The sequence below is a fragment of the Leuciscus leuciscus genome, assembly GCF_965113295.1.
Source record: "Leuciscus leuciscus genome assembly, chromosome: 17".
Taxonomy (NCBI): Eukaryota; Metazoa; Chordata; class Actinopteri; order Cypriniformes; family Leuciscidae; genus Leuciscus; species Leuciscus leuciscus.
The window spans coordinates 14,531,010-14,819,367 of record NC_138741.1 but is presented as its reverse complement, the minus strand read 5'-3'; the positions used below and the strand labels follow the sequence as shown (position 1 = coordinate 14,819,367).

General features: G+C 38.6%; 9 protein-coding genes and 1 long non-coding RNA gene across 25 annotated transcripts; 5 read left to right on the top strand and 5 right to left on the bottom strand.

Moving 5' to 3' along the window:
- Nucleotides 1-14,508: 14,508 nt before the first annotated feature.
- LOC309479566 lies at nucleotides 14,509-16,567 on the top strand. Its single transcript, XR_014199310.1, has 6 exons — nucleotides 14,509-14,633; nucleotides 15,011-15,062; nucleotides 15,253-15,317; nucleotides 15,410-15,468; nucleotides 15,552-15,655; nucleotides 15,870-16,567. It is a non-coding gene; the product is annotated as an uncharacterized lncRNA (long non-coding RNA).
- A 72,139-nt stretch (nucleotides 16,568-88,706) lies between these two features.
- On the top strand, nucleotides 88,707-92,889 carry LOC309478793 (uncharacterized protein). Of its 4 annotated transcripts, XM_082142548.1 has the most exons (6): nucleotides 88,707-89,000; nucleotides 89,340-89,396; nucleotides 89,837-89,917; nucleotides 90,076-90,174; nucleotides 90,286-90,441; nucleotides 91,521-92,889. In XM_082142548.1, the coding sequence occupies exons 1-6, from the start codon at nucleotides 88,998-89,000 to the stop codon at nucleotides 91,554-91,556; spliced, it is 432 nt and encodes a 143-aa protein (XP_081998674.1). In that variant the 5' UTR covers nucleotides 88,707-88,997; the 3' UTR covers nucleotides 91,557-92,889. The 4 variants fall into 4 exon arrangements, 3 of the variants coding, with proteins under 3 accessions (XP_081998674.1, XP_081998675.1, XP_081998673.1); XM_082142549.1 differs by lacking the exon at nucleotides 89,340-89,396; XM_082142547.1 differs by lacking the exon at nucleotides 88,707-89,000 and having other exon boundaries at nucleotides 89,243-89,396.
- Nucleotides 92,890-107,868: 14,979 nt separating this feature from the next.
- On the top strand, nucleotides 107,869-135,129 carry heatr5a (HEAT repeat containing 5a). Of its 2 annotated transcripts, none has more exons than XM_082142507.1 (37): nucleotides 107,869-108,027; nucleotides 110,090-110,289; nucleotides 110,551-110,762; nucleotides 110,880-110,988; nucleotides 112,683-112,832; nucleotides 113,594-113,765; nucleotides 114,001-114,158; nucleotides 114,314-114,563; nucleotides 114,654-114,803; nucleotides 115,883-116,133; nucleotides 117,905-118,016; nucleotides 118,144-118,296; nucleotides 118,525-118,624; nucleotides 118,771-118,880; nucleotides 119,273-119,436; nucleotides 119,547-119,710; nucleotides 121,209-121,314; nucleotides 121,412-121,602; nucleotides 121,685-121,844; nucleotides 121,987-122,176; nucleotides 122,278-122,447; nucleotides 122,901-122,927; nucleotides 123,874-124,018; nucleotides 125,313-125,492; nucleotides 125,656-125,892; nucleotides 126,059-126,237; nucleotides 127,131-127,199; nucleotides 127,545-127,724; nucleotides 127,922-128,144; nucleotides 129,212-129,451; nucleotides 129,690-129,817; nucleotides 131,206-131,353; nucleotides 131,437-131,709; nucleotides 131,978-132,202; nucleotides 132,298-132,449; nucleotides 133,115-133,325; nucleotides 133,525-135,129. In XM_082142507.1, exons 2-37 carry the CDS (start codon nucleotides 110,164-110,166, stop codon nucleotides 133,824-133,826), a joined length of 6,117 nt encoding a protein of 2,038 aa, XP_081998633.1. In that variant the 5' UTR covers nucleotides 107,869-108,027; nucleotides 110,090-110,163; the 3' UTR covers nucleotides 133,827-135,129. The 2 variants fall into 2 exon arrangements, with proteins under 2 accessions (XP_081998633.1, XP_081998632.1); XM_082142506.1 differs by having other exon boundaries at nucleotides 114,648-114,803.
- A 336-nt stretch (nucleotides 135,130-135,465) lies between these two features.
- hectd1 (HECT domain containing 1) lies at nucleotides 135,466-172,234 on the top strand. 9 transcript variants are annotated; one of them, XM_082142502.1, is made up of 42 exons: nucleotides 135,466-135,709; nucleotides 138,867-139,113; nucleotides 144,026-144,260; nucleotides 144,442-144,669; nucleotides 145,231-145,512; nucleotides 145,703-145,973; nucleotides 146,103-146,179; nucleotides 146,558-146,656; nucleotides 146,767-146,881; nucleotides 148,560-148,734; nucleotides 148,843-148,981; nucleotides 149,080-149,250; nucleotides 149,366-149,588; nucleotides 149,736-149,999; nucleotides 150,080-150,156; nucleotides 150,608-150,742; nucleotides 150,847-150,993; nucleotides 151,098-151,192; nucleotides 152,022-152,127; nucleotides 152,225-152,359; nucleotides 152,464-152,603; nucleotides 152,754-153,077; nucleotides 153,173-153,339; nucleotides 153,937-154,113; nucleotides 155,500-156,183; nucleotides 158,848-159,069; nucleotides 159,298-159,476; nucleotides 159,803-159,959; nucleotides 160,517-160,739; nucleotides 160,847-160,901; nucleotides 161,213-161,395; nucleotides 161,775-161,988; nucleotides 162,077-162,159; nucleotides 162,361-162,488; nucleotides 162,574-162,775; nucleotides 163,377-163,514; nucleotides 163,617-164,224; nucleotides 164,375-164,453; nucleotides 167,500-167,593; nucleotides 167,802-167,952; nucleotides 170,962-171,106; nucleotides 171,239-172,234. In XM_082142502.1, exons 2-42 carry the CDS (start codon nucleotides 138,974-138,976, stop codon nucleotides 171,374-171,376), a joined length of 7,605 nt encoding a protein of 2,534 aa, XP_081998628.1. In that variant the 5' UTR covers nucleotides 135,466-135,709; nucleotides 138,867-138,973; the 3' UTR covers nucleotides 171,377-172,234. The 9 variants fall into 9 exon arrangements, with proteins under 9 accessions (XP_081998628.1, XP_081998626.1, XP_081998624.1 ...); XM_082142500.1 differs by having other exon boundaries at nucleotides 155,359-156,183; nucleotides 159,298-159,431; XM_082142498.1 differs by having other exon boundaries at nucleotides 155,359-156,183.
- A 50-nt stretch (nucleotides 172,235-172,284) lies between these two features.
- ap4s1 (adaptor related protein complex 4 subunit sigma 1) lies at nucleotides 172,285-178,988 on the bottom strand. 2 transcript variants are annotated; one of them, XM_082142551.1, is made up of 6 exons: nucleotides 177,938-178,988; nucleotides 173,519-173,680; nucleotides 173,134-173,220; nucleotides 172,982-173,050; nucleotides 172,891-172,902; nucleotides 172,285-172,481 (listed from the first exon to the last, which is right to left on the bottom strand). In XM_082142551.1, exons 2-6 carry the CDS (start codon nucleotides 173,654-173,656, stop codon nucleotides 172,353-172,355), a joined length of 435 nt encoding a protein of 144 aa, XP_081998677.1. In that variant the 5' UTR covers nucleotides 173,657-173,680; nucleotides 177,938-178,988; the 3' UTR covers nucleotides 172,285-172,352. The 2 variants fall into 2 exon arrangements, with proteins under 2 accessions (XP_081998677.1, XP_081998676.1); XM_082142550.1 differs by lacking the exon at nucleotides 177,938-178,988 and adding an exon at nucleotides 175,987-177,923.
- On the top strand, nucleotides 175,072-200,293 carry strn3 (striatin, calmodulin binding protein 3). 2 transcript variants are annotated; one of them, XM_082142517.1, is made up of 16 exons: nucleotides 175,072-175,618; nucleotides 186,483-186,586; nucleotides 187,096-187,169; nucleotides 187,334-187,412; nucleotides 187,565-187,741; nucleotides 187,846-187,984; nucleotides 188,088-188,229; nucleotides 192,568-192,704; nucleotides 193,064-193,239; nucleotides 194,437-194,484; nucleotides 196,497-196,618; nucleotides 196,732-196,899; nucleotides 196,983-197,123; nucleotides 197,261-197,368; nucleotides 197,973-198,059; nucleotides 198,434-200,293. In XM_082142517.1, exons 1-16 carry the CDS (start codon nucleotides 175,076-175,078, stop codon nucleotides 198,601-198,603), a joined length of 2,415 nt encoding a protein of 804 aa, XP_081998643.1. In that variant the 5' UTR covers nucleotides 175,072-175,075; the 3' UTR covers nucleotides 198,604-200,293. The 2 variants fall into 2 exon arrangements, with proteins under 2 accessions (XP_081998643.1, XP_081998642.1); XM_082142516.1 differs by having other exon boundaries at nucleotides 175,074-175,618; nucleotides 187,331-187,412.
- Nucleotides 200,294-200,518: 225 nt separating this feature from the next.
- Nucleotides 200,519-206,401, bottom strand: coch (coagulation factor C homolog, cochlin (Limulus polyphemus)). Its single transcript, XM_082142536.1, has 12 exons — nucleotides 206,191-206,401; nucleotides 205,759-205,807; nucleotides 205,624-205,668; nucleotides 205,148-205,304; nucleotides 204,920-205,053; nucleotides 204,382-204,450; nucleotides 204,254-204,310; nucleotides 204,021-204,168; nucleotides 203,827-203,930; nucleotides 202,533-202,759; nucleotides 201,871-202,384; nucleotides 200,519-201,553 (listed from the first exon to the last, which is right to left on the bottom strand). Exons 2-12 carry the CDS (start codon nucleotides 205,790-205,792, stop codon nucleotides 201,381-201,383), a joined length of 1,662 nt encoding a protein of 553 aa, XP_081998662.1. The 5' UTR covers nucleotides 205,793-205,807; nucleotides 206,191-206,401; the 3' UTR covers nucleotides 200,519-201,380.
- A 7,279-nt stretch (nucleotides 206,402-213,680) lies between these two features.
- On the bottom strand, nucleotides 213,681-217,041 carry opn6b (opsin 6, group member b). Its single transcript, XM_082142792.1, has 6 exons — nucleotides 216,704-217,041; nucleotides 216,371-216,576; nucleotides 215,692-215,791; nucleotides 214,775-214,879; nucleotides 214,475-214,698; nucleotides 213,681-214,374 (listed from the first exon to the last, which is right to left on the bottom strand). The coding sequence occupies exons 1-6, from the start codon at nucleotides 216,795-216,797 to the stop codon at nucleotides 213,913-213,915; spliced, it is 1,191 nt and encodes a 396-aa protein (XP_081998918.1). The 5' UTR covers nucleotides 216,798-217,041; the 3' UTR covers nucleotides 213,681-213,912.
- A 144-nt stretch (nucleotides 217,042-217,185) lies between these two features.
- On the bottom strand, nucleotides 217,186-242,228 carry scfd1 (sec1 family domain containing 1). The gene is made up of 25 exons (XM_082142791.1): nucleotides 242,137-242,228; nucleotides 241,127-241,197; nucleotides 240,913-241,001; nucleotides 240,742-240,832; nucleotides 240,505-240,627; nucleotides 240,249-240,336; nucleotides 240,058-240,147; nucleotides 238,679-238,734; nucleotides 238,100-238,185; nucleotides 237,732-237,831; nucleotides 235,962-236,101; nucleotides 235,089-235,179; nucleotides 234,930-235,003; nucleotides 226,315-226,396; nucleotides 226,098-226,194; nucleotides 224,069-224,139; nucleotides 222,494-222,573; nucleotides 222,307-222,369; nucleotides 222,147-222,222; nucleotides 220,784-220,837; nucleotides 218,869-218,921; nucleotides 218,508-218,541; nucleotides 218,135-218,200; nucleotides 217,982-218,050; nucleotides 217,186-217,380 (listed from the first exon to the last, which is right to left on the bottom strand). The coding sequence occupies exons 1-25, from the start codon at nucleotides 242,165-242,167 to the stop codon at nucleotides 217,357-217,359; spliced, it is 1,899 nt and encodes a 632-aa protein (XP_081998917.1). The 5' UTR covers nucleotides 242,168-242,228; the 3' UTR covers nucleotides 217,186-217,356.
- Nucleotides 242,229-243,178: 950 nt separating this feature from the next.
- g2e3 (G2/M-phase specific E3 ubiquitin protein ligase) lies at nucleotides 243,179-250,369 on the bottom strand. Of its 2 annotated transcripts, none has more exons than XM_082143068.1 (14): nucleotides 249,936-250,369; nucleotides 249,740-249,851; nucleotides 249,110-249,211; nucleotides 248,903-249,027; nucleotides 247,676-247,838; nucleotides 247,483-247,589; nucleotides 246,997-247,113; nucleotides 246,763-246,887; nucleotides 246,539-246,647; nucleotides 245,763-246,064; nucleotides 245,455-245,636; nucleotides 245,176-245,348; nucleotides 244,212-244,423; nucleotides 243,179-243,737 (listed from the first exon to the last, which is right to left on the bottom strand). In XM_082143068.1, the coding sequence occupies exons 3-14, from the start codon at nucleotides 249,206-249,208 to the stop codon at nucleotides 243,490-243,492; spliced, it is 1,962 nt and encodes a 653-aa protein (XP_081999194.1). In that variant the 5' UTR covers nucleotides 249,209-249,211; nucleotides 249,740-249,851; nucleotides 249,936-250,369; the 3' UTR covers nucleotides 243,179-243,489. The 2 variants fall into 2 exon arrangements, with proteins under 2 accessions (XP_081999194.1, XP_081999193.1); XM_082143067.1 differs by having other exon boundaries at nucleotides 249,740-249,837; nucleotides 249,936-250,368.
- Nucleotides 250,370-288,358: the final 37,989 nt, after the last annotated feature.

Genomic DNA, 288,358 nt, shown 5'->3' with positions numbered 1-288,358 from the left:
GTTTGTATGTGTTTACTCAACTCATCTCTTCCATTTCTCTGTCTTTCACAGTGTTTTACATATAGAGATTGCACAAAGGCAGTATTGTTCAGTTCTTTAGATCATCATCAAATCCAAATCAATATGAGTATGTCAACCTTTCCCATCGGTTGTCCTGAGAGTGCAGAGCAGTCCTTATGTCCTGAACTCTCAGACGAGCTCACCATGGCCCTTGCTGCAGGGGAGTGGTGGGCAATAATGGAGGTTTCACATCCCATCTCTGAGGAGCCTGAGTATGGGGACCTCACCTCAGGGCTGTGGTGGGGAACAGTGGAGGCAGGAGAAACTCCATGCCCCACATCCCTGAAGTCCATGAAGCAGAACAAGGCAGAGGGAGCACATGTGCCCACCAGGTCCCAACAGGAATCAACTGTGCATGCCAGTTCTAAGAAGTTGAACCTCACCTCATCCCTGGCCTTCAAGGATGCATCTGAGAAGGCCCTGAACTCAGATACAACTCTGAAATCCACAGAACAGCAGAGAAAGTGGAGGCAGAAAAAGCCACAGGAAGCACCAGTGGCTGTCGAGTCCCCACAGAAAGCACCTGTGCCCACTGGGTCTCCACGGGGAGCACCTGTGCCCCAGTCTCTACGGAGACCACCTGTGCCTGCCCCAAAGGTGCTCGCATGTTCCTCACATCGAGCACCCATGCCAGAAAAGGTCCCAGAGAGGCGAAAACTAAATATCTCTGAGCTTCTTAGGCAGGAGCGGCTGCAGCAGCAGAAGCCTCAAGCTCCTTCTCTTCAGGGAAAACTGCCTGACAACATATTAAAAAGGCCAAAGATCCCTGAGCCTCTGAGACGGGAGCTGCTGCAGCAGAGGCCTCAAGCTTCTTCTCCTCGAGGAGCACCCATTCCTGACAAGACCTCAAAGAAGGAAAAACTAGAGGTCCCTGAGCTACTGAGACGAGAGCTACTGCAGCTGAAGCTTCAAGCTTCTCTTCAGGGAACACTGCCTAACAATATCTCAAAAAGGCAAAAGCTAAAGATCCCTGAGCCTCTGAGAGGGGAGCTGCTGCAGCAGAGGCCTCAAGCTTTCTCTCCTCGAGGAGCACCCATTCCTGACAAGACCTCAAAGAGGGAAAAACTAGAGGTCCCTGAGCCACTGAGACGAGAGCTACTGCAGCTGAAGCCTCAAGCTTCTCTTCATGGAACACTGCCTGACAATATCTCAAAGAGGGAAAAGCGAAAGATTCCTGAGCCTCTGAGACGGGAGCTGCTGCGGCAGAGGCCTCAAGCTTCTTCTCTTCAGGGAGCACCCGTGCCTGACAAGACCGCAAACAGGGAAAAACTAAAGATCCTGGAACCACTGAAGCAGGAGATGCTGCAGCAGAAGCCTGTCTGTTGTGCACAGGGATCACCTGTCCCTGAGAAGGTTCCAGGGAAGAGAAATCTGATCTCTGAGCTACTGAGGAAGGAGCTGGTGCAGAAGAAGCCCCAAGCCAATAAACCTTTGCCTGACAGGACCCCAGTGGGAGCGTCTAAGCATGCCAGGACCCTACAGGGAGCAGCAGTGCCTTCCAGGAATCCACAGGCAGCGGCAGTGCCCTCTGGGGCTCTGATCCCAAAAGGTGCGCTTGTGCATTCGGGGACCTCACAGGGATCACTTGTGCCTGCAGATTCCCCCAAACTGGGAGAAAGCCTCAGGATCCCTAAGCAGCAGAGGCAGAAGCAGAGGGAGCAGAATATCCCAAAGGGAGCTTCTGTGTCTCCTAAGATATCACAGAGTGCACTTGTTCCACCTTGTTCCCCACAGGGAGCATCTGGGTTTCATCTGTGGCAGCAGAAACCAAGTCCCTTTGCACAGTCCCATCCTGGACCACCCATGTCCAGTCAGAGTAAGAGGAGCACAGAAGCATCTGTAAGTCCCTTCCATCTCTTGTTTTTACTTATTTTCATATATATATATATATATATATATATATATATATATATATATATATATATATAAATTTAAACATTGACTTCAAATATGCTATATGTTTTCTAGGTCCTCTATTCAAATCCTTTTAGTTTTAGTATTTCAAAACTATAGAAAGGTATGTGTTTAGATTAAGTCTAACAAGCACTCATTAATGATTATGTTTGTTTCTTCAACAGGACAATGTAGGTGTGTGTCAGCCACCTCCCCGAAATAAAATGTGTGTGGAAACTGACAAGAAGGTGCAGCTGAATCCTAAACTGAGGAGCCAGAATAAGATAAGCACTTCACACCTGGACCAGAGCAGCCTTCAGCCCAGGTCCCAGCTGAACCGGAAGAGAGCATTGGTAAGTTCCCTCCTTTTTTTTTCAGATTTAAAAATGTAAACACTTTAATCATTTAATATATGACTAGTATCATATTCTTTTCAGTTTATAGAACCCTCATATTGAAATTGTAGAAGGGACATGTATTAAGATTTTCTCTAAGAATCACTCATTAAATCTGCAGCGTGACATGATATGTCTGTTCCTTCAACAGGACAATGCAGGTGTGGACCAGGCACCTCCACAAAAAATGCAGCGCTTGGCAATCAAAGTCAAGGACCAGCAGTTGGAACCAGGCAGCTTGAAGAAACTGTGCAATTTATGTAGCATATACATACATTTTTGTAACGTTTTAAATATTTAATAGAAATATGTTACATTGTGTTGGTACGTTTTGATTGGAATGCATAATAAAAAAATCAAATATAAACTGTGCTGTTGTTTATATATCCAGGACAACACACATTAATTAACACTAATGTTATATAAATGTGCACTTCAAGCCAAAATAGATCATTTTCATCTCCTGTCTCTGAGCGGATTAAATGTTCAAAATAAGCTGCACACTTAGGCATGTTAACACCTGTGTCTGGGGTCCTGTAACTGGTCACAAACAGATGTTTTTATTAGCATTTTGTCTTCACTAATTAATTCCAGATGAACCTGTGGTGTGACAAGCGAATGAAAGTATACATAGATATTAGAAAGATATTATTTTGTATGAATCTGTTCATTCTAAAGTACTTATCTTTGTTTGGGTGCAACCCCCTGCTTTTATTTTCTTGCATCCCAATATGGGTCAACACGCTTGGATATAAAAATTGGTCAAATTTTGATTAAAAATATTGTAAAATCTAGGATTCACTTTGATGAATGAAGGGATGTGAGACTACATGGTTTTAAACTGATTTTCAAGCCCCATGACAATAATTTGTTATTGTTTGTACTTTAGAGTAGTAGGTTTACAATTAGCTACCTTCATTGCTAATCTAACTGCAAAAAGAACCAAACAAGCCACTGTAGTAAAACAGACCATTTTAATTTGGCAAAAAGGGTATGCACTGCCAAGTCATTTGACACCATTAAAATGCATTCAGTATGAACAGTGCAACAGAAATGTGCTTAACTGAATCTTTCTGTGCTCCCAAATGTGATGTGCTATTATCTATCATACATTCAAAAAGTGTGTTCTCTCTTTTCTGCTAGGTGTGCACACTCACTGAAGAGATGGGGAAAAAATCATGGCAAAGCCTTTTAGAATAACCTTTTCTAGTGTCTTCCTGACAAATCAAGTTGCAAATCAAGCGTTTCAGGCTCATTTACGTCTGTTAATACAAAAAAAAATTATAATAATACACGAACCTAGCTTTAATAATTCTTCAAGTATGGTTCATCTCTTTAAAAAACAATGTTTGATATAAATATATGTCATTATGTACATAACTTATAGGCTTAGATTTAAAACGGGTCAATTTCAGATGGAGATTATATAGGATATGTTAATATAAATAACATAAATACGACCCACAGCTTGTTTTTCTTTTAAAATAAAACAAACACAGCAGTGATAATGGGCATTTTACAGATAAAACCTTCACATTTTACCTGTACATTTGTCATTCACATTTCAAGGGTCTCTGATAAGTGTTTAAAAACAGTAAAGTGCTCCATGCAGTCAATACAAAGTGTTTCTGTAAGACTAGAGCTATATTTTCATCCGACACTCAAGTAAACAAACCTTGCGACTGAATGATTCTACTTTCTACTCACAGACAGAATATATCCGCTTCATGACCGCTGCGAGTGTTATTACATGTACAAATGTATAAAAAAGTTATAGCTGGAATTGAATGAACTCCACAAACCCCTGCACGGTATTATCTGCTAGGCTATTATGAAACGATTAATTAATGAAAATAAATTATATACATTAACAAGTGCAGCCTCATACTTTTCAACACAGCTTTACATTACTGGTAATGTAAACACAAAAATTTCATTCATGCCATGTAGCCTACATCCAAGTTCACTCGACTACATGACGTCATATACTCACATTATCAGTGAATCAGCACGAAATAAAATCCTAACAAAGAATTAATGAATAAAGGATAACATGAAACACATACAATACCACTACATAATCTGTATTTTATCTCCGCATCACCAGAGTAATTTACACTAACGGCGGCACCGATCGTTAACACTAAATAGAGTTTACAGACATAACACGCTCATATACATCAGAAAACAATTAATGTGAAGAAGTCTACAATGATGGCGTGAATTTTATTTTATACCTGTAAAAGACGATATTAATATGAATAGGCTACACGGTCAAGCGATGCCCCTTCACCGTTGCTTATCGAGAATGAAGTGTATCGCGTAGAACTCCCCAAATATACGTAAAGACGCGCGAACATGCACGTATAACCAATCACACACATCCTTCTCCAGCTACAATAATATTTTGTATTAATTTGAAGCAACGCGTATTATACAACCCACAATATTTGCAACAAGCATTTAGATGAAAACAGTAATGATAATAAAATAATCATAAATCGAATATAAATCTGAAAATAATCTCTTAAAGCATAAACACATGAAAACCACAGAAATACACAAGAAAACTGATAGAGATAATAATTATGCAACTTATCAAAAAAAACCATATATATAGAGCGGGGCACAACCTAACGCTTTTTGACTTTCTCAGTTTGTGTAAATCTAGTACTTATGGTTCAGAGTATTTATTTTTTCCCACATTAATTTCCCACATGTCTAGTACAATTATGTGGTTTTGTTTTATTAATACAGTATATACTTTTTTTCTTGACATACCCCGAAAGAATGGAAGTGAAATGTGACAACATGCCCCATAGGTGGGGTACATTGTAACATGTGTGGGGCGCATTGTAACATAACATATGACAGCTTAAAATGTTATCTGATCTAATAAAAAATATATACAAAACAAACTAAAATATTTTCTAAATAAAATACAATTAAAAAACTTTTTCATATAAAATAATGGCAATTTTTAATAATTAAATATTATAAACAAATTTTTGAGTTTTGACTACGAACACATGAAAACAAAGCTATACAACATAGTTCAAAACAAATGAATAATTAGTAATTTCTGAACATTGACTCTCAGTCTTTATTCACCTTTTTCTCACGTTTTCCCAATAAAATTAATAAAAGTATAGAATATAATAGCATATTTCTAATAGGGGCACATTGTAACGCAGTGTTACAACATGCCCCCGCCTGCACAACTGGGATTTAAACCCTGCTAGTGTCTTCTGCTAGTTAGCGAAGCATTAAATAACTATCTCAACTGTTAAATAACATCTTGGAGATTAAAATAATATCAGATTTGTCTTATTTTAAATAAACACCAAAAATAGAGATGAAAAATTAACTTAAGTAAGAAATTTACTTTTGCTATGGTTTAATAAATGTCTATGGATATCTTCCAAAAAAATAATAATTTTGGCGGAATTTTTTTTTCTATATAGTGTTGATATGGCAACTAGTAAATACACAAAGTTTCGTCATCCAAGCATGTGCGGAAGTATTTAAAACAAGCGTGTTACAACTAGCCCCGCGTTAGGTTGTGCCCCGTGCTCCCCTATATATATAAAGAATAAGAAGCTGTTAATTTTGAGAATTATTCAGCATAGCTACCATGCACAAGAAAAAAATGGTCATAAACTTCACTACAAGGGTAAAACAGATATGTTTAAGAACAATGGAATACAAATTATTAGTCACTCTTTGTATTTGTATTGCATGTCCAGTTTGAATCTAAACAGCCTAGATTTGACGTCACTCACAAACACTTGAGTTAATTGAGCCTATGACGTCACCATTGTGACGTCATAGGGGTCTGTATAACTGAGTGCAGAGGAATCTTGCCTTTTGTAGCGAGTCGGCGAATGATCGTAAGTATGCTTTTCATTCAAGGTTTGGAGATTTGAATTTTTATATTTGTATTACTCAGATTAGAATCTACTTAAACAATAGAATGTTATTGACTCGATGCAGATACATAAATAGGCATGCTATACAGTGGTAATTTGTGTGGAACATTTTGGGGAGGCTAATATGTAAATTGGGTTTTTAATGTTTTTAATATACTAACGTTAGCTATTTGTTGATATGCTCCCATACACAGATGATATCCTCCTATATTCTTGATATTTAATGACACATTATTATCTCAATCAACAAAACACATTAAATCAACAAATACAGTCTATGACCATTATAATATTCATAAATGGAGAGCTCCATAGACGTTATCTTGTCTTTGGAACTCCACCACTCCTTTAATATGATCTTAGCATCTTAGTTATCCACATTAGTAGTTAAATTGATTTAAAAATAAAAAAATAAAAAAATAAAAAATATATATATATATATATATATATATAGCTGAACTTTTTCAGCTTAATTGTTCATTTTGAAAAGATTTTAAGGAGGCTCTTTGACTGGACTCCCTTGTCTCTTCTGATTGACAGCCATGGGCATACACTGTAGAACATTTCTTTTTTCGAGTATTTTGATAACTAAGACAAACAGTTTCCAGGTTTGTATGTGTTTACTCAACTCATCTCTTCCATTTCTCTGTCTTTCACAGTGTTTTACATATAGAGATTGCACAAAGGCAGTATTGTTCAGTTCTTTAGATCATCATCAAATCCAAATCAATATGAGTATGTCAACCTTTCCCATCGGTTGTCCTGAGAGTGCAGAGCAGTCCTTATGTCCTGAACTCTCAGACGAGCTCACCATGGCCCTTGCTGCAGGGGAGTGGTGGGCAATAATGGAGGTTTCACATCCCATCTCTGAGGAGCCTGAGTATGGGGACCTCACCTCAGGGCTGTGGTGGGGAACAGTGGAGGCAGGAGAAACTCCATGCCCCACATCCCTGAAGTCCATGAAGCAGAACAAGGCAGAGGGAGCACATGTGCCCACCAGGTCCCAACAGGAATCAACTGTGCATGCCAGTTCTAAGAAGTTGAACCTCACCTCATCCCTGGCCTTCAAGGATGCATCTGAGAAGGCCCTGAACTCAGATACAACTCTGAAATCCACAGAACAGCAGAGAAAGTGGAGGCAGAAAAAGCCACAGGAAGCACCAGTGGCTGTCGAGTCCCCACAGAAAGCACCTGTTCCCACTGGGTCTCCACGGGGAGCACCTGTGCCCCAGTCTCTACGGAGACCACCTGTGCCTGCCCCAAAGGTGCTCGCATGTTCCTCACATCGAGCACCCATGCCAGAAAAGGTCCCAGAGAGGCGAAAACTAAATATCTCTGAGCTTCTTAGGCAGGAGCGGCTGCAGCAGCAGAAGCCTCAAGCTCCTTCTCTTCAGGGAAAACTGCCTGACAACATATTAAAAAGGCCAAAGATCCCTGAGCCTCTGAGACGGGAGCTGCTGCAGCAGAGGCCTCAAGCTTCTTCTCCTCGAGGAGCACCCATTCCTGACAAGACCTCAAAGAAGGAAAAACTAGAGGTCCCTGAGCTACTGAGACGAGAGCTACTGCAGCTGAAGCTTCAAGCTTCTCTTCAGGGAACACTGCCTAACAATATCTCAAAAAGGCAAAAGCTAAAGATCCCTGAGCCTCTGAGAGGGGAGCTGCTGCAGCAGAGGCCTCAAGCTTTCTCTCTTCGAGGAGCACCCATTCCTGACAAGACCTCAAAGAGGGAAAAACTAGAGGTCCCTGAGCCACTGAGACGAGAGCTACTGCAGCTGAAGCCTCAAGCTTCTCTTCATGGAACACTGCCTGACAATATCTCAAAGAGGGAAAAGCGAAAGATTCCTGAGCCTCTGAGACGGGAGCTGCTGCGGCAGAGGCCTCAAGCTTCTTCTCTTCAGGGAGCACCCGTGCCTGACAAGACCGCAAACAGGGAAAAACTAAAGATCCTGGAACCACTGAAGCAGGAGATGCTGCAGCAGAAGCCTGTCTGTTGTGCACAGGGATCACCTGTCCCTGAGAAGGTTCCAGGGAAGAGAAATCTGATCTCTGAGCTACTGAGGAAGGAGCTGGTGCAGAAGAAGCCCCAAGCCAATAAACCTTTGCCTGACAGGACCCCAGTGGGAGCGTCTAAGCATGCCAGGACCCTACAGGGAGCAGCAGTGCCTTCCAGGAATCCACAGGCAGCGGCAGTGCCCTCTGGGGCTCTGATCCCAAAAGGTGCGCTTGTGCATTCGGGGACCTCACAGGGATCACTTGTGCCTGCAGATTCCCCCAAACTGGGAGAAAGCCTCAGGATCCCTAAGCAGCAGAGGCAGAAGCAGAGGGAGCAGAATATCCCAAAGGGAGCTTCTGTGTCTCCTAAGATATCACAGAGTGCACTTGTTCCACCTTGTTCCCCACAGGGAGCATCTGGGTTTCATCTGTGGCAGCAGAAACCGAGTCCCTTTGCACAGTCCCATCCTGGACCACCCATGTCCAGTCAGAGTAAGAGGAGCACAGAAGCATCTGTAAGTCCCTTCCATCTCTTGTTTTTACTTATTTTCATATATATATATATATATATATATATATATATATATATATATATATATATATATAAATTTAAACATTGACTTCAAATATGCTATATGTTTTCTAGGTCCTCTATTCAAATCCTTTTAGTTTTAGTATTTCAAAACTATAGAAAGATATGTGTTTAGATTAAGTCTAACAAGCACTCATTAATGATTATGTTTGTTTCTTCAACAGGACAATGTAGGTGTGTGTCAGCCACCTCCCCGAAATAAAATGTGTGTGGAAACTGACAAGAAGGTGCAGCTGAATCCTAAACTGAGGAGCCAGAATAAGATAAGCACTTCACACCTGGACCAGAGCAGCCTTCAGCCCAGGTCCCAGCTGAACCGGAAGAGAGCATTGGTAAGTTCCCTCCTTTTTTTTTCAGATTTAAAAATGTAAACACTTTAATCATTTAATATATGACTAGTATCATATTCTTTTCAGTTTATAGAACCCTCATATTGAAATTGTAGAAGGGACATGTATTAAGATTTTCTCTAAGAATCACTCATTAAATCTGCAGCGTGACATGATATGTCTGTTCCTTCAACAGGACAATGCAGGTGTGGACCAGGCACCTCCACAAAAAATGCAGCGCTTGGCAATCAAAGTCAAGGACCAGCAGTTGGAACCAGGCAGCTTGAAGAAACTGTGCAATTTATGTAGCATATACATACATTTTTGTAACGTTTTAAATATTTAATAGAAATATGTTACATTGTGTTGGTACGTTTTGATTGGAATGCATAATAAAAAAATCAAATATAAACTGTGCTGTTGTTTATATATCCAGGACAACACACATTAATTAACACTAATGTTATATAAATGTGCACTTCAAGCCAAAATAGATCATTTTCATCTCCTGTCTCTGAGCGGATTAAATGTTCAAAATAAGCTGCACACTTAGGCATGTTAACACCTGTGTCTGGGGTCCTGTAACTGGTCACAAACAGATGTTTTTATTAGCATTTTGTCTTCACTAATTAATTCCAGATGAACCTGTGGTGTGACAAGCGAATGAAAGTATACATAGATATTAGAAAGATATTATTTTGTATGAATCTGTTCATTCTAAAGTACTTATCTTTGTTTGGGTGCAACCCCCTGCTTTTATTTTCTTGCATCCCAATATGGGTCAACACGCTTGGATATAAAAATTGGTCAAATTTTGATTAAAAATATTGTAAAATCTAGGATTCACTTTGATGAATGAAGGGATGTGAGACTACATGGTTTTAAACTGATTTTCAAGCCCCATGACAATAATTTGTTATTGTTTGTACTTTAGAGTAGTAGGTTTACAATTAGCTACCTTCATTGCTAATCTAACTGCAAAAAGAACCAAACAAGCCACTGTAGTAAAACAGACCATTTTAATTTGGCAAAAAGGGTATGCACTGCCAAGTCATTTGACACCATTAAAATGCATTCAGTATGAACAGTGCAACAGAAATGTGCTTAACTGAATCTTTCTGTGCTCCCAAATGTGATGTGCTATTATCTATCATACATTCAAAAAGTGTGTTCTCTCTTCTCTGCTAGGTGTGCACACTCACTGAAGAGATGGGGAAAAAATCATGGCAAAGCCTTTTAGAATAACCTTTTCTAGTGTCTTCCTGACAAATCAAGTTGCAAATCAAGCGTTTCAGGCCCATTTACGTCTGTTAATACAAAAAAAATAATACACGAACCTAGCTTTAATAATTCTTCAAGTATGGTTCATCTCTTTAAAAAACAATGTTTGATATAAATATATGTCATTATGTACATAACTTATAGGCTTAGATTTAAAACGGGTCAATTTCAGATGGAGATTATATAGGATATGTTAATATAAATAACATAAATACGACCCACAGCTTGTTTTTCTTTTAAAATAAAACAAACACAGCAGTGATAATGGGCATTTTACAGATAAAACCTTCACATTTTACCTGTACATTTGTCATTCACTCTATTGCATTATGAATGCATTTTCAAGGGTCTCTGATAAGTGTTTAAAAACAGTAAAGTGCTCCATGCAGTCAATACAAAGTGTTTCTGTAAGACTAGAGCTATATTTTCATCCGACACTCAAGTAAACAAACCTTGCGACTGAATGATTCTACTTTCTACTCACAGACAGAATATATCCGCTTCATGACCGCTGCGAGTGTTATTACATGTACAAATGTATAAAAAAGTTATAGCTGGAATTGAATGAACTCCACAAACCCCTGCACGGTATTATCTGCTAGGCTATTATGAAACGATTAATTAATGAAAATAAATTATATACATTAACAAGTGCAGCCTCATACTTTTCAACACAGCTTTACATTACTGGTAATGTAAACACTAAAATTTCATTCATGCCATGTAGCCTACATCCAAGTTCACTCGACTACATGACGTCATATATTCACATTATCAGTGAATCAGCACGAAATAAAATCCTAACAAAGAATTAATGAATAAAGGATAACATGAAACACATACAATACCACTACATAATCTGTATTTTATCTCCGCATCACCAGAGTAATTTACACTAACGGCGGCACCGATCGTTAACACTAAATAGAGTTTACAGACATAACACGCTCATATACATCAGAAAACAATTAATGTGAAGAAGTCTACAATGATGGCGTGCATTTTATTTTATACCTGTAAAAGACGATATTAATATGAATAGGCTACACGGTCAAGCGATGCCCCTACACCGTTGCTTATCGAGAATGAAGTGTATCGCGTAGAACTCCCCAAATATACGTAAAGACGCGCGAACATGCACGTATAACCAATCACACACATCCTTCTCCAGCTACAATAATATTTTGTATTAATTTGAAGCAACGCGTATTATACAACCCACAATATTTGCAACAAGCATTTAGATGAAAACAGTAATGATAATAAAATAATCATAAATCGAATATAAATCTGAAAATAATCTCTTAAAGCATAAACACATGAAAACCACAGAAATACACAAGAAAACTGATAGAGATAATAATTATGCAACTTATCAAAAAAAAACATAGATATAGAGCGGGGCACAACCTAACGCTTTTTGACTTTCTCAGTTTGTGTAAATCTAGTACTTATGGTTCAGAGTATTTATTTTTTCCCACATTAATTTCCCACATGTCTAGTACAATTATGTGGTTTTGTTTTATTAATACAGTATATACTTTTTTTCTTGACATACCCCGAAAGAATGGAAGTGAAATGTGACAACATGCCCCATAGGTGGGGTACATTGTAACATGTGTGGGGCGCATTGTAACATAACATATGACAGCTTAAAATGTTATCTGATCTAATAAAAAATATATACAAAACAAACTAAAATATTTTCTAAATAAAATACAATTAAAAAACTTTTTCATATAAAATAATGGCAATTTTTAATAATTAAATATTATAAACAAATTTTTGAGTTTTGACTACGAACACATGAAAACAAAGCTATACAACATAGTTCAAAACAAATGAATAATTAGTAATTTCTGAACATTGACTCTCAGTCTTTATTCACCTTTTTCTCACGTTTTCCCAATAAAATTAATAAAAGTATAGAATATAATAGCATATTTCTAATAGGGGCACATTGTAACGCAGTGTTACAACATGCCCCCGCCTGCACAACTGGGATTTAAACCCTGCTAGTGTCTTCTGCTAGTTAGCGAAGCATTAAATAACTATCTCAACTGTTAAATAACATCTTGGAGATTAAAATAATATCAGATTTGTCTTATTTTAAATAAACACCAAAAATAGAGATGAAAAATTAACTTAAGTAAGAAATTTACTTTTGCTATGGTTTAATAAATGTCTATGGATATCTTCCAAAAAAATAATAATTTTGGCGGAATTTTTTTTTCTATATAGTGTTGATATGGCAACTAGTAAATACACAAAGTTTCGTCATCCAAGCATGTGCGGAAGTATTTAAAACAAGCGTGTTACAACTAGCCCCGCGTTAGGTTGTGCCCCGTGCTCCCCTATATATATAAAGAATAAGAAGCTGTTAATTTTGAGAATTATTCAGCATAGCTACCATGCACAAGAAAAAAATGGTCATAAACTTCACTACAAGGGTAAAACAGATATGTTTAAGAACAATGGAATACAAATTATTAGTCACTCTTTGTATTTGTATTGCATGTCCAGTTTGAATCTAAACAGCCTAGATTTGACGTCACTCACAAACACTTGAGTTAATTGAGCCTATGACGTCACCATTGTGACGTCATAGGGGTCTGTATAACTGAGTGCAGAGGAATCTTGCCTTTTGTAGCGAGTCGGCGAATGATCGTAAGTATGCTTTTCATTCAAGGTTTGGAGATTTGAATTTTTATATTTGTATTACTCAGATTAGAATCTACTTAAACAATAGAATGTTATTGACTCGATGCAGATACATAAATAGGCATGCTATACAGTGGTAATTTGTGTGGAACATTTTGGGGAGGCTAATATGTAAATTGGGTTTTTAATGTTTTTAATATACTAACGTTAGCTATTTGTTGATATGCTCCCATACACAGATGATATCCTCCTATATTCTTGATATTTAATGACACATTATTATCTCAATCAACAAAACACATTAAATCAACAAATACAGTCTATGACCATTATAATATTCATAAATGGAGAGCTCCATAGACGTTATCTTGTCTTTGGAACTCCACCACTCCTTTAATATGATCTTAGCATCTTAGTTATCCACATTAGTAGTTAAATTGATTTAAAAAAAAAAAAAAATATATATATATATATATATATATATATATAGCTGAACTTTTTCAGCTTAATTGTTCATTTTGAAAAGATTTTAAGGAGGCTCTTTGACTGGACTCCCTTGTCTCTTCTGATTGACAGCCATGGGCATACACTGTAGAACATTTCTTTTTTCGAGTATTTTGATAACTAAGACAAACAGTTTCCAGGTTTGTATGTGTTTACTCAACTCATCTCTTCCATTTCTCTGTCTTTCACAGTGTTTTACATATAGAGATTGCACAAAGGCAGTATTGTTCAGTTCTTTAGATCATCATCAAATCCAAATCAATATGAGTATGTCAACCTTTCCCATCGGTTGTCCTGAGAGTGCAGAGCAGTCCTTATGTCCTGAACTCTCAGACGAGCTCACCATGGCCCTTGCTGCAGGGGAGTGGTGGGCAATAATGGAGGTTTCACATCCCATCTCTGAGGAGCCTGAGTATGGGGACCTCACCTCAGGGCTGTGGTGCACTGTTAGACTTTTCTGTAATTTCTACAGTTATTTACTTTAAATCCCCCAGTATTATACTGCTATTTCTCTTTACAGTAAATAACTGTGATTCCAATTGCATCATGGGAATTTTCTGTGACGTCTAACACCACATACAGAGACTTACTGTATTTTTTAAATTTGCTGTATACTACTGTATTTGACGTAACTGCCTCTCTGGCTGGCACCATTCCACCGTGCTTTTTATTTCCTAATTTTTGCCTTACACCACGTGTCTACAACGCTTTAATAGCCAGAGGCTGTCTATATTGGACACATTGAAGCGACCGGACCTTTAAATGCAAACCTGTTTATCCCTTGTAAGAACTAGTGCGAGCGCTTGGACTTGTATCGGACTACGTCTGAAATATAACGGCCGCGGCGCATCACTACACTGTCTGGGATTTGTCGTGTCGCGTCAGACAGACATCCAGTGTAGGTAATGGGGTCTGTCTTTTGTTGGATCGCGACGTTCGTGTCTGGCCCGGGGAAGAGACGGAATTCACTTCACCGAGAGAGAGATCAGCAAGCAAGGTAAAAAAAAAAAAAAAAAAAAACATTCTGTGTATGTTGACAGGATTGTGCCCAGTTTAACGTATGTTATAACGTTAACGTTAGCCTAACGTTACTCGTCGTCAACATGGCGGTAACGAACTTTACCATGGTAAACTGAGCTAACGTTTCATTTTACACACTTTGTTAGATTATTGAATTGTCGAGTTAAAATATGCCAACGAGCAACGCGTTTACATTAACAATAAATGTGAATAAACTAATGTGAAATTCTGTTTATATCTTAATGTTGGCCTACTGATGAGAACCTTTATAGTTTTAGCATTAGTTTGCAAACTATACCATATTATAGTTTTTATTTTATTTATGGAATTTAATTTTAATTTTTGTGTTTAAAGGCAACTGCAACAAAGCGCCAATTCGCGCCAGTGACTTAGCAAGATTCCAGAGGTAGGCCAGCCCATTTGTGATATATTTTGAGATAAGTTTGCTGAAATGATTAGCATACACTATGTGAAAATTGCTTTTGAGCCACTGGTGCAGACTAGGTAGCTAACAATATCTTATAAAATCTCTATAAAATTGGCTAACTTTATATCAAATAAGTGACCTTTGCATTATGTCTAACTTTATTACACAGCAAATGAACCAATCAGAAGATGGACCATTGTCTTTGTTCAGTCTCACCAGATTAAATGTATCCAGGTAAGCACTGCAGTAAAACTCTCACTAAGACCAAATCTAGCATTCTAAACAACTTAAGTTTATATTTTTGCATTATTTTTATATTTTATTAGCCAGCGACTCTACCATTGCAGTTCCACCTGACTAGGAAGGTCCTAATATCAGCGCACAGGTGGGTTAACTACTGTAGGAAGGAGAACGATCATCACACAGTGATTTCTTGCATGTATCTTACTGTGTATTTGTCTCAAACAGGTACTCCTTCACTGCAGACAAGCTGAAATGGGCTAAAATCATCTATTTCAGTCGTTCAACTTCTTTCTATGCATCTCAGCATTTTTGGACAGAATTTAGGATTTGTAAGTATTAAAATTTAATCTGGCATAATTTAATTTAGTTCTTTTGTATGCTATTTATTGACAAAAGCTGTTTACAAATATATATTCTTAAGTTTTTGTGAAAATAATAATAAAAATTAACAAAAAAGGAGGTTAAAAATAATGTGACACTAATATTCTCTCTCTCTCTCTCTCTCTCTCTCTCTCTCTCTCTCTCTCTCTCTCTCTCATATAGTTTTGGAACCGGGATCTCCTCTGAAGGACTGAGTACATTTGTGTTTGTGGGCACGCATGCAGACCAGGGAACACTCTGATGTTGTCAATCAAGTTCTGAACAGGAACCAATCTTTGGAGAAGTTCATTTATTCACAAAGGTGGACAAAAACATTGTGTTGGCTTTTTAAAGATTATTTTGATGACTTTTACTCCTATGCTGTAGAAAAGATGGAGTAGACAGTCAGACATTGATAATAATAATAAATGTTTCTTGAGCATCAAAGAGACTTCTTTCAAAAACATTACGCCACTTAAATACTTCTTTTGGCCACCAGTGTACATGAATCCAACACATTTTTGGAAATAAGTGAAATTATTTTTAAGGTGGGGTTATGTATCTTGTATTGTGAAAAGAACTGTGTTTTGTCCTGTTTTGGACATTTCCTTTTTGAATGCTTAATGTATTTATATTCTGCAGTTTTATGAATGTAATGGTTGATATTTCATTATAATACTTGTATAAGCTAAACAACCAATGACTCTACATTCATTTAGTCAAATGCTAATGTTTTGTTTATGATTTTATGTATGTTTTCAAAAATGTTTGCAGTGAAGGACAGCACATAATGTGTTAATTTAACACGTTTACACATCTTTGTGCTAACCTCTCTGACATATTTACTTTGTTAAAATCATTAACACAATGAATGAGTTAAAATTAACACAAAAAATTTTGTCTCTAAACTTACCCATTAATGTGTAAAAATTTCACACATCCTTTCCAGCATTGGCATGTTTATTTTGTGATATATATGAAATGTTTTAAATAAAAAATTGTATTTTGTGATAACTTTGTCTAATTGGTTTGTATGAAAGTAGTACTTATGTAGGATAAAAATAAAATTAATCATATATCAAAATTATCAAATCTAATTTATATTTAGTACAAATAAAAATAATTACAGTAGTGTACTGATTAGCTTAGTTTTTACAGTAATGCACTGTACTGATTAGCTTCGTTTTTACAGTAATGCACTGTATTACACAAAACTGAAATACGGTTTGGTACTGTAACTCTTAATTACAGTAACTTACTGGCAACAGTGTTGCCAATAAGTTACTGTAAAAAACCCTTGAAACGTCTAACAGTGTGGGGAACAGTGGAGGCAGGAGAAACTCCATGCCCCACATCCCTGAAGTCCATGAAGCAGAACAAGGCAGAGGGAGCACATGTGCCCACCAGGTCCCAACAGGAATCAACTGTGCATGCCAGTTCTAAGAAGTTGAACCTCACCTCATCCCTGGCCTTCAAGGATGCATCTGAGAAGGCCCTGAACTCAGATACAACTCTGAAATCCACAGAACAGCAGAGAAAGTGGAGGCAGAAAAAGCCACAGGAAGCACCAGTGGCTGTCGAGTCCCCACAGAAAGCACCTGTGCCCACTGGGTCTCCACGGGGAGCACCTGTGCCCCAGTCTCTACGGAGACCACCTGTGCCTGCCCCAAAGGTGCTCGCATGTTCCTCACATCGAGCACCCATGCCAGAAAAGGTCCCAGAGAGGCGAAAACTAAATATCTCTGAGCTTCTTAGGCAGGAGCGGCTGCAGCAGCAGAAGCCTCAAGCTCCTTCTCTTCAGGGAAAACTGCCTGACAACATATTAAAAAGGCCAAAGATCCCTGAGCCTCTGAGACGGGAGCTGCTGCAGCAGAGGCCTCAAGCTTCTTCTCCTCGAGGAGCACCCATTCCTGACAAGACCTCAAAGAAGGAAAAACTAGAGGTCCCTGAGCTACTGAGACGAGAGCTACTGCAGCTGAAGCTTCAAGCTTCTCTTCAGGGAACACTGCCTAACAATATCTCAAAAAGGCAAAAGCTAAAGATCCCTGAGCCTCTGAGAGGGGAGCTGCTGCAGCAGAGGCCTCAAGCTTTCTCTCCTCGAGGAGCACCCATTCCTGACAAGACCTCAAAGAGGGAAAAACTAGAGGTCCCTGAGCCACTGAGACGAGAGCTACTGCAGCTGAAGCCTCAAGCTTCTCTTCATGGAACACTGCCTGACAATATCTCAAAGAGGGAAAAGCGAAAGATTCCTGAGCCTCTGAGACGGGAGCTGCTGCGGCAGAGGCCTCAAGCTTCTTCTCTTCAGGGAGCACCCGTGCCTGACAAGACCGCAAACAGGGAAAAACTAAAGATCCTGGAACCACTGAAGCAGGAGATGCTGCAGCAGAAGCCTGTCTGTTGTGCACAGGGATCACCTGTCCCTGAGAAGGTTCCAGGGAAGAGAAATCTGATCTCTGAGCTACTGAGGAAGGAGCTGGTGCAGAAGAAGCCCCAAGCCAATAAACCTTTGCCTGACAGGACCCCAGTGGGAGCGTCTAAGCATGCCAGGACCCTACAGGGAGCAGCAGTGCCTTCCAGGAATCCACAGGCAGCGGCAGTGCCCTCTGGGGCTCTGATCCCAAAAGGTGCGCTTGTGCATTCGGGGACCTCACAGGGATCACTTGTGCCTGCAGATTCCCCCAAACTGGGAGAAAGCCTCAGGATCCCTAAGCAGCAGAGGCAGAAGCAGAGGGAGCAGAATATCCCAAAGGGAGCTTCTGTGTCTCCTAAGATATCACAGAGTGCACTTGTTCCACCTTGTTCCCCACAGGGAGCATCTGGGTTTCATCTGTGGCAGCAGAAACCAAGTCCCTTTGCACAGTCCCATCCTGGACCACCCATGTCCAGTCAGAGTAAGAGGAGCACAGAAGCATCTGTAAGTCCCTTCCATCTCTTGTTTTTACTTATTTTCATATATATATATATATATATATATATATATATATATATATATATATATATATATAAATTTAAACATTGACTTCAAATATGCTATATGTTTTCTAGGTCCTCTATTCAAATCCTTTTAGTTTTAGTATTTCAAAACTATAGAAAGATATGTGTTTAGATTAAGTCTAACAAGCACTCATTAATGATTATGTTTGTTTCTTCAACAGGACAATGTAGGTGTGTGTCAGCCACCTCCCCGAAATAAAATGTGTGTGGAAACTGACAAGAAGGTGCAGCTGAATCCTAAACTGAGGAGCCAGAATAAGATAAGCACTTCACACCTGGACCAGAGCAGCCTTCAGCCCAGGTCCCAGCTGAACCGGAAGAGAGCATTGGTAAGTTCCCTCCTTTTTTTTTCAGATTTAAAAATGTAAACACTTTAATCATTTAATATATGACTAGTATCATATTCTTTTCAGTTTATAGAACCCTCATATTGAAATTGTAGAAGGGACATGTATTAAGATTTTCTCTAAGAATCACTCATTAAATCTGCAGCGTGACATGATATGTCTGTTCCTTCAACAGGACAATGCAGGTGTGGACCAGGCACCTCCACAAAAAATGCAGCGCTTGGCAATCAAAGTCAAGGACCAGCAGTTGGAACCAGGCAGCTTGAAGAAACTGTGCAATTTATGTAGCATATACATACATTTTTGTAACGTTTTAAATATTTAATAGAAATATGTTACATTGTGTTGGTACGTTTTGATTGGAATGCATAATAAAAAAATCAAATATAAACTGTGCTGTTGTTTATATATCCAGGACAACACACATTAATTAACACTAATGTTATATAAATGTGCACTTCAAGCCAAAATAGATCATTTTCATCTCCTGTCTCTGAGCGGATTAAATGTTCAAAATAAGCTGCACACTTAGGCATGTTAACACCTGTGTCTGGGGTCCTGTAACTGGTCACAAACAGATGTTTTTATTAGCATTTTGTCTTCACTAATTAATTCCAGATGAACCTGTGGTGTGACAAGCGAATGAAAGTATACATAGATATTAGAAAGATATTATTTTGTATGAATCTGTTCATTCTAAAGTACTTATCTTTGTTTGGGTGCAACCCCCTGCTTTTATTTTCTTGCATCCCAATATGGGTCAACACGCTTGGATATAAAAATTGGTCAAATTTTGATTAAAAATATTGTAAAATCTAGGATTCACTTTGATGAATGAAGGGATGTGAGACTACATGGTTTTAAACTGATTTTCAAGCCCCATGACAATAATTTGTTATTGTTTGTACTTTAGAGTAGTAGGTTTACAATTAGCTACCTTCATTGCTAATCTAACTGCAAAAAGAACCAAACAAGCCACTGTAGTAAAACAGACCATTTTAATTTGGCAAAAAGGGTATGCACTGCCAAGTCATTTGACACCATTAAAATGCATTCAGTATGAACAGTGCAACAGAAATGTGCTTAACTGAATCTTTCTGTGCTCCCAAATGTGATGTGCTATTATCTATCATACATTCAAAAAGTGTGTTCTCTCTTCTCTGCTAGGTGTGCACACTCACTGAAGAGATGGGGAAAAAATCATGGCAAAGCCTTTTAGAATAACCTTTTCTAGTGTCTTCCTGACAAATCTAGTTGCAAATCAAGCGTTTCAGGCCCATTTACGTCTGTTAATACAAAAAAAATAATACACGAACCTAGCTTTAATAATTCTTCAAGTATGGTTCATCTCTTTAAAAAACAATGTTTGATATAAATATATGTCATTATGTACATAACTTATAGGCTTAGATTTAAAACGGGTCAATTTCAGATGGAGATTATATAGGATATGTTAATATAAATAACATAAATACGACCCACAGCTTGTTTTTCTTTTAAAATAAAACAAACACAGCAGTGATAATGGGCATTTTACAGATAAAACCTTCACATTTTACCTGTACATTTGTCATTCACTCTATTGCATTATGAATGCATTTTCAAGGGTCTCTGATAAGTGTTTAAAAACAGTAAAGTGCTCCATGCAGTCAATACAAAGTGTTTCTGTAAGACTAGAGCTATATTTTCATCCGACACTCAAGTAAACAAACCTTGCGACTGAATGATTCTACTTTCTACTCACAGACAGAATATATCCGCTTCATGACCGCTGCGAGTGTTATTACATGTACAAATGTATAAAAAAGTTATAGCTGGAATTGAATGAACTCCACAAACGCCTGCACGGTATTATCTGCTAGGCTATTATGAAACGATTAATTAATGAAAATAAATTATATACATTAACAAGTGCAGCCTCATACTTTTCAACACAGCTTTACATTACTGGTAATGTAAACACTAAAATTTCATTCATGCCATGTAGCCTACATCCAAGTTCACTCGACTACATGACGTCATATACTCACATTATCAGTGAATCAGCACGAAATAAAATCCTAACAAAGAATTAATGAATAAAGGATAACATGAAACACATACAATACCACTACATAATCTGTATTTTATCTCCGCATCACCAGAGTAATTTACACTAACGGCGGCACCGATCGTTAACACTAAATAGAGTTTACAGACATAACACGCTCATATACATCAGAAAACAATTAATGTGAAGAAGTCTACAATGATGGCGTGCATTTTATTTTATACCTGTAAAAGACGATATTAATATGAATAGGCTACACGGTCAAGCGATGCCCCTTCACCGTTGCTTATCGAGAATGAAGTGTATCGCGTAGAACTCCCCAAATATACGTAAAGACGCGCGAGCATGCACGTATAACCAATCACACACATCCTTCTCCAGCTACAATAATATTTTGTATTAATTTGAAGCAACGCGTATTATACAACCCACAATATTTGCAACAAGCATTTAGATGAAAACAGTAATGATAATAAAATAATCATAAATCGAATATAAATCTGAAAATAATCTCTTAAAGCATAAACACATGAAAACCACAGAAATACACAAGAAAACTGATAGAGATAATAATTATGCAACTTATCAAAAAAAAACATAGATATAGAGCGGGGCACAACCTAACGCTTTTTGACTTTCTCAGTTTGTGTAAATCTAGTACTTATGGTTCAGAGTATTTATTTTTTCCCACATTAATTTCCCACATGTCTAGTACAATTATGTGGTTTTGTTTTATTAATACAGTATATACTTTTTTTCTTGACATACCCCGAAAGAATGGAAGTGAAATGTGACAACATGCCCCATAGGTGGGGTACATTGTAACATGTGTGGGGCGCATTGTAACATAACATATGACAGCTTAAAATGTTATCTGATCTAATAAAAAATATATACAAAACAAACTAAAATATTTTCTAAATAAAATACAATTAAAAAACTTTTTCATATAAAATAATGGCAATTTTTAATAATTAAATATTATAAACAAATTTTTGAGTTTTGACTACGAACACATGAAAACAAAGCTATACAACATAGTTCAAAACAAATGAATAATTAGTAATTTCTGAACATTGACTCTCAGTCTTTATTCACCTTTTTCTCACGTTTTCCCAATAAAATTAATAAAAGTATAGAATATAATAGCATATTTCTAATAGGGGCACATTGTAACGCAGTGTTACAACATGCCCCCGCCTGCACAACTGGGATTTAAACCCTGCTAGTGTCTTCTGCTAGTTAGCGAAGCATTAAATAACTATCTCAACTGTTAAATAACATCTTGGAGATTAAAATAATATCAGATTTGTCTTATTTTAAATAAACACCAAAAATAGAGATGAAAAATTAACTTAAGTAAGAAATTTACTTTTGCTATGGTTTAATAAATGTCTATGGATATCTTCCAAAAAAATAATAATTTTGGCGGAATTTTTTTTTCTATATAGTGTTGATATGGCAACTAGTAAATACACAAAGTTTCGTCATCCAAGCATGTGCGGAAGTATTTAAAACAAGCGTGTTACAACTAGCCCCGCGTTAGGTTGTGCCCCGTGCTCCCCTATATATATAAAGAATAAGAAGCTGTTAATTTTGAGAATTATTCAGCATAGCTACCATGCACAAGAAAAAAATGGTCATAAACTTCACTACAAGGGTAAAACAGATATGTTTAAGAACAATGGAATACAAATTATTAGTCACTCTTTGTATTTGTATTGCATGTCCAGTTTGAATCTAAACAGCCTAGATTTGACGTCACTCACAAACACTTGAGTTAATTGAGCCTATGACGTCACCATTGTGACGTCATAGGGGTCTGTATAACTGAGTGCAGAGGAATCTTGCCTTTTGTAGCGAGTCGGCGAATGATCGTAAGTATGCTTTTCATTCAAGGTTTGGAGATTTGAATTTTTATATTTGTATTACTCAGATTAGAATCTACTTAAACAATAGAATGTTATTGACTCGATGCAGATACATAAATAGGCATGCTATACAGTGGTAATTTGTGTGGAACATTTTGGGGAGGCTAATATGTAAATTGGGTTTTTAATGTTTTTAATATACTAACGTTAGCTATTTGTTGATATGATCCCATACACAGATGATATCCTCCTATATTCTTGATATTTAATGACACATTATTATCTCAATCAACAAAACACATTAAATCAACAAATACAGTCTATGACCATTATAATATTCATAAATGGAGAGCTCCATAGACGTTATCTTGTCTTTGGAACTCCACCACTCCTTTAATATGATCTTAGCATCTTAGTTATCCACATTAGTAGTTAAATTGATTTAAAAAAAAAATAAAAAAAAATATATATATATATATATATATATATATATAGCTGAACTTTTTCAGCTTAATTGTTCATTTTGAAAAGATTTTAAGGAGGCTCTTTGACTGGACTCCCTTGTCTCTTCTGATTGACAGCCATGGGCATACACTGTAGAACATTTCTTTTTTCGAGTATTTTGATAACTAAGACAAACAGTTTCCAGGTTTGTATGTGTTTACTCAACTCATCTCTTCCATTTCTCTGTCTTTCACAGTGTTTTACATATAGAGATTGCACAAAGGCAGTATTGTTCAGTTCTTTAGATCATCATCAAATCCAAATCAATATGAGTATGTCAACCTTTCCCATCGGTTGTCCTGAGAGTGCAGAGCAGTCCTTATGTCCTGAACTCTCAGACGAGCTCACCATGGCCCTTGCTGCAGGGGAGTGGTGGGCAATAATGGAGGTTTCACATCCCATCTCTGAGGAGCCTGAGTATGGGGACCTCACCTCAGGGCTGTGGTGGGGAACAGTGGAGGCAGGAGAAACTCCATGCCCCACATCCCTGAAGTCCATGAAGCAGAACAAGGCAGAGGGAGCACATGTGCCCACCAGGTCCCAACAGGAATCAACTGTGCATGCCAGTTCTAAGAAGTTGAACCTCACCTCATCCCTGGCCTTCAAGAATGCATCTGAGAAGGCCCTGAACTCAGATACAACTCTGAAATCCACAGAACAGCAGAGAAAGTGGAGGCAGAAAAAGCCACAGGAAGCACCAGTGGCTGTCGAGTCCCCACAGAAAGCACCTGTGCCCACTGGGTCTCCACGGGGAGCACCTGTGCCCCAGTCTCTACGGAGACCACCTGTGCCTGCCCCAAAGGTGCTCGCATGTTCCTCACATCGAGCACCCATGCCAGAAAAGGTCCCAGAGAGGCGAAAACTAAATATCTCTGAGCTTCTTAGGCAGGAGCGGCTGCAGCAGCAGAAGCCTCAAGCTCCTTCTCTTCAGGGAAAACTGCCTGACAACATATTAAAAAGGCCAAAGATCCCTGAGCCTCTGAGACGGGAGCTGCTGCAGCAGAGGCCTCAAGCTTCTTCTCCTCGAGGAGCACCCATTCCTGACAAGACCTCAAAGAAGGAAAAACTAGAGGTCCCTGAGCTACTGAGACGAGAGCTACTGCAGCTGAAGCTTCAAGCTTCTCTTCAGGGAACACTGCCTAACAATATCTCAAAAAGGCAAAAGCTAAAGATCCCTGAGCCTCTGAGAGGGGAGCTGCTGCAGCAGAGGCCTCAAGCTTTCTCTCTTCGAGGAGCACCCATTCCTGACAAGACCTCAAAGAGGGAAAAACTAGAGGTCCCTGAGCCACTGAGACGAGAGCTACTGCAGCTGAAGCCTCAAGCTTCTCTTCATGGAACACTGCCTGACAATATCTCAAAGAGGGAAAAGCGAAAGATTCCTGAGCCTCTGAGACGGGAGCTGCTGCGGCAGAGGCCTCAAGCTTCTTCTCTTCAGGGAGCACCCGTGCCTGACAAGACCGCAAACAGGGAAAAACTAAAGATCCTGGAACCACTGAAGCAGGAGATGCTGCAGCAGAAGCCTGTCTGTTGTGCACAGGGATCACCTGTCCCTGAGAAGGTTCCAGGGAAGAGAAATCTGATCTCTGAGCTACTGAGGAAGGAGCTGGTGCAGAAGAAGCCCCAAGCCAATAAACCTTTGCCTGACAGGACCCCAGTGGGAGCGTCTAAGCATGCCAGGACCCTACAGGGAGCAGCAGTGCCTTCCAGGAATCCACAGGCAGCGGCAGTGCCCTCTGGGGCTCTGATCCCAAAAGGTGCGCTTGTGCATTCGGGGACCTCACAGGGATCACTTGTGCCTGCAGATTCCCCCAAACTGGGAGAAAGCCTCAGGATCCCTAAGCAGCAGAGGCAGAAGCAGAGGGAGCAGAATATCCCAAAGGGAGCTTCTGTGTCTCCTAAGATATCACAGAGTGCACTTGTTCCACCTTGTTCCCCACAGGGAGCATCTGGGTTTCATCTGTGGCAGCAGAAACCGAGTCCCTTTGCACAGTCCCATCCTGGACCACCCATGTCCAGTCAGAGTAAGAGGAGCACAGAAGCATCTGTAAGTCCCTTCCATCTCTTGTTTTTACTTATTTTCATATATATATATATATATATATATATATATATATATATATATATATAAATTTAAACATTGACTTCAAATATGCTATATGTTTTCTAGGTCCTCTATTCAAATCCTTTTAGTTTTAGTATTTCAAAACTATAGAAAGATATGTGTTTAGATTAAGTCTAACAAGCACTCATTAATGATTATGTTTGTTTCTTCAACAGGACAATGTAGGTGTGTGTCAGCCACCTCCCCGAAATAAAATGTGTGTGGAAACTGACAAGAAGGTGCAGCTGAATCCTAAACTGAGGAGCCAGAATAAGATAAGCACTTCACACCTGGACCAGAGCAGCCTTCAGCCCAGGTCCCAGCTGAACCGGAAGAGAGCATTGGTAAGTTCCCTCCTTTTTTTTTCAGATTTAAAAATGTAAACACTTTAATCATTTAATATATGACTAGTATCATATTCTTTTCAGTTTATAGAACCCTCATATTGAAATTGTAGAAGGGACATGTATTAAGATTTTCTCTAAGAATCACTCATTAAATCTGCAGCGTGACATGATATGTCTGTTCCTTCAACAGGACAATGCAGGTGTGGACCAGGCACCTCCACAAAAAATGCAGCGCTTGGCAATCAAAGTCAAGGACCAGCAGTTGGAACCAGGCAGCTTGAAGAAACTGTGCAATTTATGTAGCATATACATACATTTTTGTAACGTTTTAAATATTTAATAGAAATATGTTACATTGTGTTGGTACGTTTTGATTGGAATGCATAATAAAAAAATCAAATATAAACTGTGCTGTTGTTTATATATCCAGGACAACACACATTAATTAACACTAATGTTATATAAATGTGCACTTCAAGCCAAAATAGATCATTTTCATCTCCTGTCTCTGAGCGGATTAAATGTTCAAAATAAGCTGCACACTTAGGCATGTTAACACCTGTGTCTGGGGTCCTGTAACTGGTCACAAACAGATGTTTTTATTAGCATTTTGTCTTCACTAATTAATTCCAGATGAACCTGTGGTGTGACAAGCGAATGAAAGTATACATAGATATTAGAAAGATATTATTTTGTATGAATCTGTTCATTCTAAAGTACTTATCTTTGTTTGGGTGCAACCCCCTGCTTTTATTTTCTTGCATCCCAATATGGGTCAACACGCTTGGATATAAAAATTGGTCAAATTTTGATTAAAAATATTGTAAAATCTAGGATTCACTTTGATGAATGAAGGGATGTGAGACTACATGGTTTTAAACTGATTTTCAAGCCCCATGACAATAATTTGTTATTGTTTGTACTTTAGAGTAGTAGGTTTACAATTAGCTACCTTCATTGCTAATCTAACTGCAAAAAGAACCAAACAAGCCACTGTAGTAAAACAGACCATTTTAATTTGGCAAAAAGGGTATGCACTGCCAAGTCATTTGACACCATTAAAATGCATTCAGTATGAACAGTGCAACAGAAATGTGCTTAACTGAATCTTTCTGTGCTCCCAAATGTGATGTGCTATTATCTATCATACATTCAAAAAGTGTGTTCTCTCTTTTCTGCTAGGTGTGCACACTCACTGAAGAGATGGGGAAAAAATCATGGCAAAGCCTTTTAGAATAACCTTTTCTAGTGTCTTCCTGACAAATCAAGTTGCAAATCAAGCGTTTCAGGCTCATTTACGTCTGTTAATACAAAAAAAATTATAATAATACACGAACCTAGCTTTAATAATTCTTCAAGTATGGTTCATCTCTTTAAAAAACAATGTTTGATATAAATATATGTCATTATGTACATAACTTATAGGCTTAGATTTAAAACGGGTCAATTTCAGATGGAGATTATATAGGATATGTTAATATAAATAACATAAATACGACCCACAGCTTGTTTTTCTTTTAAAATAAAACAAACACAGCAGTGATAATGGGCATTTTACAGATAAAACCTTCACATTTTACCTGTACATTTGTCATTCACATTTCAAGGGTCTCTGATAAGTGTTTAAAAACAGTAAAGTGCTCCATGCAGTCAATACAAAGTGTTTCTGTAAGACTAGAGCTATATTTTCATCCGACACTCAAGTAAACAAACCTTGCGACTGAATGATTCTACTTTCTACTCACAGACAGAATATATCCGCTTCATGACCGCTGCGAGTGTTATTACATGTACAAATGTATAAAAAAGTTATAGCTGGAATTGAATGAACTCCACAAACCCCTGCACGGTATTATCTGCTAGGCTATTATGAAACGATTAATTAATGAAAATAAATTATATACATTAACAAGTGCAGCCTCATACTTTTCAACACAGCTTTACATTACTGGTAATGTAAACACTAAAATTTCATTCATGCCATGTAGCCTACATCCAAGTTCACTCGACTACATGACGTCATATACTCACATTATCAGTGAATCAGCACGAAATAAAATCCTAACAAAGAATTAATGAATAAAGGATAACATGAAACACATACAATACCACTACATAATCTGTATTTTATCTCCGCATCACCAGAGTAATTTACACTAACGGCGGCACCGATCGTTAACACTAAATAGAGTTTACAGACATAACACGCTCATATACATCAGAAAACAATTAATGTGAAGAAGTCTACAATGATGGCGTGAATTTTATTTTATACCTGTAAAAGACGATATTAATATGAATAGGCTACACGGTCAAGCGATGCCCCTTCACCGTTGCTTATCGAGAATGAAGTGTATCGCGTAGAACTCCCCAAATATACGTAAAGACGCGCGAACATGCACGTATAACCAATCACACACATCCTTCTCCAGCTACAATAATATTTTGTATTAATTTGAAGCAACGCGTATTATACAACCCACAATATTTGCAACAAGCATTTAGATGAAAACAGTAATGATAATAAAATAATCATAAATCGAATATAAATCTGAAAATAATCTCTTAAAGCATAAACACATGAAAACCACAGAAATACACAAGAAAACTGATAGAGATAATAATTATGCAACTTATCAAAAAAAACCATATATATAGAGCGGGGCACAACCTAACGCTTTTTGACTTTCTCAGTTTGTGTAAATCTAGTACTTATGGTTCAGAGTATTTATTTTTTCCCACATTAATTTCCCACATGTCTAGTACAATTATGTGGTTTTGTTTTATTAATACAGTATATACTTTTTTTCTTGACATACCCCGAAAGAATGGAAGTGAAATGTGACAACATGCCCCATAGGTGGGGTACATTGTAACATGTGTGGGGCGCATTGTAACATAACATATGACAGCTTAAAATGTTATCTGATCTAATAAAAAATATATACAAAACAAACTAAAATATTTTCTAAATAAAATACAATTAAAAAACTTTTTCATATAAAATAATGGCAATTTTTAATAATTAAATATTATAAACAAATTTTTGAGTTTTGACTACGAACACATGAAAACAAAGCTATACAACATAGTTCAAAACAAATGAATAATTAGTAATTTCTGAACATTGACTCTCAGTCTTTATTCACCTTTTTCTCACGTTTTCCCAATAAAATTAATAAAAGTATAGAATATAATAGCATATTTCTAATAGGGGCACATTGTAACGCAGTGTTACAACATGCCCCCGCCTGCACAACTGGGATTTAAACCCTGCTAGTGTCTTCTGCTAGTTAGCGAAGCATTAAATAACTATCTCAACTGTTAAATAACATCTTGGAGATTAAAATAATATCAGATTTGTCTTATTTTAAATAAACACCAAAAATAGAGATGAAAAATTAACTTAAGTAAGAAATTTACTTTTGCTATGGTTTAATAAATGTCTATGGATATCTTCCAAAAAAATAATAATTTTGGCGGAATTTTTTTTTCTATATAGTGTTGATATGGCAACTAGTAAATACACAAAGTTTCGTCATCCAAGCATGTGCGGAAGTATTTAAAACAAGCGTGTTACAACTAGCCCCGCGTTAGGTTGTGCCCCGTGCTCCCCTATATATATAAAGAATAAGAAGCTGTTAATTTTGAGAATTATTCAGCATAGCTACCATGCACAAGAAAAAAATGGTCATAAACTTCACTACAAGGGTAAAACAGATATGTTTAAGAACAATGGAATACAAATTATTAGTCACTCTTTGTATTTGTATTGCATGTCCAGTTTGAATCTAAACAGCCTAGATTTGACGTCACTCACAAACACTTGAGTTAATTGAGCCTATGACGTCACCATTGTGACGTCATAGGGGTCTGTATAACTGAGTGCAGAGGAATCTTGCCTTTTGTAGCGAGTCGGCGAATGATCGTAAGTATGCTTTTCATTCAAGGTTTGGAGATTTGAATTTTTATATTTGTATTACTCAGATTAGAATCTACTTAAACAATAGAATGTTATTGACTCGATGCAGATACATAAATAGGCATGCTATACAGTGGTAATTTGTGTGGAACATTTTGGGGAGGCTAATATGTAAATTGGGTTTTTAATGTTTTTAATATACTAACGTTAGCTATTTGTTGATATGCTCCCATACACAGATGATATCCTCCTATATTCTTGATATTTAATGACACATTATTATCTCAATCAACAAAACACATTAAATCAACAAATACAGTCTATGACCATTATAATATTCATAAATGGAGAGCTCCATAGACGTTATCTTGTCTTTGGAACTCCACCACTCCTTTAATATGATCTTAGCATCTTAGTTATCCACATTAGTAGTTAAATTGATTTAAAAAAAAAAAAATAAAAAATAAAATATATATATATATATATATATATATAGCTGAACTTTTTCAGCTTAATTGTTCATTTTGAAAAGATTTTAAGGAGGCTCTTTGACTGGACTCCCTTGTCTCTTCTGATTGACAGCCATGGGCATACACTGTAGAACATTTCTTTTTTCGAGTATTTTGATAACTAAGACAAACAGTTTCCAGGTTTGTATGTGTTTACTCAACTCATCTCTTCCATTTCTCTGTCTTTCACAGTGTTTTACATATAGAGATTGCACAAAGGCAGTATTGTTCAGTTCTTTAGATCATCATCAAATCCAAATCAATATGAGTATGTCAACCTTTCCCATCGGTTGTCCTGAGAGTGCAGAGCAGTCCTTATGTCCTGAACTCTCAGACGAGCTCACCATGGCCCTTGCTGCAGGGGAGTGGTGGGCAATAATGGAGGTTTCACATCCCATCTCTGAGGAGCCTGAGTATGGGGACCTCACCTCAGGGCTGTGGTGGGGAACAGTGGAGGCAGGAGAAACTCCATGCCCCACATCCCTGAAGTCCATGAAGCAGAACAAGGCAGAGGGAGCACATGTGCCCACCAGGTCCCAACAGGAATCAACTGTGCATGCCAGTTCTAAGAAGTTGAACCTCACCTCATCCCTGGCCTTCAAGGATGCATCTGAGAAGGCCCTGAACTCAGATACAACTCTGAAATCCACAGAACAGCAGAGAAAGTGGAGGCAGAAAAAGCCACAGGAAGCACCAGTGGCTGTCGAGTCCCCACAGAAAGCACCTGTTCCCACTGGGTCTCCACGGGGAGCACCTGTGCCCCAGTCTCTACGGAGACCACCTGTGCCTGCCCCAAAGGTGCTCGCATGTTCCTCACATCGAGCACCCATGCCAGAAAAGGTCCCAGAGAGGCGAAAACTAAATATCTCTGAGCTTCTTAGGCAGGAGCGGCTGCAGCAGCAGAAGCCTCAAGCTCCTTCTCTTCAGGGAAAACTGCCTGACAACATATTAAAAAGGCCAAAGATCCCTGAGCCTCTGAGACGGGAGCTGCTGCAGCAGAGGCCTCAAGCTTCTTCTCCTCGAGGAGCACCCATTCCTGACAAGACCTCAAAGAAGGAAAAACTAGAGGTCCCTGAGCTACTGAGACGAGAGCTACTGCAGCTGAAGCTTCAAGCTTCTCTTCAGGGAACACTGCCTAACAATATCTCAAAAAGGCAAAAGCTAAAGATCCCTGAGCCTCTGAGAGGGGAGCTGCTGCAGCAGAGGCCTCAAGCTTTCTCTCTTCGAGGAGCACCCATTCCTGACAAGACCTCAAAGAGGGAAAAACTAGAGGTCCCTGAGCCACTGAGACGAGAGCTACTGCAGCTGAAGCCTCAAGCTTCTCTTCATGGAACACTGCCTGACAATATCTCAAAGAGGGAAAAGCGAAAGATTCCTGAGCCTCTGAGACGGGAGCTGCTGCGGCAGAGGCCTCAAGCTTCTTCTCTTCAGGGAGCACCCGTGCCTGACAAGACCGCAAACAGGGAAAAACTAAAGATCCTGGAACCACTGAAGCAGGAGATGCTGCAGCAGAAGCCTGTCTGTTGTGCACAGGGATCACCTGTCCCTGAGAAGGTTCCAGGGAAGAGAAATCTGATCTCTGAGCTACTGAGGAAGGAGCTGGTGCAGAAGAAGCCCCAAGCCAATAAACCTTTGCCTGACAGGACCCCAGTGGGAGCGTCTAAGCATGCCAGGACCCTACAGGGAGCAGCAGTGCCTTCCAGGAATCCACAGGCAGCGGCAGTGCCCTCTGGGGCTCTGATCCCAAAAGGTGCGCTTGTGCATTCGGGGACCTCACAGGGATCACTTGTGCCTGCAGATTCCCCCAAACTGGGAGAAAGCCTCAGGATCCCTAAGCAGCAGAGGCAGAAGCAGAGGGAGCAGAATATCCCAAAGGGAGCTTCTGTGTCTCCTAAGATATCACAGAGTGCACTTGTTCCACCTTGTTCCCCACAGGGAGCATCTGGGTTTCATCTGTGGCAGCAGAAACCGAGTCCCTTTGCACAGTCCCATCCTGGACCACCCATGTCCAGTCAGAGTAAGAGGAGCACAGAAGCATCTGTAAGTCCCTTCCATCTCTTGTTTTTACTTATTTTCATATATATATATATATATATATATATATATATATATATATATATATATATATATATATATATATATATATAATTTAAACATTGACTTCAAATATGCTATATGTTTTCTAGGTCCTCTATTCAAATCCTTTTAGTTTTAGTATTTCAAAACTATAGAAAGATATGTGTTTAGATTAAGTCTAACAAGCACTCATTAATGATTATGTTTGTTTCTTCAACAGGACAATGTAGGTGTGTGTCAGCCACCTCCCCGAAATAAAATGTGTGTGGAAACTGACAAGAAGGTGCAGCTGAATCCTAAACTGAGGAGCCAGAATAAGATAAGCACTTCACACCTGGACCAGAGCAGCCTTCAGCCCAGGTCCCAGCTGAACCGGAAGAGAGCATTGGTAAGTTCCCTCCTTTTTTTTTCAGATTTAAAAATGTAAACACTTTAATCATTTAATATATGACTAGTATCATATTCTTTTCAGTTTATAGAACCCTCATATTGAAATTGTAGAAGGGACATGTATTAAGATTTTCTCTAAGAATCACTCATTAAATCTGCAGCGTGACATGATATGTCTGTTCCTTCAACAGGACAATGCAGGTGTGGACCAGGCACCTCCACAAAAAATGCAGCGCTTGGCAATCAAAGTCAAGGACCAGCAGTTGGAACCAGGCAGCTTGAAGAAACTGTGCAATTTATGTAGCATATACATACATTTTTGTAACGTTTTAAATATTTAATAGAAATATGTTACATTGTGTTGGTACGTTTTGATTGGAATGCATAATAAAAAAATCAAATATAAACTGTGCTGTTGTTTATATATCCAGGACAACACACATTAATTAACACTAATGTTATATAAATGTGCACTTCAAGCCAAAATAGATCATTTTCATCTCCTGTCTCTGAGCGGATTAAATGTTCAAAATAAGCTGCACACTTAGGCATGTTAACACCTGTGTCTGGGGTCCTGTAACTGGTCACAAACAGATGTTTTTATTAGCATTTTGTCTTCACTAATTAATTCCAGATGAACCTGTGGTGTGACAAGCGAATGAAAGTATACATAGATATTAGAAAGATATTATTTTGTATGAATCTGTTCATTCTAAAGTACTTATCTTTGTTTGGGTGCAACCCCCTGCTTTTATTTTCTTGCATCCCAATATGGGTCAACACGCTTGGATATAAAAATTGGTCAAATTTTGATTAAAAATATTGTAAAATCTAGGATTCACTTTGATGAATGAAGGGATGTGAGACTACATGGTTTTAAACTGATTTTCAAGCCCCATGACAATAATTTGTTATTGTTTGTACTTTAGAGTAGTAGGTTTACAATTAGCTACCTTCATTGCTAATCTAACTGCAAAAAGAACCAAACAAGCCACTGTAGTAAAACAGACCATTTTAATTTGGCAAAAAGGGTATGCACTGCCAAGTCATTTGACACCATTAAAATGCATTCAGTATGAACAGTGCAACAGAAATGTGCTTAACTGAATCTTTCTGTGCTCCCAAATGTGATGTGCTATTATCTATCATACATTCAAAAAGTGTGTTCTCTCTTCTCTGCTAGGTGTGCACACTCACTGAAGAGATGGGGAAAAAATCATGGCAAAGCCTTTTAGAATAACCTTTTCTAGTGTCTTCCTGACAAATCAAGTTGCAAATCAAGCGTTTCAGGCCCATTTACGTCTGTTAATACAAAAAAAATAATACACGAACCTAGCTTTAATAATTCTTCAAGTATGGTTCATCTCTTTAAAAAACAATGTTTGATATAAATATATGTCATTATGTACATAACTTATAGGCTTAGATTTAAAACGGGTCAATTTCAGATGGAGATTATATAGGATATGTTAATATAAATAACATAAATACGACCCACAGCTTGTTTTTCTTTTAAAATAAAACAAACACAGCAGTGATAATGGGCATTTTACAGATAAAACCTTCACATTTTACCTGTACATTTGTCATTCACTCTATTGCATTATGAATGCATTTTCAAGGGTCTCTGATAAGTGTTTAAAAACAGTAAAGTGCTCCATGCAGTCAATACAAAGTGTTTCTGTAAGACTAGAGCTATATTTTCATCCGACACTCAAGTAAACAAACCTTGCGACTGAATGATTCTACTTTCTACTCACAGACAGAATATATCCGCTTCATGACCGCTGCGAGTGTTATTACATGTACAAATGTATAAAAAAGTTATAGCTGGAATTGAATGAACTCCACAAACCCCTGCACGGTATTATCTGCTAGGCTATTATGAAACGATTAATTAATGAAAATAAATTATATACATTAACAAGTGCAGCCTCATACTTTTCAACACAGCTTTACATTACTGGTAATGTAAACACTAAAATTTCATTCATGCCATGTAGCCTACATCCAAGTTCACTCGACTACATGACGTCATATACTCACATTATCAGTGAATCAGCACGAAATAAAATCCTAACAAAGAATTAATGAATAAAGGATAACATGAAACACATACAATACCACTACATAATCTGTATTTTATCTCCGCATCACCAGAGTAATTTACACTAACGGCGGCACCGATCGTTAACACTAAATAGAGTTTACAGACATAACACGCTCATATACATCAGAAAACAATTAATGTGAAGAAGTCTACAATGATGGCGTGCATTTTATTTTATACCTGTAAAAGACGATATTAATATGAATAGGCTACACGGTCAAGCGATGCCCCTTCACCGTTGCTTATCGAGAATGAAGTGTATCGCGTAGAACTCCCCAAATATACGTAAAGACGCGCGAGCATGCACGTATAACCAATCACACACATCCTTCTCCAGCTACAATAATATTTTGTATTAATTTGAAGCAACGCGTATTATACAACCCACAATATTTGCAACAAGCATTTAGATGAAAACAGTAATGATAATAAAATAATCATAAATCGAATATAAATCTGAAAATAATCTCTTAAAGCATAAACACATGAAAACCACAGAAATACACAAGAAAACTGATAGAGATAATAATTATGCAACTTATCAAAAAAAAACATAGATATAGAGCGGGGCACAACCTAACGCTTTTTGACTTTCTCAGTTTGTGTAAATCTAGTACTTATGGTTCAGAGTATTTATTTTTTCCCACATTAATTTCCCACATGTCTAGTACAATTATGTGGTTTTGTTTTATTAATACAGTATATACTTTTTTTCTTGACATACCCCGAAAGAATGGAAGTGAAATGTGACAACATGCCCCATAGGTGGGGTACATTGTAACATGTGTGGGGCGCATTGTAACATAACATATGACAGCTTAAAATGTTATCTGATCTAATAAAAAATATATACAAAACAAACTAAAATATTTTCTAAATAAAATACAATTAAAAAACTTTTTCATATAAAATAATGGCAATTTTTAATAATTAAATATTATAAACAAATTTTTGAGTTTTGACTACGAACACATGAAAACAAAGCTATACAACATAGTTCAAAACAAATGAATAATTAGTAATTTCTGAACATTGACTCTCAGTCTTTATTCACCTTTTTCTCACGTTTTCCCAATAAAATTAATAAAAGTATAGAATATAATAGCATATTTCTAATAGGGGCACATTGTAACGCAGTGTTACAACATGCCCCCGCCTGCACAACTGGGATTTAAACCCTGCTAGTGTCTTCTGCTAGTTAGCGAAGCATTAAATAACTATCTCAACTGTTAAATAACATCTTGGAGATTAAAATAATATCAGATTTGTCTTATTTTAAATAAACACCAAAAATAGAGATGAAAAATTAACTTAAGTAAGAAATTTACTTTTGCTATGGTTTAATAAATGTCTATGGATATCTTCCAAAAAAATAATAATTTTGGCGGAATTTTTTTTTCTATATAGTGTTGATATGGCAACTAGTAAATACACAAAGTTTCGTCATCCAAGCATGTGCGGAAGTATTTAAAACAAGCGTGTTACAACTAGCCCCGCGTTAGGTTGTGCCCCGTGCTCCCCTATATATATAAAGAATAAGAAGCTGTTAATTTTGAGAATTATTCAGCATAGCTACCATGCACAAGAAAAAAATGGTCATAAACTTCACTACAAGGGTAAAACAGATATGTTTAAGAACAATGGAATACAAATTATTAGTCACTCTTTGTATTTGTATTGCATGTCCAGTTTGAATCTAAACAGCCTAGATTTGACGTCACTCACAAACACTTGAGTTAATTGAGCCTATGACGTCACCATTGTGACGTCATAGGGGTCTGTATAACTGAGTGCAGAGGAATCTTGCCTTTTGTAGCGAGTCGGCGAATGATCGTAAGTATGCTTTTCATTCAAGGTTTGGAGATTTGAATTTTTATATTTGTATTACTCAGATTAGAATCTACTTAAACAATAGAATGTTATTGACTCGATGCAGATACATAAATAGGCATGCTATACAGTGGTAATTTGTGTGGAACATTTTGGGGAGGCTAATATGTAAATTGGGTTTTTAATGTTTTTAATATACTAACGTTAGCTATTTGTTGATATGCTCCCATACACAGATGATATCCTCCTATATTCTTGATATTTAATGACACATTATTATCTCAATCAACAAAACACATTAAATCAACAAATACAGTCTATGACCATTATAATATTCATAAATGGAGAGCTCCATAGACGTTATCTTGTCTTTGGAACTCCACCACTCCTTTAATATGATCTTAGCATCTTAGCAATCCACATTAGTAGTTAAATTGATTTAAAAAAAATATATATATATATATATATATATATATATATATATATAGCTGAACTTTTTCAGCTTAATTGTTCATTTTGAAAAGATTTTAAGGAGGCTCTTTGACTGGACTCCCTTGTCTCTTCTGATTGACAGCCATGGGCATACACTGTAGAACATTTCTTTTTTCGAGTATTTTGATAACTAAGACAAACAGTTTCCAGGTTTGTATGTGTTTACTCAACTCATCTCTTCCATTTCTCTGTCTTTCACAGTGTTTTACATATAGAGATTGCACAAAGGCAGTATTGTTCAGTTCTTTAGATCATCATCAAATCCAAATCAATATGAGTATGTCAACCTTTCCCATCGGTTGTCCTGAGAGTGCAGAGCAGTCCTTATGTCCTGAACTCTCAGACGAGCTCACCATGGCCCTTGCTGCAGGGGAGTGGTGGGCAATAATGGAGGTTTCACATCCCATCTCTGAGGAGCCTGAGTATGGGGACCTCACCTCAGGGCTGTGGTGGGGAACAGTGGAGGCAGGAGAAACTCCATGCCCCACATCCCTGAAGTCCATGAAGCAGAACAAGGCAGAGGGAGCACATGTGCCCACCAGGTCCCAACAGGAATCAACTGTGCATGCCAGTTCTAAGAAGTTGAACCTCACCTCATCCCTGGCCTTCAAGGATGCATCTGAGAAGGCCCTGAACTCAGATACAACTCTGAAATCCACAGAACAGCAGAGAAAGTGGAGGCAGAAAAAGCCACAGGAAGCACCAGTGGCTGTCGAGTCCCCACAGAAAGCACCTGTGCCCACTGGGTCTCCACGGGGAGCACCTGTGCCCCAGTCTCTACGGAGACCACCTGTGCCTGCCCCAAAGGTGCTCGCATGTTCCTCACATCGAGCACCCATGCCAGAAAAGGTCCCAGAGAGGCGAAAACTAAATATCTCTGAGCTTCTTAGGCAGGAGCGGCTGCAGCAGCAGAAGCCTCAAGCTCCTTCTCTTCAGGGAAAACTGCCTGACAACATATTAAAAAGGCCAAAGATCCCTGAGCCTCTGAGACGGGAGCTGCTGCAGCAGAGGCCTCAAGCTTCTTCTCCTCGAGGAGCACCCATTCCTGACAAGACCTCAAAGAAGGAAAAACTAGAGGTCCCTGAGCTACTGAGACGAGAGCTACTGCAGCTGAAGCTTCAAGCTTCTCTTCAGGGAACACTGCCTAACAATATCTCAAAAAGGCAAAAGCTAAAGATCCCTGAGCCTCTGAGAGGGGAGCTGCTGCAGCAGAGGCCTCAAGCTTTCTCTCCTCGAGGAGCACCCATTCCTGACAAGACCTCAAAGAGGGAAAAACTAGAGGTCCCTGAGCCACTGAGACGAGAGCTACTGCAGCTGAAGCCTCAAGCTTCTCTTCATGGAACACTGCCTGACAATATCTCAAAGAGGGAAAAGCGAAAGATTCCTGAGCCTCTGAGACGGGAGCTGCTGCGGCAGAGGCCTCAAGCTTCTTCTCTTCAGGGAGCACCCGTGCCTGACAAGACCGCAAACAGGGAAAAACTAAAGATCCTGGAACCACTGAAGCAGGAGATGCTGCAGCAGAAGCCTGTCTGTTGTGCACAGGGATCACCTGTCCCTGAGAAGGTTCCAGGGAAGAGAAATCTGATCTCTGAGCTACTGAGGAAGGAGCTGGTGCAGAAGAAGCCCCAAGCCAATAAACCTTTGCCTGACAGGACCCCAGTGGGAGCGTCTAAGCATGCCAGGACCCTACAGGGAGCAGCAGTGCCTTCCAGGAATCCACAGGCAGCGGCAGTGCCCTCTGGGGCTCTGATCCCAAAAGGTGCGCTTGTGCATTCGGGGACCTCACAGGGATCACTTGTGCCTGCAGATTCCCCCAAACTGGGAGAAAGCCTCAGGATCCCTAAGCAGCAGAGGCAGAAGCAGAGGGAGCAGAATATCCCAAAGGGAGCTTCTGTGTCTCCTAAGATATCACAGAGTGCACTTGTTCCACCTTGTTCCCCACAGGGAGCATCTGGGTTTCATCTGTGGCAGCAGAAACCGAGTCCCTTTGCACAGTCCCATCCTGGACCACCCATGTCCAGTCAGAGTAAGAGGAGCACAGAAGCATCTGTAAGTCCCTTCCATCTCTTGTTTTTACTTATTTTCATATATATATATATATATATATATATATATATATATATATATATATATATAAATTTAAACATTGACTTCAAATATGCTATATGTTTTCTAGGTCCTCTATTCAAATCCTTTTAGTTTTAGTATTTCAAAACTATAGAAAGATATGTGTTTAGATTAAGTCTAACAAGCACTCATTAATGATTATGTTTGTTTCTTCAACAGGACAATGTAGGTGTGTGTCAGCCACCTCCCCGAAATAAAATGTGTGTGGAAACTGACAAGAAGGTGCAGCTGAATCCTAAACTGAGGAGCCAGAATAAGATAAGCACTTCACACCTGGACCAGAGCAGCCTTCAGCCCAGGTCCCAGCTGAACCGGAAGAGAGCATTGGTAAGTTCCCTCCTTTTTTTTTCAGATTTAAAAATGTAAACACTTTAATCATTTAATATATGACTAGTATCATATTCTTTTCAGTTTATAGAACCCTCATATTGAAATTGTAGAAGGGACATGTATTAAGATTTTCTCTAAGAATCACTCATTAAATCTGCAGCGTGACATGATATGTCTGTTCCTTCAACAGGACAATGCAGGTGTGGACCAGGCACCTCCACAAAAAATGCAGCGCTTGGCAATCAAAGTCAAGGACCAGCAGTTGGAACCAGGCAGCTTGAAGAAACTGTGCAATTTATGTAGCATATACATACATTTTTGTAACGTTTTAAATATTTAATAGAAATATGTTACATTGTGTTGGTACGTTTTGATTGGAATGCATAATAAAAAAATCAAATATAAACTGTGCTGTTGTTTATATATCCAGGACAACACACATTAATTAACACTAATGTTATATAAATGTGCACTTCAAGCCAAAATAGATCATTTTCATCTCCTGTCTCTGAGCGGATTAAATGTTCAAAATAAGCTGCACACTTAGGCATGTTAACACCTGTGTCTGGGGTCCTGTAACTGGTCACAAACAGATGTTTTTATTAGCATTTTGTCTTCACTAATTAATTCCAGATGAACCTGTGGTGTGACAAGCGAATGAAAGTATACATAGATATTAGAAAGATATTATTTTGTATGAATCTGTTCATTCTAAAGTACTTATCTTTGTTTGGGTGCAACCCCCTGCTTTTATTTTCTTGCATCCCAATATGGGTCAACACGCTTGGATATAAAAATTGGTCAAATTTTGATTAAAAATATTGTAAAATCTAGGATTCACTTTGATGAATGAAGGGATGTGAGACTACATGGTTTTAAACTGATTTTCAAGCCCCATGACAATAATTTGTTATTGTTTGTACTTTAGAGTAGTAGGTTTACAATTAGCTACCTTCATTGCTAATCTAACTGCAAAAAGAACCAAACAAGCCACTGTAGTAAAACAGACCATTTTAATTTGGCAAAAAGGGTATGCACTGCCAAGTCATTTGACACCATTAAAATGCATTCAGTATGAACAGTGCAACAGAAATGTGCTTAACTGAATCTTTCTGTGCTCCCAAATGTGATGTGCTATTATCTATCATACATTCAAAAAGTGTGTTCTCTCTTCTCTGCTAGGTGTGCACACTCACTGAAGAGATGGGGAAAAAATCATGGCAAAGCCTTTTAGAATAACCTTTTCTAGTGTCTTCCTGACAAATCAAGTTGCAAATCAAGCGTTTCAGGCCCATTTACGTCTGTTAATACAAAAAAAATAATACACGAACCTAGCTTTAATAATTCTTCAAGTATGGTTCATCTCTTTAAAAAACAATGTTTGATATAAATATATGTCATTATGTACATAACTTATAGGCTTAGATTTAAAACGGGTCAATTTCAGATGGAGATTATATAGGATATGTTAATATAAATAACATAAATACGACCCACAGCTTGTTTTTCTTTTAAAATAAAACAAACACAGCAGTGATAATGGGCATTTTACAGATAAAACCTTCACATTTTACCTGTACATTTGTCATTCACTCTATTGCATTATGAATGCATTTTCAAGGGTCTCTGATAAGTGTTTAAAAACAGTAAAGTGCTCCATGCAGTCAATACAAAGTGTTTCTGTAAGACTAGAGCTATATTTTCATCCGACACTCAAGTAAACAAACCTTGCGACTGAATGATTCTACTTTCTACTCACAGACAGAATATATCCGCTTCATGACCGCTGCGAGTGTTATTACATGTACAAATGTATAAAAAAGTTATAGCTGGAATTGAATGAACTCCACAAACCCCTGCACGGTATTATCTGCTAGGCTATTATGAAACGATTAATTAATGAAAATTAATTATATACATTAACAAGTGCAGCCTCATACTTTTCAACACAGCTTTACATTACTGGTAATGTAAACACTAAAATTTCATTCATGCCATGTAGCCTACATCCAAGTTCACTCGACTACATGACGTCATATACTCACATTATCAGTGAATCAGCACGAAATAAAATCCTAACAAAGAATTAATGAATAAAGGATAACATGAAACACATACAATACCACTACATAATCTGTATTTTATCTCCGCATCACCAGAGTAATTTACACTAACGGCGGCACCGATCGTTAACACTAAATAGAGTTTACAGACATAACACGCTCATATACATCAGAAAACAATTAATGTGAAGAAGTCTACAATGATGGCGTGCATTTTATTTTATACCTGTAAAAGACGATATTAATATGAATAGGCTACACGGTCAAGCGATGCCCCTTCACCGTTGCTTATCGAGAATGAAGTGTATCGCGTAGAACTCCCCAAATATACGTAAAGACGCGCGAGCATGCACGTATAACCAATCACACACATCCTTCTCCAGCTACAATAATATTTTGTATTAATTTGAAGCAACGCGTATTATACAACCCACAATATTTGCAACAAGCATTTAGATGAAAACAGTAATGATAATAAAATAATCATAAATCGAATATAAATCTGAAAATAATCTCTTAAAGCATAAACACATGAAAACCACAGAAATACACAAGAAAACTGATAGAGATAATAATTATGCAACTTATCAAAAAAAAACATAGATATAGAGCGGGGCACAACCTAACGCTTTTTGACTTTCTCAGTTTGTGTAAATCTAGTACTTATGGTTCAGAGTATTTATTTTTTCCCACATTAATTTCCCACATGTCTAGTACAATTATGTGGTTTTGTTTTATTAATACAGTATATACTTTTTTTCTTGACATACCCCGAAAGAATGGAAGTGAAATGTGACAACATGCCCCATAGGTGGGGTACATTGTAACATGTGTGGGGCGCATTGTAACATAACATATGACAGCTTAAAATGTTATCTGATCTAATAAAAAATATATACAAAACAAACTAAAATATTTTCTAAATAAAATACAATTAAAAAACTTTTTCATATAAAATAATGGCAATTTTTAATAATTAAATATTATAAACAAATTTTTGAGTTTTGACTACGAACACATGAAAACAAAGCTATACAACATAGTTCAAAACAAATGAATAATTAGTAATTTCTGAACATTGACTCTCAGTCTTTATTCACCTTTTTCTCACGTTTTCCCAATAAAATTAATAAAAGTATAGAATATAATAGCATATTTCTAATAGGGGCACATTGTAACGCAGTGTTACAACATGCCCCCGCCTGCACAACTGGGATTTAAACCCTGCTAGTGTCTTCTGCTAGTTAGCGAAGCATTAAATAACTATCTCAACTGTTAAATAACATCTTGGAGATTAAAATAATATCAGATTTGTCTTATTTTAAATAAACACCAAAAATAGAGATGAAAAATTAACTTAAGTAAGAAATTTACTTTTGCTATGGTTTAATAAATGTCTATGGATATCTTCCAAAAAAATAATAATTTTGGCGGAATTTTTTTTTCTATATAGTGTTGATATGGCAACTAGTAAATACACAAAGTTTCGTCATCCAAGCATGTGCGGAAGTATTTAAAACAAGCGTGTTACAACTAGCCCCGCGTTAGGTTGTGCCCCGTGCTCCCCTATATATATAAAGAATAAGAAGCTGTTAATTTTGAGAATTATTCAGCATAGCTACCATGCACAAGAAAAAAATGGTCATAAACTTCACTACAAGGGTAAAACAGATATGTTTAAGAACAATGGAATACAAATTATTAGTCACTCTTTGTATTTGTATTGCATGTCCAGTTTGAATCTAAACAGCCTAGATTTGACGTCACTCACAAACACTTGAGTTAATTGAGCCTATGACGTCACCATTGTGACGTCATAGGGATCTGTATAACTGAGTGCAGAGGAATCTTGCCTTTTGTAGCGAGTCGGCGAATGATCGTAAGTATGCTTTTCATTCAAGGTTTGGAGATTTGAATTTTTATATTTGTATTACTCAGATTAGAATCTACTTAAACAATAGAATGTTATTGACTCGATGCAGATACATAAATAGGCATGCTATACAGTGGTAATTTGTGTGGAACATTTTGGGGAGGCTAATATGTAAATTGGGTTTTTAATGTTTTTAATATACTAACGTTAGCTATTTGTTGATATGCTCCCATACACAGATGATATCCTCCTATATTCTTGATATTTAATGACACATTATTATCTCAATCAACAAAACACATTAAATCAACAAATACAGTCTATGACCATTATAATATTCATAAATGGAGAGCTCCATAGACGTTATCTTGTCTTTGGAACTCCACCACTCCTTTAATATGATCTTAGCATCTTAGTTATCCACATTAGTAGTTAAATTGATTTAAAAAAAAAAAATATATATATATATATATATATATATAGCTGAACTTTTTCAGCTTAATTGTTCATTTTGAAAAGATTTTAAGGAGGCTCTTTGACTGGACTCCCTTGTCTCTTCTGATTGACAGCCATGGGCATACACTGTAGAACATTTCTTTTTTCGAGTATTTTGATAACTAAGACAAACAGTTTCCAGGTTTGTATGTGTTTACTCAACTCATCTCTTCCATTTCTCTGTCTTTCACAGTGTTTTACATATAGAGATTGCACAAAGGCAGTATTGTTCAGTTCTTTAGATCATCATCAAATCCAAATCAATATGAGTATGTCAACCTTTCCCATCGGTTGTCCTGAGAGTGCAGAGCAGTCCTTATGTCCTGAACTCTCAGACGAGCTCACCATGGCCCTTGCTGCAGGGGAGTGGTGGGCAATAATGGAGGTTTCACATCCCATCTCTGAGGAGCCTGAGTATGGGGACCTCACCTCAGGGCTGTGGTGGGGAACAGTGGAGGCAGGAGAAACTCCATGCCCCACATCCCTGAAGTCCATGAAGCAGAACAAGGCAGAGGGAGCACATGTGCCCACCAGGTCCCAACAGGAATCAACTGTGCATGCCAGTTCTAAGAAGTTGAACCTCACCTCATCCCTGGCCTTCAAGGATGCATCTGAGAAGGCCCTGAACTCAGACACAACTCTGAAATCCACAGAACAGCAGAGAAAGTGGAGGCAGAAAAAGCCACAGGAAGCACCAGTGGCTGTCGAGTCCCCACAGAAAGCACCTGTGCCCACTGGGTCTCCACGGGGAGCACCTGTGCCCCAGTCTCTACGGAGACCACCTGTGCCTGCCCCAAAGGTGCTCGCATGTTCCTCACATCGAGCACCCATGCCAGAAAAGGTCCCAGAGAGGCGAAAACTAAATATCTCTGAGCTTCTTAGGCAGGAGCGGCTGCAGCAGCAGAAGCCTCAAGCTCCTTCTCTTCAGGGAAAACTGCCTGACAACATATTAAAAAGGCCAAAGATCCCTGAGCCTCTGAGACGGGAGCTGCTGCAGCAGAGGCCTCAAGCTTCTTCTCCTCGAGGAGCACCCATTCCTGACAAGACCTCAAAGAAGGAAAAACTAGAGGTCCCTGAGCTACTGAGACGAGAGCTACTGCAGCTGAAGCTTCAAGCTTCTCTTCAGGGAACACTGCCTAACAATATCTCAAAAAGGCAAAAGCTAAAGATCCCTGAGCCTCTGAGAGGGGAGCTGCTGCAGCAGAGGCCTCAAGCTTTCTCTCCTCGAGGAGCACCCATTCCTGACAAGACCTCAAAGAGGGAAAAACTAGAGGTCCCTGAGCCACTGAGACGAGAGCTACTGCAGCTGAAGCCTCAAGCTTCTCTTCATGGAACACTGCCTGACAATATCTCAAAGAGGGAAAAGCGAAAGATTCCTGAGCCTCTGAGACGGGAGCTGCTGCGGCAGAGGCCTCAAGCTTCTTCTCTTCAGGGAGCACCCGTGCCTGACAAGACCGCAAACAGGGAAAAACTAAAGATCCTGGAACCACTGAAGCAGGAGATGCTGCAGCAGAAGCCTGTCTGTTGTGCACAGGGATCACCTGTCCCTGAGAAGGTTCCAGGGAAGAGAAATCTGATCTCTGAGCTACTGAGGAAGGAGCTGGTGCAGAAGAAGCCCCAAGCCAATAAACCTTTGCCTGACAGGACCCCAGTGGGAGCGTCTAAGCATGCCAGGACCCTACAGGGAGCAGCAGTGCCTTCCAGGAATCCACAGGCAGCGGCAGTGCCCTCTGGGGCTCTGATCCCAAAAGGTGCGCTTGTGCATTCGGGGACCTCACAGGGATCACTTGTGCCTGCAGATTCCCCCAAACTGGGAGAAAGCCTCAGGATCCCTAAGCAGCAGAGGCAGAAGCAGAGGGAGCAGAATATCCCAAAGGGAGCTTCTGTGTCTCCTAAGATATCACAGAGTGCACTTGTTCCACCTTGTTCCCCACAGGGAGCATCTGGGTTTCATCTGTGGCAGCAGAAACCGAGTCCCTTTGCACAGTCCCATCCTGGACCACCCATGTCCAGTCAGAGTAAGAGGAGCACAGAAGCATCTGTAAGTCCCTTCCATCTCTTGTTTTTACTTATTTTCATATATATATATATATATATATATATATATATATATATATATATATATAAATTTAAACATTGACTTCAAATATGCTATATGTTTTCTAGGTCCTCTATTCAAATCCTTTTAGTTTTAGTATTTCAAAACTATAGAAAGATATGTGTTTAGATTAAGTCTAACAAGCACTCATTAATGATTATGTTTGTTTCTTCAACAGGACAATGTAGGTGTGTGTCAGCCACCTCCCCGAAATAAAATGTGTGTGGAAACTGACAAGAAGGTGCAGCTGAATCCTAAACTGAGGAGCCAGAATAAGATAAGCACTTCACACCTGGACCAGAGCAGCCTTCAGCCCAGGTCCCAGCTGAACCGGAAGAGAGCATTGGTAAGTTCCCTCCTTTTTTTTTCAGATTTAAAAATGTAAACACTTTAATCATTTAATATATGACTAGTATCATATTCTTTTCAGTTTATAGAACCCTCATATTGAAATTGTAGAAGGGACATGTATTAAGATTTTCTCTAAGAATCACTCATTAAATCTGCAGCGTGACATGATATGTCTGTTCCTTCAACAGGACAATGCAGGTGTGGACCAGGCACCTCCACAAAAAATGCAGCGCTTGGCAATCAAAGTCAAGGACCAGCAGTTGGAACCAGGCAGCTTGAAGAAACTGTGCAATTTATGTAGCATATACATACATTTTTGTAACGTTTTAAATATTTAATAGAAATATGTTACATTGTGTTGGTACGTTTTGATTGGAATGCATAATAAAAAAATCAAATATAAACTGTGCTGTTGTTTATATATCCAGGACAACACACATTAATTAACACTAATGTTATATAAATGTGCACTTCAAGCCAAAATAGATCATTTTCATCTCCTGTCTCTGAGCGGATTAAATGTTCAAAATAAGCTGCACACTTAGGCATGTTAACACCTGTGTCTGGGGTCCTGTAACTGGTCACAAACAGATGTTTTTATTAGCATTTTGTCTTCACTAATTAATTCCAGATGAACCTGTGGTGTGACAAGCGAATGAAAGTATACATAGATATTAGAAAGATATTATTTTGTATGAATCTGTTCATTCTAAAGTACTTATCTTTGTTTGGGTGCAACCCCCTGCTTTTATTTTCTTGCATCCCAATATGGGTCAACACGCTTGGATATAAAAATTGGTCAAATTTTGATTAAAAATATTGTAAAATCTAGGATTCACTTTGATGAATGAAGGGATGTGAGACTACATGGTTTTAAACTGATTTTCAAGCCCCATGACAATAATTTGTTATTGTTTGTACTTTAGAGTAGTAGGTTTACAATTAGCTACCTTCATTGCTAATCTAACTGCAAAAAGAACCAAACAAGCCACTGTAGTAAAACAGACCATTTTAATTTGGCAAAAAGGGTATGCACTGCCAAGTCATTTGACACCATTAAAATGCATTCAGTATGAACAGTGCAACAGAAATGTGCTTAACTGAATCTTTCTGTGCTCCCAAATGTGATGTGCTATTATCTATCATACATTCAAAAAGTGTGTTCTCTCTTCTCTGCTAGGTGTGCACACTCACTGAAGAGATGGGGAAAAAATCATGGCAAAGCCTTTTAGAATAACCTTTTCTAGTGTCTTCCTGACAAATCAAGTTGCAAATCAAGCGTTTCAGGCCCATTTACGTCTGTTAATACAAAAAAAATAATACACGAACCTAGCTTTAATAATTCTTCAAGTATGGTTCATCTCTTTAAAAAACAATGTTTGATATAAATATATGTCATTATGTACATAACTTATAGGCTTAGATTTAAAACGGGTCAATTTCAGATGGAGATTATATAGGATATGTTAATATAAATAACATAAATACGACCCACAGCTTGTTTTTCTTTTAAAATAAAACAAACACAGCAGTGATAATGGGCATTTTACAGATAAAACCTTCACATTTTACCTGTACATTTGTCATTCACTCTATTGCATTATGAATGCATTTTCAAGGGTCTCTGATAAGTGTTTAAAAACAGTAAAGTGCTCCATGCAGTCAATACAAAGTGTTTCTGTAAGACTAGAGCTATATTTTCATCCGACACTCAAGTAAACAAACCTTGCGACTGAATGATTCTACTTTCTACTCACAGACAGAATATATCCGCTTCATGACCGCTGCGAGTGTTATTACATGTACAAATGTATAAAAAAGTTATAGCTGGAATTGAATGAACTCCACAAACCCCTGCACGGTATTATCTGCTAGGCTATTATGAAACGATTAATTAATGAAAATAAATTATATACATTAACAAGTGCAGCCTCATACTTTTCAACACAGCTTTACATTACTGGTAATGTAAACACTAAAATTTAATTCATGCCATGTAGCCTACATCCAAGTTCACTCGACTACATGACGTCATATACTCACATTATCAGTGAATCAGCACGAAATAAAATCCTAACAAAGAATTAATGAATAAAGGATAACATGAAACACATACAATACCACTACATAATCTGTATTTTATCTCCGCATCACCAGAGTAATTTACACTAACGGCGGCACCGATCGTTAACACTAAATAGAGTTTACAGACATAACACGCTCATATACATCAGAAAACAATTAATGTGAAGAAGTCTACAATGATGGCGTGAATTTTATTTTATACCTGTAAAAGACGATATTAATATGAATAGGCTACACGGTCAAGCGATGCCCCTTCACCGTTGCTTATCGAGAATGAAGTGTATCGCGTAGAACTCCCCAAATATACGTAAAGACGCGCGAACATGCACGTATAACCAATCACACACATCCTTCTCCAGCTACAATAATATTTTGTATTAATTTGAAGCAACGCGTATTATACAACCCACAATATTTGCAACAAGCATTTAGATGAAAACAGTAATGATAATAAAATAATCATAAATCGAATATAAATCTGAAAATAATCTCTTAAAGCATAAACACATGAAAACCACAGAAATACACAAGAAAACTGATAGAGATAATAATTATGCAACTTATCGAAAAAACCCATATATATAGAGCGGGGCACAACCTAACGCTTTTTGACTTTCTCAGTTTGTGTAAATCTAGTACTTATGGTTCAGAGTATTTATTTTTTCCCACATTAATTTCCCACATGTCTAGTACAATTATGTGGTTTTGTTTTATTAATACAGTATATACTTTTTTTCTTGACATACCCCGAAAGAATGGAAGTGAAATGTGACAACATGCCCCATAGGTGGGGTACATTGTAACATGTGTGGGGCGCATTGTAACATAACATATGACAGCTTAAAATGTTATCTGATCTAATAAAAAATATATACAAAACAAACTAAAATATTTTCTAAATAAAATACAATTAAAAAACTTTTTCATATAAAATAATGGCAATTTTTAATAATTAAATATTATAAACAAATTTTTGAGTTTTGACTACGAACACATGAAAACAAAGCTATACAACATAGTTCAAAACAAATGAATAATTAGTAATTTCTGAACATTGACTCTCAGTCTTTATTCACCTTTTTCTCACGTTTTCCCAATAAAATTAATAAAAGTATAGAATATAATAGCATATTTCTAATAGGGGCACATTGTAACGCAGTGTTACAACATGCCCCCGCCTGCACAACTGGGATTTAAACCCTGCTAGTGTCTTCTGCTAGTTAGCGAAGCATTAAATAACTATCTCAACTGTTAAATAACATCTTGGAGATTAAAATAATATCAGATTTGTCTTATTTTAAATAAACACCAAAAATAGAGATGAAAAATTAACTTAAGTAAGAAATTTACTTTTGCTATGGTTTAATAAATGTCTATGGATATCTTCCAAAAAAATAATAATTTTGGCGGAATTTTTTTTTCTATATAGTGTTGATATGGCAACTAGTAAATACACAAAGTTTCGTCATCCAAGCATGTGCGGAAGTATTTAAAACAAGCGTGTTACAACTAGCCCCGCGTTAGGTTGTGCCCCGTGCTCCCCTATATATATAAAGAATAAGAAGCTGTTAATTTTGAGAATTATTCAGCATAGCTACCATGCACAAGAAAAAAATGGTCATAAACTTCACTACAAGGGTAAAACAGATATGTTTAAGAACAATGGAATACAAATTATTAGTCACTCTTTGTATTTGTATTGCATGTCCAGTTTGAATCTAAACAGCCTAGATTTGACGTCACTCACAAACACTTGAGTTAATTGAGCCTATGACGTCACCATTGTGACGTCATAGGGGTCTGTATAACTGAGTGCAGAGGAATCTTGCCTTTTGTAGCGAGTCGGCGAATGATCGTAAGTATGCTTTTCATTCAAGGTTTGGAGATTTGAATTTTTATATTTGTATTACTCAGATTAGAATCTACTTAAACAATAGAATGTTATTGACTCGATGCAGATACATAAATAGGCATGCTATACAGTGGTAATTTGTGTGGAACATTTTGGGGAGGCTAATATGTAAATTGGGTTTTTAATGTTTTTAATATACTAACGTTAGCTATTTGTTGATATGCTCCCATACACAGATGATATCCTCCTATATTCTTGATATTTAATGACACATTATTATCTCAATCAACAAAACACATTAAATCAACAAATACAGTCTATGACCATTATAATATTCATAAATGGAGAGCTCCATTGACGTTATCTTGTCTTTGGAACTCCACCACTCCTTTAATATGATCTTAGCATCTTAGTTATCCACATTAGTAGTTAAATTGATTTAAAAAAAAAAAAAAAAAAAATATATATATATATATATATATATATATATATATATATAGCTGAACTTTTTCAGCTTAATTGTTCATTTTGAAAAGATTTTAAGGAGGCTCTTTGACTGGACTCCCTTGTCTCTTCTGATTGACAGCCATGGGCATACACTGTAGAACATTTCTTTTTTCGAGTATTTTGATAACTAAGACAAACAGTTTCCAGGTTTGTATGTGTTTACTCAACTCATCTCTTCCATTTCTCTGTCTTTCACAGTGTTTTACATATAGAGATTGCACAAAGGCAGTATTGTTCAGTTCTTTAGATCATCATCAAATCCAAATCAATATGAGTATGTCAACCTTTCCCATCGGTTGTCCTGAGAGTGCAGAGCAGTCCTTATGTCCTGAACTCTCAGACGAGCTCACCATGGCCCTTGCTGCAGGGGAGTGGTGGGCAATAATGGAGGTTTCACATCCCATCTCTGAGGAGCCTGAGTATGGGGACCTCACCTCAGGGCTGTGGTGGGGAACAGTGGAGGCAGGAGAAACTCCATGCCCCACATCCCTGAAGTCCATGAAGCAGAACAAGGCAGAGGGAGCACATGTGCCCACCAGGTCCCAACAGGAATCAACTGTGCATGCCAGTTCTAAGAAGTTGAACCTCACCTCATCCCTGGCCTTCAAGGATGCATCTGAGAAGGCCCTGAACTCAGATACAACTCTGAAATCCACAGAACAGCAGAGAAAGTGGAGGCAGAAAAAGCCACAGGAAGCACCAGTGGCTGTCGAGTCCCCACAGAAAGCACCTGTGCCCACTGGGTCTCCACGGGGAGCACCTGTGCCCCAGTCTCTACGGAGACCACCTGTGCCTGCCCCAAAGGTGCTCGCATGTTCCTCACATCGAGCACCCATGCCAGAAAAGGTCCCAGAGAGGCGAAAACTAAATATCTCTGAGCTTCTTAGGCAGGAGCGGCTGCAGCAGCAGAAGCCTCAAGCTCCTTCTCTTCAGGGAAAACTGCCTGACAACATATTAAAAAGGCCAAAGATCCCTGAGCCTCTGAGACGGGAGCTGCTGCAGCAGAGGCCTCAAGCTTCTTCTCCTCGAGGAGCACCCATTCCTGACAAGACCTCAAAGAAGGAAAAACTAGAGGTCCCTGAGCTACTGAGACGAGAGCTACTGCAGCTGAAGCTTCAAGCTTCTCTTCAGGGAACACTGCCTAACAATATCTCAAAAAGGCAAAAGCTAAAGATCCCTGAGCCTCTGAGAGGGGAGCTGCTGCAGCAGAGGCCTCAAGCTTTCTCTCCTCGAGGAGCACCCATTCCTGACAAGACCTCAAAGAGGGAAAAACTAGAGGTCCCTGAGCCACTGAGACGAGAGCTACTGCAGCTGAAGCCTCAAGCTTCTCTTCATGGAACACTGCCTGACAATATCTCAAAGAGGGAAAAGCGAAAGATTCCTGAGCCTCTGAGACGGGAGCTGCTGCGGCAGAGGCCTCAAGCTTCTTCTCTTCAGGGAGCACCCGTGCCTGACAAGACCGCAAACAGGGAAAAACTAAAGATCCTGGAACCACTGAAGCAGGAGATGCTGCAGCAGAAGCCTGTCTGTTGTGCACAGGGATCACCTGTCCCTGAGAAGGTTCCAGGGAAGAGAAATCTGATCTCTGAGCTACTGAGGAAGGAGCTGGTGCAGAAGAAGCCCCAAGCCAATAAACCTTTGCCTGACAGGACCCCAGTGGGAGCGTCTAAGCATGCCAGGACCCTACAGGGAGCAGCAGTGCCTTCCAGGAATCCACAGGCAGCGGCAGTGCCCTCTGGGGCTCTGATCCCAAAAGGTGCGCTTGTGCATTCGGGGACCTCACAGGGATCACTTGTGCCTGCAGATTCCCCCAAACTGGGAGAAAGCCTCAGGATCCCTAAGCAGCAGAGGCAGAAGCAGAGGGAGCAGAATATCCCAAAGGGAGCTTCTGTGTCTCCTAAGATATCACAGAGTGCACTTGTTCCACCTTGTTCCCCACAGGGAGCATCTGGGTTTCATCTGTGGCAGCAGAAACCAAGTCCCTTTGCACAGTCCCATCCTGGACCACCCATGTCCAGTCAGAGTAAGAGGAGCACAGAAGCATCTGTAAGTCCCTTCCATCTCTTGTTTTTACTTATTTTCATATATATATATATATATATATATATATATATATATATATATATATATATATATATATATATATATATATATATATATATATATATATATATAAATTTAAACATTGACTTCAAATATGCTATATGTTTTCTAGGTCCTCTATTCAAATCCTTTTAGTTTTAGTATTTCAAAACTATAGAAAGATATGTGTTTAGATTAAGTCTAACAAGCACTCATTAATGATTATGTTTGTTTCTTCAACAGGACAATGTAGGTGTGTGTCAGCCACCTCCCCGAAATAAAATGTGTGTGGAAACTGACAAGAAGGTGCAGCTGAATCCTAAACTGAGGAGCCAGAATAAGATAAGCACTTCACACCTGGACCAGAGCAGCCTTCAGCCCAGGTCCCAGCTGAACCGGAAGAGAGCATTGGTAAGTTCCCTCCTTTTTTTTTCAGATTTAAAAATGTAAACACTTTAATCATTTAATATATGACTAGTATCATATTCTTTTCAGTTTATAGAACCCTCATATTGAAATTGTAGAAGGGACATGTATTAAGATTTTCTCTAAGAATCACTCATTAAATCTGCAGCGTGACATGATATGTCTGTTCCTTCAACAGGACAATGCAGGTGTGGACCAGGCACCTCCACAAAAAATGCAGCGCTTGGCAATCAAAGTCAAGGACCAGCAGTTGGAACCAGGCAGCTTGAAGAAACTGTGCAATTTATGTAGCATATACATACATTTTTGTAACGTTTTAAATATTTAATAGAAATATGTTACATTGTGTTGGTACGTTTTGATTGGAATGCATAATAAAAAAATCAAATATAAACTGTGCTGTTGTTTATATATCCAGGACAACACACATTAATTAACACTAATGTTATATAAATGTGCACTTCAAGCCAAAATAGATCATTTTCATCTCCTGTCTCTGAGCGGATTAAATGTTCAAAATAAGCTGCACACTTAGGCATGTTAACACCTGTGTCTGGGGTCCTGTAACTGGTCACAAACAGATGTTTTTATTAGCATTTTGTCTTCACTAATTAATTCCAGATGAACCTGTGGTGTGACAAGCGAATGAAAGTATACATAGATATTAGAAAGATATTATTTTGTATGAATCTGTTCATTCTAAAGTACTTATCTTTGTTTGGGTGCAACCCCCTGCTTTTATTTTCTTGCATCCCAATATGGGTCAACACGCTTGGATATAAAAATTGGTCAAATTTTGATTAAAAATATTGTAAAATCTAGGATTCACTTTGATGAATGAAGGGATGTGAGACTACATGGTTTTAAACTGATTTTCAAGCCCCATGACAATAATTTGTTATTGTTTGTACTTTAGAGTAGTAGGTTTACAATTAGCTACCTTCATTGCTAATCTAACTGCAAAAAGAACCAAACAAGCCACTGTAGTAAAACAGACCATTTTAATTTGGCAAAAAGGGTATGCACTGCCAAGTCATTTGACACCATTAAAATGCATTCAGTATGAACAGTGCAACAGAAATGTGCTTAACTGAATCTTTCTGTGCTCCCAAATGTGATGTGCTATTATCTATCATACATTCAAAAAGTGTGTTCTCTCTTCTCTGCTAGGTGTGCACACTCACTGAAGAGATGGGGAAAAAATCATGGCAAAGCCTTTTAGAATAACCTTTTCTAGTGTCTTCCTGACAAATCAAGTTGCAAATCAAGCGTTTCAGGCCCATTTACGTCTGTTAATACAAAAAAAATAATACACGAACCTAGCTTTAATAATTCTTCAAGTATGGTTCATCTCTTTAAAAAACAATGTTTGATATAAATATATGTCATTATGTACATAACTTATAGGCTTAGATTTAAAACGGGTCAATTTCAGATGGAGATTATATAGGATATGTTAATATAAATAACATAAATACGACCCACAGCTTGTTTTTCTTTTAAAATAAAACAAACACAGCAGTGATAATGGGCATTTTACAGATAAAACCTTCACATTTTACCTGTACATTTGTCATTCACTCTATTGCATTATGAATGCATTTTCAAGGGTCTCTGATAAGTGTTTAAAAACAGTAAAGTGCTCCATGCAGTCAATACAAAGTGTTTCTGTAAGACTAGAGCTATATTTTCATCCGACACTCAAGTAAACAAACCTTGCGACTGAATGATTCTACTTTCTACTCACAGACAGAATATATCCGCTTCATGACCGCTGCGAGTGTTATTACATGTACAAATGTATAAAAAAGTTATAGCTGGAATTGAATGAACTCCACAAACCCCTGCACGGTATTATCTGCTAGGCTATTATGAAACGATTAATTAATGAAAATAAATTATATACATTAACAAGTGCAGCCTCATACTTTTCAACACAGCTTTACATTACTGGTAATGTAAACACTAAAATTTCATTCATGCCATGTAGCCTACATCCAAGTTCACTCGACTACATGACGTCATATACTCACATTATCAGTGAATCAGCACGAAATAAAATCCTAACAAAGAATTAATGAATAAAGGATAACATGAAACACATACAATACCACTACATAATCTGTATTTTATCTCCGCATCACCAGAGTAATTTACACTAACGGCGGCACCGATCGTTAACACTAAATAGAGTTTACAGACATAACACGCTCATATACATCAGAAAACAATTAATGTGAAGAAGTCTACAATGATGGCGTGCATTTTATTTTATACCTGTAAAAGACGATATTAATATGAATAGGCTACACGGTCAAGCGATGCCCCTACACCGTTGCTTATCGAGAATGAAGTGTATCGCGTAGAACTCCCCAAATATACGTAAAGACGCGCGAACATGCACGTATAACCAATCACACACATCCTTCTCCAGCTACAATAATATTTTGTATTAATTTGAAGCAACGCGTATTATACAACCCACAATATTTGCAACAAGCATTTAGATGAAAACAGTAATGATAATAAAATAATCATAAATCGAATATAAATCTGAAAATAATCTCTTAAAGCATAAACACATGAAAACCACAGAAATACACAAGAAAACTGATAGAGATAATAATTATGCAACTTATCAAAAAAAACATAGATATAGAGCGGGGCACAACCTAACGCTTTTTGACTTTCTCAGTTTGTGTAAATCTAGTACTTATGGTTCAGAGTATTTATTTTTTCCCACATTAATTTCCCACATGTCTAGTACAATTATGTGGTTTTGTTTTATTAATACAGTATATACTTTTTTTCTTGACATACCCCGAAAGAATGGAAGTGAAATGTGACAACATGCCCCATAGGTGGGGTACATTGTAACATGTGTGGGGCGCATTGTAACATAACATATGACAGCTTAAAATGTTATCTGATCTAATAAAAAATATATACAAAACAAACTAAAATATTTTCTAAATAAAATACAATTAAAAAACTTTTTCATATAAAATAATGGCAATTTTTAATAATTAAATATTATAAACAAATTTTTGAGTTTTGACTACGAACACATGAAAACAAAGCTATACAACATAGTTCAAAACAAATGAATAATTAGTAATTTCTGAACATTGACTCTCAGTCTTTATTCACCTTTTTCTCACGTTTTCCCAATAAAATTAATAAAAGTATAGAATATAATAGCATATTTCTAATAGGGGCACATTGTAACGCAGTGTTACAACATGCCCCCGCCTGCACAACTGGGATTTAAACCCTGCTAGTGTCTTCTGCTAGTTAGCGAAGCATTAAATAACTATCTCAACTGTTAAATAACATCTTGGAGATTAAAATAATATCAGATTTGTCTTATTTTAAATAAACACCAAAAATAGAGATGAAAAATTAACTTAAGTAAGAAATTTACTTTTGCTATGGTTTAATAAATGTCTATGGATATCTTCCAAAAAAATAATAATTTTGGCGGAATTTTTTTTTCTATATAGTGTTGATATGGCAACTAGTAAATACACAAAGTTTCGTCATCCAAGCATGTGCGGAAGTATTTAAAACAAGCGTGTTACAACTAGCCCCGCGTTAGGTTGTGCCCCGTGCTCCCCTATATATATAAAGAATAAGAAGCTGTTAATTTTGAGAATTATTCAGCATAGCTACCATGCACAAGAAAAAAATGGTCATAAACTTCACTACAAGGGTAAAACAGATATGTTTAAGAACAATGGAATACAAATTATTAGTCACTCTTTGTATTTGTATTGCATGTCCAGTTTGAATCTAAACAGCCTAGATTTGACGTCACTCACAAACACTTGAGTTAATTGAGCCTATGACGTCACCATTGTGACGTCATAGGGGTCTGTATAACTGAGTGCAGAGGAATCTTGCCTTTTGTAGCGAGTCGGCGAATGATCGTAAGTATGCTTTTCATTCAAGGTTTGGAGATTTGAATTTTTATATTTGTATTACTCAGATTAGAATCTACTTAAACAATAGAATGTTATTGACTCGATGCAGATACATAAATAGGCATGCTATACAGTGGTAATTTGTGTGGAACATTTTGGGGAGGCTAATATGTAAATTGGGTTTTTAATGTTTTTAATATACTAACGTTAGCTATTTGTTGATATGCTCCCATACACAGATGATATCCTCCTATATTCTTGATATTTAATGACACATTATTATCTCAATCAACAAAACACATTAAATCAACAAATACAGTCTATGACCATTATAATATTCATAAATGGAGAGCTCCATAGACGTTATCTTGTCTTTGGAACTCCACCACTCCTTTAATATGATCTTAGCATCTTAGTTATCCACATTAGTAGTTAAATTGATTTAAAAAAAAAAAAAAAAAAAATATATATGTATATATATATATATATATATAGCTGAACTTTTTCAGCTTAATTGTTCATTTTGAAAAGATTTTAAGGAGGCTCTTTGACTGGACTCCCTTGTCTCTTCTGATTGACAGCCATGGGCATACACTGTAGAACATTTCTTTTTTCGAGTATTTTGATAACTAAGACAAACAGTTTCCAGGTTTGTATGTGTTTACTCAACTCATCTCTTCCATTTCTCTGTCTTTCACAGTGTTTTACATATAGAGATTGCACAAAGGCAGTATTGTTCAGTTCTTTAGATCATCATCAAATCCAAATCAATATGAGTATGTCAACCTTTCCCATCGGTTGTCCTGAGAGTGCAGAGCAGTCCTTATGTCCTGAACTCTCAGACGAGCTCACCATGGCCCTTGCTGCAGGGGAGTGGTGGGCAATAATGGAGGTTTCACATCCCATCTCTGAGGAGCCTGAGTATGGGGACCTCACCTCAGGGCTGTGGTGGGGAACAGTGGAGGCAGGAGAAACTCCATGCCCCACATCCCTGAAGTCCATGAAGCAGAACAAGGCAGAGGGAGCATATGTGCCCACCAGGTCCCAACAGGAATCAACTGTGCATGCCAGTTCTAAGAAGTTGAACCTCACCTCATCCCTGGCCTTCAAGGATGCATCTGAGAAGGCCCTGAACTCAGATACAACTCTGAAATCCACAGAACAGCAGAGAAAGTGGAGGCAGAAAAAGCCACAGGAAGCACCAGTGGCTGTCGAGTCCCCACAGAAAGCACCTGTGCCCACTGGGTCTCCACGGGGAGCACCTGTGCCCCAGTCTCTACGGAGACCACCTGTGCCTGCCCCAAAGGTGCTCGCATGTTCCTCACATCGAGCACCCATGCCAGAAAAGGTCCCAGAGAGGCGAAAACTAAATATCTCTGAGCTTCTTAGGCAGGAGCGGCTGCAGCAGCAGAAGCCTCAAGCTCCTTCTCTTCAGGGAAAACTGCCTGACAACATATTAAAAAGGCCAAAGATCCCTGAGCCTCTGAGACGGGAGCTGCTGCAGCAGAGGCCTCAAGCTTCTTCTCCTCGAGGAGCACCCATTCCTGACAAGACCTCAAAGAAGGAAAAACTAGAGGTCCCTGAGCTACTGAGACGAGAGCTACTGCAGCTGAAGCTTCAAGCTTCTCTTCAGGGAACACTGCCTAACAATATCTCAAAAAGGCAAAAGCTAAAGATCCCTGAGCCTCTGAGAGGGGAGCTGCTGCAGCAGAGGCCTCAAGCTTTCTCTCCTCGAGGAGCACCCATTCCTGACAAGACCTCAAAGAGGGAAAAACTAGAGGTCCCTGAGCCACTGAGACGAGAGCTACTGCAGCTGAAGCCTCAAGCTTCTCTTCATGGAACACTGCCTGACAATATCTCAAAGAGGGAAAAGCGAAAGATTCCTGAGCCTCTGAGACGGGAGCTGCTGCGGCAGAGGCCTCAAGCTTCTTCTCTTCAGGGAGCACCCGTGCCTGACAAGACCGCAAACAGGGAAAAACTAAAGATCCTGGAACCACTGAAGCAGGAGATGCTGCAGCAGAAGCCTGTCTGTTGTGCACAGGGATCACCTGTCCCTGAGAAGGTTCCAGGGAAGAGAAATCTGATCTCTGAGCTACTGAGGAAGGAGCTGGTGCAGAAGAAGCCCCAAGCCAATAAACCTTTGCCTGACAGGACCCCAGTGGGAGCGTCTAAGCATGCCAGGACCCTACAGGGAGCAGCAGTGCCTTCCAGGAATCCACAGGCAGCGGCAGTGCCCTCTGGGGCTCTGATCCCAAAAGGTGCGCTTGTGCATTCGGGGACCTCACAGGGATCACTTGTGCCTGCAGATTCCCCCAAACTGGGAGAAAGCCTCAGGATCCCTAAGCAGCAGAGGCAGAAGCAGAGGGAGCAGAATATCCCAAAGGGAGCTTCTGTGTCTCCTAAGATATCACAGAGTGCACTTGTTCCACCTTGTTCCCCACAGGGAGCATCTGGGTTTCATCTGTGGCAGCAGAAACCAAGTCCCTTTGCACAGTCCCATCCTGGACCACCCATGTCCAGTCAGAGTAAGAGGAGCACAGAAGCATCTGTAAGTCCCTTCCATCTCTTGTTTTTACTTATTTTCATATATATATATATATATATATATATATATATATATATATATATATATAAAAATTTAAACATTGACTTCAAATATGCTTTATGTTTTCTAGGTCCTCTATTCAAATCCTTTTAGTTTTAGTATTTCAAAACTATAGAAAGATATGTGTTTAGATTAAGTCTAACAAGCACTCATTAATGATTATGTTTGTTTCTTCAACAGGACAATGTAGGTGTGTGTCAGCCACCTCCCCGAAATAAAATGTGTGTGGAAACTGACAAGAAGGTGCAGCTGAATCCTAAACTGAGGAGCCAGAATAAGATAAGCACTTCACACCTGGACCAGAGCAGCCTTCAGCCCAGGTCCCAGCTGAACCGGAAGAGAGCATTGGTAAGTTCCCTCCTTTTTTTTCAGATTTAAAAATGTAAACACTTTAATCATTTAATATATGACTAGTATCATATTCTTTTCAGTTTATAGAACCCTCATATTGAAATTGTAGAAGGGACATGTATTAAGATTTTCTCTAAGAATCACTCATTAAATCTGCAGCGTGACATGATATGTCTGTTCCTTCAACAGGACAATGCAGGTGTGGACCAGGCACCTCCACAAAAAATGCAGCGCTTGGCAATCAAAGTCAAGGACCAGCAGTTGGAACCAGGCAGCTTGAAGAAACTGTGCAATTTATGTAGCATATACATACATTTTTGTAACGTTTTAAATATTTAATAGAAATATGTTACATTGTGTTGGTACGTTTTGATTGGAATGCATAATAAAAAAATCAAATATAAACTGTGCTGTTGTTTATATATCCAGGACAACACACATTAATTAACACTAATGTTATATAAATGTGCACTTCAAGCCAAAATAGATCATTTTCATCTCCTGTCTCTGAGCGGATTAAATGTTCAAAATAAGCTGCACACTTAGGCATGTTAACACCTGTGTCTGGGGTCCTGTAACTGGTCACAAACAGATGTTTTTATTAGCATTTTGTCTTCACTAATTAATTCCAGATGAACCTGTGGTGTGACAAGCGAATGAAAGTATACATAGATATTAGAAAGATATTATTTTGTATGAATCTGTTCATTCTAAAGTACTTATCTTTGTTTGGGTGCAACCCCCTGCTTTTATTTTCTTGCATCCCAATATGGGTCAACACGCTTGGATATAAAAATTGGTCAAATTTTGATTAAAAATATTGTAAAATCTAGGATTCACTTTGATGAATGAAGGGATGTGAGACTACATGGTTTTAAACTGATTTTCAAGCCCCATGACAATAATTTGTTATTGTTTGTACTTTAGAGTAGTAGGTTTACAATTAGCTACCTTCATTGCTAATCTAACTGCAAAAAGAACCAAACAAGCCACTGTAGTAAAACAGACCATTTTAATTTGGCAAAAAGGGTATGCACTGCCAAGTCATTTGACACCATTAAAATGCATTCAGTATGAACAGTGCAACAGAAATGTGCTTAACTGAATCTTTCTGTGCTCCCAAATGTGATGTGCTATTATCTATCATACATTCAAAAAGTGTGTTCTCTCTTCTCTGCTAGGTGTGCACACTCACTGAAGAGATGGGGAAAAAATCATGGCAAAGCCTTTTAGAATAACCTTTTCTAGTGTCTTCCTGACAAATCAAGTTGCAAATCAAGCGTTTCAGGCCCATTTACGTCTGTTAATACAAAAAAAATAATACACGAACCTAGCTTTAATAATTCTTCAAGTATGGTTCATCTCTTTAAAAAACAATGTTTGATATAAATATATGTCATTATGTACATAACTTATAGGCTTAGATTTAAAACGGGTCAATTTCAGATGGAGATTATATAGGATATGTTAATATAAATAACATAAATACGACCCACAGCTTGTTTTTCTTTTAAAATAAAACAAACACAGCAGTGATAATGGGCATTTTACAGATAAAACCTTCACATTTTACCTGTACATTTGTCATTCACTCTATTGCATTATGAATGCATTTTCAAGGGTCTCTGATAAGTGTTTAAAAACAGTAAAGTGCTCCATGCAGTCAATACAAAGTGTTTCTGTAAGACTAGAGCTATATTTTCATCCGACACTCAAGTAAACAAACCTTGCGACTGAATGATTCTACTTTCTACTCACAGACAGAATATATCCGCTTCATGACCGCTGCGAGTGTTATTACATGTACAAATGTATAAAAAAGTTATAGCTGGAATTGAATGAACTCCACAAACCCCTGCACGGTATTATCTGCTAGGCTATTATGAAACGATTAATTAATGAAAATAAATTATATACATTAACAAGTGCAGCCTCATACTTTTCAACACAGCTTTACATTACTGGTAATGTAAACACTAAAATTTCATTCATGCCATGTAGCCTACATTAAGTTCACTCGACTACATGACGTCATATACTCACATTATCAGTGAATCAGCACGAAATAAAATCCTAACAAAGAATTAATGAATAAAGGATAACATGAAACACATACAATACCACTACATAATCTGTATTTTATCTCCGCATCACCAGAGTAATTTACACTAACGGCGGCACCGATCGTTAACACTAAATAGAGTTTACAGACATAACACGCTCATATACATCAGAAAACAATTAATGTGAAGAAGTCTACAATGATGGCGTGCATTTTATTTTATACCTGTAAAAGACGATATTAATATGAATAGGCTACACGGTCAAGCGATGCCCCTACACCGTTGCTTATCGAGAATGAAGTGTATCGCGTAGAACTCCCCAAATATACGTAAAGACGCGCGAACATGCACGTATAACCAATCACACACATCCTTCTCCAGCTACAATAATATTTTGTATTAATTTGAAGCAACGCGTATTATACAACCCACAATATTTGCAACAAGCATTTAGATGAAAACAGTAATGATAATAAAATAATCATAAATCGAATATAAATCTGAAAATAATCTCTTAAAGCATAAACACATGAAAACCACAGAAATACACAAGAAAACTGATAGAGATAATAATTATGCAACTTATCAAAAAAAACATAGATATAGAGCGGGGCACAACCTAACGCTTTTTGACTTTCTCAGTTTGTGTAAATCTAGTACTTATGGTTCAGAGTATTTATTTTTTCCCACATTAATTTCCCACATGTCTAGTACAATTATGTGGTTTTGTTTTATTAATACAGTATATACTTTTTTTCTTGACATACCCCGAAAGAATGGAAGTGAAATGTGACAACATGCCCCATAGGTGGGGTACATTGTAACATGTGTGGGGCGCATTGTAACATAACATATGACAGCTTAAAATGTTATCTGATCTAATAAAAAATATATACAAAACAAACTAAAATATTTTCTAAATAAAATACAATTAAAAAACTTTTTCATATAAAATAATGGCAATTTTTAATAATTAAATATTATAAACAAATTTTTGAGTTTTGACTACGAACACATGAAAACAAAGCTATACAACATAGTTCAAAACAAATGAATAATTAGTAATTTCTGAACATTGACTCTCAGTCTTTATTCACCTTTTTCTCACGTTTTCCCAATAAAATTAATAAAAGTATAGAATATAATAGCATATTTCTAATAGGGGCACATTGTAACGCAGTGTTACAACATGCCCCCGCCTGCACAACTGGGATTTAAACCCTGCTAGTGTCTTCTGCTAGTTAGCGAAGCATTAAATAACTATCTCAACTGTTAAATAACATCTTGGAGATTAAAATAATATCAGATTTGTCTTATTTTAAATAAACACCAAAAATAGAGATGAAAAATTAACTTAAGTAAGAAATTTACTTTTGCTATGGTTTAATAAATGTCTATGGATATCTTCCAAAAAAATAATAATTTTGGCGGAATTTTTTTTTCTATATAGTGTTGATATGGCAACTAGTAAATACACAATGTTTCGTCATCCAAGCATGTGCGGAAGTATTTAAAACAAGCGTGTTACAACTAGCCCCGCGTTAGGTTGTGCCCCGTGCTCCCCTATATATATAAAGAATAAGAAGCTGTTAATTTTGAGAATTATTCAGCATAGCTACCATGCACAAGAAAAAAATGGTCATAAACTTCACTACAAGGGTAAAACAGATATGTTTAAGAACAATGGAATACAAATTATTAGTCACTCTTTGTATTTGTATTGCATGTCCAGTTTGAATCTAAACAGCCTAGATTTGACGTCACTCACAAACACTTGAGTTAATTGAGCCTATGACGTCACCATTGTGACGTCATAGGGGTCTGTATAACTGAGTGCAGAGGAATCTTGCCTTTTGTAGCGAGTCGGCGAATGATCGTAAGTATGCTTTTCATTCAAGGTTTGGAGATTTGAATTTTTATATTTGTATTACTCAGATTAGAATCTACTTAAACAATAGAATGTTATTGACTCGATGCAGATACATAAATAGGCATGCTATACAGTGGTAATTTGTGTGGAACATTTTGGGGAGGCTAATATGTAAATTGGGTTTTTAATGTTTTTAATATACTAACGTTAGCTATTTGTTGATATGCTCCCATACACAGATGATATCCTCCTATATTCTTGATATTTAATGACACATTATTATCTCAATCAACAAAACACATTAAATCAACAAATACAGTCTATGACCATTATAATATTCATAAATGGAGAGCTCCATAGACGTTATCTTGTCTTTGGAACTCCACCACTCCTTTAATATGATCTTAGCATCTTAGCAATCCACATTAGTAGTTAAATTGATTTAAAAAAAAATATATATATATATATATATATATATATATATATATATATATATATAGCTGAACTTTTTCAGCTTAATTGTTCATTTTGAAAAGATTTTAAGGAGGCTCTTTGACTGGACTCCCTTGTCTCTTCTGATTGACAGCCATGGGCATACACTGTAGAACATTTCTTTTTTCGAGTATTTTGATAACTAAGACAAACAGTTTCCAGGTTTGTATGTGTTTACTCAACTCATCTCTTCCATTTCTCTGTCTTTCACAGTGTTTTACATATAGAGATTGCACAAAGGCAGTATTGTTCAGTTCTTTAGATCATCATCAAATCCAAATCAATATGAGTATGTCAACCTTTCCCATCGGTTGTCCTGAGAGTGCAGAGCAGTCCTTATGTCCTGAACTCTCAGACGAGCTCACCATGGCCCTTGCTGCAGGGGAGTGGTGGGCAATAATGGAGGTTTCACATCCCATCTCTGAGGAGCCTGAGTATGGGGACCTCACCTCAGGGCTGTGGTGGGGAACAGTGGAGGCAGGAGAAACTCCATGCCCCACATCCCTGAAGTCCATGAAGCAGAACAAGGCAGAGGGAGCACATGTGCCCACCAGGTCCCAACAGGAATCAACTGTGCATGCCAGTTCTAAGAAGTTGAACCTCACCTCATCCCTGGCCTTCAAGGATGCATCTGAGAAGGCCCTGAACTCAGATACAACTCTGAAATCCACAGAACAGCAGAGAAAGTGGAGGCAGAAAAAGCCACAGGAAGCACCAGTGGCTGTCGAGTCCCCACAGAAAGCACCTGTGCCCACTGGGTCTCCACGGGGAGCACCTGTGCCCCAGTCTCTACGGAGACCACCTGTGCCTGCCCCAAAGGTGCTCGCATGTTCCTCACATCGAGCACCCATGCCAGAAAAGGTCCCAGAGAGGCGAAAACTAAATATCTCTGAGCTTCTTAGGCAGGAGCGGCTGCAGCAGCAGAAGCCTCAAGCTCCTTCTCTTCAGGGAAAACTGCCTGACAACATATTAAAAAGGCCAAAGATCCCTGAGCCTCTGAGACGGGAGCTGCTGCAGCAGAGGCCTCAAGCTTCTTCTCCTCGAGGAGCACCCATTCCTGACAAGACCTCAAAGAAGGAAAAACTAGAGGTCCCTGAGCTACTGAGACGAGAGCTACTGCAGCTGAAGCTTCAAGCTTCTCTTCAGGGAACACTGCCTAACAATATCTCAAAAAGGCAAAAGCTAAAGATCCCTGAGCCTCTGAGAGGGGAGCTGCTGCAGCAGAGGCCTCAAGCTTTCTCTCCTCGAGGAGCACCCATTCCTGACAAGACCTCAAAGAGGGAAAAACTAGAGGTCCCTGAGCCACTGAGACGAGAGCTACTGCAGCTGAAGCCTCAAGCTTCTCTTCATGGAACACTGCCTGACAATATCTCAAAGAGGGAAAAGCGAAAGATTCCTGAGCCTCTGAGACGGGAGCTGCTGCGGCAGAGGCCTCAAGCTTCTTCTCTTCAGGGAGCACCCGTGCCTGACAAGACCGCAAACAGGGAAAAACTAAAGATCCTGGAACCACTGAAGCAGGAGATGCTGCAGCAGAAGCCTGTCTGTTGTGCACAGGGATCACCTGTCCCTGAGAAGGTTCCAGGGAAGAGAAATCTGATCTCTGAGCTACTGAGGAAGGAGCTGGTGCAGAAGAAGCCCCAAGCCAATAAACCTTTGCCTGACAGGACCCCAGTGGGAGCGTCTAAGCATGCCAGGACCCTACAGGGAGCAGCAGTGCCTTCCAGGAATCCACAGGCAGCGGCAGTGCCCTCTGGGGCTCTGATCCCAAAAGGTGCGCTTGTGCATTCGGGGACCTCACAGGGATCACTTGTGCCTGCAGATTCCCCCAAACTGGGAGAAAGCCTCAGGATCCCTAAGCAGCAGAGGCAGAAGCAGAGGGAGCAGAATATCCCAAAGGGAGCTTCTGTGTCTCCTAAGATATCACAGAGTGCACTTGTTCCACCTTGTTCCCCACAGGGAGCATCTGGGTTTCATCTGTGGCAGCAGAAACCAAGTCCCTTTGCACAGTCCCATCCTGGACCACCCATGTCCAGTCAGAGTAAGAGGAGCACAGAAGCATCTGTAAGTCCCTTCCATCTCTTGTTTTTACTTATTTTCATATATATATATATATATATATATATATATATATATATATATATATATAAATTTAAACATTGACTTCAAATATGCTATATGTTTTCTAGGTCCTCTATTCAAATCCTTTTAGTTTTAGTATTTCAAAACTATAGAAAGATATGTGTTTAGATTAAGTCTAACAAGCACTCATTAATGATTATGTTTGTTTCTTCAACAGGACAATGTAGGTGTGTGTCAGCCACCTCCCCGAAATAAAATGTGTGTGGAAACTGACAAGAAGGTGCAGCTGAATCCTAAACTGAGGAGCCAGAATAAGATAAGCACTTCACACCTGGACCAGAGCAGCCTTCAGCCCAGGTCCCAGCTGAACCGGAAGAGAGCATTGGTAAGTTCCCTCCTTTTTTTTTCAGATTTAAAAATGTAAACACTTTAATCATTTAATATATGACTAGTATCATATTCTTTTCAGTTTATAGAACCCTCATATTGAAATTGTAGAAGGGACATGTATTAAGATTTTCTCTAAGAATCACTCATTAAATCTGCAGCGTGACATGATATGTCTGTTCCTTCAACAGGACAATGCAGGTGTGGACCAGGCACCTCCACAAAAAATGCAGCGCTTGGCAATCAAAGTCAAGGACCAGCAGTTGGAACCAGGCAGCTTGAAGAAACTGTGCAATTTATGTAGCATATACATACATTTTTGTAACGTTTTAAATATTTAATAGAAATATGTTACATTGTGTTGGTACGTTTTGATTGGAATGCATAATAAAAAAATCAAATATAAACTGTGCTGTTGTTTATATATCCAGGACAACACACATTAATTAACACTAATGTTATATAAATGTGCACTTCAAGCCAAAATAGATCATTTTCATCTCCTGTCTCTGAGCGGATTAAATGTTCAAAATAAGCTGCACACTTAGGCATGTTAACACCTGTGTCTGGGGTCCTGTAACTGGTCACAAACAGATGTTTTTATTAGCATTTTGTCTTCACTAATTAATTCCAGATGAACCTGTGGTGTGACAAGCGAATGAAAGTATACATAGATATTAGAAAGATATTATTTTGTATGAATCTGTTCATTCTAAAGTACTTATCTTTGTTTGGGTGCAACCCCCTGCTTTTATTTTCTTGCATCCCAATATGGGTCAACACGCTTGGATATAAAAATTGGTCAAATTTTGATTAAAAATATTGTAAAATCTAGGATTCACTTTGATGAATGAAGGGATGTGAGACTACATGGTTTTAAACTGATTTTCAAGCCCCATGACAATAATTTGTTATTGTTTGTACTTTAGAGTAGTAGGTTTACAATTAGCTACCTTCATTGCTAATCTAACTGCAAAAAGAACCAAACAAGCCACTGTAGTAAAACAGACCATTTTAATTTGGCAAAAAGGGTATGCACTGCCAAGTCATTTGACACCATTAAAATGCATTCAGTATGAACAGTGCAACAGAAATGTGCTTAACTGAATCTTTCTGTGCTCCCAAATGTGATGTGCTATTATCTATCATACATTCAAAAAGTGTGTTCTCTCTTCTCTGCTAGGTGTGCACACTCACTGAAGAGATGGGGAAAAAATCATGGCAAAGCCTTTTAGAATAACCTTTTCTAGTGTCTTCCTGACAAATCAAGTTGCAAATCAAGCGTTTCAGGCCCATTTACGTCTGTTAATACAAAAAAAATAATACACGAACCTAGCTTTAATAATTCTTCAAGTATGGTTCATCTCTTTAAAAAACAATGTTTGATATAAATATATGTCATTATGTACATAACTTATAGGCTTAGATTTAAAACGGGTCAATTTCAGATGGAGATTATATAGGATATGTTAATATAAATAACATAAATACGACCCACAGCTTGTTTTTCTTTTAAAATAAAACAAACACAGCAGTGATAATGGGCATTTTACAGATAAAACCTTCACATTTTACCTGTACATTTGTCATTCACTCTATTGCATTATGAATGCATTTTCAAGGGTCTCTGATAAGTGTTTAAAAACAGTAAAGTGCTCCATGCAGTCAATACAAAGTGTTTCTGTAAGACTAGAGCTATATTTTCATCCGACACTCAAGTAAACAAACCTTGCGACTGAATGATTCTACTTTCTACTCACAGACAGAATATATCCGCTTCATGACCGCTGCGAGTGTTATTACATGTACAAATGTATAAAAAAGTTATAGCTGGAATTGAATGAACTCCACAAACCCCTGCACGGTATTATCTGCTAGGCTATTATGAAACGATTAATTAATGAAAATAAATTATATACATTAACAAGTGCAGCCTCATACTTTTCAACACAGCTTTACATTACTGGTAATGTAAACACTAAAATTTCATTCATGCCATGTAGCCTACATCCAAGTTCACTCGACTACATGACGTCATATACTCACATTATCAGTGAATCAGCACGAAATAAAATCCTAACAAAGAATTAATGAATAAAGGATAACATGAAACACATACAATACCACTACATAATCTGTATTTTATCTCCGCATCACCAGAGTAATTTACACTAACGGCGGCACCGATCGTTAACACTATAGAGTTTACAGACATAACACGCTCATATACATCAGAAAACAATTAATGTGAAGAAGTCTACAATGATGGCGTGCATTTTATTTTATACCTGTAAAAGACGATATTAATATGAATAGGCTACACGGTCAAGCGATGCCCCTACACCGTTGCTTATCGAGAATGAAGTGTATCGCGTAGAACTCCCCAAATATACGTAAAGACGCGCGAACATGCACGTATAACCAATCACACACATCCTTCTCCAGCTACAATAATATTTTGTATTAATTTGAAGCAACGCGTATTATACAACCCACAATATTTGCAACAAGCATTTAGATGAAAACAGTAATGATAATAAAATAATCATAAATCGAATATAAATCTGAAAATAATCTCTTAAAGCATAAACACATGAAAACCACAGAAATACACAAGAAAACTGATAGAGATAATAATTATGCAACTTATCAAAAAAAACATAGATATCGAGCGGGGCACAACCTAACGCTTTTTGACTTTCTCAGTTTGTGTAAATCTAGTACTTATGGTTCAGAGTATTTATTTTTTCCCACATTAATTTCCCACATGTCTAGTACAATTATGTGGTTTTGTTTTATTAATACAGTATATACTTTTTTTCTTGACATACCCCGAAAGAATGGAAGTGAAATGTGACAACATGCCCCATAGGTGGGGTACATTGTAACATGTGTGGGGCGCATTGTAACATAACATAACGTAACATAACAAAATGTTATCTGATCTAATAAAAAATATATACAAAACAAACTAAAATATTTTCTAAATAAAATACAATTAAAAAACTTTTTCATATAAAATAATGGCAATTTTTAATAATTAAATATTATAAACAAATTTTTGAGTTTTGACTACGAACACATGAAAACAAAGCTATACAACATAGTTCAAAACAAATGAATAATTAGTAATTTCTGAACATTGACTCTCAGTCTTTATTCACCTTTTTCTCACGTTTTCCCAATAAAATTAATAAAAGTATAGAATATAATAGCATATTTCTAATAGGGGCACATTGTAACGCAGTGTTACAACATGCCCCCGCCTGCACAACTGGGATTTAAACCCTGCTAGTGTCTTCTGCTAGTTAGCGAAGCATTAAATAACTATCTCAACTGTTAAATAACATCTTGGAGATTAAAATAATATCAGATTTGTCTTATTTTAAATAAACACCAAAAATAGAGATGAAAAATTAACTTAAGTAAGAAATTTACTTTTGCTATGGTTTAATAAATGTCTATGGATATCTTCCAAAAAAATAATAATTTTGGCGGAATTTTTTTTTCTATATAGTGTTGATATGGCAACTAGTAAATACACAAAGTTTCGTCATCCAAGCATGTGCGGAAGTATTTAAAACAAGCGTGTTACAACTAGCCCCGCGTTAGGTTGTGCCCCGTGCTCCCCTATATATATAAAGAATAAGAAGCTGTTAATTTTGAGAATTATTCAGCATAGCTACCATGCACAAGAAAAAAATGGTCATAAACTTCACTACAAGGGTAAAACAGATATGTTTAAGAACAATGGAATACAAATTATTAGTCACTCTTTGTATTTGTATTGCATGTCCAGTTTGAATCTAAACAGCCTAGATTTGACGTCACTCACAAACACTTGAGTTAATTGAGCCTATGACGTCACCATTGTGACGTCATAGGGGTCTGTATAACTGAGTGCAGAGGAATCTTGCCTTTTGTAGCGAGTCGGCGAATGATCGTAAGTATGCTTTTCATTCAAGGTTTGGAGATTTGAATTTTTATATTTGTATTACTATATATATAAAAATTTAAACATTGACTTCAAATATGCTTTATGTTTTCTAGGTCCTCTATTCAAATCCTTTTAGTTTTAGTATTTCAAAACTATAGAAAGATATGTGTTTAGATTAAGTCTAACAAGCACTCATTAATGATTATGTTTGTTTCTTCAACAGGACAATGTAGGTGTGTGTCAGCCACCTCCCCGAAATAAAATGTGTGTGGAAACTGACAAGAAGGTGCAGCTGAATCCTAAACTGAGGAGCCAGAATAAGATAAGCACTTCACACCTGGACCAGAGCAGCCTTCAGCCCAGGTCCCAGCTGAACCGGAAGAGAGCATTGGTAAGTTCCCTCCTTTTTTTTCAGATTTAAAAATGTAAACACTTTAATCATTTAATATATGACTAGTATCATATTCTTTTCAGTTTATAGAACCCTCATATTGAAATTGTAGAAGGGACATGTATTAAGATTTTCTCTAAGAATCACTCATTAAATCTGCAGCGTGACATGATATGTCTGTTCCTTCAACAGGACAATGCAGGTGTGGACCAGGCACCTCCACAAAAAATGCAGCGCTTGGCAATCAAAGTCAAGGACCAGCAGTTGGAACCAGGCAGCTTGAAGAAACTGTGCAATTTATGTAGCATATACATACATTTTTGTAACGTTTTAAATATTTAATAGAAATATGTTACATTGTGTTGGTACGTTTTGATTGGAATGCATAATAAAAAAATCAAATATAAACTGTGCTGTTGTTTATATATCCAGGACAACACACATTAATTAACACTAATGTTATATAAATGTGCACTTCAAGCCAAAATAGATCATTTTCATCTTCTGTCTCTGAGCGGATTAAATGTTCAAAATAAGCTGCACACTTAGGCATGTTAACACCTGTGTCTGGGGTCCTGTAACTGGTAACAAACAGATGTTTTTATTAGCATTTTGTCTTCACTAATTAATTCCAGATGAACCTGTGGTGTGACAAGCGAATGAAAGTATACATAGATATTAGAAAGATATTATTTTGTATGAATCTGTTCATTCTAAAGTACTTATCTTTGTTTGGGTGCAACCCCCTGCTTTTATTTTCTTGCATCCCAATATGGGTCAACACGCTTGGATATAAAAATTGGTCAAATTTTGATTAAAAATATTGTAAAATCTAGGATTCACTTTGATGAATGAAGGGATGTGAGACTACATGGTTTTAAACTGATTTTCAAGCCCCATGACAATAATTTGTTATTGTTTGTACTTTAGAGTAGTAGGTTTACAATTAGCTACCTTCATTGCTAATCTAACTGCAAAAAGAACCAAACAAGCCACTGTAGTAAAACAGACCATTTTAATTTGGCAAAAAGGGTATGCACTGCCAAGTCATTTGACACCATTAAAATGCATTCAGTATGAACAGTGCAACAGAAATGTGCTTAACTGAATCTTTCTGTGCTCCCAAATGTGATGTGCTATTATCTATCATACATTCAAAAAGTGTGTTCTCTCTTCTCTGCTAGGTGTGCACACTCACTGAAGAGATGGGGAAAAAATCATGGCAAAGCCTTTTAGAATAACCTTTTCTAGTGTCTTCCTGACAAATCAAGTTGCAAATCAAGCGTTTCAGGCCCATTTACGTCTGTTAATACAAAAAAAATAATACACGAACCTAGCTTTAATAATTCTTCAAGTATGGTTCATCTCTTTAAAAAACAATGTTTGATATAAATATATGTCATTATGTACATAACTTATAGGCTTAGATTTAAAACGGGTCAATTTCAGATGGAGATTATATAGGATATGTTAATATAAATAACATAAATACGACCCACAGCTTGTTTTTCTTTTAAAATAAAACAAACACAGCAGTGATAATGGGCATTTTACAGATAAAACCTTCACATTTTACCTGTACATTTGTCATTCACTCTATTGCATTATGAATGCATTTTCAAGGGTCTCTGATAAGTGTTTAAAAACAGTAAAGTGCTCCATGCAGTCAATACAAAGTGTTTCTGTAAGACTAGAGCTATATTTTCATCCGACACTCAAGTAAACAAACCTTGCGACTGAATGATTCTACTTTCTACTCACAGACAGAATATATCCGCTTCATGACCGCTGCGAGTGTTATTACATGTACAAATGTATAAAAAAGTTATAGCTGGAATTGAATGAACTCCACAAACCCCTGCACGGTATTATCTGCTAGGCTATTATGAAACGATTAATTAATGAAAATAAATTATATACATTAACAAGTGCAGCCTCATACTTTTCAACACAGCTTTACATTACTGGTAATGTAAACACTAAAATTTCATTCATGCCATGTAGCCTACATCCAAGTTCACTCGACTACATGACGTCATATACTCACATTATCAGTGAATCAGCACGAAATAAAATCCTAACAAAGAATTAATGAATAAAGGATAACATGAAACACATACAATACCACTACATAATCTGTATTTTATCTCCGCATCACCAGAGTAATTTACACTAACGGCGGCACCGATCGTTAACACTAAATAGAGTTTACAGACATAACACGCTCATATACATCAGAAAACAATTAATGTGAAGAAGTCTACAATGATGGCGTGCATTTTATTTTATACCTGTAAAAGACGATATTAATATGAATAGGCTACACGGTCAAGCGATGCCCCTACACCGTTGCTTATCGAGAATGAAGTGTATCGCGTAGAACTCCCCAAATATACGTAAAGACGCGCGAACATGCACGTATAACCAATCACACACATCCTTCTCCAGCTACAATAATATTTTGTATTAATTTGAAGCAACGCGTATTATACAACCCACAATATTTGCAACAAGCATTTAGATGAAAACAGTAATGATAATAAAATAATCATAAATCGAATATAAATCTGAAAATAATCTCTTAAAGCATAAACACATGAAAACCACAGAAATACACAAGAAAACTGATAGAGATAATAATTATGCAACTTATCAAAAAAAACATAGATATAGAGCGGGGCACAACCTAACGCTTTTTGACTTTCTCAGTTTGTGTAAATCTAGTACTTATGGTTCAGAGTATTTATTTTTTCCCACATTAATTTCCCACATGTCTAGTACAATTATGTGGTTTTGTTTTATTAATACAGTATATACTTTTTTTCTTGACATACCCCGAAAGAATGGAAGTGAAATGTGACAACATGCCCCATAGGTGGGGTACATTGTAACATGTGTGGGGCGCATTGTAACATAACATATGACAGCTTAAAATGTTATCTGATCTAATAAAAAATATATACAAAACAAACTAAAATATTTTCTAAATAAAATACAATTAAAAAACTTTTTCATATAAAATAATGGCAATTTTTAATAATTAAATATTATAAACAAATTTTTGAGTTTTGACTACGAACACATGAAAACAAAGCTATACAACATAGTTCAAAACAAATGAATAATTAGTAATTTCTGAACATTGACTCTCAGTCTTTATTCACCTTTTTCTCACGTTTTCCCAATAAAATTAATAAAAGTATAGAATATAATAGCATATTTCTAATAGGGGCACATTGTAACGCAGTGTTACAACATGCCCCCGCCTGCACAACTGGGATTTAAACCCTGCTAGTGTCTTCTGCTAGTTAGCGAAGCATTAAATAACTATCTCAACTGTTAAATAACATCTTGGAGATTAAAATAATATCAGATTTGTCTTATTTTAAATAAACACCAAAAATAGAGATGAAAAATTAACTTAAGTAAGAAATTTACTTTTGCTATGGTTTAATAAATGTCTATGGATATCTTCCAAAAAAATAATAATTTTGGCGGAATTTTTTTTTCTATATAGTGTTGATATGGCAACTAGTAAATACACAAAGTTTCGTCATCCAAGCATGTGCGGAAGTATTTAAAACAAGCGTGTTACAACTAGCCCCGCGTTAGGTTGTGCCCCGTGCTCCCCTATATATATAAAGAATAAGAAGCTGTTAATTTTGAGAATTATTCAGCATAGCTACCATGCACAAGAAAAAAATGGTCATAAACTTCACTACAAGGGTAAAACAGATATGTTTAAGAACAATGGAATACAAATTATTAGTCACTCTTTGTATTTGTATTGCATGTCCAGTTTGAATCTAAACAGCCTAGATTTGACGTCACTCACAAACACTTGAGTTAATTGAGCCTATGACGTCACCATTGTGACGTCATAGGGGTCTGTATAACTGAGTGCAGAGGAATCTTGCCTTTTGTAGCGAGTCGGCGAATGATCGTAAGTATGCTTTTCATTCAAGGTTTGGAGATTTGAATTTTTATATTTGTATTACTCAGATTAGAATCTACTTAAACAATAGAATGTTATTGACTCGATGCAGATACATAAATAGGCATGCTATACAGTGGTAATTTGTGTGGAACATTTTGGGGAGGCTAATATGTAAATTGGGTTTTTAATGTTTTTAATATACTAACGTTAGCTATTTGTTGATATGCTCCCATACACAGATGATATCCTCCTATATTCTTGATATTTAATGACACATTATTATCTCAATCAACAAAACACATTAAATCAACAAATACAGTCTATGACCATTATAATATTCATAAATGGAGAGCTCCATAGACGTTATCTTGTCTTTGGAACTCCACCACTCCTTTAATATGATCTTAGCATCTTAGTTATCCACATTAGTAGTTAAATTGATTTAAAAAAAAAAAAATATATATATATATATATATATATATATATATATATATATATATAGCTGAACTTTTTCAGCTTAATTGTTCATTTTGAAAAGATTTTAAGGAGGCTCTTTGACTGGACTCCCTTGTCTCTTCTGATTGACAGCCATGGGCATACACTGTAGAACATTTCTTTTTTCGAGTATTTTGATAACTAAGACAAACAGTTTCCAGGTTTGTATGTGTTTACTCAACTCATCTCTTCCATTTCTCTGTCTTTCACAGTGTTTTACATATAGAGATTGCACAAAGGCAGTATTGTTCAGTTCTTTAGATCATCATCAAATCCAAATCAATATGAGTATGTCAACCTTTCCCATCGGTTGTCCTGAGAGTGCAGAGCAGTCCTTATGTCCTGAACTCTCAGACGAGCTCACCATGGCCCTTGCTGCAGGGGAGTGGTGGGCAATAATGGAGGTTTCACATCCCATCTCTGAGGAGCCTGAGTATGGGGACCTCACCTCAGGGCTGTGGTGGGGAACAGTGGAGGCAGGAGAAACTCCATGCCCCACATCCCTGAAGTCCATGAAGCAGAACAAGGCAGAGGGAGCATATGTGCCCACCAGGTCCCAACAGGAATCAACTGTGCATGCCAGTTCTAAGAAGTTGAACCTCACCTCATCCCTGGCCTTCAAGGATGCATCTGAGAAGGCCCTGAACTCAGATACAACTCTGAAATCCACAGAACAGCAGAGAAAGTGGAGGCAGAAAAAGCCACAGGAAGCACCAGTGGCTGTCGAGTCCCCACAGAAAGCACCTGTGCCCACTGGGTCTCCACGGGGAGCACCTGTGCCCCAGTCTCTACGGAGACCACCTGTGCCTGCCCCAAAGGTGCTCGCATGTTCCTCACATCGAGCACCCATGCCAGAAAAGGTCCCAGAGAGGCGAAAACTAAATATCTCTGAGCTTCTTAGGCAGGAGCGGCTGCAGCAGCAGAAGCCTCAAGCTCCTTCTCTTCAGGGAAAACTGCCTGACAACATATTAAAAAGGCCAAAGATCCCTGAGCCTCTGAGACGGGAGCTGCTGCAGCAGAGGCCTCAAGCTTCTTCTCCTCGAGGAGCACCCATTCCTGACAAGACCTCAAAGAAGGAAAAACTAGAGGTCCCTGAGCTACTGAGACGAGAGCTACTGCAGCTGAAGCTTCAAGCTTCTCTTCAGGGAACACTGCCTAACAATATCTCAAAAAGGCAAAAGCTAAAGATCCCTGAGCCTCTGAGAGGGGAGCTGCTGCAGCAGAGGCCTCAAGCTTTCTCTCCTCGAGGAGCACCCATTCCTGACAAGACCTCAAAGAGGGAAAAACTAGAGGTCCCTGAGCCACTGAGACGAGAGCTACTGCAGCTGAAGCCTCAAGCTTCTCTTCATGGAACACTGCCTGACAATATCTCAAAGAGGGAAAAGCGAAAGATTCCTGAGCCTCTGAGACGGGAGCTGCTGCGGCAGAGGCCTCAAGCTTCTTCTCTTCAGGGAGCACCCGTGCCTGACAAGACCGCAAACAGGGAAAAACTAAAGATCCTGGAACCACTGAAGCAGGAGATGCTGCAGCAGAAGCCTGTCTGTTGTGCACAGGGATCACCTGTCCCTGAGAAGGTTCCAGGGAAGAGAAATCTGATCTCTGAGCTACTGAGGAAGGAGCTGGTGCAGAAGAAGCCCCAAGCCAATAAACCTTTGCCTGACAGGACCCCAGTGGGAGCGTCTAAGCATGCCAGGACCCTACAGGGAGCAGCAGTGCCTTCCAGGAATCCACAGGCAGCGGCAGTGCCCTCTGGGGCTCTGATCCCAAAAGGTGCGCTTGTGCATTCGGGGACCTCACAGGGATCACTTGTGCCTGCAGATTCCCCCAAACTGGGAGAAAGCCTCAGGATCCCTAAGCAGCAGAGGCAGAAGCAGAGGGAGCAGAATATCCCAAAGGGAGCTTCTGTGTCTCCTAAGATATCACAGAGTGCACTTGTTCCACCTTGTTCCCCACAGGGAGCATCTGGGTTTCATCTGTGGCAGCAGAAACCAAGTCCCTTTGCACAGTCCCATCCTGGACCACCCATGTCCAGTCAGAGTAAGAGGAGCACAGAAGCATCTGTAAGTCCCTTCCATCTCTTGTTTTTACTTATTTTCATATATATATATATATATATATATATATATATATATATATATATATATATAAATTTAAACATTGACTTCAAATATGCTATATGTTTTCTAGGTCCTCTATTCAAATCCTTTTAGTTTTAGTATTTCAAAACTATAGAAAGATATGTGTTTAGATTAAGTCTAACAAGCACTCATTAATGATTATGTTTGTTTCTTCAACAGGACAATGTAGGTGTGTGTCAGCCACCTCCCCGAAATAAAATGTGTGTGGAAACTGACAAGAAGGTGCAGCTGAATCCTAAACTGAGGAGCCAGAATAAGATAAGCACTTCACACCTGGACCAGAGCAGCCTTCAGCCCAGGTCCCAGCTGAACCGGAAGAGAGCATTGGTAAGTTCCCTCCTTTTTTTTTCAGATTTAAAAATGTAAACACTTTAATCATTTAATATATGACTAGTATCATATTCTTTTCAGTTTATAGAACCCTCATATTGAAATTGTAGAAGGGACATGTATTAAGATTTTCTCTAAGAATCACTCATTAAATCTGCAGCGTGACATGATATGTCTGTTCCTTCAACAGGACAATGCAGGTGTGGACCAGGCACCTCCACAAAAAATGCAGCGCTTGGCAATCAAAGTCAAGGACCAGCAGTTGGAACCAGGCAGCTTGAAGAAACTGTGCAATTTATGTAGCATATACATACATTTTTGTAACGTTTTAAATATTTAATAGAAATATGTTACATTGTGTTGGTACGTTTTGATTGGAATGCATAATAAAAAAATCAAATATAAACTGTGCTGTTGTTTATATATCCAGGACAACACACATTAATTAACACTAATGTTATATAAATGTGCACTTCAAGCCAAAATAGATCATTTTCATCTCCTGTCTCTGAGCGGATTAAATGTTCAAAATAAGCTGCACACTTAGGCATGTTAACACCTGTGTCTGGGGTCCTGTAACTGGTCACAAACAGATGTTTTTATTAGCATTTTGTCTTCACTAATTAATTCCAGATGAACCTGTGGTGTGACAAGCGAATGAAAGTATACATAGATATTAGAAAGATATTATTTTGTATGAATCTGTTCATTCTAAAGTACTTATCTTTGTTTGGGTGCAACCCCCTGCTTTTATTTTCTTGCATCCCAATATGGGTCAACACGCTTGGATATAAAAATTGGTCAAATTTTGATTAAAAATATTGTAAAATCTAGGATTCACTTTGATGAATGAAGGGATGTGAGACTACATGGTTTTAAACTGATTTTCAAGCCCCATGACAATAATTTGTTATTGTTTGTACTTTAGAGTAGTAGGTTTACAATTAGCTACCTTCATTGCTAATCTAACTGCAAAAAGAACCAAACAAGCCACTGTAGTAAAACAGACCATTTTAATTTGGCAAAAAGGGTATGCACTGCCAAGTCATTTGACACCATTAAAATGCATTCAGTATGAACAGTGCAACAGAAATGTGCTTAACTGAATCTTTCTGTGCTCCCAAATGTGATGTGCTATTATCTATCATACATTCAAAAAGTGTGTTCTCTCTTCTCTGCTAGGTGTGCACACTCACTGAAGAGATGGGGAAAAAATCATGGCAAAGCCTTTTAGAATAACCTTTTCTAGTGTCTTCCTGACAAATCAAGTTGCAAATCAAGCGTTTCAGGCCCATTTACGTCTGTTAATACAAAAAAAATAATACACGAACCTAGCTTTAATAATTCTTCAAGTATGGTTCATCTCTTTAAAAAACAATGTTTGATATAAATATATGTCATTATGTACATAACTTATAGGCTTAGATTTAAAACGGGTCAATTTCAGATGGAGATTATATAGGATATGTTAATATAAATAACATAAATACGACCCACAGCTTGTTTTTCTTTTAAAATAAAACAAACACAGCAGTGATAATGGGCATTTTACAGATAAAACCTTCACATTTTACCTGTACATTTGTCATTCACTCTATTGCATTATGAATGCATTTTCAAGGGTCTCTGATAAGTGTTTAAAAACAGTAAAGTGCTCCATGCAGTCAATACAAAGTGTTTCTGTAAGACTAGAGCTATATTTTCATCCGACACTCAAGTAAACAAACCTTGCGACTGAATGATTCTACTTTCTACTCACAGACAGAATATATCCGCTTCATGACCGCTGCGAGTGTTATTACATGTACAAATGTATAAAAAAGTTATAGCTGGAATTGAATGAACTCCACAAACCCCTGCACGGTATTATCTGCTAGGCTATTATGAAACGATTAATTAATGAAAATAAATTATATACATTAACAAGTGCAGCCTCATACTTTTCAACACAGCTTTACATTACTGGTAATGTAAACACTAAAATTTCATTCATGCCATGTAGCCTACATCCAAGTTCACTCGACTACATGACGTCATATACTCACATTATCAGTGAATCAGCACGAAATAAAATCCTAACAAAGAATTAATGAATAAAGGATAACATGAAACACATACAATACCACTACATAATCTGTATTTTATCTCCGCATCACCAGAGTAATTTACACTAACGGCGGCACCGATCGTTAACACTAAATAGAGTTTACAGACATAACACGCTCATATACATCAGAAAACAATTAATGTGAAGAAGTCTACAATGATGGCGTGCATTTTATTTTATACCTGTAAAAGACGATATTAATATGAATAGGCTACACGGTCAAGCGATGCCCCTTCACCGTTGCTTATCGAGAATGAAGTGTATCGCGTAGAACTCCCCAAATATACGTAAAGACGCGCGAGCATGCACGTATAACCAATCACACACATCCTTCTCCAGCTACAATAATATTTTGTATTAATTTGAAGCAACGCGTATTATACAACCCACAATATTTGCAACAAGCATTTAGATGAAAACAGTAATGATAATAAAATAATCATAAATCGAATATAAATCTGAAAATAATCTCTTAAAGCATAAACACATGAAAACCACAGAAATACACAAGAAAACTGATAGAGATAATAATTATGCAACTTATCAAAAAAAAACATAGATATAGAGCGGGGCACAACCTAACGCTTTTTGACTTTCTCAGTTTGTGTAAATCTAGTACTTATGGTTCAGAGTATTTATTTTTTCCCACATTAATTTCCCACATGTCTAGTACAATTATGTGGTTTTGTTTTATTAATACAGTATATACTTTTTTTCTTGACATACCCCGAAAGAATGGAAGTGAAATGTGACAACATGCCCCATAGGTGGGGTACATTGTAACATGTGTGGGGCGCATTGTAACATAACATATGACAGCTTAAAATGTTATCTGATCTAATAAAAAATATATACAAAACAAACTAAAATATTTTCTAAATAAAATACAATTAAAAAACTTTTTCATATAAAATAATGGCAATTTTTAATAATTAAATATTATAAACAAATTTTTGAGTTTTGACTACGAACACATGAAAACAAAGCTATACAACATAGTTCAAAACAAATGAATAATTAGTAATTTCTGAACATTGACTCTCAGTCTTTATTCACCTTTTTCTCACGTTTTCCCAATAAAATTAATAAAAGTATAGAATATAATAGCATATTTCTAATAGGGGCACATTGTAACGCAGTGTTACAACATGCCCCCGCCTGCACAACTGGGATTTAAACCCTGCTAGTGTCTTCTGCTAGTTAGCGAAGCATTAAATAACTATCTCAACTGTTAAATAACATCTTGGAGATTAAAATAATATCAGATTTGTCTTATTTTAAATAAACACCAAAAATAGAGATGAAAAATTAACTTAAGTAAGAAATTTACTTTTGCTATGGTTTAATAAATGTCTATGGATATCTTCCAAAAAAATAATAATTTTGGCGGAATTTTTTTTTCTATATAGTGTTGATATGGCAACTAGTAAATACACAAAGTTTCGTCATCCAAGCATGTGCGGAAGTATTTAAAACAAGCGTGTTACAACTAGCCCCGCGTTAGGTTGTGCCCCGTGCTCCCCTATATATATAAAGAATAAGAAGCTGTTAATTTTGAGAATTATTCAGCATAGCTACCATGCACAAGAAAAAAATGGTCATAAACTTCACTACAAGGGTAAAACAGATATGTTTAAGAACAATGGAATACAAATTATTAGTCACTCTTTGTATTTGTATTGCATGTCCAGTTTGAATCTAAACAGCCTAGATTTGACGTCACTCACAAACACTTGAGTTAATTGAGCCTATGACGTCACGCATTGTGACGTCATAGGGGTCTGTATAACTGAGTGCAGAGGAATCTTGCCTTTTGTAGCGAGTCGGCGAATGATCGTAAGTATGCTTTTCATTCAAGGTTTGGAGATTTGAATTTTTATATTTGTATTACTCAGATTAGAATCTACTTAAACAATAGAATGTTATTGACTCGATGCAGATACATAAATAGGCATGCTATACAGTGGTAATTTGTGTGGAACATTTTGGGGAGGCTAATATGTAAATTGGGTTTTTAATGTTTTTAATATACTAACGTTAGCTATTTGTTGATATGCTCCCATACACAGATGATATCCTCCTATATTCTTGATATTTAATGACACATTATTATCTCAATCAACAAAACACATTAAATCAACAAATACAGTCTATGACCATTATAATATTCATAAATGGAGAGCTCCATAGACGTTATCTTGTCTTTGGAACTCCACCACTCCTTTAATATGATCTTAGCATCTTAGTTATCCACATTAGTAGTTAAATTGATTAAAAAAAAAAAAAAAAAAAAAAAAATATATATATATATATATATATAGCTGAACTTTTTCAGCTTAATTGTTCATTTTGAAAAGATTTTAAGGAGGCTCTTTGACTGGACTCCCTTGTCTCTTCTGATTGACAGCCATGGGCATACACTGTAGAACATTTCTTTTTTCGAGTATTTTGATAACTAAGACAAACAGTTTCCAGGTTTGTATGTGTTTACTCAACTCATCTCTTCCATTTCTCTGTCTTTCACAGTGTTTTACATATAGAGATTGCACAAAGGCAGTATTGTTCAGTTCTTTAGATCATCATCAAATCCAAATCAATATGAGTATGTCAACCTTTCCCATCGGTTGTCCTGAGAGTGCAGAGCAGTCCTTATGTCCTGAACTCTCAGACGAGCTCACCATGGCCCTTGCTGCAGGGGAGTGGTGGGCAATAATGGAGGTTTCACATCCCATCTCTGAGGAGCCTGAGTATGGGGACCTCACCTCAGGGCTGTGGTGGGGAACAGTGGAGGCAGGAGAAACTCCATGCCCCACATCCCTGAAGTCCATGAAGCAGAACAAGGCAGAGGGAGCACATGTGCCCACCAGGTCCCAACAGGAATCAACTGTGCATGCCAGTTCTAAGAAGTTGAACCTCACCTCATCCCTGGCCTTCAAGGATGCATCTGAGAAGGCCCTGAACTCAGATACAACTCTGAAATCCACAGAACAGCAGAGAAAGTGGAGGCAGAAAAAGCCACAGGAAGCACCAGTGGCTGTCGAGTCCCCACAGAAAGCACCTGTGCCCACTGGGTCTCCACGGGGAGCACCTGTGCCCCAGTCTCTACGGAGACCACCTGTGCCTGCCCCAAAGGTGCTCGCATGTTCCTCACATCGAGCACCCATGCCAGAAAAGGTCCCAGAGAGGCGAAAACTAAATATCTCTGAGCTTCTTAGGCAGGAGCGGCTGCAGCAGCAGAAGCCTCAAGCTCCTTCTCTTCAGGGAAAACTGCCTGACAACATATTAAAAAGGCCAAAGATCCCTGAGCCTCTGAGACGGGAGCTGCTGCAGCAGAGGCCTCAAGCTTCTTCTCCTCGAGGAGCACCCATTCCTGACAAGACCTCAAAGAAGGAAAAACTAGAGGTCCCTGAGCTACTGAGACGAGAGCTACTGCAGCTGAAGCTTCAAGCTTCTCTTCAGGGAACACTGCCTAACAATATCTCAAAAAGGCAAAAGCTAAAGATCCCTGAGCCTCTGAGAGGGGAGCTGCTGCAGCAGAGGCCTCAAGCTTTCTCTCCTCGAGGAGCACCCATTCCTGACAAGACCTCAAAGAGGGAAAAACTAGAGGTCCCTGAGCCACTGAGACGAGAGCTACTGCAGCTGAAGCCTCAAGCTTCTCTTCATGGAACACTGCCTGACAATATCTCAAAGAGGGAAAAGCGAAAGATTCCTGAGCCTCTGAGACGGGAGCTGCTGCGGCAGAGGCCTCAAGCTTCTTCTCTTCAGGGAGCACCCGTGCCTGACAAGACCGCAAACAGGGAAAAACTAAAGATCCTGGAACCACTGAAGCAGGAGATGCTGCAGCAGAAGCCTGTCTGTTGTGCACAGGGATCACCTGTCCCTGAGAAGGTTCCAGGGAAGAGAAATCTGATCTCTGAGCTACTGAGGAAGGAGCTGGTGCAGAAGAAGCCCCAAGCCAATAAACCTTTGCCTGACAGGACCCCAGTGGGAGCGTCTAAGCATGCCAGGACCCTACAGGGAGCAGCAGTGCCTTCCAGGAATCCACAGGCAGCGGCAGTGCCCTCTGGGGCTCTGATCCCAAAAGGTGCGCTTGTGCATTCGGGGACCTCACAGGGATCACTTGTGCCTGCAGATTCCCCCAAACTGGGAGAAAGCCTCAGGATCCCTAAGCAGCAGAGGCAGAAGCAGAGGGAGCAGAATATCCCAAAGGGAGCTTCTGTGTCTCCTAAGATATCACAGAGTGCACTTGTTCCACCTTGTTCCCCACAGGGAGCATCTGGGTTTCATCTGTGGCAGCAGAAACCGAGTCCCTTTGCACAGTCCCATCCTGGACCACCCATGTCCAGTCAGAGTAAGAGGAGCACAGAAGCATCTGTAAGTCCCTTCCATCTCTTGTTTTTACTTATTTTCATATATATATATATATATATATATATATATATAAATTTAAACATTGACTTCAAATATGCTATATGTTTTCTAGGTCCTCTATTCAAATCCTTTTAGTTTTAGTATTTCAAAACTATAGAAAGATATGTGTTTAGATTAAGTCTAACAAGCACTCATTAATGATTATGTTTGTTTCTTCAACAGGACAATGTAGGTGTGTGTCAGCCACCTCCCCGAAATAAAATGTGTGTGGAAACTGACAAGAAGGTGCAGCTGAATCCTAAACTGAGGAGCCAGAATAAGATAAGCACTTCACACCTGGACCAGAGCAGCCTTCAGCCCAGGTCCCAGCTGAACCGGAAGAGAGCATTGGTAAGTTCCCTCCTTTTTTTTTCAGATTTAAAAATGTAAACACTTTAATCATTTAATATATGACTAGTATCATATTCTTTTCAGTTTATAGAACCCTCATATTGAAATTGTAGAAGGGACATGTATTAAGATTTTCTCTAAGAATCACTCATTAAATCTGCAGCGTGACATGATATGTCTGTTCCTTCAACAGGACAATGCAGGTGTGGACCAGGCACCTCCACAAAAAATGCAGCGCTTGGCAATCAAAGTCAAGGACCAGCAGTTGGAACCAGGCAGCTTGAAGAAACTGTGCAATTTATGTAGCATATACATACATTTTTGTAACGTTTTAAATATTTAATAGAAATATGTTACATTGTGTTGGTACGTTTTGATTGGAATGCATAATAAAAAAATCAAATATAAACTGTGCTGTTGTTTATATATCCAGGACAACACACATTAATTAACACTAATGTTATATAAATGTGCACTTCAAGCCAAAATAGATCATTTTCATCTCCTGTCTCTGAGCGGATTAAATGTTCAAAATAAGCTGCACACTTAGGCATGTTAACACCTGTGTCTGGGGTCCTGTAACTGGTCACAAACAGATGTTTTTATTAGCATTTTGTCTTCACTAATTAATTCCAGATGAACCTGTGGTGTGACAAGCGAATGAAAGTATACATAGATATTAGAAAGATATTATTTTGTATGAATCTGTTCATTCTAAAGTACTTATCTTTGTTTGGGTGCAACCCCCTGCTTTTATTTTCTTGCATCCCAATATGGGTCAACACGCTTGGATATAAAAATTGGTCAAATTTTGATTAAAAATATTGTAAAATCTAGGATTCACTTTGATGAATGAAGGGATGTGAGACTACATGGTTTTAAACTGATTTTCAAGCCCCATGACAATAATTTGTTATTGTTTGTACTTTAGAGTAGTAGGTTTACAATTAGCTACCTTCATTGCTAATCTAACTGCAAAAAGAACCAAACAAGCCACTGTAGTAAAACAGACCATTTTAATTTGGCAAAAAGGGTATGCACTGCCAAGTCATTTGACACCATTAAAATGCATTCAGTATGAACAGTGCAACAGAAATGTGCTTAACTGAATCTTTCTGTGCTCCCAAATGTGATGTGCTATTATCTATCATACATTCAAAAAGTGTGTTCTCTCTTCTCTGCTAGGTGTGCACACTCACTGAAGAGATGGGGAAAAAATCATGGCAAAGCCTTTTAGAATAACCTTTTCTAGTGTCTTCCTGACAAATCAAGTTGCAAATCAAGCGTTTCAGGCCCATTTACGTCTGTTAATACAAAAAAAATAATACACGAACCTAGCTTTAATAATTCTTCAAGTATGGTTCATCTCTTTAAAAAACAATGTTTGATATAAATATATGTCATTATGTACATAACTTATAGGCTTAGATTTAAAACGGGTCAATTTCAGATGGAGATTATATAGGATATGTTAATATAAATAACATAAATACGACCCACAGCTTGTTTTTCTTTTAAAATAAAACAAACACAGCAGTGATAATGGGCATTTTACAGATAAAACCTTCACATTTTACCTGTACATTTGTCATTCACTCTATTGCATTATGAATGCATTTTCAAGGGTCTCTGATAAGTGTTTAAAAACAGTAAAGTGCTCCATGCAGTCAATACAAAGTGTTTCTGTAAGACTAGAGCTATATTTTCATCCGACACTCAAGTAAACAAACCTTGCGACTGAATGATTCTACTTTCTACTCACAGACAGAATATATCCGCTTCATGACCGCTGCGAGTGTTATTACATGTACAAATGTATAAAAAAGTTATAGCTGGAATTGAATGAACTCCACAAACCCCTGCACGGTATTATCTGCTAGGCTATTATGAAACGATTAATTAATGAAAATAAATTATATACATTAACAAGTGCAGCCTCATACTTTTCAACACAGCTTTACATTACTGGTAATGTAAACACTAAAATTTCATTCATGCCATGTAGCCTACATCCAAGTTCACTCGACTACATGACGTCATATACTCACATTATCAGTGAATCAGCACGAAATAAAATCCTAACAAAGAATTAATGAATAAAGGATAACATGAAACACATACAATACCACTACATAATCTGTATTTTATCTCCGCATCACCAGAGTAATTTACACTAACGGCGGCACCGATCGTTAACACTAAATAGAGTTTACAGACATAACACGCTCATATACATCAGAAAACAATTAATGTGAAGAAGTCTACAATGATGGCGTGCATTTTATTTTATACCTGTAAAAGACGATATTAATATGAATAGGCTACACGGTCAAGCGATGCCCCTTCACCGTTGCTTATCGAGAATGAAGTGTATCGCGTAGAACTCCCCAAATATACGTAAAGACGCGCGAGCATGCACGTATAACCAATCACACACATCCTTCTCCAGCTACAATAATATTTTGTATTAATTTGAAGCAACGCGTATTATACAACCCACAATATTTGCAACAAGCATTTAGATGAAAACAGTAATGATAATAAAATAATCATAAATCGAATATAAATCTGAAAATAATCTCTTAAAGCATAAACACATGAAAACCACAGAAATACACAAGAAAACTGATAGAGATAATAATTATGCAACTTATCAAAAAAAAACATAGATATAGAGCGGGGCACAACCTAACGCTTTTTGACTTTCTCAGTTTGTGTAAATCTAGTACTTATGGTTCAGAGTATTTATTTTTTCCCACATTAATTTCCCACATGTCTAGTACAATTATGTGGTTTTGTTTTATTAATACAGTATATACTTTTTTTCTTGACATACCCCGAAAGAATGGAAGTGAAATGTGACAACATGCCCCATAGGTGGGGTACATTGTAACATGTGTGGGGCGCATTGTAACATAACATATGACAGCTTAAAATGTTATCTGATCTAATAAAAAATATATACAAAACAAACTAAAATATTTTCTAAATAAAATACAATTAAAAAACTTTTTCATATAAAATAATGGCAATTTTTAATAATTAAATATTATAAACAAATTTTTGAGTTTTGACTACGAACACATGAAAACAAAGCTATACAACATAGTTCAAAACAAATGAATAATTAGTAATTTCTGAACATTGACTCTCAGTCTTTATTCACCTTTTTCTCACGTTTTCCCAATAAAATTTATAAAAGTATAGAATATAATAGCATATTTCTAATAGGGGCACATTGTAACGCAGTGTTACAACATGCCCCCGCCTGCACAACTGGGATTTAAACCCTCACTGTAAAAAATGATTCCGCATTTTAGTTGTTTCAATGTAATTTTGTAAGTTTATACAACTTGTGGTTTCTGAATTTGTTAATTCAACTTAACATGTTAAGTTTTCACTGTCTCAACTAGTCTGCAAGTTGACATAACTAGAGTATTTGCCGCCTCAACTTAAAAACATATGCTGAACCAGTAAGGTTAGTTCTCATTTTTTATCGCGAGATGAGATCACGTGAAGCGCGAAACAAACAGGTCTCTCGCCTTGACTCCTTCATCGGCCATTGCTGGAGAGTTTATCGGCAGATGATTTAATTCTTCCACTATCATCAAATATGGTAAGTAAATATTCGTTAATATGATGTAATAACTTGTAAAATGACATATGAAGTAATCATCTATGTATTGTTCAATATCAACGTTTCTAGATCACATTGGACTGTTGCTAATCCAGTTTTACCAGTTTTACCAGTTTAACGTTACATAGGCTAATATATATATATATATATATATATATATATATATATATATATATATATATATATATATATATATATATATTAATTATGTGAGAGAGACTGATATATGGATGAATGATAAAATAGCCTAGAGAGCGGGAAAAGCATGTCGTGAAAAATAACGCATTTCTACCATGTTTGTTCACTCTCATGTTCAAGTTATTTGCGCCAAAATCAGCAAGTCTAATCACCATTCAGGCAAAGCAGCGTCGACGCGTGAGTACGACAACAACGAGCTGACAAATAATGTAACGTTAATTTAATGTAAAACTGTGTGAGTGGTGCGGCAGGATTATCAGAATCCTCCGGTGTTCGAGATGGACGCTCCATAACTGAAAAGTTGTTGTACAACTGTCTAGTTTTACTTATTAAATGTCGAACTTAAAAGACTGTGGTCAGTTATGTTTAGTTTATTGTGGGAGATTATGTAACTATAGCAACCGCTTAACCATCGCAGTGTTTTCCCCAGAACTAGTGAAATGCTTATCTAATACTGTCCTAATAAGGTCTTAATAGTAATGTCAATAAATATATATCCACAAATTTGGTGATAAACTATTATTGATCTAGTCTTGATCTTGATTGTGTATGTGTACTCGGTTTATTAAATGTTAGTTGACTTAATTGTTCTTTTCTTTTGCCCTTGACCAATAAAGTGGAGCAGCAAGTTCTGTTTATTCAAGACAACCAATGAACGCATTGTCAGAAGGCACTACAAGCTGAAGCACTGCCATCATGTAAGTAACTGTCTGCTTCCCTGCATCTATAAAGACTGTGTGTGTTCATTTAGAACTGAGTTTGCTCTAAAAAATACATTTGTCCAGGGACCATACACAATCTGTCCGGCTCTGTGCTGCAGCTTTTACGTTGAACTGTGATCTTTATGCTTTCTCAGAGACCTGTGGCATTACAGGCAGACAGGAGAGTTAAAAAAGGATCCTCCAGTATCTGCTATGGAAAAAGAGGTGGCCGGTTCTTTTTTTGTGAGAGACAGGTAAAGTCCTACACTGCTGAAAATGGTGTTTAGATGAATATGTAGATATATTATTTTGCAGTGTTGTTTAACATGCTGCTGTTATGTTTGTGTCATTTAATATTAGTTTAGATCAGTGCAGAATTCAACATGCTAATTTCACTGGACCTGAGCAAGTCCTTTTATGAGGGTCTTGACTGGCATCTACCAAAACTGTTGTGTCTACCGTTCAAGCACTTTGCTGACATTGCTGAAATGAGGACCATAATGGACAGCCTAGATAAAAATGTAAGTACATATATTTCTACTGTACTTTTTTCATAAACATTATGGGCACTTCCTTTCTTGCCATTTCTGTTGTCGTGCATATTTTTTATTAGTGCTGCAAAATATTGAAGAAAAAAGTAATATGTCATTTGTTAATGCGTATTTAAAATAAAAAAAAATTAGTCACCTTCTAGTCAATCATTTTATAATGACATATTAAAGGTGGTATCAGCGATTTCAGGCCCAAACATAAATGATCACATTCATCTAATATTTCCTAACGATCCGCTAGCTGCCCGCCCCATAAGCATGCTGTCAAAAAACCGCGTCTCTCTAGGTAGCCTAGGCTCTGTAGGCAAAAACAGTTGGTATCAACATCACTCAAAACCAAAATAAATAGTGTTCCAACCAATCATCGACAGGGGCGGGTGTTGTGAGGTTTTGCGCTCGTGCACGGCTGCCTATGACGGCTGCACGCGAAAACCTCACAACACCCGCCCCTGTCGATGATTGGTTGGAACACTATTTATTTTGGTTTTGAGTGATGTTGATACCAACTGTTTTTGTGTGCAGATCTCAGAGCCTAGGCTACCTAGAGAGACGCGGTTTTTTGACAGCATACTTATGGGGCGGGCAGCTAGCGGATCGTTAGGAAATATTAGATGAATGTGATCATTTATGTTTGGGCCTGAAATCGCTGATACCACCTTTAAGTTTTATCTTTGATAATCAAAATTACATTTTGGAAGAAAAAAGTCCCCTGTGAAATCAATTTCTTTAGGCCTTAAAATATTGTAGCTTGATTGTAACATTTTATAATGCTTCATTTAGTGTACAGATGCAAAATGCCTCCGTTTATTCACAGTGTATAGTATTTGACCTAAGTCTCTCAGTTTAAAGGTTTTTTACAGGATAGTTCATTCAAAAATGAAAGTTCTCTCATCAATTACTCGCCCTCATATTGTTCCAAGCCTGTAAGACCTTTAATCTTCTTCGGAACACTAAATAAGACTTGGTGTACTCATGTTGTGTTTAAGTGGTTGAGCTTCAGTGTTGTATGTGTGAAAGCACATTTTGAAGTTTGTCATTTTTTAATACAGCACACAGATTCTGAAGAAGATATGATCGGGGCATGACTCTAGGAATCATCGCAGTGGTGGAAGATGTGATAGACCCAATTCCATGCAACTCTAGTGATGTGGCCCTTGTAATCGAGGAAGCAGTTGTTCTGCGAGGATTTGGTGACATACAAATGACATTGCTTTATGCTCTCAACATAAACTACCCCAGAAAACACCTCAGATACACTTCCGAGGTGATTCATGAACATTGGAGCTGATACCTGCAGTGCAAGAGTGCACTCTCTTAAAAATACATTGTTGAATTAAAGATGTTGTTGAGGTAAGGTATGTATTTCTACAAAGAGCCTGTGTTTTCATCTGTATTTTTTTGTTTACCCATGTTTTTACAAGTTCTCTGCATCAAGGGCCTGACATCATTTTCATTGTTTAACTTTGTTTAATTTTACTTGGCTAAAACATATATTAAGATTTCATGTGGTTTAAAGTTATTTCACAGTTAAAGAGGTATTATTAATGTGAAAAATCTTAAAGTGTTAGTTTAACCTAAATTAAAATTATTTTGTTAAATGTTAGATCTCATGTTGCTCCAAACCTAAAAGACCTTTGTTTATCTTTGAAACATAAATTAAGATATTTTTTTAAATGAAATCTTTGATCTTTCTGTCCCTCCTTTGACATCCTATTCAACTAATACTTTCAAGTTCCAGAAAAGACATCCTTAAAGTAATCCAAGTGACGTCAGTGGTTTATATATTTGTTTACATGCAGCAGGGTCAGCTTTCGCGTCGACACAAGAATCATGTGCTGCTATGTTCTTGTAAACATTTGATGGAGAAAACTATTTAATAAATAAAATGGAATGAAACACTGACAATGCTTCATAAAACCTAGGTTAAACCACTGGAGTCACTTGGATTACTTTAAGGATGTCTTTTCTGGACCTTGAAAGTTCTAGTTGCTTAGGCTGTCAAAGGAGGGACAGAAAGCTCACCGATTTTATTAAAAAGATCTTCATTTGTCTACCAACAATGGAAAGTATTAACAGGTATTAACAGGTGAGCAACTTTTTTTGTGTGAACTGAGACTAAGATTTTTCACATAAATATACCCCCTTGTGAAATAACTTTAAAACACATGAAATCTTAATATATGTTTTAGCCAAGTAAAATTTTAAAAAATTAAGCAATGAGAATGCATGTCAGGTCATCAATGCTGAAAACTTGTACAAACATGAAAAAAATCCCACATGAATACACTTTCTATGCATTTTTCAAATACATTTTTATCTTTAAACTTCATGCAATTGTGATATAATTGTATTCCTTTGAATATGTTGTTTATTCTTAACATTTATTGATTTGTAAGGAACAATAAAACCATTTGTATGGAAAAATCTGTTATTTATTTGGTTGAGTGTGCTATATTGCAAGTTGAGAAAATATGCTAAATTAAGTTCAATGAACATACACTTTAGTACAGATAACTTGAAAATGTAAGTTATCGTATTTCAACTAATCTTTACAAGTCCAGGTAACTTGAACATGTAAGTTATTGTATTTCAACTAATCTTTACAAGTCCAGGTAACTTGAAAATGTAAGTTATCGTATTTCAACTAATCTTTACAAGTCCAGATAACTTGAAAATGTAAGTTATTGTATTTCAACTAATCTTTACAAGTCCAGGTAACTTGAAATAAGTTGTTGGCTCAACTATTTTAACTATGTCAACTAAACTTTTTAAGTTGAACATACTTAGTAGATTAAGTCAATAAAACTTAACTGAGTCAAAGCAAAAAAATAACTAAAAAATGTAAGTTGAGTGAACAAATTTTTTTTTACAGTGAGCTGCTAGTGTCTTCTGCTAGTTAGCGAAGCATTAAATAACTATCTCAACTGTTAAATAACATCTTGGAGATTAAAATAATATCAGATTTGTCTTATTTTAAATAAACACCAAAAATAGAGATGAAAAATTAACTTAAGTAAGAAATTTACTTTTGCTATGGTTTAATAAATGTCTATGGATATCTTCCAAAAAAATAATAATTTTGGCGGAATTTTTTTTTCTATATAGTGTTGATATGGCAACTAGTAAATACACAAAGTTTCGTCATCCAAGCATGTGCGGAAGTATTTAAAACAAGCGTGTTACAACTAGCCCCGCGTTAGGTTGTGCCCCGTGCTCCCCTATATATATAAAGAATAAGAAGCTGTTAATTTTGAGAATTATTCAGCATAGCTACCATGCACAAGAAAAAAATGGTCATAAACTTCACTACAAGGGTAAAACAGATATGTTTAAGAACAATGGAATACAAATTATTAGTCACTCTTTGTATTTGTATTGCATGTCCAGTTTGAATCTAAACAGCCTAGATTTGACGTCACTCACAAACACTTGAGTTAATTGAGCCTATGACGTCACCATTGTGACGTCATAGGGGTCTGTATAACTGAGTGCAGAGGAATCTTGCCTTTTGTAGCGAGTCGGCGAATGATCGTAAGTATGCTTTTCATTCAAGGTTTGGAGATTTGAATTTTTATATTTGTATTACTCAGATTAGAATCTACTTAAACAATAGAATGTTATTGACTCGATGCAGATACATAAATAGGCATGCTATACAGTGGTAATTTGTGTGGAACATTTTGGGGAGGCTAATATGTAAATTGGGTTTTTAATGTTTTTAATATACTAACGTTAGCTATTTGTTGATATGCTCCCATACACAGATGATATCCTCCTATATTCTTGATATTTAATGACACATTATTATCTCAATCAACAAAACACATTAAATCAACAAATACAGTCTATGACCATTATAATATTCATAAATGGAGAGCTCCATTGACGTTATCTTGTCTTTGGAACTCCACCACTCCTTTAATATGATCTTAGCATCTTAGTTATCCACATTAGTAGTTAAATTGATTTAAAAAAAAAAAAAATATATATATATATATATATATATATATAGCTGAACTTTTTCAGCTTAATTGTTCATTTTGAAAAGATTTTAAGGAGGCTCTTTGACTGGACTCCCTTGTCTCTTCTGATTGACAGCCATGGGCATACACTGTAGAACATTTCTTTTTTCGAGTATTTTGATAACTAAGACAAACAGTTTCCAGGTTTGTATGTGTTTACTCAACTCATCTCTTCCATTTCTCTGTCTTTCACAGTGTTTTACATATAGAGATTGCACAAAGGCAGTATTGTTCAGTTCTTTAGATCATCATCAAATCCAAATCAATATGAGTATGTCAACCTTTCCCATCGGTTGTCCTGAGAGTGCAGAGCAGTCCTTATGTCCTGAACTCTCAGACGAGCTCACCATGGCCCTTGCTGCAGGGGAGTGGTGGGCAATAATGGAGGTTTCACATCCCATCTCTGAGGAGCCTGAGTATGGGGACCTCACCTCAGGGCTGTGGTGGGGAACAGTGGAGGCAGGAGAAACTCCATGCCCCACATCCCTGAAGTCCATGAAGCAGAACAAGGCAGAGGGAGCACATGTGCCCACCAGGTCCCAACAGGAATCAACTGTGCATGCCAGTTCTAAGAAGTTGAACCTCACCTCATCCCTGGCCTTCAAGGATGCATCTGAGAAGGCCCTGAACTCAGATACAACTCTGAAATCCACAGAACAGCAGAGAAAGTGGAGGCAGAAAAAGCCACAGGAAGCACCAGTGGCTGTCGAGTCCCCACAGAAAGCACCTGTGCCCACTGGGTCTCCACGGGGAGCACCTGTGCCCCAGTCTCTACGGAGACCACCTGCCTGCCCCAAAGGTGCTCGCATGTTCCTCACATCGAGCACCCATGCCAGAAAAGGTCCCAGAGAGGCGAAAACTAAATATCTCTGAGCTTCTTAGGCAGGAGCGGCTGCAGCAGCAGAAGCCTCAAGCTCCTTCTCTTCAGGGAAAACTGCCTGACAACATATTAAAAAGGCCAAAGATCCCTGAGCCTCTGAGACGGGAGCTGCTGCAGCAGAGGCCTCAAGCTTCTTCTCCTCGAGGAGCACCCATTCCTGACAAGACCTCAAAGAAGGAAAAACTAGAGGTCCCTGAGCTACTGAGACGAGAGCTACTGCAGCTGAAGCTTCAAGCTTCTCTTCAGGGAACACTGCCTAACAATATCTCAAAAAGGCAAAAGCTAAAGATCCCTGAGCCTCTGAGAGGGGAGCTGCTGCAGCAGAGGCCTCAAGCTTTCTCTCCTCGAGGAGCACCCATTCCTGACAAGACCTCAAAGAGGGAAAAACTAGAGGTCCCTGAGCCACTGAGACGAGAGCTACTGCAGCTGAAGCCTCAAGCTTCTCTTCATGGAACACTGCCTGACAATATCTCAAAGAGGGAAAAGCGAAAGATTCCTGAGCCTCTGAGACGGGAGCTGCTGCGGCAGAGGCCTCAAGCTTCTTCTCTTCAGGGAGCACCCGTGCCTGACAAGACCGCAAACAGGGAAAAACTAAAGATCCTGGAACCACTGAAGCAGGAGATGCTGCAGCAGAAGCCTGTCTGTTGTGCACAGGGATCACCTGTCCCTGAGAAGGTTCCAGGGAAGAGAAATCTGATCTCTGAGCTACTGAGGAAGGAGCTGGTGCAGAAGAAGCCCCAAGCCAATAAACCTTTGCCTGACAGGACCCCAGTGGGAGCGTCTAAGCATGCCAGGACCCTACAGGGAGCAGCAGTGCCTTCCAGGAATCCACAGGCAGCGGCAGTGCCCTCTGGGGCTCTGATCCCAAAAGGTGCGCTTGTGCATTCGGGGACCTCACAGGGATCACTTGTGCCTGCAGATTCCCCCAAACTGGGAGAAAGCCTCAGGATCCCTAAGCAGCAGAGGCAGAAGCAGAGGGAGCAGAATATCCCAAAGGGAGCTTCTGTGTCTCCTAAGATATCACAGAGTGCACTTGTTCCACCTTGTTCCCCACAGGGAGCATCTGGGTTTCATCTGTGGCAGCAGAAACCGAGTCCCTTTGCACAGTCCCATCCTGGACCACCCATGTCCAGTCAGAGTAAGAGGAGCACAGAAGCATCTGTAAGTCCCTTCCATCTCTTGTTTTTACTTATTTTCATATATATATATATATATATATATATATATATATATATATATATATATATATATATATATATATATATATAAAAATTTAAACATTGACTTCAAATATGCTTTATGTTTTCTAGGTCCTCTATTCAAATCCTTTTAGTTTTAGTATTTCAAAACTATAGAAAGATATGTGTTTAGATTAAGTCTAACAAGCACTCATTAATGATTATGTTTGTTTCTTCAACAGGACAATGTAGGTGTGTGTCAGCCACCTCCCCGAAATAAAATGTGTGTGGAAACTGACAAGAAGGTGCAGCTGAATCCTAAACTGAGGAGCCAGAATAAGATAAGCACTTCACACCTGGACCAGAGCAGCCTTCAGCCCAGGTCCCAGCTGAACCGGAAGAGAGCATTGGTAAGTTCCCTCCTTTTTTTTCAGATTTAAAAATGTAAACACTTTAATCATTTAATATATGACTAGTATCATATTCTTTTCAGTTTATAGAACCCTCATATTGAAATTGTAGAAGGGACATGTATTAAGATTTTCTCTAAGAATCACTCATTAAATCTGCAGCGTGACATGATATGTCTGTTCCTTCAACAGGACAATGCAGGTGTGGACCAGGCACCTCCACAAAAAATGCAGCGCTTGGCAATCAAAGTCAAGGACCAGCAGTTGGAACCAGGCAGCTTGAAGAAACTGTGCAATTTATGTAGCATATACATACATTTTTGTAACGTTTTAAATATTTAATAGAAATATGTTACATTGTGTTGGTACGTTTTGATTGGAATGCATAATAAAAAAATCAAATATAAACTGTGCTGTTGTTTATATATCCAGGACAACACACATTAATTAACACTAATGTTATATAAATGTGCACTTCAAGCCAAAATAGATCATTTTCATCTCCTGTCTCTGAGCGGATTAAATGTTCAAAATAAGCTGCACACTTAGGCATGTTAACACCTGTGTCTGGGGTCCTGTAACTGGTCACAAACAGATGTTTTTATTAGCATTTTGTCTTCACTAATTAATTCCAGATGAACCTGTGGTGTGACAAGCGAATGAAAGTATACATAGATATTAGAAAGATATTATTTTGTATGAATCTGTTCATTCTAAAGTACTTATCTTTGTTTGGGTGCAACCCCCTGCTTTTATTTTCTTGCATCCCAATATGGGTCAACACGCTTGGATATAAAAATTGGTCAAATTTTGATTAAAAATATTGTAAAATCTAGGATTCACTTTGATGAATGAAGGGATGTGAGACTACATGGTTTTAAACTGATTTTCAAGCCCCATGACAATAATTTGTTATTGTTTGTACTTTAGAGTAGTAGGTTTACAATTAGCTACCTTCATTGCTAATCTAACTGCAAAAAGAACCAAACAAGCCACTGTAGTAAAACAGACCATTTTAATTTGGCAAAAAGGGTATGCACTGCCAAGTCATTTGACACCATTAAAATGCATTCAGTATGAACAGTGCAACAGAAATGTGCTTAACTGAATCTTTCTGTGCTCCCAAATGTGATGTGCTATTATCTATCATACATTCAAAAAGTGTGTTCTCTCTTCTCTGCTAGGTGTGCACACTCACTGAAGAGATGGGGAAAAAATCATGGCAAAGCCTTTTAGAATAACCTTTTCTAGTGTCTTCCTGACAAATCAAGTTGCAAATCAAGCGTTTCAGGCTCATTTACGTCTGTTAATACAAAAAAAATTATAATAATACAAGAACCTAGCTTTAATAATTCTTCAAGTATGGTTCATCTCTTTAAAAAACAATGTTTGATATAAATATATGTCATTATGTACATAACTTATAGGCTTAGATTTAAAACGGGTCAATTTCAGATGGAGATTATATAGGATATGTTAATATAAATAACATAAATACGACCCACAGCTTGTTTTTCTTTTAAAATAAAACAAACACAGCAGTGATAATGGGCATTTTACAGATAAAACCTTCACAGTTTACCTGTACATTTGTCATTCACTCTATTGCATTATGAATGCATTTTCAAGGGTCTCTGATAAGTGTTTAAAAACAGTAAAGTGCTCCATGCAGTCAATACAAAGTGTTTCTGTAAGACTAGAGCTATATTTTCATCCGACACTCAAGTAAACAAACCTTGCGACTGAATGATTCTACTTTCTACTCACAGACAGAATATATCGGCTTCATGACCGCTGCGAGTGTTATTACATGTACAAATGTATAAAAAAGTTATAGCTGGAATTGAATGAACTCCACAAACCCCTGCACGGTATTATCTGCTAGGCTATTATGAAACGATTAATTAATGAAAATAAATGATATACATTAACAAGTGCAGCCTCATACTTTTCAACACAGCTTTACATTACTGGTAATGTAAACACTAAAATTTAATTCATGCCATGTAGCCTACATCCAAGTTCACTCGACTACATGACGTCATATACTCACATTATCAGTGAATCAGCACGAAATAAAATCCTAACAAAGAAATAATGAATAAAGGATAACATGAAACACATACAATACCACTACATAATCTGTATTTTATCTCCGCATCACCAGAGTAATTTACACTAACGGCGGCACCGATCGTTAACACTAAATAGAGTTTACAGACATAACACGCTCATATACATCAGAAAACAATTAATGTGAAGAAGTCTACAATGATGGCGTGAATTTTATTTTATACCTGTAAAAGACGATATTAATATGAATAGGCTACACGGTCAAGCGATGCCCCTTCACCGTTGCTTATCGAGAATGAAGTGTATCGCGTAGAACTCCCCCAAATATACGTAAAGACGCGCGAACATGCACGTATAACCAATCACACACATCCTTCTCCAGCTACAATAATATTTTGTATTAATTTGAAGCAACGCGTATTATACAACCCACAATATTTGCAACAAGCATTTAGATGAAAACAGTAATGATAATAAAATAATCATAAATCGAATATAAATCTGAAAATAATCTCTTAAAGCATAAACACATGAAAACCACAGAAATACACAAGAAAACTGATAGAGATAATAATTATGCAACTTATCAAAAAAAAACATATATATAGAGCGGGGCACAACCTAACGCTTTTTGACTTTCTCAGTTTGTGTAAATCTAGTACTTATGGTTCAGAGTATTTATTTTTTCCCACATTAATTTCCCACATGTCTAGTACAATTATGTGGTTTTGTTTTATTAATACAGTATATACTTTTTTTCTTGACATACCCCGAAAGAATGGAAGTAAAATGTGACAACATGCCCCATAGTAACATTGTACATTGTAACATGTGTGGGGCGCATTATAACATAACATATGACAGCTTAAAATGTTATCTGATCTAATAAAAAATATATACAAAACAAACTAAAATATTTTCTAAATAAAATACAATTAAAAAACTTTTTCATATAAAATAATGGCAATTTTTAATAATTAAATATTATAAACAAATTTTTGAGTTTTGACTACGAACACATGAAAACAAAGCTATACAACATAGTTCAAAACAAATGAATAATTAGTAATTTCTGAACATTGACTCTCAGGCTTTATTCACCTTTTTCTCACGTTTTCCCAATAAAATTAATAAAAGTATAGAATATAATAGCATATTTCTAATAGGGGCACATTGTAACGCAGTGTTACAACATGCCCCAGCCTGCACAACTGGGATTTAAACCCTGCTAGTGTCTTCTGCTAGTTAGCGAAGCATTAAATAACTATCTCAACTGTTAAATAACATCTTGGAGATTAAAATAATATCAGATTTGTCTTATTTTAAATAAACACCAAAAATAGAGATGAAAAATTAACTTAAGTAAGAAATTTACTTTTGCTATGGTTTAATAAATGTCTATGGATATCTTCCAAAAAAATAATAATTTTGGCGGAATTTTTTTTTCTATATAGTGTTGATATGGCAACTAGTAAATACACAAAGTTTCGTCATCCAAGCATGTGCGGAAGTATTTAAAACAAGCGTGTTACAACTAGCCCCGCGTTAGGTTGTGCCCCGTGCTCCCCTATATATATAAAGAATAAGAAGCTGTTAATTTTGAGAATTATTCAGCATAGCTACCATGCACAAGAAAAAAATGGTCATAAACTTCACTACAAGGGTAAAACAGATATGTTTAAGAACAATGGAATACAAATTATTAGTCACTCTTTGTATTTGTATTGCATGTCCAGTTTGAATCTAAACAGCCTAGATTTGACGTCACTCACAAACACTTGAGTTAATTGAGCCTATGACGTCACCATTGTGACGTCATAGGGGTCTGTATAACTGAGTGCAGAGGAATCTTGCCTTTTGTAGCGAGTCGGCGAATGATCGTAAGTATGCTTTTCATTCAAGGTTTGGAGATTTGAATTTTTATATTTGTATTACTCAGATTAGAATCTACTTAAACAATAGAATGTTATTGACTCGATGCAGATACATAAATAGGCATGCTATACAGTGGTAATTTGTGTGGAACATTTTGGGGAGGCTAATATGTAAATTGGGTTTTTAATGTTTTTAATATACTAACGTTAGCTATTTGTTGATATGCTCCCATACACAGATGATATCCTCCTATATTCTTGATATTTAATGACACATTATTATCTCAATCAACAAAACACATTAAATCAACAAATACAGTCTATGACCATTATAATATTCATAAATGGAGAGCTCCATAGACGTTATCTTGTCTTTGGAACTCCACCACTCCTTTAATATGATCTTAGCATCTTAGTTATCCACATTAGTAGTTAAATTGATTTAAAAAAAAAATATATATATATATATATATATATATATATATATATATATATATATATATATATATATAGCTGAACTTTTTCAGCTTAATTGTTCATTTTGAAAAGATTTTAAGGAGGCTCTTTGACTGGACTCCCTTGTCTCTTCTGATTGACAGCCATGGGCATACACTGTAGAACATTTCTTTTTTCGAGTATTTTGATAACTAAGACAAACAGTTTCCAGGTTTGTATGTGTTTACTCAACTCATCTCTTCCATTTCTCTGTCTTTCACAGTGTTTTACATATAGAGATTGCACAAAGGCAGTATTGTTCAGTTCTTTAGATCATCATCAAATCCAAATCAATATGAGTATGTCAACCTTTCCCATCGGTTGTCCTGAGAGTGCAGAGCAGTCCTTATGTCCTGAACTCTCAGACGAGCTCACCATGGCCCATGCTGCAGGGGAGTGGTGGGCAATAATGGAGGTTTCACATCCCATCTCTGAGGAGCCTGAGTATGGGGACCTCACCTCAGGGCTGTGGTGGGGAACAGTGGAGGCAGGAGAAACTCCATGCCCCACATCCCTGAAGTCCATGAAGCAGAACAAGGCAGAGGGAGCACATGTGCCCACCAGGTCCCAACAGGAATCAACTGTGCATGCCAGTTCTAAGAAGTTGAACCTCACCTCATCCCTGGCCTTCAAGGATGCATCTGAGAAGGCCCTGAACTCAGATACAACACTGAAATCCACAGAACAGCAGAGAAAGTGGAGGCAGAAAAAGCCACAGGAAGCACCAGTGGCTGTCGAGTCCCCACAGAAAGCACCTGTGCCCACTGGGTCTCCACGGGGAGCACCTGTGCCCCAGTCTCTACGGAGACCACCTGTGCCTGCCCCAAAGGTGCTCGCATGTTCCTCACATCGAGCACCCATGCCAGAAAAGGTCCCAGAGAGGCGAAAACTAAATATCTCTGAGCTTCTTAGGCAGGAGCGGCTGCAGCAGCAGAAGCCTCAAGCTCCTTCTCTTCAGGGAAAACTGCCTGACAACATATTAAAAAGGCCAAAGATCCCTGAGCCTCTGAGACGGGAGCTGCTGCAGCAGAGGCCTCAAGCTTCTTCTCCTCGAGGAGCACCCATTCCTCACAAGACCTCAAAGAAGGAAAAACTAGAGGTCCCTGAGCTACTGAGACGAGAGCTACTGCAGCTGAAGCTTCAAGCTTCTCTTCAGGGAACACTGCCTAACAATATCTCAAAAAGGCAAAAGCTAAAGATCCCTGAGCCTCTGAGAGGGGAGCTGCTGCAGCAGAGGCCTCAAGCTTTCTCTCCTCGAGGAGCATCCATTCCTGACAAGACCTCAAAGAGGGAAAAACTAGAGGTCCCTGAGCCACTGAGACGAGAGCTACTGCAGCTGAAGCCTCAAGCTTCTCTTCAGGGAACACTGCCTGACAATATCTCAAAGAGGCAAAAGCTAAAGATTCCTGAGCCTCTGAGACGGGAGCTGCTGCGGCAGAGGCCTCAAGCTTCTTCTCTTCAGGGAGCACCCGTGCCTGACAAGACCTCAAAGAGGGAAAAACTAGAGGTCCCTGAGCTACTGAGACGAGAGCTACTGCAGCTGAAGCCTCAAGCTTCTCTTCATGGAACACTGCCTGACAATATCTCAAAGAGGGAAAAGCGAAAGATTCCTGAGCCTCTGAGACGGGAGCTGCTGCGGCAGAGGCCTCAAGCTTCTTCTCTTCAGGGAGCACCCGTGCCTGACAAGACCGCAAACAGGGAAAAACTAAAGATCCTGGAACCACTGAAGCAGGAGATGCTGCAGCAGAAGCCTGTCTGTTGTGCACAGGGATCACCTGTCCCTGAGAAGGTTCCAGGGAAGAGAAATCTGATCTCTGAGCTACTGAGGAAGGAGCTGGTGCAGAAGAAGCCCCAAGCCAATAAACCTTTGCCTGACAGGACCCCAGTGGGAGCGTCTAAGCATGCCAGGACCCTACAGGGAGCAGCAGTGCCTTCCAGGAATCCACAGGCAGCGGCAGTGCCCTCTGGGGCTCTGATCCCAAAAGGTGCGCTTGTGCATTCGGGGACCTCACAGGGATCACTTGTGCCTGCAGATTCCCCCAAACTGGGAGAAAGCCTCAGGATCCCTAAGCAGCAGAGGCAGAAGCAGAGGGAGCAGAATATCCCAAAGGGAGCTTCTGTGTCTCCTAAGATATCACAGAGTGCACTTGTTCCACCTTGTTCCCCACAGGGAGCATCTGGGTTTCATCTGTGGCAGCAGAAACCAAGTCCCTTTGCACAGTCCCATCCTGGACCACCCATGTCCAGTCAGAGTAAGAGGAGCACAGAAGCATCTGTAAGTCCCTTCCATCTCTTGTTTTTACTTATTTTCATATATATATATATATATATATATATATATATATAAAAAAATTTAAACATTGACTTCAAATATGCTTTATGTTTTCTAGGTCCTCTATTCAAATCCTTTTAGTTTTAGTATTTCAAAACTATAGAAAGATATGTGTTTAGATTAAGTCTAACAAGCACTCATTAATGATTATGTTTGTTTCTTCAACAGGACAATGTAGGTGTGTGTCAGCCACCTCCCCGAAATAAAATGTGTGTGGAAACTGACAAGAAGGTGCAGCTGAATCCTAAACTGAGGAGCCAGAATAAGATAAGCACTTCACACCTGGACCAGAGCAGCCTTCAGCCCAGGTCCCAGCTGAACCGGAAGAGAGCATTGGTAAGTTCCCTCCTTTTTTTTTCAGATTTAAAAATGTAAACACTTTAATCATTTAATATATGACTAGTATCATATTCTTTTCAGTTTATAGAACCCTCATATTGAAATTGTAGAAGGGACATGTATTAAGATTTTCTCTAAGAATCACTCATTAAATCTGCAGCGTGACATGATATGTCTGTTCCTTCAACAGGACAATGCAGGTGTGGACCAGGCACCTCCACAAAAAATGCAGCGCTTGGCAATCAAAGTCAAGGACCAGCAGTTGGAACCAGGCAGCTTGAAGAAACTGTGCAATTTATGTAGCATATACATACATTTTTGTAACGTTTTAAATATTTAATAGAAATATGTTACATTGTGTTGGTACGTTTTGATTGGAATGCATAATAAAAAAATCAAATATAAACTGCTGTTGTTTATATATCCAGGACAACACACATTAATTAACACTAATGTTATATAAATGTGCACTTCAAGCCAAAATAGATCATTTTCATCTCCTGTCTCTGAGCGGATTAAATGTTCAAAATAAGCTGCACACTTAGGCATGTTAACACCTGTGTCTGGGGTCCTGTAACTGGTCACAAACAGATGTTTTTATTAGCATTTTGTCTTCACTAATTAATTCCAGATGAACCTGTGGTGTGACAAGCGAATGAAAGTATACATAGATATTAGAAAGATATTATTTTGTATGAATCTGTTCATTCTAAAGTACTTATCTTTGTTTGGGTGCAACCCCCTGCTTTTATTTTCTTGCATCCCAATATGGGTCAACACGCTTGGATATAAAAATTGGTCAAATTTTGATTAAAAATATTGTAAAATCTAGGATTCACTTTGATGAATGAAGGGATGTGAGACTACATGGTTTTAAACTGATTTTCAAGCCCCATGACAATAATTTGTTATTGTTTGTACTTTAGAGTAGTAGGTTTACAATTAGCTACCTTCATTGCTAATCTAACTGCAAAAAGAACCAAACAAGCCACTGTAGTAAAACAGACCATTTTAATTTGGCAAAAAGGGTATGCACTGCCAAGTCATTTGACACCATTAAAATGCATTCAGTATGAACAGTGCAACAGAAATGTGCTTAACTGAATCTTTCTGTGCTCCCAAATGTGATGTGCTATTATCTATCATACATTCAAAAAGTGTGTTCTCTCTTCTCTGCTAGGTGTGCACACTCACTGAAGAGATGGGGAAAAAATCATGGCAAAGCCTTTTAGAATAACCTTTTCTAGTGTCTTCCTGACAAATCAAGTTGCAAATCAAGCGTTTCAGGCCCATTTACGTCTGTTAATACAAAATAAAAAAATACACGAACCTAGCTTTAATAATTCTTCAAGTATAATTCATCTCTTTAAAAAACAATGTTTAATATAAATATATGGCGTATCCAGGACATTTTTACTGGGGTGGCCAAGATGGGACACAAAACTAGAGTGGGGTGGCCATATATACTATAAAGTAATGTTATGTAAACCTTTAAACTCTTATATGTAAGGTGGGAGGAGTTGGATCTAGAGGAAATGGAGGATTTTAATAATAGTAACAAAGTGCAAACTTTATTTTTAAATAATGGTACTATTTCATAAAATGTAAGATATAGTCACAGGCCTATTTAGGAAATGTGTTTACTATAGTCTATTATTAATTGCCATAGTGGGGGATATTATTTACTCAATTAACTTGGCCATTAACTTGTCCGAAAAAGGTTTACATACACTAGATTGCAGCCTAGGCTACTGTTAATGTAAATATAATGTTAGTGGTTTGTTTTTAAAGTCTACATTAGAGACCTGCGCGGGACGGATTTCTCACTTAATAATTCCTAAAAAGCTGACATCTCAGTTCATCGTGATCTCACAAATCTCTGTTATTATCAATGAAACTGGCAGCATAATTAATCTTTCATATTATCTACACTTTGTTTGATATAATAGATGATTTGCCAGTATGCAGAATTCAGCACTAAACAAAAAGTCCATTTTGAGTGGTGAGGGGATTCTATCTTAAATGCATCTGATTGGCCATTGCGTTCAAGAAATCAACACATATGTCTGTGATTGGTTACATTGTTCAACGCTGCAAACATGTTATAAATAGAGACTCTGGCCTGTAAATAGTTTCTATTTTGTTTTAGTTGTTCTTGTTGCTTTTGTGCAACAGATGAATGACAATTTATTCGTTTTTATTTGTTCAATTTATAGATAATTCTACTTTGCGGGAGTCCCGACTCCCGCGAATCGACACACGTGTGCATTACCGCCCGCGCCCGCACTCGGCCATCAGATCTATATTCCCGTGCCGCACTCTGTTGCGTTGGGTCCCGACCATACCTCTCAATCGACTGATTCCAGCGTTTTTATCGTTGTTGTATTGTTGCAACTGTGTGACCGTCCTCTTGTTTCACGGACCAGCAGCAGCAGGTGCACCGTGCAGCGCGCGTGCTCTTATCTCATGGGTCATCTGACCTGCATGGCCAAACGTCCGCTGAGCAGAAATCAGCCACAGTCTCAGTTTGACCGTTCCTGTGTTAGTTAAAAATGTGAAACTGGCCCTAAATCAGTTGATCATCAGCTGTCATCACTGATTGACAACATTTCTCGTTTCTTGTGTTGACGAACTTGACCTACCTATCAGATCTGGGGTGGCCGCAGGGGTGGCCAATGAGCCCAGGCCACCCCCTAGAATCGCCATTGAATATAAAGTAAGTAACATAAGTAACATAAGTTATATAGATTTAAAACGGGTCAATTTCAGATGGAGATTATATAGGATATGTTAATATAAATAACATAAATACGACCCACAGCTTGTTTTTCTTTTAAAATAAAACAAATACAGCAGTGATAATGGGCATTTTAAAGATAAAACCTTCACATTTTACCTGTACATTTGTCATTCACTCTATTGCATTATTATTGCATTTTCAAGGGTCTCTGATGGTAATGAAACAAGTGTTTAAAAACAGTAAAGTGCTCCATGCAGTCAATACCAAGTGTTTCTGTAAGAGTAGAGCTATATTTTCATCAGACACTCAAGTAATCAAACCTTGCGACTGAATGATTCTACTTTCTACTCACAGACAGAATATATCCGCTTCATGACCGCTGCGAGTGTTATTACATGTACAAATGTATAACAAAGTTAGCTGGAATTGAATCTGAACTCCACAAACCTCTACACGGTATTTGCTAAATATATTCCCCTTTTTTTTTTTTTTTTTTACATTTGAGCCCCTGCCCATGAGGAAGTGTCTGCACGTCCCTGCTACTGCTGCTTTAGAAATGCTATGCAAAAGGATATTGACAATCAACTCATTTATAGTTTTTTTTTCTCCTTCTCCTTGAAGTAACTTACACTTATTTCAATTGAAGTTTCCTCGCACCAAAAAGGTTTACATAATTTGTACCACCCTCTCTCTGACCTTTAGAATAAATGTAAAAAAGCTGTTCATGCTACTGTAGTTAAGGTCTCCATGTAAATGACCTCTTGTAATCTTCAAATCTTGCATACAAAGTGAACGTATGACCGCAAGTTCCTGTTTGTAGCTATAGCCTACTTTAATGTCCATAAATGCTGTGTTGGTAGGCGGCTATATGGCCAAAATGCTAAATTCATACAAACTGTACAGGTAGGCAGGTATAATAGTGCACACAGTATAAGTATATTCTAGGTAGGCAGCTATTAAAGCCAAAAATGTAGTCTAGGATGACCGCAATGAAGGTTTTAGACAGCTGGTTTGAATAACTGCAATAGTGTATTTGTCCCTCTAGCGGTTAGTCACGTTCATTTTCTCTTTAACGTGGCTGCGCTTCACAGTTTGACTCGCACTTTCATGCAAGCAGATGTCTTTGAGGAATTACACACATACAGTCGACTTCAACAAGGATATACCTCTCTCACTGTCGTCCCCCTGACAATACAGTTGATGGGTTTAGCAGGTAATACACAATTTCCTTGTGATATTTTCATTTTAAAGACAGTAAATCGCTGCTTTTGAAGATTTATCCCGCTAGCATGTCAGAGAATTGGTTAGCATTGGATATAGCTAGCGTCAGGCTAAAAATACCTAAACAATACCTAAAACCACTGACAACCAAATGTCCGTTTTAGTTTGTGTTTTATGTTTAGCTAAAAATAAATGTTAACTTAGAGGTTAACTATCTTTGTGTGAAGTTGGCAGCAAATCGGGTTAGCCAGAGGTCCTGTTTATTTAGCCTGGAGTCATTATCTGTTCTGCATCACACACACACACACACACACACACACACACACACACACACATCATAAAGACTTATTTTTGAAAATGTATGTTCTTATTTATTTATTTATCCAGCGCTTAAACAGATAGTTGGATTTTTACCAAAAAGCTACAGGTTAATACAGTAGCATATAACATTAAACACTTTTATAATCATCAGATTTCTAATGATGCACATTGAAACTGAATATAACGAACCAAATTCACATAAGTTAAATGCTACTGCCTTGCAGCTTAATAAACCTGTAAGAAAAGAATGGAATCTCCCTCCAGCCTGACTCATCATGGACGAACCCAGCAAACCCCAAACAATTTCACCACCCCATCCTTTTTGTTCCCCTGACAGGCTTTTTGATGTCTGCATCCCACCCTTCCTAATCTGGTTTAAAAGTTATACAATTAAATGAAGGTTTTCTTTCTCAGTCATTGTAGTTGCATGGTCTGCTGGTTTCTCTCCAGACTGCGCAGATGCAGTGGACATAATGCATAATTCATAGCTGACATATAGGCTAAGTTTACAAGGTACCGGAAGAAGGGACGTGCCAAGTATAATAAACTCTTTTATAAAATGCAATGTTTACAGACTTTTCTGCATTGAAATGAAATGTAGAAGTTATGAAACAGGACATGTTGCAAAGTCTTTATCAGTAAAACAGACATGCAGAGTCATTTTAGTTGCATCAGTTTCTAATTACAACACCTTTTCTGAATCTGTTGTAACTAACTTTTAAATGCCACGAACCTACAAATATGACCATCCCCATGCGAGGGACCCCCATTAAAATGTAAAAGTCAGCCATATATTGTTATTTATAAAGACCTAATCTATACTGTAATTAATATTGTAACTATGTGTAAAAAAATATTGGAAAGTATTTAGTTTCTACTCACCATACTGTACTGAGCTATTATATGTAACTAAAACAGTAACACTACGGTCAACCTACTATAATGTTAAGCAGATTACTAAGAATGAACAATACTTCTACATCATTTATTGACCTTGGTTAATGTTCATTTCAACATTTACTAATAGGCTTCATTGTGGAAATCAAATGTTATATCTGTTAACATTAGTTAATACACTGTGAACTAACATGAACAAACAATGTACAGTTGGATTTTTATTAACTGACATTAACAAAGATTAATAAATACTATAACAAATGTATTGCTTATTGTTAGTTCATGTCATGATAGTTAATGTTAACAAATGAGACCTTTATTGTGAAAGTGTTACCATGAAAACCATTAAAACATTTTTTATTACTCAACATAAAGTAAACGTAAAAAAAAACAAAAAACATTTTAGGTAGTTGCCAAAGCAACAGTATCTTAATATTAGTTAATTATTTATTTTTATAATTTTCTTATTTAATAAATTAGTATCCCCCGGTTTCACGGACATAGGCTTAAGCCTATTCCTGGACTAAATTGCATGTTTGAGCTGTTTTAAGCGAAATAAATTCAGTGTCTTGTCTCAAGATGCACATCAGTGATGTTTTTTTGAAAGGCTATTTTATGAAAAGCTACATAGATGTCCTATTTAAACGAAGGCCTAATCCTGGCTTAATCTAAGCCCAGTCTGTGAAACCTGGCTCATATGTTTTGTTTTATCTTACTTTAATTATTTATTTATTTCTTAAATCTTTACACAATTTTTCTGTACTTAACTTTTCCACGTACCCCTTAGAACTCCCCCAGTTTGAAAACCCCTTGTCTAAACGTCTGGTTTATTTCAGGGTGGATGGGGGTGTCCCGAAGGTGAGGGGCACTGCATTCGGGGTCTCAGGTGAAAAGTCTGAGAGACAGAAAGATGGAGCAGGCTCATAGTTTACTGCTGAACGAGGAAGCCTGCAGTCAGCTACGGGAGCCCCAGAGGGCCGAGTTTGTCTTTGAGTGGCTGCGTTTCCTCAAGAAACTACTCCCTGCTACAGACCGGGTGAGTTGAGGGCGCTGACAATAAGCTCTCTGTTTGAGAAGAAACGCTTCTGTCTCTCTCTCTCTCCCTCTCAAACAGAAACACAAGCAAGCCTCTCTGAACAGACTCTCTGATTATTTGTCTGCCTTTCCACTGGCTGTCTCTTAGCCTGGAATGGACTAGTGATGTGTCTGTCTGTTTCTTACTGGTGAAGTGCCAAGGAAATGCAATTAAAGAGCTGCGCTCAACTAAACAATATGTTGGTGTCTATTTGTGTGGCAGGCCGATGTAAAACAGACCCAGAAGCGCCTGGTGGAGCAGCTGACGGCGGTACTGACGAGTTCCCCGGGTCCTCCGACACGCTTGCTGCTGGGACAGTGTCTGGCGCTGGTCTACCGAGTGGGCGACTCCCTCATGTCCAGCCTCACTGTGGACCGCTGCAATGACATCATCCGCAGCAAGGATGACTCGCCCAGCTTCCTGCCTACACGACTGTGAGTGTAATAAATCTGGACCCTACATGTGCGCATCACGCACACCCAACCGCCTGCACTGCAGATGGGCTTCCGCTTGATTCCCTGCCAGTCCGCTCACTTATTTCTCCCCTATAGGGCAGCTGTGGCCTGTTTGGGTGCGCTGTATGAGCAGCTGGGCCGACTACTCATCAACTCGTTTAAAGAGACCGTGGCAAACCTTCTGAAAGCCATGAAGAGCGCAGAGGTACGTGTGGCTGCACAACAGTATGTGATTTACTGTTCAGCTTGACTGCAAAAGATAAAGCTTTCCTGTGACCAATAGTTTGAAGACCAAACTAGTTATTTTGGGTGTTTTGAATCATCACAGACACATTCTTTTTATTTTGATCATCACAAAATGCTTAAGACTTGTCAGTGAGATGGAACAAACCATCCAAAAGTTTGGGGTTGGTAAAAAAATGTTTGTCACCTTGGGGGGAAAAAGGGAGATTCTTATTTTTCATGTAATATTGCATTGTTTATTATAACTGATTTATCTGACCCGAGAGGGCGGGTCAACCTATGAGATCACAGCAATAGCAAACCACAACCATCAAATCAATTCCTGATGAACAAAATCGATTCCTGCCTTGTCTGTGAAATTGGATGATAAAAAAGATAAAAATAATAATAATAAGAGACTGTTGCTTTGGCAACTAACTAAAATGCTATTTTTTTTTAATAAAAATTTTTTTTAGCTAAAGAAAAGATGATCGAAGAAAAGACATTTCATGTCGACTTTAATGCTTTTGAAAGAAGTCTCACCAAGGCTGCATTTTCTGATCAAAAATACAGTAATAAAGTAATATCGTAAAATAATATTGCAATTTAAAATAACAGTTTTCTAGTTTAATCTATATTAAAGGTTGTATCAGTGATTTCAGGCCCCCCCCCAAAAAAGATCACATTCATCTAATCTTTCCTAACCTCACAACACCCACCCCCTGTCAGTGATTGGTTGGAACAGTATTTGTTTTGGTTTTGAGTGGTTGGTGAAACCAGTTGTTTTTGTGTGCAGATCTCAGAGCCTAGGCTGCCTACAGAGACGCGTTTTTTTGACGGCATGCTTATGGGGCGGGCAGCTAGCGGATCGTTAGGAAAGATTAGATGAATGTGATCTTTTTTTTGGGGGGCCTGAAATCACTGATACAATCATGCAATTTATTCATGTGATTGCAAAGCTGAATTTTCAGCATCATTCCTCCAGTCTTCAGTGTGTCACATGATCCTGCAGAAATCATTCTAATATACTTATTTGCTGCTCAAGAAACATTTCTAAATTGTTAAAAACTGTTTTGCTTAATAATTTTGTGGAAACTGTGATACTTTTTTTTCAGGATTCTTTGATGAACAGAGAGTTTTTATTAAATTTATTTTAATTATTTGTAACAATATAAATCTTATGAACAAATCTTTACTGTCACTTTTGATCAATTTAATGCATCCAAGGCAAGCTGAATAAAAGTATTAATTTCAGTTAAAATATCTTACTGACCCCAAACGTTTGAATGGTAGTGTATATTTAATGGTGTTTTTAAAGGCAATCATTACTGTTGCTCATACTAAAGGTTCAAATTTGGATAAACCCCTTATCTTAAGTATTCAACTTAAGTGTGCATGGTTATCTCGAATTTCTTTTGCTTATTTCTAAGCTTCCTGCCAGATTATAAATCGGCCAAAAAATCTCATAGACTTACATTGAGTCATATTTGGAAACCAGAATATCACAGAGGACCTAGATGTGGGCGCTTTTGACTTAGGCCTGTAAGAAACCACCTAGAAACCTAGTTTAATTTCTGTGATGGTTCTGTGGGTGTTATATATAGAAAATATGATGGAGATATTATTTATGGTATTGTGTTTGTGTAATGTTGAGTGTTTGTGTGTTAATGTGTTCAGTCTCAGGGCCGCTGTGAGATCATGTTGTGTATTGAGAGGATCCTGAGGGGTTTAGGTGTGAGTGCCGTATCTTGTCACAGAGACATCTATAAAACTGCCCGCACATGTCTCACTGATCGCTCCATGGCTGTGCGCTGTGCGGCCGCAAAGGTACTGAACACTCAGCCACATTCCTCAGTTACTAATCATGTCTGTTTGACAAACACACATTACTTATTGACAGAAAAAGAGTCACGATCATAGCTGACTGAAGGAAAATGTACATTTTGTTCTTTTTGAGAAGATGTTTGTTTCAGACATAATTCAGTTTATAAAATTATTTTTACTGCTCAATATCTATAAAATATTTGAAAAAAATGTGATTCCTTCCTATTATGCTATTGTAGTAATTCCAATTTCCATTTATTAAAAAATATGATCATATTAATATAATTTATTCAGTTATTCCAAACAAGGAATGTTTTTGTCCTAGTCTGCCCAGAATCACTATCAAGTTATGAAGTGCATTATTATTATTATCATAATTATTATCTTTTTTTTGTTTTGGTATTTGTCTTCTGGAGTGTGGTGTGTCTTGGTAGTGATGATGGTTCTTCACTTTTGTTCTCATCTTAACGTCTGATAAATTTCATTATATTGCTATTTTGTAGTCTGTTCCAGGCGTATGGGTTTTAAATGTTACTTTTACTGTAAATGGATGTTGTGCGTTTTATATGGTTAGAAAAAATTGCATCATAAAAAAAAAAAGAAACTCGGAAATCAATTTCTCTGCACTAATATTAAAGTGAATTTCTATATTAATAACTTTCATGTTTTTGGCAGTTTATGTTTTGGTTTCAGTTTTTGTCCCAGTTTGCCCAGAATTGCTATCAAATTGTGATGTGAATTATTATAAAAAAATGTTTTTGTAGTGTCTTCTGGAGCTCCAGCGAGAGGCTGTCTTCATGTGGTCCTCAGAGCTGGAGAATGTGGCCACTCTTTGTTACCGAGCCTTCGAGGGCTCAAACTATGATGTCCGAGTCAGTATCTCAAAACTGCTTGGCACTTTATTAGCGTCGGCACTGGAGCCCAGACAGATCATAGGTGGGTGGATTTTATTCAGTTATGTCAGTGACATCCTCAGAGGACACTGAACTGAGCATTTGCCAATGGAGTTTGTGAAAACCCTGACCTTCCATCCTGTCCTCTGTCTCCCACATACTGCTTAACTTTTTTCTAAATGTAACACTCATCTTTCTATCATTTATCCCCTAACACTCTCTCTCACACTTCCCTTTGGTTCATTCTTCCTCCTCTGTTCCCATGGCTCTGCTCTCAGCTCCGAGGCCAGGCTCCAAGCGCAACTCCCTGCAGGAGGTGATGGAGCTGCTGAGTTCTGGTTTCCTGCGGGGTGGAGCCGGCTTCCTGCGGGCCAGTGGAGACATGTTGAAAGGAACCAGCTCAGTCAGCAGAGACGTGCGCGTGGGCATCACACAGGTCGCTCACACTCCTACAGCTCTTCCCTTGTGATGGGAAAGCTAATCTACATAGAAGAAATAATCAAATACATTTTTTTTTTTATTGATTTATTTTGCTTTCATTTTGCTTTTGCTTTTTTTACATGAATACTACCTGTTCTCTCTCTTAAACAGACATGCGTGGTGTTTGTGTCCATTCTGGGTGGTGCGTGGCTGGAGGCAAACTTCTCCTGTCTTCTTTCTCTTCTCATGGAGTGGGTATCTCACACAAGGGCGACACAATACCCAACGGATGCTGTCTCCTGCCGCTGCTGTGTCTCCTTCATACTGCGGGCCACTCTTGGCACTTTGCTGGGGGAGAAGGCCCAAATCGCAGCTGCCAAGGAGATCTGTCAAATTATCAGCAAACAGAAGAGGGTTATGGGTAAGAGACTAGGCCAAATATTTAGGTCACATTGGAATGGACATTGAGTTGTAATGTCTTAAATGTACCCTGTGCTACTATGAGATGCAGCTCTTCATGAGGGGAACATGGAGACACGTGTGAGCCCTGCGGATGTTGCAGCTAGTCAGCATATCCTGGTGTGCACCCTCCTGGAGCTGGGCAGTCTGCTACAGGACCTGAGCTCCACTGCCGCCCCACTGCTGCAGGACACCAGCATAGGTCTGTCACGCATAATTGACCATCAAAACCTTTCTATGGGAGAAAGTGATAAAAATGCTCCAAATATTTAAAACGTTATAAAGATAAAAATCCCTAAATAAATTCTTGAGTTTGTATATCTACACTACTGTTTAAAAGGTTTGGGTAAGAGTTTTTTTAAAGAGATTATTAATTATATTCAGCAAGGATGCATTAAATTGCTTAAACAGTAAAGACATTTTATTATTTAAAAAAGAAATAATAAATGCGGTTCTTTTGAACCTTCTATCCATCAAAGAATCCCTAAAAACAATGTTTCCACACTGTTTCCACAAAAATATTAACAACTGCTGTTTTCAACATTGAAAATAATAAGAAATATTACTTGAGCTCCAAATCAGCTTTTTAGAATGATTTCTGAAGAATCATGCGTCACTGAAGACTGGCTGCTGAGCTTTGCTATTACAGAAATAAATTACATTTTAATGATAATAATGATATGAGCGTTTTTACTGCATGTTTGATATAAATAATTTGAAATAAATTCAGCCTTGGTGAGCATTTTTTATTATATTGCTATTTTTTAATTCTGTTCAAGCCTATGAGTTTAAAGTATTGGATGTAAATGGACAGGATGTTTTTTGCTTTATATGGCTTGAAAAACTGGCCTTATGAAGAGGACATGATATTGCTCAGAAATTAAATTAATTTCAAATAGATATAATATTTTTGTCAATTAAGCAGGTATGCGCATTATCCTGCTCCTAATGTTGTGATGCTTTGTGGATCATATACTGGAGTTTGAGTCACCGTACTAAGGATCAAACTGTCTGAAAGGAATATGTTTTTCAAGATAGTGTGTAGAGCTGCATTTCTAGATTGTGTGTGAGTGTGTTTGCTCTTTAATGAATATGTAATAGGCCAGGATGAAGGAGTGAGCCAAAAAAGTGCCTGCAGCAAATTTAACACATTCATCCTGCTTCAGAGACGCTAGCTTTTTATAAGAATTCCAGAAAGAGCTCAGAGTGGCATCTGTGATGGCTTGAACTTTAGTAAAACTGTGAGTTCAATAGTTTCTTTGTTGTTGTTTTTTGTGACAGGAATGTTGGACACCGTGATCTCTGTTCTTCTTCACCCCAGCGCATCTGCTCGTCTGGCCGCCGCCTGGTGCCTGCGGTGTGTTGCCGTAGGGATGCCTGCTCTAATGGCGGTGTTGTTAGATCGCTGCGCAGAGAGACTGAATGCCCTGAAGTCATGCCCTGAGTCCGTGGCAGGGTACAGTGCTGCCATCGCAGCTCTGCTGGGAGCGGTACAGCTTTGTCCGCTAGGAATATCACACTCGAAGGGCAAGGTATGAATAAGATTTGTGTCCTATGCCTCCTTTTTAAAGCACACAGAGAGTTTTAAATGTGTTTGGTTCTGTTTGTGCTATGTCACAAGATTTGCTTAAGGGTTGTTCATACTGACTGCATTTTGGATCACTGTAGTCACTGAGTCTCTACTGTTGCCTGCCTGCTAGAAGGCATTTCGGCGAAAAAAGCAGTTTTCAGTTAGGCGCCGGATCACTATCTAGAGTAGACTCCCTTTGGTAGTTTCCACACTGCATCACTGCTCACTTTAATGAAGCTGAGCTCATGAAGTTGCTGTCTAAACATTAAGAAATTAAAGTCCCCCTGTGGTGAAAATCAAGTTTTTAATGTTGTTTATGTGTTTATGTGGTGTTTTAAACATGATTTAAGACAAACCATATGCAAATTCAAGTCAACACCATTGCTGAGGATTTTCTCTTTAAAACTGCTGTCTCAAAAACACGGTTTGAAATCGCTGGTGTTTCTTACGTCACAAACCACCTTGTAACCAATCACATCAACGTGCTGGTGGGCTTTAGCATATCATTACTATGCTCTGAAGTAGGGAAGTCTCAAGAGAAGCCAGGTTATCCTGGTATTTTTCTGTTGATATGAAAAATCTGGTAGATTTAGCAATATAGCAGGTGTATGATGTATATTTCGATGTTATGATGAGCTATATGCCCTTTCTCCACTGACGTTCTGAGTTGTTCAAAGCATTTCTAAAGATGCTGATTTTTAGTCAAGCAAAAGGCTAATCATATGCATTACCTTTATGCGTTCGACGAGATTTTAATTTTTTTTTAAATCACAGCTTCATCGGAATGGTACGAAACTTGGTGACTTTTATGGCATTTGGAATGTGAACACACAAAAACAATTGAGGGCATGATTCCAGCAGGCTAGGTGGTTGTAAAAAAAATTGTCACACTTGTGCTCTTTGGTCAAAAATGACCGACCATAGGAAATGAATGGGAAATCGACATAAACACAAAAATTCTCTACAAATCGGCCACGATGCATACAAAAAAGTACTCAGCAATGAACGGGTGAAACTCTAAAACATTAATAGTGCAAAACAGACCCACTGTCAAAACAGACACGTAACAAAACAGACCCATTTTGTTACGTGTAACAAAATGCTTTCTCTGTATTCAGGTTTGACTGTATTAACAATAATGCAAAAACTTTAAACTTCACATCAAAACTTTGTTTGTTTTTTTATAAACCTTGACCAAAAGTATTATTTGAGAATAAATAAATTAAACATTAAAATATTTATTTTCAATGGCAAAAATTAACCATAATTATTGCATAAATATTAATAAGTACCATCAAATCCTCTCAATACAAAAGAAAAAAGAAATATTATTAATCAAAATATATATTACATTAGTTTTACTGGGGTGGAGGAAGTTTCATTTTCAGGTGTCCAGTCACTTCTGACCGCAAAGATAACAAGTGTGACTCCCAAATGAGGAGTACCAGAGAGGGTTAAGAAAAAAAGAGCTTTATTCCATCACTTGAAATTCACACACACACACACACACACACACACACGCACACGCACACGCACGCACACACACACACACACACAAAAAAGAGAAATAATGAGGCTTGTGAAGATTTTGTTTTTTAAGTCTTTTTCTTTTTTTCCCACTAATTCACTGTACATGTATTTTTCAAATTCACTGTACCTGTTATTGGTATCATATCTGGATATTATTGTTCATTTATGATCAAGATTTACTGATTCTGATGGACTGGTTGCAGGTGGTGATGAACTTGGCAGAAGATCTGCTGCGCTCTGCAGCTCAGAACAGCAGAATCTCCATCCAACGCACTCAAGGAGGCTGGCTGCTGCTCAGTGCCCTCTCGACACTGGGTATGAATCAATATACTGCTTTATGATCTTCAATATGCCCACATTGACAAGATGTGCCTATATTGTAACAGCTGATGTGATTGAGTTTTTAACATCCTTTTTGTTATTTCTGATATTTTCATTCAAGGTCCCACTGTGATGGAGCATCACTTGCCTCGATTGCTGTTGCTATGGAAATGTGCCTTCCCGCAGTCTGTGAAGGATGTGGAGAACGAGCTGCGGCGTGGAGACTCCTTCACCTGGCAGGTGACCTTGGAGGGACGTGCAGGAGTACTGTGCGGTGAGGGTCTTTTATGAATCTCAAAGGCTAATCACTTATGTCTCTCCCTTTCTCTCAGTGAAAATAAGCTCTTTTTCTCATGCACCAACCCATCTGCTGATACCATACCATACCATACCATCACAGTAAAAAAACAACTTTGTTTGGAAGTTCTTTTCCATTGACTGCAGATAGAAATAAACATTTGTCAGGAAATTTGGTCTTCATAGCTTGTCATCTCTCCTGTAGCAATGAAGAGTCTGGTGGTGCACTGCAAAGACCTTCTCACCGATGATGTTATCAGTCGTTTGCTTCCTCTCTTGTCCTGTGCGGTGACCCTGCTCACTCAGTGAGTGGATCTTGGTTGCTTAAAATGAAAACAGCACCATGAAGTTATAAATACCTTTTTAAAGAAGACTGTAAAATGCAGATGTAATGTGGACAGGATGTTAAATAACATCTAATAAATTTTTTGTCCCTATCCTCTCTTTTTAGCCTGCCTTCTATCGTTAAATCCTATGGCAACCAGATAAAAAATGCAGCCACTATCTTTAGATTGAGAGTGTATGAGATCCTCACATTGCTACAACCTAAAACATACGAAGGTAAGCACAATCTTGATCATGTGCTGATGTTTTATAAATTATATTTTTATTCTGGAATACTTGATTCTGATTGTTTAAGTTCTTGTCCTATGTCTCTCATAACAATCTGTAGTCTTCTACTCACAAAATAAAATAATTTGAACTCAAATGTCTATTTATTTATTTGGTTAATTATGATAATGTACAGTAATCTGAAAAAAAAATCGAAACAACTAAAACAATGAGCTTAATTAAAATAACGAAGTTAGATTTTTTGCTAAAAGCACAAAGAAAAAAGTTCTCAGCTAAGATCATGATTCTTCCCCCCCTCTCTCTCAATGACTGAAATTGGACGATTTGATTGGCCAAATATGTATTTATTTGTTTATTATGGTTTGATTGTGTTGGCTCAGAGAGCTTTGGCATAGTGCTGAAGCAGCTGCTGAATGATCTGACCGGGCCAGAAATTACAGCATGTGCCGAGTTGAACCTGCTGCCCTCACTGTGCTGCAGCCAAGACCTGGCACTGCTGGGCCCTGGACTGCAGGATGTGGATCAGCACTACATAGAGGAACAGGTCAGAGCACAGTCTAATCATCTAGGAAATAGCCTTGTTAACGTGCAATCAATGTAATTAATTGATTTCCTAGAACAGCGCATTGCATTGTATTGTCTGTCTGTTTAAAGCTTCGTGGAGGTGGTTCAGGAGGTGGGACGTTAGAACACGACCCATTTACCATCTTTGAGAAAGTCCAGGAGGTTCCTACCCCCCTCCCTCCAGCCTCCGCTCTAACAGCAGCAGCTGTCCAGCTGTTTGGTGTGATTTTCCCTCACCTGGGCATCCAGCAGAGGTACGTCCACCATCACCACAGATGCTGCTTTTTGTATGCTGTTGCTGTTTGGTTTGAGTACTTTTAGTTTAGTTGATTTGAAAGGGTCTCGATATTGCATTGACATTTCAACACATCAGTTAATTCAGTTACTTTATATAGGACCTTAATGCTAGCAATACATGTAATGCTTCACGTGTGCAAATGAACAGGTAACGCTGATGAATAGAACAGCAAATCTTTAGATAAAATTGGATATTTACTAAATTAATTTGCTCAACTCCTTTACTAATTGCACATTCCACTATGTAAATTATTTAAATATTTTGTTTTGTGTTACATTCACTTGAATGTTGATATACAAATGTTAACCAGCATTACCATTTAAAGTTATTCAGATTGTTAGAAGTAACTGATACTGTTACTGATAGCAAATTGTGGGAAGTGGCTTTAATGAGATTCAGAGGCTTTTTGAAGCAGCATAGCCAAATTTACATCCAGACATCTGCATGTATTTGCATAATTGGGGGCTGTTCTGGCCATGTGCAATGCATTAAACATGGCAGTGGAGAGAAAATGATACTGATCATAAGGGGCCATCAGTCCTCCTGCAGTGCATCTTTCATCCCACTAGCAGCTTGTCTCTAGATTATTTATTTAATGTTTTAATGGGGGGTGTTGTTGTTGTTGTTGTTGTTGTTTTTTTCTTTAGAAGCAGAACTAAGACAACACGTCTTTAGAATTGGGATGTCTACAGTTTTCCCAGAAGATCGATTTAAGTGTTCAAGAGCATTTTTAGAAGAAAACAGCCTTTGGTTCTTAACTCTTGGCATTTAAGCTGTTAAATATAAACTTTACTTCACTAATAATATTTTGAAATACAGTGAGTGGATAGATGTTTGACTAAAATATTATATCACAGTATGATTTTATCATAGTAACATCATCAGTATCACAACTTCACAATATTATTTTGATGGATTTTCAGTGTGGGAAAAAAATTGGTTTAGATTTAATAAACCACGTGGTATTTTTGGACAATCATGTCAATTAAATGCTTAATTCACTTGATTTAAGTATTGAATTCACTTGATTATTTAAAAAAGGCATTGCCATATGGTTTGTAAATATAAACCCATTTTTTATTTTCTTTTAATTTTGGCCTTTGTGGATGATTATGCATAAAAATGAATAAGCCTCACATCAGTGCAAAGTTTAGACATCACAACATTATAATGCACTGTATGGATATTTAATTTGAGATTGTTTAACAATGTTATTAACAGTATTATTAGTGTTTTTAGAGGTTAATTTTACATTTGCCATCTTCTCTTAAACTGAATGAAATAATGGTGGAAAATAAGCATTAACAATTCAATATTGAATATGTTGGCCCATATAAAATTCATAATATTGGCTGATAATCGATATGGTACACATGACACGTCATGCATCCCTTGTGAAAACGAGATATTACAGTAGCCATACGGTACAATATTTGCTGTTTTCCCTATCTCAGGGCTCAGATCCTTGAGCAGTTCTGTGAGTTTGTGCGACAACTTAAAGGAGCCCGGCAACAGACAGTTCAAATCCATGTAGCTGCTGCTGTTTGCTGCACTTTGAAGGTAAGAAGCTTTTTAAAGACAGTTTGAAACCTGTGCATTCATACCATATAAAGCAGCTTTGTTTTTCTCTCCCCCTCCTTCCGTTTTTGCTGTGTAGTGTTTGGCATCAAGTAGGAAGGAATTGGGTCCAGAAGAGGTTCAAAGACCAGCGCTGTCTCTCCTATTGGGAGCGCTAGAGGGCTCAAATCCTCTGTTGCGCTGCATGGCTGCGGAGGGTTTAGCGAGGTTGGTGCAAGTTCTTAATGAGCCCAGCATCACCGTTTCCATCACTCTCATGAGCTTTGACAAGTGAGTTTATGCCAAGATCCTAAACATTTTTTATATATATATTTGTATTTAACTATCTGAAATGAATGTAAATGGTTTTCAGACTGAAGACTGCGAGGGATGCCATCACGCGCACAGGTCATGCTTTGGCCCTTGGGACTGTGTACCGTTACCTGAGTGGGATTAGTTCCCTTCAATACATCAGTGCCTGCGTTGGGGTCCTCTTCACCCTGTCCCAAGACAGCACCTCACCTGAAGTGCAGGTACACGTCACCTGATCACATGACTGTTTATACTCCGTTTATTAATATAGGAAGTCTAACCAGGACTGCGATGGTGTGCTTTCTTATTTAGAGGGTTGTCAGGAAGTTCATGCATTGATCTCTCAGTGAATTATATGTGCAGATGTGGGCTCTCCACGCTCTGTCCATGGTGGTGGATCTTGCAGGGCCTCTGTACCACAGCCATCTGGAGGCCAGCTTCACTCTGGTGCTACGATTGCTCCTCTCAACTCCACACACACACGCGGAGGTGCAGCAAAGCCTGGGCCGCTGCCTTAATGCCCTCATCACCTCCATGGGGCCGGATCTGCAAGGTGCACTCACTTATTTTCCCATAAACTCTCTCACACATATTCATCATGTAGGTGAGACCTTTACAGACCTTTACAGGTTATTTAATGCAAACTGTCCCCAGGTGAGGGTGCAGGTGTGTGTGCGGTGAGGACCTCCTGTTTGGTGGGCTGTGCTGTGATGCAGGACAGTCAGGACTGTCTGGTCCAGGCTCAGGCCATTTCCTGCCTCCAGCAGCTTCACATGTTTGCGCCACGCTTCGTCAATCTGGCCAGCCTGGTGCCCAGCCTCTGCGTACGTGAACAATGCACTTAACACACACAGTCATTCTGAACAACTGACATATCACTGCTTTCAGTTTCAGATAAATTGACATTTTCATTCAAGATTATGAAAGATGTTTTGTTATGAGACTAACAATGAATTATGCACACAACCAAGGACTTATAGTCATATGTTTCATGTTGTCATGTTTAGTTATTACATTGTTTATGTAGGGTTAAAGTACAAGGAAAACCAATATATTATCATCGTTGTTATTAAATAACAGTCACAAAAGTCTTATATGACCAGTGGCTTACATGCTCCAAAAAAAGTTGTCTTATTCTCATCATAGATTCTTCACATTGATTTAGTTTATATTATATAGAATAAAAAATGAATGTCATTGAAATAAAGGTGAGTGTACACGGGCCTGGCTTTGCCCTCATCTGTAGTGACAGTACTGTTTTCTGTTCCCTCGTACAGGAGATCTTATTGGATTATTCTGTGTTGGTAGGTTTTGTCTAGCTCTCTGCTGTCAGGCCACTTTATGCTCTTTCCTTTGTTTGCATCTCATATTCCTTTACTTGTGTCTTTCCCTATAATTATGCTCTGTTGTCCTCCTCTCATTTCCCAGTGTGAAACTAACTCAAGCAGGATCTGGTTTTGAGCATGAGCAGACAGTGTCAATGCCTCTAACTGCAGGGTTAATGCCAAGGATTAGATTTGCTTGGCTTGGTCCTTTCAGTAAAGGCTTCTAACACTGACCACCCACACAGTGCACATGACATTCACATCCACAGCTGTGGCCTTATGCCAATTCAAGCTATTAGCTTTATTACTGTGAGAGCTCTCTCTCTCTCTCTTTCTTTCTCTCTCTCTCTCTCTCTCTGTCTCTCTCTCCCCCCTTCACACAACCACAGACAATATTAGACAGTAATTGGGAAAAACATGCTTTGTTCTACATGCTCTATTTTTACATGGTTTGATTTATGGTCTTATTCTTTGCAAATAGCTCACTTGTCACATCATTTAAAGCTCAAAACAAGCCTTGACAGTAGCCCTGCTGTCCCTTTCTCCTCTCCCTCTGGCCTTCTCTACACTAAAACAGCATTTCTGTGGGATCATTTTGACATAACGGGACTAACTTTGATGTGTTTTTTGCACTTTTGTCTGGATTATGTTGTGCAAAATGTGATGTGAAGTGTTCATCACATTTAAATTGTGCGCATTTTTATCTATCTATATATATCTTATAGAGGTGTGCCATATGACTAAATGATTTAAACCATTAAAACTTTATTTTATGTAATTTTTTTGTTATACTTTGTCAGCTCTGTCTCAGTTTTGTTCTTCTATTTCTCAAGATCTCACTAGATTCACTAGTGATCATTAGTGTGACCATACTAATGATAAGATCTTTCATTATATCTCATGCATGCCTCTTGTGCGCGTACAGATAAACCTGTGCAGCTCGTACCTGTCTCTGAGGCGGGTGGTTGTGGCCTGCCTGAGGCAGTTGGCTCAGAGGGAGGCAGTGGAGGTATCGGAGCATGCAGTCGCTCTGGTTAAAGAGCTGCCACGCAGAGACAACTCACAACTGGGTGAGTCAGCAAGCATCGTCCCCGCTGCACAACATAGTATCATCTCAGCACATCTCTGCTGTTGATTTTACTGTACTCTGCATTGAGTTGGCTTTGACTGCAGTGAGTTATACTTTAGTTTAGGACCTGGAATTTTGTCTTGATCCTTGAATGCAACTGTGATTTGATCATCTGAATATAATACTGTTCAAAAGTTTGGTGTCAGTAAGAATTTTATACTTTTATTCATCAAGGATGTGTTAAATTGATAAAAAGTAACAGTAAATTCATTTATAATGTTGTTAAGGATTTCTATTTGAAATAAATGCTGTTCTTTTGAACTTTCTATTCATTAAAGAATCTTGAAAAAAATCAAGATTTTTTTTTTCTGAAGGATCATGTGACACTGAAGACTGGGAAAATAATGTTTCACATTATTACTGTTTTACAATATTACTTTTTCTGACCTATCAATGTTGGAGACAGTGCTGCTTAATATTTTTTATAACCTGTGATACTTTTCAGGATTCTTAGATTAATAAAAAGTTAATAAAAGAACAGCATTTATTTAAAATATAAATCTTTTGTAACAATATACGCTACCATTCAAAAGTTTAGATTCATTCATTTATTTATTTATTGAAATTTATACTTGTTTATTTATTCAGCGAGGATATGTTAAATTGATTAAAAAAGTGATGGTAAGGATTTATATTGTTTGAAAATATGTCTATTTTGAATGAATGCTGTTCTTTTTAACTATTTTTTTCATCAATGAATCCTGAAAAAAGTATCACAGGTTCAAAAAAATATTAAGTAGCACAACTGTTTCCAACATTGATAATAATCAGCTTATTAGAATGCTTTCTGAAGGATCGTGTGACACTAAAGACTGGAGTAATGGCTGATGAAAATTCAGCTTTGCATTACAGAAATAATGTATATTTTAAAATAGATTCAACTAGAAAACTGTTATTTTAAATTGTAATAGTTTATAGTATATTCATATTATATACATAGTATATATGCGAAAAGTATATTAAAATAGAAAACCATTATTTTTAAATTATAATAATATTTCACAATATTACAAAAAATTCGTATTATTTTTTGATGAAATAAATGCAGGCTTGATGAGCATAAGAGATTTCTTTCAAAAAACATAAAAAATAGTATGATTCCAAACTTTTGACTGGTTGTATGTATGTGTGTGTATTTTATTTTATATATAAATTCAAGCAAAACATAATAAATAATGTAAATATATATGTCATAAGGTGGTCTGTATATTAAATGATTATTGTCTGTCCTGCAGATGTCACTATTAAGGAGGTGGGATTGGAGGGGGCTTTGTTCAGTCTGCTGGACAGGGAGTCTGACCCACAATTGTGCCGAGACATTCAGGAGACGCTAGTCCACATGATGAGCTCGGCTGCTGAGAGTAACCTGGCCCACTGGCTGAAACTCTGCAAAGACGTACTCTCTGCCTCTGCAGGTGGGCTGCAATCTCGGCATCACGAGCAGAATAAGATGATCTTAATTTTCCATCTTGTGCTCATTTTGTGTACAATTCCCATTGTTTGTATCCTTGTTTTTGTTAGTTTTACACGAGATGCGTCATTGAGAATATATTTTTTTATGGTCTTGTCACTCCTTAGACTCCGCTGCAGCTGCCTCTGTAGAAACACAGCAGGAGGAGGATGGAGATCGATATGATGATTCCTCTGCATTCCATGCAAAGTCTGAGTCCAGCGGCCCCTTCAATAACCTGCGCTGGTCCACTCGTGTATTTTCCATGGAGTGTGTGTGTCGTATAATAGCGCAGTGTGAGAACGGAGACCCGGCTCACTTCAACATGGCACTCGCTCAAGAGCAGCGTTTACATGAGTCCACAGGTTAGATGCTAGAATTGCTTTAGTGTATTTGCAGTTAACTCTGTATACTGTGATTGTTTTTCTTGATGTGTTCAGTGAGTTAACTGGATGTTAGTGCCACCTTCTGGGGTGATTTTATATACTTTTGTTAATTCTGTTTTTATATGCACCTCTTTCTGTCTCGTAGATTTCCTAGTTCTCCACTTGGCAGACCTCATTCGCATGGCTTTCATGGCAGCCACAGACCACAGCGATCAGCTTCGACTGGCTGGTTTACAAACACTGCTGGTCGTTATCCGTAAATTCTCTAATGTGCCAGAGCCTGAGTTTCCTGGGCATGTAATTCTGGAGCAGTATCAAGCCAATGTGAGCACTAACTTACTATCCAGCCTCACTCTTAAAATCTAATTTGCATACTATTATATGCCCAGAAAGGTGTTGAAAGAAACTTTGCTTGTCTGGAACAATAACAATGATGAACTTTAATTTCCTAAATGCTTTTGCATCCACTTGTTGTTTATAATTTTTGAAGACTGTTTCTGCTAGACCTACCTGAGCTCATTCATCAGTCTCTTGTTACTAAGTGCATGTGCATGCGTACGCATGTGAGGGCCTGTATCGCTTACACTAAATTAGGTTATCTCTGGGCTTAGCGGGAGGCCTTAGTTTCAAACAGTGACGTTAAACCTCTTCAGTACCTTGTGCTACAATATTCTATGTTTAAGTTTAATAAGTTTACTCAGGGTGTAGGACATCAATTCCGTACAATTGTCGTGCTGCTTAATAGTTTCATGAAAACCATGTTTGTTTTCTCAGGTTTTTCAAAATATTTTTCAGTAAAAAAAAAAAAGAGAACAGCAGTTATTTAAAAAAAAAAAAAATTGACAAATTGAATGCATCCATGTGGAATAACTGACTCCAAACTTTTTAACAGTTGCTAACGTATTTCCAAACAGAGTGGATAATAGTTTTAAACTAAATTTGTATTGACATTACATTTACGTAATTAATGTTTATATATTATGGAAGTAAAAGTTTTGGACACTTTATTATTATCTTCCACAGTTTTCCATCAAAACTATGAAATAACACAAATGGAGGTCTGGGATTAAATACATCTATACATATAGGCACTCAACTTATCTACAAAACTAATTCAAGCATAAACATTTAGATCAAAGGATCTTTAGGGTTATGAGAAACCTCCCAAACTTTTGTTTCTGTTGGTATAATGGACTAAACAATGTTTGGTGTTGTAGGTTGGAGCTGCACTCAGACCTGCCTTCCATGTGGATGCCCCTCCGAATGTGACTGTCAAAGCCTGCCAGGTGTGCTGCTTAAAGAACTTCAGCATATCTATAATAAAGCTTTTTCTGTTTTCCTTTGCTTTTACTGGCACACTTGTTGATCCAAATACCATGTAACACATTGTTTAAAGTCTTAAGTAAAGAATGTTGTCATTGTCAAATCGAGCATCCCAAGTATGTTCATTTAGTAGTGTCAAAAGTTCCCAAAACAATCCTTTTAACTGTTTTCAACCTTTTGAACCCGCTTTTCCAGTTCACGTGGATTCGCTTGACCTAATTTCTTCCCTGAGTCTGGCAGTTCACTGCTGCTGCTGAAAGCTGCCTCAGAAGTGTTGAGTTCTGACATGAACCTTTGTTGCTGTTCAGGTTTGCAGTGCATGGATCGCCAGTGGGGTCATCAGCGACCTGCGTGACCTGAGAAGGGTACATCAGCTTCTGGCTTCCTCTCTCGCCAAAGTTCAGGTGGGGAGAGATGTTCCCAGTCAGCTCTATAACGAGAGCACCTTCACCATGGAGACGCTGGCTGTACTCAAAGCCTGGGCGGAGGTACTGAACACTATCTTAACAACTATTAAAGCAGTTGCACCTCTACGTCTAGCCAATATTTGACTCTAGGGATGGGCGGTATGATGGCATATAAAGAGAGGTTCTTCTACACTTTTTATTCCTTAGTGTATCTGTAATTGTAAAAAGCAGAAAACTATAATCTAACCTGTATCTGAATAAATCTATGTGTCTCTAAGGTGTATATCACAGCGGTGCAGGGCTCCAGGCAGAGGGAGAGTCCGGGCAGCCATCTTCAGCAGCAGAGCGAGGAGGGTGGGACTGCAGGTCCAGCGGGGGCTGGTTTGCTCAAACTGGTTCAGACTGATTTGGCAACCCTGAGCCGCCTGTGGCTGGCTGCCCTTCAGGACCATGCCCTGCTCACCCTGCCCCCACAATACTCCAGTCAACTCCCCTCCACAGGTCACTTCTCATGCTCTGATTCTCAATTACACACCCACCTGATGGAAAATAAGCAGATCTAGTCATTTACTTTACAGTGTCCAAAATGATGTACAAATAAATATAAAAAAATAATGACTACTTGCAAACAGATTTCCCAAACACTCAACCTGTCAGCTATTGCATAGCCAAGCAGGTAGTCCTGTCCTAAACTCACACCAATGTTGCTATGTCGGTCACTCAAAAATGATTTAAAGTGCATCAGGAAATTGATCAACAGATTTTTTGCTTGTAATTTGTCTCTGCTAAAACACCTTTACCTATACCTTTCTGCACATTGAAAAAAAAAACTGCTTTAAATAGCTATTTCCTGTCACAATTACTTGTTTACTCTTTATTTTTTTTTATTTTTTTTTTATTTTATTTTTTTTACAGTGTTTACACTACCGTTCAAAAGTTTAGTGTTGGTACAATTTTTTTAAGTAGTCCCTTATGTTCACCTAGGCTGCAATTATTTGAACAAAAAAAAAAAGTAAAAACATTAATATTGTGTAATATTCTTAGAATGTAAAAGAATGAATGAAATAGAATGTTATTTATAGAATATATAGAAATATATTTTAAAATGTAGTTTATTCCTGTGATGGCAACGATGAATTTTCATCAGCCATTACTCCAGTCTGCAGTGTCACATGATCCTTCAGAAATCATTCTAATATGCTGATTTGGTGCTCAGTAAACATTTCTTATTGATGTGGGAAAAAAGTTGTTAATATTATTTTTCTTTTGCATTTCTTTTGTAATAGTATGATGTCTTTACGGTCACTTTTTTTTTTTTATTGTATGCACCCTTGCTGAGTAAAAATATATAAAAACATTTTTTATATTAGTAAGCCCAAACTTTTGATTGGTAGTGTAATCTTTCCATTAATAATTCAGTGTATTCAAAATAATCTGAAGATTATTTTATTACCATTGGAGTAAAATAGTAGTAGTGGAGTGATTGTAATTTGATTTATTCATTTCTGTTATCATCTTGTTTACAGCTACTGTATGTGAGTTCTAACATGCATCTTTTTTTTTGTCAGGTGGCTCATTTTACACTGCAGAGACGGTGGAACAGGCCCGTCCACATTATTACAGTGCCTGGGCTACCATTCTCCACGCTACTGCACTCTGGCTCAACAGCACCGGATTCATCATAGTGGACGAGGGGCCCGCCAACCTCTCCAGGCCAGTCACACCCACCTCCATGGGTCAGTCCGCCTCAATGAGCAGTGTCAAATCCCCAGAGGACGTCAACACTGATCGCCTCCACCTCATCTTGGGTACAGAGCTCAGTTAATATTTCCTGTTTCATTAATTGGATGTAGTTCAGTGTATAGGGCATGCATTGCTAAATTATAGTCATTCAGAGCTTTGAATTCTGCTCTAGTCATTCGACATGTGCTGATTTCGAGGACCATACTTGCAATATTTTAGGATTTCACTTGATTCTGAAAGATTCAACGTATTTGTTTTTAGTCTTGTTTAATGTTGTTCCATTTACTGAAATCTTTCCTTTAGGAATCAGCGTGGAGTTTTTGTGCTCTCCTCACTCTGGAGAACAATTGGAAACCATCAATTCATGTCTTCAGGCTCTGCAGGCCTTATTGGAGGTGCCTTGGCCCCGTTCCAAAGTGGGCAATGATCAGGTATTCTACAATTGAATGTATATAAATAAACACTTTTATTCAGCAAGGACAGTAAATACATTAATAATGTTGCAAAAAGTTTATATTTCAAATAAATGCTTTATCTATTTATTAAAAAACTCTGAAATAATGAATCATGGATCACGTGACACTGAAGACTGAAGTAATGACTGCTGACAATTCAGCTTTTTCATTACAGGAATAATTCACAATATTTCTGATTTTACTTTATATTATATGAATGCAGCCTTGGCAAGCACAGTGTATGTTTTACCCTTTTGCACTATATGAGACAAAGAATGAACTTGTTTTTCCCATAATTGTTTCTTTGTGTTTAGTTAGGTTATTTTTTCCTATAGTATTGCTTCAGTACTTTTTTTTTATATAATTCCATATCAATTAACGAAGAAAGAGTTTGCATATTTGCCTAAATAAGGTGGCATTTCTCAGAGACACTTCTATGAGACAGGGCACTGGACTGAAGTGAACCGCACAATATTACGATCAGGGTTTGAAATGAACACCTGCTAATCTGCCAAATGCGGGTACAAATCAACTGTGGCGGGCAACGCTGTCAAATCACTAGCCTATTTGGCGTGTTACTTATTATAATTACTCACTTTGCTGGGGAAGTTGGTGTAAGCCAAATATGCGTAGATTTAGCACAAATACTCAACTTGTGAGTCATCGTGATATATTAAATACAGCGTATTGAGCAGACTCTGTGCATATCTGGCTTACTTGAACATACCCGTCACCACGCAACAAATAACGGCGCGCGATTCATTTGCACTGAAGCGAAGATTTTAAAAAACAACAATAATGTGGCAATACTTCCCTCAGACCAGAGTTCACACAGTTCACACGCAAAGACCGAGCTGAAAAACAGCAGTTCCTTACAGCTGAAGATGAGAGCTCTGAGGACATTTGAGCATTTGGTTAACAGAAAAGACATTGTAATTTTCCAACATCCTACAATTTTAGCAGCCCCTGGCTTATCCTGAGACCACAGGTTTGTTTTGTTCCGCATGGTGTTGGATGTTTCACCAAAAAATAATTATTGGTGATGAGGATGAAAAAGGAAGGGAGGAGATGGCTAGACAGGATTTTGGTTGTATAAAAGAAATTAATGTATATATATAAAAAAAATATATATATATATAGGCCCTAAATTGTGACGTAGTTAATCTGGTTTATTTAACTTACAAATTTAGTAGCCAAATTGGCCGCTGAGTGAAGGTTAATTTCAAACCCTGATTACGATATTGTGATGCATTGAGATTTGTGTTTTGGTATTTGTCTTTGCATGTAGTTCATATCAGGTATATTTTAGTCTTTGATGTTTATCACTCTGTGCTCCTGACAAGTCTATGGTGTTCTCTCTATAGGCTTTGAGTGTGGAGCTGCTCAGCGTTCTGCATAGGCTCATAGTCACTCGGGAATCTCCCAGCATTCAGTTGGCTGTGCTGGAACTGGTGGGCCAGATCGTTTGTGCTGCTCAGGAGCATGTCAAAGAGAAACGGCACAGTGCGGAGGGTAAGTCTAAAACAAACACAAAAAAAAGTGTGTAGTGCGTAAATAACCCTCTGAATTCATCTTTCTTTACTGCATTTGGTCAGTCGATGATGGTGCAGCAGAGAAGGAAACTGTTCCTGAGTTTGGTGAGGGGCGGGACACTGGTGGCCTGGTGCCGGGACAGTCTCTTGTGTTTGGAGCACTGGAGCTGTGTCTCTGCACGCTTGTGAGAAAGCTTCCGCAGCTCAGCCCTAAGCTGGCCGGCAGCCCCACGGGGCGGGGAGGACAGACCTGCTCTCTCAGCAACACTGACTGTAGACTCGTCACATCTGCTGTGGCCATCCTCTCAGAACTGCCCTCCATCTGTTCACCAGAGGGTAAGAGATCCAGGGAATTACTGCGGCCATAAGAGCTTTCAGATTATGAGAAAAAAATCTTCCTGCCCACTTCATTTAAATCTACTTTTTATTTTGTTTAATTTAGGATTCCCTTTTTTTTTTCTTGCTCCATTATACGGTCATAAAAAAAACCAAAAACCGTAATTTTCATATTTCAATATGAAATGTCATGTTAGTTGCACAGAAATTAGATTTGATTCCATAAATGATAAAAGATCTGACATAGTGTTTTTTCTTCCCTCTACAGGCAGTGTGTCAGTGCTGCCCACAGTGCTCTATCTGCTGCTTGGGGTGTTGAGAGAGGCGGTGAAGGGCTCTGTTGGAGCTGAGAGTGGACATCTGGTACCAGGCATCCTACAGGCTTTGCGCACTGTTCTCACCTCTCCCATGAGCAGAGCTGAGAAGAGTCGTGGGGCCTGGACTGAACTGCTGCAAAGTGCACTGCACACACTCTTGGAGTCTTGGAGTACAGGTAATTCTCATCCACCACACTCTGTCATTGCATGTTTTAAGCATGTTTGAGATATAATTTGAAGAACATTCATGTTAATGGATTGTTTTGGACAGATAAAATGGAGCCTGGAGTAGATGAGGTTACCATGTTGACATCCCTCACCATCTTCCTGCTGTACTCCAGTGCTGAGGTGACCACTGTGGAGCCACTGCAGACATGCTGCATCCAGACATTCAGAGCCGGTCTGGAGTCTAAGGACCCTATAGTGAGTGAAGAGGGCTGATTAAAAAGCTTATTCAGTATAGAACCAAACATATAATGTTTGTACAAAATTTCTACTCTGTCCTTTTTTTTTCTTCTTTTTATAAAGGAGAACTTTTACTCACCAAGGATACATTAAATTGATCAAAAGTAACAGTGATGACTTTTACATTGTTACAAAATAGTTCTATTTTAAATGCTGTTCTTTTGAACTTTCTATTCATCAAAGAATCCTGAAAAAAATATTAAGCAGCACATCTGTTTTCAACATTGACAATAAGAAGAAATGTTTTTTATGTAATAAATAAGCATATTAGAATGATTTCTGAAGGATCATGTGACACTGAAGACTGGAGTAATGGCTGCTGAAAATTCAGCTTTGAAATCACACAAAGAAACTACGTTTTAAAATATATTTAAATAGAAAATGGTTATTTAAATTGTAATATTTCACAATATTGCTGTTTTTACTGTATTTTTGTATCAAATAAATGCAGCCTTGATGAGCAGAAGAGACTTGAAAAACTATTTTTTTTTTTTAAACCTAGGAATCCCAAAGTTTACATCCGACCTCTTAAATAAGGAGCTTTGCTACAATTTGTGTAGAATTCCCATAGGGGAAAAAAACTTTTTATTAACCTTCTCTTCTATGTCTTATTTCTACTTTAGGTGCTGAGCAGGAGTTATCAGTTGCTAGTATCTTTATTTCAAGGCCCAGAGCCGATAGCCAGGCCATTTATTCTGGCTTTGGGTGGCTGTCTGGTGTCACAACTGGAGGAAGTTGAAAAGAGTCGTCCTCAAGGCCCAGCAGAGCTACAGGCCGTACAAGACGCAGTCCGAGCCCTGGAAGCACTAGTGTTTGCTGCTGACGAAACTAACCGTAAGTGACTGAAAAAGATTTATGAACTTTTGATCACGAACAGTAAGTTATGATATCATCAACAAACAATGAGAATTCATTGGCTGTAAATTAGTTTTTAATGTTACTGTTAGCAAAATGTTATAGTGTTGTTTAAAATGTGACTTGCTGTTATTAGGATACCAAGATAATCAAGTCAGTATTTGTTTTATCCATGCAGGTCCACAGCTGGTGGCTGTGCTGTTGCCCATCCTCATCTCTCTTCTGCTAGATGAAAATGCTTTGGCATCGGCTCCGGCGGCCTCTCGCTCACTGCACGAGTCCGCCTTAAGAGACCTAATGCGCATCGGCCCCCAGAACTCGGCTGTCTTCAAAGCGCTGATGGCCTCTGCCCCACACATGAAAGCCAGGCTCGAGGCAGCCGTCAAGGGCAACCAGGAGAGCGTGAACACTAAGGCACAAGCACCTCGGGTCATTAGCAAAAACACACCCAGCATTCAACTGAAGATCAATTTCCTGTGAATCCTCCTTAATGGTTATGATTATGACTGTATTATGATTTGAATGACTGAGTGAATCTTTTAATCAATAGTGTTTTTAAAGATAAATCAGATGAAAATGTGTCGTTTAATAATTGTAATCAGTTTTAAAACTGCATTAACCTCTGTGAGGAACTTAATACATATTACTAAATGCAAGGGAAAGTGTATTTCACAGGGTTTTTTTTTGTTTTAATGGTTAGCTTGCCAACAAGCTTGAATCGTTTTCTTTAACTCTGTTATGCATAGCATGATATTTTGTGAGAAGTCTTTTATTATTGTGTCTGTACAAAGAATGCAAGTCCTTAATTTCTCACAAAATTTCTCACAAAAAGTTGCAACTAAACCTGTTGCAAGACCAACTGCAGTGCTGGTGATAAGTTATCTGCTAACTCTACATATACAATTTTAGCGCATTGTCAATTGTTTTAAATATAGAGATATATGAATGTACTAATGATAAAGCATTACAAATGGATCCTTGCATCATTTCTGCCACATAAGAAATAAACTCATGCTTTTTTTTTATGACATAAAAAGTCATAATTATGAGATTAAAACTCAAAATTATGGCATACCAAGTCATAATTTTGACAAAGTTATCATTATGACTTACTAAGTTAAGAATAATTGACTATTATGGCTTATCTCGGTGTCGCCTGTCATAGTTTTGACTGTCACTGGGTTTTTACCTCATTTTTTTTTTTTACTTTTTATGCCAATGTTGACTTTATATTGCGTAATTGACAATGTAATGAAAATGATCTCATAATTTTGGCTTAATATCTCAAAATGACTTTTATCTCATAATTGATTTACCAAAGCTGGTTTTTTATCATATGTGATGGAAATGGGTTTCATGTTCAAGATGGTACTTACCTTAAGTTTTTTTTTCTATATTCTAATTATGCATGCAAATCTGTGTTGGTTTCGCTTTATCTCAACACTTAATTATTTTGACTGTCTGACAGGCAGTATAAGTAATAGCTTGGTCTTAAGTGAGCAAAAAATATTAAACATGCAGCAAAATAATATTTACTACTAAAACGCACTACAAACATGTTTACAATGCAAATGGAAGAGTTTCAGCAAATATAGGACCATTGTTTTTTGCCAGTTTGTATAGACTTCAGGTGCTGTTTTCTGCTAGAAACATTGATGATCAATTACAATTATGCATTTGTAACCATACCATTTTGTATGCTGTAAATTGTACAGATGAAATAGGGCAAAATTAACCATTATTTTCTGATTATACTGGAAGAATAAAATCTAGTTTTGCTTCAGGAGTTGCATTGGCTTTACTTTAGACTAGAGTAGAACCTAAGAGGGACATTTGCAGTTTTTTCCTCACTGTCTGCATAGTATGTCTTAATTTGGATTTGTCTAGTCTATTAGGATCACTGGATTAATTGCATAATGCATTTCCTGCACAATGCAAGTTTCAGGATGAACATTAACCCACTGAACCACTCATGACTTGATTTCAGAGAGTCAGTGTCACTGGTCACTTTGTACAATTGTGCAATCCATGTGAATGATTTGTAATTTTTGTGGCAAACTCGTTGACTGTAAATGTCGAGGTGTTTTAGCGCCCCCTATCGCAGAGCCGCTTCGCCGTTTGTTCCTGACCGCTACTGCGGAGCCTCGTGATATGCGGAGCCTCGACTAGTTCTTTCGACGGCTCTCCATTTCACTCAATATTTCACCCGTCGCCTTCCCGTTTACTTTGACCTCTATCTTACAACCAGCAGAAGCGGGGAATGAAGCAATATTCACATCTTGCCGTCTGACATCTTCACCCCGAGACGCATTTTGTCCACCCTGTGTGTTTTTTCTTCTCTTCTCGTCGTTCGGCGATAAACGGTGAGTGTTTGTGTTGCTCGGCAAAGGGTTCGTTTCTCTGCCTGACAGACGCGATCAGGCCTCGGCATCCCACTCAACTTTAGCTCGCAGATTTACTGGTAAACACAAGGCCGCAGTAGTGTTACTTGGTTTTTTGTTGTTTTTGTTTTGTATTTTAGCTTAAAATTGTTTTCTGACCGGTTATATATGTAGATGGGAAACGTATTAATACCTAATACGAATGAAGTAAATTAAGTTTGGGATTAATTAGGTCTGTCGAAGTGACGCTAACAAGACGCATTTGAGCTAATCCCAGCTAATTAAACCTCACTTTCTCAACCGATTATTTTGGTTTTTACTCATTTGCTGTGGAATTATTTCTTTAAATATGATTTTTACGAGGAAATTAAACGGTTCTTGACTCTGTCATGGCGTTTAAGTTAACATAAGCTGTCTGAACTCAAGAAAGAGGCCATCAAGACTAGATTGAATGTTATGACTATTTCTTTGCTTAACTTGCATTCTCTAATGTTTAATCGAAGATATAATGTTTGATAGCGTCGTATTGTTTGTTGTTTAAGATTTTCAGGTTTAATTGTTCAGGTTTTCAGGGGGTTTTTTCACCTGTTTGGCTCTCAGGATCATGTTAGATGGCCAAACATGAAGTTAAACGCGACATGATATTATAGATCAAACACTGCTATTAGGCTACACACTATTAACGCTCATATGTGCCGTTTGTTCACTGTGAAGGTAAGGTTTTATTGTGCTGCTGTATAGGCTGGTGTCATGATGACATCGGTTGCAATCAAGTTGTTTTTCTGACTCCTTAGTCAGCTGCAATGGCAGAAAGTCAAAGAACATCATTAGAATCATGTTTGTTAGTGAAACATCAAGTGTCATGAAAGCAGGAGCCACGGATAAGCTGAATGTCTGCTTTGCAGTGTACTTTGATTATTTGAAGTTGTATTGATCTCTATGCTGTAAGAATAACAGCAGACAGAATCTAAAAATACTGAACTACTTAAATTTAATTAGACTGGAACTTTTGTATTCGAGACTAAATTTCTTCCTTTTTCTTATATTTAGCTTAGGTGGGAATGAGCCTGCAAAACCTGACACATGAAATAATAGTCAAAAACAAAAAAACTATTATAATAACTATTTCCTTTTATGGAACATTTTATTGTACCTTAGTTTAGACAAACTATAAAATAAAATCTTAAAGTTGACATAAGCGTTTCATTTAATTTTATATAATATTTTGTACATCATGCTTTTATGGGCCATAAAGTATGATTTTGTGAGAATATTGTGCTCACAACTCAAGGAGAAAAATGTACGTGTCGGTTTTATTCACAGCCCCGAAATTAGCAAAATTTGGTGATGTTATTTATATGGCCAAAGCATTAGATGAAATTCTGATAGCTTATATTGTAAATCAGTGAGATTTTTATAACTGTGTATCAGACCGCTTGCATAAAATGTATAAATATTAGTTTTCACTTTGTCTCCCAATAATGTCTTCGTAAGAAGATATTTAATGCTTAGTTTTATGATCAAAGTTCTTAATTGTGGACAGCAAAACATAATGCAATGATTGAGAGATGTACAAATAAACCATTTTAAAAGCCTGTTGCATCATATATTTGATACGTTTTAACCATTTAACATGATAAAAAAAATAAAAAAATAAAGTTAACCTTAGTTGATTCATTCCAGTATATGTTTATCTTGAAATATTAATAACAATTTAAAATGTATTGTTACATTACTAAGTAAAACAACATTACATTTTTCACAGCAAAATAGCAAGTGTACCACAATCTGAAAGTGGAACTTTTTAGAATTATGCTAAAAGGCTTTTTACTTACTGAAAAAATATTAGCTATCAATCAGAAGGCATGTATGATTCTGTACAACATTTTTTTTTTTCTTTCTCCTCATGTTGGTAGTTTAGAGGCTTTAAATTAATGTATCAAATATGATACAATCTTTATAGGGTTGCGTTAATTAACAACAAACAAAACCTTAATAACGATATGAAGATAAAGTTGAATGTTATTGGTCTGGTGGACTAATAGACTGGGAATGAACCGATCCTATTCATTTAAAGGTGGTATAATTATAGTAAACACTTTCTTTCCAAGAGAAATTGTAACTCAGGGCAATGGCATCAGAACTTGTTTTCGTTCACAATGGTCTAGTGTTACTGTTAAAAATTGGTTACGAAACCAAAAAAAGTAACTCTGGAAATGTCAGCTCATGAATTTAAAAAGTTATGGTGAATGCATTGGCTATCATGGGCATGGCATGTATTTGTCTAATTTGATCACAATCAGGTGATTGTTATTCATACTTGAATTTTTAGAGTAGAAATGTAATGTGGTGTGCATGTGATCAGGTTTTCTTTCCTCTCTCCATCCAGCAAATGTGTGGATTAGGCCACAGACAGTTGCTTTGAATGTCAAGTTCAACAGGACATTCTTCCTGAATTAAGTTAGTCACTTAATCTGTTGATAAGTGGATCTCTCTGTTAGTCTCTAAGAAGGTGGTGGATCTATCTGAAGCCTGTCTGTAGCCACTCAGGCAGTAATGGAGGACAGACTTTTGCTATTTTACATAAATCTTCTATTCTAATGATTTTATCCTCATGCTTGGCTCAGCTTGCCTGTCTCAGGAAAGTAGTGCTGCTCTTTCCTTTAATGGTTTGTTTCTCAGAACAATAAAAGTATAGTGATTTCTGTTTGAATTGCTTACTGTGTGTTGGTGAAGAGATGGGCTGTTTGGGCCATACAGTGTGAGTCATTGATGAACTATTCATCATGCGAACTGTTGTTGGCCAAGCTTACTAATTCGCTAATCACAGCAATTTCTTTCAGTGCTTCGATTACAGGCAGCAGTTCATCATGTTTATAGTCTGATTTACTCCTATTAGTTTACCTTTCAAGTGCATACGTTTTCAAGGAGTCATTTGCTCCACCTTTTTCATTATTAACCAACAGTTTCCATTCAATTACTCAAGGGTTGTGTTTTCAGTTCAGCACCAAACAAGTGGGAGAAGGTGGAGGTTAAGGCCCAAAGCAACGTTGCCGAGGATTTTATGTATAGTTCTCTTCTCCTGTTATATCCCAGATGTCATTTCCATGCTCATATTTTGTATCTATTTCTTATGAAGGTGACGACTTGATGAGACATCAAGAGGACCAGTGACTGCCCCTGTTCATTTCTCTCCTGCTGCTGGCGGGGTGACTGGGTGTTGGGTGGATAGGGTAGTGGGGCGTCATGGCGGACGTGGACCCGGACACATTGCTGGAATGGCTGCAGATGGGACAGGGCGATGAGCGGGATATGCAGCTCATCGCCCTGGAGCAGCTGTGCATGCTGTTGCTCATGTCAGACAACGTTGACCGCTGCTTCGAAACGTAAGTGTGAATACTGATGCTGTGCTATTTCTGTGGTTCATTGTTTTGGTATTTTACAAAATGTAAAAGTGTGGTACAATTTAATATAGCATATCAACTTGTAGAAGTGTGGCAAAGGCACTCAGAGATAATACAAATAAAAAAAGACTTGAGTCTGCCGACGCGGATTATGACCCTTTTATAAAATAAACATTGTTTAACGGTATCGTCTGATCTTAGTGTTAAAATTTTGGTGACTGTATTGGCCTTAAATTATCTGATCGGTGCAACACTATCATTAATTCATAAACACTAATGTCTCCAGGTATGCTTACACTAGGGATGCACCGGTATTAAAATTTAGACCAAGCTAATCATTATTTTAATGTTATGGCTGACAAGTCTATAATGTTTATCTAAAACCAATGAAAATACATTTAAAACATAGGAATCACTTTTTAGCAGAAATTTAGACATCACAGCATTTTATTAAATATTATTTTTTTAAATGTAATACGAACAATAAAAATCAAGTCAAAAGAGGGGCGTTTGGTAAAACTGTCCTTGGAACAAATTTCGTTGGTAAGTAGAGCTCAACGATGCAACCAATGTATTTGAATTTGTTAGATATTAGGCTATATGAGAATTTGTGTGTATAGTCTTAAAAGTAAATATCCTATAAATGGGTGTAATTCTCCTATAAAAAGGAGTTGTGTAAATATTGGGAGAAAAAAGCACTTGTAATGCTCATACTACACCTGTGAACATATTCCCTGAGATAAAAAAAAACTAGGGATGCACCGATGCATCGGCTGAACATCGGTAACGGCCGATATTTGCCTCGTTAACTGCCATCGGGAAATAAAAATGACATTCGCCGATGTCACATGGGCGTCAGTTTGGTTTGATATGCTGGGGACAGAGACGCATTCGGAAGTGCATTTTCAGAAGTGCTGGGTACAATGACGCATTTATTTATTTATTTTCTATGAGAAAACTCCTTTTCTCGAGAAAAGAACGACCATGGTGTGTAGCAGAAGAAGCGGCGGAGTATGCACGATCCGCGAGTGCTGAAGACGTTCTGCACGGCTTTGATGGGTGCGCAGGAGGACACAAATGGGCGGCGACTGCTTCTTCCAGTGGCGGGAGCTTTTCCCTCAGCGCCGTCAACAGATAGAGCGTTAACTGTACACACCGCCGCCGACTTGAGCTGCAAAGAAACTCTGGCCTCCCTGTCAAGGACTCTTGTCAAAAAGTACGGGGAAGCTTGACCGCTCTGAATAGTGAGTGAGAGCGCGCGCGCGGTCGGGGCTCTCTCTCTCTCTCTCTCTCTCGCAGAAGAGCGCGTGCGCGCTTAAAATTTAATATTTTGGTATGAACATTCACCCGTGTTTTTTCCCTCATAAATGCGAACACGAAAAATAAAATGAATATTATAATGTTTTTTTTGGTTGGGTCAGACAATGATTACCAAATTTCTCTCTCATATTGCTCTTCATAACAACTGAAAAAGAACTTATAAATAAGGTTATAACTGTCAACCAGAAAGTGACATTAAAGGTTTTTTTTGTTTCATAAATTGGTCTGATTGAATTTGTGCTCATTCTAGGATAGTGTGATCAAGAGCCGAAAGACTTGTATGTTTCCGTGGCACAAAAGAAGGAATAAATAACAAAAAGAAAAAACATCGGCATCGGCCATCGGCCAAGTTGTTATGTTAAACATCGGTATCGGTATCAGCCCAGAATTTCCCAATCGGTGCATCCCTAAAAAAAAAAAAAACATTTCTGATGTATCTAAATCTATAGATTTCACATTTTGAACTAAGTTATGAACTTAATGAGTATACACAAGTCTGCTACCTCTAGATACAAAAGCAACTCAGTCTAACATACAATATTAAAGGGTTTACACAAGATTGTTAAAATGTTTTTACACATCTTTAAAAAGTCTATAATTAAATTGGTTGGATCAGCAGTGTTTTTTGCTAATTTTGTAAGCTGAGTAGGCCTGGAGGTCAGAACAAGGAAGCCACAATAGCTGTTGAAGAAGGTCAAGACAAACAAGGAAGCACCTCAGTTGTGTGGGATTATTTTGGTTTTAAATGTGATGACCACACTTAGTCACTAGTGGTTTGATAAAAGCTGTAGATCACAGGGGGTGGCTGGCTACCCATAGGAGAAATACAACAGACCTCTTAAACCAAAATACAACAAACTATAAGCAGTTTTTTACACAAGTTGACACATATAAATTAAGCCTGCCATTTGTTTATATTTACAGTTGATTGTTAGGGCTGGGTTAAATATATGGATTTCTTTTAATCGATTCTTAAATCTCAAGAATCGTTCTTTTGGTCTATTCTATTTTCAGTTGATTAATTAGAAAAAACTCTGGCTTGCCTCCCATTCAATATATCGCAAAAACTTTTGTGCTTTGTTACTTGCGATATGAAACGAAGTCTCAGCTTTTGAATTCTGTCAATTTTATTAAGAAATTCAAACATTAAATACCATTTTGGCACTCTTTAATGTGGCGTGACAGATCGCTGTCGTTTGAGCAAAGCGGCAATGTGGAGCCCTCGTGAACTGATTATCTTTTCCTCTGTACTATAATTACAGCACAAAATAAACATCAACTTCAAAAGGCATGTCTAAAGATATAGATTGACTTACTGAAATGAATCATGTCTCATGTAATCGCTCAATCAGTGTTTGAACCGTGGAAAGACATCAATAAAACAACTTGTAAACAATGTAACTTGATGTTCCATTTACCTCAGAAAGCCACTCAATGTCCATTTAAATGTTTATATTTCAAAAAACAAATAGAAACATAATTGTTATTATTATAACATTATTATTATTATTATTATAAAAACCTCCTAATTTAAATGTAAGTAACCAGTGGTGTAGTCTAGTTTTTTGTAGTGAGTATACTGTAATTCCCCCCACCCCCGCCAGTTAAGAGCTACATTTAGCCTTAGATGTTACATGAATATGGTCCCTGAACCACAGGTTTTATCAGCTGACAAAAAAAAAAAAAAAAAAAATTAAAACATTACACAAATACAAATTTGCTTTTAGAAATGGTTTTCTAATCGTTTTAATAGATTGTATTATTATTATTTTAAAATACATTTTACTGTGCAATTTCTTTCTAATTTCTTCGAGTTGGACCGAACTTTTATTTTGGTGGGTTGTACACATTTGAGTTTCAGTGTGTTTTAATAAACTATTATTATTATTAGGCCTACTTGAAGTATACTCTACTGTGCAATAGTAATATATTTCTGTTATAATTTCTTCAAGTTATACCGAACTTTTATTTTGACAGGTTGTCGTAAAGACATTACAGTTTCTGTGTGTATATGAAACGAATGAATGACGATAGTTTTATTAAATGAAATGGTGAAATTCTCGTGAAGTGACTTTCATACCAGCTCTGCGATGAAGTGCACATATGTAGCCTACATCATGTCTCAATACAGTGAAACGCTGAAAGCACCACGAGCGTGAGTCACGCGTGCTTCAGTGTGTCTGCGATGAAGTGCACATATGTAGCCTACATCATGTCTCAATACAGTGAAACGCTGAAAGCACCACGAGCGTGAGTCGTGTGTGTGTGTGTGTGTGTGTGTGTGTGTGTGTGTGTGTGTGTGTGTGTGTGTGTGTGTGTGTGTGTGTGTGTGTGTGTGTGTGTGGAGCACACATTGAGCGCTCATTCCCAGAGACGCGTAGAACAATTGCAGTCTCTTTTAACTTTAATATTCACAGACACTATAGTCCATATCGAGATTTGATTCATTGTACAGCCCTACTTTTGGTTTATTCGTTCAAAAATAGCCAAATTCCGTGACAGGATTCCGCAATTCTATCCGTGTCGCTTCGCAAACACAGACGGGGTGAATTTATGAATGAAAGTTCTGACACAAAACTAAGTTGTTACGTATCCTCACGCTTTTTTTAAGTGGGTATACGGAAATCCTTGGCCTTTTCTAGTGGGTATACGGCGTATACCTGCGTATCACGTAGACTACACCACTGTAAGTAACCTATACAAATCAGTTAATTTTAACCTTTAATACTATAGTAATGTAACAACTAGGGTTCCCTGTATAGTTTACAGCATTTTTTGTGATCTTTTTTTTTACCTTGAGCTATTTAATTGAATCACAAGCTTGTGAAATTGAAATCAAATTGTGAAATTTGTCAGTGCCCTACTACCCAGCCCCACTGATTGTCATTAATGATGGATATTACTTTTTCTTAAGTAAAAGATATACTAAACAGGGATGGTAATAGATGAGCGCCAGCATTAGTTCTGCCAACTACCGGAGAAATCAGCTTATCTTCTGCTTGTTGAACTATACGTTATTTTGACAGGAAAATACAACAAAGAATATTATTTACGCGTAGCGCGTTGATTCTGCGTGGTATGTAAGACTTTCGCGCTCTCTCTCTTTTTGTGTGTGTGTGAGAGAAACAGCGTTCTCAGCAAAGAGACGGCAGGTTGTGCGCCTTGACACTAGAGTTTACGATACGTCTAATACAGGTACGCTGCGCATCCATTGAACTGAATTGAAATAGCGCTTGAGTTTCACTCTCCGCCAAACGATTTGTACCAAGTCAGAGTGTTCAGCAAGTGAAAATATATCTATGCAAAACTTATACTTAGCCTCTAACACACACAAGCGAATAAAATCTAAGAATTTATTTGCCAATGGCTAATGATAGACATTTAGTCGCCCAGACTGACGGTTTGCGAGCGATTTGACGTCATGTCGGAGGAGAGGAATGTGAGGATATGTTGCATCGCATATCACCATTTTGCTATTCAACAAGTAAATCATGTATCGCCGTTGTCCCTCCATATCGTGCAGCCCTAATGTGTACCTTCATTTCACTCTGACACTGCTGTCTCGCCACCATAGGTGTCCTCCACGAACGTTTCTCCCAGCTCTGTGTAAGATCTTCCTGGATGAGAGCGCACCAGATAATGTGCTGGAAGTGACAGCCAGGGCCATCACCTACTACCTGGACGTTTCTGCTGAATGCACCCGCAGGATTGTGGGAGTAGATGGAGCCATCAAAGCCCTGTGTAACCGTCTAGTGGTGGTGGAGCTTAACAACAGGACCAGCAGAGATCTGGCTGAACAATGTGTAAAGGTAAATAATGCTTTATTGGCTGGTGTGATTTATTTTTTCAGACTTTTTTTATTTTTTTAATCAATTTGCTAATATGAGGTTAAACAGTTGAAAAGATGCTCTATGAAGCTACTTGATTTTTATAAAGATGCAGTAATTCCACTATGCATGATGGTCATACCATATACGGTCTTGTCATCAGGTTCTGGAGCTGATCTGCACACGGGAGTCTGGAGCTGTATTTGAAGCGGGTGGACTGAACTGTGTGTTGAGCTTCATTAGGGACAGCGGTCATCTTGTGCACAAAGACACATTGCACTCTGCCATGGCAGTAGTTTCTCGCCTCTGCAGTAAGATGGAGCCACAGGACTCTTCCCTTGAGACATGCGTGGAGTCCCTGTCTAGTCTGCTGAAACATGAAGACCACCAGGTAATACATGACTAAAACTTATGGTTCACCCAAAAGAAATTGTACTATATTTTGTGTGAAATCAGTTTTCTGTAGCTTTTTGTGAGGAATGGACTGAAATATAAGCTGTTCAGAATTTAAAATTGTGCTCTCATTCAAAAGTTTGAGGTAGTTTACTTTTTTTTTTTTTTTTTTTTTTTTTTAAAAGCTCTCGAAGACTATTTATTTGATCAAAAATACAGTAAAAACAGTAATATTGGACAATTTTAGCAGCTTTTACTGCAGTCTTCATTGTCACATGATCCATTAGAAATCATTCTAATATGCAGATTTTTTCTCTCTCTGTTGCAAACAGTTTTTGTGCTTAATATTTTTGTGGAAACTGATAAAAAAAAAATACGATTCTTGGGTGAAAAGAAAGTTCAAAAGAACAGCATTTTGTAACATTATAAATGGCTTTTACTCTCACTTTAAATCAATTTAATGCATCCTAATAGGTATAGAGAACTGACATTGTTGGTAAAATGACGCACAAATGTTACATGAAGAACTAAATGATAATTGTCCTGGTGAAATCCACAGGTGTCTGATGGAGCTCTGCGCTGCTTTGCTTCACTGGCGGACCGGTTTACACGGCGTGGAGTTGACCCAGCCCCATTAGCTAAGCATGGACTGACAGAAGAGCTGCTATCCCGAATGGCCGCGGCAGGAGGGACTGCATCTGGACCCTCCTCCACCTGCAAGCCTGGCAGAACCTCTAGTGGAGCCGCTCCATCTGCTGCAGACTCTAAACTGAGCAACCAAGTGTCCACCATTGTCAGCCTGCTGTCTACACTCTGCAGAGGCTCACCACTTGTTACACATGTAAGATGTATATTCACAGAAATATTCTAGCCATTTGCTAGATGTCACAAGTACGGTGCGTTTCCTCCAGGGTTTTTTTGTTTTTGTTTTTTTGACAGAAAATTGCGAGAGGACATTTTCGAAATATATTTGAAATCCCAGTTTCTACTGGTTACATTTATGGACATTTGTGTTTCCTCTCCTCCTCCAGGATCTCCTGCGCTCAGAGCTGCCTGACTCCATGGAGAGTGCTCTGCAGGGGGATGAGCGCTGCGTGCTGGACACCATGCGGCTGGTGGACTTGCTGCTGGTGCTGCTCTTTGAGGGCCGCAAGGCTTTGCCCAAATCCACAGCTGGTTCTACCGGCCGTATCCCTGGTCTGCGGCGTCTTGACAGCTCCGGGGAACGTTCCCACCGACAGCTTATTGACTGTATACGCAGCAAAGACACCGATGCTCTCATTGATGCCATTGACACTGGTGGTTAGTGTTTGAGTAGTGCATGCAATATCAATATATTAGGGGGGCATGGACTTTGAAGGCTTTTGTTGCTTTGAGGTGACATCCTACCTGACTTGTACTGTTTACTTTTTTTTCCCCTCCCCCTGAAAGCATTTGAAGTGAATTTCATGGATGATGTAGGACAGACTCTCTTGAACTGGGCATCTGCATTTGGAACACAAGAGATGGTAGGCTTTATTTATTTATAGCTGGGGGGGGTTTTCAGTGCACATGTTGCAAGAAATTACTTTTAGACAGTGCAATAGCATGAGCAAACAAACCACATACTTATGAATAAAGGTTACACGCTGAATTTAGGACGACACTATTCTTACATTGTGCAATATGGTTATGTGGAGGAGACACGGCTGAATTGGCATTATTGTAATTCTGGCTGACTCGCCACCAGCAGCAATATTACAAATGCTGTGCATAATGAAAACAACTACAACCTAATTTCTTGGACCCTCTTAAGCTTGTGTAAGTTAGAAGAATAGGGTCAGTGCAACAGATGAAAATAGTTTTCTGGTGACTGCAAGATCTCACTGTATTCTGGCCTGCTTAAGGTGGAGTTCCTCTGCGAGAGAGGTGCTGATGTCAATAGAGGCCAGAGGTCATCCTCTCTGCACTATGCTGCCTGTTTTGGCAGGCCACAAGTAGCCAAGGTAAAGTGTTTGTCATGTGACCTAGTCTTTGTATATTCATCATACATGGTTTGATTTTTTTTTTTTTTTTTTGCTTTCTATTTATTTTATGGCAAATGTTTTCCCAATAGACTTTACTGCGCCATGGGGCCAACCCTGACCTGAGAGATGAAGATGGAAAAACTCCATTAGACAAAGCTAGAGAAAGGGGACACAGTGAGGTTGTAGCAATTCTCCAGTCACCTGGTGAGTCCATCAGCTTTTATCTTCACTTCATGAAATTTCGGTTAACCACTGGTATCGGTCACATCAATAAAATATGAGGGTTGTTTCCCTTTTGCTATTTGAAAGTAAATACTTCAGGAGAATAAAGCTAAAGTGTTTATGTTAAAATTAGGGCTGGGGGAATTAACGCGTTAATCTTTGCGATTAATTTGAAATGTTTAACGCGTTAAAAAAAAATAACGCAATTAACGCAGCACTTTTTTTTCTTTTTTTTTTTATGATTTCCTGTTGCGGCTGCTATTGAAAAGACCGAAATATGCCCTCCCGCCTCTCCGTGTTCGGCGATCAGGTTTCATTCTCGCGCAGCTTTCATGAGCGGGTCTTTTCCGCTCCGCGTGTGTGTGTGTGTGTGTCAGCGCGCTCTGTCGTTAACGGCCCAGCGGCGCGCTCTCAGTTCCGTGTGTGTCGGCGGCTCTGTCTAACGGCCCAGCGGCGCGCTCTCAGTTCCGTGTATGTGTGTGTGTGTGTGTCGGCGGCTCTGTCGTTAACGGCCCAAACGCTTCAATCATGTACCGAGCACTGGAAAAGTAAAGTCCACTCAAATAACGTGAAATTTCTCAGTAGACTTCTGTTTGCTGAGCTGGTATAGCCATGCTGGGCAACAATGGTAAAATTATGACCTGCTTTGATCACATGCTCTGCTAATAATAGTAGGACTATATTTTATTTTGATAATTAGTTAAAAAAATAAAAAATAATAATAATCTGTTAAATTGATTATATTTTAATATAGGGCTATTTTCTGTTCCTTTTCCCCCCTGTGTTGTTTAATTAGGTGATTCTAAGTTAAAAGGAATAGTTCACTTTAAAATGAAAATTCTGTCATCATATACTCACCCTCATGTTGTTTTCAAACCTGTATGAATTTCTTTCTTCTACTGAACACAAAGGAAGATATTTAGAAGAATGTCAGTAACCAGACAGTTTCTGGGTCCCATTGTCTTTAGGAAAAATATATACTATGGAAGTCAATGGTACCAGAAACTGTCTGGTTACTGACATTCTTCTAAATATATTCCTTTCTGTTCAGCAGAAGAAAGAAATTCATACAGGTTTGAAACAACATGAGGGTGAGTATATGATGACAGAATTTTCATTTTAAAGTGAACTATTCCTTTAAATATTGATGATTACAAGCTTGGGGGAAACGCAATTAATTGCAATTAATTACAGAAATTGTGCAATTAATTAGTAAATTTTTTTTAATCGATTCCCACCCCTAGTTAAAATACTTTTTATATTAGTATATTTATACTTAGTATGCAGAGGCTATTGTAAACAATTTTTATGCTAATTTTTCCAGAAAAATGTCAACACTGAGGCCATATGGTGCAATCAGAACATTGCCTTTGTCATTTAAGAATCACAAATCAGTCAGACAACGCAGTATTGGCTAAACCAATAGTGTGAATTTGGGACAGAGTAGGTTGTTTGGACAACCAATGGCAGATGAGGGAGTGTTTGGAAAGCCCTGTTTAAAAGCTATATTATTTTTGCACTTCTTTGTGGTGACACTGGTGGCATAGAAATTACACCCTTGTCCCTTTAATGCAGTCATTCACCATTAATTTCATAATGGTGACTTTCATGGGATTTTTAGATTTTTCAAATAAAGAGTTTCTTGTTATGTGTGATGTAGGAGACTGGATGTGCCCCGTCAACAAGGGGGATGACAAGAAAAAGAAGGATATTAATAAAGAAGAGGAAGAGGGCAGTGAGCCGAAAGGTGACCCTGAGATGGCACCTATCTACCTGAAAAGGCTCCTCCCAGTATTTGCACAGACCTTTCAGCAAACCATGCTGCCTTCAATAAGGTGAGGGGTTCATGTGGACCATCAGTGCTGAAGTACATTTAAAAAAAAAAAAACGTTTAGTGCTATGTTTTGCATTTTGGATAACAGTTTGCATCATCTCTTTCACAGAAAAGCCAGTTTAGCTCTGATCAGAAAGATGGTGCACTACAGTTCTGAAGTTCTACTTAAGGAAGTGTGTGACTCTGATGCTGGCCACAACTTGCCCACTGTACTTGTGGAGATCACTGCGACTGTCCTGGATCAGGAGGTCAGATAATTTAGTCTTACCCTATTGATGATTTAAAAAAAAAAAATGTTATAAGGCTAAAGTTAAGTCTTACTGACCTTTCTACTCCTCTCTCACAGGATGATGATGATGGTCACCTGCTGGCACTTCAGATCATTAGGGATCTAGTGGATAAGGGAGGTGATGTGTTTTTAGATCAGCTGGCCAGACTGGGTGTCATTAATAAGGTATCCACTCTGGCAGGACCCACGTCAGATGACGAAAATGAGGAAGAGGCCAAGCCTGAGAAGGTCTGAATCAACTCAGTTCAGATTCATGTCTTTATTGTTGTGCAATTATTTTGTAAAAAAGATTCTTGAAAATATTTAGAAATTGCTCTGAAGTTGATCTTTGTCTATTTTCTAGGATGATGAACCACAAGAGGATGCCAAAGAGATCCAGCAGGGGAAGCCCTACCACTGGAGAGACTGGTCCATCATTAGAGGCAGGGACTGCCTTTATATCTGGAGTGACGCAGCTGCTTTGGAGCTCTCCAATGGAAGTAATGGTTGGTTCCGCTTCATCCTGGATGGTAAACTGGCCACCATGTACTCCAGTGGAAGCCCAGAGGGTGGCTCTGACAGTTCGGGTAGGTCCCCTGCACACAGACTCCTTGATCAATGAAAAAACACAATTAGTTCCTGACACCAGTTGAATACATTTTATTTCTTTGTTAAATTATGATTGACTCCTATGCGCTCTAATAGCTGATGCTTGCTTTCCCTCCTTTCTGTAGAGAGCAGAAGTGAGTTTCTGGAGAAGCTGCAGCGTGCCAGGAGTCAGGTCAAACCAGTGACATCAAGCCAGCCTATTCTGTCCACACAAGGTCCCACCAAACTCACTGTGGGCAACTGGTCTCTCACTTGTCTGAAAGAGGGTGAGATTGCCATCCATAACTCAGATGGCCAGCAGGCCACCATCCTCAAAGAGGACCTACCAGGCTTTGTTTTTGAGTCGAACCGAGGCACTAAGCACTCTTTCACAGCAGAAACCTCTCTAGGTAAGTTTGGAATAATATATTAAAAGCATCGGTTTTGTCAGTATGTGTCACTCAATTATTGGTGCCTCTTTTTGTAACAGGGTCCGAGTTTGTTACTGGCTGGACTGGTAAGCGAGGAAGAAAGCTTAAATCCAAATTGGAAAAAACTAAACAGAAGGTATGATTACTGAACATTAATTTTATCCTTTAGAGCTTGACTCATAGTTTTGACCATGCCTATTTGAGCCATGGTTGCACAACTGTTCAAAGTTTGAAGTCTTCAGTGTCACATGATCCTTCCAAAATCATTCTGTTATGCTGATTTGGTGCTCAAGAGACATTGAAATTTATTAATTTTTTCATCCTCACACAAAAACCACTTTATGGTTGTAAATCCCATGGTTTAAAAACCATGATACATTACATCAGAATTCTTTATGAACATAAAGTTCAAAAGAATAGCATTTATTTGAATTAGAAACCTTTTGTAACATTATAAATGTCTTCACTGTCACTTTGATCAATCGAATACACCCTTGCTTAAAAAAATTACACTGACCCCAAACTTTTAAACGGTAGTGTATTACATAAAATTACTCAACATTCTTTTTCCACCTCTGTGTCTGTAGGTGAAAACCATGGCCAGAGATCTGTACGACGATCACTTCAAGGCTGTGGAGAGTATGCCGAGAGGGGTAGTGGTCACTCTGAGAAACATAGCCACCCAGCTAGAGTCTGCTTGGGAGTTGCATACTAACAGACAGGTATAATTATGTGAAACTTTGTCACAGTTTATTTTAGCTTCCATGTAGTTGAGGTCAAAAAGAAAACAACGGTGAGTAAGATTTTGTTGCTTTTTTCCCCTCAGTGTATTGAAGGTGAAAACACATGGCGAGACCTCATGAAAACAGCTCTGGAGAATTTAATAGTCGTTCTCAAAGACGAGAACACCATTTCTCCATATGAAATGTGCAGCAGTGGCCTCGTGCAAGCACTTTTTACTGTCCTCAGCAATGTGAGTCACACATACACGACTACATTACTGTCAGTTGTAAACATGTCAACTTTTATTCCCAATACTCATTACTCTTTTACTTTATTTACATGTTTGCGTCACAGAGTGTGGAAATAGACGTGAAACATGATTGTAAGCCTCTGATGGAAAGAATAAATGTGTTCAAGACTGCGTTTACTGAAAATGAAGATGACGAAAGGTAAAGTATATCTTGCGTTAGACTAAGGCTACGTTCACACTGCAGGGCTTAATGCTCAATTCCGATTTTTTGAAAAAAATCGATTTTTTTGCAAGGCCGTTCACATTTCCAATTAAATGCGACCTTTTGTGATCTCCTGTGTGAACGTGAAATGACCCAGAAGTGACTCGCATGCGCAGAAGAGTACTCAACGGTCAACAACGTCACTTTTTGTTTGCGGAAGTAGCTAAACTTTAACTGTGATTCTCTCTCACACACACACGAGCGCGCGCAGCGACCGTTACACAAGAGCCAGACAGCAGCCGCTGACCTATCTAATATCAGATTCAGCACAAATAAGTTAACATAACGTATATATAATGGCCGTGGGCTTTTTTTTTTTTTTTTTTTTTAATTAACGGGCTCGTCGAGGTCGACCCGTTCGGCAGATTTACCTCAGCTCGACGAATATGCAGTCCGTTTTCAAACCGACGACTACTTCAACGCAGGATTATGACGTTTTTCGCGTATCAATGACGTGCGGGTCGGATAAATGCGACCTGGCCGTTCAGACTGAAGTCGCATTTGAAAAGATCGGATATGTATCGGATTTGGGACCACATACCCAAGTGGCCTGGGTCGCATTTGAAAAGATCGGATCTGTGTCGTTCAGACTGTCATGAAAAGATCAGATACAGGTCGCATAGGGGCAAAAAAATCGGAATTGGGTCGTTTCAGCCTGCAGTGTGAACGTAGCCTTAGTCTCAACCAGAAAGTTATTTTTCTGGTTTGGACATGTTGAGCAAATTTGTTTTTGTTTGTCATACATTTAATTGTTTCTGTCCTCCAGCCGACCCGCAGTTGCCTTAATCCGCAAACTGATAGCAGTGTTGGAGTCAATAGAGCGGCTACCTCTACACTTATATGATACACCAGGCTCAACGTATAATTTACAGGTCAGTCTCTATGTTTGGATGTGTATTTTTAGTTTGGTGCATGTGAAACGGTGACATCTTTCATTATGAATTGTCATTTCATTGAAATCTTTTTTAGATACTGACAAGGAGGTTACGCTTCCGCTTGGAGCGTGCTCCAGGTGAAACGGCCCTGATTGATCGTACTGGTAGAATGCTAAAGATGGAGCCACTGGCCACTGTTGAGTCACTGGAGCAGTATCTGCTCAAGATGGTAGGAAAGCTTTTTTGTTTATTTCTACTGTTCCATATTTACTTAGCTGTATCCCCACAGGTATCTGAGAAAAGATCATAACTTTGTCTCCTCCCTTTCCCCAGGTGGCCAAGCAGTGGTATGACTTTGACAGGTCTTCATTCATATTTGTTAGAAAGCTCAGAGAGGGCCAGAGCTTCATCTTCAGGCACCAACATGACTTTGACGAGAATGGAATTGTGTACTGGATCGGCACTAACGCGAAGTGATTAGATTTGTCTTTTTTGCACAACCAATTTCAATTAAAACCTATTTAAATGATCAACAATGATCATTCTCATATTCTGAACCACAATATGACCCATTTAGAAAAAATTATGCATAAGGAAGTTAATCCTTTTCTGTTTGTCCACAGGACTGCGTATGAATGGGTGAACCCTGCTGCTTATGGATTAGTGGTTGTGACCTCTTCCGAGGGCAGAAACTTGCCTTATGGCCGACTTGAAGACATCCTGAGCAGAGACAGCTCAGCCCTCAACTGTCACACCAACGATGATAAAAACGCATGGTTTGCCATTGACCTTGGTTTATGGGTCATCCCTTCTGCGTACACACTTCGCCACGCTCGTGGATACGGTCGATCCGCCCTCCGGAATTGGGTATTTCAAGTGTCCAAAGATGGTCAGAACTGGATGACACTCTACACGCATGTGGATGACAGCTCTCTCAATGAGCCAGGGTATGTGTGTTATAACCAGTATTCTTGAGACTGCTATTATTGCTTTTTTTGTTGTTTTTGTGCACCTACTTATATGACTCATGTTACTGCATTAGGTCGACAGCCACTTGGCCTCTGGATCCATCCAAAGATGAGAAGCAGGGCTGGAGACACATTCGTATTAAACAGATGGGGAAGAATGCCAGCGGACAAACACACTACCTCTCCCTCTCTGGTCTAGAGATCTATGGCACTGTTACTGGTGTGTGTGAGGACCAGCTGGGTAAGTGCCAATCATTTCTAATACTACTTTTGTCATATTGTAATTTAATTATAATATTTATGCTTACTCAAGAGCTGTTTCTTGTCCGTATGTGAATATTTGACATGTGATTGACCTAATTGCAGTAATCTAACGCCATTGTTTTTTTTCCTGTTGGGATTTGGTTCCCAAAGCACCATAATTGCAACATTTGAAGATTCAGTAATGTGCTACTACATATTTCACCAAACACTAAGTTCGGCTTTAAAGTTGCAATGTGAAGGAAGTAGTTAAAGATCTAATTATTCATATTGTGATGTACAGCCGAGTGAAACCGATTATTGAAAAGAGAATTCATTTATTTTTTAGATCAAAGACAATAATAATTTACATTTCATGCCAACTTTAAAAAGACATCTTTCATCATGACAGTATTGGATTATGATTAACATATGAACTGGAAGTCTTTAAAATAGAGCTCTTTAGTAAACATTTTAATTTGTCTAAAGTATCACAAAAGAAAAATGACCATCCTTAATTGCATGCTTTTTTTTAATTTGAGGTTGCTTTGTCTCTGCTCATGTTTCCAATCAGCCAAGGTTTGTTCTGCATTGTCAGGTAAAGCAGTGAAGGAGGCAGAGGCCAACTTGAGACGACAGCGCCGTCTCTTTCGCTCTCAGGTGATGAAGTACATCGTTCCAGGTGCACGGGTGGTGCGTGGCATTGACTGGAAGTGGAGGGACCAGGATGGCAATCCTGCTGGAGAGGGCACTGTGACCGGAGAGGCCCATAATGGTGAGGATTGGAGTCACTTCTGTGGCTCTTAGTGTGTGCATCCAACCGTTGGTAGCTTGTGTAGGACAGCGCAATGTGTAATGCTTATGCCATAGCAGATTTCTGTTCAGCGGTTTTCAAGGCATCACTGCATCGGACCACTACATGAAAAGTGCATTACTGACCAATCAACAATGGAGTTCAGTGGTACTTCAGTGTTTAAGGGAAACAAATTGTGAACATCAAGTGCATTTGCATGTTTTAGAGCTTTCTGCAGCAAATCCATCAAAAGTGAGGGGGGAGATGGAGTTACCCATTACTGACGTTCACACAATAAAACAACTAAAGTTAAATCACATTTGGACTTGTTTTCCCATCTTGCCTCAGAGCGACTGTTTTCAGACCAGCCCTTTTTATTTTCAAGTGACTTCACAAATGCTTTGTGTATTTAAAGAAAATTAAACTGTGAAGGGGTTGATCTGAAACTAGTCTTTTTTCCCCTGTGTATACTTCCTTATATGGTGCTTTCCTCTTGCTTCTATTCTGCATGAAGAAATGATAAAAAACTATCTGTTTCACACTCTGAAGTTCAGTGATACGTGTTAGATTACTACTTTTTGCTCTCTGCAACTGTCATTCCATACTTTTTTGTTTTTGTTAGTTTGCTATTTTGAAGTGCAACCTTTATCCCTCCCCCCCAACTTAACAGGTAACATTTTTACATATCCTACTCGTATTATCTTAAGCATCCACTCTGTTGCTATTGATTCTTTGGGCAGCCATGTTTCAGTGTGTAAAACAGCCTTTTTAACCTGTCTCCATCAGTCAAGCCAAGTGCATGTTGATGTCACAATTTGCAAGCTCCGAAAGAACTCCATTGCAAATGTATTTGACACTGACCGAAATGATTCTTCTGTTCTTTTTCTTAAGTGGCTTCGTAGCTTGGCATTTGCAAAATTCTACTGCTTTTTTGTTTTGTTTTTTAATTTGTCATTTTCTGTGCTTCATGTTTCTACCTCACTGCTTCACCTGGACCAGAGTGATTTGGGTGTCCTCTTAGATGATCGTCAGTAGTATGAATATGAATTGAATAGGTTTGGCAGAGATACAAAGCAAAATTTGACCTCATCCAATGGTCTTGGTTTATTCTGTTGTTTCTGGTCCAGTGTCAAGCAAAAGCTGTTGTCTTTGACTTGCTGCTGTCTCTCTCTGCTCTCTTGCTGGGTCTCACCCGTTCATATCCCCCCTCCCTCCCCCACTTTCCAGGCTGGATTGATGTCACCTGGGATGCCGGTGGCTCAAACTCGTATCGTATGGGTGCGGAAGGGAAGTTTGACCTCAAGCTTGCGCCAGGGTACGACCCTGAGTCAGCGCCGTCACCCAAACCTGTCTCATCCACTGTTGCAGGCACACCGCAGTCCTGGAGCAGCCTGGTGAAAAATAACTGCCCAGACAAGGGTGGCTCATCCTCCACAGCGGGGGCCAGTTCCTCCAGCCGCAAGGGTAGTAGCAGTTCGGTGTGTAGCGTGGCCAGCAGCAGCGATTTAAGCCTCAGTTCCACCCGAGTGGAGCGCAGGGTCGAGAGCCTGTTGGAGCAGGGAGTAAGCATCGTCGGAGGGCCCCCGGGGGCGGAGGGCCAAGAACCGATAGTTGTGCTTTCTTCTGCAGAGGGTGGCTCCGTCTCCAGCACCAGCACACTAACGGCGGACACGGGAAGCGAAGGCGGCGAACGTAAAACACCAGCACCCGATGGCACTTCGACCGCTATCTCTATGGGAATCGTGAGCGTGAGCTCTCCTGACGTCAGCTCAGTTTCAGAGTCATCTAGTAAGGACGCTGCATCCCAGAGGCCCTTGTGCTCTGCCACCAGCGCGCGGCTGTCCGTCAGCTCACTATTGGCAGCTGGAGCGCCCATGAGCTCCAGTGCCAGTGTCCCCAACTTGTCCTCCCGCGAGGCCAGCTTGATGGAGTCGTTCGTCCGCAGGGCGCCCAACATGTCTCGCACCAATGCCACCAACAACATGAACCTGAGCCGAAGCAGCAGCGATAACAACACTAACACGCTGGGGCGTAATGTCATGAGTACTGCCAGTGAGTATCTTCAACTGCCCATTCTTCTAGGAGCCAGTGCTTGGGTTTAGATCAGTGGTTTTCAGCTTTTTAGTCTCCATAGCCCACCAATGTTCACAACATTATTTGTAGGCCCCTAGAGCAGAGCAGTTTTGTTATTAGAACTTCATTTAACCTTTGGGTCCTGCTAATTACTGTAAATTAAAAGCATTATAATTTAAATAATAAATTGAATAGCTCATATTATTAATTGAAATAAAATGAAATTTCCAGACTTGCGTAGTTTTAGGAGCAGAATGTTCTGAAGTGTTTTCACTCTTTTTAACCAATGAATTTACATGACTCTTCCAGTCAGTCGTTATTTACTGGATTTATTACTCAATTTCTACCCGATAAAATATTTTGGAGCTTGGCATAACTAGTAAAATGTATATTCATTATAAAATGGCCATGGAGTCTTAAGAGTTTATTAATTAATATAAATGTACACTTTTTCGGATCTACAAATCACTAGGGGTGACCCCGAATTGTCGAAGATTCGATGCTTCGATAGAAGGAGCCTGATTCGACTACCAATCTCACGATCGAATCTTCGCAGAGGTTTTATGAAACAGGATCATGCCATTTTGGCTATATGGGGATGCTCAATGTCTGATTTCACATCTAACTACTGGTTTTCTGACAATAAGTTAATATACAGCCTATTATGATAATGCTGTAAATAAAAATGTGAAAAGAAAGAAGCTTTTAATAAATATTTTTAACGTGCGTGAATAAATCCAACCACCCCGTGACCAATTTAAGTTTCACTTTCGATCCATGACCGACAGAGGAGCGTCTTGGCGGCAGGGATTTAAATCTTTAAAAATGTCTGGGATAAGAAAATCTGAAGTGTGGATGCACACCATCAGAAATGATATTCTCAAAGGCTGGATTTAGCATCAGGAAAACCATGATCACACTTCTGCTGGCCAACGTTAACAAGTTGGTTTTCCTCCGGACATTCTAAAACGCTTAACGCGAAAAAAGGGCTCTTTAACGTGGCTTAATGTATATTAAGACAGTGGTGTTAAAAGACCAAACTCAGTAAAGAACATACTAAGCATACTATGTACAGAAAAGCAGATGAGCGCAGAATATGAACGCAACACGTTTTCTTTATAATAACGGTTTTCTATGGGAGGAAAATGCTTAACGTGTAATTAAATGCGTTGTGTTCATATTCTGGGCTTATCTGCTTTTCTGTAGGCTATGTAGTATGCTTTATTAATAAGGTGTGGACAGAATTTGATCTTTTAATATGTCTTAGGATATCAAGCCGTTAAGCGTTTTTCGCATACAATTTGAAAAGACTCAAACAGACACAGACACTGGATTTTTTTTTTTTTTTTTTTTTTGCTCAGGTAGGGTACAAGTGATTTCAAAATATATCAACCGGTTCCAATTTGATTTTTGGATGCTGTGAACATGTTTAGCTAAAAAGACTGCCACTCCAGTTTAGCGTTTAATGTTGTGTCTGCAGTTAAAAAGACAAAGTTGACAATTCTGGCTATACTTTCGTTATTTTAATCATTTCTTTATTTTTATTTTAGTTTTTGATCAATCATGGTTATCTAATTTAACTATTTGTGGCTTGTATTTTGAATATATGTTCCCCTGCACTTTAGGCTTTTTGCACACATTTGTTCTGCACCTTGTGCCTTGATTCTGACTTATTTCGGTTTGTATTTTTATTTATTAGAAAGGTATATTCTGTTCTAAATTAATTCTGTAAATTTAATTGTTGATTATTTTTTGGTGCATCGATGTTGCGCTGTACTTAGAGCCTTCTCGCACAATGCAAATCCTGTCTGCAGTGTGGCCTTTCTGCAGTTATTTATGTTATTTCTTAGTTTTATTGATCCAACATGTTTTTATACATATTCTTCTACAGTATATCTTTGTGTGTTCTGTACAGCATGGCTTTAAAATGTTAAAGCCCCGTCCCCTCCCCCCCCCAAACACACGATTCGACTATTAGTTGACTATAGGCAAGACTTGACGATTCTGATTCGACTATGAACGACTATTCGGGGACACACCCCTACAAATCACACTTTTAAATTTATATTAAGGTTTTTTCTGGAATATATTTTTTTTTTTTAAGAAACAAACAGTCGTTGAGAGGGTGAATAAATATCTTGATTAAGCTTATTTTAATGCTTTAAATTATTTTGTCATCTTGAGGCCCTGGCCTTCCTGTTTGAGAACCACTGTTTAGATGTCCTTTTAGCTTTATTAATGACAAACTTAAATGGAGGCAGAAATGTTCTCAGAAAAATTATAGTCATTGTTACCTTAGAATTGCACTCGGAAACATGCAAGTATAGAAGATAGATAGTAGTATTTGCAAGGCAGTACTATTTAATCTGTAAGCTAATCTTGTCTTTTTCAGGATATTTTTGTCCTTATTATGTAATGGCAATCATTTTGTTGAATTTATTTTTGAGTAACATCCTGCTCCAGAGTATATAATTGTTCTGTGAATATTAACAGGACTCTAATATTGGCCATGATTTGCATACTGCAGCCATTTGAAGCATGTTTAGTTTGTAGAGCAAGCTTTTGATTATTTTATTTTTTTTGTTACCTGCTTATTTTGTTTTTTTTTGGAGACTAATCACAGTTTTTGGGTTTTGTTTGCAGCTTCTCCTCTTATGGGTGCGCAGAGCTTTCCTAACCTTACAACCACTGGTACCACCTCAACTGTTACAATGTCCACCTCCATAGTAACCAGCAGCAATAATGTAGCCACGGCAACTACAGGTTTGTCCGTCGGCCAGTTGCTCAGTAACACGCTGACGACCAGCCTGACCTCTACTTCTAGTGAGAGTGACACAGGTCAGGAGGCTGAGTTTTCACTCTATGGTAGGCCATGTTACGTTTATTATACACTCTCTTTTCCCTCAACCTCAATTGTTCTAGTACATCCCCCTTCCTCAGCCCGTTTTTTTTTTTTTTTAGATTAATCTCTAATTTGATGTTTTTGCTTATTACTAAACTAATTACTCAGTCTTGTCCTCTAAATTCATCTCCTTGATTAATTTTTTTTTTATATGAAGGCTGATATATTTTCATTGCCTTTCTTCCGCTCAGACTTCCTGGACAGTTGTCGGGCCAACACATTGCTTGCCGAGTTAGATGACGAGGAAGACTTGCCAGAGCCAGATGATGACGATGATGAGAATGAGGATGACAATCAGGAAGAACAGGAGTATGAGGAAGTTCTGGTACGGTCCAGGGTCAACCTTGGTTACCACGTTCATATTCATAGGGTAAAACCTGTTGTAGTTTCAATAATAGTACAGTGGAAATCCTTTATTTTTGGTTTTCTTCGCGTTCTCCTCTCTGGTTACTTGAAATTTCGTGTTTTTACTATTTTAATTTTTGGTGAACAGTGTTTTTGTTTGTTTTTTTCTTCTTTTGGCTAAGAATGTATTTGGTGTTCCAGGTTTTTTTTGTTTTGTTTTTGTTTTCCAGCATGTTTCCTCTGTGTAGCATGTCTTTGGTTAGGTGATATATGTGTTTCACATTTGCAAGCTGTTGAGCATTATGTGTAAGAGAGCTTTACCACTTTGCTTTTTCAATGGTGGCCTGAAAGGAGGAAGAGGAGTATGAAACCAAAGGGGGTCGGCGCAGAACATGGGACGACGACTTTGTGCTAAAGAGACAGTTTTCTGCTTTAGTACCTGCATTTGACCCTAGACCAGGCCGTACCAACGTCCAGCAAACTACTGACCTGGATATCCCTCCACCAGGTACTGGTGACACTGTAGAAAGGGGATAAATTCTCACACTGTTTGCTGCAGTGTTATTTTAATATTATTGATATACTATTCTAGTGTTTACAAATGGAACATTTTAAAATAAAACAATTCTAAATATTATTTAAATTTTACTTTGTCATTTTTCTAATTTGCTTTTGCCATTTTTATTACTTTTATTTATATTTAGCTTTAAGTACTAAAATTACAAAAAAATCTTACATTTTAAGTTTTTCATCTAATATTTTATTTCAGTTAATGTAAATAATTATTTAATCGTTTTAGCTTGTTAATGGGTTAGTTCACCCGAAAATTTAAATTCTGTCATTTACTCACTCAAGTTGTTCCAAACTATATTTTGAAGAATATGGGTAACCAAACAGTTGATTGACTGTCATTGACTTGACTTCCATTGTATGGAAAAAAAAGTGCATGACAGATTTTTAATTTTTGGGTGAACTATCCCTTTAATAATAACTGGTTGCCTGCTGAGTCAAACACAGCAATCCATTGTGATTTATCATGGCAAATCTCATGTTTAATGTGTACAGGTACACCTCGCTCAGAGGTACAAGAGGAGGTGGAGTGCACGCCTTCACCCCGTCTGGCTCTCATCCTGAAAGTAGCAGGTCTAGGGACTACACGAGAAGTAGAGCTACCTCTCACCAACTACAAGTCCACCATTTTCTATTATGTCCAAAAGCTTCTCCAACTCTCATGCAATGGTGCTATTAAACCTGACAAGCTTAGACGCATCTGGGAACCTACATATACGTGAGTCTAACGTTTTACAGTTGTTTTTAGTATTCAAACTTTTATAGTCATTTTTGTAGTGCTTTTCCCCCAGACGTCTGTTAACAAACATTGTTTTTTTTTTGTAGGATAATGTACAGAGAATTGAAGGACTCTGACAAAGAAAGAGAGAGTGGAAAGATGGTAATAACACGTTTTTAATGTTTCTCCTCCACACTATCTCTCTCTACCTATCTTCCTTTCATTCACTCTCTTTGGCTCATTAAAATCTTGGCTGTGATTTTTCTGTGGCTGTCCCCAATGTGTAAATGCTCCTTCTCAGTAAATTGTCTCAGACGTCACTAACCTTAAAGCCAGAAGACTGTGAAATGACCCCAGTGGTATCTATTGTTAAATGCACGGGCCTCTCTAGTGGTTAAACCTACTGTAATGCATGTGTATTGCGTGAGACTTTACAATCAGGAAAGACCAACATTTGGTTCTTCCTGTTGTAGGGTTGCTGGTCTGTAGAGCATGTGGAACAGTACCTTGGCACAGATGAATTACCAAAGAATGACTTGATAACCTACATGCAGAAGAATGCAGACTCAACTTTCCTGCGCCACTGGAAATTAACCGGCTCTAATAAAAGTATTAGGAAAAACAGAAATTGTTCGCAGCTCATAGCTGCATACAAGGTATAGAATGCCATCGGATGTGCATATATATCTGTACATACCATCTTTATTTTCCCTTTTATACTTTAAGTATTTTTTCTCTTTCTTGCTTGACTGTCACTTGTGTAGCCACCTGTTAGACAGTTGTTGCTGTCCTTTTGTAAATTCTATTGCCTAAATGGGTGTAAATGTGCCATGAAAGTTTTTAGCTGTCATTGTGGACTTTGTTCTCTATTTGCTTTTGATTTTTAAATTTTTGTTGTCGTCTTTGGCCATAAACTATATAATTTTGTAAGAATTTAGTAATTGCGTTGTTATAGGTATGTTGTGATGATGCTAAAAAGGTTGGAAGGAAAAATGATGGGTTGTTTGTGTTAACAGTTCTTACATGGGTTTACAGGACTTCTGTGAGCGTGGCTGTAGATCTTCAGGCCTGAGTTCAGGGACTTTGTCCGCCACACAGAGCTGTGACATCCTGAGTGCTGCACGTGAGCAGGCTCAGGCCAAGGCGGGTTCAGGCCAGAGTGCCTGCAGCGTAGAGGACGTACTGCAGCTCCTTCGCATCCTCTTCACCATCGGAGGAGAACCTTCATCCGGCCGCACACTACAGGAAGGTAAGGAGTGCCTTCTCAGAGCATTGTCTTGAACCAGTTGTTTTTGCTTCCATTTTTATGCATTTATAAGTCACATTTATTTGTGTAGATGTGGAAGAGCTACAGTTCAATGCATCACCTGAGGAATTCACCAGCAAAAAAATTACAACCAAAATCCTGCAGCAGATCGAGGTAATCTGACGTGTTTGATGTAGTTTTATTTATGCATGTTATACATTGTAGATGCAGTACAGGTCAAGAGTCAGGTCTGTATAATTTTTTTACATTTTTTTATAGAAATCATTACTTATTTTCTTCTAGGATGCATTAAATTGATCAAATGCCACAGTAAAGACGTTTATAATGTTACAAAATATTTCATTGTCTTTTTAGGAGCCACTGGCCCTGGCTAGCGGGGCTCTCCCAGACTGGTGTGAGCAGTTAACCAGCAAGTGTCCTTTCCTCATACCCTTTGAAACCCGGCAGCTTTATTTTACATGCACTGCGTTTGGAGCCTCCAGGTCTGTGCTTGCAGTTTTCAAAGAGATCTTTACTTCATTCATTCAAATCTGAAATGGCCGTTTGAGAATTTGCATCTCTCTCTAGGGCTATTGTCTGGCTCCAAAACCGAAGAGAAGCCACTATGGAGCGTTCCCGGCCATCCACAACAGTTCGCCGTGATGATCCCGGCGAGTTCCGTGTTGGTCGGCTCAAGCATGAGCGTGTCAAGGTGCCTCGTGGAGAGAGTATGATGGAGTGGGCTGAGAGTGTGATGCAGATACATGCTGACAGAAAGTCTGTACTGGAGGTAAACACCACAACATAATGTTTGGGGAAAAAATAGTGGGGTCTAAAAGTCTGAGAGAGCTTGTGAAAGTGCTTCTATTTTCATTACAAATTATGGTAACACTTTATTTTACAGTGTCCTTGTTACATGTTACATGTATTTACTGTAGTAATAACTATAAATTATGCATTATTACAAGCAACTAACTCTACACCAACCCCTATTCCTAACCAAATAGTAAGTACATGTAGTTAATCATTATTACTCAGTACTTCAATGTATAATTACACTGTAACACGGACACCTTAAAATAGTTAATTTTGTCATGTCATATTTTGTACAGCATGATACAAGAGCATCTTGTACTTCAGTGGAAGCAATAACATCTGTACAAAGGAGTTCCATGGTCAATTTTTCATCAGTATTTCTTCTGTGATGACGACATGTGTTTTTACATTTTAATTCACTTGTAATTAATTTTCTTTATTATATTAAGTCATCTTGTGGCCTCCTTGGCAGTTTGCTGAGGCCCTGCCCATAGTTGAGAACCTCTGCTCTAGAGCAGTGAAAATCCATCTCCGACTGTTTGATTAAGACTGATAATGATGGTTATCTTGCTCAGGTGGAGTTCCAGGGGGAGGAGGGCACTGGTCTTGGACCCACCCTGGAGTTCTATGCCCTTGTTGCTGCAGAGTTCCAGAGGACTTCCCTTGGTATCTGGCTCTGTGACGACGACTTCCCAGATGATGAGTCACGTCAAGTAAGTGCTTTACCACGTTTACCTGTTAACCACAAGGCTCTAGCCATTGGTATGAGACTGTTCTCAATTGGCTGATAAATTGACATTTTCATTGTTCATCAGGTGGATCTGGGCGGAGGCTTAAAACCACCTGGCTATTATGTGCAGCGTTCCTGCGGCCTTTTCCCTGCTCCCTTCCCTCAGGACAGCGATGAACTGGAGCGTATCACCAAGCTTTTCCTGTTCCTTGGCATCTTTCTGGCCAAATGCATCCAGGACAACCGTCTCGTTGACCTGCCCATATCCCAGCCTTTCTTCAAACTGCTCTGTATGGGTGACATCAAAAGCAACATGAGTAAGCTACTTTATCAAAACCATATTGAGTCGGACTGCCACTTCTCTGAAATCCAGTCTGAGGCTTCCACTGAGGATGGTCAGGACACATACTCAGTGGGTAGCTTTGATGAAGACTCCAAGTCCGAGTTTATCCTTGACCCACCCAAGCCCAAGCCACCAGCCTGGTATCATGGCATCTTGACATGGGAGGACTTTGAACTGGTGAATCCTCACAGAGCACGATTCCTAAAAGAGCTGAAGGCACTGTCAGTGAAGCGCAGGCAGATCCTGGGCAATAAGAGTCTGTCAGAGGATGAGAAGAACACACGGCTACAGGATCTCATGCTAAAGAATCCTATGGGATCTGGCCCTCCACTTAGTGTAGAAGATCTTGGGTGAGATATGAATGTCACTTTGTATATTAATCAAGGAAATCAATATTGTGTGTTAATTCCTTGCTTGTTGCTGGGTATTTTATTTACATGTTTTATCTACATGTATGTTTATGTTGCTTATCTAAATTTCTTTGTTTTATTTGTTATTAGATTAAATTTCCAGTTCTGTCCATCATCCAAAGTACATGGCTTCTCATCGGTAGACTTGAAGCCCAATGGAGAAGATGAGGTACGTCACATGTTTTTCAGACATGCAATGTAATGCCCTGTGTGTGTACTGTTATACAGTCTGCCTCTCTACAGTGAAAATGAAATCCTATTTTGTGGTTTCCATTATTTTGTGTATAGTTATGGCAATGCATTATTTGTACATATATTTGTATAGCAGGGCTGCATCACCCTTAGTACCAGTACTTCCTGCTGCCATCTTGATAAAATCACACTTCCTTTTGGGATAGTCGGCAGGATGTTCGAATGAGAAGAGGTTAAGTTTTGGGTCAATAAGATAGTATATTAGAAATTTGCTGATACCTCTGGCCAATTATTCTGAATAATATCTACTGATAGTTTGATTTTCTTAAGGGAACAAAATCTCTCCCAACTAATGCTGTAAACTATACAGGGAACTCTCTCATTTGGTACATTACAATAATATTAGAAGTTAAAATTAACAACAGAGCCCAAACTATTATATTCATCTGCTATTTATTTTCAGGTATAATAATTACACGAATAAGAACTCGAATGTTTGTATTCAACTCAGTTGTACATAATGTAGTTTTCAGAAATGCTTTTCTTCATGACATTTATTCAAACAAACATATAATTAACAGTATATAAGCTCCTCTCTAGTGTTTTTATAGCGAACTAAAGAACTGTGAACATTGGATAATTTTCCCGATGTAAATGCAGTTAAATGACATTCTTCACAAGCATTTTTTTTACATCTTTCCCTTGTTGAAACACTGAGCGATTACTTGAGACATGATTAATTTCAGTAAGTTGTACTGTATCTTTGTGCACTCATGTTTATTTTGTACTATAACTTGAATTAAAGTGGAAGACATGATAAAATTGACAGAATTTGACAGCTGAGAATCATCAGAAGTACAAACACAAGCATGAAGCACAAAGCGGTTTGCAATTATTGGATGGGAGGAGCTACAAATAACTTTGGGTGTAGGGGAAAACCCTGGACCTGGCAACCCTGGCTTGAACCAGGGGGGTAATCGAGCTCTCGATTTCCGTACCACCCCCGGCGGCCGCCATTGGCTAACAAGCCTTCACCTGCTGTTAGCATCCCATTGACTCCCATTCATTTTGGCGTCACTTTGACAGCGAATAACTTTACATCTGAGGCGTTTAAAGACTCCATTTGTCCATTATTTATTTCTAAAGAAACACGACAATGTATAAAATGCTCCATTACCTTGTATCTTACGTTATGGCCCCGTAGAAGCAGTTTTTGTAAAAACAGGCTAACGATTGCGTCATAACCACGCGACTCTCTGGAAATTACCGTAGAGACAGGAGGAGAAGCTCGCAGTCAATCGGGGGGACGTGGAGGCATAAAGTCAAGGGAGAAGCCCATAGAGAATCGTAAAGTTTCTCCTGCTCCTAGCTCATGGACAGCTCCTACTCACGCTCTCCGTCTCTGCAAGTTTCGGAAGGGAATGATTCAGATTTCTCTTGGCACAGCTACTAGAAGACTTACAACTGTCAGACAGGCTGTTCACGTCACATCCACGTCGTCAAGCTCAGTTTGAGTCTGCGCAGTTCGCTCGGCAATCAGGAAATGAGTGCTTCTAATTTGCTTCACTTTTCTCCGTTGAAACCTATGGGGTCGCTGTGTCCAGTTTATATACTGTCTATGGCTTGAACAACGGGTGATTTCTGTAACTTTTTTTCCGCCCCTTTTGATTGACAAGATATTATCAGCCCTGATAATCTGCAGTTTTTAATAATTGATTTTATTGGCCAATACAGATTATTGGCCGATAGATCTGTGAATCCCTAATAGTGTTGTCAAAAATATAAATATTTCAGCATTATTGGAATAATGTGTTGGTGTTACAAGGCCTGAATTTCAGTGTAGGGTTGCAAGTATTTCGCATAATTTTACTCATTCCCATACATTTCACATAAATAAAGCCGCTTCTCAAACAGCTTGTGAGTACAGCTCATTTAGCTCTTAAATGCTTAAATGACAGTTTTGGAACTTAAATCGTTGAAAAGCAATTGCAAAGAATTGTAAGCATTGATCTGTATTTAATTTTTACAGTGACTTTTTTTTTACAAGACTATTCAGTGTTTTTACATTTGGTTACTTTACTTAATTACTGTAGTATTTCTACTGTTAACACCGAACACTACTGTTAGACCCACCTGAAAAACTGTCATGTTTATTTAATTTGTCCCTTTATTTTGTTTTTATGCTTTATTCTGTTTTATCTGTTGTTATTTGTGCTATTGTTTACAATTCAGGGCTCCAGACTGCGACCGCCGGTGCGACCAAATATTTATTTAGGTCGCGCTGGCGTGACCACAACGTTGCCGAGCAGCAAATGCAAACAAAATGAAAGCGGAACGAAAATGCGCTACTCAATTATACTTCACGGACCGTTTATTAGTTCGGACCAATAATAGACCGCGCAGCGGCCCGAACTTGCCAGTCGCGGGCCGATCTCGATCAGGTGACACTGTTACTAGGAGATCCTGACTCGTGTATCGTGTATCAGTATCGTGACAACACTATAATCCCTAATGTATTTCATTCAGCAAGGATGCATTACATTTATCAAAAAAGACAGTAAAGACTTTTTTGATTGAAACCAAACAAATATTTTTTATAAATGCTGTTTTGTATTGTATTGATCGAATCCTGAAAAAAATCTTGGTTTTATTAGAATGATTTCTGAATGATCATGTGATGCTGAAGAGTCAAGACTGCGGTAATGGCTGCTGAAAATTCTGATTTGCCATCACAGGAATAAATTACATTCTAAAATATATTAAGATACATACGATTTTAAATTGTAATATTATTTCATAGTTACTGTTTTTATTGTATTTTTGATCAAATTAATGCAGCCTTGGTTAACGTAAGAAACTAATTTCAAAACTTTTGAACAGTAGTTTATATGTATGTAGGCCAAGTGGCAGAATTTGAAATGCACACTGCTTGCTTGGTATCTAATTATGTAATGCATTGTTTCTGGTGTCATCTTGTATAGAATAAGATATACATGCTAAATATTCTGCTGTCCTCTCTTCAGATGGTCACCATGGACAATGCTGAGGACTACGTAGAGCTCATGTTTGACTTCTGCATGCACACAGGAATCCAGAAGCAAATGGAGGCCTTTAGAGGTATGACAAGATTGGCAAAACTCTCATGCCTTGCACTTTAAATTCACTCAAGCTACACTCAGTGTGTACCAAGCGTACAAAAAAAGTGTGTGTAACTTGGCTGCTCAGATATCAGTATATTATGAATGACACTCATGACTACATTATGCATGTCAGTTATAAATATGGTGCTAAGTGTGTAACATCTTTTTCTTTTTTTTTAATACAGAGGGCTTTAACAGAGTGTTCCCTATGGAGAAACTCAGCTCATTTAGTCATAAAGAGGTGCAAATGATCTTGTGTGGCAACCAGTCTCCATCCTGGACCGCTGAAGACATTGTCAATTACACAGAACCTAAACTTGGCTACACACGGGACAGGTAGACATTTACTATTATTTCTATTGCTCTACATTTTATGATGGCATACACTTCTTGGGTAGGTCTGTGATTTGTTGTTGTTTTTGTTTTTTATATGGGACCGAAATGCATGTAAATCTATTGTTACAAAATTGCAGCATTTTAAATGGAAAAAAACATGCATGTCTTGGTAATCATTAGGGATGCACCGATATGAAAATGTTGGCCATTACCGATAATTCTTTATATTTGAAAGCCGATAAATCTAAATCCAAATTTTAAATCATTAACAAAAGTCTCACCATTAAAAGTCGTGTCCCAAGCACATCAAACATATATAGAAGCCTAGTTTGAACCAGTGTACATTTTAAAATTATTGTAAACTCCTATGGCCAACTTTCTTTATCCAAATTTTTTCTTTTTTAATTTTATAAATAAAATAATGCTAACAAGTCACTGTGCAACATTACTTGTAGAATAGCCAGAATAGTAAATGAAAAAGATACAAGAAAAATACGTGCTAGTTATTAATAATGCATCAATGTTTTTGAAAAAGAAACATCTAAAATGAATATTACTGTTTTAAATAACAGCATTGCTGTTTAAGCTGCGTGCGCTGAAGAGCTGAATGAACACCAGGAAACTGAAGCGCTTTATTAGTGGGTTTTGTTAGCTCAACCAAATGCATCCTATATGATATTAATTCAATATTTATATAACATAAATGTAATATTAACTTAAATCTGCTCAAAATGATGCAAATGCACAAGTGAACTTGATTTAAGTTCGTTTTCCCCACAGGATTTTGTGAAACTGTTGTAGGTGGACCTCGGAAGAAAATTTTATGCAATATAAATTTGGTGCACTTTGAGTTAAATTTAAGAGCTCCAATCCATGTTCAAATGTGCAAATTATATTCGGTGTGCAAATTGAACAAAGAAAAAGTTGACTTGTACCTGGACTTTAACCTCTTTTTAGTTGTAATATAGTGTCTCAGTCTACATTACACTACATACTACATTCTACTACTACTACTACTACTACTACTACTACTACTAATAATAATAATAATAATAATAATAATAATAATAATAATAGCAATAGCAATAATAATAATAATAATAATAATAATAATAGCAATAATAATAGTAATAATAATAATAATGTTGTAGTAGTAGTAGTAATAATAATAATAATAATTATAATGATGTAATAATAATAATAATGTAATAATAATAATAGTAATGTAATAATAATAGTAATGTAATAATAATAGTAATAATGTAATAATAACAACAATAATAATAATAATGTTATAATAATTTCTATATCTGCAAGAGATTAACCCTTGAGCTTTTATTTTGACTGAAATAGTCAAGCTTTTATTTTGGCAGAAAACAAGTTTACAAACGTGTCTCATTTCAAAATCTAGTGAAATTATGTAATCGTCAACTATGCAAATGTGGAAATAATGCATAACTGCGTTCCCAAATGCACGCTAAACTGATATTCACTGCATTCATTCACTGTGAATCGGTATAGAGAATCGAACCTGCAGGGCTGATCGTGTGAGCAAAGTGCTCTCACTTCTCTTTACGCAGCGCAAACAGACAGTCTTTTGACAAGGACGCAATGGCGCAAAACGCAACATTTAAAGACCTTTTATGTTGTTGTGAGAAGTTGAAATATATTTTTGTACCGCCACAGTGGAGTTAATGAATGGGCACTGAAATCTATTTGTGGTGGTCAAAGTTGGTATTGTGGCGGGCCGCCACAAATAAATCAATGTATGGGAAACACTGGTTACGTGCTAGTCAGAATCTATTACTCCTGTTGTGGATGTGCTCTTCCTGTAACAACGCGCTGAAACACGACAACTAAACCCAGAGTTCACAACGTTTTATTACAATAGTGTTCTCTCTATAATGTTATGTAATATGACAGTTCAAATCCTAGTTGTTAATGTCATGCATTGCTATTTGAGCTGTATGCGCTGAAACTTAAGATGAATCCCTGGTAAAGGCTATGAATGCACAAGCAAACTTAGTCAAGAAGGTGTAAATCCGTTGTGGATGCGCTCTTCCTGTAACATGCTAAAACATTTTTTTTACAGTAGTGTTTTCATTGTTATGTAGTCTATATAACAGATTTACACTGCACATGTTGCACTTACTGTATTTTCCTTTTCAAAGTGATTCCAATCATATTTCAGGCAATTCAAAACCATCATGGTTTTGTGCATCTGAAGTGTCGGAAGGAAATAATCCATTATTTATCGGCTTCAATATATTGGCCATATTTTCTTAACTGGGCAATAACGATAACATTAAAAGCGAACATATATCGGCCGATGCCGATATAGTGCATTCCTAGTAATCATATCCTAAACAAACTACACTACTGTTAAAAAATGTGTCTAAGATTTTCCAAAAAAATTATACTTTTATTCAGCAAGGATGCATCAAATTAGTCAAGTGTCAGTAAAGACATTTACAATGTTAGAAAAATTTCTATTTCAAATAAATGTTTGAATGGTTTCCACAAATATAGCAGCACAACTGTTTTCAACTGTGATTTAAGAAATGTTTCTTGAGCACGAAGGATGATTCAGCCCTTTCATTACAGGAATAAATTACAATTTAAAAATGTATTAAAATACAAGTTATTTCAAATTAAAATGATTTCACAATATTACTGTTTTCATTTTATTGCTATGTAATAGGGTTGGGATTATTATTATTTTCTCCCTAATAAATGCAGCTTTGGTGAGCATAAGAGACTTTTAAAAAACATTTTAAAAACCTTACTGACCCAAACTTTGGAACACTGAACATAAAACATTTATTCTAAAGTCGTTTACATGTGCCATATTATTCTGCTATTAGAATATTGTAGTAGTAATGTATGAATGTGGGAATCACATGCTTTCATGTTTGGAATAAAAGTTTTGTGAATTTAAATGTATGAAATTCTGTACTTGGGCACATTTCAGACAGTGTATATCATGTTGATGATTTAATTGTATTGCAGTCCTGGTTTCCTGCGCTTTGTGCGAGTCCTGTGTGGAATGTCATCTGATGAAAGGAAGGCCTTCCTCCAGTTCACTACAGGCTGCTCGACCCTGCCCCCTGGTGGACTGGCCAACCTCCATCCACGTCTCACAATAGTCCGAAAGGTATATAAGCTCACTATTTTTCTTTTCTTTTTTCAATTTGCTAAGATTCATGATGCTAAAACCCAGCCAATTAGTTAACTAAGAACCACTAACATTCTCTCTTCATACCCGCTGTTGTCTTTTCTCCTGTAGGTTGATGCGACAGATGCCAGCTATCCTTCAGTTAACACGTGTGTGCACTACTTGAAGTTGCCGGAATATTCTTCCGAAGAGATCATGAGAGAGCGCCTCCTTGCCGCCACTATGGAGAAGGGCTTCCACCTCAACTGAGCATGCTCTCCCTACATCATTGACCAACTCCCATACTGGTGAAGCCTGTTGTGTTTTGTTGCAGAAAATAAAGCTGTGCTCTGAAATCCCTCCCCCACCCCCCAAGCACCCGACATGTACCCAAATACACAGGAAAAACAGTCCCATCGCAGCTCCACTAGCTCCTGAAACTGATTAGGGTCTCCTCCTAAACTGGCTGCTTCACATGGCCTTTCCCAGGTCACTCTACTGCTTTAAGGGCTTGAGCCACTGGCAGCCAGGGTAGTCTCTCCTCACCTACTGTGTTTACTGTCATTACTCCAGATCCAGTGTACATTTTGGCATAGATCATCTTTTTTCAGACTTAAACATCACCACCTGCAGCTGCAGCGTCAGACCCTGGACACAAGCACACCTGCTTCTGTAGAGCTAACTATAGTGTGTTTGGGCATTTCCTTAACAGGTTTTAAGTTTTACTAGTGCCTGCATTTGTTGAAATATTAGAATTTTTTTTCGTTCATTTGTTTTACTTAATGTCCTACATACAATCATGCACATGCTTTTTCTTTCTTTTTTTGCTTCCGTTACTGTGTTGAGTATGTTTTCAACTGTTCATTTCCCTGCTAAAGGATCAAAGTCCCTGAGTGCATTTGTGTAATTTTACAATAAAGCTATAGATACAGAAACACTGGTTCTGTGTGCAAGGCACATTTAAAAAAAGAGAAAAAGACAAAGCAAAAAGCAAGCTGTGCTTTCCCTTGTATTTTCTTTGTATATTATAAACATTTATTTAACTCAAGTTGCAGTTTGAAGTAAACAAATATTTTCAAATGTGTATGCTCCAAAAATAATCATTAAAATGTTTGCAAAGTATCAACACTCATCTCTTTGACTAAAATTTTTTGTGGAAGAATGGAAAATGAACTAGGTTTTAATTGGTAAGAAAAGCTTTTATTTAAATTTGTAACGGATAATTAATTAACTCAATTGCACTGGTTTAGCTTTCAGCCATCTTGTCCAGGGCCAGTAGTGGTGCCAGTATTCGGTTCTTATTTGTCTCCACAATGTGTCCGTTGAGGATCATTTCATCAAGTATAATATGTACTTTATCTAAATTGAACATGATCTGATTTTCCATTAAGGAATGGAACACTCATAAACATGCATCACTAAAGACACAATGGACCCTTTTCACATTTCAGGGGTTCTCAAAAGAGAAAGTCATAGTTGGTTAAAGTTCTATCGTGGTGAACGGGAGACAACATCAGATATCATTTTTGTATTCCCATTTGCTCCAATAGCACAAGTGAAGGCTTTCCAAAAGAAGGAAAAATACAGAGTGATTCAGCGGTCAGAAGCTGCTGATGAAAATATTAAAAACTTTACTAGAATTGTGTGGATGATAACCGTGGTAATTATGCATTACAGTCTGTGAAAAGAGTCCATGACAAATAATATATTGCCAGCAAAAAAAGCAATCAAAGCCAAGTTTGGTCAATAATTCCTAATATGTAATTTTTACCGGTAAAGGATACATCCAGCTCACTCTGTCAAGAGAAGAAAACATCCGTTAATCTTTTCTCAGGAAAATTGTAATAGGCCTTTATCAAAAATATCAGTACTTACCACACGACTGAAATACTTGTCTAACACCTCTACAAAGTTGTGCACAAGCTCATAGATTGACAGTTCATTCTGTGGGAAAGAGGGCCAAAAATAATAGAGATTAAAAAGCTTTAAAGAAATTTATTTTATCAATATCAGTATGAATAACTAACCTCATTTTCAGTGATGCCAACAACAATGAAAAGGGCTGCATACTGACGATAGACCAGTTTGTAGTCCTTATACTCCACAAATGAACACTGAGGAAAAAGATAATTATTTCAACCGCTAATATGAATTCAAGGGTCAAGTTTGAAGATTTGAATTGCCAGTTTACAAAAGTAAAATAAAACTCAAGACCACAGACTGAACACCTGATATATGTAAATCATATGTGTAGATGCAAAGATATGTTTCATATAGTAATGCTTTGTATAACATAAACGGTAAGTTTCTGTCCTTTATATCACTAGAATTATCCTGAGGGTCAGTAATATTAATAAAATTCTGCACCGCCGTCTATCATTAAATTAAGAGTAAAAGGGAAGCATGACTGACCTCTTCCTTCCTCCGGGCGAGACATCCCCTAACCATGTCAGCTTCAAGAGCTGCTCTCTTCCCAAGCTCCACTTGTTCATAATACTTAGATAGACGAGTCTGCCCCTGTTTGTTGACCATAAGTAGGAACTTAATCATAGTAATTCAGAAGAGTGGCCACCTCTAGAAAGGAGGAGACATTACGTCATTAGCAAACAACATGCCATGGGAGGGTAACAAATTAGCAGTTTTAATTATAAGTTATTTGTAAACGTATAAATATATTACATCACATTATTTACGGTATAACCGATAGTTTGACCAACATACCACAGTTGTCAGAATTGTTGTTACTACTGTAAATTGATGGCGGATTGCTTTTGCTGATGTACGTCACATGGCAGCGTACACGTCACGAGGGAGTGACCTGCTCCATGCTTTTTTTTTTTTTTGTTAGTGTACTGTACATCATTTGAATATTTCTCAAAGTTGCTTATTTATTATTATTTTTGCGAAGACTGTCAAATATTTTTAATTAGTAAAATCGTGTGCACCTTATATTATGAAAATAAAATGGGAAAAAAAATCTCATGATATTTTATTTCACTCTTCCCGACTTTATAGCTATTTTCACTTCCACATTTTCATATGAATTTTTTATTTTTTTATTATCAAAGATGTTATCTGTAATCTGATAAATAAACTACATAAATGTATTTATGGTAACCAACAGTTTTCACTAAAATACCAGTTAGCACATCTGTTGTTACCATAGACAGTAAAGGGTTTTGTTACTGCTGTAAAATAATTAACACTAAATGGATTGCTTGACAGAGCCGTTAGGAGGACCCCGAATATTGGCTTAATAGGTACTCTCTTTAGTGCCTCATTACAATTCCTACAAAAAAATGTTATGATAAAAAAGCTGTTTTAACTATATGGTATAATGCCCATTAATGTCTGTATTAGATAGCTTATGTACTAAAATAGCATACAGATTAGCCTGATAACTTAGGTGTGGAATATTTCAATTAGAAAAAAAACTATGCAATGTTCAATTATTCACTTAATATGCTATTATTATTCATAATAATTTATGAATTAACAGTTTAATCAAGTAAAAAAATGTATCGTTTATTATCGTTCTTATGTTCTTATGAGCCGATTTCGCGGAAGGACCTGATTTGTCATGACACTGGTCATGTGATGCCAACATGGCAGCGTCCATGAGGGGGCGACCTGCTCCATGTAGGAAAAAAGTTTTGTTTTCATGTTAGTGTACATCATTTTAATAAGTTGCAGTTTATTTTGTGGGTAAAAAAAAAATCTTTAAAAGGGGAATTTCTTTTTTGTTCAATGAGCCAAACCAAGTGCAAAAAAAATTATAATTCAAAAGTGAAAATAAAAACTAATTATATCAACTGAAGCTATTTGATATTTTACTTAACTCTGCCCGACTATATGTATAGCTATTTTTCAACGCCACATTTATTTTTATACTGTCAGTCAGGTACAGAGCCTGTCATTGTACAGCGCTGTCTACGCATGCGCAGTATCCGCCCGTCAGTCTGTATTCGGATGACTCGAGACAGCGCAGGGTTGGGTGAAGGCGTCCCATCATGCAGCGCGCGCGCCAGTCCTCCCACTCACTCACCCCGCAGTAGGAGACTCACATCCAGGGATCGGACTAATGGCGGCCGGCAAATCCGTGCGCTGACACGAAATCTACAACAGCCGCTCAGGTGCCAGCCTATTTCGTGGGGGGGCAGGGCGACGTCGCATCGCTACACGAACGGTAAAGAAGGGCGGCTTGAGGGGAAACAATCGGCGACTTCTAGCAGGACTTTCCTATTTTTAAACATGGATGAACAGCCCGGCGGAGGAGGAGGAGGAGGAATGGCCTCCCAGAGACAGCAGCAGCCCGCACCGCAGCAGGGCAACAACAGCATTAATCCCCAGATCGCCAGCGCTGGAGGAGCGCCTATGGTTCAACAACAGCAAGACGAGATGCCCAGGCCCCAGCAGTACACTATCCCGGGGATTTTACACTACATTCAGCACGAATGGGCCCGTTTCGAGATGGAAAGGGCGCATTGGGAAGTGGAGAGGGCCGAACTCCAGGTACAGACCCGTGGATTTGCTGACACACTAGTTAGTAACTCCAAGTGGGGACATTGATCGCCATCAAATCGGCTGCTTTAATTAAAGACTTAACGTTGATTTAGTAAGCAATTTACTACAGATCTCGCGAGCTTCCTGGCCGCCTCCATTTGCACTAAACGGGAACAGTTACATTACAATACATAAATCTGTTTGCACTCTAAGTATGCGAGAAGGAAAATTTAGTACGCTCCTATTTTAATACAGTGATCTAGTATTTCGCGTCGCTCACTCGCTTGTAGTGTGAATGGGCTAAGCTAAGCTAACATGACATCGTTGTATTAGCGATATTACTTGACACCCGGTACAATCAAGTCATATTATCTTACCCAAGAACACAGGAGCAGATTTAAAAGTCGTTGTTGTGGATTTTTCTGGTCACGAGAAAGCATCTGTCAGTGAAAGCCAGCAGACTTTGTCAACTATTCTCTTGTTCTGCCATTTTGTTTTGGTCAATATGGCGTCCGTATGGGTTGCTTCTTTTATTGATCCATCCTACTACCGTTCAAATTCACACCCTGCTGGATTTTCTAAGACATCATATCTGTTCTTTTGAAACAATAAGAAGTATATGTCGCCGTTTATTTCTTATTCTTCCTGAGAATTCACGTAATAGTCCTCAGATGTTAGGCAGAATGACAGCGACAACAGTCACCTATTGCGTTTACTGTATGAAAAAATGTGCATTGGAAGTGAATGGTGGCCGAGACTGCGAGTTACTTACATTATGACTAACATCTCCATTTATATTACATAAAAGAAAGTAAGTTATACACGTTTGGAACAACATGAGGGTGAGTAAAATAATGACATAATGTTCAATTTTGGGTGAACTATCCGTTTAAGAATGCAATGAGCAGATAGTCTTTCAAGTTTTGTGCCCCATCTGATTATAACAAACTTATTTCTGATGAATCATTCCCATTATTTACTCACTCTGGTATTTATCCAAACCTGTATGACTGACTTGACATGCAACACAAAAACAGATGTTCACATAAATAACAGGCCCAGTTACCATTCACCTTCACTGTATGAAAAAAAGATTTTATTTTGCAAGTGTTTTGGGTGTACAACACATACCATTTGACCAGTTTTGTGTTTGCAAGTTGTTTTTGACGGCCATACCTTTAAATGTTTAGTTCACCCAAAAATGAAAATTCTGTCATTGATTTCTCACCCTCATGTCGTTCTGAATCCAAACCCGCAAGACTTCCATTCATCTTCAGAACACAAATGAAAATATTTGAAAAAATATTAAATATGAGAGATTTCTGTCTCTCCATTGATGGCTACGCAACTAAAACTCTGTTTGACATTTCAAAAAGTTCATAAAGAGACTGTAAAACCAATCCATTTGAATTGAGTAGTTTAGTCCAAATTTTCTGGAGAGACACAATCACTTTATATCGTGAACAGATTTAATTTAATCTTTTATTCACATATAAACATTTATCAATGCACATCAGTTATGGTCAATGGAAGCTCAAGCATGTTCCTTTGATGTGCGAGAACCAATGAGGTTCATTCTCGTGTGTTACGCAGCACGTTTGAGCTTCAGCAAGAGGTTTGTTCTCGCACATCAAGCAGGTTCGGTTGAGCTTCTGTTTATGTTCACTAATCAATGTTAAATGTGAATAAAAACCTACATTAAATTTGTTCATCATATAAAGCGATTGTGTCTCTTCAGAAAATTTGGACTAAACCGCTCAATTCTTATGGATTAGTTTTACAATCTCTTTATGAACTTTTTGAAGCGTCAAAGTGTTAGTTGCGTAGCTGTCTATGGAGAGTACAGAACTGGCTCAGATTTTATTAAAAATATCTTCATTTGTGTTCCGAAGATGAACGAAAGTCTTGCGGGTTTGGAACAACATGAGGATGAGTAAGAGAAATTTCATTTTTGGGTGAACTAACCTTTAACATCTGCAATATAGGATTTTGTTCTTAAAGGGATAGTTCACCCAAAAAGCAAAATTGTCATAATTTACTCAACTTCTTATCGTTCCAAACCTGTATAGCTTTCTTTCTTCTATGGAACATAAAATAAGATATTTTTTTTAAATGTCTCAAGTGTTTGTTTTTTGTTTGGTTTGAAAGTGATTGAGCTGTGCTTCATACATCACTACACTTTGACAATAGACAATTGACCTTATTGCCTGCGACATTTCACTTAAAATTAGTTAATGCGACTGCATACTAAGCCATACAAGTTTAAAATTACATGAGGGTGCGTAAATGATGATATGAAGTTCATTTTTGGGTGAACTCATCTCTTACCTTAAGTGTGTCATGATTGCTCAATTTCCCAGCCACCCATATTTTCAGCCTACTAGAGATGAGGGTGGCAGTTTGTCTTTTGTGAATGAGGAAAGGAGTTGGAAGGTCTGTGGCAGGACGTTGCGTTATGTAAACATAGTCAGTCTTCTCTTGGGAGGCTGAAGAGTTTTCACCACCCCTGTACAGACTTGTTCAGTGACATACTTTCAGCATGACTCCCTCCTCAAACCTAATGGGCACTTTTCATTATTCAGAGGAAGTCAGCTTGTACTCTCCCACACTCATACCAATCCAGGTCTTCTCAGAAAAGGGGTTGGTCTTGTTTATCAGCTCTGCATTCCATGTTTCAGATGTTCACTTGTCATCTAATCATCATTGAAAACACCACAAACGAAATAATGCTGCAAGTTAAACTGTATCAAATCATGTTGCCAATTATGAACTTTTTGATTCTCTAGCATTGCATGCAGATTTCATTATCTGGTGCTGCTCTTCCACGCATTTGGCATCTTGTGTATGTATAGGAGATCTGGCTAATGTCGTCGTAATGGACAGTGGTTCAGTCTTCCTTTGATACTGTCTGGATCTAATTGATGTGAAACTCCTCCTGTCAGTTTGCAGGGCCTCGTAGGCATAGCTGCTAGCAGAGATGTCCTGAGCAGTCACATCAGGAAAAGGCCTGAATAGAGTTATCTGGGTTAGCTCAGGGTTTGTAGGTCATGGTAGCACCATCTTCAGAGTTGTGGCTCATTGCAACTCTCCAGCCATCAGATATTGTTAGTGCAGGTTTTATATTTATCATTGAATTGAGATTCAAGTTCAAACTGAAATCATTATGATTACTAAACAGTCATTGGTCACAACATAATTATTCAGTTACAGGTAATCAACCACATTTTTAGCTTTTATTCAGCAGTTTAATTATTAACCAGTGTTGTATTATTATTATTATTTATATGCTTTAGTATAATGTTTTGAATTGGCTTTTATTTAATATTTTCTGTTATCATTTCAGTTTGTTATGGAATTTTGCTATGTGCTTTTGCCATTCGCTTTTGTTTTTTAGTATTAATATTTACCTTTAATTTATTTTTATTTTTTTATACTTTTTAGAACAGTTTAAACATATTTTATTTTGAGTTAGCCAGCAAAATTTCTAGTAAAACAAATCAGCAAAACAACTAAGTTTGTCATCTGATATTTCATTTCAGCCTTATTTCAATTAATGAAAATTATTTTTTAGCTAATAGTTGTAGTTTCAGTTTACAATAACAACATTGGAAGAAACAAGTCATTAATATCAAATATCTTACATTTTAGTAAAAAATGAGCCAGTTAGCTTGTATATTTCTTCTGTACCAACAAATATAATAAAATCTAGTCACTCTGCTCACACACTCTGATATGAAATTTCATGAACACAGACAAATGGCGTAAAAAAAGATGATGTGACATCCCATAGCCTAACTTTAACCAGTCAGATTTGATAACCATAGCTAAATCTTATGTAATTGTTTATGATGAATGTTTTAACTTTTTGAACTGGCATATTGTAGTGGCATCCAGTTTTAATTAAGCATTTTTGTTACCATAATTATGCGTTCTTAAAACCCCTTTCGTGCTGTTTATTTATTTAAATATAAAGCTCGGCTTTAAATGTGCTATTCAGTCAGGTTTATATGCACATTTTACTTATATAAACATTGTACCATTACATTTCCAGTATGTTTCCATTGTACTATTATTAAACCTATAGGGTCCCTTCATTCAGCTGTTTTTCTCCCACAGCAGGCAGAGTATTTTTAGTGTCTGTGTTGAGTTCACACAGCTGAAATGCTGTTCTGCCGAACTTAAATCTGGTAGGTGACAGAGATTTCCAGCAAGCATCAGAGAGCTGTGAGCAGCCAGCTGTTCATGACCATATGTGTACTAGCCATCCTCACACTCTGCTGACACGAGCAACGCTGATTTAATACAACAGTGTTCCTTAGTATTACCTGCCAGCACTTCGCACTGCTTAAGAAGTGACAGGGAAACTGATTTACCAAAAAATGTAGGTCTGGTCAAGTTAGTTCAGGAGCAATAGATTGCGTGCATGCTGTTGATATTTCCTTGTAACTTAAACACTTAGTAAGGTGAATTTCTAATGACCTAATGTTCTACTTATATAGACTCAGCTCATTAATATTTAGATCTTAATGCATGTATCCCATTTCAGAGATGAACCAAGGTAGTAATCTGATCGCTTCAAGCTGCTTGTTTGTTTGTTGGAGAACTCTTGTGTGATGAACTTGCACTTTACCAGAAGACTGATTAACTAGATGCGGTGGGAATCTTTTAAGATGTTAACTTTCAGAGAAATTGTGTATGATATGGGCTGTTTTGGAGGGATGGATGGGGAAGTTTTGAGGAAGCCATTTTAGAGTTGAAATGAATATCCACTCATTTACCAGTCCTGTTATGTGAAAGATGTTTTTTTTTTTTTTTTCAGAATCAATTTTAATTCATATTAAATTGCTTTATTTTAGTCCTTGCTTATAGACAAGGCGGAGGAAAGTTACCTTGAGTCTTTTATTTCAGCAGAGGGCAGGGCTCGGCAATAAGGACTGCCCGATGGCCAAGATATATCTAACCGCAGAACCACACGTCACAGCATTCTGAGGACAACAGCACCAGGCCAACAGGGTCAGAGCTGAAGTTAAGGTGGTGCTTATGATCTTATAACCCACCCAAACCACAAGACTGCTGTGACGTATAGTTCTGCGGATTCTGCATTTGGCTATTATTGTGATGGGCCAGGGCCAGCATGAACGTCGCTCGACAGTTGACTCAACTGTCACTTGCCCGATCGGGCCAGTGCTATATCAAGAAAGTTTTATCATTTGCATGTGTTTTTAAGCCTTGCCAAATTAAATATTCAAGCGCAAGAAGACGTGAAAGAGAACTCGATTCATTATTGTGAGAAGTATTGTGTGCGCACATCCGAAGCGTGCGCCCAGAAAGCGGCTTCTCAGACGGCGTGTGAATGCTGAATCGAGCTCTCTTTCACGTCTTCTTGCACTTGAACGGACATATTCACGCAAAATTAAATAAAAAAAACTGACAGCTAGTAGTTTTTGGTGTCACAATGGGTCAAAAACAATGAACACTAGGTCAGGGCTCCACATTAACGTTTGTCCGGGACAAGTGAAAGAGAATGATTAAAACGTCAATAACTAAAAAAACTAAATGTCAGAATGATTCTGATTTTATTTCATTTAGTTTAAGTGGTGATTGATTGTTGATAATAATATATAAAGACGGTAACAAGGTTGCGCTGTCGAGGCTTGTGCAGCTTCTCGAGGAGAAATCAAAACAAATGAGCACAGCACACAAATAATCTCATTTAACATACTGTGGTAAAAATTCTAAATTTGGAGTTTTTATATTTATGCCATATTATACAGTTAAGTTACAGTTCGGACAAGCAACTTTTTTACTCTGACAAGTGAATGACCAATTTACTTGTCCGAAGGAGCCCTGTTGGTATTTTTTATTTATTTATTACTTTTTTTGTGGTGGGGCCAGTGAATTTTGGAAGGGCAAGTAAAAAATGTAACCACTGACCTGACATCATTCAACTTTTCCCCATGGTCTAGATTTAAAATGCAAACAAAAATCACAATACATTATCGAATCGCAGTACTTGTAGAATCGCAATTCTTAAGTCACAATACATATATTGGCACGCAAGTATCATGATAGTATCGTTCTAGCCCTATTGTTTATCAGGTTTTTCGGCTGCAGTGTCAACATCAAGACTTTCCCGGTCAGCTCTGTTGGACTGCTGTGAAATGCTATGACCATGTTTGTCATATATATTTTTGGATATTTTAAGCATTTTGCAAATTAGCTAAATGTGAGTCCTTGATTAACAAAAAGAGGAAGCAAGAACCAAAGAGTACAAATAGTGACCATTTACTCAGTCCCTGAATTTTACGATTATGTCTATGCTGCAGATTTTTTGCTCTCACTTAGAAGTCTGATTATAGGCTATAACTTGCTTACACACTGAATAATGAGCCTTGCCCTTGTCAGAGGATTTTGAATTAGGCAATAAGTGAATAAATGTGCACTAACAGCAGTGTGAGCAAAGACTTTTTCAAAGAGTTTTTTATTTGTTGTGTTCATATATTCCAGCTGGCTTCCTGAGATTGTACTTTTAGTCAGTATGTATTAAATTGATCAGAAGTGACAGTGACACAATGTTACAAAAGATTTCTATTTCAAATAAATGCTGTTCTTTTGTACTTTCTATTCATCAAAAAATCCTGAAAAAATAAATAAAAAATGAGCAGCACAACTGTTTTCAACATTTTATTATTATTATCAGTGTTTCTTGAACAGCAAATCAGCGTATTAGAATGTTTTCTGAAGGATCATATGACACTGAAGACTGGAGTAATGAAAATTCAACTTCGCCACCACAGGAATAGATCTATTAAAATAGAAAATAGTGTTAAATTTGATTTGGTTTCCTGACTATTCCCATGTCTGCCATTGGTTGGACAAACCAATCAGACAGTGTTGCCATGTAGTCATAGCACTACATAGTTTGCATTCTTTGGGTCAACTTGCTATTTAGTGGCCTTTTAGGTGACAACTTCCTCCAGTACAGTTTATTTCGGTGTAATTAAAAAAAATCCAGTTGTCGAGCAGCTTTCATAAGAGCGTCAGTTTTTATCGCCCCATTCTATTAAAGATGACACATTATTCCTGTCTTTGGGAAAAATCTTCATTTGCTTGTAATATTCTTTGCTGTTAGCTATCTAATCTAACAACTGTATGGTGGAATGTGTCATGCGTCGGTGAGGGCTATTCTTGCCCCGTGCGCTGCAGCTTGCTCCTTTGTAAGGGTCTAGTTTTGGCTAGTGATCTCACTATGTTTCCCCCGGACTGCCTGTGAGGCGTCTCAATGGAGTGACCTCACACATTGATTCCAGCGCTGTGAACATGGGGGTGGATTGTGAAAGCACACTTCTGCCTGACGTTTGGACTCTTCTTCTTAAGAACTTAAGTCATGCAGTAATACCATAGTTACTGAGTTATACATGTTGTATTTTGATCTGTGTATGAGCCTGTAGTTCAGAGATGTGGGGTCGTACACATGGTGTGCTTTTGAGTAGGCCTCGTGGTTTTTTTTGCAGGCCTCTGTGTGTCAGTCTCGTTCCAAAATGTCCATAGTCTGAAGACATGTACAGACAGCTGTCTTGTGTGAAAGCTCCATCCAAGAGTGTAAAAGCTTTCAGCACCCAGCCCAGCCTGTTCTCTCTCACATCTTTCTCAGGATAGTTTTATTGGTTGAGTAATGTGTTTGTGAAAATTAACATGTTTAATTATGCCCCCGAACTGTATTTAAATTCCACCACAATGAAGGTTAGTGCCATTGGAACAATTCAAGTTATTTTCATGTTATAGCAGATAGGCCTACATCTCTGATATTAACATTCTATATTAATGTCTAAATAAAAAATAACTGAATTCAAATACTACACTTGAATTTAGACATCATAGTGAAATTGGCCAGTCATTTAATTCAATTACATTTTTAATTGATTGACAGCCCTAGTTATGTAAGTTCCTATATTTCTTGTCGTCGAATCACGATTGGAGCTTTTTCTGGATTCTTTTTAATGATTTATTATAAATTTATATAAACGTTAACAATTTAATCAAGCTTTTAAAATGTAAACAAATAAAAATATAACAATTAATTTACAACCATGTTTTTGTCAAAGAAGATGCTGCACAACAGAACTGTATAAATTTAATACATGGGTAAAAAATATCTTCTTGGTTTTGTGATTTTCTTTAGAAATAATATTATTATTATTACTTTGAGAAGTACATTTTAGGTTACAGCACTGATATATTTCTGTCACAATTTCTTTTATTTTGACGGTTTGTCGTGAAGATTTTTTTGTTTCGGTCTGTATTTGACTAGTTTTTCTCAAATGATACTAATGAAAGCTTGTGAAGTGTCTCTCAAAGCAGCTCTAGAGATGAAGTTCATGTGTTCATGTCCTCATATATTGAGACGACAAGCGCTGAAAACACCACGAGCGTCACATACAGTTGTGGTCAGAATTATTGGCACCCCTGGTAAATATGATCAAAGATGCATGTAAAAATAAATCTGCATTGTTTATCCTTTTGATCTTTCATTTAAAAAATTCACAAAACTCTAACCTTTCATTGAAGTAAAAGAATTGAAAGTGGGGGGAAAATCACATTATGAAATAAATGTTTTTCTCCAAAACACGTTGGCCACAATAAATGGTAGCTCTAGAATTTTTTTATGAGTAAAATATCTCTGAAGTATATTTTCATGAATATGTACTTTTTTTTTTTAGCACACCAGGGTGACTAATCATGAAATTGTCTAGCTGTGACTTATAAATATGAGGAAACTCAAAGGCCAAATTCCCTTAATCATCCATTACAATGAGTAAAACCAAAGAATATAGTTTTGATGTGCAGCAAAAGATTGTTGAGCTTCACAAAATAGAAAGTGGCTATAAGAAAATAGCTAAAGAATTGAAAATCCCCATTTCCACCATCAGGACAAAAATTAAGAAGTTCCAATTAACTAAAGATGTTATGAATCTGCCTGGAAGAGGACGTGTGTCTATATTGTCTTAATGCACGGTGAGGAGGAGAGTTTGAGTGGCCAAAGACTCCAAGGATCCCAGATGGAGAATTGCAGAGATTAGTTGAGCCTTGGGGTCAAAAAGCCTTAAAAAAAAAAAAATCTAACAACCCATACATCACCACATGTTGTTTGGGAGGGTTTCAAGAAAAATCCTCCTCGCTCATTCAAAAACAAACTCCAGCATATTCAGTTGTCAGACATGACTGGAACTTCAAATGGGGCGAGGTTCTATGGTCAGATGAAACAAAACAAAAAAAAGTGCTTTTTGGCAGCAAACCCACCAGATGGGATAACAGGGATTAAAAGTACCCTATGCCCACGGTTAAATACTGCTGGATCTTTAATGTTGTGGGCCTATTTAAAGTCAAGGTCCTTGACTTTTTGTTCAGATACATGGTATCATGGATCCTAGCAAATACCAACAGATAAAAAATCAACCTGATGGCCTCTGCTAGAAAGCTTATAATGGGCCATGGTTGGATCTTCCATCAGGACAACAATCCAAAACGAACATCAAAATCAACACAAAAATGTGTCACTGAGCACAAAAGGAAGCTTCAGCCATGACCATCTCGGTCCCTCACCTAAACCCTATAGAAGATGAGTGAGCTGAGCTGAACTGAAGAGAAGAAGCACCCACATGGATCTGGGAATCTGAAGGATCTGGAGAGATTCTGTATGGAGGAATAGTCTCTGGTCTCTGATCTCTTGTCAAGTGTTCTCCAAACTTATCAGGCATAGGAGAAAACTCAGAGCTGTTATCTTGGCAAAAGGAGGTTGCAAAAAGGCAATAATTAATAAAAGGGTGCCAATAATTGTGGAGAACGTGTTATTTTTATTTTTATTTTTTTCACTTTCAAATCATTTACTTCAATTAAAGGTTGGAGTTTTACAAAAAAAAATTGAATGAAAGATCAAAAGGATTAACAATGCAGATTTATTTTTACAGCCATCTTTGATCATATTTACCAGGGGTGCCAATAATTCTGACCACAACTGTATGCGAGTTTGTGTATCAGACGAAACCATCTTTCACACGCAGAGACACGCAGAAATCACTTATTAGCGACATGCACTGACTGGCTGTTGTTGCGTTTATTTCTGCTGTGACAGGCTAAAATTTAACAAGCCCTTATTAAATGCTAGGTTTCTTTCTGTCGTCATGCAGTTTAGTAAAATATTTCTCATTGAATTGTAAATGACAAGCCCACCTTCCCTGTGTCTATGAAAATTGCGCAGGATGGCCTCTAGTTTACCTGCCAAACAAACAAGGTAGTCATGAGAGCCTGCGAGATCTCTTTTTCTCCAGGAAGGTTGAGGGTTTTGGTTGTCTATAAATACCCCCTCCCTTTGCCTCCTCTCATTCACTTCCTGGCCTTTAACAGGGGTCAAGTTGCACAGCTGCTCTCATTTGCTAATGTTAACCTGCTCCGTAGAGCTCTGTTCCTCTGGGCAGTCGCCTGCCAGTGGCCATGTGTTGGTTCCTCTTTAGAAAATAAGAGATCTATGGGGGTTTTTTGGGGGGGGGCGGGTCTGGATCACCAGAGATTACCCAGGGCATCTCACGTCCAATCAAACATAAGTCTGGGTTCAATTCAGACTGATTTGTCAATCGTTTTCAGAAAAGAACTGCACCATTCAAATAATTTGCTCACAAATACATGTTTTGCTAAATGTTCCTTTTTGTATGATGTCACTTAGGACATCGCTATTTATTAGTCTATATGTAATATTGTTTCAGTGCCAAGTCTTTCTTGCTCATTACATACAATTCACAAGCTGACAACTCGGCTAAAATATATAAACACTGGTTTAACCTGTCACATGTCTTCATGACCTGCTTTTGTCTTCCAGGCCCGAATAGCGTTCCTCCAAGGAGAAAGAAAGGGTCAAGAAAATTTAAAGAATGACCTTGTTAGAAGAATAAAAATGTTAGAATATGCATTAAAGCAAGAAAGGTTTGTAAAGTTTTTTTTTTTTTTTTTTTTTTTACATTGCATTTTTTTTTTTTTAACACTTTACAATAACGTTTCATTTGTTAACATTAATGTTTTAATTAACATGAACTAACCATGAGAAAAACATGTGTTAATGTATTTGTAATCTGTATCTGTAATCTTTAACGTTAGTTAATAAAAATCCAGCTTTTCTTTGTTTGTTCATGTTACTTTACAGTGCATTAACTAATGTTAACAAATACAACTTTTAATTTGAATAATGTATTGGTAAATGTTGAAATTAACATGAACAAATATTAATAAATGCTGTAGAAGAGCATTTCATTATTAGTTCATGTTAACTAATGAAACCTTATTAAAAAATGTTACCATTATTTTTATTATTTGTAATGTATTATTTCTTAATCCTTTTTAAATGTAATGATAAAAAAGTAATGTCATTTGTAAATGTATTCATAAAAACATATATTTTTTTGTATTTTAACAAAAATTATTTCTTCCATTACCAGAGCAAAATACCATAAATTAAAATATGGGACAGAACTAAATCAAGGTGAAGTAAAAATGCCTAGCTTTGAATCAGGTAAGAGGATTCAACCTACTTTTGAAAATGTGTATATATACACTACCTTTCAAAAGTACTTCCCCCAAATTTTTGAATGCTACTATGAATGTCTGTGTATAGATTTTGTTCAAGGTTCACTGATGTGTTTTTTGTTGTTGTTGTTTCTTTGTTTCTTAAAGAAGATACCAAAGAAACAGAGGTCTCTGCTATACCTCAGAACAGCCAGTTAACGTGGAAACAGGGCAGGCAACTCCTCAGACAGTAAGTTAGCCTTGAGTCATTATGTTTTTGTGAATGACACTTCCTCTGTGGGTGTGACAGTATTAGTCCTGCTAAGAAAGTTCATGGACTATTTCTATCACCTGAATGTCTGAGCTGTGTTCTGAATCTCTTTACACATCTGTCTTTTCAAGATATCTTCAGGAAGTAGGTTATACGGACACAATACTGGACGTTCGGTCGCAGAGAGTTCGGTCGTTACTGGGGCTGTCCGGCTCAGAGCAAAACGGTTCTGTGGAAACCAAGAACCTAGAACAAATTCTCAATGGAGGAGAGTCTCCAGCCAAAAGAAAGGGACAAGATATGAAAAGGTACAGATTTTTCTTGATTTATTTGGTCCGATTCAACTGAAAGATTAAAATAAACAGTTAAAAGAAAAATTTAAACATTTCTCATAATGCTTTTGGTTCAACAGGAATCCAGAGGTTCTGGAGACATTTAATTTTTTAGAAAATGCTGACGATAGTGATGAAGAGGAATATGAAGAGGGTGACATAATGGAGGACGTGCCTGACAGGAGCGATAAACGCAGAATAAAAAAACATAAAATTAAGGTGTGCAACAGCTTTAGTGGTAATTGGCATGAACGATACAATGATCTCAAACTAATCTTCCTCAGGATATGTAATATAGCCTATAACTTGACTACTTTTCCAGGTAGGAAATGAAGGTTTGGCTTCTGACTTGCCGGATGACCCCGACACAGAGGAGGCACTGAAGGAGTTTGACTTCTTGGTGAATGCAGAGGATGGAGAAGGTGCCGGGGAGGCTCGGAGTTCAGGAGACGGCACAGAGTGGGGTAAAATAATACTCGCCAAACTCAAATAGTCGATTTTATTATCATTAATCATGATGAAAACAGGGCACGTCGCTTGAGATTCTTAAATGAACTCAGGTGTATTATTGTGGAGGGTTAAAATAAAGCCTGCAACTAAAGGTTTACTTTTTTTTTCATGGCTTGTTTGTTCACCCAAACAAGAACATTTTGTTGTCATTTACTCGCCCTCATGTTGTTCCAGCCCTGTTTTGTTTTTTTGTATCCCATGAAACAGAGCGATGTTAGGCAGAATTTCCACACAGCTCTTTTCCATAAAGTGAAAGTGAATGGTGATTTATACTGAAACAATCCAAAACGGACATAAAGGCCCTGTTTACACCTGGTATTAAGATGCATTTTGGTCGATCGGATCACAAGTGGATGACGCTAAATACAGGTGTACACTTTCGACCACTTCCAGAGGTAGTCGAAAATGCATTCGACCGGATAGCTTTCGCAGTGTTAACACTCATGTAAACAGTCACAAAAGACCGTCTGCTCTCCATCTATTGACTAATGCATAAACATTATGGGACGGGACGCGCTAGCCAGATGGGATTTAAACTTTGTAGGCTAAAAACGTACCATGCACAATGTTCTCTCACCATTTCTGATTGTAAAACTAATCCTAATGAATTAATCAGGTTAGTCCAAATTTTCTGAAGAGACATTCACTTTTTCTGTCCATTAAAGCACAAGAAGACATGAAAGAGAGCTCAATTCAGCATTTGCACACTGTCTGAGACACTTTGGATGTGTGCATGCACAAAACTTCACACTATTCATTTGAATTCTCTTTTGCAGCTTCATGCACTTGAATACTTAAATTGGCAATGCTTAAAAACATGTGCAAATGATAAACTTTCGTGATGCAGCAGGTCAGACAAGTGACAGTTGCGTCAACTGTCCAGAGTGACTTTTACGTTGGCCCCGGGCCATCACAATAAAAACCAACTGCGGAATCCACAGAACCGTGTGTCACAGCAGTCTGAGAACAGCAGCGCCAGGCCAGCAGTCTCACACCGGTGTTGGGGTGGAGCTCAGCTTATAGCGTCATTAAGGGTAGGTTTAATGGTTGGGGCGGGGTACGTGATCGTTAGGACCACCCTAACTTCAGGTCTGATCCTGTTTGCCTAGTGCTGTTGTCCTCAGACTGCTGTGACGTGTGGTTCTGCAGTTAGATATATCTCAGCCATCTCTGTACACGTTTAGGCACGTATCCGAAGCCCAAGTGCCTATCGGCGTTCGGCTCTGACTTGGAGCGCGCACACAGAAAGACACCTGGGGCACAGTAGGCTTAATGCACTTTAATAACACTGCTTAAAGGGGTAGTTGATTATGATTTCACTTTAACTTTAGTTAGTGTGTAATGTTGCTTTTTGAGCATAAACAACATCTGCAAAGTTACAACGCTCAAAGTTCAAAGCAAAGGGAGATATTTTCTTTTACAGAAATCGCTTTTTAAGGACTACTACAAATGGCTGGTAGGGATTAAAATGAGCTTCTTCACGGGTTAGTGACATCACCAACCCTAACATTTACATAAACCCCACCCCTGGGACCGCGTTTTATAGATTATCATGGCAGAATATGCTAATCAATGACTAGAAGATAACTAACATCTTTGTCCGACTCCGGTTCGAACATAAAAGGCTACAAGTTTTTGAAATATTCAGTGTGTGTCTGTGTGAGGTATTCGGAGCTGCTAACACACACGAGCTCTTGAAGCTCCGTCCTCTGTGCCGGGAGCAGCAGCTCATTTGCATTTAAAGGGACACACAAAAACGGCGTGTTTTTGCTCAATTTTAACATGCTATAAAAAATATCTGTGGGGTATTTTGAGCTAACTTCACTTGCACACTCTGGGGACATAAGAGACTTATTTTAAATCTTGTGAAAAGGGAATTATAGGACCCCTTTAATATCAAACACGTCCCACAGTTTAGAAACAATAGACTGCATTTTACAATACTCACTTTTTTGGCTGATTTGGATGTTAAGTTTGGGCATTTAGAGTGGAGCAAAAGTGCACCACTGTGAAGGAAAGGAAAGTGCTCTGGACGGAATGCTGCAGTAACACAATAATCGTTTTACCTCAATTAAAGGGATAGTTCACTTTGAAATAAAATGTTGGTATGTTTTAGCTTACCTCAAGGGCATCCAAGATGTAGGTGTCTTTTTTCCGCAGTAGTTTCAATTTTGATATATTTAGGTCAAACCGTTCTTGTCTGTCAGTCAAATAATGCAGGTCGATGGTCACCACCTGAAAGAGCATGCACAGAGTCCAAATTAAAACAATTCCCCATCGTCCAAATTAAACAATTCCCCATCGTAAGTACACATTGATGGCCTAAGACACGAAACGAGCGGTTTGTGTGAGAAAACGAACAGTATTTATATCGTTTTTACCTCTTCAACACAGCCACGTCCAAGTGATCTGAGAGCGCGGGCGGGTATAGATATATACACTAGATGTCGCCTTGGCTACGGTTTCCAATGAACTGCAGTAGCCAAGGCAACTTCTAGTGTATATATCTATACCCGCCCGCGCTCTCAGATCACTTGGATATCAATATCAAAATTGAAACTACTGCGGAAAAAAAGACACCTACATCTTGGATGCCCTTAAGGTAAGCTAAAACATACCAAAATTTAATTTCAAAGTGAACTATCCCTTTAACTTGTTTTCATAATCGTTGGAAGCCAAAACCAAACAATTAATCACACAGCCTTAATATGGGTCCAGAAGACTAGAAATGTAGAGCACGAGAGATGGTACTTCATTAGGAAAAATCACCATCCACTTTTAAAATATGGAGATGAGCTACTCTGAAATACTGCATGTAGTTTTATTTTATTTTTATACAAAGAAATGATAAATAATTAAAAAAAATTGTGTGAACATGTGCATGCGTGTCTTTTGTATGTGCTTTGTGCACGCTGGCCCTGCGGTGGAATCTTAATTAGGCCTGTTGCTGCATCAGCATTCCTGACAGCTTCCAACACAAGAGATTCTCTCACTGCTCCGACCAGAGCCAGCTGGGTCAAACACATCAGCCCATTACACCGTCCCACACCCTTCTGCTTTCTTTATCTCTGCCTCTTTCTGTCTTACTCTCTTCTGTCTTTTCTGACCCACTTCTTAACTAAAGATTATGTAAATGTAACCATAAATAGGACATGTATTTTTGGTAAAGAAGTATAAGTGTATATGTGTGTGTGTCACCCTGAAATGAAGACATTTATTACCATAAATGTGGTACGTTATTATTTTTATTATTTCTGACTTATATAATGAATTGCATAAAAAAAAAAAAATTGTGGTTGGACTGGTGATAATCTTTGGCAGGGCAAATAAAAATTAGACACTGTAACCTTAAAAATATTTATTTTTGAGTCCTGTATAAATCATAAATACACTATGTATTTTAAAGAATATCAGAATACATTATATTTTTTTTAAATGCAAATGCACTATATCTCTCTCTCTCTCTCTCTCTCTCTCTCTCTCTCTCTCTATATATATATATATATATATATATATATATAGATATAGATATATAGATATAGATATATATATAGATATAGTGCATTTGCATTTAAAAAAAAAAATTTGATATAGATAGATATAGTGCATTTGCATTAAAAAAATATTTTATTTCTATATATATATATAATTATAAGAAGTATATTGTTTGTTTAATGCAAAATGTATAAAGTAAAAAAGAAAGCTTGATTGAACTAAAAGCAGTCTGTGCTTGCAAAGACATTATGGCTTTATAAGTTTAGTCATTTTGCTTCCATATTTGTTGCAAGGTGAGATGTATTTTTATTATAGAAATACAGTATAGAAAATGTCCTGTTACATAAAAAAACCTTTTGAATGCAGATCTACCAAGTGTAAGAGGAGAGTAAAATAAAGTGTGTGTGTGCAAAGAAGAGAATAAGTTACTTTGGCTATTTACTTGTTTACCCTGAAACTTACCTCAGTTTTTGAAAGCGAATATTGATGTTATCCATTTGCTTTTTCATAACATGCCCAGTATGTCACATAACCTGCTTTTTGGAATACCGTCCTGAGGTACCAGAGGCTGGTGTCAAATTAAAGCTAAAATTTTAAAGCTAAAATCCAACCTGTATTATTCACTCTACTTGATTTAATTTTGTGTTAGAATACATTAATGTTGTGTTATATACTACAGAGTTGTTCTGGTGTTGAACTGCTGGTATATGTTTGTAAAACGTCTATATCTTAAGCCCTGTTTTTTACTCCAAGGTGTGGCACCTTGTTTACTTGGCCCTTCTCTTTCCTATTCTTAGCTGAGCCTCTGCCATTCACGCCTGCTGGGGGCAAGTCCTTTATCATGGGCTCTGATGACATGTTGGAAAGTGTGCTGGGCCTGGGAGACCTCGCAGATCTGACTGTGTCCAATGATGAGGCTGAATACAGCTATGATGTAAGTATGTCACAGACTGCTCCTCTATTCTATTCTGGTATTAATAAATTATAGCCTCTACTTAAAAAAAAAAAAAACAAGGTCTTTTCCCTGCTCAATTTTTAAATGCAGTCTGTATTGTGTTAACCGTCAGTTAACAGTTATATAAAAACAGCCCGTCATGTTTACTCAAATGTCATGTACTATATTAGTTTCATTCTGGATAAAGGTTACTTGTCTACGCTGGTGTGGTTTGCTGCGTGCTCAAATAGGACAACTATCCTAATGCCTTGCAGTCAGTCGACCTGCAATTTTCAGGTTTCATTTCACAGTTGTTAAAATGCCTCTGCAACGGCCCCTCCCCCACCCTCTATTTTTAGTTGCCAGCCAATAAGGATGCATTCAGGAAGACATGGAATCCCAAATATACCCTGCGAAGCCACTTTGATGGAGTGCGGGCCCTGGCCTTCCATCCTGTGGAACCGGTGTTGGTCACAGTCTCAGAAGACCACACCCTCAAACTGTGGAACCTCCAGAAGACCGTTCCTGCCAAAAAGTAAGTTCTCACTGTGGCTTTTCAAGGAAAGGGATGTCCTGGGATTAGGAATGCGACAGTATAACATTTTCATGCTGCGATAATTGCTGAAGCTTTTATCACGTTATACGGTATTATCGCAGTATTAAAAATAAGTTGCAAGAAAAGTACAAACTTTTTTTCTTATAACAGAGAGAACTACATTAAAACAATACACAAAATATAAAGTAAACAAATGTTTCAAATAGATGCAAAAGATTTATAAAGACCAATAGGTAACAATTTCAAATAAGGTCTTATTAAAGTTAGTTAATGCATTAACTAACATTAACAATAAGCAATAGCTACATTTGTTACAGAAGTGTATTTTTTTAACTAACTTTTTCAAAGTAATAATTCTTTGATAACGTTAGTTTAAAGAATTTACAACTGCTAATTGTTAGTTCATGTTAGCTCAGGTTTTGTTGAAACTAACATTAACTAAGATTAATAAAATGCATTAGAAGTATTTTTCATTGTCAGTTTAACTAATATTAACTAATGAACCTTATTGTAAAGTGTTACCGAATAATAGTAAAGAATCGGAACATTTTCGATCTAGATCTAGGGCATGTTGTAGTCCATATTAAAATGTAAAAATGTTTAAGTCTTTATTTAAATATTTGGTGTTGTGATAAACACCATTGAGAATACAAACATCTGAATGGCTGTTTGAAACATTTAAATGCTGTTCAGAAACAGAAAGTAGCGCAGCAGCTTTGTTTACGCCAGGTTATAGGTGTATCTGCTGAATTTCGGCTGTTCCGTCAACGCCATCTGCTGATGAGAGAGTGAATGTGCATTTTCATTCAGCGTGTCTCCTTCACTCTTTCCGCCTTGCTACTCGTGCGTGTTGCGTTGTTTACATCAGAGTGTGCACGTCTCTGACGCAGCACACACACACTTGTACATTTTAACCGTTTGATTAAAAAGTATTCTAAAAATCTGTTGGCAATAAATAATTATTCACGGCATTTTGAAGTGAACAATACGATAACAATAACGTGCATTCTTATTATCGTGATATGTCGTAATACCGTATATTGGCACATGTCTACTTGGGATTGGTTTTGATCTTATAAATGATTCCTCAAGGAGCACGATGATTTTATCATGTTGTGTTTTTTCCCATTAATGTTCCAAACAAACCGTTAAACAAAGTTTTATCTTGCTTTGCAGAAGTGCCTCTTTTGATGTGGAGCCCATATACACATTTAGAGGACATGTGTAAGTATTGATTTCATGACATTGACTTCAATTGTAGGGTCAAAAATTTGTGAAAGTATGGATGATTCTGTGCATTTAGTGTTCCCCTGACCTCTGCCAAGCCCATTCATGAGATGGTGGCATGATTCATTACTAATTCTCCACAACATGAGCATAGTGAAGTTAGCTATTCAAAGGTGCATTCAGTACAATTTTGTTTACATTTCTCTTGCCCTTATTTGTCCCAGTGCTCTTCTACTCTATACTGACACCTACTGGTGTGGATGCTTGTTAATTTCTGACATTTGTGTGTTTTTTGCTGTCGTACCACCACATCAATAAAAAGGACATTTTTGGATTCAGTCCCAATTATTTCTCATGTGTTGTTGGTGGAACACAGCTGGCTGCTGCATTACACTATGTTGTCTGTTGTCAGCGGTTGAGTGAGTGCTTGAAGTCCCTGCATTTGTCCTCATTATGGTTAGTAATATTAGTAGTTGGTCAGTTGGATGACAGGGCTGGTAATGTGATGTAAACAAAAAATGACTGAGTGCACCTTAAAAGATACAGTAAAGCCCCTTTCACACAGATATTCCGGAAAATACACGGATAAAGTGACCCGGGATTTGACCCGGGTTCGTTTGATTTTGGTTCATTCACTCTGCCAGTGATTTTCCGGAATCAGAGAGTGCGTTCACACACAACCCGTAAAAATTCCGCTAAGACACGTGACATCGATGTGACTTGTAATGTATCAGCAGCGTCTTCAGTTTGCTTATGAGCTGCAATTTCTCTCTCTAGAAACCACGCTTGTGCATTCGATCATAAACTTGCGCATTACGTACCGTTTCACAGCTGGCGAACGATCCCGGCTTCAGCGTCATCATTACAACACGCCATTATTACGGCTTTTGTTCACACAGCGCGCGTTCCGGGACTGAACACGGCAATGTTACTAGGTCCCCAACCCGGCATCGGTCCCGGCATCAATCCCGGGTCGTGTTTACGTTCACACAGAAGGCGTTCTGGCAATTTGCCGGGTTCAAAGCGCTGTGTGAAAGGGGCTTAAGTGACTTCTGAGAAACTTGATATTTGAAATCAACCAAAGCAATCACAGCCCTCCCTTTATTGCTCCGCCCCCAAAGTGCACGAACATGCAATGCGAGGATGTCTCTTCATCATAGCTGAAGTGAAGCAAAATAATGCTTCGCGAAAAATAAAGCAAAGATGACGAACAACTGACAAGGAAGGAAGTCACTTACAGAAAAGGAACATACAGTACACAAGAGTTTATACAAGCAAGTGTCCATTTTTTGTCACCAGCAGGGAGCAGCACACCAGCTCCAGACCAAAACTGTCCTGTTAATATAGCTAACATTACAACAGCATATCTTGATTTTGTGAAGCACAGTAAAAGCAATGTTACTCATGTATGGTACAGAAACAACGAAACCGTGCCAATGAGTGTCATTGCATTAGGCATAAAATCCAAATCAGAGTTGCTTTTCTCAGAATTTGTCATTTTGCTCTTGCTTTTAACCAGTTGGTCTCAAGGTGGTTTTTAGTGGGTGTGAGAAGTCAGTTCCCACAGTTCCACTAATGTTTGACAACCACAAAATGTTTTGTTCATGTTGAACAGTAATGTTTATTATATTTAAGACTTAAGACTTTAAAAACCTAAAAAGAGTACTTGAGCTATCTTTTTTTTTTTATTAATATACATTTTATTATAACATTAAATAACTTTATTATATTAAAGAAAAATATATTATATTATTAAATAACTCCTAGAGAAAAAAAGTTTTTCTTAAAATGAGTACTTGTGCTATTTTCCTAAAAATAAATAAATATTACAAATAAATATTACTAAAATACCACATGGTTTGATGTTTTTGCCTTGACAAGCATTGACATTTTTACAATTTGAAGTGCATCTAATCACTTTTTAGGGCCCCTGTATCAACAATGATGTAAACAGCTGAATCCACCCATAGATCTCAAACCCTCTGAACCTGTTGTTTCTGTTTCTGCAGTGGGCCTGTGCTCTCATTGGCTGTGACCTCGAGTGGTGAGCAGTGTTTTAGTGGTGGAATCGATTCAACAATACAGTGGTGGAACATCCCCAGCTCTAACGTAGACCCTTATGACACATATGGTGAGAAGATAAAACCACGGTTTCCTTTTGATAGAACTTAAAAGCAAGAAACCTGCCTGATCGCCAGTATTTTCTCTATGTGTGGCTCAGATATGTACTCTGTTTTCACACAGAGCCCAGCGTGTTGGCTGGCACGTTGTTGGGTCACAGTGACGGAGTGTGGGGATTGGCTTACAGTGGAATCAAAAACCGGCTGCTCTCCTGTTCAGCTGATGGGACGATCAAGCTGTGGAACCCTCAGGAGAAGTCCCCATGTCTCAGCACCTTTAACTCTGACAGAGGTGAGTGCAATCCGTCTTCTATGTGGCGTTCAATAATTGATTGAAGGGTTGGCAACTAATTTTCTTCGTTTCCTGTCTTTCAGATCATGGCGTTCCCACGTCGATTGATTTTAATGGGTGTGATCCAGCTCATATGGTGGCGTCCTATAACACGGGAGATGCTGTCGTTTACGATCTGGAGACATCACAGCCCGTCTTGGTGTTCGCCGCACAGGGAGAGAGTGGTACATTCTTCATATATGTTCTTAACAAAACAAAGTACACTTGTGTAGATATGATATAATGTGTATATATAGTTCAGTCATTCAATTAAGTGTGAGAATTGGATTTGTGGTGTTTACTTTCTTCTGCTTTGTTGTAGCTATTCCTTTTGGGAATCACATTAATAAAGTAGTCACCCACCCCACCCTGCCAATCACAGTCACCGCTCACGAGGATAGACACATCAAATTCTTTGATAATAAATCAGGTCAGTGTGTTGTTTTGTATTATTGTAAAATACCCTAATATGTACACTACTGTTCAAAAGTTTGGGTTCTCAGCAAGGCTGCATTATTTGATCAAAAATACAGTGAAAAATATAATCGTGATTTTATAATAACTTTTCTGTTTCACTTATTAATTTTAATATGTAACTTATTCCTGTGATGGCAAAGCTGAATTTTCAGCATCATTCTTCCAGTCTTCAGTGTCACATGCTGATTTGGTGCTCTAGAAACATTTCTTAATATTATCAGTTAAAAACAGTATTGCTTAATATTTTTGTGGAAACCGTGATCCATTTTTTTCAGGATTCTTTGAATAGAACGTTCAAAAGAACAGCATTTATTTGAAATGGAAAGCTTTTGTAACATAATAGACTTTTGATCAATTTAGTGCATCTTGGCTAAATGAAAATATTAATTTCTTTGATAAAAAAAAAAAAAATATTACCTCAAATATTTGTTTGAATTATTATTGTTACTATTATTATATTAATAAATTATGCAACCATGTGCTTTTTTTATATTCTTATTTAGTTATTTAAAAATCTGTCTGTTATTCATCACCTTCCTTCTGTCTGTCTTTTTAAGGTAAAGCCATCCATGCAATGGTGGCTCACTTGGATGCTGTTACTAGTCTGGCTATTGATCCAAATGGCATCTACTTGATGTCAGGAAGTAAGTGTTTTTTTCTTTTCTTTTTTTTCTTTTCAAAAAGGTAAAAGCGTTTCAACGCTGCCCTTTCACTTGCTCACTTATCCTTCTACTTTACCATTTATGTAAGTTATACAGTTAGTCTTGACTACATCATAATATTTGTTGGTAATATGTTGTCACTCTTAAAGATATAGCTCACGCTCACATCATTGCAAGCCCTTGTCACAAGGAGATCTTTAGCAGAATGTCCAAGCTGCTCTTTTCCATACGATGAAACTTTCATTATATGAAAGAACACAAGTCATGGAGGTCTAGCAAAAATGACAGAATTTTTAGTTTTGTGCTGAACTATCTCTTTAAGTATAAACTTAATGCCTCTTCTTCATCTAACACAGGTCACGATAGTTCCATCCGCTTGTGGAACCTGGACAGTAAGACGTGTGTACAGGAGGTTACCGCTCACAGGAAAAAGTCGGACGAGGCCATATACGACGTTGCCTTCCACCCATCTAAGGCATACATAGGAAGTGCTGGAGCCGATGCCCTGGCCAAAGTGTTTGTATAAAAGCACGTCTGAATTAACGCATACGTAAAGACCGAGTGAAAGAAAGGACTGCTTCACTGCCTTGTGTAACAAGAGTAGCATTTCTCACACTACATTGAAGTGGCTTCCACCTTCGCTGTCAGACTCACACCATACACAAAATACCAGGTGCCAAGAGGGGGACGTGCCGTTTTTTGCGATGCCAGTGTGGAGTGCTCAATCAGTTTTAATCTTCTTTTTGTTTCCTCAAAAAAAGAAAAAAAGTAACTGTAATTTACTGTAAGTCAAAGCTGGAGTGAAACCAGTGTTTGTAGCCTATCGACTGGTTTTGAACTGAGCTGATAATGTGTCCTGTAGGTATGTTTCAGTGACCATGGAGTGGTTATGTTCATCCATCAGTAGATTGTCACCGACCATCATCCGGGCACCAGAGGAACTGATTCCCGCCCTGCCGAGCCATAAACCAGACCCTAATCTCAGTCGCCCTCCTCACCCTAATGTAGCGTGCAAACAAATACAGTTAAACTCGGTCAACCTTCATACCTTTAGCGTTTGTCTCATTTCTTTGTGTAAAAAAAGTATAGTTTTTATAATCAATTTTATATAAATAAAGACTGTCATAAAACCGCTGAAAATCACATTTTTTAAAGGGACTATAATCCCACTCAAGCCCTCCATTTTACGCGGTGGTCCTTCATGAAGGTCTTGTGTCTCGGGATGGAAGCCCTGGATGAGTGCTCTCTTTACGCAAACTACATTGCTTTAACGTTGTTTTATCATCACATAACGGAGAGACTGTACGCTAGTAGAGGCACAGCGCGTGGTGCCCCGAGAGCTTTTAGGAATCTACAAATAAACTGCAGCATCCTGTCACTATGTGATGTTTCTGTACACCTTACTGTAAAATGAGTTTAAGTATCACAGGTTAGAGATCCGAACGTTATTGGCTTATTTATTTTCAGTTTGTGTGGATAGTCTTATCCTTCAATGGTAAGTAAAAGATTGGGCTGTTGCTAACCAAACGGAACAGGTAATCCGATAGGAAATTAACGTTTATAGGTTCATATAAAAGCTTTTTAAACATACAGTTTCATAGTTGGCTGGAACCTGGGTTTAAATTCACCTCAACTTTTTCAAGTCAGGAGAAGAAAAAAATAATGTCATAATCTCACCCTCATGTCTTTACAAACCTGTATGACTTTGTTTCTTCTGTGGACATAAAAGCTATTTTGAGAAATGTCTCAGTGTTGTCGTTTTTTCCTCCCCTTATAAATATAAATCGGTGATCACTAAAACAGGTCCAGATAGCTCCTGTTGTTCCGCATAAGAAAACTTCAAATGTGTTTGAAAAGACACGAGGATGAGTAAAAAATGACAATTTTTATTTTTTTGGGAGTGGAATAGCTTGCATTTATACAAATGTTTTGGTTTGGTCGTTATTCCCCAATCTGTTCAACGATTTTAAAGAAAACAATGCAGTTTATGGTGTAACAAAAGACCTTTTGTTTGTGTAATGCATGATTAATTCTACAATAAAGTATTTTTTCTAGTCTTCCAAAAGTTCCGATCAGTTTGATGAGTTTTGTAAGGTTTTTGATTTACTACGAATCAACAGATTTTAAAGATTGTACCACATAGCAAAACAACTGTTGAAAAGTAATGTATATAAAATGTCTATAATAAATATTAAATGGTGTATCTGTATATGCAACATGCCCCTTGTCTCGATAATTAATGCAGCTGTGCGTTATCACGGTATTTGATTGACGGGTCATTGATGATGACGAATGATGATTGCCAAGATTCACGATTTTAATAAAGCTTGTGAGAGACTCAGATTGAACATACCTTCAGCTAGATAAATTAATACATGTAACTTGAATATGTTGCGGCTTCTGATTATGCTCAGCCTGTTCAGAAGAGGATATTCAGCTGGTTAAGTTGTACAAACACTTGGTCCTTTATTGAGAAGAAAGTAATAAATTATAAACAAATGTACAAGCAGTTTGATGCCCCTCCTCCCCTCTCTGTTCATTACGTGAGGCAGTAAATCATGCATATGGAAAGGTACACAGAAAAAAAGGTTCGATAAATACATGAATGTATAATTTAAGAAAACGGAGGGGAATTACATATAATCAAAACGCTAACTTTTCAACCGTGATACTCGTCTCACACCCAGACATACGTGATTCATTGTGACGTTGTGAATGTATTGCATGTGTATTGTTTGGTACCCCTGGGAAGGACCATGTCTTATATAACCCAGATCCATTTATGTAATTGTGAGAATGAAAGCTGTCTATTCGTGCACTGCCATGAAAATGCATAAGAGGGCGCTGTTTCACTGACAATTCTCTTCATGACTGCTTTTGCTCACCATCTTCTGCACTAGTACCTTTCTCAACTGGAATTGAATCTTCAAGTCACGAAATTAATATAAAAGAGCCTTTTGTTACAGTGACTCCTCCACAGGAAAAAAGACTTGCCAGAAGCAGTGAAAGAATGTTTTTTTCACCAGGAACATATAAAGACAGACTACAAATCACAAATAATTACATTCTCCACATTATAGAGAAGTTGACATACAATACTGTGATACATTCTCAAAAAAGCTGAAAAAACCTTTGGATCAAACATACCAGTTCCTTTATAACAAAACCGTTCAAATCCCTTTTCTTACAAAAAAATCAAAAGCCATAAGACAAAAGCGATGTTTCTTATTCACGCCCGCCCTTTTTCTCCTTCCTATCCCCCATTTCTTACTTCCTATTCTTGCACTAAAGCAGTTGCACTGTCTAATTGAACTCTGTGAAGTCCCTGCAGATGCCCCGTACGATGGGCTGCTGGAACTGCGCCAGGCCGGTGAACTCGCGAGTGAAAAACACATGGCTCTCCTTGGGCTCGGATGCCATCGCCTTCAGATCTTCCATTGGAGCCCAAGCCACTCCAACCGTGAACACAGTGATCCCTGTGACAAAACAGGAAGTGCATGGTCAGGGTGACATCACACTTATTTACTTTCTAAATGCACTATATTTAGAACTATACTATGTTTTGCCTACAAAACTCTTAAATGTTCAAGATTAGCTGTTTTCAACCTTTACATATGTAGGGACCCCCACCTACTCCCTCACCACCTCAGGGACCTTCACTATAAAAAAATAAAGCTACATTTTTTTGATTACACTTTATACTAACTTTAAATAAGAACATTATCTTCTCAAAGGACCCCCTGGACCTTCAGGGACTTTAAGTCAAGATGAAATGTTAGTGTAAAAAGCGTACCATCTCTCTGGGCGGCCATTGCTGGCCCTCTCACATCATCGTAAGATTGTCCATCGGTGATGATGATGAGATACTTCCTGTTGGAGCTTGAGTGGGGTTTAAAGAGACTCCGCACAGCAAAGTTGATGGCGTCTCCAGTGGCCGTTCCTCCGCTCATGTATGGGATGTTCTGCAGGGCCCTCAGAGCATTATCTTTCGTGATGTGGTCATTGAAGTTGAACTCCATCCTTTGGTCGTAGGTGAACTGGATGGCACCGATGCGAGATCCGATGTCGGAGATGTCAAAGTTGCGTGCGATGGAGACAAGAAGGTCCAGCACAAGCCGGAAATTCCCATCACCTACACTGCTGGAGCCATCGATCAGGAAGCCCAGGTTTACTGAGTTATAGCACGTCTTGCTGCAGAGCATCTGATCGATGGAGCAAAGTTTATGAGCTAGTGGCTTCACAAACTTGTTGGTGCCGAACCAGCTGGGCATGGTGAAAGTGAAGAACTCATTGTCCTTGCACACTGCCTGTGAGATACATGTCAGTATAAGTGGATTTTTGGAACTCACTTTTATAAGTGGAACTCAAATGTTCCCATTGATGAATTTTTGTGTGTGTGTGTTTGTGTGTGTGTGAGAGAGAGAGGTTCATGAATTCATATGTTAAACATCTCACCTTTCTCATGAAGTCTTGATCGTTCACCAAGCCCATCTCCTCGGGAGAAGGTTTGGCCACAGACACAAAGAAGACGTTAATGCCAGACTCTCTGGCTAAAATTGACGCCTCCTCCACATTATCAGAAGGCCACCCATCAACAAAAACCACAATGACCCGTGGGTAACCTCTCCGCACACCAAAATCCGGATTGAAAAAGTTCCTCACAGTGTGCAGTATGGCTTTACCTGTGCAGAAGACAATAACTCAAGCCTGCCAAGTTCTGCTCATTTCAGCTTAAGCATCATCAATCATTTATTATTCCAACTAAAACCATTATGTAAGTGTCAGATTTTAAAGGAAGGAGTCCATTACAAGTTAATCTATATCAACAAAATCTGTGGAATGCTGTCAGTTATCAAACAAAATCAGATTGACTGAAAACAAAGGATAATGCATTTACAGTAATGTACTTACACCTGATAACTATGGGCCAAGGCACTCTGGATTTCAAGGGGTTTCAATGCCCAAATGTGAAAATTTTAGCACATTACATTGTTATGCCAGTAGGTGGCGACAAGTGACTGTCTCTTTGATTGGGTTATTGTTTATCTTTAAACACTTTAGGAACAAAACAAATGGCTGTCTTTGAGTAACTGAATCATTCAGTAAACCGATTCATTTAAAAACACTCTGGCTGTATCCTAAATCGCATACTCTCTTGTGTAGGTACTAGTTTTGAATAAGTAATTTGGCCTAATTGCATAGTAAAGTGTCCATCGGATGTACACTTCAGAATCTCACGGAAGTAGTAGGTCATCCTGGTACCTCCTCTTTTATGAGTACTGTGAATTCAGACATACTTCACCTACTATATAGTAAGGAAGTATGCGATTTCGGATGCAGACAAGTTTTTCAGGAATGAAACAAGTGACTGTGTTTATGAGCGACTGTGTGGTCATTAAATCATTCACTCGATTCATTTAGGAACAAAACTGAGTGTTGCTCGGAGTTGGCTCTGCTGTGGCTTCGCTTGGAATTATTTTAGTTGACAGAGCAAAACTAGGCAAAGTAACTGAAAACATGGTCTAAAATGTAAGCCACTTAGTAGTAACTTCTTGTTCATTGAACTTTTGTATAAAAGCGACATCGGACTACGTGATTGGAGAAGTCCGGTAAACGTCACCCTCTCTGGTCTGTTGTTTAAATGGAATTTTAGTTTGTCTTATACTTTTCCAAAAAGGGTGGTATTGATTTGCTCTAGATTCCACCCAATCATTCGTATGAAATGTGTGTTGAAGGGCAAGTTAAAAACCTGTATTTGTATTGCCCCCAATGTACGGGATCTCTTTGATGGCAAAAGTCACATCTTTGGCTGTCGTATAGTTTGTCAAGTAGAATTCAGTTCGAGGTGTCTCGCTGAAAGAAAAACGTGATATTTTAGGCGACTTATTGACAAAGAAAGAAAAACATTAAATGTGATAAACACCTTGGATGTGCACAGATCACCTGGTTTGCACCACTCCTACATGAGGACCTGGTGTTCCGACCTTCAGCATGGTTGCAAGCTTACTGACAAAGTTCTTTTGCAAGATGAACCGCCGCTGTCCAATGTTGTAGCTGCTATCCAGCAGCAAAGCCATATCGACTGGGCAATCTGAAACAAGGTAACATTTACAGTACTTGCATGTCATGGTACTTTGACAATTTAAAGTTAGAATAGTAAATCATTCCATACAGACCTCTGTTTGCTGTCGTTGGAGGAGGCTTCTTTACAGGTTTTTTGACTGGTTTCTTGACTGCAAGGGAGAAATGGGAATGCTCAGTGTAGACTACATATGTAAACTATCTCTAGTTAAAAACTTGTTACCTGCTCCAGACGCAACTGTGGCAGAACTGCTGGTTTGGCTGGACACCTCCAAAGGCAAGCTAATTGCTCCTGAGACAAAATAACAAAACATTTAACCTGACAAACCTTTATGAAGTCTAAAATGACTTGAGTTCATTTTTATATTCTGCATAATTTTATTCACTATCTTATTTATATACTCTAACTGATCTCAATTTTCCTAAAGTTCTGTCCTAGTTATACTTACTGAGAATAGGAGGCATGTCTTTTTGAAACCACAAAGTTCTATGTTTAAAAATGTAAGTTAATCATGAACAATGTATTATGATATCATGATTACACTAATTAAGAATTATTGTTTTAATTCATTATTATGATAATATTAACACTATAATCCATTGTTATTAATATAATTCAAGTATTGTATTATATTATATTACATTATTCCGCAGAGTGCAATGAAGTGCTACATTGTCTGCATCTTTAAACAAATCTATACATTTGAAATCAAAACTGACAGGCATTTGTAATGGTGCAAATCGTAATTGTCTCCACTCACTGGCCACAGTGAAAGATGAACTCCATTGGGACAGCGACTGAGACTGGACACCATGAGCGTAAGAGCTGAGGTAGTTTGTCCTCCCTTGCAGTCCGTGAACCTCCACAGGTCCACCAGATAGACTTATGATCCCTCTGGATGACACAGACATTTTTTCCTTGCTAGAGTTGGAGTTTCTTACTCGAGTCTATCAAGTCAGTATATTTATCATTACTTCTGTGATTGTACCTGTGTATTGCTGCTCCACATATGCTGGAAATAGAAGCATATACTCCTGAACCAAAGACTGACAGACTCCACAGGGTGCAGTTTGCTGGGCAGAGCACTATCTGACGGGTGTCTGGTAGATCCACCGAGCGAGTTCCACAGCTAATTGGTTTTGGAACTAACCATGTATAACACAAGACATTATCCATAAAATGATTATTTTCTTGTCAAATAAAACAAACATATTAAACATTTTGAAGTCGAAAAGGTCTATTAGCTACTAATAAAAAAATACAAAAATTCATTAATACAAACAATAAAACAATACAAAAGTAAGTGTTATTCAGAGTTTATACAAATGTTGTGGAACTATTTTCAAATTTAAAAAGTTGAAATTCTTCTACTTTGAAACAGTTTCTACAAATTTTAATTCCATTCTTTGCATTTAGTATGATAAGAGTTGGGGGGGAAAGAATATGAAAAAGGAAGTCACTGACCGTTTAATTCAGATCCAAAAGTGCAACAGCTCAAAGACAGAATACCTGTAAAAATGTGGGAAAAAATTATGATAATTCATAATTACATAGAAGAAGCGTTCAGTATCAGTCACTTTGAACAACTGAATCACCTACCTAATACACGAAGTACAGCAAACCACGTCGACATGGTTAATGAAGATATCTGTAAAGACAAAAGAACATTATACCAGACAACAATGAATAAACTTTTTTTTTTCTATAAAAAAAATTACTAAAACTTCTAAGGCTTTTAAATCTTTATTTTTCCTTTTATCTGGGTGTGTAAAATTTATTTGGCACACAGAAGTGAAATCAGATATGATCCAGGAAAAATGTAATCTCCCCAGACACATCCATCACAAACAGCTCCTTTGGAACTGCATACTTCAGTTAATCCACTCACAGAATGAGGTAGAAGAAGAGAGAGAGAGAGACAGAATGGAGAAGAAAAAAAGATGCATATCTGGATTATTACAATTATCTCTATTAAAATGCATTAAACAGCCAAAAATCATCAACCACATATGAAGATTAAATCCAACTTACAGATATTGTGTAGGATGACGTTTCTTCAGCCTTAAAAGCTTTATAGAAAAGAAAAATGAAGTAATTCCGTTATGGATGATATTCCAGAGGTGTCTGGATATTGAGGAAAGAGCTAGTCCTTTAAATAATGTCCCCGAAAACCCCAATGATTCTCTGCTGACATCACAAGAGGCGGGCCTTACATCCAAACCACCTGAAAAGGACATTGTTTTAAATTCTCCTGCTTTTCAGCCATTTAGATCAAATATATGTACCAATATAATAACTAAATGCTGTAACCATGTAGTTTAGTTTATTCAGAGGTGGTGAGTAACGAAACAGAGAGCTACAAAGAGGAGAATAAAAAACACATGAACACATGTCATGATTAGGCCCTGACTGGGAGCCAAAACTTTACATTGAGGCTAATGGGGTGTAATTAACCTTGAATCAGTGCTATAAATATTATCCAAACACCCCAAATGGTCCGAATGATAAGAATTGCAGTCTATGAAGAAGACCTGACCAAAGAATGGAGACTTATCAGCCAATAAATAAAAGCACAAGTAGTCGTGTGACAGATGCTTTTATCCCAAGTCCCTTTCAGAACACATATATTTGCTTCACTGTGGTTTTAAAAATTAACACACATCTTGAACATGGCTTATGCTGAAAAAAACTGTGAATTGTTTTTATTTTCGATATACAGAAAGTGCTTAGTATGTGAAAGGGCAATTGGGTGCATTAGCATGACACTGTCCTGTTTTCAAAGAGGTCTTTGTCTTCTCCTAGTAACTTTTATGTAATCATCCTTCATCAGCTCTACTGTGGACCATTTCCGAGGTTAATCCTGGCAGCAAACAGGAATATGATAGGTCCATGTTTACTGTGGCGTCTCACAACTCATTGGCATTTATTTATTAAGTGCTGTGGAAGTTTGTAGGAGTACGTAGTGTGCGACAAGGTGCTTATTCAGTGCGACAGGTAAAAAAACCTCTCAAGGAATGATACTCAATCATCTTAGAACAACTGCTCATTGTAACAACTGGGAACTGTCCCAATGTCTCAATTAATGAATATTTCACAGAACACAAAGTCCATGTCAGACTCAAGCGGCCTTTCAGCAGAACATTCTTAGGAAGGTCATGGTGGAAAACATTAAGTCTCTCAACCAGAGTGTGAACTTCCATATCAAGTAAAGCTTGGTTAGATAAACCATTCATGATTAAATTCCAGCGGTTTAAATCGCTTATTGATGGTGTGCCAACATGAAACAAGAAAGGGTGGGCTGGTACTTTAGATTGTGGATAGTAAACAAAGACACAATCAGGTGGTATTATTAAATAATAAAACATAATATGTAAAAATGATTAATGTTATTAACATATGTTATTAACAAAATATAATAAATATGTGGTAGTATTTTAATTATAAAAAAATATACAATACCCAGCCCCAAAAAATAAAGTCGCTGTTTGGATTTAAATAGGCAAATGCTTAAGAGTCGATGATTAGATCATTATTGCAGTGATTATTATGTTTCTAGCATGTTTGGCAACAGCTCATCAAGAGGTGCACACTTTTTCGGTCAAGATCTTGTATTGACAATGCACGAGTCCAGCACTCTGTAAAGTCTACTCCAGCACATCCCAACGACTTTCAATGAGTTTGAGCTCAAAACTCAAAACTTGAGCTTTGGCACCTCTGGGCTCAGAAGGATTAGAATGATTTTATGACACTGAAGACTGGAGTAATGATGCTGAAAATTCAGCTTTGAAATCAATTACATTTTTAAATATATCAAATAGAAAATTAATAAAAAATTGTAATAATATTTCACAATATTACTGTTTTTACTATATTTGTTGAGCATAAGAGACGTTTTTCAAAAACATTTAAAGGGGTGGTTTAATGCCCTTTTCACAAGATGTAAAATAAGTCTTTGATGTCCCCAGAGTGTGTAAGTGAAATTTTAGCTGAAAATACACTGAAAAAAATTTTTTTTGCTGCTTGTTCAAATTGCTTGATTAAAATGAGCTGAAGCAACACAATTGCTATACATTTTGTCCAAACTTAATTTGATTGTGTTCAATCTGCTTAAATATAGGTAAAATTTAAGTTTACTTAATCCATTTGTGTTGGATTACATGAATGATTTGTGTTGCATAACCTGAAACTGGGCGGTGCTTGTTAGTTCCCAGCATGCTTTGCATATGGCTGAATTAAAGGAGAACTCTGTAACTCTAGCGAACTCTAGTCACTTCTTCGCTGATTTTCCCTTTTGTTGTCGCATGTTTTCCCCACGAGCTCCCCCTTCAGCTGTGGGGGGGCGTATATTTCACAACACAGTCGTAAAAAACTCACTTGCGGCGGCCTCCTCCCCCTCTCTACCGCTGCTCATGTGCGTTTGTTTTGATCGGAGCAAGCCAACTGTATCGCGTGGAGCTATGTCTACGGAGGTGAGTAATCTGGTAATACATCATACATGCGTGTGTGTTTATGTCGAACTGCCGTAAAGCAATTTGTGTTTCGCGCTCGTTCTCGTTCTAGTTCTCGCTTCTCACGAGACTTCCAATTTCACTTTGCCGGGACGGCAGTGCGCAAGTTGCAAGGTTGGTTTTCCTCCTGGGAACGCTGGGGGGAGCGGGGAAAGTCACCAATATCACCAGAACAGGTTGTTTAACCATCCAAATGATTTCTAGACAGTTTTATTAAGTTAAAAAAGTTACCAAGTTCTCCTTTAAGAGAGAATAAATGTTGAAATTAAGTGTTATTTTATGTGTTTTTGAGAAAATTAGAAAAGGGGAAGACTTGATAGTGTGTAATTGTGTTTAATGTTCAATTACATTCAAATTATTAGAACCATTTAAATTACAGAGGGTTACCATTGTGGAGAAGAGTGGAGCATTTGGTTTGGTTGTGGACTGATTCAGCAACACTAATAGGAAATGCTTTGGCTGAAAGAGTGTGTAAACTTAGCATTTAAGATTGGTTCATGCACATAAAAGATTTATCAATTTATATTTAGTATAACTTACTTTGTTGATTGAACATGAATAGTCTGTGTTCGTCTGTGTTGTTTGAACGTGAATAGTCTGTGTTGATAAACGTGAATAATCTGTGTTGATGGAACACAATTGTGTAAGTGGCTACCAAAGCAAACAATTTGTGTGCAACCAATGTCCACTATTCAATTGAGTAAATCCAATGAATTATTTTTTTCAGTGTACCCCACAGATATTTTTATATAGCATGTTAAAATTGTCAGCAGAAATTTTTGAAGGTGAGCAAAAACGCACCATTTTGTTTTTGTCCCTTTAAATGCAACTGAGCTACTGCTCCCGGCACAGGGGGCGGAGCTTCAACAACTTGCTCTCACACAGACATGCACTGAAAATTTCAAAAACTTTTAGCCTTTTATGTTCAAACCGGATTCAGACAATGATGGAGACGAGACTCAAGAAGAAGTGACAACATGTAGAATGCAACAGGATGTTTCTGAATGGTTAGTTGATGAATTTATGTACCTTATGTGTAGTTATCTTCTAGCCGTTGATTAGCATATTCTGTCTTGATCATCTATAAATCGTGTTCAGGGGGTGGGGTTTATGTAAATTTTAGGGTTAGTGATGTCACTAACCTGGGAGGAATGTCATGTAGTCCCAACCAGCCGTTTGTTGTAGTCCTTAAAAAGTGATTTCTTTAAAAGCAAATATCTCCCTTTGCATTGAACTTTGGGCATTGTAACTTTGCAGATGTTGTTTATGCTCAAACAGCAACGTTACACACTAACTAAAGTTGGAAAAGTGAAATCATAATCAACCACCCCTTTAAAAAATCTTACTGAACCTAAACTTTTGAATGGCAATCTATTTGAGTGCATATGATCTACTAGGCATTATATTTCATAAAGAGATTTTAAAAAGTGTTACCATACATAAATGCATATAAATGTTAATGGTTACACTTTATTTTACAGTACGTGTACTTACAGTGAACTTACCTAAGAAAGTTCTGGGTAATATAAGGTAACTACATGGGTTAAGGTTAGGTTTAGGGGTAGGTTAAAGGTTAATACCTAGTTATAACCCACTTATTGTAATTACTATAAGTAGTAAATAGTATGTACATGCGGAAGAGGATTGTAAAAGTGCTACCATGTTAATATTAGATTTTGCTTGATTTTTCTAGGAGAATTTGCCAGGCTCAAAGGGAAAACTGTGTTCCTTTATGTAATAGAACAGGTTTAGTGTTAAGCAGGTGATGATTTCCTGTGACTTGTTATTACAGTTTGTTCCCATTGGGGCAGCTGATGGTCATATGGAAAAGTTGGCTTGACTCCTCTGGCTTTGTGCAGTCAGATGAAAAATACTGAATTAAAGCAAAGTGACACACATGTTTCTTCCCAGGCCAGCATTGCGCTGTCACGTTTCACACCATGTGAGACTTCATGGGAGATCCACAGCCTTCGTACAAGAATGCATAGACTACCACTCCACTCCCTATAAATAGTAGTAGCCGTCTAATACTTCGATGGATGTCTCATTTAGGCGACCGTCTTCACCTACACAAATATTAGCCTTGGCTAATGCTGTGTAGACTTGAGCCCAGATTTGTCTGCTGAAAAGAGAAATTTTTTTTCCCAAAATAAATAATAATAATAAAAAAGATTTCATTCTCTATGTTGGAAACATTATCCAGAAAATACGAAGTTTCACGATTAATATAAGAGAATATATATATTAGGTTTCTTGGAGATTTTGGACATTGTGAATACACCACAGAAAAAGTGATAGTTTCCAAATGTGGGCAGAATGAAGATTTGCAGCAGTTAAAAAAATTATTGAAAAAAAAGCTTGAGTTTTGAGTTTGTTGATTTTTGAGTTAGTTTTTAGACATTTCATCTGAGTGATTTTATGTTTTTGCACTTAGTAGGGTCATTTATGGAGACCTCCTATACTAATACCTTATGTACTTTTCACTCTCCATTAGAGCTAATGGACATCTAGTTCAAGTAAATGTCAATGTGTCATACAGTATATTGTCAAAAGCTTGACAGTGAATGGCAGTAGCTTTTGCAAAATGTTTTAGCCTACCATTCAAAAGTTTGGGTAGGGATAAAAAAAAAAAAAGAAATTCATACTTTTATTCAGCATAGACACATTAAATAGATCAAAGGTTTACCATCACAGCAATAAATTAGATTCTAAAAGAATATTAAAATGGAAAAAAGCTATTAGTAACAATATTACTGTCTTTTGATCAGCGTTAGTTTGCATAAGAGACTTATTCACACAAAAAAATCTTTTTTTTTAGCTAGGTAGTGAACATTTGACATCTCATCTCTTAGCAGATGCATGGCTTTCTTAGAATTTTTCATGAATTTCCTTCCAGTCTTATAATTATACACCACACTGATAAAAGTTTCCAGAATTCAATATCTTTTCAAACTGTTTAGTAGTCCTGCACCAACATAAGCCTATGGGTCTGCGCCAATAAAATCTCATTGCATAACGGACCTACTTTAACCCCCGGCACCACTAATTTGAGAGAACATTCACCACAACACCATACGCACCAAGATCTTCTTATTTTGTGACCACCATGTGGGACTAATTCTCTCTGCAATCATTTGAAGAGGTGACATGCATGAGTAGAGAAAGTTCGAGTGCTGTGAACGGGGCAGGAGGGAGACATTTCCCACAACCGTAAGATCAGGCCACTGAGGTGTTAGTCATGTCTTTGACAAAAATCCTTTCTCATACCAAATTACCACTTGCTTCAAACCTCTGATACAGCGTTTCCCACATACACGGTGTACAAAACACTTTGATCTGCTTTTTACCTGTATTATAAACAAAAATCATATCAAAGCATGTTATTTATTGCATAAATTGAATATTATTCATCCTGTTCAACCCCTCACTTGACAATTATAAACTGATTATCTGTGTACTATTTTTCTGTTCTTTGCCAGGTTCTAATTTCTTTGTGACCTATGAGGTCATAGTTGTTTGCTTTTAATCTATTTGTTCTGAAACCAGTTATTGACCTTGTCTGTTCTTGGAATTACGACTCTGGATTGTTTGACTCTTCCCGCTGCTCTGTTTGGACTCAAGCTTTCGCTGTTCCTCTGACTACGAGCATGCCTGCTGCTTTTGAATTATGTGCCTGGATAATATAAATAAAGCACCATTACCTGACTGTTCTGTTCATTCTGCGCTTGAGTAATTCGTACTCAGTCCTGACATTACAGTCTGGTCAAACACGGACTCATTTGAGGACAGAGACAGGAGGTCTTACTCGGCAATCACCAGGCTTAATTTGTGAATCCTCCTGCTCTTTATCATCCAGCCCATCATCCTAGAGCTTCTCACCATGATTCCTTCTAGTGCTTTTGTAACAGACTTAGGCCAGTAAGAGATGTGTACGTAAACCTCACTCTCCTGATCTGAAGAGGCACTAGCGACTGACGCCAGAGGCTGCAGTCTTTAGCGTCCTTGTTAGTGCGCCCGCTCTCACATCGGAGACATCAGTTCGAATCCCACTTGGAGTGGGTCGAGTAGGACCGGTGACATTTGGTGCCGTGACCCGGATAGCTGCGAGTCTAAACCTCACACTAGAGACTGCAGTTTTTAGCGTCCTTTTTAGTGCGCCCGCCCCCGAGCAGGTCAGGTAGGACCGGGGGCACTTTGTTGATTATAATGAGGTTTAAACCTCACCACTGATTACGACCCATCATGTTTGACCGGATGGGAGAATGAAGATGGAGATAAATTAGAAGTGGAGACCTGGGTTATTACATAAACTTAAACTAAAACTAAAATGAAACATGATTTCATTTAGTTTTGTGTACTACCATATCTGAGACTAAAACTGAAATAAAATGAATAAAACTATATACTATAAAACTAACAAAAATGACTAAATCACTTACTAAAATTTGAACAAAGTATATGCTAATAAAACCTAGCTATAATAGCATCTCATTGAGACATTCATGATTTGTTGCTCATCTTTAATGGGCTTTCAGTGCCATTAAGCAAAATTTCAGACTTTGATTAGCTTGTGAATTTTTTTAGTTTTATTATTAATGTTTTTGTTTATGTAATATTATTTAAATATTACTTAAATAATTATATATATGCTATATAATTCTGAATTTAAAATTAGGAAAGCTGTAGGGTGGTTGGAGCCATTTTATTTGCATATTGTCTTTATTTTATTTTATCCTGTTTTTGGTTAGCGAGAGAGATATTTTCTTATTCATCAAAATTTTTATTCTTTTCCCTCTTTATTATTTTGGCCTTTCCTCTTCCAGACATATTTTATACCTTACCTAATATTTTTACTTTATTCCTTACCTAATTTGTGTGTGTTTGATGTGCTTGGACGAGAGAGGAGATCTCCAGCAACCTATTTCTCACTCCTCCCCAACCCTAAACTGGGGAGGATGTAATACAGACTTACCATTAAATGTGTGTCAACACTTCACAAACCAGAGACAGAGATGAAGCGAAATAGGCCCATTAACCTCAATTTTATTGGATTCGCACAATGACCTCACGTTCAACATGAAGCATTTGTACAAATGACTCACTAGTAGCCTGGAGTGTCCTAATCTGTTTGTATTTGTTGTGAAATTAAGATAATACATAAAGTGAATGTACTTTATCATCATAATATTATTATCATCATCTTACATAAACATTCAGAGCACATAAACTAACATAAGAAAGACAGCTAAAGTCTTCCAGAGTCGCTGGGTTTCCTCATTAATCTATAAGGACTGACACTCCTATGTGACTCTGTTAAAGGGCTACGCTGGCGTTCTGATTCAGGAGGGCTCTCTGCCTTCCCCTCTGGGCTGCTTTCACTTGCCTTATGGTCCATCTCTACCGGCTCATCCTCCCTAAAGCAGTCCACATCAAGCTGCACATCACCAGGCCGGGCCAATGGCACAGGAGGGGTGTGACTGTGCGCTGATGTGGGTCTGAGACAGTAAAACAGAGCCTGCAAGTCCTTCCGGAACTTAGAGCTCATGCCAATGTAGATAAACGGATTGTAGAAACTTGCTGACTTGGCGAAGAGGCTTGCCAGGATGCCGGTGAGTGGGGGTACTTGGTAACCCCAGGCAGACCACATGGAAATGACTGCGTACGGGGACCAGGCCAACAGGAAGGCCGCACACACAATGAGGGAAACCTGGAGCGAGAAACACAGTACGACACATGCGTGAATATGAAGCTGAGGGCAATAGTTATATGTTAGATGATAAGTGAAATTTATGTGCCAATTGTTTTACCCGTGTGATGCTGCGTTCAATCTTTTTCTGCCTCTCGCTAACATCTCCTCCCCTACTGAACTTGTGGCTGGAGTTGACCGTGCGGATGATGGACACATACGTGAAAACTATAATGAACAGCGGCACGAAGAAGTTGAAGAGGAAAATGCTGATGACGTAGAGCTTGAACGGAACGGAGTACAGCGCTCGTGTCCAGTCGATTTCACATGTCCCATACCTGCGAGCTGCAGAAGAAATGAAATTCAAAGAAATCTCAATTGCACATTTTTAAGATGGTAAACATCCCTGTTACAGTCCTACCTCTGTAACTGCCCCAGCCCAGCAGCGGAGCTCCAGCCCAGAACAGAGAGAACAGCCAGACCGCAGTTATGACCAAGCAGATATTACACTTGTTGACCTGATGAGCTGAAGAACATGGCAGAAACACTCACATCAGCACAGCCCTCAGCATAATCGTGCTGATTTATCTAGCATTTGTGCAGCCAAGGATAAATTGCTTCTACAAATGGAAAAATAACAGCCCCAGATTTATCAAAGATTCAAGTTCAGAAGTTTTTAGGTTCAACCACTTATTGTTAAATAAAAGACTAAACAAACAGGACTTGCTGGTATTCACTGTGTCCTAATGTAGATCATTGTCTCCCAAACAGGATGATTCCCTTGTAAAAAATTGTAAAATTTATTCTGATAATTTATAATAAGAGTTAAATTTGTATTTTATTGATGATTATTATTATAATCATTTATTAAAATGGCCAGTCTTTAGAAAGCAGAACTTAAACTAACACCCTCAAATTTGCTAAACATTATTTTTTATAAATGTCTTCAATATAAATGGCATTTTAAAATTTGGGTTAATGTTTTTAATTTATATATTAGAAAACAACATTTTCCCCCTAATTTATTTCACAGACCCCCCTAGCACCCACTTGCAACTCCTGAACATCAGTTTAAAAACTAGAATTTTTACTTATGCGAGACCACTTCCTTTCCTAACCTCTCTAAGAGTAATGTATGCAGCTATTTGTAGCCTAATAGTCAATAATACTGTGAGAATGTGAAATAACCGATTCGGCAAATCGATTTAGCACAGATTTTGTAACGTAATTGCAGAACAGCTTTCAATGACTCCACTGCATGAGCACCTGGACTAAATACTGGATAGCAGCCATACAAAGGCATAATAACCCAGTAGGTTTGGCCAAGATAGAGCATACCATGCTGAGGGTGGCAACCTTTGATGTAGCGGATGACACTGATGGCTGTCAGTGTGTTGATGCTGATGAGTCCGAAGAGCAGGATTAGGAATCCATCCACCTGGCAGAGACACAATATCTTATACATTGCAAGCAGGTCTGGCATTCTGAGGCAGTAATCGCTCTTACTTGTCTCATCACCCACTAACCAGGCCCTGGGGAACAAGCCAGCTAGATTAGGGGATAAAGGGACACATGCCTGTGTACTTGGAACAACTACAAATGATTCCTCTCTTTAGCCCCTCCTGCCTCATAATACCACCTGCCAGACTGCAGCTCCACACACCAGATATTGTGTGATGTCCTCTAAGAGCATTCAGTGACGTGAACTGAAGGGAATCATGCTGAAAGGCACTTGATCATTTGAACTTTGTATCTGAATTCTTCAGGAGGAACTCAAATAAAATCATTTACTCACCCTTATGTCGTTCCAAACATTTACGACTTTCTTTTCTCTGTAGAACATAAAAAGATATTTTGAAGAATGTTTTTGTCCATACGATGATAGCCAGTGTGGTTCAAAACAGTGGACCCCTTTAACTTTCACAGGCTTTTTTCAAAATATCTTCTTTTATGTTCCACTGAATAAAGAAAGTCATACAAGTTTTAAGTGGCATGAGGGTGAGAATCATCCCCTTACCTTGCAAGTCCAAAATGTCTTTATAAGATAGCCTTCATCTCTGAACACATCAAAAACTTCAAGGATTCCTCGAGAATATCCAAAAATAGCAATGCTGGCGTCAGAAATGGCAAGGTTTAGAGTTAAGATATCCTGTGGTTCGAGAGACTTTCTTTGCTTAGTTAAAAGTAATATTACAACCCCATTTCCAATCCAAGAGAGCCATCCTATCAAAGAAAAAAAAAAATCAAATTCACCTATTGTTTATTCTCACAAGACATTTGAATGTAGTGAAGATCAAGAAGAAACAAACCATATTCAGGTACAGAGAATACAAAACAATTAGACAATTACCTAGTATTACCAAATAGACACCAATAGCGGTTTCTCCTCCATTCGACACTCTGTAGACTGTGACATTTGAGGGAAGAACATTGTGGATGTCCATCTTCCATGAAAACCATTAGGTTGGATTCATCTCAGGGTGACGTTTGCTATGGTTCACGGTATTTCTCTCTTCATTGGTGGAAGTTCAGCAGACACACACAGGCCACCCGGACTAGACCAAATGCCCTGGATCTACACTTGAGCACACATTTGAACTGTAACAGATGACCTATGATGATCAAGACTAGGTGTAATCTCCTAGGTGTAATCTTGTTAAAGACTTTAGAGACTGAGGTTTTTGGGACAGTTCTTGTCAGTCACCAGACCACTTAAGGCATTTGCCTCAGCTCTTGAACTCACCCGATGTCAATAAGCCCATAATGAGGATATCTACATCTCCTTTTGATGATCCAAATTGAATTCAAACAAAGAAAACAAAGCGCAATTGGTGCATGAGATGGTTAAGCTTTATTGTTGGTTACCTTTAGTATTGAATTAAATAGTATAGGAAAACAGTATAAAGTACATGGAATATGAGTGATTCTGAAGTTAGAGAGGTTTTAATGAAGAGATCTTGATTCGTTTCTAGAAGGGTGGATAACTAGACTTCTACGCTCCTCCTATTTCTGACCAAGCTGGGAGAGCTGTGGAGAAATGAATGGGTTTAGTCTTAAAAGCTCTGATACCACAAAATCACATTAACACTTAAACAAAACTAGGATTGAATAATGAAAACTACTGAATAATTTTTCAGCATACAGTCAGTGTCATATAAGTTCACAACTACAGGAAGAATTGGGAAAAGCGAAACCCTCCCCTTATTTTCACTCAGAGCAAAGCGGTAAAAGTATATTAACAAGAAATTGATGTGGAAAAAAAACTGGGCAAAATGTTTAAAAAATATTTACAGAGGGAAAGGCACGTTATGACTTGGTGTCAACTTTGTTAAGACAAAGTACAACGTAGATTTGCTTCAAGCAGCAAAAAGCATTCCAAGACACTCAAAGCAGTGTTGTTCTCTCCAACTCTGGGATAATCGGTTGGATTTTAGAGCAATGGATCGCGGAGCAGTTGATTTTTCACGGAATTCTGTCCTTGTACGTGAAAACGTATTTTGATGAATTTGTACTTTCAACTGAAGTGTGACGCAAATCGGGTGACACATCTTGAATGTTGCATGTAAATGTCCTGTTTTTTATAACATGCATTTCCTATCAGTTTATGCTGTAGAGGAAGTGATCATACCTGTTTAATGAACTGGGCAGCATTGAAAAGCTCACTACAGCCATAAAGAACCCGCTTCCCTTGCTTGGCCTGAAGAGAAGAAAATCATTACACTCGTCTTCATAAGCAAGTTCTGGTTGCACATTTTACATTTGAAAATGGGCACAGTCATACCTTTGTGTAGTCAACAAGATTCTGATACTCTATGTAATTGCCTCCACCAACGACAAAGACGATGGCCTGTGAAATGAAAATCTGTCATCAGTTGTTCAAGTTTAATCATGTGTGAATTTCAATGCAAACTGTACAAACGCTTTGTATTAAATAAAACCCTGTAATATTTCAATTGGCCCTCCTACAGACGTGAGCTCAGACACTCTGGGCTTCCAACTCACTTTGTCATCAGCAGGGCCTAATCTCCACTAGGAACAGAAGGCTATCTGTGACTAACATTAACCCAGCCAGGTTACAGCACATGGGCGCCAAACTGTGAAGATACCGTATCAACATCCTCATGGTGCAAAATGCTTTTGCCTTTTATACTCACCTCTTGAAAAGGGTTCTTGTTCCTTGGAATGGAGCTGAGGGAGTTAAACAGTTAGGATTAATTCATCATCACAGGCAGAGAGTGAAAATAGCTGATCGTTGTGGGGGAAAAAACTACAGATCTTCTTATATTCTAAATATTTTCAGTGGAAAGTTCCAGCTCTGGCAAGGATGTGCAGATCCGTTATTTACCTAACTTCAATACTGCCTTATGTATATGCAATAAAGACACAAGCGATTTAGAATTCCTCCATGGATCAAATGCCTTTAACATAATATTTAAATACAGTGGGACCAAGTTAAACACAGGGATGTATCATTTGAAAATATAAGGAGCCTAGTCTTCGTCTTCAGTGTCCTACCTCTCGCTTCCGCGAAGCATCTTGGGATCAAAGTATCTGTAGTCATCCGTCTCCTACAAAAATCACAACACATAACATTAGGGATTACAGAGCGCGTAAGCAAATTAAGGATGAAATAACACTCAGCGCACCCTCCCCACATCACCACCCTAAAAACCACCTCATCTATCTATATTAAATGCTTATCAAGATCTAATGCTTCCCAGCAACCATTCGTCTGAGAACCAGAAGCCTCAAACAGTAAAATGTCCTCCAGTTTGATTTAAAAAGCAAGATTATCATCTCTCTGCTTTGAAGAGTTCTGACACAAATTGAGGAGAACTGTCTCTGAGGCAGGGGCCAATGGCCTCCTACTTCCTCATCCTCTGTATCGGATGGGCCAAGCCTGTCTCTTCCCCCACGGGACCTCAGTCAGCCCGGCCTGGCAGGCCTGGCGCTCTGGTGCATACTTAATTCTGGGAAGAAATGCTTTGCCGTCAACTCGCTGAAAGAAGAGCCCCACTCCACATCCAAATGCTAAAATGCTCTAGATTTTTCTGCTATCGGTTTACCCTCACTGGGTAGCAAAGCACAGTATTAATAGTGAGAGCCGAACACACTATTGCAACCTGGTCGCACAGGCCCATCTGCAAGGACTATCTGACGAGTGGAGGAGGCAGGAGATTCTGAAGCACTCAGCCGCCCAGTGTCCCCAACAACAGCCGTATTGTGCAGAGCACTGAAATTCCAGTAGCTGAGAAAATGATAATACGGTTATGTTCAATTCAGGTTTATGGGTAGTGAAGGGGAAGCATTTCCAGTCGGTAACGGGATACGGCAATCTGTCCACCCCAGCTTTTAAGACCGAGAAGATCAGAGGGACCCTGAGGGTGTTTCAGACGGAAAAAAGGTCTTTATGTCAAGGTACGAGAAGGGGAATCTAAAAGGCCACTGTTACACAAGTGAATGATTGCAAGAGCTTATATGTTAGCTAGCTGTCTCAATTACAGCGTTTTATATTTAAAACACATCGGGATAGTTCTTGGAAGTGTGCTTAGGGAGAATTCAAGATGTCTAAATAGAGAAGAGTCCTATTATGAGGGCGCTGTCAAAGATTTGCCACATCATATCCTTTGTGGTAATTCCACATTAATAAAAAAATAAATAAAAAAAATTCAGCATTAATCATTCCCCCCACACTGTGCCGGCAGCTAGTTGATTTCAAAGCATCAGGAGAAATTTTCAAAGCAGATTTTTCCTTTAAGGTGATCCAACAATAACTTCAGAACCACCAGTGTGTTCAAATAACTGATGCTTTATATGCAGACAATGAGATCTTTAAACCTTAGCAGAACACAATCCAATTATTACTGAAATAGCTTCGGCTTCTGTACAGACGCCCCCTAGTGCTGCGCACCTGAGGGGTTTGCACCTCTGTTTCGCCTCACAAAGGTGAAAAGCCCAAATGGACTGCTTCCAAATCCCTTAGCCCTAGAAACGTAATACATCATGCTTCGGGTTTGCTCACTAGAAACCCTCTCCCTCTCTCTCTCTCCGCAGGTGTTCCCCTGGCTGAGACATTCGCATTAACCGTGCAGCTCAGATTGCCTGGATTGAAGTCTCGGCACACTCAAAGAGCCTCTTCAGTGCCCCGTTCAGAACAAATTCACTGTCCCATAGCGCTGCAGTGTCATATGCATTCAATCACAGTAGGAGGTAAAGCAGTCAGCCTTGGTGATGCACAATAACAAGTGTACACTGGACCCAATGGTCTTTAAAGATTTTTGGATTTAGACTTTTAGCTAACAATCAGAAAGATATTAATTACTATAAGAGTTTCATACTAATATAGCAGCAAAACAGGTTAAATATTTGTGCTTATGAGGGAGAAGTTAAAACGATGTAGGGAAAGGGAGAAATAGACAAGAGCGCTCACCGGGTTTGACTTCATTTCCATCAAATTGTCCAAGATGCGAGTAACTGGCAAGTTCTATATTAGAGAAGAAAATAAAAAAAATATATTAAAAAAAATAAACCAATCAAAAGCCCCTGTCCTTTTTCATATTGAATTTTTCAAAAGGAAAAGTGCCTCTCTCAACAATCATCATCAACAAAAATATTGAGGTCAATAAATCAAAATGCACTTGAAATATGATCAATATGGAAACGTGTACAAAACAGTTACAAATCTGTCAAAATTCTTGTTTATTTTTACGTATCAGCTGTCAGAAGGTCCGAGATGTCGTTGCCATAATGTGTTGCTATGGGTTTGCGTCTTGCTTCAGACTTGACAAAGTGGCATTCTGACACCACTTGCTGGCTAACCACTATTCATTTCATTCATTCTATAAACTATTCATTCAAATTTCTATTTGTTGTAATTATTCTGCTCACAGTAAAAATAAAATACAAGGTGTATATGTTAGTAGTAGTAGCACATTCATTACTGTGACTAGACAGTCTAATTACAAAAGCGACCGAGAACCATATATGGCTCTCTCAGGGAGTTGATTCAATTAAATTTAAAATGTAAAAATATTACAGAATTTATTGATGCCGGTGTGTCATGTACAGTATAATACCCCAACCAAATATGATGTGGCACAACAACCTAAAATTTCATTAGACAATTTGAAGTGGAGTGGCAATTTCCCAGTCTTATTCGTCATAAATTGGTTAAAAGCTGTATCCTTTTCTATTCACCTTCGTTAAAAACTGAAAACAGACAGTGGTTAATATAGTCCAAATGGACAAAAAAATGTGAATTTGTGGAGCGATTTGGATCTGCGGGTTGTCTCATTTTAAAATTGAATCAGTCACTTCAAAATCAGATGTGAATTGACTCCAAAGTACTCTGAAAACTATGCAGCACCAGAAGTTGCATTAATGGTAAGTAGTTCAATTTACTCTTATTTATGTACTGCAAATTAATTTACCATTTGATGAAACTATCATAGTTGGTTAAATTAAGTCCAAGTGCCCTACAGCCCTATTATGTGAAACGTAGGCTGTTAGTTTATTAAAACGTGCAAAATGGTGACGTGACATGGCCTGTATTTATGAAATGATCATATAAGGTTTATAGTGAAAGATGGAGATGCCTTTCTAGGAGATGCCCCTTTTTTACATTTGAGCCCCTGTCTCTGAGGAACTCTCTGCCCTGGTAATAACACACACATCCTCAATAAGAGGCACAATTTGAGGTGTAAATCGTTAAATTTAGCTCATGGTAGTCAATGCAGAAATGGATGGCTTGTTAATTCTTTTTTTCCTTAAGTGTAAGTGGTAATAATACTCACATGTTGTTTCAGGACCAGATTTTTCACCCCCTCCATCACAAATTGGGAGCCAGTGTTCATCACCCTTGAGAACAGTCTGAAAAAAGACAGGCCACTCCATTAAAAACACATCAACAAAAGGATTCACATTTTGAGAATTAAATTTGGTGTAGCCTCATACCCCATTGGTTTCACTCCAGTGCTCCCATAATTGGCTGGCGTCGCAGCCATCTTGGTGAAAGCTCTGGAAAATAGGTCATATTAGTTTGCAACACTACTGTTCTCATCTTTCTGCTGAATTTAATGTAGTAACTAGGCAAATGTGACAGCGTGTTATGGTGTGTTTGTTGACAATGGCCAGAACTTACTTCCACTGCTTTATGTAGTTAAGTGAGGATAGGTCGCAGCTTGCATCAACCATGGCTTTCTTGTACTGTTCTAGATCAGCCTAAAAAGAACCAAATATCTTTATTCAACACTCAACTCTCAAAGATGAAAACAAATGTCCACCATTCAAGAGGAGCTGTTTTTACAGAATGAAGGATGACATATAGCTCAAAAGCCATAAGCATCCATCAGGGTGAGGAGAAAATCTCATTCCTGTTAGAGACATACCACATGAGTGAGAGGGCCATTTTCATGTCAGACAACCTAATTACAGCCTCAGAAAACAAACACCAAAATGGCTGTTTTTGAAGTTTAAGCAAATACTCAGCCAACAATAACCCACGCTGGTTCACAAGGACACAGATGAAAGAAATGATACCAAAAGACATGGAAAAATAGTTCCAACTCTAAGCACACCATTCTGTTTTTGGAAAGTCAAAGCTTTTACAGCCTGCATTGATAAACATAATGGAGAGTGACAGTCAGCACAGGTCAGTGTGCTTTCTCCAGGGTTGAAATGTGGTCACTTGGACATCGTCCATCCCAGCTTGGTCCCACGGTTCCGTGCTCTCGCGTCGGAAGTGTACACAAGAACTCAAAACTTTCATTTGTATGGCCGTTTAAGAAACATCCCACAGAAGAGATCTTGCCATTAGCTAAACAATCCTGCTTTATCAAGGTACAAGAGTAATAACACTTGGCCGGGGCATCAAAGGGTGTCAGTGTTCCTCAAATCTGCGCTGCATGTGTCCCAAAGAACAACAAGGCTTTTGAAGACAGACTCTGAAAGTACAGTTTAAGAACCTGGGCTGAGCTTCATAGGAAATGGACAGAATGTTTTTGGCTCCATGTGTCCCCAAACAATGAAATCCATGCATTTGCCACTGATTATAATAAACTGTAGTGTTACCGAAAGTGCACATCAGGGTAGCCCACCACAGTCATCCTCGAACCTACGTTTTAGGATTATTTATCTAGTTAAAGGAGTATCCTGGGTTCAGTAGAAGTTAAGCTCCTTCAACATCGTTTGTAGCATAATGTTGATTATAACAAAAAATTATTTCCACTTGTCCTGCATTTTCTTTAAAAAAGGGGGGACAGAAAGAAGCAAAAATCTGGGTAACAGTGATGCACAAAGGAAATGAAAGGTGCAAACCCATAAATATTAAAATACCTATCGTTTCAATAGTACAGCCACAAGATGTAAACAATATGCGTACATGATTTTATTGTGAACAAATTGCTTAAAGGTATATCCAATTTTACACTTTTGTTGTCATGACAACATTACGCATAAAATGACAAGGACAACTTCACTGCTTAATACACAATTTTTAACAGAAAATGTTATGTCAGTGCTTCCATAAAAAAGTAAGCCACACAATTCACTTTTGTTGAGTGGTAATCAATATTATGCTGCAAATGCTGTCAATAAACTTAACTTGTACTGAACCCAGATTATTCCTTTAAGGTTGCTATGATCTGTGAAGTTTCTTATGGGATATAGTTTCTTATGATAACTACTTGATCATGACCGTGGTGGTGTGGGGCCTTACCTCAGATGGGGGCTGCTGGGAAGTGATGTAGTAGATCAGAAACAGCCTCATCTTATCCTCTGCTGTTCCAGCTACCAATAAGAACAACATTTATACAGTCATCATGCAAATGCATACAGTTACTTTAAATTCAAGAACTAGTAGAGTTTGTTGAAACAATCATTGCGCTCATCGGAACAATAAAGCATTGTGTATCACTTGAAAAAAAACCTGATCACTATCATTATAGTAGGTGGCCATTCCTGTGTACTCATAAGAAAACCCATGAACCAACAGAGGACCCTGTGGAGATTAAGAAACAGTGTCCTCTTGAAACCTCACAATGCTGGCAGGAGAGAAAACAAATCCCATCCTGTGGTAGCATCACAGAGAGCCTTTAAAGTGGGCCGCATCCCCCTAGGGATGTGATGCATTTCAGTCCGCTAAGCTGGAAAAATGACTGGATGAGGATGAGGGGGTGGGATAGGCTCTCATTAGGGGAAGGGGGTATGAGTTACTCATTCAATTAGTTTTGTTTGATCTCTCAGGATGGGGCTGCTCTTGGTAAAACAAAATTTTATGACAGTAAGGCAGTATGCCATGCTTTGAGGGATATAGTGGTGTTTGGATTACGGTCAAGCTCAAAGAGCATCTGACAAATCAAGGCTTATTAAAGCAATAAGCCACTTGAGGCCAAGCGTTACAGAGATTTTACCACAATTATGGGGTTTAGTCAGGCAGAATGTGTAGTTTGTCATGGTTGCCAAGCCACATATTAATCAAAGATCTTATTATTGTCATCATCAATATTATTACTATTACCAAGCAGTATTATTATTGGTTTGTAGCAACTTGTGCTGGTAGCGTAAAATTCAATTAATGTGCAGTCACCGTATGCATATTTTACAATGGCTTTGGGCAGGGCTCTTCCAATCAGATATTAGAGTACTGCCAAGTTATTTATTTGCGTGACAGTTCACATGGGATTGTTTTTACCTGTGGGCATTTCTACAGGGAATTGTATATAACTAAAAGACACTAGGGCTGCATGATATGAGGAAAAATCTGTTTTCTGATAAATCTGATAAAAATGATGGTCACACTTTATATTAAGTGTCTTTAACTACAATGTACTTATATAAAAAAAAACAATGTACTTATTGTGTCCATGTTTTTTGCAAAACACTTGTGCTCCTATTGAGGTGGGATACGGGTAAAATGGGACAGGTTTGGTGGTATGGGTAGGTTTAAGGGTAAGGGTCAACAGTGTAATTATAGATATCATTACAGAAATTAATTTTGGACGTAATTATATGCAGGTATTTTTAAACATAAGTACAATGTAAAAACATGCATGTACACAATAAGTGTATTGTAACAAGTGATTAATTTAAATGTTACTACACCGCCTAATATTAAGTGGGACCAAAATTACTATAATAAAAATAAAAAATAAAAATTATTATATTTAAGATGGGAACCTTTAAAGCTTCTCTTGTTGACAACAGCGGCTTTAGAACCGCACATTACAAGTTTGGGAAGATGCATGTTGCTTTCACAAATGCATGTTAATAAGTGACCCAAACTCCGAGAGGAGTTCATGTGGAGGAGCATTTACTGCCAACCAAGTCGCTCTGAGAAACTAAAAACCCAAGATCATGAGCTGCTCAATTGTGAAGGAGAACAGCGCTGCACTTCACTCTGGAACACCCAACGCATATATTTATTCATTCATATATTCATACATCACAGCCTTTGCGATTGGATAAGTCATATTGCTATTTCAGTTTTTATTTTGTTTAATTGTGCAGCCCTAATGTAATCTTTACTAGCATGAGAATACGCAGAGCAAAAAAGGTCTGAAATATTACTGAAATGGCCAATTCGGACAAGATTAAAATCACAGACAAGCTTTGGTAAATCTTTCATCACCCCACCTCCCTGTATGAAACTAATCCTGTCCAAATAGGGCTTAAGGTTCATTATCACAGATCTGAGATGGAACTGATGAGACTATTAGCCTTGAATGTTTAGCGCAAGGAAGACTCACCATCAGGATCACTGATAATGTCCAGCAGGGATTTATCGAGCGTGGATTTGCTCATAAGCTTCTCTTCGTACTCGAAGTACACATCAAGCTTACGGCTCTAAAGACAGACAGGCAAATTTAGAAGAAAACTATGCAACTCTACCTCACTGAAATAATATAATGTGCTGAGAAAATGTAACCTAAGAGATGAAAAACATTTTTCTCATTGAACACTGACCTTGATGTGGTCCAAAACTGCTGTGGCAACATTGGTGTGGAGGTCAATCAGTCTCTTCTTTTCCAGGAGCTCAGGAAGAGAACTGTTTAGAGAGAGAAGAGCACGCTGTTATCCTACTCTATACGCGTAGGGTCAGGCAGGGGTTCAAAGGTAGGCCCTTTGTGAGTGCAATGACTAATACATAATATCTCTCATGCAATATGAGACAAGTACTGGATGTAATTAGATTATATAATGATATATTTAATTTGCATAATTTAATAAAAACTGAAATATATTTAATGGTGCATTAAGCAACTTTTCATGTTAAAAATACCCGTTTTCTAACCCATACATGCTTAAACAATTGCCTGATGGGCTGAATGAGCCCTTCTCTGATCACTGAGTTCTCTTACGAGAGGTTCTCTCGTATTGCGTAAGTTTAGCTTACGCTACGGGTAAAGTCATCTTTTCTCGAGATATGAAGCAAAAAAATTATCCTTAATTTTAATATCTTGTCAACGCAGTGCGGCAGCAAGCTGACCTAGAGCAGGCAATCTAGCGTGCTCATAGGCTGCTCTGCGGCAACTGCAGCAGCCTATCACTGAGCCCTTGGCGTGACGTCACGTCCAATGAGCGCGAGCAGCGCGCCTACGCGTCACGGCCCGAGGCGGGGCGTGGCAGAGGGTATAAATACGGGCTGAGAGGCTGCTTTCACTGATTTTTGTCTCTTCAGCGAAGCTCTTCGCATCGCTGATCTTTGAGGAAGCCGCCGTTGAAACCAGCGCTTTGCAAGCCGAGGATTCTGCCTGAGGAAGCCGGCCGCCTTCGCCGCCTTCAGCTATCCCTGCCTGCTTCGCTATCCGGCGAAACATATCCTTTCTATTATGCATTGTATCTCATGTAAAGCTCCGCTCAGCGACAGAGACCGCCATGTTATCTGCGCTCTCTGCCTGGGACCGGACCACGCTGCCCTCGCCCTCGCGGCGGGTGGCTGTGAAATGTGCGAAGAACTGCCGATGTCGACCCTGCGGGCTCGACTCGCCTTGTTCGACGCTCCAGCTGTCTCTCCGTCTGCCTCCACCGGGCCGCGCAAGAAGAAGCGCCGCTCTCAGAGGCCACCGGAACCCGCAGCAGCAGCTGAGCGCTCGCCGGAGCCCCTCCCGCGAGCCTCGCTATCTCCATCTCCTCCCCCCCTTCCCGACGCGCAGCGGCCGGCCTTTGCCCGCACTGCCGTCGCCTCGGGGGATGAAGCGGACGACGCTGTTTTAACGGACAGCTGCTCTATCCTGGCCTCGGACAGCGAGGAGTGGTCTGGCTCCACCTCCTCTGCACAGGAGTCTAGCCGGTCCCGCGCCAGTGTCGACGCGGAACTGCTCCGCCTCCTCACCAAAGCGGTCGAACAATTGGGACTCGACTGGTCCCCACCGAGGGCGCCCGCGCCTAACCGACTTGACGGGTGTTTTCTGCCTAGCCGCCGCCCAGCGCCTGCCTCTAGGTCAGCACCTTTCCTGCCTGAGCTCCACACTGAGCTCTCTAAGTCGTGGAACGCCCCATTCTCCGCTAGACTCCGCTCACCGGTCTCCTCGACCCTCTCCCAAGTGGACGGGGCCGCCGAGAAGGGATATACTCAAATTCCCCCGGTGGAAGATGCTGTGGCAACGCACCTTTGCCCGCCATCCGCCAGATGGCGCTCAAAGTCTGCCCTGCCGTCCAAGGCCTGCAGGACCACATCAGCACTCGTCGGCCGCGCCTTCTCCGCCGCCGGCCAGGCTGCTTCCGCCCTGCATTCAATGGCTGTGCTCCAGATCCTCCAAGCCGATCTCCTCCGAGAGCTGGACGAGAAAGGCCCGGATCGCGCCGTTCTCACGGACCTGCGTAGCGCGACGGACCTCTCCCTTCGCGCCACAAAGTCCGCTGCACAAGCCATCGGGAGAGCTATGGCCTCGCTCACCGTCACCGAAAGGCACCTTTGGTTGACGTTGGCGGATATGAGCGAATCCGAGCGTTCAGTGTTCCTCAACGCACCGCTCTCTCCCACCGGCCTGTTCGGCCCAGCGGTCGCCGGGATCGTCGATCGCTTCTCGGAGGTGCAGAAGGCATCGCAGGCGATGAATCTCTTCCTGCCCCGCCGCTCGAGTTCGTCTGCAGGCCGCTCTCAGCAGCCTCCTGCACGGAACTCCTCTCAGCGCTCTGCCCAGCCTCCGTCTTCGCAGCGACGACAGGGCGGCCGCCCTAGGTCGCGCTCAACCAGCCGTCACAAACCGCCTCCCCCCCGGGGACCCCGGCCCAAGGTGACGCTCAAGCCTGAGCCCGCGAAGTCCTCCTAGCGGCTGCAAGGAGGAAAAGATGGCTGAGTCCCGCTGCGGCCGGACCGCCATCAAAGCGCCCAGCTCTGCCAGTCCCCTTAGAAAAGGCTACTGCAGCAGCTTACATCGCAGCCAACGAGCCAGTAATACAACTCTCTCGCCTGCACACAAACGCCGTTTTCACGGCGACCCAGAGAAATCTCATAAAGAGTATGGTTTCGGGTTTTCCGGCTCACGCCGAAGGTGTCATGAGTGTAGAATTTGTGCCCACGCCCCAGTGCTCACCACTACACACAAACACGATCTCCCCGGTAACGCTCACAGAGCGCACTCTCATAAAGCGGGCACGCGCCGCTCGAGTGCTAAAGGTAGAGAATGTGCCCGCTCTTCCAAGCCCACACCTACCCACTGCCCGCTCTGTCACACAGTTATCCCGGGACGCAGATCCTCTAAAGCTCCCTTACACTGGCCGTGTTGCATATGTAAGCCCTGTGCCCGCTCACGAGCGCGCGCACTTACTATCAAACACGTTAAACCTCATGCCGCTCTCGCGCCACGGGTTTCTAGCATCAAAATGTGCCCCGTCCCCAGTGACCGAGCCGTTATGTGCTGTACAGCCAGTCACCATTGTTCGCGAGCCCCCATATTCGAGCACCGGCAGCGCGCGCGCCGCCCCGTCCTCTCTGATAGAGGTTCCCCATCCCGCCCAGCGCGGCGATCCGAACCCAGAGATCATTCGACCCCTAGCTATGTGTGCGAAAGCATGGCAAGCTATCCAGGGCGTGTCAGAATGGGTGCTGAATACTATAATGCACGGCTATTCGCTTCAATTCGCTCGCCGTCCCCCGCGCTTTCTAGCACGGACAGAGACGAGAGTGAATACAGAAGTAGCGCATCTGCTTCAGGCAGAAATAGCAAAGCTGCTGCACAAAGGGGCTATAGAACAGGTGCATCCTTCTCAGAGCGAGTCGGGCTTTTACAGCCGTTATTTCCTCGTACCCAAGAAGGACGGAGCGCTGAGACCTATTTTAGATCTGAGACATTTGAACAAAGCTCTCATGAGACGGCCGTTCAAAATGATCACAACCAGACAAATCCTCGCGCAAATTCGCCCGGGAGACTGGTTCATCTCTCTCGATCTAAAGGACGCATATTTTCAGATTCAGATAATACCCCGTCACAGGCCATTCTTGAGATTCGCCTTCGACGGTCGGGTATATCAGTACACCGTCCTGCCGTTCGGTCTATCTTTAGCACCCCGTACATTTACGAAGTGCATGGACGCGGCTCTCTCTCCCCTGAGGAGACAAGGAATGCGGATACTGAATTATCTGGACGACTGGCTAGTCCTCGCGCAGTCAGAGGCAGAGCTTTTGTCTCACAGAACAGCGCTTCTCAGCCATCTGGAATGCTTGGGTCTCTCGGTCAACTGGACCAAGAGCTCATTACTACCCCGCCAGTCGACTTCCTTTCTCGGAATAGAACTGGACTCGGTGGCTATGACGGCCAGATTGTCAGAGCAGCGCGCGCGCCGCATTCGACATCTCGCCGCGTCTTTCCAGACGGGCAGTCAGGTTCCGCTGAGGACATTCCAGCGAGTCCTGGGGCATATGGCCTCAGCTGCAGCAGTGCTCCAGCTGGGCTTACTGCGCATGCGCCCGCTTCAACGCTGGCTGAAAGCGCGAGTGCCTCACCGAGCCTGGACGGCCGGCCGCTTACGAGTCAGAGTGAATCATGGCTGTGTTTCAGCCCTGCAGCCCTGGCTAGCAGCCGAATGGTATCGTACGGGAGTGACGATGGGAGTTGTCTCGCACCGGAAAGTTGTCTCGACAGATGCGTCCAACCTAGGTTGGGGAGCGCTATTAGAGGGCAGACCGGTCTATGGCCCTTGGTCAGACCAGGAGAGTCACCTTCATATAAACTGTCTAGAGATGCTGGCGGTCGAGAAAGCGCTCAAGCACTTCCTCCCATACCTACAGGGCCACCATGTACTAGTCCGCACGGACAACATGTCAGTGGTAGCCTATGTGAACCGTCAGGGCGGTGTCAGATCCAAAACTCTCTGCGCCCTGGCGGAACGCCTCCTTGTATGGGCTCAGCACTCACTGCGCTCGCTGAGAGCCGCGCATGTGCCGGGTCTCCTGAACGAGGGTCCAGACAGACTGTCCAGGGACAATGTTCCCCTGGGGGAGTGGTCTTTGCATCCCCAAACAGTCCAGTCGCTGTGGCGCCGTTTCGGCAGAGCGGAAGTCGACCTCTTTGCGTCAAAAGACAACGCGCACTGCCCACGGTTCTTTTCCAAGAGCGAGGACGCGCTGGCCCAAACCTGGCCCAGCGGCCCGCTTTACGCTTTTCCCCCTGTCTCTCTGCTGCCACAAGTCATCGGGAGAATCAGGGAAGCGCGCCACACGGTGCTCCTCATAGCCCCGTATTGGGAGAATCAGACGTGGTTCCCAGATCTAATACGGCTGGCGGACACACCCCCCTGGCCGATACCGGTGAGAAGAGACCTTCTCTCTCAAGCCCGCGGCTCGATCTGGCATCCTCATCCAGAGCGCTGGTCTCTGCATGTATGGATAGTCAACGGATACCCGTTGACTTGCCAATAGGGGTTGTGAACACGATCACACAGTCTAGAGCTCCCTCTACGAGACGGCTCTACACATCTAAATGGTCTGTGTTTAATAAATGGTGCACCGCCCAAGGGCTGGATCCACAAACATGTGAGGTGTCGCGTGTGCTTTGTTTCCTCCAAGAGCTGTTGGACATGGGCAGGTCCCCCTCCACGCTCAAAGTATATGTTGCGGCCATATCAGCTTTTTCCGACTCGGCGCTGGGCCGCGCATTAGGGAGGAATGAGCTCATTATCCGCTTCCTTAGAGGAGCTAGGAGGATGAACCCCCCGCGACCCCCCTCGGTTCCTATTTGGGATCTTTCCCTGGTCTTAGAGGCCATGAAAGCGCATCCCTTTGAACCCATGGAAACTGTGGATATGAAATACCTCACGCTCAAAACCGTTTTTCTGATAGCCCTGTCTTCAGTCAAACGTGTGGGTGACCTGCATGCGTTATCAGTTAACGCGGCATGTCTCGAGTTCGGACCTAATGACTCTAAAGTTATTCTCAAACCGAGACACGGTTATGTCCCCAAGGTGTTGGGCACACCCTTCAGAGCACAGGTCATTTCTCTCTCAGCTTTGCCGGCTACCGGCAGCGAAGTTGACAGTAATCTCCTTTGCCCTGTCAGAGCGCTGAGAAATTACATTACGCGCTCCGCCGCCATGAGGCGCTCGGAGCAGCTTTTCGTTTCGTTTGGTGGGCGCACCAAGGGTCTCGCTGCCTCGAAACACACTCTGTCCAGATGGATAGTGGACGCTATTGCAGCTGCTTATGCGTCTAAAGACCTGCAATGCCCTTTGGGCATCAGAGCCCACTCTACTAGAGGCATGGCCTCGTCATGGGCTTGGACTAGCGGAATTTCTATTCATGACATTTGTACGGCGGCGGGCTGGGCCTCCCCGTCTACATTTGTTAGATTTTACAATCTAGAAGTTCCCGCCCTGCAGGCTAAACTTTTATCAGTCTAAATCTCGCGTAGGCCGGCCCACTTCTGTGCGCGGGCTACTGCTGTTTGATTTAGCCCTCCTGGTTGAGCTGTACAATATAAGGGTTGGTTAGTCAGACCGGCCGCGCCGTTCTGTTCCCCCTACTATGTGCTTATGTACTTGCGCTAGCCATATCATTGGCCGCCTGGCTCACACTCTCGTGTTCCCCGGGCTTCCCTGGGACTCATTCAGTGGATGCCGGGCGCGCACGGCGTTGACAAGGGAGTTCCCGTAGCGTAAGCTAAACTTACGCAATACGAGAGAACCTCTCGTAAGAGAACGTACTCGGTTACCTAACGTAACCTCTGTTCTCTCTAGAGAGGGAACGAGTATTGCGTAACCCGCCGTGCTCGCGCCACGAGCTCACTCGCTTCTGCGACAAAAACCAGTGAAAGCAGCCTCTCAGCCCGTATTTATACCCTCTGCCACGCCCCGCCTCGGGCCGTGACGCGTAGGCGCGCTGCTCGCGCTCATTGGACGTGACGTCACGCCAAGGGCTCAGTGATAGGCTGCTGCAGTTGCCGCAGAGCAGCCTATGAGCACGCTAGATTGCCTGCTCTAGGTCAGCTTGCTGCCGCACTGCGTTGACAAGATATTAAAATTAAGGATAATTTTTTTGCTTCATATCTCGAGAAAAGATGACTTTACCCGTAGCGTAAGCTAAACTTACGCAATACTCGTTCCCTCTCTAGAGAGAACAGAGGTTACGTTAGGTAACCGAGTACGATTGTCTCTATAATCCTGTAAAGTAAAATAAATAAGAGGGATTCGGGCCGGAATTTTAGACTGGGCGTGACGTCATGCGCGTTCACGGCACGCTCACATAGCTATGTCTGGCAGGTTTGTGTATTCGCCGGCATTCTCCGTAGAAGATGGATTGTAAGAGACCTGCTTGTAGTTCATTTCAAACACCAACACAAACTCCACGCAAGATAAAAAAAAGAAAACTTGTCTCTAGTGCAACCAAAAGGGCAAAATTGGACTCAGACAGGCGTCGGAATAAGACGAGAGTAAACGGAAGGCTTTCAATAAATGGAGAGATCTCCGGTCTGCTCTAGGGCTCAAACGGGATGCTCAGTTGGCTTTTTTCAAAATATCTACAAAATAAATCTGCACTACATGTAGTTTAATGATTTGCTATTCGGTTCAAATATCTTGAGTGTGATATAAAATGCTGATATATAAGTTAGATAATTAGACACAAATTTTGAGCAAATTACTGCTTAATTAGGATGTATTGCTATTGGAATATGGTACTTAGCAGATCAATAAAACAGGCTAAACCCCCGCAAATCTTCGGCGGATTAGCCTGTTTGGCTTTTATGGTAACGTCATAGTGCAATTTAATTGTTTATTACCTTGAGACAATTGAGTGTACTTTTTTGACCGACTGTGCTTTGAGCTTTTACAAAGTAACAACTTATATTGTTCATGAACGTGTTTCCATAATAATACAATCATAAGTGGATACAGTAAACACATAACACAGTTCAACATGGAGATAGATGGAAATAAAAAACGAAGTTTTCTACTACCCCCGTTTTTCCCTCACACATAAGTGTGTAATTTACTCAATTGCCTTTCCTTTCACATATTTAAAATGACTTGGAGATTTATAACTTTATTACCTCTGAAGACATTATGATTGTAAACAAAAGATTTGCGGCTGATGCTCCTTTGGTTATGAACAGCTCGTGCTCGTGCAAGCGTGCGTGTGGTCCATGAGCGTGCACATCTCTGGCTGCAGTTTCACTTGCCGCCAGAGGTGGCATAGTTCTGCAAAAACTCAGAATCTTGCTTAATGCACCTTTAAATATGTTAACTAAAATGTTATCCATCTGTTTTCAAACCCACATCATTTGAATATCACAACATCGATGTATGTCATAAAAAAACGTGCACAATACACAGAATTATTTACGAGAAGCAAAGGTCCAGCAAGTACACGTGTTTCTTGGAAAACGCACACTACCAGAAGTTTTGAATGCATCATTGCTTTCCGAGAAGAGGGAGAACACGCTGTCTGTTAGAGATGATAACGTGCATAATACATAAAGCACATGAGTATAAATGTATTCTTCACTTGCTAAAATTTAATCAGAATGATCAGTGAACTGAGTGAAAAACTTCACAACGTCACATCGTTCAGTGCGTTGGATTTGACAGACATTTTTTTTATCCACAAACTATGCATTCTGATTTTCATTCTGACATTACTGATTTGGAATTTTCTATTCATGACTGAATTTATTTCCCCTTAATTTTGGCAATAGATGAACTTTAAATAAGCGATCTTGAGATGAGTCCCTCTAGACGTCCATTTTGACTCTCATATGCTGTGTAATATATATTATAAACTTGATAGGTGATTTTTTATGAAATGTAGTTTGATCACTATCTTTTCATTTGTTTAAAAGATTAAGGTAATTATAAAAGTTTAATAAAATGTTGCTTAATTTTACATGATTTGTTCAATTTAATGACCCCTTAGCAGATTTTAAATCATAAGCAAAATATATTATAATTTATATAAATATTATTTGGATAGTATGCTTGTAATTTACATTTATATTAATATAATTTATATAAATATTTTAAATTATATTTCCGGCATTTAAAAAAATCCATCCAAATTAATAAGCACGTTAATAATTAACGTTCAATACATCATACTGGTACTTTACGCAAAAATACACGATTACTTCATGGTACAAGGAACTTACCTGACGGCTGAGGTAAGTTTGGCAGTGTTATCTGACAACATACTAATGGCTCCATCATCCTCCCCTTCTAAGCCCTTTGAAGAAAACCACATTTATCCGTGTTAACCAGCATGCAACAATTCCTTCATATATAATTTAGCATCAGCCTTATCAACCTACCATGATGCTCTTGAGGCGTTTAACGTCATCCTCTTGGGCTCGATATGTATCCAGTTCCTCCTGCACGGCTTCTGCAACCTCAGGGAATGGACTGAAATGGTGCACAGAAATCAATTAAATGCTTTTCTGCAGAGGAGGCTAAAAATAAGTGTCATTAAGATGTTGTAAATAAATCTGTGTAATCTGCTGGATAGAGTCCTGAAAACAGGAATGACACTAAAACAGTTTCCAAAACACCGAACTGATGCAATTTTGCAAAAAATTTTAAACATTAGCAAACATTCTTGAATATTAAAGAACACTGTGACATCTGACAAACCAGATGAGTGAATTAAGACAACTAGGAATGCTTTCCTATCAAGCATTTACACGTTTGCAGTTCAGTTGGTTTATTAAATGTCCTTAAAGGGATAGTTCACCCAAGACAATTATGTCATGTCATTACAAACCTGTATGACTTTCTTTCTCTGTGAAACACACACAAAAAAAGATATTTTGAAAAATGTTGGTAAGCAAACTGTTTTGTTGGCCACTGACTTCCATAGTATAAAAAAAAAAATTACAAAAAAAAGGTTTCCAATTTGGAATGACATGAGGGTGAGTAAATGATGACAAATTTCCTTTTTGGGTGAACTATCACTTATTTAAAAACTAGGACAGAATAAGGTCTCTGGAAACTTATTAGCAAAATGTAGAGAAGTAACAGTCAAAAGCACTTCCATCAGACACATTATTACACAGCCATCAGTTTAATAGATTTCAAATCAGAAATACTAAATGCTTGAAGAAAGAAAAAACAATTAAAGCCTTTATTAAATGAACAATAATTACCTTAATTTGGATACATGATTTGTATCAGCAGTAAATATTTACCTTCCTTTGTGTTTTTGCCAAAATCTGTCAGCAGCAGTGAGATCATAGCTCTTCTTGTTTTTCTTTTTGGGTCGAGCTCCTGCTGGGCTGGCCTCTGACCCTTGAGACTCCTCCACACTGACCCGGTTCAGGTGGAAGTCCTGATATAGGGCATAATGTTGGTTAGGCAAGGCAACAGAACTGAATCAAAACACAATACAGGACATAAAACACAATACACGCCAATAACATTTTACTCTGAATAAAAAATATACAGTGCTGCTCAAAAGTTTACACAGCCCTTGCAGAATCTGTGAAAATGTGGATAATTTTAACAAAATAAGAGGGAATCATACAAAATGTATGGTATTTTTTATTAAGTACTGTCCTGAATAAAATATTTTACATAAAAGATGTTTACATATAGTCCACAAGACCAAAAATAAAATGGCTGAATTTATAAAAATGAACCTGTCCGAAAGTTTATGTACCCTTGATTCTTATTACTGTGTGTCATTATTGATGACCAATCAAATTATTTTATTTTTTTGATGGTTGTTCATGAGTCCCTTGTTTGTCCTGAGCAATTTAACTGCCTGATGTTCTTCAGAAAAATTCTCCAGGTCCCAAAAATTCTTCAGTTTTCCAGCATATTTGAACCCTTTCTTGTGGGGACTGTATGATTTTGAGATCCATCTTTTCACACTGAGGTCAATTGAGCGACAACTATTAAAAAAAGATTCAAACATTCACTTATGTTCCAGGAGGAAGCACGCTGCATTAAGAGCCAGGGGGTGAAAACTTTTGGAATTTGAAGATCAAGGTAAATTGTACTTATTTTGTCTTCCGGGAAACATGCAAGTATTTTCTGTTGCTTCCGAAGTGCAGTACTAAATGAAGAGGAATTGGACATCTTCAGCCTGTTCAAAAGCTTTAACCCCTCGGCCTCTTAATGCATTGTGTTTCCTTCTGGAACATCAGTGAATGATTGAACCCTTTTTTAATAGTTGTGTTTGAGTCCCTTAATTGTCATCAGTGTGAAAAAATGGATCTCAAAATCATACAGCCATTGCTGGAAAGGGTTCAAATAAGCAAAAGATGCAGGAAAACTGAAGAATATTTGGGAGCTGGATGATTTTTCTGAAGAACATTTGGCAGTTTACCTGCTCAGGACAAACAAGGGACTCATGAACAACCATCACAACACAAAAAAACAGTCATGGATCATCCAGGTAACAACACACCATATTAAGAATCAAGTAATATGGTAAACTTTTGTAAACTTGTAAAACTTTGTAAACTTTTAACTTTTGTCATTTTTATAAATTCAGCTATTTTTCTGTCTTGTAGTTGTGGACTACATGTAAACATCTATTATGTAAAATATCATATTCAGGACAGTAAAAATAACTAATTTTATTTTTAATATTTAAAAAAAAAATTGTGTTGATTCTGCAAGAGGTGTGTAAACTTTTGAGCAGCACTGTACATACAATAAAATTCCATTTAGCATGGCAGAGCACTGCTGCCATACAGGGAGTTGAGAAAAGCATTTTTGAGATGGTGGAACAAAATACCTACATGATTAATGATCACTGGCACAAAAAGCAACCCAGCACGTACATTCCACATTTCATGAAACCCTTTTATCATACGATAACTGCAGTAACTTCATCTTTCCATATGACACAACTTGAAACTATTTGAAGTTTCCATTTAGGAAAAAAAAAAAACATTAACACTAGGAGTAATAATTGTGGGTCATGTCAGGATATTTTAGGTTCTGCTCACCAGCACATCATGAATGAGAGCCTGATACGTCCATGTGTGGTGGAGAGGAGTTGCTAGATCCAAGTTACGATCTGCAAGAACAAACAACGGCCTCTGGAAGCTGTGGGAGAGGTGGAGGGAAAGATGGGAGATTTTTTATGGCCCAAAACTTCTACATCTTTCTTAAGATGTCCTAGTATAGTAGAGTCTGTTAGTCTATTTATCCATCTGTCTGTCTATCCATCCATCCATCCAGATTTGTGTCTTGGATTATGCTTTTATAACAATAATAAATAGACTAAATACTTTACAGAGATTTATGGCTAACTAATATATATATTCTGTTCATATCAGTTGCATGGAGGTTTGCGAGTGTGTTTTTGCTCCACCTGAACTGGCCAGTGCCCATGGTGTCTCCGGTGAACAGGCTGTTACGAGCATCTCGCAGATTCTCTCTCAGTTTCTTGTCAAGTTTCTGTGATAAAAAAAAAAAAAGTGTTAAATCAACATGACTAATTTTTCCAGTAGAAACGAGTTGTACAATATGAATAAAATAAATTAATCCAATAACCTGAGCGACAGGTGTTAATTTTGTCTCATATTACAGTGAGACATTCTTTTGCTGAAACTAATCATCTAAAAGTTCAGCACTCTAGTGAAAGCGAGCCAAGGTTGGACTGAGTCCCACATACGGAACAAAGAAGAATTCTGTACCATCAGTGAAACTGAATTAAGCGACTGTATCAGTTTGCACGCTGTGCACATAAACTAGAGTATAAAATGTACAAATGCACTGCAACAAAGAGATTATGTAGGGGTTGAGGTGGTCATTTGACCACAGCCATGCTATAATACTCTATTTCTGAATTCGTAAACCCCGCTTTACTGAGAAGTAGTAAACAAAGGTGTCTCGGTCTGTTTAAAAAGAAATTGAGGAACATTAAAAAACAGAGCAGTGGGTTTCTTACCACGGCTACCATTTCGGCAGCATTCCCTCTTGGACATCGGATTATTGGGACAGCACCTATGATAACAGGAAAGCTCACTGTTCTGCCAATAGGAGGGTGCATTAAATATCTGCTCACAGGCTCCCAAGACACACATAATCACATTTCAAAAACAACAATACAGGCTTGATCAATGTACTTAATTTGAATTGTGAAGTTTCTGCCATTTACAATTCTAGTAATCGTGTAGTATGTAAATAGACCTAAATGAAATATTCAATGCGTATCTAAATGTTTTTGTCTTTTGAGCAATATACAGAACAACATTGGGAAGGTTCTGCCACCCAGTGGCTCTTTATGACAGTTGAGTGTAAAACTAATGGCTGTAATGTGAGAATTAGTATAAAAACGTCTCTTTAATTATGATTAAATATCAGGTCTTTAATCATGAATACTTCATGTACCACGAAAGAACTCTGCCTTATTAGAGTTCAGATGGATTATAAAGAAACGAATATCCCCATATGAGGAAAGGATTGTGTCTTAGCGCATAAGATTTAGGGAGCAAGAAAAAATTGAGTATTTTCCATTTCTGTGCTAAAGCATCTTTAAAGGTGAAGGGTGTTATTTTTTTCCGGATGTTAAAATATTTTGTCCTCCTAGGCCAGCTTAATATGCAGAAATCTAAAAGTAATTTGTTGTCTGATTCACCTCAAGAGTGTAAACAAACACTCACTAACACGGAGTTAGTGGTGGGAATTTCATGTTTGGTCAAACAATGCCCAGACAGAGGGAGTGATTGGGAATCATTAACCATTATTTTATGCTGTTTCATTTGGTGCTAATAGTGGCACAGAAATCTTTAAAAATAAATGCTTCTAACTCATAAGTCATTATTTACAATACACTGCTGTTCAAAAGTGTAGGGTCAGTAAGATAAAAAAAACTTTTATTCAGCAAAGAAGCATTAAACTGATCAAAAGTGATAGTTAAAACATATATATTATGTTATTATACATGTTACAAAAGATTTCTGTTTCAAATGAATGCTGTTCTTTAAATTTCCTATTCATCAAATAACTGCTTTCAACATTAATAGAAATGTTTCTAGAGCAGCAAATCAGCATATTAGAATGATCTATGATCTATGAAGGATCATGTGACGCTGAAGACTGGCTGCTAAAAAAAATCAGCTTTGTCATCACAGTATTAAGTTACACTTTAAAATATATTAAAATAAAAAAACAGTTATTTTAAATTGTAATACTATTTAACTATAAATGCAGCATTTGTGAGCAGAAGAGACTTCTTTCAAAAACATTTAAAAAAATATTACTGACCCCAAACATGGCATGGCAGTATATGTCCATGAAAGGATAAAAATGTGTGTCATTATTTACCAAGAGTGACAAAGAAGCAGAAGAGACTATCCACTATTGTGTCCATAATGCCCTCCATGTCTGTGTCCATGATATCTGGCTTATTAATTGCTGAGGGGACAGAACAGTAGCATTATTAATAACTTTGTTTAGATTACAAATGAAATGAATAAGTCAATAAGTCAATATTTGAAAACAGTCTAGCAGCTTACCATGATAGGAGATGTGTTCTTTGTTTTGATTGCAGAGAATGAACATATCATCTTCAAGTGTGATGAAGTTCAAATATTGATCAAATACCTGAGGAGGGACAGAACAGTCTGATACTTGAACTGCATAATAAAAATGAGCAGTATGTTATTTGCCTTTCCTCAGGAATTTAAAGAGCTCGAGCAGGAATTAAAAACTCTAGCAAACTGAATCGGATTTACAACTAACATTCACAATGAATAAATGTGTTTGACTTACTTTGGTCACCTGGTTTACAGCATTAGCTGTTAGAGCAGCACTTGCTATGTCCTCCAACTTGCTTCTGGAGATTGCGGAGATGAAGTTCAAATAGTAGGACTCATATAATTGGTTTCGTAAGTCCTGTGATGGTGAAAATAACCAAACCATTAGTTTTGCAATAGTGTGATCTTCACAAATTGTCCTGGAACGGGACTGACAAAAACACTAATTCAGTTGTTTAGTTAACATATTTACTTGACATATCCTGTCAACGTTCTCCTCTGTGGGCATTACAAAGTAAACGGCAGGAACATCTGGAATGGGGTCGCGATCTGAGTGCAACAAGCTACAGGAAACAAACAAAATGTAAACAATCAATCTCATTAAATCACTGATTTAAAAAGAAAAATTCTTAGAGGTCCTCACAGGTGCAGAGTGATGCCCATGTCTCGTAACTCTTTCACAGACAGCAGAGGAGATATGATGTCTTGGCCAAAGCGATCGTAAATAAGTACCTAACAAGAATTGCAAAGGGTGAGTGTGCATGCAAATTATAACTATAAAAGCATCACTGAGTCATGTTTAAAAAGCACTGCATAGTGGATGAGGAAACCCCAAGGTGTTTGTTGCCTAGACTTACCTTCCATACCGGCTCAGCTGCTGTGTTTTTCAGGGGTGGCGCATTGAAGTTAAGCATTCGCTTCAGAGCAGCTGAAAATAAAAACATGAAAAATGTATATTTTAAATCACCTCTATCACTATTTAAAATATCACAAACAGACAAATATAATTGTTTGTGATTTAAAGGACTCGGTTCATAAACAAATCATTTTAATACAAGTTCTGATACCAACATACTTTGGCAGTATTATATCAGAAACACATCATTTTCAGAATTAGCCTATGTATTTTAAACAACAAATGATCTACTGCATATTCATTATGACGAATAACATTTTACATAGTCATATTCTATTATCATAATTTGTATGATATGCATACGAATCTAAATTCTACCAACACACAATACAATCTTTGTAGCGAACACTTGTGCAACGTTCACACGCTGCCCATTAAAAAAAAAAAAAAAAAAAAAATTCATCTACTGCATATTCATTAAGACGAATAACATTTTACATAGTAGCAGCTGCACAGCGACTGTCAATATCCATAAATGACGATGACAACCGTAAAAATAATAACCTCAGCATAAAAACTGTACCCACGAAACATTAAGTTCAACCATGATTATACTCTACCACAAAATATTAAGCTTAATAGTTTTCGCTGTAGTGAGTTTAGCTAGCTTGTCAAATCAAATGATGGGTTCCTTCTGAAAGGTAAACGGGATATTAATAGCTGTAGATTTCATAAACGAGCTGGTTGACTGTACGTAGTCATAAAAGCACAAATGCTTATTTAACTATTCATGCTGGATAAGTCCTTTCATTTGATGTTAACCAGCTGCTAGATGAACAACACGGTTAGCATCCACAGCTACACTGACAGGACTGTATAATTTCAGCTGTTATGTATTCAGTACTAATGTATGTATTTTAAATAAATACTTTTTTTTTTTTAAAACGCATGACAATCATCAACATCAACAGCACTGAGTGTTTCAATATAAATTCAAACTTATGGACAGACCTGTCTGTTTTTCCCGGATGGAGGCCGCCATCTTTACTGTTTATGCAGTGACGACTGCGAGGGTGACGTGGCGACCGGCGAACCGCAATCAGTATTCAGAAACGCGCACCGACACATGATCAATGGCATGAGTTATTGGGAATTTTTTTTTTAAGAGTAATGTCTCAAGACTGGTTGAAAAAATACACTATTCATTAAAAAAATTCCATAAATTAAAGGTCCAGAATCATTTAATACAGACAATGGAGGACACGGAGGGTAACAAAAGTAAAAAGTGTAATAAGTTATAATATACAGAGTTGACAAGTTATCATGCAATCTCAAACTACATCAGGAGAAAAAAACTACAAGAACAAATGCAAACCTGCTTTTGTATGATTCTAACAAGGCTCTCTGGCACAAACAATAAGATAATTTAACTCATTAACAACTAATTAATTTGTGGTGGGAGCAGCCAGCTATTGTGTGGCAAAAAGAACTTGCAATTGCACCATCTTGTGGCTACCGGGAAATTGCAACCTTGTTATTGTGAACTGTTTTTGTATGAAAAAAACTAAATCACTGCTAAATAACAATGCTTTTCAGAAGAACACAAAACATTATCTACTTAAGAGTTTAATCTTTGGAAATGCTACTAGCTCAAATAAAAATAAAAAAGTGTGTGGCTGATAAATTCAGGCCCTACTCCATTTATGAGCTACACATTCAAGTTAATGCATGCACTTATAAGCCTACACAATTGTTTTGAAAATACAAAGAACAGACAATCTTATCACTTCTAAGATTGTGTAGTAGAACATGTGAAGAGTTCAGATGCAAAAGCCTCTAAGTGCCATCTGAAATTTTCTTCTAGAATAATAATTTTTATCAAGCTTGCATATTTAAATTCAGTAAATTCACTTAAATGGTAATGAAAATGACCTATTAATTGTCATTTAAGTGAAATTACTGAACTTAAATATATGAGCTTGATTAAAATGATCATTCTAGAAGAAAATTTCAGATGGCACTTAGAGGCTTTTGCATCTGAACTCTTCATGTATTGATTTGTAGTTGATGCCCCAATAGAACGGCTCAAAGCAAAGCTGTCAAATTGTCTGTCTTCTCTGTTGAGTGATTCTAATGTACTGCTACATAACTGAAGAGTTAGCAACACCTGTTAGCAAATGAGGAGCAACTATGATCAATTAATGCTAATGTGAGTTAGGTTGAAAAATAGCATATGTATATACATGTATATGTATAATACTCATTAACCCCAATAAATAGACTAAGCATCATTGTAGATCATTAGATTAATGCACATCATGAATCTACTGAAATATCCAGTTAGGAAAGATTTTTTTTTTTTTTTTAAATGTCCTGCATAACTGAGAATTGACACACTGTGTAATCCAAATGTTTCTTGAAGAGCTCATAAGAGGGTAGTATGGGCAGAATGAGATGATTGGCATCACAGTAGCTCTGGGGAAAGGCACACGAAGGGTCTGGTGAGCTGAAGAATGAAATAGACGGGGTGGGTTTGAATCCAATGGACGGAACCAAATCTGCAGCAGTGGCGAATGTTAGGATGTCCTCAAGTGATGCTGCACACCGACCCTCTGAAAAACAAGAAAAGGGTTAAGATCATGCAAATAACAGCTTGTTTTCTAACACATCTTAAAGTCCTGTGAACTGGAAGAAGCAACAGATTTTACTTCAGTGCTATCATGACGTATTTCCAAGTGAAACGGATATTGAATAGAGGGCAGGGTTTTATTTTATCCATCTCTCTCGCTCATAGCAGACTAATGGTTGGAGGGGATTGGTTAAGCGTTCCAAACTGACGGAATGCCATTCCAGACTGGAAGTAACTTTCCAGATTTTGATTAAAGATAACCATGACAAAAAATGAATAATTCTGTGTATAATCTTGCACGGATTAATTGTTCACCTTAAGACCAGTAATGTGTGCTAAAGTAAATAGGGTCAATTTTGATCTCATGAGGACTTTATTCTATTATCATAGATTTTATGATATATCTAAGAATCTAAATTCTATCAACATACAATAACATATTTTGTAGGGAACATACCGTCACACTCATGCAGAAACTGTTTCCAATAGTTCATTGTTGTGTTTTCTTTTGCTTGTTGCTCCTTTTCCTCTGAAAAGCGGGCAGTAAAGAGCTCCATGACAGATTCAGCCGTCAGCCTCTCCACAGGCCCACAGAAGACTGAATAGAAAGACTCTGTACACATCTGAACCTGCTCAAACAGTCCTAGGGTCCTCAAACCTTCACGAAATCTGACAATATAAACAAGCAAATAAGTGAGCATTTACTTACAGTGTGGAAAAAAAAATCAGGTATTGTAAAACGTGTATACACTACCATTCAAAAGCTTGGGGTTTGTACGCTTGAAAGAAGTTGTTTATGCTCACCAAGGGTGCATTTATTTGATATAAAAATACAGTAAAACAGTAATATTGTGAAATATTCGTACCATATTTTCAAATAAGTGTTTTCTGTTTTACTAGATTTTAAAATGATCCTTCAGAAATCATTCTAATGTTGACTCAATAAACATTTCTTATTATCAATGATGAATACAGTTTTGCTGCTTATTTCCGTAAAAACAGTGATACTAAAGCAATGTACTTGCAAAAAAGAAAAAGAAAAAAAAGAAAAGAAAAATGCTTTGCTCTCCTCTGCTCTAACTTGTTTCCAAATCTAGCTTTCTAATAAATGTGGTATTGTATACTGCCAAATATTGCTGGCTCTATGACATTTTTTTATACTCTATTTTAAGTCACTTTGGATAAAAGCATCTGCTAAATTCATAGATGTATTATTTTATTTTTTTTATCCTAAGATGAATTGAAAGTTAAAAAAGAACAGCATTTATTACAAATAGAAATCTTTTGTAACATTTTAAATGTTTTTGCTGCCACTTGTTCAATACATTTAATGCATTCATATTAAATAAAATATGTATATGTATAATTGTTTTATAAATGTTAAAATAAATGTAATAACACAGGCAGTTTAGGGTACAAACCTCTGCAGAGGCAGCTGTAGTCTGATGATCAGGTAGAAATTTAGCACATCCTCCACCAACATGTCCTTCTCAGAGAGTTTGCTGATCTTCCGCCAGCAGCCTGCTGCTTCCAAGTATTGTGACGCTGACTGCATTGCATGTCTAAGCTCCTTCTTTGAGTTTGCTTCTGCAATCTAAAAGTGCATTCAGAGTTTAGCAGGTGTACAACAACTGTTCGGTTCATTGTAATCATGTGTCTCAATGCAACAGCAGTTTTAAAGCAAGAACAATATAATTCACCTGTCTGATTTTGTGTGCAAAAGCAGTGTCTCCGAGGTCTTGTAAAGTAGGCCTGTAGTTTGTGGGGTATTTGAACAGACTATGGTAGAGGGCTGGAGAGAAGAAGCCCACGGGAGGACCTCCGTGAATCAAAGAGAGGGCTAACAGACTGCCGACTTCAAAGTAGAGATCATCCCTCAGAGCTGTTCACACACAACAATTGTTAGTTTTGAAGGTCACCTAAGTTGTCAGGCACTGTATTAATCAGGAATGGTACATTTTCAAGAAAAATAAATTAAAACGAGCTTGAATTAGATAATCTGTTCTACCTTTTGAGTTCAGAGCCAGGTTTTTAACTCCATCAGGTCCCTCAAAGATTTCTGACATCTGCAGCTTCGAAACAAGTCGCTTGAGAAAGCGACGCTGATTCCTAATGTTGTTGTTCAGTTTGTCTTTGGAGAATTTCACAGAAAGTGTGCAGCAGGGATTAAAGTCACTTTGCCGCAGAACCTGCAGAGCTGCTTCTATCACCCCATCATCATCTCCCACTAGCACTTCTGTGGACTGCTGCAGTGATATCTGACAGGCCAGATCCATTAAGACCTCTGGAGAAGTGGCTGGCACACGCTGCCTAGAAAACAAGGAATTTTTCACATTTTCAGGAAAGGTGCTCAAAATAAAGCAAAAATTATGATTCAATGGATCAGCTTAAGTGTGTGTGTGTGTGTGTGTGTGTGTGTGTGTGTGTGTGTGTGTGTGTTGAAACAGATTCTGCAACCCCATGGAATTAATGGATGTTGGGTTTAGGTCTTATGTTGACGGTGGTGAAGAAACTGAATTCAATAATCTAAAGGAACAATAATAACTATAATTATAATTTATTATTGCTAAATTTATTATTAAAATAATTAATATATTAATATTAATAATGCTTTTTTCTATATAGAGTTCTTCATTACATTTTACAATCACTGTACAATGACAAACCTGAAATTATTAAAAAGCCTGAAATTATTTCTGTGATAATCAACAGCAATCAACATGAACTTATAAACAACCCAGAATATTACCGACTCAACCCATATTCTATTGATTAGGCAAGTACCTTTTAGTGATGAGTGAAGAGTGAAAGTCAGAGATGTTTTTAAACAGCCTCTTCCTCTCTTGCCTTATAGCCAGCGGTGATTCAACATGGTTAGGCAATTGCACTGACTCTGGCAAAAAACAAACAAACATATAATAAAAGGCAGTTTACAAAAGGTGAAGTATGTAACTTTGGAATAATTCTACAAAATAAGCAGATATTAAACAATAGTTTAGAGAGCTTACTGTTTTCCTCAACAGCAGCTTTACAGTCAGCACAAACCCAGTCGGTGTCGTAAAGCCTAAGGTTTGAGCACTTTCGATGAGTTCCCCTGGATCCACACAACTTACAACGAACAATCTCAAACAACCTATGAAGTACAGTATTTGTCATTTTAATGATAGTTAGAATCCTTTTCAAAAACAACCTGACAATCCATTTCATTATTTTAGAATGACTGAATAAAATGCTGAAATTACCCTGACTGTGAGCTGTGTTTACGACCTTTGTGACTAAGACACTTTACAGCATCGCAGTGCTGGTACACTTGCAGCAACTCTCCAAATGCATTTTCCTCTAATTCCCATGATGCATCCCTGAAAAATATACAATATATTAACATATATAGTAATGGAAAATGAATAAATATTTATTACATTGTCTTGTGATGCCAAAATGATGTGGGGGAAAACACACACACACACACACACACACACACACACACACACACACACACACACACACACACACACACACACACACACACACACACACACACACACACACACACACACACACACACACACACACACACACACACACACACACACACACACACACACACACACACACACACACACACACACACACACACACCTGCTGGCAGTCCAAGCCAATGACAATATATTTTTCACTCAAAATTAAATCACTCAAATCAATAGTAGAAGGTAATAAATTGTATTTACCGCTCTGGTATATATATTCCCATTCGGAGCATTTCCTGCTGAAACTGGTCCTTGTTATTGCATAGTGTGCATTTGAAGAAAAACATGGCAGCACTGTGTGCATAATGCTGGAACAAAATAGTTAAGAACCAGACTTAAATTTCTAATTCCAGATCTTCATCTTTTAATATGTTTGAATTTGTGGCACAATTACCTGTACACAATCCCTGTGAAACCAGCTTCCATGACACGCAGGACACTTGAGGACATTGTAGGAGAGGACAGACTCAATGGGCTCAAGACAGACGGAGCAGGAGAGGGGCAGACTGGGGCTGGAGACGCAGGACTGACTAGGTGCATGTTTTTTACAGAAAGACCTGCAAATAATTGCCATCATCAATACCAAAGATGAGAAGCCTGAAGAATTAAATTATTGGAAATTTAAAGGAAATTACACTACCATTCAAAAGTTTGGGGTCATTAAGGTGAAATATTGAAAGAAATTGATTTTGTTTTAGTCAAGAAAAGTGACAGTAAAGACATTTATAATGTTATAAAAGATCACAGGTCCTACAAAAAAGAAATGTTACTTGATCACCAAATCAGCATATTTGAATGATTTCTGAAGAATCATGTGACACTGAAGACTGGGGTAATAGAGTGGTGCAGGGGAGACATATTTTTTTAGGCCAAAAGCAGAAAATTAGTTTGCATTTTACCACTTCTGGTTCCATCTTCCCAAAGTCAATGGGTTTTTGGTTACATGCCTGAATTAAGGTCTGTGTTGAACAAGCTCAAGATATTTTCATGTTTTATTCTACGACATAAAATACATCAGTAATACCACCTTGTGATTTTTTTCAAGCTTTTACTTGTCTTGAAAAAAGTGGTTGCTAACAAATGGCTACATGGGACTACAGAGGTTGTCAGGGACATTAAACAGATAAACATACAATCACTAGCCCGATTTCACAGCCTTATTGTGTTTATAGTAGTTAAAAACGATTATAACTGGAACTTTAAGGGAAAATGCTCTTAAAGAGCTTAGTGATGGTGACGTTTAAGTCATGCAACCGAGGTGCAGTTTGTTTATAGCCTATGTTTAGCTTTTGACTTCTAGCGATGGTATTTACGATTAAAAAATGATAAAAGTTATGTTAATTTGCGAAGATTTTCACAATGAACAAACCGTACGAATCATAAGCTTTTGTTAGTTACAGACCTTATTTTCTGCAATAATTCAAAAGCCAATGGAAAAATGTAATTGTTTTTTGTCAAGGGAACCAGTGTGACGCTAACTTCCGAGTTGGCCAACAAAAATACGCCATCCCTGCACCACTCTATGGCTGCTGAGCTGAGATAAAGAGACTTCTTTAAAAACAAAAAAACATTTTTTTTTTTTTTTTTTACTCAAATTTTGCATATCACAAGAGACACTTACGGAAACAGGCCAGTAAACTGGAAAATAAACTCCTGCTCTACTCCACAAGGCATGTGGATCATTTGCCGACAGCTTTTGATGGAACACCCCACTGATGCACCAACCTTTTTGCAGTGCATGCACCTCTGCAAGTCAAACAGTGATACAGAATCAGATACATTTCTGCAGTGTTAAATGGAACACGTCAACAGTCAAATGTGTATTTACCAGCCTCGAAGATCTGCGGATCTCTTTTTTTATGTCATTCACGAGAAAGCCATGGACATCTTCATCCTCCTCCCCTCTCTGACATATTCCACTGGACATCAGCTGTAAAATTATATAGAAGAATAATTGACACACTTTTACGCACGAATTAAGATTTGAGTGATGCCTTCTACAATTCCTCTACATAATAATACAAAGATAAAGCTGTTAACTAGATTTAGAAGTTAACTTTCCTGTTTGAAAACAAATGTGAATTAAATACAATAAGCAGGGTGTAATATTCTGCATTAGCATAAGATATTCGTGGCTGACAGAACATGTAGAAACAAGTATATCTGTGATCATTTAGGGTAGTTTTTTTTTTTTTTATCATTAAACTGGGGTAGTGGCAGGAGTAAAATGTATTAGAAAAAATAAAATAAAAAATAATTAACAATAAGAGATAAAGACAGTTTTGTGAAAAGAAAAAAAAAAGATGATCCAAAATGAAATATATTGCACAAAAACACATCATCAGCGTCTGCAAAAAGGTAACAGACGTCAATGGCCATGCTTGCAGTAACGTTATACACTTCACTGAAAAATCCGAAGACTAACGTTAAATGTAATTTGGTGATTTCTCATTCTCACCAGACAGAAATAGTGGACAGTCAGGTTGTGCTGTTGTAGGGTGATCTTCTCCCCATACTTCTCTGGAATGTTGTCGCACCTCTTGCAAAGACTACAAACTAAATGACAGACACTAAATTCAGTTGACGAGATTGTGAAGAAATATTCTGGTATATAGGTACTTATCTGATTATAGTTATTAAGAAAAGCAACTTACTGAGGTCTTTGTCGTCCTTAATCTGTTTTATTTCAGTAGTCTCCTCTTTCATCGCTTTCATTATTGTATATTAGGCAGCGTCCATGAAGTAAAAACTACGAAAATTTTAAAATGGCGATTTAAAGAGCTTTTTAATTAGCGTTCTGTTGCTACTGGCTTGGCTAGTTCAGTAACTGCCATTAGACACACTTTTCACGACCTTCATCTAGTTCTTTCACTCCTTAAGATAAAAACACATGCTCCTATGTAGTCGGGTTTTTAATACAATTATATTATTGTCATTTGATTGAGTGTAAGTAGCATGATACAAATTCAAAATTCCCCCTGGCCGTGAAAACCCGCCTCTGCTTGAGTTTGGTTGGTTGAATTCAAATAAAAACTGGGATTTCCTGTGGGAGGGTCTCTGTGCTGCGGAAACGGTGCGGAAGACACGCACTACACAACTTCCGTTTATTCTACAAAATAAAAGTGAGCAGAGAAATTTTTTTTTTTTACGTTTTTGAAGTTTGATTTTGTGGAAATATGGTTTATGAGGTACAAGTCACACATTGACAGTAAGTGATATTTCTACATTGTGTCGTTATGTTGGCTATTTCAGATCAATTATTTAAAACTTACTGTATTGTGTCATATTTTGTAATATCCTAGTCATAGGTCACAGTAACCACAAACTTTGGTAATATTTATAAAAACATGATGTTCTGTTAACATGAGACGCAACCTTAGCGCTGCCTTAAACTTTGACATTATGACATTTTTTATTGTTTAATTTTTATTTAAATTTTAATATTTTATTAATTGTTTATATATTAATAATTTCACTATTTATTCCATTAGTTCTTCAGCATTATTTCTGCAATTGTAATCCCCCTGTAAATGCAGTTATTCTGCCTCTGTGCAGCATTAAATGCACCTTTTTGTGTGTCATATGCAACTTAAGATGCAGCTTTTGTGCCACCTTTGCAAAGTTAAGTTGGAGACAACTCCATAAAGTGGCTTTACATTTTTTTGTTAATTTGGTGCAAAGCATATTTTTGTGCACTGATTGGCTTAAATACTTTAAGATTCAGTTCCAATAGACTACTTAAATAATCTGAGGCATAGAGAATGGTTTAAAAAAAACAAGTGTGCTCCATATATCATTACAAATAAGTATGTGAGAAGACCATTGGGCTTATTAAGTCACTAGTGTTTGTTTCTTATGACCATTTTTGCCATGCCTTTTGAAATTTCCAGTAGGCTATATGTTGTATGTAACCACTGCTTTTCACCTAATGGTTGCTGAGGAAAACCACCTGATTTTGAAGTTGATACTTCATCAGTATCACTAACCAGTAGGTGGTAGTAGATCAAAACAGTTCAAAGTGCTGTCCGCTTGAGAACTAGCTCCCTTTTCTGAATCTGACATCTGATCTGATCTGATCTCCTGAAGATCCATGTCCTATGATGTTTGTCCAATATTTTGACACATCTACACCAGAACAAGGCATAGTTTTGAGAACCATCTTTTCAGTAAAATGTCAAACGGTTCAATATTAATTGAGCACATTTTCTAAAAGCGTACCCGTTTTTCATAGACTATATTTATAGGATATTTAGAATACTGATTTGTAGCCATTAATAATTCATTTTAATTAACAATATCTGTCAATATCTGTACTTTTGCATTCATTTACTACCTACCTCTTTCTGCAAAAAAAATAATTTAAAAAATACAATTATTAATTAATAATTATAAAAAGAATGTTTTAGGCTGTTCTGAACTAATTTTGTATGGACTTGCTTTAAAGTATTGTGAAATATTACAGTTTACAGTCATATGGTAGATTTTGAGCAAATCTGACCACTAACTGCTGCTGTGTTTTGTCAGGACGTCATCTTGTGTATAATATGGAAAACTACTAACTCATTGGCCTCTGTAATAAGAACTGATTAATACATCTGGTACACTCCTGTTTTTAGAGATTTTTCCTACTTCAGCAAGTGCGTACACATATTTCCCCCCATTAAATCGGCATTCAGTCACTGGATGCACCTGTAAACTAACCTGTGTTGCCCTGGCTGGCAGTCACAATTTCTTCATAGATTCACTGGAGTGGATTAAAACAAATAAGTGCTGGACTGCATGCCAGTTTTTCTTGCCTGAGCAGTGCTTCAGTCCTGCCAGGAGACCCAGATCAAGGTCTTGACTTGCTTATTGTTTGACAACACTTACAAGGGGGTTCTTGAATGCTCTTTTGACTTGAGATATAAGATTACAGTCAATGCTTTTCCTCCCTTCACTAAATTCCAGAGGGAGACCAAACAACTCCCTCAATTTTCGACACAGTACTTCCTCCCCCACTGTCCAATGCTTCTCAGAGTTTGCATTATGCAAGCTAATTTAGCCAATTATGCACAGGTGTGATGCTAATTCTCCTCTCACATACCGAGCTCCCAACAGTAAAAATAGTATAATTATACAGCTGTCCCTGTGTTTTCCTTCCCAACCACTGCAACAGCCTCTGTCTCACAAAATACAGCGTTTCAGTAAAGGCTATCTTGAAGAATCGGCCACGACTTTCTCCCCTTTCAACTCAACCGTTCATCTTTGTGAAACAGGTGTGAGATTGTATCACGCTCCATATGAAATGTAATATTGTTTTGTTTTTTATTGGCATTGGAAAAGTTTCTTTAGATTATTAAAATGGCTTACACTTTAGCTCGATAGTCTCCTTTAGACATTCTAACTATAAGTAACTTTGCAACTACATGTCAACTATCTCATTAATTTTTAACATGTCAACTACATTTCATTAAAGTATTAGTAGACTGTTGGGTTAGAGTTAGTAGAATAAGGTAACATGCAAAGTTACTTAATAGCTGCGTTTCAATTCAGAGGCTGCATCCTTTAAAGGACGCAGACTTCGAAGACCACGAAGGTTGGAACGAGCGTTGTTAATTAAATGGGACGGTCTGGCCTACAGAGGATTTGTTCTTGTCGCCCAGCAACTGTGACAGCTGCCGTTGATGAGTGACAGTAACCTTTGTACTTGACTTTTTTTAAAGTTATATATTAAACTGTCTGAGTTCACAAACTGTCTAAATATGTCCACCATGGTCCATTTATGTTTATAATAAAGAGTATAAACTATATATAATCGTAGCAAGGTATGTCAACATTTGAATTACTTTAAAAAGATTTTTATTTATTTTTTTACATTTGTGTCATTAAATATTTGAGTATGTTGAAACCCAATTCTTGCGTTTAAAAGTGTAATTCGGCTGGAGCGGAATCACTGGAGCGCAATGAATTCCGGGGTAGGCAAGGCTGTGAAGGATTAATCCTTCATTTCTTCATTTCACGGTAAACGAAGGACACATTTAGAGGCCGAATTTGAAAGAGCCTTCATCACGCAGCAATGACGCAATCGGCATTTGAATGCACCCTTCGAAGGATGCAGCCAATGAATTGGGATGCAGCAATAGTCAGTAGAATGTCTGTTGCCATCAAAATAAAGTGTTAGTAGATATTAAGCAGACAGTCTAATACTCTCTAATGACTGGTAGTTGACATGTATTTGCAAAGTTACCTTAGTAGAATGTCTAAAGTGGACTATCAAAATAAAGTTTTACCTTAAAATGTTCTTCACACTAAGAAAAAAAATGGTTCCTAAGACATTCCCAAAATGGTTCTTCTATGGCATCAATGTGAAAACCCCCTTTTGGAACCTTTATTTTTAAGAGCGTTGGTTGGCACAGGAATATGTAAATAGTATATTGTAAATAATGTGTCTTCTAAATTCACAGTTAGAGAGGAGGGCCATTTATAAAACAATGTTTGATGGGAGTTTTAACCCAAGCGTTCAAATGTTCGTCACGAATGTGCATCCTAAGACTTTCCAAAGAGGTGTAATGCATTCCTGATCCCACACTCCTACACACCTCTGAAAAGTCCCAGGCTCTCTTTTTTTGATAGTGATAGAGCTTACACCGGGGACAGCAACCTTTTCATTATATTCTGTCACTTTTGATACATTTAATCGACATGACCACCAACCCAGATGAAGAGCTCTCTCCTCCAGACAAAAAAAACCTTCGCTATTATTATCAGAGTATAAGAGCTGCAAACTAGTCCTTGAAATTGATGGCTGAGGAACACGGTCCCTTGAAAGAAGTCAAATTAAATGATCATGTTCCCTAGTTAGCTGCCCTTTCAATATACACATTTCTGTAGGGAATAGGATTGACTCTGACCCCACTCTCGAGGCTTCCTGGTGCACATGTATAACAGCTTGTGATATCTCATCTCGTGTGGCTTGAGGAAATTGCTGTCTACACAGGCCAAATAATTCTGTCTCTTTGACCTGTGGTTCAGGAAAGTCTAATTATCAGCTTCAGCGCTGGGCTCGCCGGGGTCCCCGAGCCGTCTTAAAGGCCCTGGGCTGTCACCCTTTCTGTCTCCCCTCCCAAAATGAAAATTGAGTTGTCTGCAGAGTGATAAAATGTGTCTGCTAATCAGAAATGTGAAAGGATCCAGGGTGAGAGTGGCACTAAGGGCATGAGAGAATTGCAGATTTCTTTCCTCCCGTCTGTCAGATTGTCTAAAGTTTTGCTAACATATATAATCATTTGAAAACATTCTTTTTGGAAATATGCGCCATTTCATATCATAGACGCTCATTAGTCTTGTTGTTAGCATGGCTATGGTTGTTTGCTGTAAGAGTTATTTAATGATTTTACTACCTTTAATGCCATTTATCCAGTCTATCCATATGGCAATATATTTACCATGCTGAATAATGTCTATTTGAGCATTATTGTACATCCAAACAAGTTATGAATCATTATTTGTGATATAATTTGACACTCTGCAAAGGTAAAACGCTGTCTCACCAGTAAGACACAGTCCTTCATTTGGGAATAGAGGAAAAACAAATAAGTCAATGCATATGTTTGTGTGTGTGTGTGTGTGAGTGTGTGAGGGAGATGGGATGGGGGGGGTCTCTTTTTTCATCACCCTCAGGTCACAGGGTTCACTATTGGGTGGAGCCTTTTTCTCTCAGAGGCATGCTGGGGTATCAATAACCTCAATGTTTCACCACACAATCGCTCTGAAAACAAACAGAGGCTGGACCGCCATCACCAGGACCTACACTACAGCACCACGTCTCTGGACACAGGTAACACCTTTCACCCAGCATTCCCTCACTTTATAGCTGCAACAACTAAGCTAAAAACTCCTCCACTGCTGGGTCGGCGTGATTTACTTCTTTGTTTCTTTTTTTAAATACCGCTTGTGTCGTTTGAATGTGCAAAATAATTAATTCACGTTGTTGCATGCAAGAGCTGGATCTTTCTGCGAACATTATTCTGCTGCCGGGTCTGAAAAGGTTGAGCTGAAAAATGGTCTCATTTAAGATCATTTCAATTCAACCTTTGAACCTAGCGAAGATGATTGGGGTGTTTGCTTCCTTTCCCGTTTCTGCCAACTAACATAATTCGAGATCGACTTTTCCTGTTGCTCTTATGACTCAACAAAACAAGAAAAATAACTTTTGAAACCACGTCTCTTAGTTTCACATTGCATTGCTTTGGTGAAATCTAATTTGAGAGAAAATGGCAACCCAGCTGTTCTTTTGATAGAGAATCACCAAAACATGGGTTCTTTCAGTGCAACATGCATAGTCCATCCTCATCTACACATCAATGAGCCTTTCTCTTGTCTGCAAGGCTATAATTAAGGCTCTGTGCTGTGCTAGGGGTAATTTATCCTCCTTCTCTGGCTCTGTGCTGAAATCAGGTAGCAGGGCATGATTGCAGTGGATGGGGCGTTGCGCTTTGCACAATGTGGCCGCTTTGTGTTCTTCGAGCATGTGGAGCACATGTGGATGAGCTCCCATTAAATCTACAAATTTATTATGAAAACAAAAGGGGTTAATTGTCCACATATTTGTGTGCCGTGTAAATGAATTCTACGGGAAAAAATGTGTTTCATAGCAACCGTCTCCGGAAGGAAGGTCGGGTTGGTGTATTTTGTTGCTGTAGAGTGGTTCTATGAAGGTTACGGTGCGCTATCAGAGAGACGTCAGACCAATGACCAGTTTAAATGACCAGATATGTAACATTTCACTGCAAAGCATTTGAGAAAACTATAGAAAAATGAATTTACTCAAGGTTTTTCATATGCAACTGCATCGCCATTGAGGTTTAAGCAGCAGACCAAAGAAAATGAGATCATTCATCTCCTCCATAATTAATTGCTTTATCTAGTCAATTAGGCATGCATGTTAGCACCTGCACATTCCCTGAAGACAAAGGAGAGATTTTTTTTCCAAAGGCAATGTTAGCTTACTCATTTTAGCTTTAATTTGTTACAATTTGAGCTTTAATATTTTGTCAAAATGTCTAAATTAAAAGACCAGACTAATTGTAATAGCATGAAGTGTCAGGGCCGTGCTGGGTTCTTTATGAAATATACAGGGAATGATGATTCTTAAATGTAAAATATATAATAAATCAAAAATCCTGATTCAGAAATCCTTAACAAACAGTAAAGTGTATTTAGAGTCTTGTTTGTCCAATAAAATGACTATAATAATTGCAAAAATATGACAACAGTTATCCATATCAATATCACATGTTCAGCAGTAAATATACTAATAAATTATAGTAAACAAATTATTTATTTATTTATCTATTTGTTATATATATATATATATATATATATATATATTTAAAATATAAAATGTCGCTAAAACGAAAATGTCATTTCTCTTTTAAAAAAATTCTAAAGCACATGGCCCAAAATAATGTTGAGCCATGTTATTTATCATTATGAATGATAAAATCTGATCAATCCCGGTGTTTTCCCGAATAAAATGCATCTATTTGCTGTAATATGACTAACTATTCCCTCACTGTAAAATGTTTTGCTGCAATTAGTTATAACAACTTAAAAATTGTTGAGATAAATTAAATATCCAACCAAACTAAACTAAAGTTAAAGGACAAGTTCGGTATTTTACACTTAAAGCCCTGTTTTCAGATCGTTTCTGATGAAATACAACGGTTAAGATTGAAATTTGGACACATGCTGCTGGCCCTACAGGTTCTCTTACGAGAGGTACTCTCGTACTGCGTAATATCTTACGCTAGGGGAAATCTCTTTTCCGCGAGATACTGAAGCCAAAAAATTATCCTTAATTTTGAAATAATGTAAAACGCGTTGCGGCAGCATGCAGACATAGGCGAGACAGCTTGCGCGCCTATTGGCTGCCCTGCGGCAACTGCAGCAGCCTATCGATAAGGCCCTATCGTGACGTCATCACCAATGGGGGCGCTTCGCGCCCCATACGTCACGTCCCGCCGAAACGGGCGTGGCCTGGGGCTATAAATATAGCATCGAAAGGCTAGCTTACCGATTTTTCATCTCTTCAGCGGAGCTCACGCATCGCTGGATCCAGAGAGAAGAAGCCGCGCCGTGGAAACAGCATTTCAGCGGGACGAGTTCGGTACCTGGAGTCGCTGGCCGCGCCGCCTTCAACCACCGTTCCTGCTACGCTATCCGGCGTTATATCCTTTCATTGCATTGTGTGTGTTCGCCGCCGCGACTCACACTCCCTTTCTAAAAGAGCAGAGCGTCTTTTTCAAGATGTCTCGTCCATCCTGTGGCTCGTGCCGAGCCCCACTCAGCGACGGGGACCGCCATGTCATCTGCGTTTCCTGCCTGGGTGAAGGACATGCGGCTCTAGCGCTCGCTGACGGCGGATGCCCTCACTGCGAGCTTATGCCTATGGCGACTCTGAGGACTCGCATGGCAACTTTCCACGAGCCTGCACCCCCCGCTTCGACGCCGCGCCGTAAAAAGCGCCGTGCTCAGCGGATCCCTGAGCCTCCCACCGAGAAAAGCTCGCCGGTGCGCCTGCCAGCTTCGCCGTCTGCTTCTCTCGAGTCTCTCACTCCCGGACAGTGGCCGCCGCTGGCCGCCGCTTCCGCCGGAGATGACAAGGAAGAAGCGGCAGTTTTCGAGGAGGACAACTGCTCTATCCTGGCTTCGGACAGCGAGGATTGGGCGAGCTCTGTGGACCTCGCCCCTTCTTCTGCCCGCGAGTCGTCAGGAAAACGGGCCAGCATTGAAGCTGAGCTGATGCGTCTGCTCACACAGGCCACAGAGAGCCTCGGCCTCGAGTGGTCCGCGCCCGCCGAGCCTACACGCAACCGTCTGGACGGCTGTTTTCTGCAAGGGGACCGCGTTTCCACGCCCTCAAGACCCGCCCCGTTTCTTCCTGAGCTTCATGAAGAACTGGCAAAGTCTTGGAGCGCCCCTTTTTCAGCCAGGCTACGTTCCTCTGCTTCGGCGGCATTCTCCGTGGTGGACGGTGCCAAAGACAGAGGATACCTCGCTCTCCCTCTAGTGGAGGAGGCGGTAGCAGCCCATCTTTGCCCGCCCTCTGCTGGACGGCGGACTAAGACGGCGCTACCTTCAAAAGCCTGCCGCGCTACTTCCACCCTGCACAGTCGCGCTTACACCGCCGCTGGGCAGGCTGCATCAGCGCTACACACTATGGCCACTCTCCAGATCTTCCAAGCTAACCTTCTCCGAAAGCTGGACGAGGAAGGCACGGAAGCAATCAACGTGGCGGATTTAAGGAGCGCTACGGACCTCGCACTCCGCGCTACGAAATCCGCTGCACAGGCCATAGGGCGGAACATGGCCTCTCTCACCGTTGCTGAGAGACACCTCTGGCTGACGCTTTCAGAAATGCCGGACTCGGAGCGCTCTGTGTTCCTCGACGCCCCCGTTTCTGCTACTGGCCTCTTTGGATCGTCCGTCAAAGATTTCGCGGACAGATTCGCTGAGGTACAAAAGACGTCGCAGGCCATGAAGCACTTTTTGCCAAAGCGCTCTAGCTCCGCATCAGGCCGCTCTAAACAGCCGTCTGCTCGCAGCTCGCAGCCACCGCCCCCCGCCGCCGCTTCACAGCGTCGACAGGCCCGGGACCAGAGACCACGCTCTCGCTCTGCCGGCCGCCGCCCCCCACAGCGTGGGACTCGGCCGAAGGTTGAGATGAAGCCCGAGGCCTCAAAGTCTTCCTAGCCAGCTTAGGAAAACGACGGTGTTCAAGCCCCGCTGCGGCCGGGTTTCCACCAAAACTTCCCGCTCGTCCAGTTCCATTACATGCGACTGTTCCAGTGTACTCTGCAGTAAACAAGTCGGTTGCATTACCCGCTTGCCTGTACACAAACGCCGTTTTCACGGCGACCCAGATAAATCCTGTAAAGAGCGTATTTTCTGGTATTCCGGCCACGGCCGACGGTGTTATGAGTGTAGTAAAAATGCCCACTGCCCAGTGCCCATTCCTACACACAGACACAGCCCGCCCCACAGGGCTCGCGCACATAAAATCGACTCATGTCGATTGCGCACAGAATGTAGTGAACGTGCCCACGTCCCAGTGCCCACAAACACTACACGCTGCATGTCTCTTGGTTTCTGTAAAAACGAAACCAACACACATACAACCGACTCAGGTCGATGGTGTTTTCAGTGCAAATGTGCCCGCTGTCCTGCGCCCACATTCACTCACAGACATGACGAATCCCTCGGTTTCCCCCACGCTCGCCGTCTCTCAGCTACCTGCCGTGAGAGAGCCGAGCGCGGGCGAACCGCCCGCTGTGATCAAAACACTCCCCGCCTCGAGCGCTGCAAATGCGGTGTCTATAATACAGCATACCGAAGCTCCCCGGTCGCCACTATGTCACGACCAGAGCTCCAATCTCATTCAACCCTTAGCTATGCACGCACATGCGTGGGCAAAGCTTCCCGATGTATCAGAATGGGTGCTGAACATTATAAAAAGAGGCTATTCGCTACAGTTCGCTCGACGTCCCCGCCGTTGTGCGGTGCGAGTCGAAACCACGGTAGAAAAGGAAGTAGCAAGTGTACTTCGTACCGAAATTGCGAAACTGTTGAGCAAAGGGGCAATAGAGCCTTTATCTCAAGCTCAGAGCGAAGGGGGGCTATACAGCAGATATTTTCTGGTTCCGAAAAAAGACGGGGGTCTCAGACCCATTCTAGATCTAAGACAACTGAACGTAGCGCTTTCAAAACGCAGGTTCAGAATGCTCACAACCAAGAAAATCCTCGCGCAAATTCGCCACGGGGACTGGTTTGTGTCAATAGATCTGAAAGACGCGTATTTCCAAATACAAATAGCGTCACGTCACAGGCGATTTTTGAGATTCGCCTTCGAGGGCCAGGCTTATCAATACACAGTCCTACCGTTTGGCCTGTCCCTAGCACCCCGTACATTCACGAAGTGCATGGACGCAGCCCTCGCTCCCCTGAAACTTCGGGGAATGCGAGTTTTGAACTACTTGGACGATTGGCTGGTTCTAGCTCAGTCACATACGGAGCTCATAGAACACAGAACCATTTTACTCGAACATCTCGAGAATCTGGGTCTCAAAGTCAACTGGGCGAAAAGTTCACTGTCTCCCAGTCAGAGAGTATCTTTTCTGGGCACAGAACTGGACTCGCTGTCAATGACAGCTCAAATATCGCTACAGCGCAGATTGACTATTCAGCGCATGACAGAAACCTTCCGCCGCGGCACTATAGTCCCGCTAAAGAAGTTTCAAAGGATGCTCGGTCTCATGGCAGCAGCATCCACAGTTCTCCAGCTGGGTCTGCTTCGCATGCGCCCACTGCAGTTCTGGCTACAAGCGCGAGTACCGCGTCGAGCATGGACTTCAGGTCTCTTTCGTCTCAAGGTCGATCAGGAATGCGTCTCAGCACTGATACCCTGGAGAGCGACCGACTGGTACCAGTCAGGTGTAAGCCTGGGGACTTCCTCGAGTGTGAAGGTGGTGTCCACGGACGCCTCCACCTCGGGATGGGGAGCACTGCTCGAGGGCAGACCGTTTTTCGGCCAGTGGTCAGAACGGGAAAAGCTTCTGCACATAAACTGCCTGGAAATGATGGCAGTCGACAACGCGCTGAGGCGCTTTCGTCCCCAAATAGCAGGACACCACGTCTTGGTCCGCTCGGACAACATGTCAGTGGTAGCCTACATAAATCGCCAGGGAGGCATCACATCCCGAAACCTATACAGGTTAGCGAAACGACTCCTGGTATGGGCTCAGCACAATTTGCGCTCGCTCAGAGCAGCGCATGTGCCTGGCCACCTGAATGTGGGACCAGACAGACTGTCCAGAAACAATGTTCCAGCAGGAGAATGGTCACTGCATCCGCAGACAGTCCAACTGCTGTGGCAGACATTCGGCAGAGCAAAGATAGACCTGTTTGCGTCTCAAGAAAACGCTCACTGCCCGGAATTTTTCTCAAAGAGCAGGGATGCGCTGGCCCACGTCTGGCCCCGCTGCCCGCTCTATGCCTTTCCCCCCATCACGCTCCTACCTCAGGTATTAGAGCGGATCAGGGAAAGCAGATGCTCAGTGTTACTGGTTGCTCCGTTCTGGAAGAACCAGGCTTGGTTCCCAGTTCTTATGCAGCTGACGAGCACTGCCCCATGGCCAATACCAGTGAGGAGGGACCTCCTCTCTCAAGCCAGGGGCTCGATCTGGCATCCTCGCCCGGAGCTTTGGTCCCTACATGCGTGGGCCATCAACGGGTACCCTCTGATATCCCAGAGGGAGTGTTAAACACGATCATGCAGGCTAGAGCTCCCTCTACGAGACGGCTCTATTCCTCAAAATGGTCAGTGTTCTCCAGCTGGTGCACAGCACGCGGCTTTTCACCCCTGGACTGTGGAGTGACGGAGGTTCTCTCCTTCCTACAAGAGCTACTGGATGAAGGCAGAGCCCCATCCACGCTCAAAGTCTATGTGGCGGCTATAGCAGCGTTTTCCAAACCAACGCTTGGTCAGTCACTAGGAAGGAACGATCTGGTCATTCGGTTCCTTAGAGGAGCTAAGAGGTTAAATCCTCCCAGACCTCCCTCAGTCCCCATATGGGACCTTTCTACGGTCTTGGAGGCCATGAAGGGTGCCCCATTTGAGCCTATCCAGTCAGTAGATATCAAACACTTGTCTTTCAAAACGGTGTTTCTTCTGGCTCTCGCTTCAGTGAAGCGCATAGGGGACTTACAAGCGCTCTCAGTGAGCGCGACGTGTATGGAGTTTGGGCCAAATGACTCGAAAGTCATACTCAAACCAAGGCACGGGTACGTCCCTAAATCCCTCAATACACCGTTCAGGGCCCAGGTAATTTCCCTGTCTGCCCTGCCGGTCTCTAACGAGGAGAAGGACGCCAGCTTCCTTTGCCCAGTCAGGGCGCTAAGGGCTTATGTGTCCCGCACGTCTGTTTTCAGACAGACGGAGCAGCTCTTTGTTTCACTCTACGGACGTTCTAAGGGACTCGCCGTTTCGAAACAGAGCCTATCCAGATGGATAGTCGATGCTATAGCGCTGGCTTACACCTCTAAGGGCTTGCAGTGCCCATTGGGTGTCAGAGCGCACTCCACGAGAGGCGTGGCCTCGTCGTGGGCTTGGTCTAGTGGGATTGCCTTGCAAGATATCTGTATGGCGGCAGGCTGGGCCTCCCCGTCTACATTTATAAGGTTTTATAACCTAGAGGTTCCCGCTCTGCAAGCTAAGCTGCTTTCAGTCTAGAAATCGGTACTGTCTGCCCCGAGTACGTCCGGCCCAGAATACCAAAATAGCGCGAGCAACGCTCGTTTAGATCGCGCAGCTCTATGGGCAATGTGTAAGACCCACTATATTCATCAGTCCAGGCCAGGGTCGCCCTGACTGAGTAAATACCATCACTATAACTGTTCTTATAGGATGCTGCACTACAGGAATGATGCTATTCTAGCCACTCTTCCTGGGCTCTCTGTGAGTCACTTATGATCATGTACTACATGAGCCCGGGCACCTGCCCTTGGGACTTTGGTGCTGGATCATAGCATGCACGGCGTTTTACACTGTTTCCCCTAGCGTAAGATATTACGCAGTACGAGAGTACCTCTCGTAAGAGAACGTACTCGGTTACTAACGTAACCTCGGTTCTCTCTAGAGAGGAAACGAGTACTGCGTATCTTGCCGTGCCTGCGCACGCTCCGGTTCGCTCCGGCGATGAAAAACCGGTAAGCTAGCCTTTCGATGCTATATTTATAGCCCCAGGCCACGCCCGTTTCGGCGGGACGTGACGTATGGGGCGCGAAGCGCCCCCATTGGTGATGACGTCACGATAGGGCCTTATCGATAGGCTGCTGCAGTTGCCGCAGGGCAGCCAATAGGCGCGCAAGCTGTCTCGCCTATGTCTGCATGCTGCCGCAACGCGTTTTACATTATTTCAAAATTAAGGATAATTTTTTGGCTTCAGTATCTCGCGGAAAAGAGATTTCCCCTAGCGTAAGATATTACGCAGTACTCGTTTCCTCTCTAGAGAGAACCGAGGTTACGTTAGTAACCGAGTACGTTTTATCGTAGTTTTTCATCCAATACAAGTCAATGGAGTTGGACAAAAACTACGATAAAACCTGTTGGAAAGCATCTTTTGCAGCGATTTTTGTGGTAGCATATCAGTGAACACCACTGACCACTCGGTGAGTTTCACGTCTTTGTAAACGAAAGTTTAATGCGTTTTAGGAAGGATTATTCCAGTGCACCTATGCAACCATTGTGGAGGTGGGGGGGTGCTACCACAGAAACCGAAAATTCTCGGGCCAGCAGCATGTGTCCAAATTTCAATCTTAACCGTTGTATTTCATCAGAAACTATCTGAAAACAGGGCTTTAAGTGTAAAATACCGAACTTGTCCTTTAACTAAACTTAATATTTTAAGGCAAGCACGAATACGTACTTTTTTAAGTTGAAACAACACATTATTTCTTATTCAAATGCTGAACTTTATTTAAATAATTTTTTGCAGTGCTGTCTGTCTGCATTGAGCCTCTGAGAATGTTCGTGTATAAAGAACAGTTCAGGCCCAGCAAAGATCACAAAGCCGCACGGCCCAGCAGCTGCAGGACAAGGGTTAACTCATCATTAAAGAGATTAGACAATGTTAGTAAAAACATATTTGAGAGTTCCTGTGGATTTCCTCAGATTAAGTGGTTGACTCTGTAGTGTCTCTCTCCAGCAGGGAAGGTGGGATTTCAAGGATGTCAAGACCTGGATTAACCGTACCATGAGGGAGTCACGTGAAGATTTTTACCAACAGTGAACCATCCATCCCTCTCCTCAATCGTCTATTTCTTCTGAGAATCTGGAATATGGGCCAGTGTACATCTCACAAAAAGCAAAGGGGAAATTGGTCATATTTAATGATCATATAGGAGTTGTCCTAAATGAGTGAAAGGCACAGACAGAGCAAGTGAATAGGAATGAGGGAGATATGTGTTTAACCAAGATTCAACATGGCTCAGGATCTGTTCAGAAACCTTGTCCTTTACAGTGGAGGATTTGTCTTGATGCACTATATGTTGCTTGATCCCTTCAGGCTGGTTCACACAGAAAGGGTTTGAAAGCGCAAGGTCTCAAGACTCATCTTTTAAAAGTTGAACTTATTTTAACTTGAGCGCCATTTTTTAGAACATCATGTCATGCGCGAGACGCTGCAAGAGACGCAAGATGCGAGCGCAACGTCATACACATCTGTCTAGTGCGTGTTTACATTGAAAAATAATGGAGAAGTAGTGCAGTGGAATGGAAATGTGCATATTAAAGGGATCCTATTATGCTTTTTTATATATATTTTTTTTAACTTTCTTTCACTTATAATGTTGCTATTTGAACATGGAAAAGGACGGTGCTTGGTTGAGTTGAGTTAGTAGTGTGTTGAAACCTCGCGATTAAGGGGCGTGACATTTTCGAAATGCAATCGAAGTGTTTTGACCAATCAACACAATGTACTCCAGCCGACCAAACAGAGTACATTGAGAAATACAGTCCAGAGCATTACTGACAGACTGGGAAGAGAGGTGCTGCAGCAATGTAAAATATGTGAAAAATAATGTGTTTTTGAAAAAACAAAGAACCTTTTATAATATAGGCTACAGTGATATAGTATGTATATATATATATATGAATATGTAGGCTATATATATATATATATATATATTTGTTCTGCTTCATGTTCATAATATACTGTTTAAAAAAATCCAATGCAGCTAATGCTGTTTTTATTAACCCCTGACAGAGAAGCGCTATGTGTATATGTTTGTTGTCTGCTTCAAGAACATTAGTGTGACAGGTTGAAATGCAGTCCAGAAACATGTTGCCTAGAAACTAATAGAGTGAATAACCCAATCCCAATGTGTTTGTCCTAGTATAGGTAACCATTGGCAACAGCAAAATCTCTCGTCTTTTATGTTAACCTACCCATATTTCTTTTCTTCTTTTTTTTAAACAAGTATGAGAATTTCACTGACATTGAACTAAACATTTGATGCATGAAATGTATCACAAATGTTTTTGGAACGTGGAAGGCATGATTCATTTTTATACCAGAGCTGTTTTTCTTGCACTGAACAATTTCTTTCTGAAACCCATAGCTGTCAGCAAAGACAGACTTCTTCTTGCTGTTCCTTAAAACGTATATTCATGACACAAATTAATGTGTGCACATCAGTTTTTCCCCTCAGCTTAATTTGATTCTTTGCAAATCATGTTTGTACAACTCTGTCAAATGTAGCTGCAGCTTGTCTGAGGGGAGCTACATTTCTGCTCTGTGCTTGCATTCTCGTAAATGCTCCATAAATATGGCCCAACACAGTTATGCATTATATATGGGGACTCGTCTTAAGACCATTCCCTTTGCACATGCATGGCTGGGGAGTGATGGGGGCGCATGCTGCTGGGGGAGGTCGAGGTCATGTTAAGTTCGCTCCACTAGTCTGCAAGCACTTCTCAGGATAATCTGGCTTTTCAAATTAGGTGCCATGTGCTTACAGTATTCGCATTTGAATTTGTGAGCCCACCATCATCTTGGACACAACATAAATCCTAGAATTTTTTTTTATGTTTTACATTGTCTTTAAATACTATCAGTCAAGTAGCACAGTATAATAAGAAATTTATGAACTTCTATTGACAAATGGCCTCAGAAAAATCAGTATGTGTATAACAGCTGGTCAAAAGATACAGTATGCACCCTTAAAGGAATATTGTAGGTTCAAGACCAGTTCCAATTGTCAGCATTTGTTGCATAACGTTGATTATAAAAAATAAAATAAAATAAAAAGTGAATCTTGATTTCTTAAAAAAAATGGAGGTTACTATGAGCCTATCTTTAGCAGTACACAAAAGTAGACATTTAAGCAGTTGAATATTAGCATAAGAAGGACTGATTTAAAAAAAAAAAAAATCTGTTAAGAAATACGGATATTTAGTTTATATATATATATATATATATATATATATATATATATATATATATATATATATATATATATATATATAAAAAATGTGTTGGGTGTTGATTGCCACAGCCAAACTTCAATGACATAATAAAAAAAAGTGTCTAGAAAAAAATATTGTCTTGAAAACATGAAGTGTTCTGTTCACATTTAAACATAAAATGATTTGTAATAAACGGAGCAGGAAAAACATATGAGATGGAAGAAAATATATTTGTCAATGCTTTTGCATTCTCTCGCAAATGTTTTGCTTCCCCTGATAAACTTTGCATTCACTCACGAAAACTTTTGCGTTCTGCCGAGAAACTTTGCATTCACTTGGGTTTTGCGAGTGAATGCAAAGTTTTTCACGGGAACGCAAGGCATTGACTTGTTATTTTTCCACCCATCTCCTATTTTTTTCTCCACCACCATGTCTCTTTAGGCACTCCGTAGTAGTATAGGGACAATGGCCAAAATCTTTCAAAAGGTCACAGAATTGGTCAGAAATGGCTAAAAATCTTTTTTTTACTGTTGGTTTAGGGTTTATGGCATTGTGTAGTCAATGAAGAATAGGGTAGTAAGAAATTTAATTTTCTCAATCATGTTGACGCACATATTATATTTGTACTATTGAAGCAGTGAGTATTTGATTGATTTCAGCAAGTTTACAAACAGGCCCCATTCACTTTCATTGTGAGTGCCTCACTCTAACCCAGAATTTTGTGGGGATGAGTTGAAATTAATTTTTGTGGTAATCAACCACAATATATTGTTGTACAGGTTTTTGAACTTTTGTTTAGCCCTTCCATCGCAGCACATTTGTGAAAACAATGTGATGTGCATAATCTCCAGACCTCCAGATCAGCAAGTGTTAGAAATGCCATTCTCTGTTAAAGCAGGATCAACGGGCTTCTAATGGGATTATATTTTTCCTTTGCTCCTCGCAACCATAGGTCATTCCCCTCATTGTGCTGTATTTTAGGGCTTGTCTTCCGTGCCGTTCAATTGAATTCCACTACATTATTAAAGAGCTTTCGGGGGATTACAGAGACATGTTTTTCGTGATGTGTGATGTGGTTAAATTCACCTACAAAAACAGCCAAAAGTGAGCCGCTCTGTTAATGCGACATGACATGGGTGGCTTTGAGCTATGGGCTGGGTGAAGACTCGGTGCAAACAGGGCAATTGTTTTCATGCTCTTTTAATGGTTTCAATCATGCAACAGATTACAGTGCAGACATTTTCAACAGTGAGTGATTCTGTCAACGGGAGCATATGTCCAGGGAGGCTTAATTGCTTTAATGAAATATTGAGAGTTTTAGCTGGCCTGTCAGGTGGTAGGGCTTGTGAGGGGCTCTATAGATGAGGCCTTGGGGTCACTGGTTACTTCTGTTGGATACTAGATACGTCTTTTCCCCCACTCTGGTAGAGTGAATGGTGGACATTGACTTCATTTGTTTGACCGTCTTAGAAGTTTCACTAGGTGATTTATTTTTTTCTTCTTTTTCTCTCCATGATTCATTTTTGAAGGTATGCGGGACTCTTCGAGATCTCCTCATTAATGTGCCTTCCATGACAGCCTCTGTGAAGATGGAGAGTCTTAACATGGTAGGGGGGCCTGCAGGTGGATTAATTTGTTCTGCCAGGTTCCTCAGGCCCCATGCTAATGAAGGGAAGAATACGGATCAGAGCTCATGCCATGGAGAGCTGTCCAACTCCTATGATGCCCTGCTGGAATTCCTGCCTGGATTAACCAATGACTTCCCTACTTTAAGCCCTTATTAGGCAGTGTTGGTCGCCCCATGCCATGGGAGCAATCCAGGGTGAGCGGGTCGGTGAACAGTTTGGGCTGCGGAGTAATGAAGCATGGGTAAGCGAAGAGCGGCCTAGCTCCCAACAGCACCCCTCCTTTCCTCCTCTGCTTTCCCAAATTGGACGTGTTTATAATACAACATGCTCCAGAGAACAAACACAGAATGTGGAGGGCATGGGGACATCTCTCCTCTCTCCTTTTTTCTCTGCTCCATTGTTGATGCGAGGGTGTCTGTCAAACACTGTTTCCATCAGCGGCGTCGTGAGGAGGTGTATGGCTTACATCTGGCCAAGTGTGAAACTAGGTATCATCTACGAAATCCACTGTTAAATTGTGCCTTTTATTTGTCGCCAAACTTTTGCTTGAAACAAAACACAATGTGACATTAAATAGTTTTTATATTCTACTCAGATGTTGCACATTTAGAGATGTATATAGGCCTATATTAATGAAAGATTTGCTGTATGTTGAGAAGGCAATTTGACCATTTATGGCAATGCAAGTTTAATTTAGGTTGCCATGTGATTTGACTTTAAAATGTAATAATTCATGATATTTGTCAAATATATTTTTTACAATAAACAATATTTTTAAAAAGTTTTTAGAAAATAATGTGTACATCTATTCAAGGTATAAGAACATTTTTATAAATGTTGACTTAATTTTAAGGATCATAATAGTTAAATCTTTCTTGAAAATGATATAAAAAAAAATCAAAACCATATGAAACCAACATTCTTTTTCTTTAATCATAGACAACCTTATGTCATTGATCGTATTTGTAATAGATCAATAGATCGTATTTGTTTATTTGTAACCTCTTATTTTCATCTGCAAGGCCAAAGTTTTAGACAGCATGTTTTATGTTGTAAATCATGAGTTTTCAAACTGAGGTTCAGGGACTCCAGGGGGGCTGCAAGGGAGTGCTTAGAGCTATATAATAAAAAATAAGATTAAAATTAATAAAATAAAATAAAACCTCTGAATAAAATAAATGGGTAATTCAAATAAATCTAACAGCACAGTATTATCATGAGTAGAAAACAATGTAATAATGTAATATAATAAACAACTTAATAGACACAAAAAATATTTCCCAAATAATATTTAAATTTTAGTATAAATTTAAACAAATTTTTTGTATAAAAATGAACATTTTAAAGTAGATAGAGTTCTCCTGAAGCGACCAGCAGTCCGAGTCATACTAAATAGAGTAGATTTCAGATCACAATTTACCCATTGATGCATACTGCAACTTCTCAATGTAGCCTATATAAAATACCTCTGAAGTTCACATAATGGGTGGGCTAACACAGTCAGTCAGAAGCATGGGACGGCAATTACAAAACATTACAGAAAAACTCACTATAATCGTAAAAAAATAAACCCAGTCACGCTGTATTACGTTTTTCACACTTGTCCAAATAGCCTTAAATGATTCTGAAAAATACATGTGATTCATTACATATGAGAGAGATTGAGGCCTCAAAAAATAGGTAGTTTCCAAATTTTATAAAAGGTGTGTTTATAGTGACGCATCAGTTAAATTCACCTGCAAGCTCTTGGGTAGCCTACTTCTTCAAGAGTAATAAGGAGCAAGTAAGAGTCCCCCCAGTATATTTTTGTACACGCACCCTCGGGATCTGCTGTTTGTGTTGGATCATGGGAATGTGTTGATACAGTTAGTGTGGTAACAAGCAGACATCACCAAGCTGACATTTTGAGTATCAGTGGTGTGGAAAAACCTTGCTATCTCTCACTCACGTCAACCCTTGAGGGGGGAGCGAGCAGGGTACGAGGCTGGGGGAAGGACAAGGTGTAAAGGGCTCCGCTCTCTCTGCTTCAGGACCGTGCCACTGGGGCTTAATACAATCTATTAACTCATCAGTCTGTTTACGTATCAGCAAAGGAAATGTCTCTGATTCGCTTCTGTCGCCAAGCACAGTGTATACACAAAGCACCAATGCTGTGTACACAAGATGGCCTGATCGCTGGGAGCTGTGTGCTGTCCTTGCTTTCACAGCACACTGTCGCTTTAATAAATAAAGCACTCGCTCCAGTTAGCTGCTCAGTGAGAGGCCCAGCAAAGCCACATTGCGTGCAAACCCGGCTCACTGCATGAGCCGTGGAGCGCTTGAGCCTAATCCAAGCTGACATGTTACAGTAAAAGTACTTTATAAAATCAATATTATATTCACAGCCTTTGACATCCTGGGACATCTAAGATAAAGGGGAAATAAGGCGTAGGGTAAATAGTCCTGCAGCTGTGTCACTCGCTGAAGGAGGAAGCCCAGGGAAGACACAGGGGACCGCAGGGAGAATTAGTGCAGTGCTAGTCATGTTTTATACCAAGGTCTTGACATCAATGAAAACATTATGAAACGGCACGCAAACTCTGACGGGGGAAAAAAAAGAGAAGTGCAGTGAAGGGCGAGTCACCGCACATTCAGAAGGGATGGGGGAAAAAAGAAAGGGTGGAGATGAGGTAAAGAAATGGATACTAAAGGATATAAATGTTACTGCCCAGAGTGTTTATCCTTATGAAATCGATCTGTGTCTGTTTATATTTGTTACACAATTAAAATGGTACACACATTGATTGCAAATAAACTGGGGGTTTTCAAGAATAAGGAATTAGCATTAGAGTTTTAGTATAGTCCATATTTGCAGTGTGCATTCAATGGAAAAGAAACATTTTTTAAAGTTGAGGCTGTTCACTCAACATTTAATTTTATCATATTAGCCACAATATTTAATACTATATAAAATACTTATTATATTAATATTACATTATGTAGTCTATTATAAATATGAATGTTTAAACTGATACAGTAATAATGCATGTTATATTATTTTATGGATAGAAATATAATTCATATAATATATTTAATTCATTTTTATAAAACACTATTATTAGTAGTATTATATGAATAATATTACATGATATAGTCTGTTTAATGAATATATTTAAAACTGTTAATATTGCATGTAATATTCTATTTCATTAATTAATATAAATATATGATATAGTATATAGCCTATATTCATTATTTGTTGTTTAAATCAGCAACCCATGGTGTAAATTTCCCTTTCAGAATAAATTAATCAAAAGTATTACTTCTATTCAGTTATGATTGACAGGTCTTTTCATGATTCCCCACTCCAAATGCTCTAAAGCTGCAGATTTAAGTGTTTGTGTAATATTTCCAGAGATTCCGTTTATTTATTTATCCTGGCCGGCATGTTGAGATACATCATTGGAGGATTATTCGTGTCCTACTTTGGATAGAGTAATTTAGTGTCCGCAGAGGCACGCACGCACACTGACAGTAGTGCAGCTGAATGACTGAGGCTAGGGGAGTTTAATAGGTCATCGGTGAGAGAAGATATGTTGTGACAAGGACGCAAGTTGTAAAAGGTCAGAGGAAAGGGAGCGCACCCCACCCGCTGCTCCCCCCGACTCAACAAGCTCCAAAAACTGCCAAATCAACAGATACAGCTTTATTAACCCTTCACCTCATTATTTGATCTAATAGAGTCTTTGTTCAAAACTTACGTTTTCGGCATAAATTGTGATGTTTCTTTATTATGGTATGGATGGATAATTGGTCAGCCTCAGAAGACTGGTTATGAGAAGACTGGATAGTTCACATTCTAATTTGAGCTTGAAAATGGATCTTAATTTCACACCCGACTAGAAGAAAACAAGACGTGTCAGCTGGTTGTGTGACTTGAGGATGAATGACCTAATTCTCAAAAGCACAAAACAGCGTTTTAAAGCAAGTTCTAAGAATCAGAAAATTGCCTATGGTTAACAAGGCAATATTAAATTAAATAACACTATATATCCCCCCTCCCCTTGTGATTCCACAGATGACTTGAAAAATTTACAGGCAGCAAATGAGAGAGGTGGAGTATCTGTTTAGACACAATAACACTGTAGAACTTGAAGGTCTATCTTTGCTTGGCTGCTTGCACACACACAGTTGTTTTGCTTTATTTTGATTATTGCCCTTTCATGCGATAAGCATAGCTCTGCATTTAGCACTCAGAAAACAAGGCAAAGTACATGTTTCATAGATCCTAAAAGAGGATGTCTGTTGCCCCCCAAATGCACTCAGAGGAGAAGAAGGCAAAGAAAACAAAAATATTGACTCTCATTGAAGTAGCAATGCTTTCTTGTAACTGATAAGATATCATAGTGATTTATTCATTGCATTTCTATAATGATAAACCAGATTTTTTTTTACTCAATTGACAAAGTGACTTTTAATGATTTTCATAAGTAAATGTTCAATTTTATTTAAATAAATATTTGTTAATGGATTTCCCAAACCATCTTTTCCTGTTGCTTTTCTTCACAACACAGGAAGCATATTTTTCTGAATGCATGAATGAACTGACCTGAAAATCAATGTACGTGTGTACACTCACTGTTGTAGCCTACTGTCTGACAACACTAACGGAGAAATTGAGTTAAGTAATGTAGCTGAGCTGAATTTTCCAAAACAAACTCTGATTTTGGCATATAGTGACGTAGTACATTAAGGTAAATTTCCAAAGGTAAAAATTGATGGTACAGTGATCATATCAGTTGGTAATCAAATAGGGGTCAGCAGAAAATGGTGCTGCGGGAGATTCACCAATTACAGTTTCAATGTAAAATTCAGCTATTTGATTAATTGAATTCATACAGTGTGAGGATGGAATCATGATTTTTAGAAAAACTAATAATAATGTAAGCATGAAGGTCTACCCCAGTGCTAATTTGTCAGCGGGGCGTAAGCAGATTGTAATAAAAAAAACGTATGAATTACATTGTACAAATTCATATGAATAAACAATTTGCCAAAAGACATTTATGAATTCCCATGTGAATGCGGTAAAAAATGTAAAGTAAGGTGCAAGTATATACTCTGTATAACAATAATAATTAAAGTATGTTAATACATGAATATGGAACTACATGCATATTATTATAGGCCAGGCTTAAAACACAGCACTTAATATTATAATGTGAAGTAACAGGGTCCCTCTCACAAAGATATATATTAAAAAAAGAAAATCTGTGAACGCACGCACACACGCACACACACACACACACACACACACACACACACACACACACACACACACACACACACACACACTTATGTCTGGTTCACTATCTTTGTGGGGACTCTCCATAGACCTAATGGTTTTTATGCTATAAAAACGGTATATTCTATCCTCTTACACTAACCCTACTTCTAAACCTATAAAACAGAAAATCACAGAAAACTTTCAGCATTTTTACATTTTCAAAAAAACTCCTTCTGTATGATTTAAAGCTCAATGTTCCACAGAGGAAATGAAGTCAAACAGCTTTAGATTGACATGAAGGTAAGTAAATGATGACAGAATTTTCACTTTTGGGTGAACTATCCCTTTAAGGCTAAATGTCTTCACTACTTCTTAAGTCAATCACTGCTTCCTCGTGTCCATTCGATTCTACCAGCTTTAAATCTATCATTCTCAGCTTTCTACCATTTTACATTATTAACAGCATTTTGTTAGCTTTTTTTTTTCATACAAAAATAGGTCAGCTCGTGACAACTTGAATAGAATTTTCCATTGAATTTACCACAGCTACTCAAAGCCACTGCTACTGTGAATCTTTCTGCTTCATGTGGGCCGTGCCTTCCTCTTGACATGTACATTATAGTTCTGAAGCCCATCGAAAAGCACTAACTGAACTGGCACCGAACTCTAGACCTAACATCAGTGGTTTTTGTGGCCCTTGTTAGCACCGGGACTCTTTCTGCCTACACCCCTTTCTGTGTTTCTCTGTGTGTGTGTGTGTGTGTGTGTGTGTGTGTGTGTGTGTGTGTGTGTGTGTGTGTGTGTGTGTGTGTGTGAGCGCCTGTGCATGTATGTGATTGTAGAGTGATAGACAGCTTGTTACCCTCAACCTGAGGCGGCGCCTCGTTAACACAACCCTTGGAATATGGACATAATGAAAGAACCTGGCAACACATCTCACCCGCTCTATTAGCCTCTCAGTTTCCTCTCTGGGAAACTGCTCAGGGCCTCCATTCAGAGTGGCCGCACAAAGGGCCCGATTCTTTAAACGCTAGACAGGCCCACGGACAGCTGGGTAGAAAATGTCACACGGTGCGTGGAATGCCCATTATCAGGCACACTCATTTGTTCTCCAGGCCCTCCAAACCCTGTCAATCTCCACATCCTCCTTCCCGTCAGCCACACACACAACCTGATACCGAATTGACAAATCGAGCCTTGCGTCTGTGACAGAATATAATAAACTCGGGAAAGGGGGAGCGGCGAGTCCACTCCGTTCTGCCCAATCTAATTGGTTTCGACATCAAAGATGTCAGTCAACGCTAGACTCCCCTTTTAGACAGTTTCTCTCACTCTCTCTCTCTTTCTCATTATGCCAATGGTCCCATTAAAGGAGCCGTCAGTTCCCTGCACTGAGGGATTTGGTGGAAGTCATAATTAGTGATTTCATTTGACAGAGCAGTTCTGTCTCCATTTAGTTTTTAACACCCTCAGGCCACATTTTTCACATAGAGTTGTCTCAACCACGCTGATCAGCATAGGTGCACCTGGTCGGAGATCCAAGCTGTCACACTTTCGCTATTGTCTTTTGTACACTGTGTTCATAGATGGCCTCAGGGGTTGAGCGGATTTTGCTGAGGTTTTACCAACTAATTGACACTTCCATTCATACTTGGTTAATAAAGATCCTGACGAATGAGCATGCTAAATATTCAGCGCAAAATTCTAGATTATTGCCATGTGAAGTTGTGTGCCATTCGGAATTGTCTTTTAAGTTGTTATTCCATTCCTGAATTTGAATAGAATTTCACTTGATGAAGCAAACAGGATGCAAATTTATTTTTGGAAGTAGAATAAAAAAAATGTGTTTTACATAAAGTTAAATAGCCTAGTAAAAGTAATATATAAAGTAAAAGTCATTTGAATATATATCTTTAATTTTTAAATGTAAAAGTGAGGTTTGCCAAGACTTTGACCAAAGATGTTGGCTTGATAAAGCCTTACATAAAAAAAAATGATTATAGATGATAGATAGAGATCATTAACTGTTGTACCAGAATGCATTGTCTGTGTTGAATTTCTGTCAATTACAGTTCAGTAAATTCCTCTTCCTGCCACTCCATTTCATATTCCAGTTTGACTTCCTGTGGATTTGGCCAATATAATTTAAATTCCAACTTGTGAACTGAAAGGGAGTCATTTCTTGACTTTTGAATTTTGCTCAACCATGCCTGAATTACAAAAATCAGTCAGAAAAAAATAAATGAAACACTAGAATAGGCAACTAAACACCCAGTTTACCTTTCATTTGTGCACTCAGTCAGGTAATAATGGTACGTACTTGCACATATAGCTGGTTGTTAAATGCCCCATATAGCGATGAGGAACCAGCAATCACTCCTGTAATCCCTTTACCCCACTCCAGTCATGTGCTGTGAAGAAAAGCGCCATGTGTTTTAGCATAGGAATTGAACTCTGCAATGCATCATGTGATTCTACCTATTTCTGTATTTCTCAAACAACATGAAGAACATAACTAGACTTTCCCCCCTTCTTTGTAAAGACAAATTAGGAGAAAAGTAAGAATCAAATAATTGTTCTAGAGTGAGAAGCAATAACAGATTTAGCTCTAACTGTGATTATAGGCCTATCCAACCTTACAGGGCAACATCCCTAAAGTTAAAAAGATTAGGTCTGGCCTGTTTGACATTTGGAGCTCGTCTAACGAGTGATTCTGTCTCCGAGTTTCAACACTCACTGTACCATACAAACCCCAGTTGATTGGCAGTTTGTGTCTATATGCGCAGCTTGTCTATCCTAGAAGCATCACCACCTGCTGTTGCATGACTGCTTAAGCTCCTGCCCCATACAATTTGACATTCAGTGTGACGACGGAAAACATCAATAAATAAATAACCCAGACAAATAAAACCATAGAAATACTCATTTGAAGGCTCAATGAAACGCTTTGTGAATGTAATATGCTGTGGATGCATTTCAAATGTAAATTATGGTATTCTAACACATTTGGTTTTCTATCTTTTCCGTCTTCATTTAGACGCTGGTTCTACAGGCTCACAGCTGGACTTTTGTTTGCCACTTCACTCACCCTCTCTGCCTCTCCGTTTTTTTATGTTGCCGTTCAGACGATATTCATACGGCAGGTTGTGAGGAATCAACGTGTTAGGCCTCAAGTTCATGTGGCAGAGCTCAATGCCATAAGCCATCCAAACACTATTACATCAATTGGCTAAGTCAAGTTTCCTTCTTGTGTTGGCACTGTCTGTGTGATTGGACATTAGACACTATCTGTTTCCTGGTTCATAATGTATTATATCCTATGATAGGAGACATCCATTCTCCAGACCGTGATGTTTCATTCAGATCGTCGGCTTGAATCACAGTACCTTGTCATATGTGAATCCTGTAAGCAGTTAGAGAAGAGAGATGATTACAGTGTGCTACTGGAAGACATGTACTTTATGCAGCTAGAGTTGATGAGCAATAATATGATTTTTTTTTTCTTTGATAACAATAATAGTCACTTGAGTATACATTTAAAATCTTTAATCCACATTTACAGACTAAAGAGTATTAGATTAAAAATAAAAAATTAGACTAAAAATGATTATGATATATAAATTCCAATTCTCACTATTAACTAACTATTAACTACGACTTTTGCCTCAAACTCCTCATTACTATTTATTAATAGTTTGTAAGGTATTTGTTAAATTTAGGTATTGGGTAGGATTAAGGGAATGTAGAATATGGTCTTGCAGAATAAGGCATTAAAATGTGCTTTATAAGTACTAATAAACAGCCAATATTCTAGTAATATGCATGCTAATAAGCAACTTGTTAATAGTGAGAATTGGACCCTAAACTAAAGAGTTACCAGATTTGTAATTCATTTTTTTGTGTGTTTTTCAGAAAAAATCTACAAAAAACAGAAGCAAAATTACACAAGGTATAAGATTTGTTTGCATAGAATGTATTATAAATGTAAGATGTATCTTGTCTTACTGCAAACTGTTTATACCCAAAACTATGAAAAATGATGCCAGTGCAATAAGACGAAATGCACTTATAATACAAACAGTAAATAAAAATTGAAACAAATATAAGTAGCATCTTATGCAGTTTTGCGTCTAAATATCAGTTTTAAAAACTACAAATTGGACTTTGTTATAGTGTAAAAATTCCAGTAAAAGTAACTGATCTTCTTTAAAAAAGTATATCTTTTTTTTTATTTAACTTTTTTGTTTGTTTTCCAGTGACAATATCTAAAAAATCCACTAAATAAATAAAAAAGTTGAGAAGCAACACTGCATAAGACTTTTTTCAGAGTATATATATTTTGCATTTACTTACCTTTTCTCAGAAAATGTAATATGTACCTAGTTTGTTAAGAGGATGTTTTAATAAAATATATTATTAGTTTTTTATTCTATTTTATTTTATTATTATTTTTGACTGGAAAATATGACAAAAAAATGTAATAAATTGCAGTGTGGGCAAGGGGCACATTTTATTATACGCATTGCTTTATTTAAACATAAATATTTGATTTTATAGATGGGCATGGATGTAAAATGTTTTAGAGGGGTTTTGACACCACATTTTTCCATTTCTTATGTAATGACACTGTCTGGCTACCCAGGGATGGATGGAAACCACTGTCCCAAGGCTGACCGGCCTTTGACACATTCTATCACTCACAAGTGCTGTATTAGGTGCTGTAGTGACATGCCACAATTCACATCCTTACAGTAGCTGTGTTTGCACCAATACTTTGAAGTCAACAGGCTATCACATACAAAGGCCACAATATTTACAAATAGAGTGTGGATTACTATGATGGCTGCAAACATGAACTCCTTAGCTTAAACCAATGCACTCAATTAAGCATTTGTCATAAATTAGTGTACTTGAAAGATTTATGGATTATCTTGGAACAGATTTATATGTAAGCTGATCGCATGGAGTTAGCAGGTCATCGCTCATTACCGTAATCCCTGATCATTTGTTTGAGTCAGACAGAAACAAACACGTTCAACCAATCCAAACTAAATATAGGTCAAAGGTCATCAGCATCTAATTGGATCCAACACAGTGAACTGTGGCAAACCATAGGCCACTTTCCAGTAGGTAATATCTGACCATTAAGCTAATTTATTTTCTCACAAAAGCTTGAGCCAAGAGGACAAATCCTATAACCACTGGGTATTTGCTTCTTTGATGACCACTTTAGCCCCGTCCGTTCATCCTGCACACCTCAGTCACGCAATTTCATTTGGTGTCTGGAAGGGATCCCAAGGGTGGTTCACACATACAGATAGTTTTTCCTCTTATAGGCATACATATCGGAGCGCCCGCCTCTCATCCAGCACTTTTGAATATCCACCCGTAAATTGTTGTGATGTAATGATTTTCACATGTGATTTTTTTTCAATGTATACATGCCCTTGTGCGAATTACTGTTCTCATTTGAATTTGCAGATATTGATTGTTCTTCATCTGTGAACCATGAGTGTGAACAGGGGATCAGACCTATGGATAGAGTGAGCTGTATCACGTAGTATAAAAGAGGTCTAGAAATTTAGAAAGAAGTTGCATGCTTATAAATGTGAGGGTTTTAACACTAATGCACCGTAGTCATACTACTTTAAATCTATCATAATTATACATTTTCAGTGTCCAAAAGAGTCAAGATCAGATGTCAAATCAAAGCATCCATCTCTGAAATAAAGATTAGTTATATATAAAAAGCAAGATTAGGTACACAGCGCCCCCTAGCAAACAGTGTGGTCGTAAGTGTGGCTACCTTCCTCATATCTGATCTGCATGCACAACAGCTTTACATTATACCACTCATAAGCAAATTTTGAATAGGTGCATAACAAATTTGAGCTCTTTTTACTCCATTCAAATTAAGTTTATTTTTATTTTGCGATAAAAAAATTATCGCAAAATGTCACAAAAGTTACCTTTTTTTAAATGCAGTTCAAAATGTGCGCACTTTGACTAAATTAAAGTATAATTTAATAACAAAATACATTAAAAAATAATAATTCTAAATGTAATGTGATGTAAAGTATTTTAAAACGTATTTACTCCATGCGACACCTACAAGTTTCATAAAAAAAATTAAAATAGCATCATAAAATTTCACAAATATCAACAGTCAAATCGTCGAAATATAATAATAATAATAATTGAATGAATAATGTAGTTTTATTCAATGCCCTTTTATTTATTAAGACAACCTTGAGGCAGTATGAAGTGTTTATATCATGCCTCATCTGGCCTGTAGATGGCAGTGCTCCATAAAGTTTCATGTTAAAGCCTTTAACAAGAGCTCAGTCTTGACTTCAGTCTGTTTCTGCAGGAAAAACCTAATTATACACATTCCTTTTGAAACCACAGCTCTTGACACATTAATGTATCATCAAAATATTTTTCGCTCATTAATATGACTTGTTTGTGCTACTGCTTACTAATATCTTGTGTTGTTAACATGCCTATTAGAAAAGGCATTTGGATTAAATCTGATTTTACATAAGGCAAAACTCACTAGTCAATTAGGCTGTGACTGCATAGGTAGTTTTCGACAAATAAACAACTTAAACACACCGCCTGTGGCATGCGAGGCTAATTCAGAACAAACTTCGTTTTGAGGGGAATTTGTCGAAATTTTGTGCGGCTCTCAAAGCAACTCAGCATAACATCTTACCGGGGGTTTTGTTATTTTCTTAGCCCTTATTAACGTTATATCACCAAAATGGCAACTCAGTGGCCGGAGGGCAACGAATAAAGACATGGAAAAAGAAAGACTCAAAGAAAGATAAGTTTGAAAGAGCGGAGTGTGAGAAGGGCGGGAATTGCTCATTTAAGCTTGATCGCTATGGGAAAAGGGTTGTGAACGTGCTGTTAAAAGATATAAAATATAACCTTGACTGTTGCCTTGTATAAACAACGTGACATGTAACTTAGATTTAGCTCTCCGGTTAATTGAAGGATAAATTACTCATTAGAAATTGACAATTATTTTGTACTAGGCCTAACGTTACTAGGTGACGTTACTTCACAACAGGCCTAAAAAAACAATCACAACAGGCCTAACGTTACCGCATGATAAGTTAACTTACCTGAAGCATCACAGCTCTGTCCTCGGCTGCCACTGCCAGTGTGTATTTTGTTGATTTACTGACATTTATAGGTAACTAGATGAGTAAAGTTTGTAAACAGACTTTGATGAAAGTTTAAAAAGTTATAAGTTATATGGATGGATAGAAAAAGACATCGAGAGCAACTTAAGCCGACCAAAGGCCTAACGTTAGTGTGTCTGTTTAGATATTGACACTAGTTAGCTTGAACAGTCTTGGCTCATTTGTACATTTAAGTTAGTCAATATAAGTATGAGATTTTTGGTGAGTTTTTATCGTCCGTTTTTATGAAAACCGTAAATGCAATCAGTTAGAAAATATATAACGTTAGCACACCCCGTGAGAATCGTCTGAAGGTGCGACTCGATGTTAGTGTAACTTTAAAAATCTAGGAGGATATAACGTTACTGTATAGTGTCTCAGAATAATAGCACAATTCTCAAAGCCAGCATAATTATGTTATAGAAAAGATCTTTCAGGGAATGTCAAAGGAACAATCACCATAGCAACATCACAAAACAACCTGGACTGCAAGGTAACAGCTGTGAAGATGATCGCACACATAGGCTACACCAACCATACGGTTGGTCTCTGTCGAGATGTGCTGTTGTTGATCCTATCCTGTGTTGTTTGGCAGTGGCACATTTTACCGCATTGTTTGTCTCGTTTGTTGTCTTCATCACGCTAACAGTCGCTGCCGTGCGCGCGCCCTGTTTGCGGATTTTAAACTGTTGTCTGAGAGCTCCGAAACAAAGTGTGATTTGATGGACACTTGTTTGTCCACATTAGAAAACAACACTGCTTGTTTTCCATGATATCCCACTTTTTTTTCTTTCTTTTTTTAACAGCTGCCTGCGTGTAGTTTAAATGTAAGATTAAGATTCTACTTCTGGTAAGATGCTTTAAAATTACACTTTCTGAGAAGGCAAAAATGTACAGAAAATTTGATTCGAGGCACGGTGTATTTACAGCAGCATTTGTGTGTGTGCTGTGCTGGAGCAGAAATCCCACTGTGCTAAATGACCTGTGACTGAAGTCTTCCATGTCAACCCTATGATTCACAGTGAGCCCCCACGTCACCGTGCACACACATGCTCAAATGAATTCGGCTTCCTACTGACGCCATTCCCGGGCCAATGGAAGCGCGTGCACACACACACACCTACGCGCGAGCGCAGGCTGGGCAGACATCAGAAATATTGTGATTCGATGTTGTAGCTTGCACGCATTTCCCTCAATGCATACAATTCAGTTTCCGCCCTAGACGTTTAAGGAAGAAGTCCTGCGACGTGTTGATCGAAATGATTACTATTTAGTTTTTCACCTCCGTGTTTTGTTTTATTGGTACATAAAGTGAAGGCGGACTCCAAACAAACAAACAGCGAAAGTGGGGAGGAAAAGCTCATTGCGCCAACAAACCTTCGAGCGAGAAACAAGATATGTGATTGGTTCATTCTAACTGACACGATAAACCTTGATAAAATACACAACATAAAAAAAAATCGTTGTCATTTCATTCACTTCAATCCGAATAGTGGTGCCAAAATGTGCTTTTTTTAAGCTTTACATTAGATAGCAACATGTTTTTTTCCCCTCACTCAGTAGCTTACCCTTTTTCCTTTCTCACCATCTGTTAAATCATGGGGGAAAGGGGAGAAAAGTTGGGAATTAACAAGTTTCCACATGTTGCAGGTGAAAGTGGCACAATTTTTAATTATACCTGGACTCCACTAATTCCAAATACTTAATATAACAAATGGCAAATCAGCTCCTGGCTGCTCCCTGGATAATTGGGACTCGCTGTACTCAAGAGTTTCTTTAGCGTCTGCTACATTAATTAACGCTGCAATGAACCCAGCCACAATATGTTCTGTATTTGTTCAAATTGATTCCCCTGGTAGCGTCTGTGAAAGGTGGGAAAGCATAGGACGATGAAGCTCCAACCTGAGCTTCATTAATTCAGCTCACAACCCACTCGGCCTGCCACTGCTCACATTTAGCTCTATAGCTTACATATATGTTTGAGCTGGATATATAGTATAAAGCAAGCTGTGCTTTCCCGAATGGATTAAGTGGCATAGTAAAGTCCTGGTAAAAGAGATGTCAAGTGATTTGGATTAGGGGCCATTGCTTTTGCTTTCCAGGACAAATATATACACACAAAGTATAACCTAAGAGGTTTACACTGGTATAATGTGTCTATTCAATATGTGTCCATCCAATGAGATTCTATAATGAATTTCATGCAGAGCCGTGTATTAAATCAGGCCTCATGGAAGCAAATTCCATTTTGTCCTTTGCAGTTAAAGCCAAAATGCAATGCATGCTAATCTTAATCTACATATATAATGTGCCTCCCTTTGGAGATTGCTGTCAGCAGGTGGGCAAAAATATTATCAGATTTATTTCAGTTTAAAATCTAAAGATTATATGGATGAAGATGAACAAAGAAAGTGATGAATTTGTTCTTTTGTTATTACAGGGAGTCATGCGTCTGACCACATCTGCACAGATCTTATACTGTTCGATTTTCTAGGAAGGAAAATGAAACGGTTAGTTGAATATTTACCCCTCCCCCCCTTTCCCTCTCTTTTTCTCACTCTCTTTCTTAATCAAGCAATTTCATCCTCCCTCCTGCACTCCCTCTCTCTTTCTCTCTCATAATTATCACGATCTGTGGTAGAGAGTGTCCTTCTGTCTACAAGCAATGTCTGCATTAATGTGCTCTCTTTCCTTCCGCTGGAGACTCTACCTTTTTTTGGATTAATTTCACTTCACCATTCTTTCTCGTTTTCTGTGAGAGGATTGCGCATAGAAGCCTGTTGTACGCCCACACACAATATCTCCTGTCTCCGCCCTTATGTGTTACAATGAGAGATAATGGTTAAGAGACAGGATTTAGAAAATGAAAGGCTTTACATTCCATAAACACATTAAAACGAGTTCTCATTATGTGCATGTGCGTGTCTGTATGGGGAAATGTGTCGAAAAGGGTATGTGAAACAGAAAATAGAGAGGGTAAGAGGGAGGGAAAGAAAGAAGTACTACTTTGTGTCTGAGTGTATTATTAAGCTTTGTGTTTTCAAAAGCAAACTCAGACATTTCCAACATATTGCCAATGTGATTTTTCTCAGCCCAAAATATAACGGAATGTAACTGACAGGCTTTCATCCTTATATGTCATATCTCTAATTTCAATCACATCCTCCTCTTTTTGTTTTTGTTTATTTATATAGTCAAAATAAATCTTTATTTTATGGCATGGCAAAATAAAACTGCTGCTTCTGATCATAATTATTATTATATCAAGAAAAATTTGAAAGTCATTCTGCAATTTCATTTATATATATTTCAGCACTTTCAGTAATTCTCATACAAAGATGTGTAGTAAAACTCAAATTCAAGTTCATTAACTCACATTTAATTTGTTGACTTCTGAAACATCATTATTGCATAATCTATAGCTTAAATAGTGGAAAATAACAAGAGAATAATGGGCTAAACCCAGGAACTCATGCTAATGAGATAATTGACTGTGACGGCCACAATGAGTCAGTTCCCACTAATAGGTTTTGCTTTAATTGACCCACATCAAACCTTAGAAACTTTTTAGTAATGGAGCTAATGTCCAGATGGAGAGTGGCTGTTGAATGTTTCTGAATACAATCTAATTCTAGAAGTGCGGATGGACGCAATGCAGGTAATCACATCTGAGACAATATTTGCATTTGCTTTCATATTCACAACTTGAAAATCAATTCACATAATGGACTCATAATATGTCATGATGTGGGAAAAAATAAAGCAATAGAACAGAAAGAGTAATGTCACAATCACATACATTGCACAACAATTATTCTTCTGAAGTTTGTATATCATAATAATAAGAACTGATGAATGACAATATTAGAGAATGAGTTCATTCTGGGAAACACAAATAGATTCTGATTTGAAAAGTTTTTCGCCAGAATTTCTCTCAATAGCTCTACTTTTCTTTAAGTTGGAGGCTGTATTGTTAGACTATAAATGCATTTTTAAGAGATATTCTGCTAATACTCCATCAGCTGTAGTTTACAGAAATTCACAGTAAAAAATAATGTAATTTTTTTTAACGGTTTTATAGGATTACATATTGGTGCCTATATATTATACATCTTATAATCGTATTTCATTAAGTGATATAAAACTTGAACTACCAAAATAATATCCACCATAATAATCGAGGTGATACAAAAATAAAGTCACAAGATGAATCCGAGAAAGTGGTTTGTCCATAAATCATGGCCAATACTTGTGTAAACGGTGCAGGGTCATATACACAAAGACAACACCATCAGGGTGTAACACTCTTAAAAATAAAGGTTCTTCATTTGCATTGATAGTTCTATAAAGAACCTTTGACAACACCAGCAAAAAAGGTTCTTTCAGAACTGTTGCCAGAAAGGTCCTTTTGGGAACCAAAAATGGTTCTTCTATGGCATCACTGTGAAAAACTATTTTCACTTGGAACCTTTATTATTTAGAGTGAAGCAATAAATAACAAATAGTAACCCAGAACACCCTACTTTGCTGATCGCTAAAATAAGAACAAAATCATTTATATAAATGGTATTTAATTCATAGTTGTTACTTGCAAAAACATAAATTTGACAGTATTTTACAGTCAAATTACAATTATTTGATGTTAAACCATTGATCAGTTTTCATCGCATATGGTAGGTTACTTACAGTAAACAGATTTTTACTGTATTAGTCTTTTTCTGTAAAAATCACACACAAAAAAAACCTACAACCGAGACGTTAGTAGCTTGAAGCCTGGTACAACCTAGCGGTCCAATTTGCGTTTCTTGCCATGTATCTCTCCCAATAATGAACACCCATTAGACTCCTCCCTGACAGAGTGCCTGTGCATTTATGTACATGAATTTATGTAAAGGCATCTGGAGGAGCTGTGAATATATGCATGAATGTAAGAGGGAAGACAGACCGTCTAAAAACATTCTCTCTCCCTCACCTTAGCCCTCTGGTTCCATCTCTCACACACACACACACACACACACACACACACACGCAAACACTATCTCACTCAGTTGTAAGGCTGCTTTCTGGTGACATACAGTATGCGTGAGGCATATGTTACACAAACATTGTCAGCATACCACCATTTTATTTGTAAACAACAAAACTCAGTTTGGTCAATAAATGATCCGTGGGCGTGCCACCGAACTCAGGAAAGCCTTCGGCGAGTCCCTCCGGAGCGCCCTGCTGCTTTTGCGTCTATTGTTAAAATATTCTTCAATAAATAACTAGTCTTTAATGAGCCTCTTTTTTGGCGGCGACGCGTTTTCAGACATTTGCAGCCAAATGTCTTTTGTTATTTACAGCAGCTATTTTCATGCACGCCTGGCGTCGTCGTCGATGTAAAATAACAGTAATTGCTGGATCGTTTGCAGGTTGTTTAGCTTGTGTACCGAGCCAGATGAGAACAGTTAATGAGCACAGCTTCCAGCGGCAATTAGTGAAGCAGTCGTGTACATCACAGATGATTTGCAATTAGCTAGCTACATATTATATACACTATGCCAGGAGTGCGCTAGGCGCTTTAGTGTGTGTTTGTTGGAAGGTGTGTGTGTGTGTGGTGTGGGGTGGTGTGGGGTGGGGTGGGGTGGGGTGGGGTTGGGTGGGGAGGGGGGGATCGATTGGCAGGGGAGAAAGCTGTATACAGGGATGAAGGGGGTACAGGAGGAGATGCTAGCGAATATTCACACCTATTACTCATGGGAGACCTGTGCTTGAAGGATAGGCCCCTCCCCCTTTATTCCGCTTTACATTATGTTAATTGGCTTAATGGTCTGTTTCAGACACAAAAATGGTTTGTAGTTGTGCTGCTATGTGAGGCCTATGAAGCGAGGGGAGATATAATAGTGTCACACATATGCTGGAAATGTGGTATCAGATGCTAATAATGCTGCTCTTATAGTTCGGCCATTATAATCGCAATCATTCGGAAAGAAGAAAAATGCCCTCAAAGGCACAAAGTAATATCTATATCCATAGCCTGCGTACTTGTACGGTGATAAAACATGGAGATGTATTCAGTCTCCTATAGAAGGAGTGTATATGTCAAAAGAGCCAGTGTGTTCATGGTTTATAATAGTGCCATGCATAGGAGGGGGTGGGAAATCACTTTGGAGGCTGTTTCTTGCATGACATCATACAGCACCCTCTGTGATATCTGGTAAGACTGTCAGGTCCTCTGACAGACACGCCAGATGGCTGTGTGTGTGTGTGTGTGTGTGTGTGGATTATTTCATTGTTGTTACACTCCAGGATAGCAGCAACGTTGACACCTTTTAGCTGCTAAAGTTCAAACCTTAAAACATGAATGCATTAGGAAAAATACAGCAACAAAAAATCTTTTGCATTTATCTATGCCAGCAGACTTCTCTGAAGCCGGTTTGGTTGTCCGGATGGGAATTGCTACTAGTGTGTAACATACATTTTCAGTTTCACTAGCTATCATTGAGGCATGGAGTGAATTGTCGTTGCCATGTTTATACCACGTTCTGCTGTGGTCTGACCTCATGAATTTCATTTATAAGCTTGAATGTTATCTGTTCTGAACACTGCATTTATTTTCTTACTTACTTCAAGGTGTCTTCTATATAGCTCAGGAACGAAACTGAGACACTGAGAAGGTCAGGTGATTAAGGTCATAAATAACTTTTCTTTTCACTTAGATACCTATGTTTATTAAGTGAATGTATGCTGACAATGCTTGTATGTACTGTGTGTCTCTCAAGGCTAAGCTTCAGGTTTTATTCTGGTTTCTGATAGAAAACATGTCTCAGTTTATTTGTCTGCTGGGGCAGAGGAGAGCAGAAACTGAAACTCGTGGATTATGATACGGCTTCGTATCTCCCTGACAGGACCTGTCAAAATGGCCACCGGGTGACAGACTCTTTGGCAAATTTCTCCCTTGTGGAGATTAATTAGACCACCAAATATGACACTGAAAGATGTGTACTGCAGAGCCATGATGAAGAGCCAAATAAATATTTCAAAATGGGATTTTAAAGAGCTGTAATGTAGAGGAGACTGTGACGAGTCACGTTTTTCTCCAGTGAATTTCTATGGAGAATAAAGCGTATATATATTTTTTCTGCACTTACTCTGGGCTAAAAAAAAAAAAAAAAAAAAGTTGAACACTTCCAGCATTATTGTGCTAAAAGAAATTGTTCATTTAACAGCAGTTCATTCAATAGGGGCATGTTGTCACAAAAAAGAACATGAAATGCAATAAATAATGCATTGGGCCTTTAAGAGGTTTCACAGAACTCACACGTAAACAGCTCATTTATATCACAAAAACACACACCAAAATACCACTGCCACAGCCCAAAAACAGGTCACGGAAACCCTCATACACATAGTCTGTAGTGTGTGACTGTCAGCTGTTTCATTCTAGCATTCAGTTCGTAACAAAAGAAAATGTATTTAATTTAAATTCAAACATTTCACTTATTGTGAGACATCAATGAGTACAGAGGGAAGAAATATTTTCTTCATAGTATAACTGTATCATTTGACCCAGTTCATCAGAGGATTTTCTCTCACACACATACAGTGGCCTGTTAAAGTATTCAGATTTTTCAGCAATTCTCGTATTTTACAGAATTGTCTATGTATGAAAACTGAAAATTATTTTTATTTGGTAAAAATACCATCATTAAGGGATCCTTAGAGACCAATGGTCATTCCAAAGAAGTTAGAGTTGCATGATAACATGCATAAATTAGATAAATATACTTTGCAAGTATACAAGTGTTTGGATGTCCCAGACACAGTTGGGTTAATTATCAGGAAGCTAGAGACACTAAATAGAAAAGGTTTTGTAAAAATGCTTTGCACAGAAGGCCCAGTGAGGCCAGCAATCATTTCAAAGAGGAAATGTTCAGTAGAGAATGGAGTAAAGCAGTGCAGTGTAGTTAACCATTACTACAAATGTGAAAACAGAAATGCATGTTGTTGA

Bases quoted from the DNA above. Each gene is read 5' to 3' on its own strand.
- LOC309478793 (XM_082142547.1), top strand. From the start codon at position 89,331: ATGTTCAAGTTATTTGCGCCAAAATCAGCAAGTCTAATCACCATTCAG. The intron at 90,175-90,285 runs GTAAAGTCCTAC...ATATTAGTTTAG, and splicing joins TCTTTTTTTGTGAGAGACAG to ATCAGTGCAGAATTCAACAT. The intron at 90,442-91,520 runs GTAAGTACATAT...TTTTTAATACAG, and splicing joins TGGACAGCCTAGATAAAAAT to CACACAGATTCTGAAGAAGA.
- heatr5a (XM_082142506.1), top strand. From the start codon at position 110,164: ATGGAGCAGGCTCATAGTTTACTGCTGAACGAGGAAGCCTGCAGTCAG. The intron at 110,989-112,682 runs GTACGTGTGGCT...TAATGTGTTCAG, and splicing joins AAGCCATGAAGAGCGCAGAG to TCTCAGGGCCGCTGTGAGAT. The intron at 127,200-127,544 runs GTGTGCTGCTTA...GTTGCTGTTCAG, and splicing joins TGACTGTCAAAGCCTGCCAG to GTTTGCAGTGCATGGATCGC.
- hectd1 (XM_082142497.1), top strand. From the start codon at position 138,974: ATGGCGGACGTGGACCCGGACACATTGCTGGAATGGCTGCAGATGGGA. The intron at 164,454-167,499 runs GTACGTCACATG...TCCTCTCTTCAG, and splicing joins AGCCCAATGGAGAAGATGAG to ATGGTCACCATGGACAATGC. The intron at 167,594-167,801 runs GTATGACAAGAT...TTTTTAATACAG, and splicing joins GCAAATGGAGGCCTTTAGAG to AGGGCTTTAACAGAGTGTTC.
- ap4s1 (XM_082142551.1), bottom strand. From the start codon at position 173,656: ATGATTAAGTTCCTACTTATGGTCAACAAACAGGGGCAGACTCGTCTA. The intron at 173,221-173,518 runs GTCAGTCATGCT...CTTTTTCCTCAG, and splicing joins TCGCCCGGAGGAAGGAAGAG to TGTTCATTTGTGGAGTATAA. The intron at 173,051-173,133 runs GTTAGTTATTCA...TCTTTCCCACAG, and splicing joins TTGGCATCACTGAAAATGAG to AATGAACTGTCAATCTATGA.
- strn3 (XM_082142516.1), top strand. From the start codon at position 175,076: ATGACTCGAGACAGCGCAGGGTTGGGTGAAGGCGTCCCATCATGCAGC. The intron at 175,619-186,482 runs GTACAGACCCGT...TTTGTCTTCCAG, and splicing joins TGGAGAGGGCCGAACTCCAG to GCCCGAATAGCGTTCCTCCA. The intron at 198,060-198,433 runs GTAAGTGTTTTT...CATCTAACACAG, and splicing joins CATCTACTTGATGTCAGGAA to GTCACGATAGTTCCATCCGC.
- coch (XM_082142536.1), bottom strand. From the start codon at position 205,792: ATGTCGACGTGGTTTGCTGTACTTCGTGTATTAG. The intron at 205,054-205,147 runs GTACAATCACAG...TGTGTCATCCAG, and splicing joins TGTGGAGCAGCAATACACAG to AGGGATCATAAGTCTATCTG. The intron at 204,451-204,919 runs GTGAGTGGAGAC...ATTTTGTCTCAG, and splicing joins TTCATCTTTCACTGTGGCCA to GAGCAATTAGCTTGCCTTTG.
- opn6b (XM_082142792.1), bottom strand. From the start codon at position 216,797: ATGGACATCCACAATGTTCTTCCCTCAAATGTCACAGTCTACAGAGTG. The intron at 214,699-214,774 runs GTAGGACTGTAA...TTTCTTCTGCAG, and splicing joins GGGCTGGGGCAGTTACAGAG to CTCGCAGGTATGGGACATGT. The intron at 214,375-214,474 runs GTAAAACAATTG...TTCTCGCTCCAG, and splicing joins TTGAACGCAGCATCACACGG to GTTTCCCTCATTGTGTGTGC.
- scfd1 (XM_082142791.1), bottom strand. From the start codon at position 242,167: ATGGCGGCCTCCATCCGGGAAAAACAGACAG. The intron at 240,337-240,504 runs GTAAGTCAAACA...GTCCCTCCTCAG, and splicing joins CTGTAAACCAGGTGACCAAA to GTATTTGATCAATATTTGAA. The intron at 222,223-222,306 runs GTATGAGGCTAC...GTCTTTTTTCAG, and splicing joins ACTGGAGTGAAACCAATGGG to ACTGTTCTCAAGGGTGATGA.
- g2e3 (XM_082143067.1), bottom strand. From the start codon at position 249,996: ATGAAAGCGATGAAAGAGGAGACTACTGAAATAAAACAGATTAAGGAC. The intron at 249,838-249,935 runs GTAAGTTGCTTT...TCTGTCATTTAG, and splicing joins TAAGGACGACAAAGACCTCA to TTTGTAGTCTTTGCAAGAGG. The intron at 247,839-248,902 runs GTAAGTGTCTCT...AATTATTTGCAG, and splicing joins CAGTTTACTGGCCTGTTTCC to GTCTTTCTGTAAAAAACATG.